The 282,692-nt window shown below is 52.9% G+C and overlaps 2 protein-coding genes across 17 annotated transcripts; one reads left to right on the top strand and one right to left on the bottom strand.

The window, feature by feature from the left end:
- The first annotated feature begins 44,496 nt into the window (after positions 1–44,496).
- RBM33 (RNA binding motif protein 33) lies at positions 44,497–183,597 on the top strand. 16 transcript variants are annotated; one of them, XM_045053288.1, is made up of 19 exons: positions 44,497–44,853; positions 69,673–69,751; positions 77,251–77,299; positions 84,508–84,584; positions 86,929–87,241; positions 104,560–104,731; positions 109,548–109,756; positions 113,176–113,461; positions 119,554–119,612; positions 137,906–138,038; positions 138,408–138,751; positions 139,870–140,172; positions 142,184–142,468; positions 145,852–146,481; positions 163,792–164,001; positions 165,222–165,398; positions 168,837–169,025; positions 176,695–176,783; positions 177,123–183,597. In XM_045053288.1, the coding sequence occupies exons 1-19, from the start codon at positions 44,811–44,813 to the stop codon at positions 177,169–177,171; spliced, it is 3,696 nt and encodes a 1,231-aa protein (XP_044909223.1). In that variant the 5' UTR covers positions 44,497–44,810; the 3' UTR covers positions 177,172–183,597. The 16 variants fall into 16 exon arrangements, 15 of the variants coding, with proteins under 15 accessions (XP_044909223.1, XP_044909220.1, XP_044909221.1 ...); XM_045053285.1 differs by having other exon boundaries at positions 44,702–44,853; positions 163,795–164,001; XM_045053286.1 differs by having other exon boundaries at positions 44,702–44,853; positions 145,852–146,454.
- Positions 183,598–202,004: 18,407 nt separating this feature from the next.
- SHH (sonic hedgehog signaling molecule) lies at positions 202,005–222,833 on the bottom strand. Its single transcript, XM_045052658.1, has 7 exons — positions 222,764–222,833; positions 220,606–220,769; positions 215,248–215,317; positions 214,740–215,152; positions 210,829–211,407; positions 205,566–205,827; positions 202,005–202,838 (listed from the first exon to the last, which is right to left on the bottom strand). Exons 1-7 carry the CDS (start codon positions 222,831–222,833, stop codon positions 202,015–202,017), a joined length of 2,382 nt encoding a protein of 793 aa, XP_044908593.1. The 3' UTR covers positions 202,005–202,014.
- Positions 222,834–282,692: the final 59,859 nt, after the last annotated feature.

Below are 282,692 nucleotides of genomic sequence, written 5' to 3' on the forward strand. Positions count from 1 at the left end.
CACCGGTATCCCGTCGGCCTTCAGAAACCAGAGATCCAACCAACCAGAACAGCACCGGAGGCTCACTTGAAAATCGCTTTCTTTGATTCAGCTGACTCTCACCGGATGGCTCTTCGAAATCTTCCACCGGACACCTCTGGAGCATTGACTTCCTTCTGTGAGACTTGGCAATGTTAAGAAGAGTCTGGAAGAAGCTTAAAACAGGCCATTGTGATGCGGCTCAGCTCGCTGAGCGGGGCTCGCTGTCAGTTAAAACCCAGCACACGTGAACTAGGGATCACCGGGGACCGTGGTCCTGGAGCCACGGATCTGGACCCATCCACGGGGGGGGCCGGGCTTTCGTCCGTGGGGCGCTTCCGGCCTCAGCGCCGTGCTGCTCACTCCACAGGCCGTGACACTGACCCCCACGGAGCAATGTTGTTGTCATCCCGTTTTGCTGACGGGGAAACTGGAAAGTGCCTCGGCTCCTGAAGAGCCAAGATTCAACACCAGGTACGTCTCTGGAGCTCACGGCCACTTTACCCAAACGCCTTCTGGGCAGAGAGGCACTAACGCGCCTGGGGTTGGGGGGCAGCCGGCAGGCGGGGCGCCTTCCAAGGCCAACAGCGAGCCCGCGTTTGGCCACACCGTTTCCCGAGGGCTCTGGAAAGCCCGTCGCGAGGTCCGCCGTTTCCACTGGAAAAGGCCTGGTGTGGAAAGAAGCCGAAAGGCAGGGCTCGCCGTGAGTTCTAACAAGCCGGGGAAGAAATCACCCAGGCTGACTTCATCTCGTCACGGCGAGCCCCAGCACTCGGGTCAACGCGACCCGCCGTAACCAGGGTCCCCTCCGGTCCTGCCAGGAGTCTTACCTACATGCCTCCGTCTAAAGAAGCCTGCTCTTCCCAGGAAGAAAGCCATTTCCCAATATGAAAAGCCATTTCCCAATGTGAAAACATGCCCCCGTCGGTTCTAATAAGGCCACGGCTCTCCTGCCCGCGGGGGGCCTCTGGCTCCACGGAGAAAGCCAGGGAGCACTCATCAGCGAATCCCACTCGGCGGTCCCACTTGGGGCGAGGAACCTGGCCGCTGCAGAGCTGGCATTTCCAGGGAGTGACGTGCACGGCTCTTCGAAGGCTCAGGCTTGATTTCCCCGCGTGGGCACAGACCCGCCTGTAGAGGGCAGAGGGAGGAGGTCCACGGAACCACTGCTTCCTAAGCCCCGCTTTGGTGGCGATGCCGGCATTTTAAGGTGCCCTGGGGGCCGGGCCCCGAGCCGGCGTCCGGTGCCCGTTCGGTCAAACCACTCACCCTCCCGGCCGGCCGTGGCGTGAGCGTCGCTGAAGACGTCCGGGATCCACGGGGCCACGGCCACAGAGGCTGGCTGAAGACGTGTCTGCCCCCAAACCGCACTAGAAGCCAACTCCTGCGACGGCCCGCAGGTTTCTTTTCTCAACCAGGGTGAATAACCATTATTATATCTCCGCTCTTAAAACGCCGTAGTTATGGCTTTTAAGTGAGGATTCCAATCGGAGGGAAAAGGCTACTTTAAAAGCAGGCAGCTTTTGTCTCTTGTGTATTCCACAGGCAAACCCGGATAAAAGCAGGTTTACATTTTTAAATCAAGTGCCGAGGGGCGCCTGGGCGGCTCAGTCGGTGAAGAGTCTGACTTTGGCTCAGGGTCACGATCTCACGGTTCGTGGGTTCGAGCCCCGCGTCGGGCTCTGTGCCGACAGCTCGGAGCCTGGAGCCCGCTTCGGATTCTGTGTCTCCCTCTCTCTCTGCCCCTCCCCTGCTCTCTCTCTCTCTCTCTCTCTCTCTCTCAAAAATAAATAAAGATTTAAAAATAGATAAATCAATCCATCGATCGATCAGGTGCCAAGGACTCAGAGAAAGACTCACAAATCACGGCCGCCACACTAACACACGCTGCTCTTTGAGTACCCACGGTGTGGATTCTCAGAACACGAGACTGGCCCCTGCCGGAACTAAGGGGTGTGAAAAGTAAGCAGAACCCAGTATGTGGTCTTCCTTAGAGGGGGGTGAGCAAGGGGCGGCCCTGCAACAGGGACAACATGGCGAAGCCCTGGTTTAACTGTCGGCGAAAGGGAAGCCTGAAGGTTAGCATCAGGCGAGGAGGGATCCTGCCGTCAACCGTGAAGGGTATTTGAAGAGAAGGAGGCGAGTCACGTAGCATGCTGGGTTATCGTCCCCATTCGCTCAGCCCTCTGTCCGTGCCATTTGCTGCGTACATGTGCAGTGTCCTGGCCCACGCCTCGCCGCTGGCTCAGACATCTGACATGCCAATGGACTGTGGTAGGCGCGACAGCCTTGGGCTCTGAGCCTGTGCCCCCGAGCATCATTTACCTCCACTTGCCCCGTGACCCTTGCAGGAGAAGAACGGGCCCCAGGCGGCCGGTGGGTCAGAGGAGAAGGGGCCACGTCCGGCGTATACGTGGACCCACCCTGCCCCTTGCGGCCGCCTGCTGGGCCCCGTGCCATTAGACTCGCGATTAGGCAGCAACCGCTGAGGGACACCGCGTGTGACCGCGGTGAGGAGTGGGAGATCGGGTTACGAACGCAGATTGGTTTATATGGTTCAGGGTCTCATCTGTGCCCCGGAAGGTCCGACATTTCATCAGTCACGTCTGGGAAAACCTCTCTGTTGAAATGTGTGTCCCAGTCAAGGAAGAGCCAAGACCTTGGAGGCTGGTGCTGGGGTTTTTGTGATTTGCTTCCCAGGTCTAGGAGACTATGGAGCAGCCCAGGGAAGACGGGTGTTTAGAAAGACCCCCAAATGCTTGCATTTTCCTGTACCTAAAGGGGCAGATCTATGTTGATGTCCTGCACTGGCTCCCACTGGCTGGTGTCTGGGGAGGGCGCTGGGACCCGAGCCGCCTCGTCTCCTGGCCCCCGGGGAGGCGGCGCTCCCTGATTCCCCGCTCTGGGTGGCGGCGAACCTCTCGTCCTGGCCCGCGGACTGTGAGCGTGGGCGCCGGTGTCGTTTGGGGCCCCGGCCTGCATCCTGGCCAGGACCTGCCCAGCTCTGAGCGCCCGCAACCCTGGGGGTGGCCGCGCGACGTGCATGTGGGGCTCAGGGGTCGTTGGTGACCGCCCGAGATGCGCGGGTCTCACCTACCTCAGACCCCGTGAGATTCAGAGCTGGCAGGTGGATCTGTGGGTCTGGTCGCCGGCCTGCCCAACTGAAGGGACCCCCAGGGAAGCAGACCCCACTGGGCAGAACCAGGGGCCCCACCGGCCCCGTGCATAAGGAAGTCGCTTGCTACTATGGCTCCTGGCCAGGACACCCGTCCCCTGAGGCGGCTACGACCGCGGTTCCTGGGACACAGGCTGGCGGGGCCTCGGGGGCAGGTGCGGCCTGGGAGCGGTCGGCTGTTGCCGTCTGGAAGCTCTTACCGATTTGTGAACAAACCCTGCATCTCCATTGCGCGCTGGGCCTCTCCAACGATACAGCCGGTCCCGTCGTGGGGACTCCGTGACCAACAGCTGACCACCAGCTCCGAGCAGGGGGTCTGAGTGGAGAGCCAGCCCTCTGTACTAGGCCAGGCTGGGGACCTGGGCCTGGGAGAAGGGCACCGAGGCCGGGTTGAGGCGGGAGCCACGGCTCTGGGCCGTGCACAGCAGTCAGACCTGAGAGCCAGTTGGGGACCCCGCGGCCAGGGGCGCCGGCCTGGCACATGTGAGGCCTGGCGGTGCGAGGGATGGTTTCCCCCAGCACTCAGGGTGTCGGCCCCCTGAGGCCGCCCTATGAACACGTGCTCACACCCACAGTTCTCTATGGGGCCCTGCGGCACAGAGTCCCATGGCTCGGAAGCAGTCGGGGCTCAGACTGACGGCCACACACAGTGGCAGAGCTGGGGTGGGAAAGAGGAGGAAACGAGGCAGGAAACGCTGAAGTCCCCACGTGCAGAACGTCCAGACCGGACAGCAAGACGGAGGAGGAAGCTGAGCTTTTTCGAGGGCAGTGACTGTATGGGGCACCTGCTGGGGGGGGGCGGGTGGTGGGGGAGGAAGAGGCGGGGCCCCCAGGACAGGGACCATGGGGAGCCCAGGACCCTGTGTCCCAGCAGCCGCACTGAGCATTTCTACGTGGAGCCCTGACGGAGACAGCGAGGGCTCCGGTCACTTTCGGGAAGGCGGCTGTACAGCGGTGCAGCTGTGTGTCACCGCACGGGGGGCGGCTCCGGTCCCAGAAGGTCGCCTACGACTCACCTTTCTTCAGGGACACAGCCAGGCCCGAGAAGATCTTTACCATCTCCCGATACGGAATGAACTTGTTAAAGCATTTTTAGTGTAATGAAAACATTAGATCGATTCCGAGCGCTGATAGTTGTCATTAAATCAATAGCCCGCGCAGGCCATCACGCTGACGGCTGACACGCGGGCCTGAAGGTCTGCTGACAATTGTAGAGACCGAGGACTGCCCTCTGCAGAGCTGCGGGGAAGGAGGGGCCGAGAGAGATAAAAATCTGCTCCCCAGGAGAAGAGGGAAAGAGGAGACTGTCACGGGTGTCCTGAGAACAGTGGGGTGACAATGCAGGTGGTTCGTCAGCAAACGCGCCGGCTGGCACAGGTTAGTAGGGGTAGGGCGGGAGGAGCAGGGTCTTTGTTGTGCCTCTGCGCTCACACCCAGTAGGGTTCTTACCACTCACTCGCTCTTTGTCTCTCCTCCAAATGAGTCGAACAAGGAAAGCAGGGGCAGAAATGACTCAAGGGCGGCAGCCCGGTGGGAGCCTCAGGGATGGGCGCCACTGGAAAGCCAGCCGTTTGTGGGGCTCTGGTCCCCGAGGGCAGGCCCCCTGGCAGCAGCCAACACACCCGCTGGAAGGAGGCTGCTTTGAGGAGCGCTCCAACTGGGTCCCGCTACGCGTTTCCCAGCTTTAGGGGAGAAAGGGGAACTGGTCCAGGATGACAAAGAACACCAACGTCTGCGGGAGGGTTAGGGCCCTAAAGACCCATCACGCGCGCTCTGCGGGCAGGACGGGGTGGGAAGGAGTTCGCCACGGGACGTCATGGGGCCAGCGCGTGGCAGGGGGGTGTCTGTGGATGAGTCTGGAGACCCACAGAAGGGGGTAGATGAGGGCGTGAAGGGCTGGGACCCCAGTCAGAGTGGGAGAAGGTCCACCTGGAGAAGTAGAATGATCTAGAAAGTGTGACCCATTGGCAGGACGGAAGCACATTGACAATTACTCACAGATGACACCTGTAAAATGCAAATGAACCCGCCCGCAGAGGAGTGCCAGGACGCTCAGAGAATTCACCAAAGCGGCTGATTACAAGTTTACACAAGAAAGTAGGACTCATATGAACTAATGAGAAAGCACGAAGGAAGAAAAGAACTCATGAACCCGGCAATAACAAAAAAGATACTCCAGCTAGAAATAAACAGAAAGACCAGCGTTTTAGGGCAGCGGCCCCGCCCTTTAGGAATCCAGTGCTAAGGATCCGCGACGAAAACCCTTAACTCTCCGAGGACATAGTAAATGGAAGTGAACGAATAGCCTGCTGTCGGCTACGAGGCTTAGCAGTGGTGAAGGTGGACGTTCTCCACAGGCCCCGTGGGCTGGCCCCGAGCCCCGGCCGGGACAGGAGGCCAAACAGCAAAGGAGCCAGGTCATGAAGTGTCTTACGGGCCACGGCAGGCAACGGGACTTTATTCTAAGAGCGATAGGGAGCCATCGAAGACTTTAAAATATAAGCAAGTCACTCTGGCTTTGTGTGGAGAGTGGGTTGGAGGGACAGGGAGGGAAGTGAAAGCGGGTCAGGGACCAACAAGGAGCCAGATGAGGGTGGCTTCACTGGGTTCCGGCATCAGACGCGTTTGGAGCAGCGCCATCGGGCCCTGGCCGTGGAGTGAATCTTGGGAGGGGGGCAGAGGAAGGAGTCACAGGCGGTGGCACCTGGTTCTTGGCTCCTACCGCTGGGTGGCAGGTGGGGCCGTTCAATGAGAAGACAGGACAGCAGGTGACGTGGGCGGGAGCAGAGCGGGGAGGACCGATTTGGAACCGTGAGGGCTGGGAATCCCAGTGGGCGCTGTGCACGCGACTCTCAACGCAAGAAAAAGGGCTGTGTGGAGACGGACCGTGGGGCCCTCTGCATCTACGTGACGAACGACGCCGGGGACCTGGCTGGGATCACGGAAATGGAGCGGGTGCACGGATTCGCCTGAGAAAGGACTTCCTGGTTCCAGGGAAGAAAGGAGTGAGCTCCACCCCCCCCTTCCCCCCAGGAGAGGCGTCCTTACCTACAGCCTGGCTGTGCAGACCCGTGGAGGCGCATCAGCCTTTCGGGGGCCTCTGCTCCTGCCTGCACCCCGCAAGGATGGGGGGAAGGAGGGAGTTTGGGGTTACAGGTTCGGACCATCGGGGCCAGGCTCAGGCCTGGCTGGTGCTGGAGAAAGGATGGGGAGGCGTCTTATGAGCGCGGCAGAAAGGCAGGGCCTTCCCGGTGGGGAGACCCTCCTAGCAGGGCTGGCTCAGCACAGGCGGGCTGTGGGTGGTGCTGGCACAGCCCGGCCCGGAGAGAGGCCGAGGGCACCACCGACCCTCCGCCCCCGTGGGGCCAGCCGGGTGTAGTTCCCTTCTACCCCGAGTGGCCAAGCAGTGGGGGGCCGGCAGCCTAAACACCAAGGTGACGGGACATTCCGGGTCAGGCCACCCAAGCTCATTGTCAGGGTCCTGGCGTTCAGGGCTCGGAGCACCACAGCCTACGATCAAATATTTACAAAACACTCGTGGGCCATCTGGGTGGACCATCTGAGACATTTAGTGTCTCACTCTCGATCTCGGCTCGGGTCACGATCTCAGGGCTTGTGAGCTGGAGCCCCGTGTCGGGCTCTGCGCTGACAGTGTGGAGCCTGCTTGGGCTTCTCTCTCTCTCTCTCTCTCTCTCTCTCTCTCTCTCTCTGCTCCTCCCCTGCTCGTGCTCGCTTACTCTCTCTCCAAATGAAATAAAACTTTTTAAAAAGTAAAAAATAAATAAAAACCAAAAACCACACTCATGTCTCGCCCTGTCGTATTGCGATAAAATTGCGTCAGCCCGTTTCACAGCCAAGGGCTCAGGCTTCCACCGCTCCGAGGGGTCGTCTGCTCAACAAAGGTCTTACTTCTCCAAAGTGGCTTCTGCTTCCAGAGGTCAAGGCACCATGAGGGCGACTGTCTCCCCAGCGCCTTGTACCGAGCTGGTGGAGAACCCAGAGGCCGTAAGCCTGAGCCCCCGGCGTCGGAGGTGGGCAGAGTGGGAGAGGAGCAGGCGGGTGTTGGCGAGGAAACAGGGGCACGACAGCAAAGTCAGGGAGGGTGCAGAGGCCAGGAGGGGGCTCTGCCAGCCCGGCTGAGCGGTCGGTCAACGGTCCACGGGATTTGGCAACGTGGTAGCCGTGGGGGAAGGGGGCACGGGTTCCTGCCGCCTCCGAATTCAGTCCCTTCCTTTCCATTTATCTGACACCTGTCAAAGTTCCGGTTCACCTTGTTTTGGCCGTGGCTTCTCCCCACAACGATTCACGGTTCCTATCTGTGCGGTCCCCAGAGGTGCCCCTCTGTGGGTCGCCTGAGTCACCTGGCGAGCGAGATGGCTGGTGCCTAAGAGCCTGGGCGGACCAGAGCGCTGGGTTCGAGCCCAGCCCGGCCCACCCAGCGGAGTGACCTTAGGCAAAAACACCTGCGTTTTGCTTCTGTTTCCTCCTGTGTCAAATGAGCATAATAGTTGCACCCACCGGTGTTCGGCCGAGCCCCTCGCCCCCCCAATAAAGGAATAAGGCAGCGGAGCGGAGGGTTGAGAAAACAGGATGCTTCAATGTGGGCGGCCGGGGCTGGATCCCTTGAGACCCCAGGACGCCGTGGAGAGAAGGCCGGGCACACTGCGGCCCCCAGGCCAAATCCAGCCTGCCGCCTGATTTTATAAATAAAGCTTTATTCCAACACGGACACGCCCCACCGTTTGCACGTTTTCTGTGACGTGGATGCCGGGAGAGGCCGGAGGCCCGGACAGGGTACCTGCCGATAGGTCGGCGGCCCCACCGGCCCACAGGGCCGTGACGGGTCCGAGTAAGGTGGACCGTGCCGAGCCTCGCTGGCAGGATGCAAATGCTGGACACAGAGGCTGGACAGAATTTCATTTCTCCATCCTGGTGGCTCTCCCACAGAGCCCGCCAAGCACAGTCTCAGGGGAAGGTCACCAGTCCTGCGTCCGAGCACCAAGGCCAAGTCTGGAACAGTCCGCTCCGCCCACAGCCCCTCTCCCGGCAGAAGGGACAACGATGGAGGGGGACAGCGGCGAAGAATGCTGGGTTCGCGCATTTTATTGCTAGTATTACTCCTAGAATGAGGGCAGGCAGGTGGCTTCCTGTCCCCCCGCTGGGGAAGGTTTTCTGCATTCTACGTCTTTCCACCGCGGAATGAGGAGAATCGCTTCAGGGCACAGAGCAGCCACGCGGCATCAGCTGTCAGTGTTCAGGGCCATTTGTGCCAGAGAGACGGGGTTCAGCCGAATGGAAGGGGACGTCCCCTCCCAGGTCTCCCTAAATGAGTTTGCTCCAAATGGAAGGAGACTCTGAACGAGATTTTCCAAGAGCAAAACAGAGTGAGAGAGGAGAAAAAAGAGAGACAGCCGCGGGGGGAGATTTCACGAGTGGAGCTGGGCTGGCCTGGGGGAGCCCTGACGCCCACGGAGAGCCACCCGCAGCCACGCCTGGTGGCCTCAGCTTCCCCCCCCTCCCAGCACCCACAGCTGTGCCCAGAGCCCGGAGACAGACTTCCTCACTCTCCGTCCCACTTCCTACCTGGCGTCCCCAAGCCGGCACCGGTGCGTGTGGGGCACCCCCAGTACGTGCCTACGGGAGGCTCTATGAACAGGCTCAAAAACACTTCCATACGCTATGCAGTGTTTTTTTAAAAGATAAGGTCTTTAACTTTTTTTTAATGTTTATTTTGAGAGAGCATGAGTGGGGGAGGGGCAGAGAGAGGGGGAGACACAGAATCTGAAGCAGCTCCAGGCTCTGAGCCGTCAGCGCAGAGCCCGACGCGGGGCTCGAACCCACGAACCGCGAGATCATGACCCGAGGTGAAGTCGGACGCTCGACCGACTGAGCCCCCCAGGCGCCCCGTACACTCTGCACGGTTTTAGGATAAGACGTACAGAACTAGAAGCCCTGATCCCCCCGCCCAGCCCTTCTCTGCGAGCACACACTTCTCTGGAGACCCCGGACCAGGCCTGGGGGCCCCGCTTCATCCGTCCTTCGCGGCACAATTTCATTGGAAAAGAGGGACCTATTGCTAAAGAGAAGTTTGAAAACCACAGCCCTAGATGGGTCCAAAAACCTGTCTCTTGGTCAGAGCTCACTCACCTTGTGCCTCATCCTCTGGGACCCCCGCCCTGCCCCGGGGCCGTCAGGCAAGCTACCTTTGTGTCCCTTCAGGACGCGCACGTGGTCCCTCCCAGGCTGAGCTGCAGGTTTACACTTTAGTGGGAACTTTCCGGAGAGGATGTGAATGACGTCAGGCACCGGGTCCAGACAGAGGACGGTGTATCTTGGGTCAGGGGGATCTTTCACTTCGTCGTGAGTCACCCCCCCCCCCCCCCCCCCCCCCCCCCCCCGCTCAGGGGCGCACGCTGACTGTATGAGGGGTGGGGAGAGGGCCAACCTGAAGCCGCAGGGAAAGGTGAGGCGATGGGCCCTCCGGGCAGGGCCCCTGGCCCGTGCCTCCTCCCCGCCTCTCCCCCAGCCCCCGCCCCACAGTCAGGCCAGGGGGGCCCTCGTGGGTCAGAGCAGAGCTTGGAAGGCACCGCCAGCCCGTCTCCACCCAGAGACCCGAGGGCCACGCGATGGGGCCACGAAGCATGAAGAAAGCTAGACTCAGAATCCAGAAGGCAAGCGGAGGCACCCAGGGCTCCTGCCCCAGCTCTGGGGACCTCTCTGGTTCAAGGGCCCCGTCCCCACCCTGAGGGGGTCACCCGCGGCTCTCTGATCACGCCCCTTCCAGTGACTGGAACAAGGCGTCCTCTGGACACGAGGAAGCCTAAACCCACCTATGGATTCTAGTCCGGAGGCCAGAGTTGCAGCCAGAAAGCCAGCTGAGGGATCCCCGAAACAGGTTGTAAGAGATGTCACCGAAGTGCGACCCCCGGCTGACCCAGCACCCGCAAGCCCACCCCAAGAGGGGGCTAAGAGGTGAAATGGTTGCCCCGGGGCCACGAGCCAGAGCGGGTGGAGAAGTCACGGCCTGGGCAGCTCCCAGGCAGGCGCCGGGCCTGGACCTCGTCAGGCCCCAGAGGCCTTCTCGTCCGGGTGCCCCGGGGTGCCCCAAGCTGCTCCCACACACTCACCTCCGCAGAGCACGTCAGGGTCCCAGGCACCCAGGGCCCGCACCAGCCACATCAGCAGGGCCAGCAGGGCCACGGACAGCACCGCCGGCCCCATGCTTCACAGCCAGCCTCCTCTGGTGCCGTCCTGACGCCCGGGCGCCCCACGGGGACAGCAGGTGCGGCCTCGTCGCCTGGAGACCAGCGTCCAGCCTGCAGGTGCCACCCCTGCACCTGTGACCAGGTGCGCCGGGCCGGTCACCGCCCCCTCGTCCCCATCCCTGCGCCCCCCCCCACCTCTGAGCTGTCAGCACAGGGCCCCACGCCCGCCCCAGGCCCCCTCGATGGGGTCTGGGAGTGATGGTGGTGATCGTGGGGTTTGGAGCCGACGGCCAAGAAAGAATTTTTGAAGATGTCTTTGGTGCAAAAAGGTGAATTTATTAAAGCCTGGGGACAGGACCCGTGGGCAGGAAGAGCTGCCCTGGGGTCGTGACGGGTAACTCATCATATACCCTCAGGTTGGGAGGGGGTCAAGGAGAGCGCAAGTCTCTAAGGAATATTTGAAGCGAGGTTTCCAGGACCTTGAGGGGCTGGGGTTGTTAGGAAAACAGCATTTATTACCATTTAGTAAAACCTCAGTCATGAGACCCTTCAGATGTAGATCAGGGGCCGTAAGCTTGGATGATGATGCCAGCGTATACTTGGGGGAGTTGAGATAAGGGAAGTTTCCACAGGAAATTTTGGATGTTAAAGTAGGACTTACAGGACCCCGGGGGGTCAGCATAATGTTGAGCCAAGATTCCCTTTTGCCCCTAGCGAAGTGGCATCATCGAGGCAGCTGAGCTCCTAGAGGGAGGTCACTCTGCCTGTTTCAAGGACTCGTCACTGGGCTGCAGGCAGTAAGGGAATTTAATTTTTCATTTGCCTGAGTTTCCTACACCGCCACGGCAAGCACTTAAACGTCTTTCCTTTGTTCTTGTGGGGGGACAGGGGTGTCCGAGGAATATCACACATGGCCCACCTCGGGGGCGGGGGAAGGCTGCTGTTAGCCTGTACCTTTCCCTCAGCCCCCTCGCCCCCAGCCCTCCTGCACCTGCTGGTTCAGCTCTCCAGTGCGGACGGCCCCTGGGAGCTACACCAGGTTCTGGTGCACACACTCCTCTGGTGCAGATCCTCACCCTGCCGGGCAAGGGTGCGTTCCCGCTGGTCACGTGGCCCCTGTGGGCCCTGTGCTCAGTGTTGCCACAACAGGTGGAGGAAATGTCCTCCCGGGGGCTCTGAGAAGCCCCTCGCAGTGGTCCGGGCCCCACAGGATATACCTGCCCTATTCCCCCGACCCGTCTCCATGGTCCCTGATACCCTTCCTTCCCACCTTATCCCCGCCCATGGCAAAGCCAGGTGCAGGAAAAGGGCGATGCATTTGGCATCACATTTACGCTGTAACAGGACCCTGCCTTAAGCAGTCAGCACGGCGTCTCTTTTTTTCAAATGAGTCTCATGGAAATCCCAGTATGAAAAGTAACTACGTTTCAGCCTCCCCGCATCTCCCCATCCACACATCCTCCCTCTCCAGGGCCACCTCTCCCCACCCAGCTGCGGGCTGCGGGGGCAGGACTTAGGTGGAGAGAGAAAGGTAAGTACTTTTGGCTGAATAATTTCCCCAAACTCATCTGATCCCCCTTTTCCGTGAGTAACAGCGGGGACTAACTCTGTGTAGTTTGGTTTTGAATGCTTTGGATTCTGCGTCTCCCTCTCTTTGTGCCCCTCCCCCGCACACGCTCTGTCTCTTCTCTCTCTCCCTCTCTCTCTCAAAAATAAACAAACATTAAAAAAAAAAAAAGGGTTCAAAGTCATTGACTGAAGAGCCACGGCTGGAAAGGGAGAGAATCCCAAGCAGGCTTCATGCCGCAAATGCAGAGCCAGATGCTGGGCTCGATTGTACGAACCCTGAGATCATGACCCGAGCTGAAACCAAGAGATGGACACTTAACCCACCGAGCTACCCAGGGGCCCCCTGCCCCTGAAAAGATATTTTTAAGTAAAAAAAAAAAAAATGTTCCAAACCACGTGTACAATGTCACGTGCTACTGAAGGGGGACAGAATTCGTCGGCCCAAATTATGCCTCTTTGGCATAAAGATTATTTCGGGCTGATTATTTTTAGAAACTGCCAATTCAGGAAAAGTCTTTTACTTCCCCTCAGCTGCCTGAGTTTACACCGGAAAGGGGGCCTGGACCAGGAAGAGAGCTGTCACCACAGAGTCCCCATTCCCCAGGACACTTACTTGCATGGCAGGGCGGCCTGTGTTTTCCAAACATGTCCTGTGCTTGGTCCTCCTGAAAACCGTCGCTCGGGATGTCCTAGAAGCCTCAATTACCTGGCTGCCTTTTGGGTCTCATATGTTTGGGGCCCCCATACATACAAAACCTGTTTTTCTCCTGCTCATGTGCTATTTAATTATTAGACCAGCCAAAGAGCCTAGAATAGAGGCAGGGAAATTTTTCCTCCCTTCACCTCGGAGGGCCTTTCGACAGGGTGGCTCCAGGGTCTGTTCTCTTCGGCTTTGGCCGGAACCAAACAAAATCCAGGAAGCCACCAGGCTGTGTGGACGCACGGAGCCTCTCAGGAGAGACTCCTCTCTCTCTGGAATCCTCTCTGACACACGGGGATTTCGACTACACGAGGAGCAGGCGTCCCCTGCTTTAGAAAAGTCGGCGCGGTGCTGCTTTGCTTTTATGAGAGGCCTACGTTAGTGCCTGTTGTTTGCTAACCGGAAGACATCTGGAAAGGATTTTTGCTTTGGCGACAAAAGGTGAAAAGCAAAAATAGCGCCCCGCGTCTGTGGCACGGCGAGCCCTTCTGCTACGCTCCGCTTCCTGACACGGAGGAAACGTGTACTAATTAGTCTTTCCTAAGAGCCAAGCGGCACAACACGAGCTTTCGAAAAGCGAGGGGCACCTGCGCGCTCCTGTCGCTCCGGCAGGTACGAGATGCTGTGGGGAAGAGGTGCTCACGTACCCGAAGGTGCAACCCCCTACCGGGGAAGAGGTCGTCCTCTTGCGACCCTGCAACTTGCTGCAGCCGGAAGGGCCGACAGGGCCGGCTGGTCCCCCTGTAGGCGGCGCGTGATGAGAAGACCAAGTGCGTGTGTTACCCTCCGAGGGTCACCTTCGCTGGGAATAAAACCTACCGGCGGTGCGGCCGGAAGCAGCTGGGAAGCAGCGAGAGGGCGGGGTGTGCTGGGATTTTCCGAGGCTCGGAGTTTGCTGCCCTGGTCTGCAAGGGGGGGGGGGGGTTCGCGGTCCCCACATCCCTCCCCCCTCCGCTCTCCCCTCCCGACCCCACCCCACACTGGAAAAGCCAGCAGGTGCCAGGGACCGACCCCCAGCCGCCCTGCCTCCCTCCTCCCTGCCCCTGAAAGGCCAGGAGCCTGAGACCCTTGTGTCAAAACCAGCTTAAGTTCCATTTAAAAACAGCATATTCCAGTTCAACTGGATGCCATCAGCTCGCATTAACATAGCATTTCCCATTTAAAGGTTTTTGTGGCAAAGTAGTGTTGAGCTGACCCTCAAGGCAAAAAAGAATGAATAAGAGAAAAAAAACAATAACCTCACCCCTCTGAGGGTTAAAGCACATCTCATTTACCCGGATAGTTATTTTTCTTTGGTTGAATTGTTTTGTCTCTTTTACTTAGACTGGAAACCTCCTGGGCACAGCCGGCCTGACCCTGTGCCCCTCAGCACAACCAACAATCCCCACTTGCTTTAAAGGAACGTTTGCAGGGGCAGGGCCTGGATCTCTGAGGAGACACTTGGGCCTCTGCAAGAGGGAGGGACCCGGAGCTGAGAGCCCCCGGCTGGGGGCCCGTTCCAGGTACGGACAAGAAGCGAGCCCTTCTCTTGGGCTGTCCTCGGGCGATGTGGGTGCCGGGGCCAGGACGGGGACCCGGAGACGCCCCCTCCGGACCCCCAAGTGCACAAGCTTTGGTTTCTAAAAGGCAGGGACCCATGGAGCATCAGAGTCCGGGCCAATTAAGTCAGCTGATAAGCAGAGCGGGAGCTGTCTCCTTGGGCAGAAGGACAGGCCGGGAAGGGCTTCTCCGTAAGCTGCCGCCAAGGAACTCTCGACAGAGGAAGGAAAAAGAGCTGAGAATCTGAGAATCTCCTCCATCCGCCCCCGTCTCCCTGCTCGCCTTTCCTTCTTAAGTGTGTTTGCGGGAGAAACAGAATCAGGGCGGGGTTTTCTGGGACCGATGCCGCTGTGGGAGCCTTGAGAGGCCGGGGCCACCGAGCAGCAGGCTTGCTCCCCCACCGGAGGACGGGATGGGGGCGGGGACGGCAGCCGCAGGGACACCTGGACACGCAGACCCCCCGGGGGGCTGTGGCCCCGGGGTGGGGGTGGGGGGACAGCCAGATGTCACACTGAGGCCTGGGCCACATGGCCCTCACCCTCACCCTCACCCTCACCACACAGCCTCACCACACAGCCGAGTCGGGCACGGCAGAAAGCCGACAGGTGATCACAGAAGCGGGTGATTTCAGGAGGACGGCACAGTCCCCGGGGCCCCGGGGCCCCAGAAGGACACCTGCAGCTTGGGGAAGGCGGTGGTAACACAGCCTGCAGTTCCTGCACCGTGACCTTCAGCGCAGGGGTGCACCAGCCCCGCCAGCCGCCAGCAGTGAGAGGGAGCCGGCCCCACCCCGCGCTCGCCTCCAGCAGCCGGGCCTCCAGGCCTCCGGGAGGGGTGAGGAGGGCTGGGGAGGGGTGAAGAGGGGTGCGGGGGGCAGAGGAGGTGTCTGGGGTTTCGCCCTTCCCGCCCCACTCTAAACGGCCCGCCCAGCGGCCTGCTGTGCCTCGTCCCCCTTCACCCCACAGCCCTCGCTCTTGCCGGGTTGATTACACAGCTCAGCTCCCAGCTTCCACCACACCGCCTCCTCCGGGCTGTCTCCCAAGTTGCTCCAAAGACGCCGACACAACTGCAACTCAGACCAAATACCCAAATGGCACCCACACTGCCGAGGATACAGCCCAGGGCCCTTGGCGGTGGCATGAGAGCCCTACATGACCGGCCTGCCTCTCTCCGCATCATCTCCTTTATTCCTTATTCCTCGTCCCCTGGCACGTTTCTCCAGATCTGTGCACCTCTTTTACAGATATCCCCTCAGGCTGATGCTCCCTTCCCTCCCAGACCTCCCCTTACTCGTCCAACAACCCCTGGTCCTTCAAGACTTGATTCAAGCGTCACCTCCTCCAGGAAGCCCTCCCTGAACACTTGCCTGCCCTCCGGTCAGAGGTTGAGCCCCGCTTTGGTGCCCCTAGAGCCACGCCCAGTGTCCCTGTCAGAGTGCCCCCTTCCCTCCTCGCTGTGATGGCCCCCGACTGCTTGGAGCCCCTGGGGCTGGGCCCATCACCACTCCCTGTGCCTAGGCACCGGACTGAACTCGCCCGCGACAGATCACCGTGTCCCAGGGCTCGGCCTTTCCAGTGACATAAGAGGATGTGATTAAATGAACGCCAAGAGCACTTCCAGCTTGAACATTTCGTCAGTTGTCCTTGAACTAAAAGCCACAGGAAACAGAACCCGGCGTGCAAGATCTCTTCGACGTACTGTTCGCTGCTGCTCTCACTTGCCGCACGCGCTCTGTGGGTACCGCCCCGTCCGTGACCTTGGGAGGCAGTCCTGGCCAAGCCAGTGGGACCCGAGCGTCCCCAGCTAAGAGTACGCGTCCCCAGCAGCAGGGCGGCCATGGGCTCGGACCACAGGTCTGTTCTCCGTTGCAACAGGAGTTTGGAGATATGTGCCTCGTTGCCTGGGGCGCGGAAGGGCCGTGTCCAACGGGCTCACACGAGGGACATGATGTGCCAACGGGCCGTAAACAATGTCATATCTGCATTTTGCGTGTTCTCCCCGTTCCCACTGGAAAGAATCAAAGCTGTATGTGTGGGGAGCGTCCTTCCGGAACCGGGTCCTGTCCGGTGTCGTCAGGAGCACGTGGGGAGCGCGGGCGGTGGGCGGTGTCGATCCGAGTACCCCCGAGGTCGAGTGGAGACTCCAGAGCAAGGACCCCCAGGCCAGGAGGGGACCGGGCCGCCCGTCCCTTCGCCTTCGCCCTTGGCTTCTTCTTGGACTTTGCAGGCTGCGTCCAGGGCCGCACACGTGACCCCACTGAATCATCTGGGGGGAGGTTACGTATGCTTTTCACGTTGGTCAAAGCAGCACAGGACGAGTCTCAAAAGCCAAGTGCTCCTGAAATACAAAACCTGCGGAGTGGCGCTCCCTCTGTGCCTCCTTGTTTCCTGCGCTTCGAGCTCCCTGTTTCCAAGGAAATAAATAGCTTGTGTGGCTATTTCCCGACTTGTCAGTGGTAGACGTTCTCCGGTCTTGCTGTCTTTGAGGGTAAGGAGTTAGCCCTTGGATCCGACGACTTGGTGCGCGAAGCAGGGCGCAGACTGGTGGGTCCCGTGGCTGCGGCCCCTGCGGGACCCAGTGCAACCGAGGTTCAGAAACCAAGGTGGAACCGCCCCCCGCCCACCCCGCCGAGGCCCGACAGCTGCCTCCCAGGCCAGAAGGCCCAGCGCCACACTTTCGGGGGGTGAGGGAAAGACAAGGCACGGGGGGGGGGTGGCGGATGGGGGAGAGTAGCTGAAAGCCTGGCCGCTCCTGGTGGCCGGGGGATGGCAGGGCAGGTGGGAAAGAGGGTGTCAAAGCAGGAACAGGGGTGCCGGGCCGGGGTCCGCCTTGCTGGCAGGAAGTCAGACCTCCCTCCCCAGCCCCCAGCAGTGCGCACCTGACCCCCTTTTCCACGGTGAGGCTCCCCTCTGCCTGCTCGGAGTCCCCCCGCCCCCGACCCCAGCACAGGCGCCCGGCCTCTGGGTCCTTCCCTGCTCTCCCAGCAGAGCCGCTCCCGGGCTGCTTCCTTCCCCCAAAAGTGCAGACGGCACAATACGGAACAGAGCTCTTCAAAAATGTCCAGGCTCGTTTGAGAGCAGGACGTCTGGACAGGATCCCTGGCTGTTTCTCCCCCTTCCAACTGCCGCCACAAGTCATGGGGCACGCTCTTGGATAAGACATCTTCTCAAAACACGGGACATCAGTGACACAGGTTAAAACCAACATCCAGGACGGCCTCAAAAGAGGAGGCAGGAGGGGCGGGAGGAGGGCAGTGAGCAGGGCTGACCTGTGGGGGCACCACCCACACCAGCAGGGCAGCGCCCCTCTCACCTGGCCGTGCCCTGCTCCGCCCTGGGCACGCACACAGTCTGAGCCCGTTTCTGGGACACGTGGGGCAATCTCTGGTCCCCAAATCACACAGAACCTAGGAGAACAGACGGGAGACAGTTAGTTACCAGAGATAAATTATGCACATTAAAACCATGGTTGCGGGGCGCCTGGGGGGGCCTCAGCCGGTTAAGCGTCCTATTCAACTCTTGATTTCGGCTCAGGTCATGATCTCACAGTTCGTGGGATCGAGCCCCGCGTCGGGCTCTGGGCTGACCGTGCGGAGCCTGCTTGGGATCCTCTCTTTCTCCCTCCGCCTCTCTCTCAAAGTAAATAAACATGAAAAAAACAATGGTTGCAAAAGGGCAGTGGAGGAAAACACAGTTGAGAACGCAGGCTCGAGAGGTGAGACCGCGGTTTTCTGACTCGGGAACGTAAGCTTGTGAAGCTCAGAGACACCGGGGAGACCCCTGGGTTTCCTGCTGCTGTTAAACCCAGAGCCATTTTATTTGTTCCAAAGTGATTCGATCAGAGTTTGAAGATGCTTCGCTGCCTGCGGATGGAAGGAGTGTGTGCTGGGGTAATTTTTCATAGTTCTGCTCTTTTTGTCCAACTAGATCGATACGCTAGCCGGTGCTTCGGAAAACGATGGCGTTTTGTATCTATCTGTGGGAGCTTCAAAACCTTACGGAGACGCGGGGTGCTCCTAAACTTGTTGAGACACGTTCTGCATGTAGCTACAACACGTGTGTGCTCGTCTGCCTTCAAAGCCCTGAAATGATGACTTCTGAAGAGATCACAGCCTTTCTCTCTGTTTCCGGCGTCAGTCACGGCCTCCCTCCCCAGGAGGTGGGAGACGGTGTTCTTGCTGCGCAAAGCAGGCGAGGTGCCCGGGACGGGCTCATCTGTCGGGAAGGCTCCTTAACTGCAAAACTGCTTGAAAGGCTACCCCCATCACCTCTGTCTCCCAGCCCCCTCCCCCCCCCCGGCTCCGTTAGACATTATCGCGCGGCGGTCACACACACAGGGCTTTTCCAGACCAGACCGTGGCCCCGCGACTGACCGTCAGCGTGGAGCAGCCGGGCGTAGCTCTGCTCAACACCCAGCAGCTCGGGTCTTGCCAGCGTAACCGAGGCCTGGTCTTACCAGAAGGGCTCTTCGTGCGCTGAAGACACAGAAACGCGGAAACACGTGGGCTTAAGTCGATTCTTTGGTCCCCAGAGCTCATCTCTGTTTTAACACCCGTGGATAGACTGGGAGCTCCTGAGAGCAGCAGCCTTGACGAAATCAATCATTAAGTGGAGGAGCTGGGTCTCCAAACAGGCGAATCTTTCTAAATTGCAAATTATTAGCTGGTTCACAGACTTTAGCTGTGACGAGCACATTGCATTGTGTAAGAGGCCTAAATGGGTTTGCTCTGCTCCTGCGGATCAGCCCTAATGCTCTCCCAGCAGGAAATTTATTGCAAAAAAAAAAAAAAAAAGAAAAAGAAAAATCACTCTGATTGGAAAAGGAAAACAGTGTGCATCTTTCAGCAAATAGGGAAAGATAAACATCTGACGAGTCACATTTCAGTCAGAAAGTGACTTACAGCGTGTGTGTCCCCATTTAGTCTACTGTCTCACTGTGTGACCCACGGAGACTGTGTGAGAGGCTAAAGGGGAATACAAGGTCTTGCATTTCAGACCGGTTTGAAGATACTGGTGTTGGTGCACTAAAAAGAAGAAGAAGGGGGAGGAGGAGGAAGAGGGGGAGGAGGGGGAGGGGAAGGGAAGGAGGGGGGAAGAGGGAGGAGGAGGGGGAGAGGAGGAGGGGGAGGAGGGAGAGGAGAAGGGGAGGAGGGAGAAGAGGAGGGGGAGGATGGGGAGGAGGGGGAGGGCGGAGGAGGTGGAAGAGGGGGAGGAGGGGGAAGGAGAGGAGGGGGAGGATGGGGGAGGAGGGGGAGGGGGAGGAGGGAGAGGAGAAGGGGAGGAGTGGGAGGAGGAGGGGGAAGAGGGGGAGGAGGGAGAAGGGAAGGGGAGGAGGGAGATGAGGAGGGGAAGAGGGGGAGGGAGAGGGGAAGGGGAGCAGGGGGAGGAGGAGGGGCAAGAGGGGGAGGAAGCAGAGGGGAAGAGGAGGAGGGGAGGAGGGAGAGGGGAAGGGGAGGAGGGAGAGGGAAAGGAGAGGAGGGGGAGGAGGGGGAGAAGGGGGAGGAGGGGGGAGAGGAGAAGGGGGAAGAGTGGGAGGAGGAGGGGGAAGAGGAGGAGGGGAGGAGGGAGAGGGGAAGGGGAGGAGGGAGAGGGGAAGGGGAGGAGGGGGAGGAGGGGTAGGAGGGGGAGGAGGGGGGAGAGGAGAAGGGGGAGGAGTGGGAGGAGGAGGGGGAGAGGGAGAGGGGGAGGAGGGAGAGGGGAAGGGGAGGAGGGGGAGGAGGGGGAGGAGGGGAGGGGAGGAGGGAGGGGAGAAGGGGGAGGAGTGGGAGGAGGAGGGGGAAGAGGGAGGGGGGAGGAGGGAGAGGGGAATGGGAGGAGGGAGAAGAGGAGGGGGAGGAGGAGGGGAGGAGGGAGAAGAGGAGGGGGAGGAGGAGGGGAGGAGGGAGAGGGGAGGGGGAGGGAGAAGAGGAGGAGGGGGAGGAGGAAGGGGAGGGGGAGGAGAGAGAGGAGAAGGGGAGGAGTGGGAGGAGGAGGGGGAAGAGGGTGAGGAGGGAGAGGGGAAGGGGAGGAGGGGGAGGAGGAGGGGAAGAGGGGGAGGGAGAGGGGAAGGGGAGGAGGGGGAGGAGGAGGGGCAAGAGGGGGAGGAGGCAGAGGGGAAGGGGAGAAGGGGGAGGAGGGGGAGGAGGAGGATGAGGAGAAGATTGGGGCATCTGGGTGGCTCATTCGATTAACTCAGGTCATGATCTTGAGGTTCGTGAGACTGAGCCCCACGTTGGGCTCTGCACTTAGAGCACAAAGGCTGCTTGAGATTCTCTCTCTCCCTCTCTCTCTCTCTCCCTCTCCCCACCTCTCCCCTTCCCCTGTGCACTCGCACACCTTCTCTCTTTCTAAATAAATAAATAAACATTTAAAAGAAGAAGAAGACGAAGACGACGACGACTATGAAAAAGTGTGTCAACTCAGTTATTTCATCTGTTTTGTTTCATTTCATTTCATTTCTAAGCAGGCTCCACACCCAGCGCAGAGCTCAACATGGGGCTTGAATTCATGAGCCTGAGATCAAGACCTGCACTGAGATCAAGAGTCAGATGCTTCACCGACTGAGCTGCCCAGGTGCCCTTATTTTATTTTATTTTATTTTATTTTATTTTATTTTATTTTATTTTATTTTATTTTACTTTTTTAACAATTTTATTTGTAAGTAATCTCTACACCCTACATGGCACTCAAATCCGCAACCCGAGATCAAGATTTGCTCCACCGACTGAGACAGCCAGGAGCCCCTCAACTCAGTTATTTTCAATGAAAGAAAAGAGTAGGTATTTACAAGAAACAGAAAGCGTGGGGCGCCTGGGTGACTCAGGCCCTGAAGCGTCCCACTCTTGGTTTCCGCTCAGATCCTGATCTCCAAGTCATGAGACTGAGCCCCGAGTTAGACTCCACACTGATTGGATTCTCTCTCTCCCTCTCTCTGTTCCTCCCCACCTGCGTGCACACATATGCTCTCTCTCAAAATAAAAAAAAATTGTTTTTTAAAAAGAAATATAAAGTATGCTTTTCCAAACTGAAAAGACTGTTTGTAATGCATCAAATTATAATTTAAAATTATCCAGCTCACAAATTTGGCGTTTTGGAAATCTTGTTTTCCTGGGGTGCCTGGGTGGCTCAGTCAGTTAAGTGTCTGATTTGAGCCCAGGTCATGATGCCAAGGTTCATGGGTTCAGGCCCTGCATCGGGCTCTGTGCTGACAGCTCAGAACCTGGAGCCTGCTTGGGATTCTGTGTCTCCCTCTCTCTCTCTGCCCTGCCCTCTCTCTCTCTCTCTCTCTCTCTCTCTCTCTCTCTCTCTCTCTCCCTGTCTCTGTCTTTCAAAAATAAATAAATGTTAAAAAAAATAATAAATCTTGTTTTCCTTAAGCAGAATATTCTGCACAAACTGCTCAGCGTGATTTGAACTCACCTGCACCCCACCCGTTTCCCTTTGAATAAACGGAACAAAGAGAAAATGCGTAACATTGAAGGCAATAACTTCTTTAGAAGTTCACATTTCTCACCGTCTCTAAAGGATTGTAACAATGTTGGTATTCAAGAACCCTTTGTGTGAGTCAACAACATCTCTCTCTGTCCTCGTCCTCCTCATCCTCCTCCTCAAAGAGGTTACAATGTTTAGAAACAAGATTAGAGATCCAAACTGTGGACTTGGCTGGTTTTGAACATCCACGGATCTTCTTCCACTTTCCATGGGGTTCTGTTCTGGTAAACACACTGTAGGTTGAAAATACCGTAGGTAGAAAGTGCATTCGGTACACCTAACCGACCCAAGACCCCAGCTTAGCTCAGCCCGCCTTGACTGTGCTCGGAACGTTCACGTTGGCCTATGGTTGGGCGGAATCGTCTAACGCAAGCCTCTTTTACAACAAAGTGTCGAGTATCTCCTGTGATGCACGGAGGGCTGCACCGGAAGGGACGGGAATGGCTGTGCGGGTGCGGACGGCGGTCGGCGGGTCGGCTGTCGACCCTCGTGATCGCGTGGCTACTGGGAGCCGCGGCCACCGCCCGGCATCACGGGGGAGGATCAGACCGCCTGTCACCAGCCCTGGGAAAATATTGAAATTCGAAATTCGAAGTATGGTTTCTACTGAGTGTGTATGCCTCTCGCACCATCGTAAAGTCAAACAACCGTGTGAGTGGAACCATGGTTAAGTAGGAGATCGCCTGTACTCAAATGTTAATCCGATCAACAGACCCTCATTAACAACCTGTTCGTAACATGCGTTGTATGTTACTCAGAAATACGAAACAGGCCTACAGCCTCAAGCCTAATTTCAGCCCACATTCCAAAATGGGTCCTTCCGGGGGGGGCTGTCCATGCAGTGCTGACAGCCGCCAGCAGGTGCCGTCCACAAGGCTCACGCATGACAGTCACCAAGAGGGAAATTCGAGGGGTGTTAGCTGCGTACTACAATGTCAGGACATCCAAGAAAGGCAAATTTATGTTCCCTCTTTGTTGTTTTCTCTCTAACACGTTTGCCAACCCATCTTTTATTAGCATTTGCATTCTCTGGGATCACTCCTCTGTATGCCACCATACGACTTCAACATAAGGGATCAATTACGGGTCAAGAGGGACAAGATCCTATATAGAGAATATTTATATCTTAATTGTCTTGAAAGCTTGGCATGGGAATTGAAAATTCAAAGGTCAAAAATTCTACTTTGGTTTTCTTATTTTTCAAGAAATCAAGAGGCCAACAACACGAAGATTGATAGAAATACATTTTCCTTGTCTCTTTTGCACATTATCCTAAACGGGGAAAAGACGTCAAGCTGACAGGACCTTGTGATGTTTTCTATCTAAAGGTGAGTATGCCTTAGTATGCCCACTAATAGAGATACTACCTTATAGGGAAAAGGACTAACAGACAAATCACGAAAGAGGTCATTACGAAGGACAGTGAACCTCAGTAGCACATGTTAACCTCAGCAGCAATCAAATACAAAGGAAAGCCCCAACTGAGATGTCATGATCCATCAGGTAAATTTTCACACACGAAAAATATATTAATCACAAGTGCTGTATGAGAGAGGATAAACGGATCCAATCCTTCTTGGGGGTGAGGTGAGGAATGTAGCCGGGGATTCAGGAGCATTAAAAACGATCGTAGCCTGGGGCTCAGTCGGTTAAGCGTCCGACTTCGGCCCAGGTCATGATCTCACGGTTCGTGGGTTCGAGCCCCGCATTGGGCTCTGTGCTGACAGTTCAGAGCCTGGAGCCTGCTTCGGATTCTGTATTTCCCTCTTGATCTGCCCCTCCCCTGCTCAATCTCTGTCTCTCTGTCTCTCAAATAAACATTTTATATATATATATATATATATATATATATATATATACATATACATATATATATACACACACACACACACACACACACACACACACACACACACATAAGAGGTCATTCATTCCAGCAGTGTATATAAAAGAAAAACACAGGGCACATTCTAAATATTGCCAACAAAAAAGTTAATTATGAAAGTTGTATGATTATATATATCTAACCTATATATACATCCGGAGGTAAGCATCTGAAAGGATGTGGGCAAGTTATTTCTAAATACTATGGTTAAGGGTATTGTTATGCTATTCTTTTGTTTACCTATGTTTCTTAGACGTATACAATAAGCACGTTTATTTTGGGAATAAGGAAAACTCTGAACGGGGCACCTGCGTGGCTCAGTCAGTTAAGCATCTGACTTTTGATTCTGGCTCAGGTCATGATCTCATGGATCCTGAGTTCGAGCCCTCTGCTGAGGCGCAGCACCTGCTTGGGATTCTCTCTCTCTCCCTCTCTCTCTCTGCTCCTCCCCTGCTCTCTTGCTCACTCTCTCTCTCAAAAACAGTAAGTAAACTTTATAAAAAATATATTTCATTTAAGAAATAAATTGGGGCGCCTCGGTGGCGCAGTCGGTTAAGCGTCCGACTTCAGCCAGGTCACGATCTCGCGGTCCGTGAGTTCGAGCCCCGCGTCGGGCTCTGGGCTGATGGCTCAGAGCCTGGAGCCTGTTTCCGATTCTGTGTCTCCCTCTCTCTCTGCCCCTCCCCCGTTCATGCTCTGTCTCTCTCTGTCCCAAAAATAAAATTAAAAAAAAAAAAAAAGAAATAAATTTACTGGGCTGCCTCACTGGCTCAGTCGGTTGAGCGTCCGACTTCAGCTCAGGTCACGATCTTGCGGTCTGTGGGTTCGAGCCCCGCGTTGGGCTCTGGGCTAAGAGTGCATGAGCAAATACTTATGATGAAATACCGAGTGGATATGAGTACAGGATACGGGTTACACACAGCGTGAGCTAGCCTGTGTCAGATAACACACATGAGGGAAGGCAATGCACAAACAGGTTGAAAGCGGGTGCCACGTATGAGGTATGAGTAGGTTATGGGTAATTTTATTCTCTTCTCTATTTTCAGTTTTCTGAAAAAGAAAATTAATGAACAAAACGAACCTCGACCCTTAACTTGCACTCTAGTAAAAATCAACTCAAGATGGACCACCGGCTTCAAATGTAAAACCTAAAATCATAGAACATCGAGAAGAAAATCTTTGCGACTTTGGGTTGGGCAGAGGTCACTCAGGACACCAAAACCGTAACCCATGAAAGAGAAAGTGACAAATCGGACTTCATCAGATGGAAGAATGTCTGCTCTTGGGAAGATGGTGACTGGCGTCTCCGACTGGTGAGTGTATACAGAGAATTCTCAACACTAGATAATAAGAAACACACAGCCCAATTGGAACACGGGCAGACGTTTTGAAGGAGTTACACGGGGGGCCGGCCACCACGCAGAAAGCTGTCCCGCACCCTCAGTCATATTCCAGAAACGCCAACAAAAACATGAAGAGATTTGACGGCACGGCTGCGAGAACCGCTCCATGGTTTATAGAACCCGAACATGCCAGGTGCTGACGAGGATTCAGAGGACCTGTATCTCCTCTATCCCGTTGCCACAAACACAAAGTGGTGCAGCCACCTCGGGAGCCAGCTTGTCAACCTCTCTTTCGTTGTTGTTTTTTCTTTGTTTGTTTGTTTCTTTTGGCAATTTCTTACAGTTAATCACACACTCTTCATGTTACCCGGCTGTATCACTCATCACTCCAATGCTCTTAACCCCAAAGAAATAAAAGTGAATGTCCCCTAAAAACCTGTACGCTATATGTTTATAGCACTTTATTCCTGATCGCCAACAGCTGGAAACAACCCAAACCAGCTGGCACACGCAGAAGGACTCTGGGGTCTGTCTTTAGGACGGTGTTGGTACTCGATGCCGTTCACTCACTAACGTAGGTGAATCTCCAATGCGCCACACCATGTGAAAAAGGCCAGACTTAGAGGCTCTGTATATCGCACGATTCCATGCATATGACATTCCAGAAAAGGCAAGGTAGATTCAGAGAACGGATCAGTGGGTGGCAGGGGCTGGGGGTGGGGGAGGGGTTGACCGCAAAGGACCAGGAAGGAATCTGGGGAGATCTGGAGCTATTCTAGATCTTGACTGAGGCGACGGTTCTATCGCTGTGTGCACTTGTCACAACCCGCACGAGTGGACACCGAGAGCAGTGCACTGTGCTCTTTAATTTCACGAAGGAAGTTTTTTTTTTTTTTTAATTTTTTTTTCAACGTTTATTTATTTTTGGGACAGAGAGAGACAGAGCATGAACGGGGGAGGGGCAGAAAGAGAGGGAGACACAGAATCGGAAACAGGCTCCAGGCTCTGAGCCGTCAGCCCAGAGCCCGACGCGGGGCTCGAACTCCCGGACCGCGAGATCGTGACCTGGCTGAAGTCGGACGCTTAACCGACTGCGCCACCCAGGCGCCCCACGAAGGAAGTTTTATAATCGTAGGGACAGTGAGAAGGTTCCGGGGGGTGGATGCCCGTGCTGTTTGTACAACGGGTGTGCGTGTACTGAATGCTGTCGAACCGGACATTTACGATAGTTGAAATGGAAACTTTATGTTCCGTGTATCTTTTCACTATCGGAACGGTTTCATAATTGCTAGTCATTAAAGTTTTAAAACAAATTTTAGTGGCGCCTGAGGCTCAACTGGTTAAGCGTCTGACTACGGCTCAGGTCATGATCTCGCGGTGTGTGAGATCAAGTCCCACGTTGGGCTCTGTGCTGACAGCGTGGGGCCTGCTTGGGATTCTCTCTCTCTCTCTCTCTCTCTCTCTCTCTCTCTCTCTCTCCGCCCCCCCTGCCCCTCCTCTGCTTGTGCTATTTCTCTCTCTCAAAATAAATAAATAAACGTAAATAAAAATATCCTACTTTGCTTTTGGGTAGCAGTTGTATTTTTAAAGCACACCCACCTTTTTACATCTTATCAATCCTTACACCAACCCCGTGAAGCCCACTAGGCTTTGGATCGCTCCCTTCCAACAGTCAGAAAACAGGTCCAGGTGGCCCAGTGGCCACAGCTCGCCACCGAGGTGGCACTCTTCCCCTGCACGTGAGGGACGCTGGTCCAGCCGCTTCATCCCCACAAAGGATAAGGTGCTCTTTCTTCCCCTCTGCTGACGGGCTGCAGAGGGGTTGCCTGAAGCCACGGGTGGACTTTTGGAAACAAGTCCAAACACTTCATTCTTACGAGATGCGGGTCATGACCCACTAACTGACTTTGAGAAACCAGCCTGGAGAAGCTGGCTGCACAGCCCTTCGATGTCTCGCTAACCCCTTTTGTAGGGGAAAGACTCAGGGATACGCAGAGACCGTGCGCCTATTTGGGAACTGAATATTAAAAAAAAAATTAAACGCTGATTTAAAAATAGAGTCCTTACCGCTCAGGCCTCATTTCCTAGTCCTGTGGCCCAGCCCACAGCTGCCGCGGCCAGCTGTAGAGCTCACCTCGCTGGCCTCACGCCTCCAGGCACCATCCCGCCCCAGGGCCTTTGCACTGGCTCTTCCATCTCCCTGCCGCCTTCCCCAGATATCCCGTGACTAGGCCCTTCCCTCCCCCAAGTTTCCGCTCCCATGTCACATTCTCAGTAAGGCCCACCGGCTGCCTGAATTAGCTCCAGCCAACATCTCTGTCACCCACACACTCCTCTTCTTACCGCTTACACCACCTTCCCCTCCTGGCGTACTATTGAGTTAATTTATTATGTTTTGCTTATTTTCTGCTTCTCCCGGTTAGATCACAACTCCACGAGGGCAAGGGTCCTTGCTTCTTCTTCCCCGCCATATTCCAACTGGGACGGAGCAGCATCTGGCAGACAGTTAATAGCTACCGATGGCACGTTGGGTCAAGGAACGGACGGAGGGGCTTGTTTTTTATATACTTTTTATGAATTAGAATTAATGAATGACAAACTTTATATCGTATCCGGCCCAGGGGAGAGGAGCTGGGCACGTGGTTCTGGGGTCTCACCCATGTCCCCTGACCCCAGGCCTGGGGTCGCACGACAATCCTCGCAGTGCGGGCCTCAGGAACACCTGCAGCAGAATCACTTGTCACGCTTATTAAAACTGCAGATTCCTGGGGCGCCTGGGTGGCTCAGTCGGTTAAGGATCCGACGTCAGCTCAGGTCACGAGTTCCGGGTTCGTGGGTTTGAACCCCTGCATCAGGCTCCGTGCTGACTGCTCAGAGCCTGGAGCTGCTTCCAATTCTGTGTCTCCCTCTCTGTCTGCCCCTCCCCCACTTGCATTCTAGGTCTCTGTCTCAAAAATGAATAATAAAGATCACAAGAAGAAATTTGTTTTAATGCAGATTCCTGGACATGCTCCAGACTTACTGGATTAAAGTATCTGCCAGCAGCACCCAGCAGTTTGTATTTTATTTTATTTTTTAAGATTTTATTTTCGAGCGATCTCTACACCCAAGGTGGGGCTCAAACTCACAACCCTGAGACCAAGAGTCACATGATCCAATGGCTGAGGCGGCCAGGTGCTACGGCAGTTTGCATTTTATTGCACTGTATTGTATTGATGTTTGTTTGTTTATTTATTTTGGGGGGAGGGGAGAGAGACAGGGGAGAGAGAATCCCAAACAGGCTCTGCCGTAAAGTGCAGAGCCCGACGCGGGGCTCGAACCCACGAACTGGGAGATCACGACCCGAGCTGAGGTCGGATGCTTAACTGAGCCACCCAGGCGCCCCCACGGTAGTTTGTATTTTATTTTATTTTATTTTATTTTATTTTATTTTATTTTATTTTTATTTTATTTTATTTTTTTAAAACACTTTCTTTTTTTTTCAACGTTTATTTATTTATTTATTTTTTGAGACAGAGAGAGACAGAGCATGAACAGGGGAGGGGCAGAGAGAGAGGGAGACACAGAATCGGAAACAGGCTCCAGACTCCGAGCCATCAGCCCAGAGCCTGACGCGGGGCTCGAACTCACGGACCGCGAGATCGTGACCTGGCTGAAGTCGGACGCTTAACCGACTGCGCCACCCAGGCGCCCCCACGGTAGTTTGCATTTTAAATCAGCCCCAGCTCCCACTCCCACCCCCACATGACTCACTGGTGTGATGTCAGCACCAAATTCTGACCCGTTTCCTTGTGTCAAGCAGCTGTTTGGACTTCGCTGTGAACTGCAAGCTGTCGGACTAATTCAGAGTGTCCAGACTCTGCTGGCAATGGCTGGGTGGTGGTGGTGATGGTGGTGGTGGTGTTAGTGCTGGTGGGGTTGATGGTGGTCATGGTGATGGGGGAATCGATGGTGGCCGTGGAGGTAGGAGGGATCGAGCTGCTAGCCGTGATCAGCACCTGCCCAACGCCAAGTTCCACCGAAGTGCATCAATTCCTTCAATCCTGCCTACAGCCCCAGGGATTGGCAGGGAGGGAGACACAGAAGAGGGACATGACTTGTTCCAGGCCACAGGCTGCTTAAAGGAGAGCCTGTTGTCACGGGTGTGGTTTCCTGACTCTGTTATCTCATCACCTTCAGTGCGATTCAAACCGCTATTACTTTAAAATAGAACATTTAGAAATGCTATTTTCTCACCTACCGGACAAAAGAAAATCTACAACTAGGTCAAATAAATCAAGTAGGAATTATTCACAGAGGGTCGGTTTTTATACATTCTCACTTAACGCACGGGAGGAGAGCTGGGCGTGCCCTCCTCCTCCTCCCCCTGCGCTGTGATGGTCCAGGCCCAGGAGTGAGGATGTACCCCAGGCTCTCCGTCCTGCTGGGCCTTCAGGGCCCGGGGGGAGCCTTTCTGGGAGACGCCAGGTTGCCTCAGCGTCCTGCCACTCGGCGAGCTGGCACCTGGGCTTTGAGCCTGAGAGCGGACCGTGCCAGGCCTTCCCAGCTCATCTTGGCGCCTTCGGACCCCCTGGGAGCCCGGCCCCCGCACCGGCCCGGCCCCGGGGTGCGGCTGTTTTAAACTCCCCCGGCGTAGGCCCTCCATCAGACATTCCAGAGGAGCTCCCTGTGCGGGGGGGGGGGGGGCACTTCCTGCCCACCCTCCTGACGCCACCCCTGGGGACCCGGACTTTGCGGAGGGCCACCTTTAAAGACCTTATTATGATTCCAATATCCGTCTCCCTTCAAGCCTCCCTTGAAGACTTCACCGTGGTTTCACATTTAAGTAGGGCACGTGGCCTGTGGTCCAAATGTCGCATTGACAGCATGGGATTGTGGAAACGTGTCCGGATCGGGCGGAGAATGAGGGCATCGCTGGCCCTGCCTAATAACCATCTGTCTCCATCATTCTGTAGGAGCGCTCCCGAGATAATGGGATTTATTCTGCAGTGTTTACTCCACTGTCTGGAGCGTCTGTGTGCAAAGGAGCCCAGCCGCGCCTCGCCCCCCACAGCCTTCAAGTCTCAGGGGGTCCTCTGTTCCCAGTGGGAGCTTCCAGTGAGAGGAGATGAGGGACAGACCCGCAGGCCGCCAGCTACCCGGGGGGGGGGGGGCACTGCCAGCAGGTCCCAGATGCCAGATAACCAGGCCCCAGCGCGAGAGAAAGAACAGAACGTGTGTGTGTGTGTGTGTGTGTGTGTCTAGTTGTTGGAATTCCTTTCTGTAAGAAATAAGAGTATGAAAACATGCATCATCTGCTCACTTGTGCAAAAACCAAATTCAGGAAGGAGGACTTGAGGGCCAAAAGAGCTCGGTTACCTGCAGGGATGGTGGGAATGGGGTGTCCGTGCGGGGAGCGACACCTCTCTGGACACACCCTTTGTGTGATTCTGACTTCAGAACCATGTGAATGTTCCACATAAGCCGGCCAATCAGAGATGATAGAGGGAGGACTCCAGTGGAGTCCAGACAGAAACAAAGGACCCGAACTGCATTACAGGTAAATCGCATGATGACACGGGGTGGGGGGTAGACAAGAAAGGAACTAGTAATTTGCAGAAACAGTAATTTGACCGGGTAGTCTTGGCTCGGGCTGTGATAACAAAATACCACAGACCGCAGCCTCAACGGCAGGCACTCTTTCTCTCAGTTCTGGAGGCTGGGGGTTTAAGACAACGGTGCTGGCAGAACGTCAGAATGAGCTCTTGGTGAGGGCCCTCTTCTGGCTTAGAGGCGGCCGCCTTCCGGTCGTGTGTCCACACGACATTGAGAGTGAGCTTGGGCACCTCCTCTTCTAAGGGCGTGAATCCCATCATGGGGGCGCCACACTCCTGGCTTCATCTGAATCGAATTACCTCCTAAAGGCCCCATCTGCTAATACCATCACACTGGGGGTTAAGGGTTTCAACATACGAATTTGGCGGGGTTGGGGGGGGATTTGCTCCCCCCAAAATACTCTAAAGCTAAAGGATACCAGGTCCAACTAGAAGGGTTTTCCAATGCCCAAACCTGTGGCAATTTGAAAATAATAAAGATTATATTAGGTGATGATGTATAAAATAAAACAAAATCCACGAGTCCATATAGACATAAATAATTGAATAAATAACTGGGAAACAGTAACAATTATTTCTTATAGTAGCATTACAAGCAATAAATATAGGAGCTCCTGGGTGGCTCGGTCGATTAAGCATCTGACTTCAGCTCAGGTCATGATCTCGCCGTTCCTGGATTCAAGCCCCGTGTCGGACTCTGTGCGGACAGCTCGGAGCCTGGAGCCTGCTTCAGATGCTGTGTCTCCCTCTCTCTGCCCCTCCCCCACTTGCGCTCTATTTCACAAAAATAAACCTAAAAAAATAAAGAAACAAGGAGCAAATATAGAATTATGAAGTTTTAAAAGCACCATTTGGCATCCAACATAATGGTACTTAGTTCAGGCGAAAATCGTAAATGGAGGCTAAACTAGTGAGTGCGTGATTAGAAACGGAGTATTTACATAGTCTCAAAGTATCTCCCCACAGGACACTTCTTAATGACAAAGGGAAACATTGTGCAGTGGCAAAATCTGGTAGAGACAGCGCCCCAAGGGTGGACCAGCTGGGCGGTGTCCTGTGCGGTCAATCTATCTGAGACACACACATAAAAACCCAGGGAAAGGTAGAGGGGGCAGGTGTTAATGTTTACAGGAATTCCTTTCGAGAGGGCTACTATTTGTGGATTGAAAAATACTCCAGGCCACTCCCTCCCCAACCAGAAGCCGAATGAAGGCGGACCCTGACACTGGGTTCTATCAGGAGGTGTGCATGCGAGCATGTGGGTGTGTGTGTGTGTGTGTGAAGGGGGGTGTTGCTCAAAACGCTGGAGGAGAGGCTGAGGGGTCACTTTCCCACCTCCACCATGCAGACCTCAGTTCCTTCTTCTAATACATTATGTTAAAAAAATGTGGGGGCGCCTGGGTGGCTCGGTCGGTTAAGTGTCCGACTTCGGCTCAGGTCATGATCTCACGGTCCGTGAGTTCGAGCCCCGCGTCGGGCTCTGTGCTGACAGCTTAGAGCCTGGAGCCTGTTTCAGATTCTGTGTCTCCCTCTCTCTCTGCCCCTCCCCTGTTCATGCTCTGTCTCTCTCTGTCTCAAAAATAAATAAACGTTAAAAAACAATTTAAAAAATGTGTATTTATTTTGAGGGGAGGGAGGGGCAGAGAGAGAGAGGGAGAGAGAGAATCCCAAGCAGGCTCCACACTCAGCACAGAGCCCGCTGTGGCGCTCGATTCCACAACGGTGAGGTCATGACCTGAGCCGAAATCAAGAGTCGACGCTCAACTGACTGAGCCCCCAGGCGCCCCTCAAATTAATCTTAAAAACCAGTATCCAGCTGATAAGCCAACAGTCTGATGAATTGTCTCCATCCTATTCCCATATTTAACTAAAAAACCCCAACTTCTAATAGAATGTTACTCTGATTGCTCCGTGGAAAAGGAGACATGGTGATGGGAAGGAATCCACAGTTCAGAAGATTCTACGAGCATACAGACGTAGAAAAGCCTGATTGATTAAGAAGTGGTCTTTCAGGCACACAATAGGTTTTAGATTTTTTTTCATGTTTATGTATTTTTGAGAGAGAGAGAGAGACGGGGTGTGAGCGGGGGAGGGGCAGAGAGAGAGGGAGACCCAGCATCTGAAGCAGGCTCCAGGCTCTGAGCTGTCAGCACCGAGCCCGACGCGGGGCTTGAACTCACAAACTTCGAGATCATGACCTGAGCTGAAGCCGGACGCTCAACCGACTGAACCACCCAGGCGCCCCATACAATAGGCTTTAAAGATTCTTGTTTTAGAGATATACCAGAGGCACACCTAGCATAACACATGGAACTCACGCAGTCCCTCCCTATGATGTGCCCTACATAGAACATCTGTCATGCCTGTGCGTCCCCTTCACAGTTTGGCTTTATATGAAAGTTTACTCAATGTACATTATTTTAATCTTAAAAATTATTCAATTTATTCAAACTAAAAAACAACAACAACACAAACCACCCACAGCAGCGTCCCATTTGTCCCGTGCCCCCTCCCCCACCTCTTGCAACCACCAGTCTATTCTCTGTATCAATGAGCTGTTGTTGGTGTTTTCAGATCCCACGTATAAGAGAGATCACATGGTATCTGTCTTTCTGTCTCGCTTATTTCACTGAGCACGATGCCTTGGAGGTCTGCGTTGTCTCCAATGGAAAGATTTCGTTCTTTTCTGTGGCTAAACAGTATTCCAGTGTGTGTGTGTGTGTGTGTGTGTGTGTGTGTGTGTGTGTGTGTGACGATTTTTTCCATTTCCCGGTTACTGTGAATAATGCTGCGGTGAACACAGAACTGCATGTATCTTTTTGAGTTAGTGTTTTCATTTTCTTCAGATAAATACCTAGTGGCAGAATTCCGGGATCGTACAGTAATTCTATTTTAAAATTTTTGAGGAAACTGCACACCGTTTTCCACGGTGGCCGCACCAGTTTGCATTCCCACCAATAGTGCACAAGGGTTCCTTTTTCTCCACATCCTCGCCAACACCTGTTGTCTGGTGGTTTTGGTATTAGCCATTCTGACAGGTGTGAGGTGATAGCTCACTGTGGATTTGATTTGCATTTTCCTGATGATGAGTGATGTTGAGCATCTTTTCATGTGTCTGTTGGCCATCTGGATGCCTTCTTTGGAGAAATATCTATTCAGATCTTTTGCTCATTTTTAATGAGATTACTTGTGTGGGGTTTTTCTTTCCTTTTTTTTTTTTTTCTCTTGCTATTGAGTTATATGAGTTCTTGTTTTTTTAATGTTTGTTTACTTTGGCGGGGCAGGGGCAGAGAGAGCGGGAGGCAGAGAATCTCAAGCAGGATCCAGCTTGAGATTCAGTAGAAGAGCCCGCCATGGGGCCTGAACCCATGAACCACGAAATCATGACCTGAGTTGAAATCAAGAGTTGGATGCTTAACCGACCTAGCTACCCAGGTGCCCCAAGTTACAGGAGTTCTTTATATATTTTAGACATTAGCCCCTTATCAGACCTATGATTTGCAATGGTTTTCTCCCATTCGCTAGGTTGTCTTTCCATTTTGCTAATGGTTTCCTTGGCTGTGCGGATGCTTTTTAGCTTGATGTAGCCATACATGAATCCTTTTTTTTTTTTTCCCCCAACACTATCCCCAGATTGTTCCATTTTGGTACACGTTGCTCTGGTTCACCAATTCCACCTTTGTCGTTGTATATTTAGACACTGTGCTTGTTTTATGCTTTTATGGGTTTGGGGGTTATATCGGGTTTTGTAAGTTAATACTGAGCTCTGATTCACACCTTCTTGCACACGTGCAAGAATTTCTTTGCGGCATGTGACCAGCAGTGAAATTGCTGTGTGGAGGAGAATGTTCCTGCTCAACTTCATGAGATACGGCCAGGTTACTCTCCCCAATGCTTGTTCCAGTTCATGCTTCAGCCGGCATCACGTCCTCACCAGGCTTGGTATCGTCCAGTTTTTGGAGTTCTACCAATGACACAGGTGTGAATTTCTTTCAATTTGTGTAACCCTTATATGCAGCGAGGCTTACCCGCCTCTCGTACTATTAGCCATCAGAGTTTCCTCCCCCTTAATCTCTGCGTTTACGCCTTCTGCCCATTTTTCTGTTGGAGTATTTGTTGTTTTTTATAACAATAGATTTATAGTAAGAGATACGTGCATATTCTGGGTACTGATCCTTTGTTCGTCCCAGGTAGTGCAAATATCTTTTCCTAGCTTATGGCTTGTCTTCTCACATTTAAATGGTATCTTTATTCTTTTTATTTATTTATTTTTTAATGTTTTTATTTTATTTTTGAGAGAGAGGGAGAGAGAGAGCGAGAGAGAGAGAGAGAGAGAGGCAGAGAGAGAGGGAGACACAGAATCCAGAGCAGGGTCCAGGCACAGGGCTGTCAGCACAGAGCCTGATATCGGGCTCGAACTCAACCGTGAGATCATGACCTGAGCTGAAGTCAGATGCTTAACCGACTGAGCCACCCAGGCACCCCTAAATGGTATCTTTAGATACAGAGCAGTTTCAAATTAAACAAGCTCAAATTTATTGATCTTTGCCTTTATGCTGCTTTTTTTCTTAATCTTAAAAAAAAATCCTTCCATACCCACTGAATTAATGTAATTCTATTAGGCAAATGCTTATCAAAACATTGACATTTTTTCCTAAGTTCCAACATTGGTCAACGAGAGAGATTTATCAGTGGTTTCCCAACGTATAAACTGGGTTACCTCACTATGATGGTTACGATTGTTTAAAACGTTAATACTAACTCTAGCGGCAAAAGGTTTTACAAATGGTTTTCAGCTCAAACGAAACACGCATGATCTTTTTTAAAAAGGAGATCTTTGAACTGCTCAGACATCCCTCTCAATGCTGAGGGCTTGAAGATTAACCATGGCTTGGCTGTACGCCCTCTGACGTGGACCACACCACACACCTGGACCTGCTCCCCTCCCTCCGTCCACGCTGTCCTCCGACTGCCTTCCCTCCTCCGTCTACTTACACTTGCCCCGTATTCGTTCGTCCCTCATCGCGTTAGCCACACAAAAACCGCTCCGGCCAGAGACGGCCAACACCGCTGGTATCGTTCCCAGTGCTCTGTGTAGCGTGCTAAAATGGCAGGCGATTAAATGAAAAATTGAAGAAAACATTTGGTGAGCGCCTTTTGGGCAGGGCTGTTCAGACGTTACACAGCTGGTCAGTATTCACCCTCCACTTGGACTCCCGCGATCTGCCTATCATTTTCTGCTGGTGAAGATTCCCATTCTTTGGCTTGCACGATATCTTAACGTGACTTTGAAGTTGCAAGAGGGTGTTTTTGGACTCTCATTCTTGTCTCTTTGTTCTCCTCTTCTTAGCCCAGGGTTTCCCTGCAGGACAGACACGGCCCACAGACTGTCTCCCCAGCCAACCACTAAGGCTGGGGAGACAGCAACCCATTGGCCCCCGCTAGCCACAGGCTGGGGTGAGATCAGGGACAGCAATTCCCCAAAGAGGAGGTGGATTCTCCCCAACTCGTTAGAACAAATGTCCACTGCACAGGGGGTCGGTCCTGGCTCAGATCCTTCTAGGTTCTGTGACCTTGGCCAAGTCCTTGATTTTCATGTGGTCTCCGTTTCCTTACTGCCTATCAGGCACTTTGTTTCATAATCCTATTATTCTCGAAGGAACGGGGTGAAGGGTTTCTCGTCTTGAAACCTTGGTATGACATTGATCCTTCCTCAAGTTTTCGAAGCCACAGGACTCCGCAGTGTACTTACTGTGCTCCTGGTATGGAGCTAAGTGTCTTGGGGCACATTGGTGTCTGTTCCTCACGCATAAATAAGGAAACTAAGGTCCTGACATGTAAGTGACTGCCGTGGGCTTAGACACCATAGTAGGCTCCCGAGAAATGTTCAGGGCTCCGTGGAGATGTGGCCTCACGAGATCTGTCATTAGTCAAAATGACAGACAACAGTTTAATGTTCAGTTGCAATAATCAATGGTCAGATTTCTTTATCCAGTAAACATTGATATTTGAGGAATTTATGGTTTTTAGAACAGCAGTACCGGCTCTGGGATGTGGCGTATTTATTCTGAGGGATCTCTTCTTCCCGTAGGAGTGTGTTTTAATGACTTAGTCTTGCGGAGTCACTGCAGGACTGGGCTGGTCTCATGCCAACTGCATAGAGCTGTTGACTGGCGCTGGGCTAGGTAGGGCTCCCCAGGGCAGGGCGGCATCTTGGTCATTTCCACGCCTCCACCGCCCAGCCCCAGGTCTGGCACACCTCTGCACACGATGGCTGGGTGAACACAGGTCAGTGGGCAGTGAATACACCAGGAACTGGGTCCTTCCCCTCTGGAAGGCAACCCAATGGCGAGGGGGGCGCACAAGCACCTACTTGTCAGCTGGCAAGATGGGGAGTAAAGTAAGAATCCTGAGTATTCGGATAACCCAAATAGCTTGGACTCAGAAAAAGAAAACAATGCTAGCAAGAAGGTGGGAGCCTGAAGTCACGTTAGGAGCAAACGTGCAACAGACAATGGGCGAAAGATCAGTTATGTTCGCAATCAGATAGAAGATGTAATTTAAGAGGGGATTTAACGTTCCTGCTTTCGTAAGCACAATTTTATTTGCTTTTATACAATTCCCAGTGTTGTCGTATTTTGCGGTGATTTCACGCGACTCTCCACAATACAGAAGCGACCACACAGGTGTTACCTGCTGGGTGGTCTGCACGAGAAGTGGGAGACTGTCTTGCTCTCTGTCCTTGGCACGTCCCGTGGTGGCTCCTGTCCCTGCTTCCCATTTGTAAAGCAGCGAAGTAAACAGGCAACCAGCTTGCGGGGGCAGCCCCCACCTGCGACGCTCGCAGGCACTGTCCGTCGGTTAACATACTTCTGGAACGTGATCGCCAATGTGGTGTATCACAGGTGGAGTCACCACAAGCAAAGGAAACATCCTGGGGCCATTGTGGTTTCCGTAGCGAACTTGTACTTAAGAAGTGGGGCTGTCTTTGACGCGGAGCTCTGCTCCCACTGGAAATGAGGATCAGACTTACCACGGCTCTGTCATCCACTGATCGGTTACCATCTTGCGCTTATACTTAGATGCGACTGAAATGCAAGCACGCTGTGAGACCTGGGACCTTGGGCTTGCACACTGTCCCACAGGAGATGGTTCAGGTGTGTATTTGACATCTCAGTGCCTACTCCAGGTGGCATCACTGAATGCATTGTTTGACATCTTTACATCTAAAATCATCCACTTCAAAACGAATATTTTACTCTTAGTATGCATTAGGATGACATCCTTTTAAGATTTTTTTAATGTTTATTTTTGAGAGAGAGAGAGAGAGAGAGAGAGAGAGAGTGCACCAGCACAAGCAGGGGAGGGGCAGAGAGAGAGGGGGACCCAGAATCTGAAGCAGGCTCCAGGCTCCGAGCTGTCAGCACAGAGCCCGACGCGGGGCTCGAACTCACGAGCTGTGAGATCATGACCTGAGCCAAAGTTGGACGCCCAGCCGACTGAGCCACCCAGGCGCCCAGGCTGACATCCTTTTAAGATTTTTATAACGAAAATGTTCTCGGGGTGCCTGGGTGGCTCAGTAGGTTGAGCATCTGACTCTCGATGTCGGCTCAGGTCATGATCTCACCATTCACGGGTTCGAGCCCCACATCGGGTTCTGCCTTGATGGCACAGAGCCTGCTTGGGATTCTCTCTCCCCTTCTCTCTCTCTCTCTCTGTTAAAGATAAATAAATAAACTTAAAAAAAATGTTCTTAATAATGAGAGAAAAACAGACTAAGGGAAAAACACACCCTAAAATGGCTTATTTTCTGGCTCGAGCAGGGTGCAGACAGAGCTTCACGTTCATACGTAGTGGTAACCACCCCTCTAAAGGGTCAGGAGCACGACTGTGAAAACTGTGGGGGCTCAGGCCCAGCGGGGGCGGCTGGATGGACGGACAGGTACACATGAGGAAAGATGGGCCTGTCTGTCCTGCTGAAGTTCCGGGAGAGGCAGGGCCCCGAGGGAGGTGGGAAGGGAGGGCGCTCATGGGGTGGGGGTGGGGGGGCACCATCAAATCCTTTAGTGACCCGTGAGCCACTAGCCTCCCTGCGAGGCTTCTCACAGGTAAGGCGAGGCCACCCGTCGGCCTGCACCACAGGGGCTCCACGGGGATAAATGAGGTAAATTCCGAGCTCCCCGGGGACAAGGGGCTGTTTAAACACAAGGTGCGCCTTCGCCGGCTTTTCTGCCTTGGCCGGAAGCGGTCGGTCCTCCCGAGGGCTCAGCTCTGCGCCCTCTCCCCGGCACGACCCGGCCACATGCACACCTCACGACACAGACGCAGGTCGAGGAACTGGCCCAGCGCTCCTCCGCCTTCTGGACACCCAGCGAGCCTCTTTCGCTCACCTCCCCCGACCCCACTTCTATTAGCACAAACGCCCATCCTGAGGTTGCCACCGAGCAGAAGCGTTTCCCAGAGGCCCCGTCTCCCTAGGTTCCTGAGCTTGAAATCGTAAATGAAGGAAGCAGGCGGCCCCTCGACGGCACAACCCCCATTCCTAGCAGACGTCCGCGCAGGAGCAGCGAAAGAAAGTTAAGGCGAGTTAACCTAACATTTCCCAGCTTCGCGGACGCCTCCGTGGGAGCGGTTTATCCCCAGGTGAGCGTAGAAGGCACCCGGGGAAGTGACTTCCCGACCGAACTTCCAGAAGTCAGAACTCGGCGAAACTGGCACGAAGTCTAGGAATCTGCGTTCTGACAAGGACCCAAAAGCGACCGTAAAGCACATTTCTAAACTGATGGACGGCCCTTCGAGAAATGCGGCCGAGGGGCCGGAGGAACAGTCGTATCTGAAGAGGGACGCACACGGCTCAGGACCCGTGGAGACTGGCCCACGGAGGCCACGGGGACCGGGGGGGGGGGTGAGCTCCGGGAGCCGCTCCCCTTAGGGCGCTTTCCTTTCCTCGCAGGGGGTAACCCTGCAGCCACACTCTCAGGGTGACGCCCCGCACATTTCGGGAGCTCCTTCCAGACATAGCCATTGCCTTCAGCACGGAGCCCTACAAACGCCCCACGTCAGCCCCGCGAAACTCTTACCTCTCTAGTCGTTAAGATGTCGGTGTTTTACTGGGGTCCCCCCCCCCCCCGGTCCAGAAAGTGCTTCCCGGCAGAAAGCTGGATGAGGGCCGCTTCGGTGGCGCCCTCTCTCTCGGTGATGGCAGCTCTGTGCTGCCTGTGGTCCAAGGTCGGAAGCGTGTTTGCCTCACATCTGTCCGGTTTTCACGTTAGGATGTGGGGGACGTCTGCCCCAACTGCTCCATCGTGACCCCGGATGGCGGTTCCCTTTTGTTTACTCTCAGGCTCTTCTCTGTTTCGGGTATTTTTTTGTTGCACTACGTGTAAATCTAGGTGTAGAGGTCTCTGAACTTTTCTTACTTGATGCTCCTGTATTTGTGGACTCGCATCTTTCATCGGTTCTCGAAAACTCTCGGAAGTCAGCTTGACACATACCGCCTCTCTTCCACTCTCTTCGTTCTCTCCCGCGGACCTCCAGTCGGACACTCTTATTCTGCCCTCCTGGTTTCTGAACCTCTCAGTCCCACTGTTCCCCACCTTTCCTCTTTGTGGTATGTTCTAGGCGATCCTACCTGTCCTTAACTAAAATCCCCTCATCAGCTGTGCCATCTGTTTAACGTTTCTTTCGAGATTTTTACTACAACAATCAATGTTTAAGATAGCTTTATTGAGGTATGGTTGATACACAGAGAGCAGCACATATTCAATGTACACAATTTGATGACTTTGGACATAGGCACACACCCATGATTCCTTCACTATTTAACAATTACATTTTAATTTTTTAAGTTTATTTGAAAGAGAGAGAACATTCGAGCAGGGGAGGGGCAGAGAAAGAGGGAGAGAGACTCCCAAGCAGGCTCTATGCTCAGTGCAGAGCCCGACTCAGGGCTCCACCTCACGAACTGTGAGGTCATGACCTGAGCTGAAACCAAGAGTTGGACGCTTAACCAACTGAGCCACCCAGGTGCCCCTTGCATTTTTTAAAAAGTTTTTATTTATTTTGAAAGAGAGAGAGAGAGAGAGAGAGAGAGAGAGAGAGAGAGAGAGAGAGAGAGAATGAACAGGGAGGGGCAGAGAGAGAGGGAGAGCAAGAATCCCCAGCAGGGTCCACACTGTCAGCACAGAGCCTGATGTGGGGCTTGAACTCACAAACTGTGGAATCATGACCTGAGCCAAAATCAGGAGTTGGATGCTGAATCAACTGAGCCAACCAGGCGCCTCTACAATTACATTTTTGAACATTCTCTTTAGTCCTTTTTTTTGTTTTTAATAATTTTTTTTGTTTCAAAGCAAAACAAAAACAAAAACAAAAAACTTACCGAAAAGTTCAACATGCAGTAAATTAAAACCCTTTTCTTTGCACCATTTGAGAATAAGCCTCTGAGTTGAGGCTGCATCACTGACAAGTACCTCAGTGTGAACTTCCGACAAGAATTCTCTTCCTACAGATCACCTACAGTCATGAAGATAAGTCAACCTCGTTACCTTCCTTCCCTCGTCTGCAGACCCTGGCCCCGCCTGCGGGCCGTCCCAGGAACGGTCATCACGGCGAGAGCGGTCAGTTTGTTTGCTCACAAGCGGCAGGCTGTCCCCACCGCGGTTCTGCTGCCCACGGAGATGCTCTCACCACTCACACCCAGCTCTGACCTCCTGGGCCCCACCTCCCAGCAGCGTGGAAGCCCTCCCACAGCGCCGGCATGCTGATGTCCCAGTTCACCGCCTGCTGCTATACCCAGCTCACACGCGGCCCCCACCCCGGGCCGGGACTCTCCATGTCGCACTGACCCCAGTGCCTCATCCTGCCAAGCTGACTCCTTACCCTAGCCTGCCAATCTGCAAGGACATACTCCTCCCCGTTCTGATCTCACTTCCCATACCGGACAGCCCTCGTAAGGAGCCTGGGTTCTGATTCTCAGATGTGGGTCAGCAAAGACATCTCCATCTCCCCTGCCCCTGTCGGCATCACCACCGGCATCACCTAATGGCTTGAGGATAAGACTGTTCCAGAAGAGAAGGCTGCAAAGAAGAGGACCGATACAGAGCGGCTCTCCGGTCACTATGGGGGTCTCCTGCTGGCTTCTCACTTTAACTCATTTCCTTAAACATTTCACGTAGTGTTGTTTCTGAGAATTTCAGTATCTGAGCTCCTTGGGAGGGCAATCTACAGTTTATATTTTTTCAACTCTCAATTATTGTGGTTTCTTCTGTGTATTTTGTGATCTTTTTTTTCCTTCAAGTTTATTCATTTTGAGAAAGAGTGTGAGTGGGGGAGGGGCAGAGAGAGGGAGAGAGAGAGGATCAAAGCAGGCTCCGTGTTGTCAGTGCAGAGCCCGAGGCAGGGCTCAACGTCACGAACCATGAGGTCATGACCTGAGCCGAAATCAAGAATCTGATGTATGACTGACTGAGCCACCCAGGCCCCCCCACAGTTGCTTGATCTAAAACTGTGAAAAACAGGGGAGCATAATATGAGGAAGGCCTTCCAGGATCTCTGGCTTAAACCAGGAGCCTCACGTTCATATTCTCACCACCACAGAGGCCCAAGGGCTTATTTCCTATTGGCAGTGCTAACAGGGGTACCTTCCCTCAGGGAAACTTGCCTTTCTTATACACTCACTATTTATAGCTCAGGCCCTCCCCCACCTCCCTGCTTCTTTCTTGATCCCCTGGAGATTTGTTTTAATTTCTAAAGCCCAGCAATCCAACAATTTTTTTTTTTTTTTTCAAAATCTGTCTTATAGCAGGAGGATGGGGCCCTAGACTTTTCAGTCCATGTTGACAGAAGAGTAAGGCTTCTATATTCACTTTTAACTGAAGGCAAAGCGGAACCTGTAAGATTTCCAGGGGGAGATGTAAGAAATTGTTAAATGCTCAGTAGGAGATCTTCTTAGGTTGACCATTTATACTCCCGTAATGCGACACCTGGCAGCAGCTTCATTTAAAAAGTTAAAGAAAAAACACACGTTGGGAGCGGGGCATTCTGAGATGCTCCCCTTTGCAGTCCACGTAAGCACACGTGAGCTCCTCACAGAGCTGCTCTGTGGTTCCCCAAATGCAACTCAGGTGCAAGATGAAGGCGTCGGGACTGCCCTGGCTTAGAATCCTAGACCGTGGGAACTTGCACATCTCATAATAGTTACCTGGATTTACCTTTTACATCCCCAAACTCAGTTAAGGGAGATCCTCAAGTTCTGGCTTCCTGACAGGTGTTTAAAGATGATTCCGTTTTGTCCAGCCAGAAGCAGTGTACCAGTCAGAGAGCACTTCTGACACAACCAAGGATGTTTTATAACACAGTTGACGTTGTAACTTCATCAAGTTTCTAGGACAAGTTAAAAAGGCAACCCAAAGTGAAATCTGTCTGTAGAGAAGAAAGGGGGTTTGTTAAACCTTTACTCACAGTACTGTATCAAAATCTTCTCATATCAGGCGTCCAGGCTCAAGTATTTCCAGTTAGTGATGAAAAAATTTAGTCTTGTCCTAGAGAAATTCATTTTTAGGTCATTCATAACTGACATAGATGTCTTCCCTTAATTATAACATAGCTACAAAATACGTATGAGATTGTTTCATCTTTGGGTATTTGGTTTTTTGAACCATCCTTCTCAAGATCACCAGTGGGAGGGGGAGGCAGATGATCACCAGCGGAACTATCTTGAAAAACATGTTCTGAGTTACAAATGTCACCCTCCACAGTTCAAAAATAATGCAAGGTGATTAGCGGTTCAAGCCTTTTTAAATCTGGATGTGCTGATGTGCTTTCTGATGGAGACTTAGTTATTCCAGGTTGCTTACAATGCTCGCTATCATTTTTTTGCAGGGATTACACGCAGCTGAATCAAAGTAACTTTTAAAAATTGTTTTTCGTTTTTTCTCTTTCAGATGAGTATCTGTGGCATTAATTACTAATCCAGTAAAGTTTATTTTTTCAAACAACTTACCATGAAAAACTTCAAACGTATATAAAGTTGAAAGAATTTTATAGTTAATGTAGTCTATCACTAACGTTTTGTCACATGCCCATCTCTGTTCCCATCTGGGAAGCCACCTCCAGCATGGACCGTGGCGGCTGTTTACTAATGGGTCACAGCACCCGGTTTCTTACCTCTCCACGCTGCCCATCCGCTTTCTTGCTGTCAGAGCCATCTTCCTAAAACACAGATTTTGTCATGTCACTTCTGTTGTTAAAATCTGTCCATACTCCCTACAGCTTCAGGAAAATGTCCTAAAGTCCTCATTGCATCTGACCCTTGTTCCCCTATGCAGCTGATTGCTTCTTGAGCACCCGTCTCCCCCAGGACGCTCGCGGCCGCACACACTGCTGGCAATCCTCCGTCCCTAGGAAGTCATCTGACATCTCTGAGCCTCTGCTCAGCCTCTTTCTACTCCATGGCCCTTTCCTTCCTTTCCCCATCCCCTCACCTTCACCGTCAACGAATCGACGTTTGCAGCTCGTGGGTACTTCACGACCCCATTACACCCAAGCCTCCCCCATCCCCCACCTGCTGACAAGCAGACGAGTCTCCCGAAGCCCTACGCCCCTTCCTTGATATCATTCACGGCACCTCGTTTTCCGGCCGTTTTCGCTGCTCCAGGAGCGCAATCTCCCGCGGACCTCGGGCCCGGGCGCCCAGCGCGTCCGGGAGGCACCCGCAGCCGGCCTCCGAACCCGGGCTCCGACTGCTCGCCTGCTCCGGGTCAGCTCCAGCCAGCCTCTCCGAGCAAGGCCCGCCCCTGCCCGGCCCGAGCTTGACGGCGCGGCCAGCCCCGCCCACCGGCCCGCGGGCCGCCGGCCGGAAAGCGCCGCGCCAACTGCTGCAAAGTGTCGTACGACAGAACCCGGGACGGGACTACGGCCGGCAACCGCCCCGCCGCCGCTGCAAACTCTGCGGCTGCAGGGGCCGAGCGCGGCGGCCGCCCGCCTGCTCGCCCTCCGCGCTCGCCCTGCGTTCCTGCAGGCGTCCCGGAGCCGCCGCGCCGCGGAGGCGGCCCGCGCCCGCCCTGCTGGTCGCCATCATCCCGGCGTGCACCGCGGCGGCGGGCGGGCCGGCGGCCATGTTGCGATAGTCTGTTGTTTTCTTCCTGCGGAGGAGCCGGGCCGGAGTGGCCGAGACCGCCGGCCGTCTCGCCCCCTCCCCGGTCCCGGCCCGCCGCCCCCCCGCCCCCCGCCGCACGTCCCCGGGCCCCGGCCGGCCGGCGGCCCACCGCCTGGCTTGGCGGGGCGACCCCGAAGGCCGGGCCCGCGAGCACCATGGCGGCCGCCCTGGGAGCCGGCGGAGGAGCCGGCGCCGGAGGTACGTGAGGCGCCCCGCGCGGGGAGGACGGGCCGGGGCTCCCTCAACTCGCGTCGTCGTGCCTCCCGCGTCGCTCGACGCGCCGCGGGGGCCCGCGAGCCTCGGTGCCGCGGCTTCCGCCGTCGAGCCTGCACGCAGCGGCGGGCCTCGGCCGGCGAGGCCGGCCTTCCGGGGCCGCGAGCCGCTCGGACGGCCGTGCCGGGGAGCCGGGCTCGTCGCCGGAGGGGCTCTGCTGGCGGGCCTGGGTGGATTTCAGGCCCGGTGCAGAGGCGCCGCTGAGGGTGTCCCCCATTGTGCGGGAGCGTGGGGCAGTGCGGCGTTTCAGAAGCCGGGGGTTGCGGAGGAGTGACCCCGTCTCGCGGGTCGGCTACGTGCACCCCTCCGTGGCCCAATGAACGCTTGCTAGCGCTTCGTCCGCGTTTGACCGAGGCCCAGCCGGGCAAGAAAGGTGTAGCTACCGGATCGGTTCCTTTGGGCGGTTTCCTCTTGTTTCGCAAGCATCGGTGGTTTTGACAGGGCGCCTAACAAATTCCAGGTGAAATCACAATTTGTGGGCCGAGGCTTTTTCTTTTTCTTTTCTTTTTTTTAATAAGGAAAAATACTTGCAAGTGAGTTCGTAATTATCGCTCGAAAGCTTCGGTGAAGGAAACCCATAGACGGTAAAGTGGAATCAGTAAAAGCATTTGATATGCGTTGAAACAGCCTTCCAGCGTATTCCCTGGAGGCACTTCTTACTACCGCCTGCTTACGAGTACGCTGCAGTGTCCTGCTTGGAACTTTGGTCCAAGCATTGAGACATTTGCGTGGCAGGGTGGAAAAAACCCGCCGAGAGAGGCTAAACTCAGAAGTGTCACTTGGGGCAGGGGGGCTTGGTCCGTGCCGCTTTTCTGGAAGGTAAAGAGATGTCGTGCCTGTTAGGGCTGGGGCTCTCGAGTTAAAACGTGAAGGTACAGGGTAGGTAGGGTGTTCCTTCCTTGCTCGGTTACTTTCCGGGGTCACAACCTTGTGTTTTGTATCGTTCTGGAGGCGTCGCCCGGGGGCTCCTGGGTCGGAAGCCCTTTCGTGAACAATGCCACCCGTTACTTGCGTGTTCTCTCGCGCACAGGGGCGTTTTGCCGAGGCGGCGTGGTGTGTGAAGGCGTTGCAGAGGTGGCTACTGCTCTGTGTGCGGGCGTGTCCTTTCAAGTTCGCGATCCTTAGGTCCTGAGAGAGTAGATACTTACGAATACAGTCGACGTAAATCAAAGCATTTCGGCGCCCGGGATGAACTTGGGTCTCGAAAGGTCGAGACTTGCTATTTTAGAGGAGTCGGTAGGCTTTACCTTGAGGTTCTGGAGTTTCTCCTTCCGTTTGGTCAGGGCCACCCCGTTTCCCTCCGAGGCTTTAGCCACAGCCCTTACCAGGGTTCTGAGTTGCGTGTGACTTGGCTCCTGCGGCCTCCGCACACAGGCTGAGTGCGGTCCTCCAGGTCCCCTCGGGTTGCACCGCTCCGGCCCTCGCGCTCCAGGTCTCAGGCTCCCAGGATGCCCTCCTTACGTGAAGTAGGTCCAGCTCCTGCCTGCGAGCCTCCCTGCCTTTTATTCTTGGCAGCCTTGTTTGCTTCAGCTCGGTTTGTTATTTATTTGGTCTTTTTGGAAAAAGAAGCCTATAGGTCCCATTGAGACAGGAATGGTGTCTTTTTCACGAGCCATGTGCTCCAAGTTGCTGGCACGTTGCATACGTGCCACATAATTTGACGGTGAGTGAATTAATGAAATGTTTTCCTTGTGAACCCTCCTGTGCCCTTTTATGGTATGAGTAGAATTCTAGTACTCTGCACTTTGCTTTGTTCACTTAAAAGCAGGTCCTGGGCATCTTCCCGTGTCAGTAGGTGAGAGTTTTATGGATCCACCACTGATCGTTTGCCTATCGATGGGCATTCCAGTTATTTCAGCTTTCTCGCCACTAGCAAATACCGTGCTAAACGTGTGTAGACACAACTTAGTGTGCCTATGCAAATATTTCTGGAGGACGCATCGCTCTAAAAGTGGAAGTACTGTGTTGCAATTACATGTATTTACAATTTTGGTAGCTACTGCAAGTTGTCCTTAACTTCCCTCAGTAGTGTGTGGGAGTATCCCGTTTCCCATACCCTAAGAATCTTTTTAATTCTGGATCATCTTGGGACAGAAAAAGAGCCTCGATGTTGTAATCTGTGTTTCTGTTTTTCTGATCTCCAGAGAAGTTAGACATCTTTTCATGTGCTATTTTTCTGTGAATTGCTTGTTTACATAATTTGCTACTTATTTTTTTAAGTCATGTCATAGATTTATTTGTTCTGAGAGAGAGAACCAGAACCAGCGGGGGAGGGGCAGAGAGAGGGGGACAGAGGATCCCAAGCAGGCTCTGTGCTGACAGTAGAGAGCCTGATGGGGGCTTGAACTTGCAAACTGGAGAGATGACCTAAGCCGAGGTCTGATGCCTAACTGACTCTCAGTCCCCTTTTTTTAAAGTGGGTAGTTGACCTCTTCTCCTTATTGTATATTTCTCATTCTCTGTGTATTGTATCAGAGGATTAGTAACCCTTTTTTAAAGTTGTGCTTGCCCAATAAATAAATTTGTTTTAAGTGTTTTACTATATGGAACTTAAAGTTTTACTTTGTGAAATATATCACTTATTCTTTTATAAGTATTTTTTTTTTCTTTTTGTAAATCTGTTTCTATGCTAAGAGTTCCTCTATGTTTTTACCATTTGATGCTTCTGGGCTTTTTTTTTATATTTAGCTTTTATTCCATATGGAGTTTTATTTTGAGTGTTGTGTGAATTTGGGGCCTATAACAGTTCTAATATGATTTGTTGACTTCTTCTCTGTCTTTTCCACCTTTTTAAGAAGTTACCATGAACAGTTTTTTGGAATTATCATTTCATTGTGTGTGTGAATATATGTGCATATGTCTTTGTGTGTTATGTATCTATGTTGGCATATTTAAAAAAATTTTTTTAATGTTTATTTTTTGAGAGAGAGAGAGACAGGGCATGAGTTGGGGAGGGATAGAGAGGGAGAGAGAGAGAGAATCCCAAGCAGGCTCTGTGCCATCAGCCCAGAGCCCGTTGCAGGGCTTGAACTCAAAAACCGTGAGATCGTGACCTGAGCCGAAATCAAGAGTCAGACGCTTAACCGACTGAGCCACCCTGGCACCCCTATGATGGCATATTCTTTTCCAGCTAATCCCATATGATTAGCTCTGTACATTTAAAGAAAAAAATGTACTTAAGAATCATCAATCACATTCTGTAAAGAATTCTACTAGAATTCTTATTTAGGTTGTGTTGAGTTTATTTACATAACTTGAGAAGGATTGGTATTTTTACAGGATGGGTTCTTTCATCCAGCAACAAGAGTGTCTCTGTCCAGCTTTTCTTTTTTGTCTGTTAGTCATCTGCCAAATGTTTATTGAGTACCTGCTCCTGTGCCGGGCACTGATCTAAGAGGCTGGGGTACATAGTGAATAAACCAGAGGTCCCTTCCCCTGTGGAACTTACATTAAGTAAAATTTTCTTTCTTTTTTTTTTTTTTAAAAAATTTTTTTTTTAACGTTTATTTATTTTGGAGACAGAGAGGGACAGAGCATGAACGGGGGAGGGGCAGAGAGAGAGGGAGACACAGAATCGGAAGCAGGCTCCAGGCTCTGAGCCATCAGCCCAGAGCCCGACGCGGGGCTCGAACTCACGGACCGCGAGATCGTGACCTGGCTGAAGTCGGACGCTTAACCGACTGCGCCACCCAGGCGCCCCAGTAAAATTTTCTTTATATAGTTCTTTCACATTTCTTGTTAGTTTTGTTCGTAGATATTTTGTATTTGTCACTGTGGATGGTGTACTTAAAAAACTTTTTTTTAAATATTTATTTTTGAGAGAGAGAGAGACAGTGTGAGTGGGGGAGGGGAAGAGAGAGAGAGGGAGACACAGAATCCAAAGCAGGCTCCAGGCTCTGAGCTGTCAGCACAGAGCCCGACGCGGGTTGGAACTCATAAACCGTGAGATCACGACCTGAGCCGAAGTGGAACGCTTAACTGACTAAGCCGCCCAGGTGCCCCTAAGATGGTGTAGTTTTTAATCCTATTCTCACATTTGATATTGATCTGTAGAAAAGCTTTTTTAAAATGTGGTGGCTCAGTCGGTTGAGTGTCCAACTTTGGCTCAGGTCATGATCTCGTGGTTTGTGAGTTCAAGCTCCACATTGAGCTCTCTGCTGTCGGTGCAGAGCCTGCTTCAGATCCTCCGTCCCTCTCTCTTTGCCCCTCCCCTACTAGTGCTCTCTCAAAAATAAAACATTTAAGATCTAATTGAATAGTATACACCTGGTTTTTTGAATCTTGTTTTGCCAGTTTGGTACTTTAGATTTTCTAGTTAGACAGTCATTTCTGCAGCGTCTTCTGTTCTAATATTTATAGCTCTCATTTCTTGTCTTGTCTCAGAGGCACTCATCATTAAGCCCTCCAGTATGATGTTGAAGAGTGCGGGTGGTGACAGGCTTCTCTGTCTTGTGAGCTTGTTCTGGGTTTTAAAGAGTGTTCTTTTTAGTGTTTTCCCATTAGATATGTATACTGTAGGTTTGTGATCCTGTTTTTTTTAGTGAAGAAGTTTGTTTTTTGAGTCCTTTAATTTTCATCAAATGCTTTTTCCTTATCTATTGAGGTGATCTGTGAGGTCCTTTCTTTAATCTCTTAATGTATTATGTTGGTAGATTTCTAGTGTTGAACCAACCTTGCATTCTTGGGCTCAAATCCTGTGTGTTCTTTTTAATATATGGTTGGATTTCATTTTAGGATTTATGTACGAGCATAAGAAAGATTGGCTTATAGTTTTCTTCCTTTGTGTTTGTGTGTGCATTGGTGCTATCCTGTTTCTTCCTTTTTTTTTTTTTTTCAATGAAATGCTGATTTCTTAGAACGAGTTGAGAAGTTTTCTGGGACATAATGAAAAAACCTTTGTATTAAATGTTGAAGAACTCTGTCTGCAAAGCCTTTGGGGTCTGGTACCTCTTTATTTTTCAGTTTCTTCTATCGTTGGTCTCTTTCACTTTTTAAAACTCTCTGGGTCATTTTTTTTGAGTTTATTTACGTAAGTAATCTTTACACTCAGCATGGGGCTTGAACTCCCTACAGTGAGATCAAGACTTGCATACCCTTCTGTCTGAGCCAGCTAGGTGCCCCTCTGTGGGTCAGTTTTGGTAGATTTTTCTGGCAAAGTACTTCTTTATGTTTTCAAATGAATTAGTGTAGGGTTCAACACTCCCATTTCTAGTGTGGTAAAGCTAAATTTTTTGACTCAGGCTTGCCTAAACAGATTTTCACTTTGTTTTTATACTTGATTGGTGATCTGGTTAGGCCTAGAATTCTAGATTTGAATTCATTTTCCTTAGATTTTTGGTGGTGTTGCTGTGTTTTCCTGGCTTCCAGTTCTGCTGTTGAAAGTGATGGCATTCTGATTCCTTTGTATGTGTCCTTTTTCTCTCCCTGGAAGATTTTAACGGTTACTCCTCAGTGTTCTCAAATTTCATCAGCAAATATCTTTTTATTGTGCTTTGCATTTGGGGGACACTTTAGTCTGGGAATCTTCAGTTTTGGGAAATTTTCTTATATATTTCTCCCTATCATTTCTCCTTGTCTCATTTAACTGAAACTTATTTCTGGTTTTTGATACTTCAGTTATATACAAAACACAAGAATAACAAGACAGTTCATGGAGATGCTTTTGTGAGGATAGGCACTTTGGTAGTTCATAGAGTGAGGTGGAGGGATAGATGCCTAGGACGGGAGAAGCACGGCGGTCAGGGCGGTTCTGGGGCCTCAGCAGGCTCACAGTTACTGGTGGCGCTTTGCTCCAGGGGTGCCCCGTGTCTACAGCTACTTCGTCAGTTACTTACCGACGTAGGAATTTTGTTCTGTTCCGCCAGATGCTGTTTATCTTTTTTATTTGCATTTTTTTGTTTTTTTAATTTTTAAAAATGTTTTATCTATTTTTGAGAGAGTGAGAGAAAACAAGAATGAGCAGGGGAGGGGCGGAGAGAGAGAGGGAGACACAGAATCCGAAGCAGGCTCCAGGCTCTGAGCTGTCAGCACAGGGCCCGATGTGGGGCTCGAACTCATGAACTGCGGGATCATGACCTGAGCCTAAGTCTGACGCTTAACCCACCCAGGCACCCCCAAATGCTGTTTATCTTTAGCTGTTTTAGCTATCGCTAAATGTGGGTCCACTATTTGCCATCTTTTGATATTTTCTCTTTTTTGAAAGAAGATGAAACTCTAATACTTACATGTAATTCCATTTTTAAAATGTTAACTAAGTCAACTAAGAAGAGATCATGTAAATCAGAGAGCATGTGTCTTGTAGACCACCAGATTGCAGCCTGTGCCTGAGTGATTCTGCCTGTGCGATTTACTGCGTCCCATAAAATAAGTGACCTTCCTACCTAAACATCAATGAAGTCATAGTTGCTCTTTAACATATTTTTTAAAGTTTATTCTTTTTTTTTTTTTTTAATTTTTTTTTTCAACGTTTATTTATTTTTGGGACAGAGAGAGACAGAGCATGAACAGGGGAGGGGCAGAGAGAGAGGGAGACACAGAATTGGAAACAGGCTCCAGGCTCTGAACCATCAGCCCAGAGCCTGACGCGGGGCTCGAACTCACGGACTGCGAGATCGTGACCTGGTTGAAGTCGGACGCTTAACCGACTGCGCCACCCAGGCGCCCCTTAAAGTTTATTCTGAGTGAGAGAGAGAGTGTGTGAGCATACACGTGAGCAGAGAAGGAGCGGAAAGAGGGAGAGAGGGAGAATCCCAAGCAGGCTCCATGCTGTCAACACAGAGCCCCATGCATGGCCTGAGCTCACAAACCGTGAGATCGTGACCTGAGCGGAGATCAGGAGTCAGACACTTAACTGACTGAGCCACCCAAGGGGCACCCCCCCCCTTTAATATTTTCGTATAGGAAATCAGAGGGTATGCTGCTATAGCTGCTTCCTCAGCAAATTGAAGAGTGCTGTACTTGGTGTTTGGTAGACTTGAGTTTAAATCTGGCTTTGTGGTTCACTAACTTTGGCTAGTCTTGTTTTTCACATCTGTAAAAGGAGGATTTGCGGTTGGATTGAAGGAGAAAACAAGTGTAAAAATGCAAGCTCATTGAAGTAAAATGAATCCTGTGTTCAGCCCTTCTGTAGCGCTGGGATTATTTGAGTGTTATCAGTGAGTCGGAACAGAAGCTGTGCTAAGTGTCCCAGGTATGAAGGGTTTTAATACAGGAATTGGAGGCTTCCACAGTGGTTGGAAAGGTGCAGGTGCAATGGCTGGGAAAACTTTGTCTAGTGATCTCAGCCTAGTTGTGAGGAGCTTGCCTGGCAGTCCTGTGACCCCGCAGAGTCTCGGGGAACCTCATGGGCCTTCTCAGTCGGCTCTGCTGCAGGTACTGACTTTGGGCGGTATCGATCCTCAAGAAGCCACCACCGACTGTCACAGCTCCTGTGAGCCCAGGGGCAACAACGTGGTTTTCCAGAGCTCACTCGTCGTCTCTGACGGCCTCCCGTCTGCCGTGCGTGTGTCCTGCCTCTGCCTCCTGAGAATAACTCCTGAGAATAACTCCTGAGAATGGCTGTGAAGCTAATTGGGACTCGGGCTTCCTGTGAGCGCCTCGCCTCGTGCCGTCCAAGCACACGAACAGAGGCTCGGGGAGGGCACTCCTACCTTTCCCCTGCACCTTTGTGGAGTGTGGGGACCACGGTCTGCACAGCAGTTGCTTGTGTCTGTGGAAGGCAGAAAAGGGACTGGCCGGGGGGGGGGTGTGCTTTCTCCTTTCCTTTGACGTTTCTTCCCTTAAGTTTCACCTATTTAGCAACTGATCTTTGCCAGTTTAGAAAGTTTAACTTTTTAGAAGGAGGGTATAGACTTTTGGGAAAAGAAATAGGGTGTGATTTCCTTCACATTCCTAAGTCGTGGTGGGGACATCGGTTGGCTGAGCTCAGACCGCTGGCCCTCCTCCAGGCTGCCCGGGATGGCAGAGAATCGAGGCTCTAGCTTTTGTAGCTTGGGGAGGCAGAGCCCTGTCTTCTATCGGGACTCCTAGTGTGATTGACTTCCAGACTCAGGAAGAAATTCAGTTGCAGGACAGGCAGGCAAATGGCCAGTGCGCACTACACGTAAACAGAGTACAAAGTTCATTTCAGGGAGAGCCTGTCCAGGGGCCCATATAGGTGAGAGATCTTTAAAACAATGACTCCAAATTATTTTTCAAGCAACATGGCATAGAGGCTCTGTCTGATTATTTTGCTTGGTTGCTCAGTTTGGTAGTTTTACTCTATGGGGCTAACATGCTCACTTTCAAAGTTCTTCCCCCCGTCCCCCCTTTCAGTAGGTTTCGTGTCCAGCATGGAGCCCAATGCCGGGCTTGTACTCAGGACCCTGACATCCAGACCTGAGCTGAGATCAAGAGTCGGAAACTTAACCGACTGAGCCACCCAGGTGCCCCTCCAAGTTCTTGAACCTTACCCTGATTGTTCTTCCTAGATGGCTCAAATAAAGGGTCTAAATTTACTCACCTGTGAAATACAGAATTTTCACTATTAGTGATTTAGAATATGAGCATTATCATACGTGAGAATGGTGTTGAAGCCAAAGGAAGAAGGTTGAGAACCTTTGGACTAGAGCAAAGATTGGCAAATTTTGTCTGCAGAGGGCCAGTGGTAAATGTCTTAGGCTTTGCAGATCACATGGCTTCTGTTGCAATTGCTCTGTTTTGCCCTTGTAGCCTGAAAGCAGCTCTGAACAACATGTAACTGAGTTGGCGCACGCTGTTTCAGTAAGAGCTTGCTTGTGTAGACAGGCGGCAGCCACGTTTGGGCAGAGAGGGGTGGCAGACTGTACTTGGCCTGTGGACCGGAATTTGCTGACCCTTGGACTAGGCAGTTGGCTAGAACCCTGTTGAAGCTAATGTTCTGTACTGTTTATAATCCAAGTCCCAGGTTCCTGGAAAAGAGGAAATAGTTAGAATGCTAAGCAAGAGAGTTGGGTTAATTATAGACCTCTCATTGCTATGTAATTGAAAATTGTAAAAAATTCCGGCAGATACCTATAGCCTTGCTGTAAGAAAAAGTGACTCCTTTATGAAAATAGAATATCCAGCAGGATGTTTAATTAAATTTTTTAAAAATGTTTTATTTATTTTTGAGAGAGAGAGAGACAGACAGACAGACAGACAGCATGAGCTGGAGTGAAAGAGAGACACGGAATCCGAAGCAGGCTCCAGGCTCCAGGCTCCGAGCTGTCAGCACAGAGCCCGATGTGGGGCTCCAACTCACAAACCGTGAGATCATGACCTGAGCTGAGGTCGGACGCTTGACCGACTGAGCCACCCAGGCACCCCTAACAAGATATTTGGGTAAGGAGAGTCTCCTGGTGAGGGCATTGACCACTCTGGTCCTGCAAAGTTAATTTTCCCCTGGGGTCTTCAGGGATGCATTGTTCTTGCTTCAAAACCGGATGAATGTGGACACAATTTGTTCTCTTGGTTCTGCTCACTGTGATAGGTACAAACCGGAACTTTAAAGAAAGGGGCTGCACGTATTCTAAAGGTACTGCATTAGGTGTGGTCTTTCCTTTGCTTCGCATGCCTTTGTCCAAGCACATGGACCCAACACCGAGAGTTGTGTTTACTTCCTTTTGGGAATTCTAGTTGTTTTCCACTTCTGTTGCTGTAGCTGTAATCTCACTGCAGTACTTACAGGTTTTTTTTGTTTGTTTTTGGTCTTTTTCTGTTTCCTTGGTGTCAGGGGATGAGATTGCTTTCTCCAGAAAAAGAGGCCTCCACCTGCCTTTTCAACCCCAGACTTCTTTCCCCCGTGCTCACATGGATTTACGCTAGGGCCGGGATTCCCAGCAGCGTGCCCTTTGGGACGTCACTGTTCGTAACTTCCCCCCTTTGATTCATCCTCGTGTTTGATCCCTTTTCTTCTTCCACGATACACACCTGCTCATGGTCACTTTGCCCTCCTCCACTGAGAAAAACAAACTTTTTTCTCTATTTTAAATAGTCCCCTTCGGGCATCTGTTCCATGTTTGTGCATACGTGGCCACACCTTCTTGAGGGCGAGTCTATACCTGTATAAAGCAATAGCGTCTCAGTCCTTTGACTTCTGTCGATCTTCGTGCTGGGAGAAGCCATTTAATACAGTAAACTGTAGAGAATAGCGTGACGAACCTGTTAACCTCACAGCTGGAATGAGCACTTAACATTTGGTCACATTTGCATCAGGTTTGTATTTTAAATGAACGACCTTATTGCAGATAAGGCCCCCTTTATACTTTGTCCTCTCCTGTCTCTCCACCGTCATGCACACCATCAGGAATTTGGTGTATTTCCCATACATATTTCTTTCCGTATCAGTGGTGAGGTATTAAGTTAGTAGATATACCTACGTACACGTATTCACGACCAGTATGTAGTATTCATTTTATGCCACAAAGGTTAGTCTCTGCATATGTCATTTTGTACTGTTTCTAGCGTGCCTTTGGTTTAGCCTGGTCAGAGCGAGGCCCCTTGCCGAGCAAGTGAGGAAACAGAGGTGGATGCGTGTAGACCGTTCTGCGTGGCGTCTGCGCCGTGGCACCCCGCCGCCACCAGCCCGTTCCCACGCGCTCCTCAACAGAGGAGGCGGTCAGACGTTTGAGTCTCTGTCAGAAGTAGAAAGTTATTCATAGTTCAGTTTAAAATTTCTCTTACTTTAAAAGAGACTTACTACGGAAAAAATTTCGACTAAAAAATAATTGCGTAGTTCTTCTGTGTCCATCATCTAGTTACGGCAGTGTGGAATCACGGCCAGTTGCGTTTCGTGTCTGTGCCACCTCCTTACTCCCTCCGTCCTGTGGAACGCTCCTCCCCATTCCCGTCCTCTACCCCCTGGTGCCCACCGTTCTACTTCTGTCTGTATTAATCCGACTACTCTCGGGACCTTGTGTAGGAGTCAGACGGCATTTGCCTTTTTGTGGGTGGCTTACTTGATGTCGCGTGATGTTGTCAGGGTTGATGCGTGTTGTAGCAGGTGTAGAATTTCCTTTCTAAGACTAAATACTATTCCATTGTATGGCCAGACCCCGTTTATCCACTTACGCAGCGATGGACACTTAGGTTGCTTCCACCCTTTGGTTATTGTGAAGAGTGCCGCCACGGACGTGGGTGTGTAAATCTCTCTTCAGACTTGTGTTTGCAGTCTCTTGTGTGTAAACCGAGACGCTTCTCTGGTACGTGTACTGAGAAGTGGGATCGCCACACCAGTCGTGGGAGTTAGGGCCCATCCTAACCCAGTATGACCTCACCTTAACGCTTCTATCTGTAATGATCCTATTTCTTTTCTTTTCTTTTTTCTTTTAATGCTTATTTATTTTGGGGAGAGAGAGAGAGAGAGAGAACTCTAGGGAAGAGGCAGAGGATCTGAAGCGGGCTCTGTGCTGACAGCAGGGAGCCCAACACGGGGGCTCGAACTCAAACTCCCAAGATCATGACCTGAGCTGAAGTCGGACACTTAACTGACTGAGCCACCAGGTGCCCCTGTAATGGTCCTATTTCTAAATAAGGTCACATTATGAGGTTCCGGCGGGCAGGACTTTGTAGGTGACACTGTGTTTGTGATAAAAAAGAAATACGATATTTGGATTTTGTTCCTGGCACACAGCCCTGAAAACCCTTTGAATTTATTGTCTTCTGTATGCTAACAAATGACTCAATGTTGGGGGTGGGGGGACCCTAGCTAGTTTCAGGATGGGGGCCGGTTGCCAGAAAAAAACAACCATATTTAAAGGGTTAGAATTTTCAGCTTCAACCTCATTTCCTGGGAGGTAGGAGAGGGAGTGGATGTCGAGTCAGTCATCATTGGTCAGTGGTTTAAGTCATGCCTGTGTAATGAGACCTCCATAGAAATCCCTCAGTGAAGACATTTGGGATAGCTTCCCACGTCCCCGTGCTGGGGACAGTGGCATACCCTTAACTGTGCGGACAGAGGCTTTTGCACTTGAACCCTTCCCAGCCTTGTCCTTAATCCCACTGTTTGTTTTTATCCTTTAAACTGTCGTAGTAAGTACCAGGTGTTCCTGGGTTCTGTGATGTAAGTTCTGTAAGTTGTTCAGTTGAATTACTTAACTTAGGGGAAGGGTGATTGTGGGACCCTCTGAATTTGTAGTTGGCAACAGATGTGTGGTGTAGCCTGGGCATCCCATTTGCAGCTGGGCAATCTTGTGAGACTGAGCCCTTACCTGTGAGCTGACTCCGGATTATTAGGATCAGAATGGAATGGGATCGTTCAGCCTTCACATAGTGTCTGAGAGTCAGAGACGTCTCAGTCCTGTACAGTCAGCAAGTCAGACATATTACAAAGGATGGCTGGTGTGTAATGGGACCCATGCAGCATTTAAATTTTTTTTTTTTTTTTTTTTTTACATTTTATTTATTTTTGATAGAGACAGAGCACAAGTCGGGGAGGGGCAGAGAGAGGGAGACACAGAATCCGAAACAGGCTCCAGGCTCCGAGCCGTCAACACAGAGCTCGGCGCGGGGCTCGAACCCACAGACCGCGAGATCATGACCTGAGCCGAAGTCGGCCGCCCAACCGACTGAGCCTCCCAGGCGCCCCACCCATGCAGCATTTTAAAGACTGAACTCCTTACCTTCTCCTCGTCCCACTCCCAAAATAAGCCAGCACATTTACCAGTCAGTTCACATCCCACTAATACTCTGGATTCAGAATCCTGATGTTTTCTTTGACTTCTCTTCTGTCCCTGTCATTTGGTCCACAGGACCTGGACGCGGACAGATTCTGGTTTAGTCATTGTCTTATTCTCCCACCTGTTCTCTCCTATGATGCTAGCCAGGACTTTTCCCTTACTTCTTGGTTTGCAATTCTTTGTTGTCCAGGCCATTGTTTATCTTCTGTCTCTTCAGTCATTGCTTTTTTGTTGTTGCCAGATAATCTTTCCCAACTGCAGTCATGTTGCGTGTTGAGTGTAGATTTCTCACGTCGATTCTTCAGTAATGCCCCAAATCTGCCTTCTCAGCATTTGTTTTTCCTGCTGCTTCTCTCAGTGAACGGTGTTTCAGACGTACTGACCTCGAACTACTCGTGGTCTCCTGGGCTTGCCCAGCACTTTTCAGCCTGTGTGCCGTTTCCCTGTATGTCCGCCTGCTTGTCGGAAGTCTGGGCATCGCTCAGCCTTTCTGTCGGTTGTTGCCCAGCGTGTGACACCAGGCTTCACTCTCCTCGGCCCCTGTCATGCTGTGTGTATTTTTGGGGGGTTGGGGAGGGCTGGCAATTACCCTCAAAATATCTCCTGCGTTGAAGAAATTTTTACTTGAATTTCAGTCATTCCATTGATTTTTACTTGAGTGGCTTTTTCTGATAAATTTAAATAGTATGAAATTTCATACTTTGTTAAAGACATCCCGTACCATCCATCCTGTTTTAGTTTCTGCATTATACGTTCAAATGTGTGCATAGACATTTGGAGTAATGTTCACTTGATGTTATGATTGTTACTTCTGATCAGAGAAATTTGGGGTGATTTTAAACCATCTGTGTACTTTTAGGTATTGGAAGAAGTTTTATAACAAGTGGGTTGCTACTTTAGTAAGGACAAGTTGTTATTCTAAGAAAGAAAATGGGTTTTGTAAAAATGTAAGGAGGAATACAGAAGACAATCTGTAATTCCATACAGAAAGATGACTCTTACTAGCACTTTTGCTCATATCCTTGCAGACACAGCTGGACACGTCTGTTTCATGTATAAAATGGAGCATTATACTACATGATGTTGTGGGACTTTTTCTCTCACATTATGTTACTGTGGGTATTTTTCCATGTCAGGAAACAGAACAGTACTAGTTACATTTCTTATTGCTGCCTAGTGTGTAGTTTCAAGACTGTCATTTTAATTGTACCTGTCTGCTTTGTCTTCTTTTGGCTGACTTCCACTTTTCCCCTGTGGATAAAACATTCCTTGGTGAGTGTCCTTCTCCATACTGTCGATGTTCACTGATTGGATGGGAACGGCTTTCAAAGTCATGAGGGTCCCCAAGATGAATTTAGAGTGTCTGTGAGCGCTGTGTTCATAATAGTACTAAGACCCGGTGTGCCCTTTTCACAGGGCTGTAAATTTGTACCAATGTTGCAGAAGTAATGGCGAGTCAGTCGCCTCAGCCACAAAATGTTATAAGTCAGGCCACTCAGAAAAAAAAAAATTACAGTTTTGTTTAGTTGGACCCTTGATGAAGTAGTAGATGTTATTTTATTAAATCTTGACCCTGAGTCCATAATTTTTTTTTTTTTTTTTTTTTTGGTTTAAGACGAAATGGGAAGTACGCATAAGGCGCTTCTGTTATTACCGTCTGTGGCTCCCAGGGAACGGTACTCGTCTGGTTGTGTTGAGAACTGAATTAGCTGTTTAATTACTGTTTTGTTTTTTTCACGAAACACCAGTTTCACTTGAAAAGACAATTGGCCAACTATAATCACTCAGCCTTTAGGATTTGCCAGATGTGTGCTTGCAAATGAAGTGAGCCTGCCTCTTCAAGGAAAGAAGCACCTGACAGTATTGATTGCCAATGAGAAAATCCAAGCTTTCAGGCAAAAATTAGAATTTTGGAAAAGTTGTGTTTGCTGTGGTGAACTTGAAAACATCCCAATATTTGAAGACTTTTCTGATGAGATTGGTGGTGCTGTTAATAACAGATCTAATTTTTGATATTGAATGATGAAAGGTGTCCAGATTTGGAAGCACTGGATAACTCAGTGAACCGGTATTTTCTTTCTTTTTCTTTCTTTTTAATTTTTTTTTTTTTAACGTTTATTATTTTTGAGACAGAGAGAGACAGAGCATGAACGGGGGAGGGTCAGAGAGAGGGAAACACAGAATCTGAAACAGGCTCCAGGCTCTGAGCTGTCAGCACAGAGCCCGACACGGGGCTCGAACTCACAGACCGCGAGATCCTGACCTGAGCCGAGGTCAGCCACTTAACCGACTGAGCCACCCAGGCGCCCCAGTGAACCGGTATTTTCAAAATGATGTTACACAATCACTCGTGATAAAAGATATATTAACAATGCAAGACACAGCGGTGCATTTTAATAGAGGAGAGTACGAAATGTTCATTGATAACGCTTCAGATTCTGCACTGCAAACAGGCTTTAAGAAACTGCCACTTGCTGAGTATTGGTATAGTATCAAGACTATCTGAAGTTCTCTGAAAACGCGATTAACACTCTCTTTTGCGACTTCACATGTACTTGGTGTTGGATTTTTTTCACGCACTTCAATTAGAACAAATATTGCAGGAGATCGAAAGCAGAATCAGACGTAAAAATCCAGCTGTTTTCTCCAAAGACAGATATTAAGGAGTTTTGCAAGACTGTCACATTGGGGGCATTTGCAAGACATTTGCAAGATATTACATTGGATGGCTCAGTCGGTTAAGCATCTGACTCTTGATTTTGGCTCAGGTCATGATCTCACGAACCCTGAGATTGAGCTCCGGGCCAGGCTCTGTGCTGACAGCACGGTGCCTGCCTGGGATTCTCTCTCCCACTCTCTCTGCCCCTCCCCCACTCTTTCTCTCTCTCACTCTCCCCCTCTCCCCCCATCTCTCTCTCTCTCTCTCTCTTTCAAAATAATCTTAAAAAGAATATGTTCTGTTAACATGTAATGGGTTTATTGTTTCTCTTAAGTGAACTTACGAATGATATTGTTAAAATGCATTGGTTTAATTCTAAAATTGATTATATTACCTATGCGCCCCATGTACATTTAATTTTTTTAAATCTTAAAAAGATTTTTAGAATTTATTTTGATGAAAAGCGCACCTGCATGTGCTTGGGTGGGGGAGGGGCAGAGGGAGACAGAACCCCAAGCAGGCTCCATGCTTTGGTGCAGAGCCAGATGTGGGGCTTGATCCCACAGACCGTGAACTTATGAGCTGAGCTGAAATCAAGAGTTGGAGGCTGAACCTACTCGGCCACTCGGGCTTTAAAATTGTAATCAGTCAGCTCTGTCTGCCCATGGGTCCTGTCCTCGTGCTTTAATAAAACCACCTTTTTTGCACTTGGAAAAAAAAAATTCTAATCAGCCTGGTTAACACCTTCCACTCCCCTCCTCCTCGTTTTCTATATATATTTGTTCGTGGGGTTTTTATTTGTCTCTACCTGTTAGACAGTAACCTACGTGGGGTGGAGATTTTTTTTTTTAATTTTTATTTTTGAGAGAGAGTGCGTGCTCATGCGAGTGGTGGGGGGTCAGAGAGAAGGGGGACAGAGGAATGAAACAGGCTCTGCACTGACAGCAGAGGGCCTGATGCGGGGCTCAAACTCACCAACTGTGAGATCATGACCTGAGCCACCCAGGTGCTGCAACAGGGTGGAGATTTTAATTTTGTACACCTCATATGCCAGGTGTTTAGAACAATGCCAGACACACATTAGGTGTTCAAGAAATAATTGTTGATGAAGGATATGGGTTGAACTAATCCTTATTTTGGAATAATTTCATAGCCAGTTTTCTTGGACATTTTATGGGGGTCTTTTCTTTGGAGTAGTATTTATTTTAATTACTTTTGCATAATCCAGGCGTCTAATTTTGATTTTCGTGGATTTAACTTCAGGAAGTACTTACATAGCAAGACGGCAGTTAAATTTTCTTCGGGCGTGTGTTCTCTGCTGGATAGAGGTTGACTGGGGCAGGGGGTTCCCGACTCTAGCTGTCATCACAATTCCTAGAGCCCACTGGATCAGATTCAGGGAGGGGCCAAGGATTGTATGATTTTTAACAAGATTTCTAAGGGATTGTTGTTAGCGTGGCATAAGGGTTTTCTGGCCTCAGCAGAACTGGGTGCTGTAATTAGCAATATCTGCCAAGGGTGATTGTAACTATTAATTCTTTTCCTGTGTACTGATGGCAAAAAAAAGCCATGAACAAAACTTTTTACTTACAAAAAATGTTGGGACTTTGTTCATGTTGTCGTAGCTAGGGAATGCTCTCTGTTTTCGTGAAGTATGTAATCTGGTGGAGTAAGGAAAACAAACACAGAAGCCCTAACAGAAAACTGAACACAGTTTGAATTAGTTGCTTGTGTTTAACGATTAGGAAAAAAAATCCGTATTTCTGTCTTCTCTTGAAAAGTTGGAATCTGGGGCGCCTGGGTGGCGCAGTCGGTTAAGCGTCCGACTTCAGCCAGGTCACGATCTCGCGGTCCGTGAGTTCGAGCCCTGCGTCAGGCTCTGGGCTGATGGCTCAGAGCCTGGAGCCTGTTTCCGATTCTGTGTCTCCCTCTCTCTCTGCCCCTCCCCCGTTCATGCTCTGTCTCTCTCTGTCCCAAAAATAAATAAACGTTGAAAGAAAAAAAAAAAAAAAAGAAAAAAAAGAAAAGTTGGAATCTGCCCTCACTGGGCCTGTATTCCCTGTAATCCACGGGAATGCTCTTGTCTGTAAACAAGGTAAAGTCCTGCTAAATTCGACATAATTCCCATGCAGCTCGCTTTGCTCATTTCCTGTCCACTTAGCCACCCTGTCAGAGTGGCTAAAATGAACAAATCAAGAGAATATAGATGCTGGAGAAGATGTGGAGAAATGGGAACCCTCTTGCACTGTTGGTGGGATTGCATACTGGTGCAGACACTCTGGAAAACAGTGTGGAGGTTCCTCAAAAAATTAAAAATAGATCTACCCTATGACCCAGCAATAGCACTGCTAGGAATTTACCCAGGGGATACAGGAGTGCTGATGCATAGGGCCACTTGTACCCCAATGTTTATGGCAGCAATTTCAACAATAGCCAAATTATGGAAAGAGCCTAAATGTCCATCAACTGATGAATGGATAAAGAAGATGTGGTTTATATATATAATGGAATACTACTTGGCAATGAGAAAGAATGAAATATGGCCTTTTGTAGCAACGTGGAGAGAACTGGAGAGTGTTACGCTAAGTGAAATAAGTTATACAGAGAAAGACAGATACCATATGGTTTCACTCTTATGTGGATCTTGAGAAACTTAACAGAAGACCATGGGGGAGGGGAAGGGGAAAAAAAAGTTAGAGAGGGAGGGAGCCAAACCATAAGAGACTCTTAAAAATTGAGAATAGGGGCGCCTGGGTGGCGCAGTCGGTTAAGCGTCCGACTTCAGCCAGGTCACGATCTCGCAGTCTGTGAGTTTGAGCCCCGCGTCAGGCTCTGGGCTGATGGCTCAGAGCCTGGAGCCTGTTTCCGATTCTGTGTCTCCCTCTCTCTCTGCCCCTCCCCTGTTCATGCTCTGTCTCTCTCTGTCCCAAAAATAAATAAACGTTGAAAAAAAAAATTAAAAAAAAAATTGAGAATAAACTGAGGGTTGATGGGGGGTGGGAGGGAGGGGTGGGTGGGTGATGGGCACTGAGGAGGGCACCTGTTGGGATGATCACTGGGTGTTGTATGGAAAACCAGTTGACAATAAATTTCATATTAAAAAAAACCGAAACATATCCTCCAGAATGTTCTATGTGCACATGAGAAGAAAGTGTATTCTTTTGTTGGGTTGAGTGTTCTGTATTTGTCTGTTACGTCTAATAGCCAATATAATCTCATCCTAACTCAATTATATGTGCAAAGACCCTGTTTCTGAATAAGATCACATTCATAGGTGGGAGAACAGGGGGAAAGGACTTTAATGTGTCTTTTGGGGCATGTGATATAGTCAGCTACACAGAGTGAGCAAGCAACAGATTCCTTCTGTTTTTGTTTGTGAATATTTTTATTTCACCTTAATTTTTGATAGTTTGCTGGACATAGAATTCTTTCTTTGAGCACTTTGTATAGGTCTCTGCCACTGTGTCTGAGAATTACCTGTTAAATTATATATATATTTTTTTCTGTTAAATTATCTTAATTGCAGTTCCCTTGTAAGTGATACTTGTTTTTCTCTTACTGCTGTTAAGGGTTTTTCCTTGTCTCTGAAACATTTTGACTACGATACGTGTGTCTACCTTAAGTTTGTGGGCTTTTTGGATGCATAAATTAATACTTACAATAAGCTTGGTAAGTTATGCAGCTATTATTTCCTCAAATATGTTTTTCTGCTCCCTTCCCCCTTCTAATACTCCTATTACACATATATTGGTGTCTCACATTTCTGTGAAGCTATGTTCATTTTTCTTTATTTTTTTTCCTTTGTGTTCTTTGGATCGGATGATCTCTTGATCTATTTTTAGGATACAAACTCTTTCTTCTATCAGTTTAGATCTACTGTTGAGCCCCTCTGGTGAATTTTTCATTTCAGTTACTTTTCAATTCCAGAATTTGTTTTTGGCTCTTGTTTTTATAATTCCTACTCCTATCACTTACTTGATGGAAGTGTCATCCCTCCCTTTTGTTCATTAGTCACATTTCATGTAGTTCTTTGAACATCCTCACAGACATTAAGTCTAGCATCTCGTCCTCTTACAGACTTTTTTTGTTGCCTGCCTTTTTTTCTGATGGGTTATGTGTGGGTTATGCTTTCCTGTTTCTTTGCATGTCTTGTAATTTCTTATTAGGTGTTGAGCATTTTAGATAATGCGTTGTGTCCACTCAGGGTGCTGATCTGCCTACTCCCCACCTTTGGGCTTGTTAGTTATTTGCTTTTTAACTTGTTTGATGACTGGCTAGGTTGTTTAAGCAAAGTCTTTGTCCCCTACTCCACTCTGGGCAGGGTGAAGCTTCTGATGGCATTCCTCAGAGGCCATAGCCTTGGCCATGCCCATAGTCACCCTGCGATGGTGGTGGTTTGGCCCTGCTCATTTCTGTCTTTTTTTTTTTTTTTTTTTTCCTTAATCTTTATTTTTGAGAGAGCGAGCTTGGGCGCGTGAGAGCGAGAGCCCAAGTGCGAGTGGGGGAGGGGCAGAGAGAGAGAGAGGGAAACACGGAATCGGAAGCAGGCTCCAGGCTCCTAGCTGTCAGCACAGAGCCCGTCGTGGGACTCGAGCTCACAAACCGCAAGATCACGACCTGAGCTGAAGTCGGACGCTTAACTGAGCCACCCAGGCACCCCTCATTTCTGTCTTTCTCTCTGATCCCATCTTCAGTGTTGTGGGGTGTAATTTGCTTTCTAAACTGATCGTATTAAATTCAGGCTCCTTTGATTGGGTGGGGTCTGGGGTCAGTGTTTGAGATTTTTTTTTATTTTTTATTTTTTTTTATTTTTGGGACAGAGAGAGACAGAGCATGAACGGGGGAGGGGCAGAGAGAGAGGGAGACACAGAATCGGAAACAGGCTCCAGGCTCCGAGCCATCAGCCCAGAGCCCGACGCGGGGCTCGAACTCACAGACCGCGAGATCGTGCCCTGGCTGAAGTCGGACGCTTAACCGACTGCGCCACCCAGGTGCCCCATGTTTGAGATGTTTTAACCCCAGTGGGCCCTTCCCACCTGCCCCCCCTTTCTTTCTGGCACAGTAGGCAGCCTGGACAGGTCAGTCTTTATCTCCATTGACTTTTCACTCTCTTTTCAAGGACCTCTCCAAAATTCTCACTTTCTGAGAGCACCTTTTGACCAGAACTCTTTTTGCACGCTATTCCAAGTGAAACCAGCTCCTCCGAGAGAGTTGGGAGCTCTCTGTTCTAAGGCTTGCTTTTCTCCTTTGGCAAACTGAGGTACAGCCCTGTGCTGTGGGTGTGGACAGTGGTGTGCTTGTCTGTGATTGACATCCTTGCTTTAGGAGCTGAGTGCCTGGATGGAGGGTGCAGGGGGTGCGGCAGGGAGGAGTAGCTCTGAGGTGTCCTTGGCTTACGTCTCTTGGTGCCAAACCCCACAAGCTGGGGCGGGAGCTGTCTGGGCCCCAGCAGTGTCTCCCACAGGTGGGGCCTGGATGGAAGAAGGGAGCCCCCACCTCTCACTGGCATTCACCCAGGGCTTAGCCCAGGCCTGGGCAACAGGGGCAGGACGAAGAGTGCAGAGGTCTGAGTTCCCCCCTGCACCTGTCTGGAGGGGAGTCGAAGCCACACTGAACTGGGAGGGAGAGGAGGGATCAGTTCTGGTTCAGCAGCCCCAGATTCTTGCAGCTGTTCTTTGGGTAGATTTCTTGAAAAAGGTGTTTCTCGTTTGATGTATGCCTTTAGAATCAATTCCATAGACTTTAAATGGTTATTTTATTAAAAATGATTTTCATCAGTTTCACAGGGAGTGTGGTGGGCAGGACTCCTCATGCCGCCGTCCTGGATGTGGAACTCTCAAGGGTACCGAGTTTCTGATAGCTTTCATTGTTGTTGTTGTTGTTGTTGTTTTTTAAATCACTTCTGTTGGGGAGCGAGCGTGTGGTTGGAATCGATGTATTATTACCTTGTTAGAACTTGATTGGCTAAGTCTGGATGAATTCCTGGGGCTTTATTGGTGTTTTTATCATCTGACTCCCCTAGGTAGATTCTCTCTGGGGAGGTATCTGTCTGCTGCTACTTCTCAAGCCTCTTTGCTTGCATGTGTATCTAAGAGGAAAAAATTTCATTCCAAATCTTTGATTTTCCTAATAAAAAAAGTTTTAAATGAGATAGGAGATATACCATGAGATATACACTTGGTATGGGAAAAATGTACAATATCTTATTAATATTTTCCATAATGATTGCATGCTATATAATATTTTGGATATACTAGGTTACATAAAATATGTTGTTAAAGTTTCACCTGTTAAACTTTTATTCTTTTTGCTTTTTATTTTTTTTTAAGTGTGTGTTTATTCATTTATAGAGAGAGAATATGTGCTTGTGCAAGTGTAGGGGGGGCGGGGCGGGGGAGAGGGAATCCCAAGCAGGTTCCACACTGTCCGCACAGAGCCCATCGTGGGGCTCCATCTCATAAACTGTGAGATCATGACTTGAGCTGAACTCAGGAATCAGATGCTCAGCGGACTGGGCCACCCTGGCACCCCTCTTTTTTTAAAATGAGTCTACTAGAGGGGCGATTAGGGTGGCTTAGTTGGTTAAGTGTCCACCTTCAGCTCAGGTCACGATGTCACGGTTCGTGGGTTTGAGCCCCGTATCGGACTCTGTGCTGCCAGCTTGGAGCCTGGAACCTGCTTCAGATTCTGTGTCTCCCTCTCTCTTTCTGCCCCTCCCCCCAGTTGTGCGCATCGTGTATGCGCACACGCTCTCTCTCTGTTTCTCTCTCAAAAATCACATTAAAATGTGGCTACTAGAAAATTTATGTATGTGACTTGCATTTTATTCCTGTTGTTCAATTCTGTGTTACCCCTACTTTCCTTAAATAGGGTCTTTGAAAACAAAGAAACTTAGAAAACTTAGAAAACTATGGTTAATTTGGAAAAATGTAAAGATTACACAAAGTATTATAAAAGTATCTTTGGGGCTCCTGGGTGGCTTACGTGTCTGACTCTTGATTTTGGCTCAGGTCATGATCTCATGATTCTAGGAGATTGAGCCCTGTGTCAGGCTCTGCAGTGACAGTGTGGACCATGCTTGGGATTCTCTCTCTCTCTCTCTCTCTCTCTCCCTCTCCCTCCCTCTCCCTCCCTCTCCCTCTCCCTCTCCCTCTCCCTCTCCCTCTCCCTCTCCCTCTCCCTCTCCCTCTCCCTCTCCCTCTCCCTCTCCCTCTCCCTCTCCCTCTCCCTCTCCCTCTCCCTCTCCCTCTCCCTCTCCCTCTCCCTCTCCCTCTCCCTCTCCCTCTCCCCCCTCCCCCTCCCCCTCCCCCCTCCCCCTCCCCCCTCCCCCCTCCCCTTCTCTCCCCCCCCCCCGCCCTCTTGAAATAAAAAAAGTTAAAAAACCACCTTTAACTTTTAGCAAAGTAGAACTTTTTCCTTTTCGTGTAGTTGTAGTAAAAATATATACTGAAAAGTAATTTTGTAAAGAAAATATCTTACTAAAGTTTATGATTTTTAAAAAATTCTAGTCAGTGATTTTTCATGCTTAATAGTGTTCGGTAACTTTGTACCTAATTTTTTTAATTATTAAAAATGGCTAAAGCATTTCTAACAGTTGTATGTGGAACTTCTGTATTTTATTCGTGCATTCATTCATGTGGGTGCTGTGTACTTGACAGTGGTACATGACAAGGTAGGGTCCCCTAAGCCCCTCCCCCTTCTTTAAGGGGTCTGGGATGGAAGCCGTGCGGAGGTCAGGAAATTCTCAGTGTGTTGGGGGATGAGTTGGGGGCAGGACTCCCTAGCAGCAGAGCGCCTCTCTCTTCCTCTTGTGCCCTTGCTGGGGCTCGTGGTCCAGGGGGCTCTTACTCTTTGGAGGCCATGTGGACCATAAGATCTACCACTCAGTTGCTGTGGTCAAATTCATTGTCATACCAGGAAAGGAGCTTGACACAGTGGTCCTTGAGAGCAATGCCAGCCCCAGCATCAAAGGTGGAAGAGTGGGTGTTACTGTTAAAGTCATAGGAGACAACCTGGTCCTCACTGGAGCCCTGGATGCCCTTGAGGGGGCCCCCCAATGGCCTGCTTCACCACCTTCTTGATGTCATTGTATTTGGCAGCTTTCTCCAGGTGGCATTAGATCCATAACTGACATGTTGGCAGCGGGCACATGGAAGGCCATGCCAAATGAGTTTCCCATTCAGCTCAGGGTTGACCTTGCCTATAGCCTTGGTGGCACCAGAAGATGCAGGGATGATGTTCTGAGCAGCCCCTCAGCCGTCACACCACAGCTTCCCAGAGGGGCCGTCAGTGGTCTTCTGGTTGGCAGTGATGTCGTGGACTGTGGTCATAAGTCCTTCCACAGTGCCAGAGTTGTCATGGATGGCCTTGGCCAGAGGGACTAAGCAGTTGGTGGTGCAGGACGCGTTGCTGACAAGCTTGAGGGAGTTGTTGTACTTCTCGTGGTTCACGCCCATCACAAACATGAGGACATCAGTAAAAGAGGCAGAGATGATGACCCTCTCAGTTCCACCCTTCACGTCAGCCCCAGTTTTCTCCATGGTGGTGAACATACCACTGGACTCCACAGGGGAGTCGGCACCAGAGTCTCCCCATTTGATGTTGGCAGGATCTCGCTCCTGGAAGATGGAGATGGGCTTTCCATTGATGACAGGTTTTCCGTTCTTAGCGCTGACTGTGCATTGAATTTGCTACGGGTGGAATCATAGTGGAACATGTAGACCTCCGTTGTGTCTCGGGGATGCAGCGCTCACGGCGCAAGAAGTGGCCATGTGTCAAACAGGAGGGAGCAGAGAGCCAGAACTTTTACATCTTAAAATGTCATTTCAGGAATCCTTGAAAGAAGCTGGTTCAGTACAGATCTTCCTCAGCTTACCGTGGGCTTATGTCCTGATAAGCCTGTCACATGGTGAAAATACTGTAATTTGAAAATGCATTTAATACACCTAACTTACTGAACATTGTGGCTTAGCCTGGCCTACCTTAAATGTGCTCGCAACGTTCATTATATTAGCAGAATCACGTAACACAAAACCTATTTTATAATAAAGCGTTGACTAGTCTGTGTAGTGTGTTGGAGACTGTGTTGAAAGTGACACGTGGAGCAGTCGTCTGGGTACAGGTGGTAGTTGCCTTATTGGCGATTTACCCTCATCCTGTGGCTCCTGGGCGCTGCCGTTCACTGCCGTTCACCACGAGAAAGCATAGGACTGCATGTTGCTTGCTAGCTTGGGAAAAGACGCGAATTCAAAACTTGACTTGTATGGTTTTTACGGACCGCGTATTGCTTTTGCACCGTCGTAAAGTTGAAAATCGTAAGTCGAGGCCGTGTAAGTCAGGGACCATCTGTATTTGAATATCTGTGTCTGTTTTACTTTAGTAAGACTGACTTTCGTGGCTTCTCTTTCACAGATGATGACTTTGACCAGTTTGATAAGCCTGGTGCAGAGCGGTCGTGGAGAAGAAGAGCCGCGGACGAGGACTGGGACAGGTGCGGGACGGCGAGAACTTCCCTGCTCTGCCGCCGGGCCGTGCGGAGAGCCGTACTGACAGCGCTGTGCTGGCTGCCCGGTCCTCTTCTCCGAGTGGGCCTGTCCCTGCCGGGCCCAAGTGAGGGCGCGAGGGCCTTCTGGGGGTGGCAGGCTTTCTTCCGGGCTCCTGTTCCCGGCCTGTTGTCTTCACCTCTTTCTGTGTTTTTACACAGTGATGGTGGTATTGATTTGATGGGCGCCCAGAGCTGTTATTGGAGAGATCGTATGCCAGAGTTCTTTCGTTCTGTAGAGCCTTCCCAGTATTTGGCCAGACTTTAAAAGTTTTGCCAATTTAGTATGTGTAAAATAGTATCTAGCTATAATTTGTATCTTTATTTCTTTGATTAGTAGCAAAGATGGAACTATCTTTAGGAATACGCATACACCTGCACTAAAAGTATTTAAAATGCACATAGTAGTGATCAATGTCAGGTCTCTCTAGTGATTACTTCTGATGAGCAGCTCTGCTGGGAGAGGGGCGTGTCCCGGGGGAAGTACGTGGTGGGGCTTAGTCTGGGTGGCGGGTTCTCGAATGAGGATTCGTCTTTACACGTTTCTTAACGACTTAAGAACTGTGTCGGCAGTGTAAAAAATTACCTCATCCTTGGAGTCAGGAAGTTTAGTGATAAAGGTAAATAGGTCTGAATAAAGAACAGCAGTGATGTTCTGTAGTAAAAATCCTGATTGCCATTTGAAGACTGTGAGGCCCCAGAACTTTTACAGAATAATCTGCATTGAGAAGCGTACGCTTTACGGACTTACGGCTTGCATTAAGGTGAGTATTCAGTGGCTCCCAGTCTGTGACGGATCACTTCGAGCCCACAGCAGAACCTCCTAGGAGAGAACCGCCTTACGGAAGCACTGATAAACTAGCTTTGTTCACAGGATGGTGGGGAGCTGAGGAAAATATAAAGGAGATTTTAATAGCTTACTTGCCATTTGGATGTTTTCTTCTGTCAGTTGTCTAGTCCTGTCTATATGTAGTTTTCTTGTGGGTTGTTTGTCTTACCCTTACCGATTTAGGGATTGTTATACTTCCTGAAATTTGTTTTTTGTACTTGGAGGTCCCTCTTCCCAGTCTGTGACACATGTTCCCTTAAACAGTAGCCTTCAAGTAGATTTTTATAAATAATATAATCAGCTGTATAATCTGTGTGTAAGCCTGTATGGCTTTTGTTTATTTATTAAAAACAATTTTTTTAATGTTATTGTTTATTTTTCAGAGAGGGACCGAGCATGAGTGGGGGAGGGGCAGAGAGAGAGAGAGAGAGAGAGAGAGAGAGAGAGAGAGAGAGAATATGAATGAATGAATGAATGAATGAATGAATCTGAAGCAGGCTCCAGGCTCCGAGCTGTTGGCGTAGAGCCCGACGTGGGGCTTGAACCCACGAATCGTGAGATCATGACCTGAGCCGGAGTTGGATGCTTAACCTACTGAGCCACCCAGGCGCCCGTATTTTTTAAATTAAAATATGAATACAGTATGCTTTGAAATCATTTTCAGACTTAGTTGCAAAAGTGACACAGACACTCTCATGAGCCCCCAGACTCACAGTTGCTTTCTGCCACGCCTGCTGTCGTGTGCGTCCTCTGCGCGCCCTCTCACAGAGCTGTCCTTCCTGCTGTGCTTCCAGCGGGCCGCTCGCCTCACCTGTGTGCTGCTGATGTACCTCAGCATGTAGATTTCCTTGTGTATTTCCTGAGAACAGGGACATTCACTTACTCATTTCCAAATCATGAAGTTAACAAACACGGAATTCTAATTCTTAATCTGTAGTGGTTATTCAGGTTTTGTTAGTTCTCCCCAAAATGGACTTTTATAGCCAAAAATGAGTTTTCTTTTTTACTGGTTCAAGTTTCAGTTCAGGATCGTACAGTGCATTTTGTCCCGTCTTTCATTTGGAGAATTATTTATCCTTGTCTCTTATGACTTTGACACTTTTGAAGAGGACGGGCTGTTTGTTTTGTAGACTCACCCTCAATATGGATTTGCAGGCATCTCCTCAGAACTAGATTTAGGTTGTGTATTTGTCAGGAACGCTCTTCGGCAGTGCCGTGGCCTTGCTGACGTCATCACTTTGAGGAGGCGTGTGATGCTGGTCGAGGTGCTTTCCACTCTTTGTCACCTACCTTGTATTCTGGTACATGCCAGAAATTTTCCTATGAAAATTGTAAAGTGGTTGTTTTTTTTTTTTTTTTTTTAAATATTCACATTAGTGAACATACAGTGTGGTCTTCAATTTGTAAGATTTTCATTTTGTTTTTTATAGTTAAGATCTATAATATGCCTGAAATTGATTAAATTGATTGATTTTTAACTTACTAAGAATTCCAAAAATATGTGAAAATAGAATAGTATAGTCCCCTAAGGTACCATCAGCCAGCTTCAACATTTATTGGTATAAAGCCAATCTTGTTTTGTCTGGAATCTGCAGTCCGCCTCAAATCACAGACATAACTTCATCTGGAAATAATTTCAGATTGTATCTCTCTAAAAAATAAAGGATTTATAAATACAATAGTATTTATAAATAACCACAAGAAAGTGATTTAAAAAATTTTTTTCTAATGTTTTATTTATTTTTGAGAGAGCGAGAACACGAGCAGGGAAGGGGCAGAGGGAGGGAGGGAGGGAGGACACAGAATCCAAAGCAGGCTCCAGGCTCTGAACTGTCAGCACAGAGCCCGATGTGGGGCTCCAACTCGTGAACCAAGAGATCGTGACCTCAGCCGAAGTTGGACGCTTAACCGACTGAGCCACCCAGGCGTCCCGGAAGTGATGTTTTTAAAAATTCCCTTCATGTTACGTTCTATTACCGATTGTCTCCTACAAATATCAATGTATCACATATGCACGCACGCAGAGTGTGGACAGGTGTCTGTATGCTCTTTTATAGTTTGAATTGAGTCCAGGTTAGATCCCTATATTATAATTGACTGGTAGATCTTTTAAGTGTTGCTTCATCTGTGGGTTCTCACACATCTCGTTTTAGTCTCTACACCTTCGTGAAGAAACAAGGTGGTTTGTCTTGTAGAAGTTGTGCTCTTGTTGATTGCATCCCCTGGAGTGTTTTTAGTGTGTCCTTCTTCTCGTGCAGACGTCGATCAGGTGATTCAGGTGAGAAAATGGGCAGAGCAGGATGGATAATCCAAGTGACTTACGCGAACTGCCTGCCCCTGAGGTACTAAATAAGCACTCGATTCTTAACTTTTATTTGCCAGCTTTCAAAATAATGGGCCAGGTCCTTAGCATCCCCCGAAGGGGAGTTTTGTTGTGGAATCATTTCCAGCTCATAGGTTGAAGTGCTGCGTGTGTATGTTAATCCGTTGCAGTGACTATTTTTATTAATATTTGAGTTGCTCCAGCGTCTGTCCAGTGGGAGTTTCAGTTGTCAAGACGTCAGCTGGCTTTCTGCTGCGAAGGGATTGGGTTGTGGCTCTGCCAGGAGACAGGGCTTGAGTTTTCCTTGTTCTCCCTGGTGTGACTGGCGGCTGTCCCCCCGCTGTTTATGAACAGGCTCCTCTCCTCACTCGTTTTCAGTGCGTGTTTGCATACGGGGATTCTGCATCATGTGCGTTTCTTTGATGCTTTAAAAGCATAAAACCGCCTCTTCCATGTACTATGGATGATAGAAGGAGAAATTTGAGAGTTAAGGGGAAGAGTGAGTCAGAAATTGTCATGATCAGCTCTTGCTGCCGTGTTGCATTAGTGTTAAATATTTGGAAGGACGTGATGTTGTTGTTAAACCAACACCTGAAGCGTTTAAGTTTTTTTCAAGGATGTGCTTGTATCAGTCTGTGTCCATGCAGGAGAAAGACCGCATTCTTGAGGCTTCAACTGGAGGTCATTTGATTGAAGGGGCTACTTACGGGAGAGGGTTAAAGAAGCAGTCAGAGTCGGCGAGGTGTGCGGGGAGTAGCAGCGGGCCTGAAGGGGAAGAGGGGGCACCCAAGAGCCCAGGGGGGGTTGCGGTGCTGGCAGCAGGCGGGACGGACTGTGCAGGTATAGGGGAGGGGCAGTCCCTCTCCTCCCGCTTTGTAATACTCCCTTGGGTCATCCCATGGCCCGGGGCCGGCCAGGAGCAAGTCCAGGAGAGCCTGCACGAGTCCTCCCGGAGAAACCTTCCAGTAAACGGAGGTGGCAGAGACCGGAGGAGGGTGGCCTGGAGAGAGGAGGCACGCAGAGACGAGGGGACTCAGTGTGCTGTTTGTCATCGCTCACTTCTCAGTTTGAAAGGCTGCGGCCACGTGGCTGACCACAAAATACTCGTTTCTTGAAAATGTCTTTCAGCGTACACATATTGCTTAGTTTTTGGTTTTGTTTCTAGTGTTTATTTAGTTTTGAGAGAGAGCGCGAGCGAGCGAGCCTGGGTGGGGGTGAGGCAGAGAGAGATGAGGACAGAGGATCCTGAAGCAGGCTCTGTGCGGGCAGCCCGACGCGGGGCTCGAACTCCCGAGCCGTGAGATCGTGACCTGAGCCGAAGTCGGACGCTTAACTGACTGAGCCACCCACGTGCCCCACTCCTGTTTATTAGTAAAAGTGTACTTGGCCTTAGAGAGCTGATTGTCTCTAATCTTGGATAAGAAACATAAGAATCTTGGGTGATGCTTGCTGAAAGCCCGAGGGAGTCTGGCAGTTGGAGGAAGGACCCTCCTCCCCCAGCCCCGGCTCCTTTCCTTGGCCCACGTAGCTGCGGTTGTTGGCAGGGGCCCGACTGCTCATCTCTTTGGTTTTTTTGTTTTTGTTATTATTGTCATGTTCTTGTCATCAAAGCTTAGGGTCTTGGTCTTTCCTTCTTGCCTTTGCATGAGGCCAAAAGAGAGACATTGGCTCCTTTGATGACCTTGAAGCGAACTCCAGGAATGTCACCGATAGCCGGATCTTTGCGACCAAATCCAGCAACTGGAACCACGTTATCTTCCTTGATAAAATTCATCCAACTGACTTTGGGTACAAAGGCTGTGATTTTTTGGCCATTCGTGATCAGCTGGACGCTGACACAGTTCCCGATGGCAGATTTTGCCCGTTCGCCTTCTGCCTTTACTTTCCCAGCATATTTCTTTTGCACGGCAGGCATTTCCACAGGGTTGGCCTTCAGGGCTGTGCCCAAGTGGACCTCCTTGTTCTGTTGACCTTGTCACTCCTGATCTCATCCTGGCAGTGGGAAGACTGACACTTGTCCATCCTGCCGGGTCCCCGGCCCCAGCAAAAAAGTGCACTTCTCATCTCTTTAAACGGACTTGATTGGGCTAGGCACTCCCGCTAGGTCATTGTTGTTTTTGGTGACGGTGTAATTTTGGTAGTGCTTTATAGTGTATAAATTTCTTTCCTTTTGTGTACATCTTTTGTAAGGATCCAACTTGATGCCAGTAGAGAAATACATTGGAGGTACATTTACTTTTTGTGGGGGGTTTGTGCATAGTAGTTAGGATTTGGACTCCAGAACTAGACCATCTCGGTTCACCTATTGATGTCGCCACTTCCTAGCGAGTGACCTTGAGTTGATGATTTAGAACCTCCTTGTCTTTGTTTTCACATTAAAAAAAATGGGGGATGATATAAATATCTATGTAATGGGTTGGTTAAATCAACAAGAACGCTAATACGTGTGAAACACTTAAATGGTTCCTGGCACGTAATACACTGATTTCACGATTTCTTGAGCTATAATTTATGTCTATTGTGGTTGTGTGGGCTTAATTCCTCTGTCTCCCATCCTGCTTTCTTATTTCATGGTGTTGTCTTTGTTAGTCACAGAAGCAACTATTTTCCATCCGTGTATGCTTCACTCATTTATAACTTAGTTTTCTTTTATCTTTTTTTAGAAAAATGCTTTTGTTTAGGAAAAATAGGTAGTCATCAAAGACTGATTTTTTTCTTTCCGTATACACCTCTTGTTAGCAGAAGGTAGGGGTAGTTTCTAGATTTTTGTTTGTATAATTAATTACCAACGCCCTTTTGTATTATGGTTTTAGGCGTTCTCAGGGTCCCCTAGGCTGACAGTGTCACCTTTCATTTTTGTCAGAGTGACAGCCTGGCGGGGGGCTTGTCCTCAAAGGGGCGAGTGAATTGGTCATCTAGAATCAGTTCTCAAGTGCGGTTCTTGTTAGTATTGTGAATGGATCCCGTGTTTTCCTCTCCCGTGGAGGATGGCTGTACTGACTATAACACGGAAGAAGCAGATGTCGTAGCTGAGAGGTGATAAGGTGATTTGTGGAAATGTTGGAAGAAGCCCTGTGTGACTGTGTCATAGCTGTCTTATTCATACAGGTTCGTACAGGTCGGTGACAGAGTTACCCCACAGGTAAGCTCTTGTCCTGGATCTCATTGCCGAATGACTTTGGGCCACTTGTTTAATCTTGTCCTTGTTTTCTTTGTCTATAATATGAAGGTAAAGGATTTATACAGGGTAACCTAAGATAACAAAAGGTGCGTGAGTGAAAATGATTTCTCGAATTGTTTCTAGTTCTAAAAGTGTGTAGAAACACATATTTCTGTGGTAACTCCTGTAGGCATTCCTGTATAGATCCTGGTGTTCTGCAAAGTAGCACACTGCAAGTAAACATGCTTTTTGGATACAGTAATGCTCAAAACCTGCAGACCTTACAGAAATTCATAACCAGAATGCTTATAAAAGAGAGTAACAGCCCTGATACCAATATTGCTGCATTCGCACCTAAGAAATGCAGTCTGATTTTCTCCTTCTAGGTGTTGTCCTTAAGAGGCATTTGTTCTTGAGACATTGGGTTCCCCAGAACCAAGAATGTAATGTAGCGGTAGCCATCTTCATCAACCAACCGACAAAATACATAGCGGGAAATGTCTTTGGCTTTTTGATCTGGTAGAGGTTTCTGTTTTAATTGTGACATAATCTGCTTCTGATCACTTCAGAACATAAACCTGCTGACGGCACAATGTCACAGTATGGACAGGACTCCCGTGTGGTACATAGAGAACTCTTGTAGTTACTGTGATTTACTTGTGTGTTCTCGTCGGCGTCGGCGTTTTCGTTTCTTCAGTTGTTGCAGTTTGATGAGCCTCCAATGGTCTCTTGGTGGTTTGGGTTGAGTTTTCCTAGTTGATGATGTTAGGCATCTTTTCTTACTTCGTCATAGGTTTTTTTAAGGCAGGGAAAGAAAGGCCTAGCTGTTACTATGGTTTCTTCCTTTACGGATTACCGATCAGGTCCGGAGAAGCGCAGACCTCCCACCGAACCAAACAGTGGCGGTCTTGAGCCTGTGAGAGCTGCCCCCTGTAGCAGAGCCTCCCACACGGAAAAGACCACCTGTTCCCCTGCACTGGCAAATACATTTTTGTTATTAGTGAAGGGAAAGGAAAGCATAGCAAACGGCGTGGGTCGGTGCCCCAGCCCCAAAGTCCCGGCTACGACTCCCAGTGACCTGCAGACCTGTACGCTGCAGGGACAGCACACTAACTGCCTGTTTTTTTTCTCCCCAGTGAACTTGAAGATGACTTACTTGGAGAAGATTTGCTGTCTGGCAAAAAGGTAAGAAGTTGAGGTCTTCCTGAAACCCGCCTGTAGGCGCTTCGTTGCACTCAGCATAGAGGAGTGTGTCTCCCGCGTGGGGTGCACATTCATGTGTCGGAATTTGAATTAACTTTTTTTTTCTTCCTTAAATATTTGTTTAATTTTGAGAGAGAGAGAGAGAGAGAGAGAGAGAGAGAGAGACAGACAAAGCACTAGCAGGGGGGCGGCCAGAGAAAGAGAGACACAGAATCGGAAGCAGGCTCCGAGCTGTCAGCAAAGAGCCCAACACGGAGCTCGAACCCACAGACCGTGAGATCATGACCTGAGCGAAAGTTGGACGCTCAACCGACTGAGCCACTTAGGCGCCCCTTGAATTATCTTTTAATTGCAGAGAGCTGACTGTTTAATCTGTTAGTAAGTTCTCCAGTAACTATGCGAGAGGTCAGTCCTTTGTCACAAACGTTTTAGTTCTCACTCTGCCTGGGGCATCCAGCAGCTGTTGAGTTTGGGACAGCAGCAGCATAAAACCACCATGTGCTCGTAAGAAAACTAATATCGGGAGGCTAATATTTTGCATTCCCCTTTGAAAAAATACCTGTTTATTTGAGAGAGAGAAAGTGTGAGTGGGGGAGGGGCAGAGAAGAGAGGGAGAGAGAGAACCCAAGCAGGCCCCACCCTGTCAGTGTGGAGCCAGATGTAGGGCTTGATCCCATGAACTGTGAGCTCAGACTTGAGCTGAAATCAAGAGTCCGATGCTCAACCAGCTGAGCCACCCGCGTGCCCCAATGCACTGCATTTCCTTTTTGAGAGTCTGCAGATACGGTTAGAGAGAGTCCTATTCAAATATAACACACATTCAGGTAAATGAGACTGGAAGTCTAAAACCTAATACAGGTTTCTGTAAACCTTCTTGATCAAGTAAAAACTTTGCTATAATTATGTTTAATGTGTGTATTTATAAAGTGTGTGTATCTGTATGTTGTGTATACGTATACATGTATGTTTATACTACTGCCATTGTATTTTGAACATTGTAAAATGTACATTAAAAATAGAGGGGCGCCTGGGTGGCTCAGTCTGTTAAGTGTCGGACTTAGGCTCAGGTCATGATCTCGCGGTTTGTGAGTTCGAGCCCAGCATCAGGCTCTGTGCTGACAGCACGGAACCTGGAGCCTGCTTTCGATTCTGTGTCTCCCTCTCTCTTTGCTCTTACCCTACTCATGTTCCGTCTGTCTGTCTCTGTCACTCTGTCTGTCTCTCTCAAAAATAAGCATAAAAAAAAAAAAGAAATTAAAATCCAAAGATTAAAGTGAAATACTACATTCTTTTTTTTTTTTTAACTTTCATTCATTTTTGAGAGAGAGAGAGAGAGAGAGAGAGAGAGAGAGAGAGAGAACATGAGCCAGAGAGGGGCAGAGAGAGGAGACACAGACTCTGAAGTAGGTTCCAGGCTCCGAGCTGTCAGCACGGAGCCCAATGCGGGGCACGAACCCACAAACCGTGAGATCATGACCTGAGCTGAAGTCAGACGCTTAACTGAGCCACCCAGGCACCCCAGAGGCGCTAAATTTTTGAGAACTTATTAACAGTTTAAAAACACTTGATGTTCTTACTAAATAAATATCAAGGTAGTTTTTTTATGCTGTTTTTTTTTTTTAAGTTTATTTTGAGAGCGAGCACAAGTGGGGGAGGAGCAGAGATTGAGGAAAGAGTCCCAAGCAGGATCCACACTGACTACGCGGAGCCCTGATAAGGGGCTTGAACTCATCATGACCCAGGTCAAAGTCAGAAGCTTAATTGAGCCATCCAGGCGCCCCATGCTTAGTTTTTTAAAGTTTTAAGATTGTGGTGGTTTCTTACTGTCCACAGTTCTTACATGTAAGCTCGTTATACTTTTAGGTGATAAAGTCACATGATTTATTATATCAGATCTGATTATAGTTTCTTTTTATACTTATTTATGATATAGTTGATGAAGGTCTTGTTCTAGAAGAAAACACCAGTGCTGCCATTTTCTTGTAACGATGTTGCATGATTAGCTTTTTTGCTAATACATGAATTAGTTGTAGGATTCTTTGAAGCCACTTTCCTTTCTCCTGTTTCCTGCTGCATCATTGGCCTACAAGTGGCCTGGCTTCAGTCTACCTCAACTTTCCTCCTTTAAGCGGCTCTCATCACCTGTAACTTTAAGTAAGAATTAATTTAGTTACCTCTAAATGCACATGATCCCTTGTAAGTAAATGGGGGAAACATCGAAATACTGGAAGTGAAAAACCAGTGAGATTGCCCCTCGGCCCGTCCGTGTTTGAGGGTCTCAGGCTCTGGCCTCAGGGTGTGACTTGCAAGCCCGCCCTTCCTGGGTCATGGTCACAGAGGGAAAGTGCTACTGTTTTCTTTCTGACTCGGCGAATTCGCACAACTTCGAAGTGCTCTTACTGTACGTGGGAGTTCACTGCCCTAACGTAAACACCTTTTTTTCCCTTCGTAATTACTAAAGATACTTTAGTGAACACCAATTGGATGTGAAAATATTTGAACACAGTAAAGTATTTTTTACGTGAAACCGGATCTCTGTCCTTGGGCTAGCCTGGGCATCATTGTTCGCCCCGTGTTCCTATCAGGATGGCCCACCAGCCCTAAAGACTCTTTGGTGTCCGTTTGTCCCCATCTCATGAGACGTTTGGTCTGGTCGCGTATCAGTAAAGATGGCAAAGCACTATTTGGTTTGGATGGTAATGCTGACTATTCTGGGGATGTAGTCTCACTTTACTTTATTGCATTAGTTGATTCGTGTGACTCAGTCTCTTTCTTTTCTTTTCTTTTTTTTTGACGTTTATTTTCGAGAGAGGGAGATTGAGCGCATGCGCAAGGGAGGGGCAGAGAGAGAGGGAGACAGAAGATTGGAAATGGGCTCCACCCGAGCCCAGTGTGGGGCTCGAATTCCCAAACTGTGAGATCATGACCTGAGCCAAAGTCAGATGCTTAACCTACTGAGCCGCCCAGGTGCCCCTTGGTCTCCTTTTCTTTTTTTTTAATTTTTTTTATTTTAATGTTTGTTTATATTTGAGAGAGACAGAGTGTGAACAAGGGAGGGACAGAGAGAGGGAGGGAGACAGAATGTGAAGCAGGCTCCAGGCTCTGAGCTGTTAGCACAGAGCCTGACGCAGGGCTTTAACCCACGAACCACGAGATCATGACCCGAGCCGAAGTCAGACGCTTCACTCACCGAGCCACCCAGGCGTCCCCCCTTCGGTCTCCTTTCTGATGGAACAGGAATGCGTGAGGGCGGCAGCGGGATGCCTTCTGTCTCAGCAGCAGGGCCCTTATCCACCTTGGCCAGTTTGGAAGTTTAATTTAGAGCAGTGTATGTACTCCTCTCTCTTTTTCTCCTCTCTTCTTTCCTAGCGGTGTACCTTGTAGGAATCAAAGAGCTCAAATTTTCAAAAAGAAATAATGAAAGAAATAGATCTCTAAGTCCCCATGACTGACATTTTGCCATATTTCTTATATTGTTTTTCCGTGTGTTTTAAAGTAGAATTTAAAAGTTATATATATAAAGATCCCTGCTTTTTAATTTACCATTGTATTGTTGGCATATCCCCCTTGTACTTTAACGTTTCTTGTTTTGTGATGGCTCCATAATGGTTTTGTTTGTGCACACTGTAGTAGACATAGCCATTCCTACATTCACTGAGGGCATTTCCAGCTCATTGCTAGGACTTCGAAAAGAACCCTGACTTTTTATGAGCGCTTGGAAGGACACATAACGGAAGGAGGGCAGAGTGCGGTCTCCCGCCTGCATTTGTCGCCCTGATTCTGAGGTTTTCAGGTAAAGGCGGTTTTGCTTTATCGTTGCCCACTCCCCTTCCTGAATTATTTTGAAGTAAATCTCAGACGTTATCGTGAGTGTATCGTGAGATACACTTCTATACATATATATATATATATATATATGTATAGAAGTGTATTTATTTTGAGAGAGAGAGAGAGAGAGGAACCCAAGCAAGGGCCTGCGCTCTCAGTGCCAAGCCCGGCAAGGGGCCTGTGAGATCGTGACCTGAGCTGAGAGCGAGAGTTGGGTGCCTGACGGACGGAGCCACCCAGGCGCCCCTATGATGATAGTTTAATGTACACGTACTGTGCTTTTGGAATTCTTTTCTTTGCACGGTTCCGTCCAGGAGAATTTCTGGCCCGACGGTGTGCGCGGTGCGGCCTCCTGTCTCGCGTCGCCCAGTTGCTTTCCGGCGCTGTTTTCTCAGCTGGGCGGCAGGTGCACGGGCACGCCTTTCGCTTTTCCGTCCCCTGGCTCTGCGATCACTTCTCCTTGAAACTCTGTCAGTGAGGTAGATGAAAAGTGATTTCTAGTTAGTTTACTTTGTATTTATTTGTGTCTAGTGAGAAGGAGTATTTTGTTGGGTGTGTAATCAGGAATTTATTGTTAGAGGTACGCTGGCCACCTGCCACCGTCTCTCTCCCCCACGCCCCCACCCCCAAGTCCCCACGAAATGTAGGGGGATGTAGCTTTGTCTGGGGAGAGGCTCCTGGGCTGGTGGGCCGGAGGGCTGCACAGAGTATGGTGACCGTGTCAGACCCACAGGGGCGGCCGAGTGTCCAGAAGGGAGGTTAGAGTCAAGTTTCAAATACAGGATAAAACCGAAAGGTCGGCCAGCCCCAGAATGAAGCAAGCTGGCGTGACCCGACTAGAGCTGTGAGAAGTTGGGGAAGTCTAGGTGCCAGTCGCCTGCCGGCCTGCGATGCCTTCTTCAGTTTCTGTTGTACCTCGGCAGCGGGTGCCAGACAGGTCGTCTCTGGTCCGCCGGTTCAGACCTTCTTCGACCTTCTGGGGAGTGCTGGAGCACGTTGTTTCTTTCACGGTTGTCTCCCCCCGGGAGAGGAGGGGCCTGCTGGTCACACGGATTTCAGGAGCATTCCCAGCCGCTTTCTCTCACTTTCTGGGCCTGGGGGCGGGGAGGGGGGCTGCCCCCTTCCCCCCGCCCGCGGATCGCCCAGAGCGGAGTCCTCTAGTCGCTCCACCCTTGTCTGACGGAGCGGTTTGTCCCAGTTCTTTGGGATGTAGTTGAAAAGCAGTTTTTGCCTCAGAGATGGAATCTAGGTCTCCACTTCTGCTCTGTCAGCAAAGTGGGTATTTGGTCCTTGCCTCCCGTGCACGGTACTTACCACATTCAGAGTCCACAGGTAAGATCTGGTTACCGTCAGGGCCGGCACAGCATATATTCCTTTTTGTTTGTTTGTTTGGCGAATTATTTATTGGTTCACTGAGTTTTCACAAGTACTTAAAATTTTAAAGAAACTCAAGGAAGCAGCCTCTTACAGAATGTCATTTGGCTTTCATTGAAATGTTAATTTTTAAAGACTTTCTGTGGCTTTATTTAATAAATTGGGCGGCCACATTTAGGCAGCCCTGGCTCATCTTCTTTAGTGGAGGACAGATTCTGTGGGCGACTAAGCAGAACTTGATTTTGGCTGTTAAACAGTCTGTTTCTTTTTCATACAGATCCACCCCTCCCTTCTTCAAGTAAACTATATGGCCTGTGTTAGTTCATTTTTATCTTGTTAGAATGTCAGCCATTAAGTAGAGTTCCTTGAGACCTGTAAGAACTATAAGGTTCATATTTTCTTGGCTTATGTCAAAAATATTAGAACGAGAGTGTACAGACAAGTTTGAGAAAGCTAGTTTTACAAGCTGTAAAATGTTAGGAAAAGACTGCTTGTTTCATCTTTAGAAAATCAAATCTTTTTTTTTTTTTCTTCTGTTTTTACCTTTTTTCATAACGTGTGTGTTGGAGGGGCTTCTTTTGGAGGGGGTGGTAATTTGTATATACCATGAAAGTAATTTGAGTAGGGAAGGAAAGTGTGAAGGGACACTTCCTCCCCCTTTCCGCCAAAGTGTAAGATACTGGTGTGTATTTAAGGCAAAACCTGGAGTGTGCAAAGTTGGGCCTCTACCTATGGGTGTGGTGAGTGCGCAGGCCTGTCAGGAGCAGGGGCGGGACCTGAGCCAGGCATGTCTGTTTTCACGTGTCACCTCTATTGGACGGACCAGTTTTATTTCCTTACCATTTCAATTCGGTGATCCAGTTCTCTAAAATCTGCTTATTTCTGAAATTCCACCTTGTTTTTGTTTAAACAAAAACCTTCAGATTTTGGATACTAACAGTGTTAGATTTAGTCAAGGCTTCTTTTAAGTTTTTATTTTAACTTCCGTTAGTTAATACACAGCGTTGTGTCAGGTTCCCGTGTACTGTATGCTGATTCGCGCTTCCACACGTCGGCTGGTGCTTCTCAAAGTGCACTGCTTAGTCCCCACCACCTGTTCCCCCAACCCCCAGCCCCCCACCCCCAACCATCACTGTGTTCACTGTAGTTAAGGGTCTGTTTCTTGTCTCTCTTATTTTTTCCCTTTGTTTGGTGTGTTTCTTTTTCTTCTTCTTTCTTTCTTTTTTAAGTTTTTAAAAAGTTTTTATTTTGAGAGTGAGAGGGGTAGTGTAGAGACAAGGAGAGACAGAATTCCAAGTGTAGGCTCCACACCATCAACGCAGAGCCTGATGCGGGGCTCGAACTCACGAAACTTGAGATCATGACCGGAGCTGCGGTCAAGAGTCAGACGCTTAACCGACTGTGCCACCCAGGCGCCCCTGTTTGTTTTGTTTCTTAAATTCCACATATGAGTGAAGTCGAATTTAGTCAAGTATTACGGATACAGGGAAAAATATTCATAGGATACTACCAAAAGTGTCTCCCCTTTTCCTTTTTTGGTTAGATTTAGAATAAATGTGATCATTAGGCTTGTTGTTTCTTAAAACAAAAATTTTATTATTTTTGAGAGAGAGAAAGGGGCGGGGTGGGAGAGAGGACCCGAAGCAGGCTCTGTGATGACAGCAGAGAGCCTGATACGGGGCTCGAACTCACGGAGCGAGAGATCATGACCTGGGCCCGAGCCGGATGCTTAACTGACCGAGCCCTGCCAGGCGGCCCAGCCTTATTGTTTCTGCACTCACCTGACTCTGCACTTGAAATGTGTCTGGGGAGGCGGGTGTCCCATGTGTGGAGTTTCTCCACTGGTTCTATCCGAATGAGGTAACTTACTGAATGGCACGTGTTCTAGTAACAGGGTGAGAAATAATCCAGCCAATGTAATTTTGCACATTTGTAACCAGTCTTTTATGGAAGTGGCATGCATTAATTAGATTTTTTGTTTTAATTAGAATCAGTCGGATTTGTCAGATGAAGAGCTGAATGATGATCTTTTACAGAGTGATAATGAAGATGAAGAAAATTTCAGGTATTCCATATTAGCTCATTAAAATTTTTCTGGAACTAAATTGCTAGTAACTGTAATTTATAATTATAACGGGATATGATTGACAGTGTGATACTATATCATTGAACACAATTTTATTTTACACGGGATATTAATACAACATTTATGTGGAAGCCGTATATTTCTGTAAGTAGGGTTTTGGTCTTGTATTCGATGACCTGTGTAATTTCGTTGAGCGCAGATTATGAGAGCTCGGGAAAGGTGTGTACTGAGTTCCTTTATTGGACGGGGCAGTGGCCTCACACACTCGGTATTGTCGCTTGCGGTTTGATGTTGCTGCTTTTGTTTCTTTGTTAGACCATTTTTACTTATATGTGATCTGTTGACTAAGAATTGCCATTTTGAAAATTCCTTTGGACTGTACTTCAGACTGTAACTTGACTATGTGAGTGTAATTGTTCTAGTGAGTATAGTTACTTTAGTCGGTTTTGACTACATTAACAAAATACTATGAACTCGGTAGTTGATAAACCACAGAAATTTCTTTCTCGCGGTTCTGGGGGCTGGGAACTCCAAGGTTAAGGCACCAGCACGGTCAGTTTCTAGTTTCTGGTTCCCAGATGGCATCTTCTCTCTGTGTCCTCTCTTGGCGGAGGGTGAGGGAGCTCTTGGGGTCCCCTCTGTAACAGCACTCACCCCTGTCGGGGGAGGGGGGGCTCCATCCTTCTGACCTGATCACCTCTCCAAGGCCCCACCTCCAGGCACCATCACACTGGGGGGTGAGGATTCAGCAGATGAGTTTTGGGGGGACGTGAATATCCAGCCCCAGCAAGCATGGACGTCTCTCTGCTGTTGACGCAGTAAAGCTCTGTTAGAAGAGCGGGAAGCGGCGTGTAGTATTCTCTGGTGGCGGAGCAGGGTTTTCAGTTTTATGAGAAGACCTATATTGGGAAGACTTCGGGAGATCTCTCTGTCATGAACATCGTTAACAGATGTATGCCACTGATTATCGAACTACAGATCTGTAACTGGTTTTCTAACATGAAGCGGTTGTTTTTGGATAGCAGTGCAGTTTTCAGTTAGTTTATTCCACCACTTAAGTTTCCCAGGTCTGTTGTGCGACATCATCAACGTGTGTACACTCGGCTTTATCCGCAGATCTTGCCCCCTAAGTGTTTTGGCGCTTACTGTTTGCGTACTGTGATTTAATACGTTGAGTGCCATTTGTTTGCAATTTTATTTTTTTGAGAGAGAGCGTGCACAAGTGAGGGAGGGGCAGAGGGAGAGGGGGGAGAGAGAATCGCAAGCAGGCTCCACGCTCAGAACGGAGCCCGACGTGACCTGGTGCTTTATCGCTTAACTGACCAAGCTATCCTGCCACCCTGATTTTTTTTTTTTTTTTGCAGTTTAAAAACCCTTTTTGTTATTTTCCCAATATTACAAATTGATTGTTTTTTTAATTGTGACTAGTACAGATTTTATTTATTGAACATTGACATGTATTTTCACACACATTTTTAATATTTTGATTTTTTAAATAATTTATAATTTACATAATAGAAAAAGAAAAAATTGTTCTTAAAATTCCATCTGTGATTTTTTCTTTTTCTTTCTTTCTTTCTTTCTTTCTTTCTTTCTTTCTTTCTTTCTTTCTTTCTTTCCACCTTGTGTACCTTTTATTTTAAATTTTTTATTTTTTAAAATTTTAGTTAGCATACAGTGGGGTATTGGCTTCAGGAGTAGAATTCAGTAATTCATCACTTCCATATGACATCCAGTGCTCAGCACAATTCTCTCCCTGAGTACCTGTCACTGATCTAGCCCATCTCCCACCCAGCCCTCCCTCAAACCCTCAGTTTATTCTCTATCGGTCTCTTGTGGTTTATTTCCTTCTCCTTGTTTTGTGTGTGTGTGTGTGTGTGTGTGTGTGTGTGTGTGTGTGTGTGTGTGTGTGATTTTTCTGTTTCTAGAGTAATACTGCCACTTTTACTTTGGAATCCTGTAAAACAGTGAGCATCCTTTTTACCCTGGAAATCAGAATAAAATGTCGTCTGTTTGTTTTCAGTGCTAGAGTTTTGCCAGCCAGACTCGTGTCCCCATCTGCTTGATCTGATTCTTTTGGGCAAAAAACGTGCGTCTGATGATAGTGCGGATGCCGTATGCGTTAGGGGATCGTGGCACAGGCTCAGTATGGCGCACTGAGCTCTGTTTCCAGTCGTGATTGGAGGAATGTGCATCTGCCCGTCACCGGGACAACTTTTCGCCAGTCGTGCTGGAAGTCTTTGTAACAGTTCGTTTATGGAGCAACTTAATTTTGAGCTTTACTCTGATTGGGCACCTTTCTTTCTGTTTTTCTTCTCTTTAGTTCTCAGGGTGTCACAATTAGTCTAAACACCACATCTGGCATGGTCACGTCATTTGAACTGTCTGACAACACTAATGACCAGTCCGGAGAACAGGAGTCTGAGTATGAACAAGGAGAGGACGAACTTGTTTATCACAAATCCGGGGGATCTGAACTGTACGCTCACGAGTACCCGGAGGAAGGACGCTACGAAGGCCATGGCGCTGAGCTGACGGAAGGCCACATGGAATATGTGGAGGAGCCGGAGGAGGGGCAGCTGTACAGTGACGAAGTGTTAGACATCGAGATCAATGAGCCCTTAGATGAATTCACAGTGAGTCTTTTTCCTTTGTGTGGCCGAAGATGACCTGGCTGCCTAGGCATGGGTTTCTAGACTGATTTGAAATCTGTTTCCCTCCCTCGGGAGGGAGGGAAATTAGACCTTATTATCACTGTCTGCCAGTTTCTTTATCTGAGCTATGACAAAGTTTGTGTTGACAGCTTGTTTGGCTGGAGGTAATGCCCCTTTGTCATTCTGGAAGGCTGCACAGAATCGTGACCTTGAGGATTGCACCTTAAGGAAGAAAACAGCTTTGTGTGGTGGAGATACACTGTCAATTGTTGGAAGTACTTAATGCAGAGCTTTTATCCAGGCTTTAGACAAGATCTGATAAAGTCCTTCCAAGGTGAAAAGATTATTGACCTGCTAAAGACATCTTTAAGGTGCTAATATTCCAGAGTGATTGATGTCCTGTTCATTCATCCTTTTTTGTAACTGAGAACTGTCTAAACATGAATAAAGAGATTGGAGGTTAGTTTTGGAAATGTCACACGTAATTTGTTATCTGTAATCAGGAAGCAAAGATTGTGCTGATTTCTATTTCAGGAAGATGATTTTGATAAGTAGCTTTTTAAAAAGTTGAACTGTCAAGAAAGAAAAGGTACTCGTGAAAGATTGCTCGCTCATCTGTCTCAGTGGTTCATCCTTAAGAGATACTTGTTTTTAAAACTAACGCTTAATGAAAATCTATGTGGGAAGGACGCGATAGTCATCGGTAGAATCTTAAGGCTTTCGTGATACTGAAATTCCACTGAGAGGCCATGTCACCTGGGCTGCCGGGCAGGACCCGGTGGAGACGTGCACAGTTGGGGGTAACGGCGTTGCCTTATTCTCGTCATGTTCTTATTCAGCGGAAGCTTGCTTTTGAGAAAAAAATTTCAAAATCAGAATTTTGGTCATTGGTCATACGTACATATAAACGCGAGTAATTTTGAAAAGGATTGTTTATGTGGAACCTTAGGGTATTTAGTCCTAATCATGATTGTGTTTATATATCTCAGTAGTTATTATTAAGATCTGATTCTTTTTGAATGCTTTCTCTTAATGGGAACATGTTTGTAGTTTTGGTAAATCAAAGCATGTAAAAGGCATCATGGGTGCTTGTTCTTTTGATAACGGTAATGGTTTGGCTTAGTAAGAAGTCTTCACTGTGTGGACAGGTGCTGTCTGGCTTACCGGTGTGTTTGTGGACTGTCTGAAGTTGGGGTAGTATACATTTAAAATGTTTCTTAAAAATTAAGCCAAGATCTTTTAAAAATGTAGCCGGTTATTCGCTTGGTTAGAGCATTTTATTATTTCTACTGTTTGTCGGTAAGATAAGGTGATTGGGTAATCATATGTGAGTCCTTTTCCCTTGTAAATTCAACAGCTCAGCAAATCTCCACTGATGTCCGGGCACCGGGGGCACACATTTTGCTAGAATATGAGACATGAGGCATGGCCCCTGCCTTCTGTGAACTTAGAACTTGGCGGAACAGATCCGTGTGGAAAGTGCTCGACAGCACAGCTGTGCCTGGCCGTGTAGGAGAGATTTCTCACTGTGGCCTTCTGGCAGAATTTGTCGTAAAGAGAATTCTCACACGTGAGGACTTTCCCTCTCTTGTGTTGCATCGTCAAACTAGACCTGCATTTAGGCCCCTGGTTGTATAAACTCCAGCTTAGTTATCCAACGTCTTGCGACCTATGAGTCTGGTCTCAAGAAGAAAAACAATGTGGCAACTCAAGGTTCAAACCAAAAGAATCACGAACAGTTTTGCTTAGAGTTTCTGAAAGTGTCCTAACATTTTCACAGGGAGCCGTACGCCTTAACGGTGAGGCGAGGTAGTGTCAGCTCTCCTCGGGACATCTAGCTTTAGAGCCTTGGCCATTCTTTTCTCTCTCTTCCCTGTTTCTTTGAAATCGCTGGTTTCTGCATAGTTGTCATTGTGGTGGAGTCTGGCATTACCTTTGCTTTGGACCGAGGACCTAGATGGCCTTGAACCGGGGCGTGCTTCTCCTGCTCTGCTCCCACTCTGCCACGGAGGGGGCCGCTCCCTGGCTTCCCAGGCCTTTGGTGGTGCGCAGTGAATTCATTATTCATGATCAGATGAACTAATGCAGGAGTAGATTGCGTACCTGTGTGTCCCAGTAGCATTTTAGTTGATGAAAGGGTTTATTTCGCTGTGGCCTGTGTCCTGGTTAGGATTTGTTAACTTGTTTTCTCAAGCTAGACTCGAACTCTGTGACATGCAGACCATGAGCACATTTGGTCTTTTTGGGCTCACTCTTAAAATCACACGGAAGGACTAACTGGGAGTGGAATCGCAAAGCCACAGGATTTTACAGTTGGGAGGGACACTTTTACTTACGAAGAAACTTGAGGTCCACATTTAAAAGTTGGTAGAACAATCCTGGTTTTCTTTCCTGTTATACCCAATAGTAAGACGTTCCTTAGGTTTTTTTTTTTTTTTTTTTTAAATGTTTACTTATTTCTGAGACAGAGAGAGAGCATGAGTGGAGGAAGGGCAGAGAGAGAGGGAGACACAGAATCCGAAGCAGGCTCCAGGCTCCGAGCTGTCAGCACAGAGCCCGACGTGGGGCTCGAACCCATAGACTGCGAGATCATGACCTGAGCTGAAGTCGGACGCTCAACTGACTGAGTGACCCAGGCGCCCCCTTTTTTTATTTTTATTTTTTTAATTTTTATTTTTTTAATGTTTATTTCTGAGACAGAGCTAGAGCAAGACGTTCCTTAGGTATTATGAGTTTTCGCCAGTGCTGATCTTGAGAGTGAATTGGGATTTGATTTAAAAACGTGTGCTCTTGTATTAAGAAAACGTTTATATCGCTTATTATTTAACAGAATATTAGAAAATTGTTGGGTGATTTATACTTTTAAGCACAATCCATTTGGAGCCTTTAAAATGAACATAGATTAAGATTTCTGAAAACACTGTTCTGTAAAAACAATTTCAGATTGATGGTATATGGGAAGGGTAGCAGGTTGTTGTTTCTTGGTGCGAATCCAGTGAGATAGGCTCTTCTCCATTGTACGTTAGCTGAAAATTTTCAGTACCATCGTCTGGCCATATTTGAAACCCGACAGTTGTGCTGTCAGTGACTTGCGGGTGGTGCCAGTTTCTCTTTTTGATAGGATGTGAACAGTTTCTTCTGGAGAGTAAAACGCAGTGTGTTCAGATAGTCTCAGAGACATTTGTGGGGTCTCAGATGGTGTCTCATCTTGAATACAGCTACTTTCTTTGGGCATTCTAGGTGCGGCTCTTGTCTACTCCACAGGAGTGTGTTCGGGTTCTGTCCGTGCTCACTCTTGGTTGTTTGTCTTGGAACCACCCACTGTGCATTTCAGCCAGTGACCAGGCACACTGGGAAGTTCAGCTCTCTGCGTAGGATCAGATGTCCTTGTTACTTGGTGATGTCTGCAGGAACCCTTCTTTCTCTCGAATTGTCTTTAGCCAGCTTGTCTGCTTCCCTCCATATGCCCTTCAAGGGACGCCTGCCTGCTGACATGCCCCTTCCATTTCCTACAAAGCTGGAGTCACCCGTTTAATTCAAGGGATGGACTGATGGAGAAACAAGTTCTAATGTGATTGCTGATAAAGCTCTTGTGTTGAGTTGAATGGTTCACACTTGTGTTGCTTTCTATTGCCGTAAAAATGGTTCAAGTTTCGCATGATTTCAGCCCCCTTACTGCTGCTGAGCTGCGCTGTGTGAGCATATGCACGTTGTTTTTAAGAAGACTTTTCTTTCGTGCTCATTTTAAGTAGTGCTAATTATCAGGGCGCTTGGATTTGAAGCAGAGCTATGTCACTAAGCTCAGCGACCGGGCTAGCATACTGCACTCCGTCCTCATGAACACAGGGGAGGGCGCATTCTGTGTTTGTGCTGGGTGCTCTCTGCTTAGTCGGGCAATAGCCGTAGTAAAATCTGCCAAAATAATTAAGCATGAGTGCTGAAGATGAAAAGTGCTTGTAAAAACCCAAAGCTATATGAGAAAAACTTACTTTCTCTCTAACGGCTGTCAGGATGGAGAATACTTGCAGGCTTGTGGGCAGCACGGGCTCCAAGAGCAGGAAGACTGTGTTGCTGAAGATGAATTAAATGAGATCACTGACCGCCAGGTTGCTCCTGAACCGGAAGAGGTATTTGCTCGTCTTTTAAAAAGAGCCCAAAATTTTGGTGTTTTTTTTTCCTTCCAGATTTAAAATGAGCCATCTTTTTGGCATTAGTGAAAAGTTGATAGATACATCTCTTCTTTGAACGATGAGTGTAGTAAAAAGCCTGACCTTTCTCAAGTCTTGGGTGGTGAGTTCTGGTGAGCTGTGATTTCTTTCCATTTAGCTGTTTGCCCTTTAAGTGTTAGAACATTTTAAATGTTTGAGGGGGGCGTGGGTAGAGATCTTTAAAAAATGTGATGTATGTGTTAGTGCTTTGAAAGGGGTGCTGTAATAATTTTAAATTAGTTCACGTTCGTTAGTCAGAACCATTATGAAAAGAATACTTCTGGGTCCCCCGTGTTTAGGTGCTGTCTCAGGTGCTGAAGAAACAAGGATGGTTGGGAAGCTTGGTCCCTGTGCTCAACGTGTAGCTTAATACGGGGGAGGGAAGGAATGTGGGCAGATTCGTGTGATGTAAACATAGAAGTGAAGCTTCCCAGCAGAGGCTTAGACCCCTGCTTCACAAGCTCACAGACGGACGGGCCCTCTGGTTGCTGAGGGTGTCTTGGAGCCAGTTGGGAAAGTGGGTGGGCAGGCGTTGAGGCTTTACGGAAGAAGTAACCCATGGAGTAGTCTGAAAAATGGATGTCATTTGGGTGAATAGGGGTGGCATAAGGCATTGGGTTTCATAGCTTCTGTGTTCCAACCTTAGAACTTGTCCTGTGGGCCAAGCACGTAAGCCACAATATCATTCTGTAGCCTTAGGACCTGTTGGTTTTAAAACTTTTTTTCCTGATTAATGTTTTTTTTTTCCTTAGTTATTTTGCTTAATACTCTTTCCCCTCCTTTTCCCAAAAGATCACGAAAAGTGATATTTCCCTGGCTTAGGTCATTTACCTTAGGTCTTATGCCAGTGCTTTAGAAACTCAATATATAAAACATTTTATTTACCCTTTCTTTTCCCTGACACAGCGCTGTGATAGAGTATATGAACGTGCATGCTGTGGACACTTTCCGATACATACTCTTTTCTCCTCTCTAACACGCTAAATGTGATTTTTCCTTTTGTGCTGTCTCTTGCTATTTGAAATAATTTGAAACTTAGAGAAAAGATAGAAGAATAGTGTGATGAACTCTTTACTCACATTCTGCACTTGTAAAAGGGACCAGGACAAGGAACCAAGACAAAGCTAAAAGAGATGTTAAATTAGAGGTGGTTCCCCTACTTAGGACTGCTCTGTTCTGGCAGTAACGAGCCACCGCACCAAGGTCCAGGGAAGCCAGAGGTGTCTGTGGGTCGTGTCCACCACAGTGCCTGGTGGAGAGCTTGGAGCCAGCCTCGGTCAGGCCAGGGAGGGGTGTTCAGGCTAAACACGTCCGGGAAAGAACTCTTTAAGACACCACGAGAGGAGAGAAGAGGAAGGGCAGAGAGGGGGCTGCAGAAAGCATTCCGAGTGCTGAATCGTTTAGAGGGACACCCATTAGCTCATGTCCCATTTGTTAGTTGGTGGCATTTTGAATTCGGAAAATTAATTTCATTGATTTTTGTGTATAATTTATTCTTTCAGTATTTTAGGTAATAGTCTTTTCAGTCTTTGATAATACATTGTGTTTGTGGCATATTTTAGAATGCGAAAAGCTTTTGTGGATTTTAATCTTCAGATGCTCTCTGGAGATACGAAGTACTGTTGTTGAAAGCAGTCAAAGGATAACGGGTGTTCCCATTGCCTGGGCCCTTCCAGAAGTGCCTTTTGTACTCGTAGATCTAGATATCTCAGACTGTAATTGCTGAATTGTGTTCATTACAATCTTAAAAAACGGTTGTTTTTTAAAAAACGGTAATCTTGCCTTCCATTTTCAAGTATCTTCTGAAGAGAGAGATGTCTTTGGAGGAGCATTTTCGTAAAGGAAATGAACTCCTAATGTGTGTATTAATATGACAGAGTATCTCAGACATACTTAAAGGCTTAAGTTGGGGAAAAGTTAGATTCTTCCCTTACACCTTATACCAATATGGCTCTCAGATTGACTAAATATTTCAATGTAAAAAATAGCCAAACATACACTTATACACATAGATATGCACATGTCAAATTGTAAATGTATTGGAAGAAAGCATTTTTTAAAATGTTTATTTTAATTTTTTTTTTTTTAACGTTTATTCATCTTTGAGAGACAGAGCATGAGCGGGGAAGGGTCAGAGAGAGGGAGACACAGAATCCTAAGCAGGCTCCAGGCTCTGAGCTGTCAGCACAGAGCCCGATGCGGGGTTCAAACTCACAAACTGCGAGATCATGACCTGAGCCGAAGTCGGATGCTCAACTGACTGAACCACCTAGGCGCTCCGCTCCGAATGTTTTATTTTTGAGAGAGAGAGAGTGTGAGTGACCATGAGTAGGGGAGGGGCAGAGAGAGAGGAGGACAGAGGATCTGAAGCAGGCTCCAGGCTCCAAGCTGTCAGCACAGAGCTGATGTGGGGCTCAAACTCACAAACCATGAGATCATGACTTGAGCCAAAGTCAGATGCTTACCCGACTAAGCCACCCAGTCTCCCCAGAAGAAAACACTTTAATAATGGTGACCTAATGGCCTTAGGCTTACCTGCAGAAGAGAAAACTCAGCAAATATTAAGAGGTTTATTTTTCACTAATGTCAAAAAATTCCACAAGGTGTTTCAGATCTGGTGTAGACCTCACTGGGTAATCAGGTACCCAGACTTCTAGACTTCCATGGTATGTTCTAGGGCTGCTGTTTTTACCACGGTCTACATCCAAAAAGTGGATTGATTGCAGGAAGAACAGGGACCCTGCTCGCCCTTTGAAGATACATTCCTGAGTTCTCCTACGACACTTCATAAATGTCTCTTGAGTTATGCCTTAGGCACGTGGCTGTAACTCACAGCAAGGGAGACTGGTGAATATGGTGTTTTGTTAGGTGACAGCGTGTCCAGTCAAAATTAGGAGTTTTATTATTAAGGACATGATAGAAAATGTGGAAAATTGAGCACCAAGTTGTCTTGGTTATTACTTTCTACTCATGGTAATAGGGCCTTTTTTTGTTTTAAGTATCTATTTTTGAGTGAGATCGAGAGAGACCAAGTGTGAGCAGGGGAGTGGCAGAGAGAGAGGGAGACACAGAATCTGAAGCAGCTCCAGGCTCTGAGCTGTCGGCACAGAGCCGGACGTGGGGCTCGAACTCACAGACCATGAGATCATGACCCGAGCTGAAGTCGGACGCTTAAGTGACTGAGCCACCCAGGCGCCCCTTTATTTTTTTTTTTAAGCTTATTTATTTTTGAGAGAGAGAGAGAGAGAGAGGGAGGGAGGGAGGGAGGTGGGGGAGGGGCAGAGAGAGAGAGGGAGACACAGAATCTGAAGCAGCTCCAGGCTCTGAGCTGTCAGCACAGAGCCGGACGTGGGACTCGAACCCATGAACCATGAGATCATGACCTAAGCTGAAGTCAGACACCTAACTGAGCCACCCGGCACCCCGGTAAATAAGGCTTTTTTAAGTCATAAGGGAAAAGAGTGACTTGATTATATATAAGTACTCCAAAACACCTTAAAGAAGTTCAGACACATGACAAATGTGGGGAAATATTTACATGTGAGCCTAAAAATTAATATAGTCAGTAAAGTTAATATATTCAGTATGTAAGAGTTAAATATACTCAGTATATACAGATGAGCTCTCCTATAGAAAGAAGACTAAATAATATGAGAAAGTAATCCAAAAATTAGGTAAGCAAATGAGCATTAAGTATGTAAAATATATTCAGTAAAATAACATGAAAACTGATAATTTTAACCTTTTTTAATACGGGCAAAAATCAAAATTATTGGTCATATAGTCTCATTCAGTTGGGGGACATTTCAGAAATGTTAACTGCCAGGGGTCTGTCTTCCAAGGTCTCTCATGTCTGCATATTTGGCGAGCGAAGCTGGCTGCACCTTTGTCGTCAGCCGTCTGTTCACGGATGTTTGTGCGGCACACGGATTAAGAGACGGAGTGTCTTCCTGAAGAACCAGGGGCAGATGTGCTTTCTGCTCATTAGAACACACTGGGCGGGGGGGGGGGGGGGTGCTAAACTCTGGGTCCCTCCCGTGTCCTGTAACACAGCCCCCTGCGTTCACAGGGTGCACAGGGAATCGGCTCAGGGAGCTGGCCCCAAAATGCCACTGCTCTGGGTCAGAGTAATGCGTTGTCCTCAACTGTGACCAGGGTCTCATGTCCTCTCGCTGCCTCCGTGGAACAGTGGCCGGCAACCTCATTAGCTTGCAAGAAGGGTGAATCACATACCCTTCACCGTTCTTGACAGTATCGAAAGCCTTCAAGTCCTTTGGCTCAATAATTCCACCTTGACGAAGTCATCTGAAAGAGTCCATTTAAGATGTGTTCAAAAATGTGTACTCTGGCTCTTCGTCTGCAGCCTGGAGAGTAAATGGAACCAACGTAGTAGGTTTTTCTAGAGGGTTAAATGATGGGGGCTGTAGGTTTACCAGAGGGCGCCCTGGCTCTCTGTTGGGCGTGTAAAGGAAAAGACCAAGATGATACGATTCCTCCATCTGAGTGTGTGCGCGTGGGTGTGAGACTCTCCACATCCGAATGGAGAGAGAAAAAATGGTGATAGTGCTTACTTAGCTCTAGATGGTGGGGTTATTTGATACTTTGTATCCCAAATGTTTTATTTAAATATTTTTAACATTTATTTGTGTGTGTGTGTGTGACACAGAGCGAGAGAGAGCGAGAGCAAGAGAGTAAACACACAGGGATGGGGGTGGGCGTGGGGGGGAGGGGCAGCGAGAGGGAGACAGAGGATCCGAAGTGGGCTCTGCCCTGAGCACGGAGCCCTATGAGGGCTCGAACTCACAACCAGGAGATCTTAACCTGAGCTGAACTCAAGAGTCGGCTGCTTAACTGAGCCACCCAGGTGCCCCTGTACCCCAAATGTTTTGAAATATTTTTGCTATGACCAAAATAACTTTTAGAAGTGGGGAAAGTAAGATGGTTAAAATTTTGACCCTGGAATGTGTAAGGCAAAGAACCAGATTGCATTTGTTAACTCCTGTGACTTCTAGTTGTTGTTAATTCTCACATGAAACATCCTAAGGGTGGATTTCAGTATGAATCTTTTTATAGAACAGAAAGTAAAGTCTCATCCAGATTAAATACTCTTTTTTTTTTTTAATTTTTTTTTTCAACATTTATTTATTTTTTTGGGAGAGAGAGAGACAGAGCATGAATGGGGGAGGGGCAGAGAGAGAGGGAGACACAGAATCGGAAGCAGGCTCCAGGCTCTGAGCCATCAGCCCAGAGCCTGACGCGGGGCTCGAACTCACGGACGGCGAGAACTCACGGACGGTCCGAGCTGAAGTCGGACGCTTAACCGACTGCGCCACCCAGGCGCCCCTCTTTTTTTTTTTTTTTTTTTTAATGCTATCTGTTGGGAGGTATAGTATTTGCTTTCTTTTCTTTTAAGCTCTATATTCCATAATTTAATTTTAAATTTAGTATTTGAAAGTATTAAAAAAAATTTTTTAATGTTTATTTCTGAGACAGAGACAGAGCATGAGTCGGGGAGGGGCAGAGAGAGAGGGAGACACAGAATCCAAAGCAGCTCCAGGCTCTGAGCCGTCAGCACAGAGCCCGACGTGGGGCTCGAACTCATGGACCACGAGATCATGACCCGAGCTGAAGTCGGAGGCTCAACCGACTGAGCCACCCAGGCACCCCAACATTTGAAAGTATTTTTAAAAAGTCACTCATACATACACTTTATTCTTTTGTCCCTGATGGTTGGTTGAAGTTTGCCTTATTTATGTTGCTTAATATATTTTTCAAGTGTTTTTAATACGTTTGTATTTTTATATTTACTGTATTTGTATTTGTAACTTATTTAAAAAAAATTTTTTTAACATTTATTCATTTTTGAGAGACAGAGCATGAGCAGGGGAGGGGAAGAAGGAGAGGGAGACACAGAATCCAAAGCAGGCTCCGGGCTCCGAGCTGTCAGCACAGAGCGGGACGTGGGGCTCGAACTCACAGACCGCGAGATCACGACCTGAGCTGAAGTCGGACGCTCAACCGACTGAGCCACCCAGGTGCCCCTGTAACATATTTTTCAATGTATTTACTTTCCTGTCCTTCTGTCCCGGTGGTTGAAGTTTACCCTGTTTACGTTGCTGGTTTTGTACTGACTGAAAATTCTTTGTAATATTCTTCGCTGTCAGGACTTTCAATGGTCCTTCTTGGAGGCAGGACATGTGCTGGTCTCTCCCCTCGTGACACGGATCTGGGGCTTGTTTTCTTTCTGAAAGCAGAGTCCGTCTACAAGATCTTTACTGGGAGCCTGTGGGTGCGATGCTGCTTGAGGTGCTGAAAGGTAGGGGTCGTGCGCTGTGCGCTGCCGCCGTGCCTTTTGCTTTCGGAGCCTGTCGCTCACAGAGCCCTCCGGGAGGAGTGACACTTGCAGTCAGCCGCCGCACCACGTTCCTGCCCCTGCCCGTGTGGCCGTGTCTCTGGCTTTTTCATCCATTTCCTTCGGCGTCCGACGGGTGTTGACGGCCCCGCCCCGGGCAGTCCTGCAGCCTCTGCCGAGGCGAGGAGGCGGTTTGCAGCTCTTCAGAAGACCGCATTCCAGGAGCTGCGTTTGAGTACCTAGTAGAGGCTGAGTTACGGAACCGGAGAGGGACTTCGACGGAGAAGCCTACTTTAGGCGGCTCCTTTTATTTACCGAACGTTCTTGCCTGGTTAGGACGAAGAAGTCACTGTCCTTGCATCAAGTGAGGAAGACAGAACTACGAAGACGACCGCCAAGCCTGTCTCATTCTCTGGCCGCCTCGGTGCCACTCGGGCCGTGGTCTTCCACCACGGCGTAAACGGGCTTGCCGGTTTAGGTACTGTTTTCGTGTCTACGAGAAGTGATGAGGGAAGTCCGCAAACATCTTTGCACGGCATCACATACTTCCTGTGAAAACTGTGGTCCTGTTCGTGTTCAGCGGCAGACACAGATCCGACGCGTGCGGTTCGGTGTTTTGAGACGCGTTTTTTCCAGTTACCGTCTTCCTTTGTAAGAAGCAGTTCTGTGACCCCAGAAGATTCCCTCTTCTTTCTTTTCTGGTCAGTCCTGGCTCCCCAGGGGCAAACGGCGTTTCGTATTTGTCGCCTGAAATCAGTCTTTCCTCTTCTAGAGCTTCATAGAAATGTAGCCCTGTCATATGTAAGGTTGACTCTGCGTCTAGCTTCTTTTGTTTAACAGAACGTTTTGGAGACTCATCCAGGTAGTTGTGTATGTCGGTAGTTCATCCCGTCTTGTGAGTGTACCATATTTGTTCATTCTCCCAATAATAAATAGATACTTGGGTTTCCTTTTTTTTTTTTTAATTATGAGTAAAGTAATATAAAGAGTTTTTTACACATCTGCCAGTGGCTATATCTTTTCATGTTCCTTGGTGTTATCTAGGAATGGAATTACTGAGACAGGGTAAAGATATGTTGAATTCTAGAAGAAACCACCAAATGGTTTTGCAGAGTGGTCGTTTCATTTTGTATTCCCGGTGCTCGTGCCCGAGAGTCTCCGTTCTCCGTCACTTGGTACTGTCTGCCTTCCGTTCAGTCCTTGGACTGGTTGTGTCATCATGACTTAAGTGTGTATTCCTTCGCTAACTAAGGATGTTGAGTGCCACTCCTTGTGCCTGTTGGACTTCTGTATCTTCTTTGTGTCTATTTTTAGTCTTTTAAAAACATGGGTTGTCTTTTTAGTTTTTGTCTCTCTACTGCACATGGAGAGTATGTATCGTCTGTGCATACGTATGTGTTGTCTATATCTGCCTGCTCCACGTAGAACATTTATACACCTACTGTCTGTATGTTCTTGATAGATAGGTGTTTATATCCAGATAGACGTTTATGTGTATAGTGAATATTTTCTGAGACTGTGGCTTGTGTTACAATTTTCTTAAAGGTGCCTTGTCATGAGCAGAAAATTTAATTTTGACGAAGACCAGGTAATTCTGTGGCCCAAGAAATCTTTGTCTACCCCGGAGCTACTAGCCTGTGTTTTCTTCTGGAAGCTCTGTAATGTTAGCTATTTATACTTTAGGTCTCTGATCTATCGCAACTGATATGTGTGTGTGTGTGCGTGTGTGTGTGTGTGTGTGTGTGTGTGTGTGTGAATGAGGCTCACTTTTTTCTGTATGTGCCCCTGATTGTTGCACCATTATTTGTCCCCACTGCATTGCCTTAGTGCTTGTATTGGGAAGTAATCGACCATTTAAGTTTGTGTCTCTTTCTGGAACCTTTCTTATTCCCTTGCTGGGGTTCCACTGTCTTGATTACTGTAGCATGAAATCAGGTAGTGTAAATCCACCAGTTTTGTCTTCCTTTTCAAGATTGTTTCGGCTATTCTAGATCTTTTGGATTTCCGTGTAAATTCTGTGACTGATTTGCCAATACCTATTAAAAATCTGATTGGGATTTTGGTAGAGAATGCATTGTATCTTTCCATGGAATTGGGGGAAAACTGATACCTTAATAATCATGTTGCTATTAATTGACACACTTTAATTCTTCATTTCCGACCTGCCCTATTATGTCTTTGACCTCACTGGCCTCTAGTGCTATGTAGAGTAGAAATACTGGCGCCACTCACTCTTGCCTGGTTCTTGATGGCAGGGGAAGTGTTTGATGTCCCACGAAGTACGTAATACAAGCTCACTGAAGCTTTGTTTGGCTTGCTTTGTTTTCATCAGATTGAAGAAGCTCTTTTCTGTATCTAGTTTGCTGAGACTCTTTTAAACGTGAGACATGGGTGTTGGATTTTGTCAGTGCTCTTCCTGCATCTGTCGAGATACTCCTGTGGCTTTTATCCTTTCGTTTATTAATGTGAATTAAATTGACTTTTTGAAAAAACTATATTAACAATACTCCAGACTTTATTTCCATTACACAAATTTTTAATTATTAATGACTTCTTTCCGTTCCGGGATCCAGTCCAGGGGACCACACTGTTGTGTCTCCTCCGGTCTGTGTTAGTTTGTCAGTCTTTCCTTGTGTTTCACAACTTTCGACTTGTTTGTGACAGTCTAAAGAGGTGACCTGGCCAGGTATCCTGTAGACTGTGTGCAGTCTGGGCCTGTCTGGTATTTTCCTCATGATTAGACTGAAGTTCAGGGATTTTGGAGAGAATATCACAGAGGTCCGATGCCCTTCTCCTCCGTCACACCACTGGGTACAGGACCTCCCTGGCAGTGTTAGCCTTGATCATGTGGTCGGGTCAGGTTTGCCATGGTGGGTGGTAGGTCCGTAAAGTGCTGTCTTTCCTTTGCCCCGCTCTGGTCTTTGGAGGCAAGTCCCTAAGGGTGCGTGGTCGCCTGTCAAGGTGTGGGGAAGGCCTGAAGTTCCACCCCTGGAGGAGGGCTTGGGGCAGGGGGGCTATCTGCGGGGAATTTGGAATTCATCTCCAAGATGTGTTAATTGAGTGTTTTGAATGTTAAATCAGCCTTGTGCTTCTGGCTCTTGCTAAACCTCACTTGGTTCTGATGTATTTTCCTTTTTATATTTTGCTGGATCCCATGTGCTTTTATTGTCTTAAGGAATTTTATGTCTGTATTTATGAAGGATATTGGTCTGTAATTTTCTTAATTTTTGCACAGTTTGCTCCATCTTTCCAACTTGTAAATTTTCACTGTTGGTAGAATTAGAATTTGTATTTGATTTGTATGTGTATTTCATGATATAATGAAGAATTCTCTATCAAATATTCTGTAAGCATTAAAAACTTCTGGGAAGTTTTTTAAAAACAGTGTTCTGTATACTTTTCTCCACCCTCCCAACTCCCAAGCCCCCCACCCCTGTTTCAGAGTACTGCCTGTTTTTTTCCCCTTGGGTTTGGGATCGAATACTGAATTTTCTTTCAAGACACTGAGAGATCACAGGTTCATTTCAGAATTAGCTGGAGAGCTTAAAAAGTATGCAGGTCTGGGTCTTGCCAGAATTCGGCTTTCTAATTGTTTATGTATACAGTTGACCCTTGAACAATGCTGGGGTTAGGGGTGCTCGTCCCCACTCAGTCAAAAATCTGCATATAACTTTTACTTTTGGATCCCCTAGAACTTAGCTACCAAGCGCCTTACTGGTAACAGAAATAGTTGATTAGCACCTATTTTATATGTTATGTGTATTATATGCTATAATAAATAATAAAGCAAGCTGGAGGAAAGAGATGTTATTAAGAACATCTTAAGGAGGGGCACCTGGGTCGCTCATTCGGTTAAACGCCTGACTCTTGATTTCAGCTCAGGTCTTCATCTCAAGGTTGTGAGTTCAAGCCTCGCATCGGGCCATAAGGAAGATGTGTTTATAGTACTGTATTCATCCAATAAATCCACATATACGTGGACCTGTGCATTTCCCACCTGTGTGGCTCAAGGGACAGCGGAATGTGATCAGATTCTGACTTGTCTGTCTCTGAAGAGCTTTCACAGTGGTTTTAATGTGTGCCCTCTGCTAAGAGTCACAATTATGGCTTTCAGCTTTTCATCATAATTAAGTAGCTAAAATTAAACCTCTGAGTACTTTTGGCAGAGCCTAATAAGATCACAGATACACAATTATTTAACTTCTTGTACAATAAAATTTTAAGATAACTTGATTATTGTTTGTCACCCAACACCACCCTTCCTATGAATGGAATACTAGATAGTCCTTGTCAAAAACTGTCCAGAAAGTCAGCATTTTGGCAGATTGGTTATTTAATTCTGTAAATCATATGGCTAAAAGAGATGCTTTTTCCTTTTCTTTTTTTTGAGCCCAGTATTTAGAGTAAGAGGCAGTAACCAGTGCCTGAAGGCACGAGTCCAGTTTAGTGAAGGTTGTCAAATGCACTGTAGTTGAGGCAGGCGAAGCCACTTCAGGGCTTGTGTAGTCCTTGATGTAGTTCCCGGCTTAACTGGACACCTGTACCACAAGTTTGCGTTCTAGAAATTCCATTGCTCAGAAAACCAACTTAATGCTGTGCTTCTGTAGTCCTGCCTTCCCTCTGTTTCTAACCACTGGCAACCAGTATAATGTTTTCTCTTGGAGCACGTCCTGTGAGCGGACTTGTCGCAGTATATCGCGATTGGCCTCTCCCATCCCGCACACCTTTGCCACCTCACCCCAGGTGTCTATCCGTAGCTCATTCCTTGCTAGGGCTCAGGAGCATTGAATGGACCCGCTTTATGTGTCCATTCACTTACTGTTGATCCAGTTTTGCTGACCCAAAAGAGAGCTGTAAATATTTTCCTACAGGTTTTTACATGCACATAAATGATCATTTCTCTTGGATAAATACCTGGGAATGCGAAATGCTGGGTCATAGACTCGATTTGTTGGTGGGTTTTAGGATTTGCTTCAAAGAAAGACTTTTCCAGTCATCCTTGTTCTCTTGAGATTTCTTAGGTGGAGATTTGGCTGCAGAATACCCTTTATTAGCTTCGTATTGTCATGCTGTGCATTGAACTGGTTGGAAGGTCTTTAAAACTGAAATTACTGTTAATGGTTGAATTAGGAATGACTCTTGTAATAAATGGAATCTTTGCTTTATTGGTGGCCATTCCTTTCCCTCCTCTGTGGCCTGGCTACTCAAAAAGCATGGTCTGTGAAGCGTGTTGGCTTCACGTGGAGCATGTTAGAAATTCAGAGTCTCAGGCCCCCCGTGGAGTCATGATCTGCATCAGAACCGGGTTCCCGGTGATGGGTGTGGACATGACATTTGAGAAGCACTGCTCTGGAGCATATGGACGGACGAGGAGAAGAGCACTTTGTCCGTGAGCTTACCCTTGAGTGGAGCGGAGTGCCGCCCAGGCCCAGCTGGGCCCTTCGCAAGTGTTACTCATTGGTTTCAGATATTCAGGAAGGCGGGAATAATATCAAATATCAAACTGACAAAATACCAAGACTTTGGTGCTTTAAGATTCCGTGCTATACTAAATGTCAGAGTACTGAAAGGTAGCGTCACTGTCATCAGGCTTAAAATATATAGTCATACATTCGTCATTGTATCTTCAGGCATTTGAACTCCTGAAGGTGTGTAGAGACTTGCAGTATTCACAGCAGTGAGTACGTGCATTTGTAGTTGACCTTTTTTCATGGAAAATGTTGGGAGGAGAATATAAAACAGTTGTCTTTTGGGTTTATGTTAAATTTTTTCTTGCGCATTTTCTAATGAGGCAGTTCATTTTTGTTTCTGTTAAGAGTAAAGCACGTTTAAAATAACGAATCATGAGAATAGAGGGGCAAATTCTGTTTTCTTGTGTTTACAAAAAGCATTTGTGTGAACCTGGCACTCAGTAAGTACCTGTCTTATTCTCTCCCAGTAGGTCACTGAGACCAAGTAAAAGGTCAAAAGTGATCAGTGGCATAAAAGGAACATTTGTGATAAAGGAAGAATTGTTGATGAAGAAATGACTTTCAGTTGGTACCAGATTAGGCAGTATTTTTGTGGGAATACTGACATAATAAAATAGGAGATAAAAGCTGGTTTCAGTGTGACTGGGGAAAAAAAAAGTTGTGTTGTTGCAGTAAAATCTGGGCCAGAGGCGGCGATGCAGACCCTGGATGGTGGAGTGAAGCACTAGGGTGAGAGCGCAGGGGGGAAGCAGGTGGAGGCTGGAAAAACTAAGCAACGTAGCAACAGGTTTGGAAATCATGGCAGATGGGGTCAGGAGTTACCGGAAGCATCGAGCCTGTGTGACCGGAAAGGAGTGGGTTCTCCTGGAATGTAAGTTCCACAGGGGGACATGTGCCCAAAAGTCTTAAAGCTCCAGTGTTGGTTTAAGGAATACATGGACTTTTGCTGGCGTCTGGGTCAGACTTGAGGCCAGCAGGGACTTTTGAAATTCGCGAGTTTTCTCTCAGAAGTAGAAGTAACAGTCTATATAGGGTTTGTCTGTTAATTACAAGCAAGAATTGAACTCTTTCCAACGTGTTTTTTAATGTTTGAAGTCATTTGTTTCTCGTATCGGTTTAGGGTTTCACATGGCCTTGTGACAGAACATTTTGCAGCATCTTTACATCTGAAATATAAAGAACCTTATATATATAAAATCAGGCTTCAGTGTTGAATTCAAAAGACTGTGAACTCAGTCTCCGTTTTTGTTTTGTGTGTCTGCATTGTAGGGAGGTATGGAGACTTTGGAACTACAGAAGGACGTAAAAGAAGAATCCGATGAGGAAGATGATGATGATGAAGAATCTGGACGATTGCGGTTCAAAACTGAAAGGAAAGAAGGAACAATTATTAGGCTCTCAGATGTAACTAGAGAGAGAAGGAACATTCCAGAAACTTTGGGTAACTTTTTTTGCCTGTCTCCCATCCTTCTTCACTCCCATTTCAACTGCCTCCATAGTACTATTATGATTAGTTAAATAGGTTAAAAAAATTTTTTTTTGACTTCATAGATTATTATGCATGGCCGTCCAGAGAGTGGACGGTCTGTGTGAGGTTAGAGCTGAGTTATGGTGCTGTAGAAGTCATTCTACAAAAATGACTGTTTTCTGGATTAAAAATGTTTGAATAAAATATTTGATTGCTTATTTTTTTAATAGCTTTTCTTTTGGAGTCGATGGCCTAGACCCACTCTCGTGCATGTTACGCAGTTCCTGGCCGGCTCTGGGAAGGTGTGTGGGGACGGCCCTTTGACCCCTCTTGAGACCACGAGGTTGCTAGGGCTAATTCAGGACTAGACAGTTTGTATTTTGTACCTGTTAGTGTCATTATAACCATCTGTTTTTGTGTTTTCTTTTTCCGTCTGCCACTCCTCTCCGTGTTTGAGGAGATAAGATCGTTCAGACGTAGTCAGTTGAACAATCATTTTGAACAAACGCTGCTTTTGAAGGTCTGCGGCAGGCCGTTGCAGGCCAGCAGAGAGCCTTCATCAGCACTGACCCGACCCTGTCCCGCAACTGTTTTCTCCAGTGTCCATTGCAGAGATAAAGCAGTGGTTCTCAGATTTGAGTGAGCAGCAGAGTCACCTAGAAGGCTTGTTAAAACACAGATTCCTAGACCTACTCCCAGCTCTTGCGATGCGGTAGGTTTCAGGGGGTGTCCAAGAAAGTTGCATCTCTGCTGAGTTCCCAGGTGCTGCTGCGCCTGCTGTTCTGGAACCCGGGTTTTGAGAACCACTGGGATTTTGTACCGAATTCCAGGAGGCAGGTGGGAGGGTGGAAGGACAGGGTTCACCTGCTTCCTGGTGTTGGTCAAAATGAAAATCGGGAAACTAACCCCCAGTGACTACGTTTATTTCTTCTTAAACCATTATCAGCCATTTTTTAGTTGGAAACACGAGCGTGTGTCCATGAGCGGCAGATGTGAATTGTGCACGAGGACACTGAGCTCCCGAGGCGTGCAGGTTAACAGTTGTGAGGGAGCCACTCTTGCCATGTTCCCTCACTCAGTGAGCTCTATGGAGAGCTTGCCCTAGACTCTTGGGTTCTCTGCTTCTTTCCCCTCTGAGTTCCTCTACCTTTTGGCCCAGGAGTTCCCTGCCTTTTTCTCTAGTTATGCTATAAAGTTGCCAGTTTGTCTGAAGCAGGACAACATGAGTTTTCTAAGAAGGAAGGTCTGAAGTTGGCCTTGGGTGAAAGGAGATGAGCGGAAGTCTTGAAACAGAAGGGTGGGGGAAGAACACAGTGTATCCTTCAGCAGGAGGAATCGTTAATGTTACATCCTTGCCTGAACCTGATGTCTCTGGCCACCTCCCGGCCTCAGCCAGGGCCCTCTCTCTGCATTGTACCTGCCCCAGGCACTGACCTCACATCTGAAGGTGTCCGGCCTGCTCGTGCTCGCTCTCTGTGTCGCTTTAATTCCTGTGTCTCAGGACCTTTGCCTCGTTTTGCTGTTTTCAGGGTCATTTGTACCTCCTGAGAGATGGAGCCTGAAGGGGTTAGTGGTAGGCAAGCCGGAGACCTGAAATACGGCGGGGAGAGAGTCTGGAGTCCTTGGAGGCAGAGGGGCCGTCAGCATAAACAGTGTAGACATTTAACCGTTTCTTTTAAACGTTAACAAATAAGGCTTAAGTATGTTTGTGCAAATTCGGCCAGGTACTAAGGTAGGTGAAAATGGTGCTTAAATGCTCCATACTTGTGAGCCCTGCATAAGGAAGCTTAGTGTTTGAAACACGAGCTTTTACTAACTCAGGCTTATTCCCCAAACCAAAGGGACTTTTCTGTCTATGTAAAGATTGGTTTTCTAAAACAGTGAGCTCTCATTACCTTGATCCCCCTCCTCCAACGAAAGGTTAATTTGTGCATAAGAAAATACTGATTGAGAAAGAGAAGCTGCTACAGTATTTGTGTTTTACCCATCAGTTTATCTGCGTGCTCCTGGCGAGAGAGACGTCAGGTTCAGGTTCTGTACAGAAATCCTTACATGTATTTGACTGTATAATGCTGTCCACCCACTCCTTGTAATGGAATTAAAATACCTTGCTACCAGAGTCCAGATGTTGTTTCCTATAATATGTATTTCTTGACAAATGGTGTCCTTTAACATTTTTAATACAAATAAAAATTATTTTGTGATATAATTGATTAATGTTGAGAACACTCCACTCTTTTAAAAGAAGAATGAGATCGTCCTCTGGCCCCCCTGTTTCTGACCCTTTGGGCTGCATGTGGACAGCCAGTGCCCGCTAGAACCTAACAAGGTGTGGGTCTCCCTTAGTCTTTCCCGTGTCCACACAGGTAGCGCCGTCCCTAAATGAGGAAGAACTTGGATTCCTATGTATGACAGTCTGGCAGCTTTAGAACCTTGTATATAGTCATTGATGTGGATTTGGAATTCAGGTAGAGTTTGGGCTTTCGTGTAGGTTACGACCTTAAGTAAGGAGCTCAGCCAGCATTCTGGAAACTAAACCTTTTCTTAGTTTCCCCGAGGGTGGCACAAAGCTGTGTGCTTAGCAGATAGATGTCACTCGTTACACACAGAGGATGCCGTAAGGTATGAGGGCCTCACTCACTTGGGAAACCCAGCTGAGCAGGGTTTCTAGAACATACATATGTAAAGGACTGACAGATTTTGGATGGAAATGTCAGAAGCCACCTCTGGACAGTGGGTGTCAGTGACTGGTTTTCCTAAAGCCTCAGCACAGAGGTTCAGAGCAGTCAGGCCTTTGGCCTGACCGAGGTGGGCCTGAGATTCTCCTGGGAAGCAGGACAGCAGTGCGTGCAAGACAACATTTATCTTAGGCCTGCTTTTGTCCATTAATCTAGGAGTAGGCATCTAGATTTGGCAATAGTCCAAGTTTCGCTGGCACACGTAATGTGTTAAATTACATTTTATTGCTTTAGCCTAAAGAACATTCTTATGTCCACGTAATGTTCTCTTGAAATAAAGTCCGTAGTTAATTTTGCTTAAGGCAGAGGATCTGTGGGAAAGAGTATTTTCATCTAATAACAAACAGTCCAAGACTGATAGTGCCAGCAGGAGGGTACTTGATGGTCCTTGTATTACAAGCAAGGGTTTTACAAATTTCTTCATTCAAGTTCTCTTGTAAAAAAAAAATTCAGACTATCATTTGTTTCCGTTCCGCTAAATAAGCTGTGTATTTTGCAAATATTGACTCGTTATGTATTAATCCAGCTGTTATAAAATTATTTGTATGCAGATGTTTTCCCTAAGCACATCTTAGGGCAATACAGTGTAAAACTTTGTTACATTGAACTCTATCTCTTTACTTTAGAATATGGACATAGTTCAGAAAACACTTAAGAGGAAATTAACATTTCAGTTGAAGTTACAAATGTAATTTCCATCCTGTCATATTTTGGTGACCTTTTGTGACAGCTTGTCTCAATTGGAGGAAAGCATTTTTACTTGCTGATTAAAGATGTCATTTGAAACCATTTTATTACTGGGGATAGTGAAATCAATCTTGACACTTAGAACCACTAGAAAAATAATTGCTGATTCACCGCATAAAATGTGTATGTGAACCGGTCATGTAGTCAAGATGAGAATAAAAGTCTGTGCTTGTTAAGAAGAGATTAAATTTTCTTTTGAATGGGGTCAGATTTATTTGAAGGGGAGGGGAATACCATAGAAACAATATCAAGAAAATGAAATGTGGCTTAAGAGATTTTGGAAGAGTTTGGAGATGATTGTGGAATCTGAGATAGGAGCTAGAGCTGGTAATGTTTAAAATTTGTCCTTCACTCTGGAAGAAGGTGTAAGTAAGAACGCCCCTCGGGATTCAGTGAAACCTTTACAAGGTACACATTTGTTAACGTGAGATACCACAGTTTACATAGTATTCTAAAATAAAGGAACCGTATTTGAGTGAGTCGGCTTTTCTCCTTTAGGGATTTAGAATAAGGTGCCAGCTGAAGTTTCTTAGGGCCAGCGTCCATGTTTTTATATCCTTAAAGCAGTGGTCAGAGAGGTGAGGGTCTCCTGGGCATCCCACAGGTGTTTGCATTAATGGGTTTTTTTTCTTCTGTGGCTCTGCTCTCATTTGCGATAGCTTCTGTATCAGACAGCGTGGGTGTAAGCCTTTTTTCACAGAGTAAAGGTCTCTTTAAATAAATCTGAAATGATCATATGAAATGAGTTTTCCACTGTATGAGATTAATTATTTGATTTCCAAGTGATGCCGTTAATAGTTCCGCTTAAATCAGAACAAACAGGAATTTATTTGATTGATTGATTTTTTATCTATCTTGAGTCTGTGTGCCACGGTGCATTCATAAGACTTGGGCGGGTCTCACTGAGAAATTGTATTGGGGCGGGCCTGGTGGGCCCGGGTCCTCCCCAGCGTTGTCTGCTGTCCGTGAAAGAGAAAGTGTCCGCGGCAGTTTGAGGGCAATGGTTAAACCGAACTTCAGGCCCTTCTTTTTAGCTCCCCTCTGCACCGTTTTGTGGTCTCCAACGAAAAGACTTGAACTTGGCGGAGGCTCCTTGTGTCTTCCTCCCCGGGAAAAGCATGTCCTCATTTAACGGGTGTCTCCCGGGCGCTGAACCCCGCTCGCTGCTGGTTTAGTTCCCTGCTGTGGGTGAGACCCTTGCTGTCTCGGGGTTTCCTTGTCCCGTGTGTCTTCCCTGTTTTCTCCCTGTGTATCGAGTTTAGGCCGTTTGAAGATTTCTAACACGTATGCATCTTTTCAAATAGAGCTTTCAGCCGAAGCCAAAGCCGCGTTGCTTGAGTTCGAAGAGAGAGAGCGACAGCATAAGCAGGGACGCTATGGCTCGAGGCGGGGAGGAAGGAGAGGAAGCTCTTTAGTGTGTCGTGGAATGGGAGACCAGAGGAGAGAGAGCAGTGAGCGAGCAAGAATAAAAGATCACAGACCTGCCCTGCTTCCGACGCAGCCTCCTGGCGTGGTAATTCTTGGTTTTATTGTGATAGCCCAACACGTTAGAACAAATGAAAATGTGCCTTTGTGGGTTTCGTACTTTGTGTGTATCACCGAGTCTGAACTTAAAGTTTAACGCGAGGAATGATGGCAAAAGTTTCTTTATGGTATGCTGTCACCTGTGTCCTTATAAATTCCGTCCCCTCCTGGTAGTCGGGCAGTGAGAAATCACTCTGTACTTACGGAGGAAGAAGCAGTGAGAGGCTTATGTCCTCAAGGGACAGGCGCCCCAGAGGAGCCAGGCTTCCGTCCTCTCCCTGCTTGTCCTGAGTGCCCGCACTCAAAACAGTGACTGTACGTGGAGAATCCAGGTAGCACTGTTCATTTTATAAAAATGGCTACTGTTTCCCATCGGTTTCTCCTTAAATCGGAGCAGATTCTCTTAGAGTAAGTGTCCTGTGCTATCCATACTCACATCCTTGTGATTTCAGCTGAAGTTGAATTTCCTGTGCATTTCAAAGAGGAGATATCGCAGAGGTAAAGAAGGATTAAAGTGATTTTTATGTTCTTTTAGTTCGCTTTAGGATGTTATGGCTCTTTCCTTCAGAAGCCAATCTCCAAGGACAAATTTGCTTAATGCAAGTATGTGTCCACTGTGTCTGCCACATGTCCCTCCTCCATTTTTATCTGAGTTTAGGGGAAAGCCACATTTTGCCTCTGTGCAGAACTGGTAAGTGTTAGCATGCATCCATTTGTGAAATGTAACAGGGGAGAAGAGGTAACTTAACTGTTTTTGCATGGGAATTTCCGTTTTGAGGTGCAGGAAGGGGAGAGAGGTAGGTGGGTTGATTACAGCATAAAGAAGCTGACGATGTTAATAACTGCTGTTTGCTCACACACCTGTTTTGTTCTTAAGCTTCTCCAATGGCAAAAAGGCTGGACTGGATTTCTTTTTCTTCCCCATCCCTTATCCTTGCCCCAGCCTCCACTTGCCATGTATTCAACAGCCAATTCAGTGATTTTGGCCTCCTTGGGGGAGAGGGGAACAGCCACACGGGAGATTTGTTTTTGTGTAGCTGTGTCTCTGTGATCCCGGAGAGGTAACTTCGCACCCACGGACAGGAGGCGTGCCCAGCCAGCATCCTTCGTCCTTCAGAGGGGCCGACCGAGCGGGGCTGGGAGCGCTTGCGCATCCCTAGCCGAGTGGAGGACAGACCGGGGCCCTTGCCAGGGGTGTCGTGTCCCCAGAGCTTCGTGACCACGGAGAGCTCTGGAGCCCACGGGGAGCTGGGGACGGGCCTATGGCTGGCCCTGCTCGGCCTAATGGTGCTCTGGGCTGGAAGCTCTGTGCTCGCGTCTCCTGGTCACACTGATGTGAAGTTTCCGTGTCCTGGGAAGACCAGGGCTGTCGGGGATGAACTTGAGCTCGCTCCCACCTGCGACCACGAGCGCTTTTGACCCCGCTCACTCTCGCACCCCAGAGCGGTCTGTCTGGACTCTTGTGGGAAGAATGAGTCAAAGGCTTGCTCGTGGCTTTGTGTCAGTCCGTCTCCTCCTAGGTCGGTCCCTTGCCGCCTGGACTCTGCTCTCCTCCCTTCCTGACTGTGCTCTCAGAGTCACTGCTCCCCTGCGCCTCCTGGCTGCTGTGCCCTGGCGCCTTGGGTGTCCACGGCGAGCTCCTCCTCAGGGAGGAGCGCCTGAGGCTTGCGCTGTGCTCTCTCTCCTCCCCCCTTCAGCTGTCCTCTCATCCGCCCTCCTTCTGGTCAGAGCTCTTGCTGGGCGGCGGCGTCCTTCCTGCCACCTGCCCTCGCTGTGCGCACCTGCGTCTCCCGAGCCCTCGCCTCCGGCGCACTCCGAGCCCCTCCGTGCGCTTCCTGGCTCTGCCCCGTGCCCCTCCACGTGGGCGCCTCCCAGGTCCCCCCCCCCCCCGCTCCGCTCGATGAGAGCACGCCATTTCCTTCGCACCCCTTCACGCTCTTGAGTGAAGAAGGAGCCAGCACGGTGCCCGTCCTCCGTTCAGTTCGGATCTGACTCATGAGCCTCTGTCAGCGTGCTCCTCGTGGGGATTCCCTGGTGGCTTGGATCCCTACTCACAGTGCAGGGGTGTGCCCAACACCCGGCGGCGTGAGGCCCGAGAGGGAGCACTTCTGGATGCCGGGAGTGCGGAGAGCTGAGGACCCAGGCTAGCACTGGAATGTCTCTGGAAGAGTCCTCCCTGAGACCAAGGCCATATACGCTCTGGTTTCCGAATCCTCGTCGTTCCTCTGAAATGTGTCTTCCCTACTGCTCGTCAGACCCTGGCCTTTTCTTGCACTCAGCTCCGGCCGTGGCCTGCTGAGTGGTCCGCCTGCTCCGTCCCACGTCCGTCCCACGTCCGTCCCACGTCCGTCCCACGTCCGTCCCACGTCCGTCCCACGTCCACCACGTCCCCATCCGTAATTCCCCATCCTGCACGTGGCGTGTGCCGCCATGCGTGTGGAGCTGGAGTTCACGGCCTCCACGGTGTGCGGCATGGCGGCCCGGTGCTCACAGGCAGGACGTGTGGACTCTGCTTGTCGGACCCCACTTCCGGCTCTGCAGCTCACCAGCTGCTTTGGAAGAGCACAGTGACGGGGACCCACTTGATGGCGACGTCGGGCATCGGCCGCTTACTTCATGTACCGACCTTTCGGTAGGCGCCGAAGACACGGGGTCGGCCCGGCGCTCGGTGGCCACGGCCGTGGTCGCTGGTTTCCTCCTCTCGTGACTGTCGGATGGAATCACCCCGAGATGCTTGACTGCCTCGAGCGTCTGTTTTCACACCCGGCCTTCCCCCGTCTTGGGTGTGTGTGGCTGCGGCCGCCCTGGTCTCCCGAGTTTCCCAGCAGGCGTGTCCGCGCCGCTGCTGCTTCTGGGTTGTTCTTCGAGTCCCCTGCCTGGCGCCCCTCTTTCCCTCCTTCCTTTCTGGTGCAGGTGCCACCTTCTCAGCTCTCTCCCGCCCCGCAGGGGAGTCAGGCTCTCGCTAGGCCTGTGTCCTCCCCGAGGACAGCCCTCATTTCTAGCTCGGTGTCTCACGCCCGACTTTCTTCTTCACTCTCCGGGGACAGCGGCCGCATGGCCGCGGGGTCCGAGGGCGGCTTGGGCTCTGTGTGCCGCGCGGTGCTCACCTCCGGGCAGCGTCAGTGGCTGCACCGAAAGTTGTTCTTTTGGAATCCACGAGAGTCCCTTTGAGGCCGCCGCCGCCGCCCTCCGCGTGCCCGGGACGGATTCCCGTCGCGAGCGGCCCCCTCCCTGGGCCCGGGCAGCACGGCGCGGCCCTGCTGCTTCCTACACGCCGTTAGCCGGGAAGCGCTGTGAGCCGTGACTCTCACGCTGGGGTCCGCGCAGATCTGTAGGGCAGTAGCCTTTTTCTACTTCTCTTCCAAACGTTGATTGCCGTGCATTTGTCTTCTTTGTGGTGGTTTTCAGACGCACTCTCCAAGATTGATCCCCCCTGCGCAGCCTCAACCGCCACCGCCGCCGCCGCCGCCGCCCCAGCAGCAGCCCATCAGGAGCCTGTTCCAGCAGCAGCCGCTGCAGCCCCTGCTGCCCCTGCAGCACCCGCAGCACGCCCCGTCTCCCCAGGGGGCGCACGTGCCGCCCCAGATGGAGGCCCCGCGCCTGATGATCACCCCTCCTCCGGTGACCCCGCAGCAGCCCAAGAACATCCACATAAACCCCCACTTCAAGGGGGCGGTGGTGACGCCTGTGCAAGGTACGTGTCTCCCCCCGCCCTGGTGACGTCGCGGGGTGCCGCGGCCGAGTCGTTCTCGCCGGCGGGTATGCGAGGACCAGCCGGCTTCTTCGGGTCCGTTCCCCGCCCCCTCGGGCACGTGCCAGCTTGGTGGGCCAGACTCATTTGCTGAAACGTCTGTACCTCTTACTTTATGACTTAGCGGAAAGCCCTGGGCGGCCTCTGAATTTCCGGGGCGGCAGAGGTAGCTGTGGGAACGCCGGAGTTGGTGTTTCTCATCATTTCCCCGGTGGGAACGTCTGCGTGGCGAGCGCCCTGCTCCGCGTCCCTCAGGCGTTATTTTGAAGTGCCTCGCCTCGAGTGTTACTGTCGCGGACACGTGTCCTGAGGCTAGGAAGCTACTTTTGAGCCGGTGACGCGGAGCCTGCCTTCACGCATCTGTTCCGCACACTCCGTCTCTGACATCTGAGATCTATCGCTGAGAGAAGCCGAGGAGGCTTTGTGCGGCTGCGATCTTGCTTTCCGGCGGACAGGGACACGAAGTAAGCAGTAAACCTAACGGCAGGAACGTTACGTGGCGTGGCAGAGGACAGAGGTGGAGCAGAGCCAGGGCCCGGGGTGGGCTGCGGCTTTAGCTGGGGTCACGCGGGTAGCTTCGTCACAGAGCTGAGTTGAAGGAGGTCGGGGAGCCCGTGATGTCCCTGTTTCAGGGTAGGCTATTCCAGGCAGAGGGACGAGTGAGAATCTGGGATGAGGCCAAGCCTCGTGTGTGGAATTAACCCAAAAGAGACGGCCTGCCGCAAGTGGACTGATGACAGCAGAGAAGACATGCGGGACCCCGGTCATGTGAGACCCCGGGCCGTTCTGAGGGCCTCGGCTTCGCCTCTGAGCAGTAGGGGCTGTGACCAGGGGTTTGAGTAGAGGAGGACAGGGCCCCGCTTTCTGTTACGAGAGGACCATTGTCGCTGCTACGTAGGGAGAGCGCGGCAGGGTGGCGAGGGGGGAGGAGGCGACCACACTAACCCAGGTCACAGGTGACAGGGGCTCGGACGGGGCGCCGGCACGATGGTGGAGCACAGTCACGTGCCGGATGTGATACAGGGCAGGGCTGGTGGCACGTGGGGAGGGACAGCACGGCTGTGAGAAAGGAGGCAGAAATGGTGCCCAGGGGGTCTGAGAATCAGAGGGATGGATCAGCCATCACCTGCGACAGGGAAGGACTAAAGTCCTGCTGTGGACGTGTGAAATGTTCCGTGCCAGAGTGAGAGTCCGGACCAGGGCCCGAGGCTCCAAGTTTGTCGTTGGCCCATAGGTCAATTGGAGCCTGCGTCCGGTGAGAGGCCCAGAAGAGAGAGGGGTGTCTGACCTGCGGTTTGCAGAGGGCGGGGAGGAGGGAGCCGAAGGTCATGGAGGACGAGCCTCAGAGGAGAGTGGCCAATGGGGGCTGGCGGAAGGGGCCCTGCCGGCGGAGCAGGTGGGGGGGGCAGATGGGGATCGCGGGCTGGCGACTGTGTTCATCGGAGGGGCGGTGGGGGTCTTGAGAGGGTGGTCGTGGGGAGACGGGGAAGGTGCGCGCACACCTCGCTGAGGTGGGGGCACAGGCAGGGGAGGGCGTCTCTTGGGCACCTCTGAAGGTGTTTTGCTAAAACAGAAGTTGGATGGTAACTGGCAGGAGGAAGCGGGCGGAGAGAAGGTGTTTTCTTTTAAGATGGGAAAGCCAGCAGCTTGTTGAGAAGGAGAAGAGTTGTCGATGCAGGTGAGGGGGACTCGTCCTGGCCGGGACCCAGTGCCCAGAGGCAGGGCCGTGGTGGGGGTGGGGCTGGGGGGGGGCGTGCAGGGGTGTGGGGGGCCGAGCGGTGGAGGGGTCTTGGAGCTCTTCCCTGACGTGGGCGGGCTGGAAGGAGCGAAGCGCCACGAGGTGGGGGTGAAGGAACGTCGCAGGTCTGAGGCGGGGAGAGGAGACGCGGAGTCCCCCTCCAGGGGAGTAGAGGAGTGGATGTGCGGGGCGTGGCAGGTGGGGGTGCCGAGTGGTAGGCTGGGCGGTCGTGAGCCCGGAGTCAGGCCGCAGCGTGGTGGGGTGGTGTGGACACAGTGTCGCGTTCACTGGAGTCGAGGTGTTGACAGAGCAGTAGAGGGTGGCGTTGCGCGTAACGAGTGAAGGGAGGTGGAGTCACTGGGACGCAGGAGGGGCTGCGTAGGGACTGCGGGAAAGTGGGTCACTGACCGTGACCGGGCCTTGGATGTGGCCGCAGTGAGGTGGAGGGACCGCAGTCAGAGACCCAAGAGGCAGGGTGCAGGAAGCACGGCCTCTGCCAAGACGAAGGAGCGGGCCGGTGCCTTCGTGGTGGGATGGGAGCTGAGCTCCGGGACACGGGAGCCCGACAGCAGCGGGCGTGGCGTGTGACTCCCCTGACGACGTGAGCTCCCACGCCGGGCTCCGGGCTCCGAAACAGCACTGACGGGCTCGAAGGACCCCGCCCTCCCGCGGGAGGAAGGTGGCCCGTCCCTGGGAGCGTTCTGCTTCCCTTTGAGCGACGGCGGGGAGGGCTGAGGCCACCGTGCGTTCTCCTGACACTGCGCTTGGAATCCCAGAGTTCCAGAAGTTGGGGAAAGAAGCCCAAGATAGGACTTGATGTGTGGGAGGAGGCCAGCGGCCTGGAGGTGTCTGAGACTGTGCTGTGCCCTTGGAGCGACGTCGGTGTTAGTGACGGGGGCAGGCTGGCCTAGGGCGTGGGGTCCGCGTTATGGGAGACTGCTCTTGTTCCATAGGCCAGGGAGGCAGAGTCCAAGCCCGTCCCTGACCCCCAACCGACCCTCCGCCCGCCCCCACCTTATTTTGGGATCTCTCGGCGGCCTCCGCCCGCGTTCTGCGCCCTCAAGGCACTGAAGCGCGGTGGCCCCCGTGCCTAGCGCGCCGCCCGCGGCTCCTCCGGCAGCTGTGCCCGTGGGAAGGGGGAGGACGGCTCAGTGACGGAGCCCTTCCCACAGCGGCTTCCCAAGACAGGCAGCTGCCGTCGGTCTGATTTGTCGGAACGGTTCTCCTGAGGTCGCATCCGTTTTCGTGTATTTCCTCGTGTACGCTGAGCGCAGACCCGGCAGTTGGCAAGGTGCACAGATTCTCTTCAGCCTGATAAAAATCGCTAGTGTGAGACGTGCAGACTGGGAAGCTCTAAGGAAACCCCAAGGTGTCTTCAGGTAGGAAAGTCGCGTGCCTCACGGTTAGCAGCCTGAAAGCGCAGGCCTCGCACCGCACGGCCCCTGATTCGGCAGATAGAAGGTCAGCTTTCTGACAGTAGTTTTTCAGTGCTCAGAACCAGCCGAAGAGTTTCCACGCGAAGCTGGGTGCCATAGAGCCGGCGTTCCTTCTCTTGAACGCACCTTCGATCCTGAGATACGCCCGCGTGGGGAGAGAGCAGAGACTGCTAGCTTGGCGTACCCGCAGAACACCGTCGAAGAATGGTCCGTTCAGTGTGAGCGAGTGAGCTTAAGTAGAAACCACGGCTCTTCCCGGAGGGCAAGGCCGTCCGCTGTGCATGTGACCATGTGACGTAGACTAGCCCTGTGTTCACGGAGACTTAGGCCGTTGGAAGGCACGTGAGAAAGTGACAGCGTAAGCATATCTTTTCCTCATGGTGCATATTCTCAAGGGTGAGGGGTGTTCCACCATATGATAATTAACCAGTTTTGATGGAAATTTAACTTGTTTTCCAGCCTTTACCCTATTAAAAACTGTTGTAATGAATCGAAAACTCAACCAGTTTAGTCAATAGCAAGAAAAAGGTTAAATATCAAATATTCCAAGTTCAAGGTTCTGCTAGCAGTGCAAGTTCTCAGTTATCTTGTGCTCATGGTGCAGAGGAAGGCAGCTGGTGGAAGTGACTGTCTGCTTTTGAGCCCCGGGGGACCACGGAGCTCCTGAGGGACACTTGGCAAACCAAGGCCTTCTCTCCACGCTGGGTTTCTGATCACGTGTTCTCAGATGTGCTCCTCTGTTAACTTTTATTCTTTTTCCCTTCTTTCTTTTTTGTTGCTTTTTACCGTTTACTAAAAAGAAAAAAAAAAAGGCCGACTAAAAAGAAGGCTTCTGTGTAAGGAATCTGTTAATTATAATCAGATTTCTCCCCAGAGATCGTTAAAGAGACTTAAATTTTTTAATCTTTTCACTGTATTGTAGGCATCTGGGTATCCGATAGGAATTGATGTTTAAATCCGAAGTTTAAAAATAAGTGGCACATAGGCTTGAAAGTCTGGGTACTTTGTATTTGGCACTTAATTTTAGAACCATTGTCTTTATGTTGTTTAATACGTAGTTTCTTCTTCACTTTCATTATAATCTTTTGAGGTCAGAGATACTCTAATTGTTTCTTCCTCCATTTCATAATCTAATATTTTGCCCTAGATAAATCGATTTATCCCCCAGTGCCTTGTAGGAGGCCGTATCGAGTTGGGGGCTGCATCCTATTTTACGTAAAGTCTCTCAAATTGACCTCCTCTCATTTTGAAGTTTTGACTCATTGGATTAGGCTTTCAAGGAGCAGAAGGACTTGAGCCATTTTGCATTTTATTGAAGTAAGTTTCTTTCTGTCACACACAATATAAATATAAATATAGATATATTTATTTTCGAGAGAGATTGAGAGTGAGCAAGCAGGGGAGGGGCCTAGGGAGAGGGAGACAGAGGATCCGAAGCAGGCTCTAGGCTTCGTGCTGACCGCACAGAGCCTGATGTGGGGCTTGAACCCATGAACCGCGAGATCATGACCTGAGCTGAAGTCGGACGCTTAGTCGACTGAGCCACCCAGGTGACCCCACACTATTACTTTAAATTGGACCTGTGGAAGTATGACCCTCATCATAAGTCTCAATATATAGAGTTCCTTGAGTATTTATAGTAAATAAAATTGATCTTAGCATTCCAATTCTAAAGTCATTGGAAAAGTGTATTTCTCATGTACCAGACATTTCTTAAACTAAAAATATGGTATGTGATGTTACTGTTACTACCATTATTTTCTCTGTATCCTCATGTAGCCAGTTGTTCCGTGTGTGTGTGTGTGTGTGTGTGTGTGTGTGTGTGTGTGTGTGTGTGTGTCTGTCTGTGGTCTGTCCTCTTATAAGGACACCAGTCATACTGGATCCAGGCCCACCCACATGACCTCATTTTTCCTTAATCCCCTCTTTAAAGGCCCCTTGCCCAGACGCGGTCCCGTTTGGAGGTACTAGGGTCGGAGACTTCGGCATATGCATTTGGGGAGGGGGGCACAACTCAACCCATGACAGCTGACAGCCTGAGAGCTTACTAGATGTATCTGGCTGCACATTTTAATGAAAAATGCAGCACACTACGCTGTGGCAGTCCCTGCTCGGGCGGTGTTTCTTTTTCCCCCTTCAAAATCAAGTTCAGTGTAACATACCTTTTAAATAGTGTAAACATATCTGATTTAGCCCCAGGGTATATAACACGTGGCTTCTTCCCTTCTATAAAATGTCTGTTTGAGAATTATGTGATTTCATGTTCTTCTGGTAGATCTGTTGGAGTGTTCTGCTTGTTTAAAAACACAAACCAAAAACAAACAAAATCTTGGCATACAGATTGTTTAATAGATTGTTCTTTGTAACAGTACCATGGGTATGTGTGTTTTCCTTTCTCTGCCTCCCTCCTCTCCCTCCCTCCCTCCCTCCCTCCCTCCCTCCCTCCCTCTTTTTCATGATTCTAGAGGATTTAGATTTGAATTTGTATTTGATTGGAGTCAGAAAATGTAATTGGATTAGATAGTCTGGATAGCTTGGATATGGATGTGAAACACAAAAGGCGTTTTTTATTTTAGAGGAGTAATCTCTTCTCTCATTGCAAAACATTTTAATTCTAAATAGAAATTCCCTGTTGAAATTGAAGCTTCTGCATATGCTGTTGTATGGGGACAAGCGTCCTGCTTTCTCTTTCCCTTTTATGGGCTTGTAAAACACTAAGCACTTAGCTTAAGGGTAAACTTCATATGTTACATGTAATTGACGCATGATGCATGTTTGATACTAGACTTGGTGTATTTCTTTTTTGGTGGGTTTTGTTTGTGAAGTGAACCATGTTTGTAACAAAAGGTGTTTTTCCACAGTGCCCTTGCTGCCAGTTCCCAGCCAGCCGAGACCTGCTGTGGGGCCGCAGAGATTCCCTGTGAGTAGCAGCTGCTCCTCCTGGTCTGAGGGGGTGAGCATGTGTTTACTAAGAGACACTAATGCAGCAAATACAGGTGGTTCCAACCAAAATAAGGGTCGAGGTTTGTAAATACTGACAATGGTTTTTGTAGCGGGAAATGTTTGTTAACAGCTTACACGCCAATGGATTTCTGAGAATGGAATTAATTTGGTTTAACTGTAAAATTGTTGAATTAGGATCATCATGCAATGCTTTTCATGTTAAAGAGTATGCATTTTGATTTCATTATTGCCTTGTGTTCAGTGAGAAAGGGCCTTGAGTGTGTGTGTGTGCACACATACACGTGCATGCACACACGTGTGAAGTTGTGTACGTGTGGGCACGTGTGTGAGATTCTAGGGAGTACTCATGAGAACTCTGCTTGTTTAAAAAAAAACCCAAATCTCAAAAGTCTTCATGAACTATTGGTTTTATATTTTAAAATGAAGGTTTTTCTCTTTCAACTTTCTTTAAAAGAACGCACACATTCTCCCACTCCACGCTTTGCAGTGTGCTTTCCTTGCTTATCCTAACCAGAAGAATAACGTCCATTAAATAATGTATCTGTTTAAGTACATTGTTCTGTCTGAGTTTTGGGTTAGAGTTGTTAGTTCTTGGTTTCATTAAATCAAGGAAGATACGTTCTTTGTGAAACCAATGTTGAAGAAAAATGGACTGGACCATAAAATTTTAATATCGTTTGTGTGTAAAACAGATGTAGTTTTGTTGAGACTAAATCTGATTTTCAGGAAATATCTAAAAGATGTATTTGATTCTACCTTTGATACTTAAGTAGATAGCATGTTTATAGAAGGCACTTAACAGAAAGGTTTTAATGAAGGTTCTAGGTGTATAGGCAGATGATGATTCAAAAATACAATCAGTAGTTAAGATTCAGAGTATTTTTTAGAAACCTCTTTGATTTGTAGTTTTTTATGAATTATGGCATGGTTTCTATAACTGATTCTTACTGGTTTTATTCCCTTATATTAACTAATTTTTCCTTTAAGTGACTCATAATGTTCTAAAAGCTAGTTAAAAACAGCGATATTGTATGTAATTTATATTTTTATAAAAATGTGTTTACTAATATAAAATTAGAATAATTGCAGTTTTCATCTACTTGTATTTTTCTTAAAAAAAATTTTTTTTTTAATGTTTCTATTTATTTTTGAGACAGAGAGAGACAGAGCATGAGCAGGGGTGGGGCAGAGAGAGGGGGAGACACAGAATCCGAAGCGGGCTCCAGGCTCTGAGCTGTCAGCACAGAGCCCGATGTGGGGCTCGGACCCACAAACCGTGAGATCATGACCTGAGCCGAAGTCGGACGCTTAACTGACTGAGCCACCCAGGCGCTCCTTGTATTTTTCAATTGTGCAAATGTGATTGTATCCTCTCCTAGAAGAAGCAAAGTGCATAATACTGGAGGATGTTATAAGCGGATAATAGGAGACAGTTTCTATGTAAATTGAACTTATTAATTTATTTTTTAAAGATTTTATTTCTAAGTAATCTCTAAACACAACATGGGGCTTGGACCTACAACCACCAGATCAAGAGTCACAAGCTCCACTGACTGAGCCGGCTGGGCACCCTGAAACTGAATGTATATATATAGTACTCTGAGGGTCATGAGTACTGTTACAGGGCGCTGAGGGTAGTGAGTACTGTTGAATTGCTTTTGGAAAAGTTTCTGCAACATGTCAGTTTTGTTTTGTTACTGTTTTTGAGATGGAAAGTATGTATGGGCTATAGGAAATAGTTGGGTACAGATTAGTCATGTGTATGATATGAGAGGAGAGATTTTTCTTTAGCTCAGTTATTTATCGTTATTTAGTGTGTATTGTGTCTTTCTTTAAGCCCCAAATGCTAGATCTTAAGCTGAATTTACGGTGAACTTATGGTCTTGTTTCTGTAATCAATCTTCCTTAGGGAAAGTAATCAGATGTGGAATCTGTTTTTAAAAAATACACTTGAGGTGGGGTGCCTGATTTGCCCAGTCGTTGGAGCGTGTGACTTGATCTCAGTGTTGTGAGTTTGAACCCCATGTTGGGTGTAGAAATTACTTAAAAATTAAAAAAAAAAATCGGAAATATACTAGAGGCAGTATGTTTTTAAAAGTTCATTAAAATATTAGGAATGGAGACCAACTCTGGGCCATCTGCTGTTTTTTTACGTACACCAGATCTTTTTTGAATAAATTTTTTTTTTCCTTTTCTACTACTGGACTAAACTTGGTTGCTGTCTGTGTAAATGTAGTTTTGTGAACATGTGAGTTTCTCCTTTATGCCTCGCGCCTCTGCCTAGTGCTTAATCCCAAACCATAAAACAGATCAGCATAGCGATATAAGCCAGTTGTGACCAGAGTAAAATTCTGCAATCAGTGGGGATAGTATTGCTGTGTTCTAACAGAGCCCCTGGGAGATTTCCTAGTGGTGGTGGTGGTGTGCCCTGGGGGCTGTCCTATTAACTTTTGCTAAACTGAATTTTACTTTGGAAAATGACACTCTTCCTGCCTCCTGCCTTCTCCTCTCCACCACCCCCCCCCCTGTTGATATAACATTCGCATTAGGAAACCTGACTTCAGAATCCTCATGGAGTCTCTTTGAATCATAGACTTCCTTGGCACACAAAAAAGATCTGAATCACAGAAATCTGAGCTAAGTGAAGTTCCCTGTAGTCTTGTAACTCAGTATAGGATTGCCGTGTCACTCGTTCAGTCACTCTGCATCCACACTTCCCGTGAACAAGGCCCAGGGCTCGGCCAGTTCTCCTGGGCACAGGAGGAGTAGGACTCCGTGCAGAAGTTGATCTGCAGACACGGGTCGGGTTGTCCTGAAACACGAGCGAGCGGTATGAAGCTGTCACCAGGAGCGCCACCTGTCCTGGGGACAGTGGGGGTTCATTAGAGGAGCTTAGGCTGGGGAGAGACGAGATGACAGTGAACTTCCCTTTGCTCAGTACATTTCTGTGATTCAGATCTTTTTGTGTGCCGAGGAAGTCTACTGATTCAGGTAATGATGAACCCTACATAAAATGAGTTGTGTGGAGAGGCGTTGTTATTTAATTTTTTACTTGTTTTCATTGATATATAACGTGCATTATATCATGCTCATTTAAGTATATAAGTATATAGGAATTAAGCTCTACTTGATGGACTAAAGAGTAAAAAAGGCAGTCAGTAGAAGTACCACTAGATTTCCAAGTTTTAATTTTTTTTAATGTTTTATTTTATTTGTGAGGGGGTGGGGCAGAGCGCCAGCAGAGGAGGAGGGGCAGAGAGAGAGGGAGACGCAGAATCCGAAGGAGGCTCCAGGTGACAGCTCAGAGCTTGACGCAGGGCTTCAACGAACCCGTGAACCCTGAGATCATGACCTGAGCCGAAGTCGGGTGGACAGTTAACCGACTGAGCCACCCAGGCACCCCTAGATTTCCAAGTTTTAAAGGAGTTAGTATCCAGTTAGTATTAATGCTGAGGTGTTCCTTCTCTTCCCCAACAGTGGCAAGCTTTACTTTCTTAAAAGTCCATTTTGTTTGACAATTTTATGAAACCTTGAGAAATTCTTAATTTAGAACTAGTATGCCTACAAATTGTATTAAGTGATAATACCTTGAATTTTTAATTAAAAAAATCAGAACTCTAGACAGCCTAATATTAAACCTATTTTTCATAGGATTCGTTAAAATTATTTTTAAAAACTAAAATCTTAGGCCAAAATATGGTATTCTTAGCTATGCTTGATTTAGTAGCAAAACTAATATCTTTATGTCCTGTTGATGAATTTTATTTAGGGAATTTAAACAGTTTTTAAAGCAAAGATTTGAATGTCAAAGTAACAAATATCGTAAGAAAAGCTTCCCTATGTTTGATCTTTTTGGAAAATACCGTTTTAGCTCTTGACATCGAGGTGCCTTTCTGTGGTCGTGTCCGTCTTGGTGTCTCGATGGGCTGCCCCCCCCCCCCCCACCAGCCCCCACCCCCGGTTCCCTCGTTTATGGAATTCGGTGATGTGCTTTGTAATTTAGGTTTCCACCTAAGAATCAGATCCGTGTATTTAATTTTAGCCACGGACACAGCTGTTAGTGCTGCGTTCTAGAACATTCTTGCCCCAAACTTTAATTCCCAGACTGTTTTCTTTTTTCCAGTCGGTCTTCTGAACCTTTGTTTGAAATGTAAACATAACTCGGTTGGTAGCGTCATCAGAGAACGAATTCTCTTCGTCCTCATTTTTGTCCCACGATGTGACTCTGCCACGTGTAAAATGCGTCTCGGCCATCGGAGCAGTGGCCACTCACAGGAGCTGATGGGCATAGGAGCCGCCGCTGGCCGTCCCTCACTCCGCCCAGCTCTCGTGCTCCATCTGGTCTTGCCGCCCAGCCGCCTACCTTCCGTCTCCTCTCGTGAAGCATTTTCACTTGTGTGAAGGCTCGAGTGTTGCCCCACAGACGGTCGTGGTTTCCTTTCGTGGTGTTGGTGGGGCGGTGGGGTCGGGACGCTGGTGCACCGCCCTGCGGGTGAGCGCCTGTCTTTGTGTCTGTGAATTCTGTGCTCGTTTTCAAAGGCTCTTTGTTTTACTTGTTAGTCTGATTGGTGTCCCTTTCCACGAAGGCTGACGTTTTTGTCACTGATGGAAAGTTTGGAGTCTTTTCTTGGCCCATAACCATATTGTCCAGTTACGTATTTATCCTCGAAGTGATGTTTATTGTTTTTAATGTTTGCCCACTTAGAAAAGTAACACTGGAATGTCGGTTGATAATCTTTTAAAGTGTCGCTTTGAGATTTTGCTGACCTAATTTGTTTTAGGTGTCCGCGCAATTGCTGTTTTTAAGCGTATGGCTAAACCCCGAGTGACGCACGTTGTAAAGATTCTTGACCGAGGGGGTTTTAAACACCTATTCAGTCATTGATTCTGAATCGATGTACTGGGTGAATGCTGGTATTTCAGGGTGGCCACTTCAATACCAAGTGCTTTGGCTGCTGAATAATTTCTCAGGGACTCTAGTGTGAATTAAAACTAAATATTATGTTTAAAAAAAAGACTGCTCATGAGTTTCAAGTAGTCTTCTGAGCAATCACGTTCGTTTTTAGGTTTTGATTTCCATCTGTGCTTACTGTGCAGTGACAGTGCCGCGCAGGTAGGTCCCGGGGAGCTCTGTGCCCGTGGAGCACGCGTGTGGTATCAGGTGCTGCTGATTGACAACGTCCTGGATGTGTCTTATATGGCATTTCATGCAAATCATGTTTGAGGAGACTGCTGCCTCCAATTCCATTTCTCTCTGATTAGAGCCCTTGCAGATGTGAATCTAGACTTGATTCCAGTCTTTCTTTTGAACCCCTAACTGTTTTTACAACTTGCCTGCAATGCCGTGTAATTATTAGCACTTAAGATCGGGAAGGAATGATGGGCATTTTCTCTTATCAGATCTATGAGTAGTAGCAGGCGAGTGTGGGATGGGAGCCTTCCAGCTGTCAAATGTCGTCAGGCTCGCAAGGAGAGAATGCAGTTTAAAATGCAGGTGACATAATACCCAACATCCTCCGTTTGCTGGTGGGTTTCTGATTAATCGTGATTACCATACATTATCATACCATCAAATTTAATCATATCAATGAATTCCCATCTGCAGCAGTAGGAGGAACAGCTAAACACCACGGTAACAGCCATTAAGTATGGCGGCGATGAGATCCTGCACCCCGTCGACTCGCTGTCCTGCCGGCATACGCTGCGTGCTGGGCAGAGAGAGGGTGGGTGGGGGTCCGCACAGAGAGACCTCAGAGACCTGGGAGCACTTGCTCAAGTCATAGGAAGTGGGTTTCTCGTACAGTTAAGCGAGCCAGTAAGCCACATTGTGAAAGCGTTTGCTACACGGTTTTGTTGAGTTTTCGGCCAGGTTAAAACCGTCCACGTTGAAATGAAAACCTTTCCCACACCCTTTCATAAATAGTAGACTTAAACGGAGTGCGGTTTGCCAGTCTGTAGAGTGGTAATGTGGCCAATGTGTTGTTGACAAGAACACAAATTTTCAGTCTTAGAACCTCCTACGTGTGCCAAGAAAATCTTTATGGCCTGTTTTTATCGACGTGTCCTACAAAGCACACCGGTTTTTATTTTAAATATTTGTTTTCCCTGAGTCTTTGAAGACCTATAGTTCTGTTGAAATGCATTTGTTTAAATGTTCATTTATTTTGAGAGCGAGAGCTTATGCATACATGAGTGGGGGAGGGGCAGAGAGAGAGGGATAGAGGGTCCCAAGCAGGCCCCGTGCTGTCAGCTCAGAGCCCGATGCGGGGCTTGAACTCGCAACCGTGAGATTGTGACCCGAGCTGAGATCAAGTCGGATGCTTAACTGACTGAGCCACCCAGGTGCTCCAGTTGTTGAAATGCATTTTTAAGATACACTTTGAAAGAGGCCCTATTTTATTATAAAGGACCTGAAAGCATTTCTTCCCAAAAGTTAGAGTTTTAAAAAATTTTTACAGTTTAGTCCTTTTCCTTTTGATGCGCAAGCTGGTGAGTTTTTGTAAGCGCATTCAGTTGTGTGCTCACCACAGTTGAGAGAGAGAGAGAGAGAGAGAGAGAGAGAGAGCGCGCGCGCGCGCAGTCCTGCCGCTCAGAGGGCTTCCTCGTGCTGCCCCTTCTGTGGTCACGCCTTTCCCCGCCGAGCCCCCCGGCAACCGCCACGTTCTCTTTCATTGAAATCATGTCCTGTGAGTGGACTCCTGTGGGATGTTTGCTTTGAGTCTGGCTGCTTTCCCTCGCCACAGTGCTCTTGAGATTGCACCTGTAAGGGATTTGTCTTTTTTAATTGGTAGGTATTATTCCACTGAATGGATGTACCACAGTCCGTTTATCCCTTCGACATTTGGATTATTGCTAGTCTCTGGCTCTCACGAAGAGAGTCGGTATAAACGTTTGTGTCTAGTGTTTTGTGTGAACACGGTTGTCATTCCCTGGTGGGAGATGGGAGTGATGGCCCGCGTGGGAGGTGCGCTCGCGGAGGAGGACTTGCGCACAGACCGCATTTGCAGTTGGCAGAGCTGATGCTGCTCTTCTGCTTTTTAACTCGCTTTTTTTTCCCCTATTTTTTTTTTTTTTTTTTTTTACATTTATTCATTTTTGAGAGACAGAGACAGAGCACAAGCAGGAGAGGGGCAGAGAGAGAGGGAGACACAGAATCTGAATCAGGCTCCGGGCTCCGAACTGTCAGCACAGAGCCCGACGCGGGGCTCGAACTCACGAACCGTGAGATCATGACCTGAGCTGAAGTCAGATACTCAGTCAACAGAGCCACCCAGGCGCCCCGACTTTTTTTTTTGAGTGAGGAAACACATCTCCCTGGAGCACGTGCTGTTGAAGTTCATTGGGAAATAAAAAAAAGAAATTACTGAGTGATTACTGTGTTCCAGATTTTGCTCAGAGCTTGTGTTCAACAACCATAGGGAGGTATCCTTTTTCCGCTTTACAGATGGGGGAACTGAGTCTTTTTGGGCACAAGAAGTAGGGTGGCAACCAAGGCAGTCGGAGTCTCAGTCGTGGTGTGCCTCTCCCTTCCTCGCAAAATATTAAAACGCATGTCAGTAAACTGGATAAAAACGATTGGATCTGCTAAAGTGGATCCGAGCTGTGTTTAAGATGCGAGTGTCACGACACTGCTGTGGGGGAGCAGGCACTGTGCTTGCGTGGGGTGTTTGGGAAGAACGGGAGGGGCAAGGGACAGGGATAAAGTTACGGCTTTCCAACGTATGACTAAGGTGGGTACACAGTCTCTAGTCTGTTCATCAGAAGCAGGACTTTGTACTGAGTTAAAGGTGTCCTGGTTTGTAGTGCATGCTCTAGTTTCTCTGCTGGAGCCAGCACGCTGTCTTCATGTGTTCAAGTCCGCGTGGGGAGCAGTGCTGACCCTGGGCACACGCTTCTTCAGATGTTTAGAAAGCACCTCTAAACACAAAAACGCCTTTTAAGAAAATGAATGTAGGTATTAAACGAGGCACAACCTGAAAGAAGAAAGATCTGTGGAAAGCACTGAGGTAAGAGGATTAATATTGTGATAGAGGGTATAATTTTAATTATGCGAGGGGTCACTAGTGGTCTGTATTCTCTGCGTTTGACCCACATTGAATGAGAATTAGCTGAGAGTCGTTCTTCAGCGTCTGTTGGTTTCTTATATGGTTCTTTGCATTTTAAGTGAGCTTGATAAATGAAAACATGCTGCAAAGGAAGGTTGTAATTCATTGAAAGATTCATGAAGTTTCAATGACATTGTTAAGGTATTTAATTAGTCTTATTAAAATATACTGACTGACCCTGTTAGGGAAGCTGATAAGTCCTACAATAGCTGTTAGAACCTCTTTCTTTTCCGCATTATACGATTAACTTTGGGCTAAGCAATTTATGCAGAGTGCTCTTTTTTTTTTTTTTTTTTGTGGTTGAAGTTGTCAGTCCTTCTTGAGTAGGATTAACACAGATAACATCATGTAATTAACAAGAGATGCGGAACATGCCAGAGTGCAGTTTGTGTAAGAATTCTATGAGAAAGAATGATAATGTTTTACCTGAGACTCTTAAAGGGATAGAAAGAAAAGCAAAATAGAGCAATTAGCCGAGAGGATTAAGGTAGCCTTTTCTTTCAAAAGGCAGGAGAATTAGTGCTGAAAGTTCTGTTAAGTGAGGTGTTCGCAGCTCACTAACAGTCTTAAAATAATTGTGCATTTGGTGGAGGGAATTGGTAATTTATTATCCTTTATACCCGTGAAACGCTACAAGTTCTTCAATGAATGCTCGCATCAGGAGAGCCTCTGACGTGGTGAATGCCACACTGGAGCCGTGGCTTGCTGAAGACACGCTGGTCCCAGCGGCAGTGTGTGACAGCAGAAAGAGCACTTTATAATAAAAGCGAGAATCTGAAAATGTGCATTTTCGTCCTGAGCTGTGCGGGGGCAGTGTAACTTGGGCCAGTCCGCTCTGGCTCCGTAAACCTGAGTGTCCTCACCCCTTAAAGGAAAAGTCACTTGTTCTGCCCGTTTCCTGGCACCGTGTTTGCAGAAGACACGACGTTGACTTGGTGAGTCAGGATGCGAATGAGGCTGCACATAACAAAATTCTTTGAACGATGACTTAAACCAAGTGGCGTGTTTTTGCGTAAAAATGAACAAGTTCTGGGTTGGGATAGCAGTTCTGTGGTGTTATCAGGGACCTGTGTTTTTCCTACTCAAATCGCAGGCCAAAAGAGGAGGAGGGAGGGACAAAAGGTGCGTGCCCGCTGAGGCAGCCCCCAGTGAGCCTCCCGAGAGCCCCCGGCCCACTGTGACAAGTTCAGGGTTTTAGGTGGGCAGTGTTGCCCCTGTGTCACTCAGGAAGAAGTGAGAATCTAAAGTAGGTAGGCAATTAGCAATCTTTTCCATGTGGCTGAAACTTCTGGCCAGAATTTAAGTTGTGTCAGTGTAGGGAAAGGAAGTGCCATCCACGTTCAAAATGGAATCAAAACCAGTGAGGAAAATGGCATTGTGAGCTTGAAGATGCCTGCTGGTTGTTAAATTTCTGTTTCGGAAAGCCAGTACTGATAACAGTCAGAAGATTTTACGATCTTAAAGCGTTAAAGTTTTAAACTTCACGTAAGCATTCAGGCCCTCCGGTTCTGTTACCCGTTGAGGCACGTGGAGGGGAGGAGAGGCCCACGTGTCTTCCCCAGATGGTTTCGCCCTTGTGTCCACCAGGATCTGGTCTCTCCAGAGAAGTAACCGTTGTCACTCTGGTTTATTTCATGGACCAGCCGTGGACTTTCTTTTTGAATAATCTGTCTTGCAGTGTCTGCTCCTTTTCTCTAATCTTCCTGCCATCTGGCCCTCACGCAGGCTTTGGCATCTCGGAGGTGGGCTGCTTTCTGGTAGGGTCTGATGCAGGTACCAGTAAAGCTCTCTCTTCCCCGTGCCGGCCTCCTTCAGCCGCACCGCTCAGCGTGTGCTCCTGGTGTCTTTCGGCCTGCACGTGGCCTGCCGTAGTCGGTCATCCCTGGCACTCGCTGCCCTCCACCTGGCTGCCCTAGCTTATCACACCTTGCAGGTGTCACCTATGGTTTCAAGGTTACACCTGCAAAAACCCTCTGTTTCCATTCTTACTCTTTTGGACAAACTGCCAAAGCCAGAAATTTCCCTTGCTTACTCATCTTGAGTCAGCTCTTTCTTCTGCATTGTAGATAGCATCTCTGGTCCTGCTTCCTTTATCAATTTCTCATAGGCTGGTCAGATAAGAACTGCTAATTTCTTTTACCTGTTCAGGCAGCCATGGAATTTCCTTGGCTGTCTGACTTTAGACTTGATTTAGTATTTATTGGTTTTCTTGACTTCCAAAGCACTCACACACTCTCTCACACAATTACATGTACATATGTGATAATAAAACACCGAGACAGACCAAGGGAAGTGAAGTTACTCCCCACCGTTTCCTGTTCATCATGAGCACAGTGGGTGAGTGGATGTGCTGTGGGGGGGCCGGTGACCCGGGAGTCAGTCCGGGCTCTGCCACTTTCTAACCTTGGACTGTGCGCGAGATACTTAAATGCTCGGGATTTCTGTCAGCAGACCCCGTGCCTTGTCACGCGTTACAGGGAGCGAATGAGAAGGTAGAGGAGCTCTGTGAGTCAGCTGGCGGCAGTAGTGTGGGCTGGAGCCTTGGGTCAGCGGGAGCAGAGCCCAAGATGGGGGTTCGGGTGCCGGGGACGCCAGGTAGGAAGGGGGTGGGACTGGGCTGCGGTGTGCTTTCAGGGAAAGGCTCTTGCCCTGGCCTGAGCCTGAGGGGGAGGGCTCTGGAGCAGAAGCCCTACCTCCGAGTCGTCTGCCCTGGGGCAGAGGGCCGTGGGCTGCACGGGCAGGCCTGGAGGGACAGCGCCCATCGGCCAGGATAGCAACGGCCGGGGCCCGTGGCACCCGCACATAAAAGATCCTGGCGGCGGCCCCAGAGCGTCCGGCACAGGAGGACCGGCTGGGGTGGGTGACGGACTGAGCGGTCCCGAGCCCTCGGTGGCTCGGCGCTGCAGAGTTCACTTCTCACTCCCCTTGCCCCCGGGGCTGCCTCCTCTGGGCCCCGCAAGACCCCCTCGTCAGGTGGGGAGAGGGCGAACCGGGAGTTACTCCTGTGTAACTGGCCGGGTCTGGGACCGGCCTGCTTCACTTCCGGTCACGTGCCGTTTGCTGAACCTTGGTCACGCCGCCAGCCTCACTGCCTTGCAGGACCGACTGTGAAATGTAGTCTGACTGCTGCTCGGGAACATGTGGGCACGGACGGTGGGCATCAGGGGTCTGTCCTCATTGGGGCGGGAGGTGGCTCATGTTTATATAAAGCCAAACACCATCATAACTACGGGGTTAGGTTTCATGTTTCACTAGCATCCATGGTCCTGCAACATTGCCAAGATAATAAGATAATTACACTCACTTTTTCTTACTGATTTCTGTCCTTCTTTTCAGAGCTTAGGCAGATTTGGGATATGGACCTAGCCACACCTCAAGTTCTGGACGTCATTTATTTTTATAGTATATATTCTTTGGTTTACATTGTTTATATTTTACAAATGACTTTGGATTTTTTCCTATCCGCATTTTGCTTCTACGCTCGCCTCTGCCGTGTCTTGCTGTTATGAGCATTTCCTGCTTACGTACCGTTCCGACTTGTTGATCTGTTTACTTTAGGATGGACCCTGGAAAAATGCCTTGTTGTCGTGTGTGTGGTGCGCGATTGTTGCTAAGTGCTACTTTGCAATAATGAAACGCAAAAACGAGCAGAAGTGAAGCAGGACCTCCTCCCCCCCCTCCCCCCCCCCCCCCCCCCATCTTACTCCGGTCATCCTGTGTCCGTGTGGTTTATAGATGTGTCCTGCATCTTACAGGTGTGTGACTCCTCAGTTGGGTCCAGAGCCAAGAAGAAAAAAACAGGCCTGGGCTGTGCTCCTTAGCAGCAATGTTGGAAGTGCATCCCACAAACTGCCCATCGAGTGTCCATCCTTCAGAGAACAAGTGTACTCTCTAAACATTGGGGGGCGGTTGCAGGTCGGAGAACAGTCCATGCTCATCCCACGCTCCCTGTCTGGTCCACACCTCGGCAATGCAAGTTGAGATGATTTTTGTCCTACACTTAAGTCAGAGGACCGGGTTCTGTTGATGTTGGCTTCTCTTTGGTCCCGGTGCGCTCTGTTCTCAGTCTGCTCAGCCCAGAGCCTCGGCTCACTGCCCACGGTCCAGCTTGGTCTATTCCAACCTCCATCACGCCCTTCCTAGCGTTCGGCCATCCACTGTCTGTGGGCTTTGTGGGCAGTCAGGGCTTAACCCCCGTGGTATTTTAGTTTGTTCTTAAATTGTTTTTTAATGTTTATTTTTGAGAGAGACAGAGTGTGAGCAGGGGAGGGGCAGAGAGGAGAGGGAGGGAGACACAGAATCTGAAGCAGGCTCCAGGCTCCGAGCTGTCAGCACAGAGCCCGACGCGAGGGGCACGAACCCACGGACCGCAGGATCATGACCTGCGCCAAAGTTGGATGCTCGACCGACTGAGCCACTCAGACGCCCCTATTTCATTTATTTTTAAATGATTATCTTCAGAGAGAGAGGCCCAAGCAGGCTCCACACCATCAGCACGGAGCCCGATGCTAGGCTTGATCCCATAACCGTGCGATCATGACCTGAGCTGAAATCCAGAGTCGGACGCTCAACCCACTGAGCCACTTAGGCGGCCCAGCCCGCTGTAGCATTTTAGATTAGCACGTGGGGCTGGATTCCCTTGCTGGCTGGAATAGGCAGTCGATTCATTTATTAAATATCCGTCAGCGTCTCTGTACAGGCTCTGTGCCGAGTGGGAAAACACATAGGTGAATATGATGGACCGTGGTCTCGCCCCTCACCGGCCCGCCGGCTGAAGCAGGGAGGAGGGGAGCGGGTTTGCGGCCGGAGGTGGAGTGGCCAGGATGTGGTGACGCCTCATCTGTGAAGGCTTCCGCTGAGACTCTGGGGTGAGAGTGCAGGAAGGGGGCCTGTGCTGCTCTGTCTTGCAGGATATAAGGAGCCCTGTCACTTGTCAGCAGCTCTGTGTTACGTTTACAGAGTGGAGTGCTGTCTACAAAAATGTCATGTAAAAGTGACAACGGTGGCAAGCACTGTGAACTTTTGTTATTTGCTGGGTACTGTCGTAAGGACTTCGAACACGTTCTTTCATCTTCTCCCATGAGAAACGGGCACCGTCGGTATCCCTGCCTTCTGCAGGTGAGAAGACGGAGCCCTGAGAGGCCTGCTAGGTGGTGGGAGGGCTGGAGGGCGCAGTAGGGAGCCCGACCCGCCGGCACTGCCCTCCGCCCGGCCGGCCTCTATTAGTTAGCGCCTTTCCGAGAGAGACCAGCTGGAAGGTGGACTAAAGTTCTGGCTCAGTACGACTGATGAAGAAAGAATCTGGGGGGCCTCGTTCGATATCGCCAACATTTGAGCGCCCGTGTCTGTCGGAGGTTACGCCGCAAGCACGTGGCTAATTGGTGGAAGAAAAGGTCTGGGAAGAGATGAACGTCACGATATTAAGATTCCAAAGGGGCAAGACTTAGGATTCCGCTGTATTTTCAGTTTAATACCAGAAGTGTCTTTAGAATATGAATATTTAAAATAATCTCCCAGGAACGTACCTAGTTCTCAGGCAGCTTGAAATTTTTATTGAAAACTAAGCACATCAGTTTCTCTTTGAGTTCATTCTCGCAATTCACTTTCCTTTTACAAATGGACGAAGGGGGTTGAGAATACTTTCCCCATCTCAACTCGTGGCAAAGTCAAAATCGCGGGTTAGCAGACCTTCCGCTCGTATAACGGGGGGGGGGGGGTGCCAGTCTGCTTTTCCAGTTACGTTTTGCCTTATCTGTAATGAGAAAAGCTGTCCTCTGGAGGACTTGAAATGAACTCTCTAACGGAAGGAGGAGAGGCTGTGCAGAGCCTCGTTGGGCTGCCGCACGTGCGGCACTGCTGGGAGCCGCTGCAGCAGCGGGGGACAGCCGTGGGGCAGTAAGACACAGTCATGGAATTTATTGCTTGTGACTGGTTTCCGAAGAAACCGAGTGCTTTCCAGCTGTCAGTAAGCCTGGCATGATGTGAGCCCAGTGAGAAAAGTGGCACTAAGTATCAGGGCTTCGCAAACGAAGTAACGGAGACAGCCACGTTTGTGGGACGGAAAAGTCAGGAACCTCTCTCCTCTTCTCCTGGTTGTGAGTAAAATCAGGACGGAAGGCGAGGAGACGTGGTCGCTGGTCTGCACGCAGCCGGGTGAGGGACGCCAGCTTCAGAAGCAGTCCCCCGAGGCTTCCTCCTGTATCTGGGCCGCGTCCGGCCTTTGAGGAGTGGATGATGCAGAAGTAGACGCTGGGGGACCGGGTCCTGCTGGGATGGGGTGGCAGTGGGCTTGCCTGATGTAGGAGAGGGCAGTGCTCTCTGGGAGAGGTTCCGAACACTGGCCGGCTGAGACTTGGCTTTACCCGTGCTGGGACTGGTGACGCAGTTCTGAGCTCAGAGAAAGTTCTCACAGTGAGTGCCGCTGCTTTCCAGCTCTGAACTCAGCACAGGACTCAGGGCTAAGGGGAAGGAGCCCCAGAGGACGCCCCGCTTTCTCAGAAAGTACACCGTATTCTTTCTGGCCTTTCCGACACTGTCTCCCTGTGTCTGTGCTTTTTTGGTCAGCTTGTTAACCTAGGAGTGACTGACACAGCCAGTGAGTTAGGGGCCCAGATGTTTGCTGACCTTAGTTCAGGATGAAAGCCTGTCAACGATCAGTGGTGTAATACTTCCAACCTTGGTTATAATTTAGCATGCTCTTCCTTTTTTTTTTTTTTTTTTAAATTTTGTTAATGTTTATTTTTGAGAGAGAGAGAGAGAGAGAGAGAGAATGTGTATGAGCAGGGGAGGGACGGAGAGGGAGGGAGACACAGGATCCCAAGCAGGCTCCAGGCTCTGAGCTGTACGCACAGAGCCCGACGTGGGGCTGGATCTCACAAGCTGTGAGATCATGACCTGAGCTGAAACTGGACACTTAACTGACTGAGGCACCTAGGCACCCTATTCCTCTTTTATTTCTGGTTTTGTTTGAGTCCTTTCTGCCTTTTTTTATTTTTCCTTACGAGTCTGGTTAAAGGTTTATTAATGTTGTTTTTTTTCAAAGAACCAGCTCCTGATTTCATTGATCTCTTGTATTTTTTTTTTTTTAGTTTCTATTTCATTTATTTCTGATCTAATCTTCATTATTACCTTCCTTCTATTTAAATTGTTTTTTAAACGTTTATTCACCTTTGAGAGACAGAGCATGAGCATGAGCAGAGAGGGAGGGAGACACAGGATCCAAAGCAGGCTCCAGGCTCCGAGCTGTCAGCACAGAGCCCTACACGGGGCTTGAACTCATGAGCTGTGAGATCGTGACTTGAGCCAAAGTTGGACGCTTAACAACTGAGCCACCCAGGACCCCTGTTCCTCTTTTTTAAGTGAAAAATGTGACAAATGTCGTGTTAGAGCGAAAATTAGCAGCAAGCACGTCATTCCTACTGGAATATTCGGTGTAGATGAAGGGGAACGGAAGCGGATCGGACACAAAGGACCGCAAGGAGCATGGCAGGGGGCGCGGATTGGGAGTCCGTGTGCGCCCAGGGTAGGAGACACCTTAACTGATGGGAGGTACGGAGAACGGGGATGTGAGGGTGGAGGGAGGGGAGACAAAGGTGGCGGAGGCCCCTGGGCAGTGGGAGCTGCAGAGCAGGAGCAGGTGAGAAACTGCTGAGGGACGTTGATAGGCCAGTCACAGTTAAATCCGCACATTCGGCGATCCCAGCTCTCATCTAGCAATACTCAGTGGTCTGTGGAGCCCGGGGGGCAGGGGTCCCTCCACGGGCCGTGCACGGGACCGGCAGCTGGCGAGAGTGTGAAGTAGGGCAGGAGAGAACCAAGTTTCTACACCGAGGGTAGCTTACAGGAGAAGCCTTTCCGTAGAGATTTTGCACTCTGGCGGAGACAGAAGCATAGAGTGAGCGTTTTCCATAGAGATGGATGAAATACGACACATGGAAGTTTGTGTATAATGGGATGGTTTCCAGAACTCAGAAATCCGAGTTGGCCGTAGGCTGTCATTTCCATATCTAAGTCCAGGGAAAATACGGTCTTTAAAATCCCCAGTTCTAGTCATTTTGATAAGATTTGTGTCGTGGGTTGAAACTTCCTCTACTTCATTTTCGTTGTGTTATGAATAAAATGAATCCTGTGGGAGTTTTTAACTTGTTTTTCTTGAGTATTGAAATCTCTGATTAAAAAAAAAATACAACAGAACGGTGTCACCATGGGCACCACGGTGTCCCGAGTTTCCGTCGCCTTGGCTGTGAAATGGGATGCACGCTGCCACCGTGCTGTGCTATCGTGAGCTCCAGTGGTCAGGGGCTCTGCAGAGCCCAGTGTGCGGTATGGAAGCCACAGGGGACAAAGGTGGCCGGTGGGCTCAGGGCCCAGGGCCCATTGGTCCTTCCTCTGAAGTAGACGTTCATACGGTATCGATGCTTGACTGGCTCACATTGGCTTTACCAAGGTGGCTTATTTAAGTCCGTGTGAATCCCTGCAGTTGGTAGTCACTGGGGGGGTTGTCTTTAATGCTGGCTCACAGACGCAAGGGCTGAGCATCTGGGTAAGTAGCACGACGTGTCTCCCACAGTGGTTGGCAGCAGACGAGACCTTAGCCTCGGTTCACACCCAGCCCTGGGCTTTGACTCCGTTCTCCAGCCTCCTGACCTGGCTGTCCCTGGGCTGCGGGACCAGCCAGAGATACAAGAGAAGTGACACTGAATCCAGCTACCCGGCACTTCCCCAGGCCGTCCCCAAGTCTCCCTCTGCCCGGCCCGCCTCGCTGCTGCCCCGCACCCAGCACGCGGCAGGCGCCCCGGCTCCCTGCAGGTGGCCCTAGCGCCAGCCCGGGTTTTGTGGCTTGATCTCTAAACCTGTGGCGTGATTCTCAGAACGTGGATGGACCCGGTGTCCCCAAGAGTTGGCTCGGACCCCGAGGCTCTCCAGGCCGGTTCCCTTAGAAGCTGCCCAGTGGTGACAGTCCTGCTGAGGGGCCGCATCTGCACCCAAGGGGCTCTTCTGGAGCTGGAACTCTTCACGGAGGCCGTTCCGCTCACTGTGTGCTGTTGTCACGGAGTCATGGGCAGCACAGATGGTTACAGGGAGAAGGAAGGGCACCGCGGTTTGCAAAAATATTTCCAGTGTAGTAATGTGATGGCACATTTAGAGCAACTGAGTGTATTAGTAATAAAATGACGGAAAAGGAGTTAGACGTTTAAGGTTAGGAGGAAGGAGTGTGACTTTTTTTAAAAGTTGAGAAATACTGGTGGAGTTTCAAAGAACAAGATGTTCTTAAATGAAAATTATTTTGATGGTATGTATAATTAATGAATTCTTTCTGGAGAAGTGAAAGAAAAATTGTGAGGCTTTCCTGAAATGCCTCACCAAAAAAAGTGCAAATGTGGTACTTTAAAAAAATCTCCACGGGGGCTCCTGGGTGGCTCAGTCGGTTAAGCGTCTGATTCCCGATTTCCGCTCAGGTCACGATCTCATGTCGGGCTCTGTGCTGACGCAGGGAGCCTGCTTGGGATTCTCCCTCTCTCCCTGCCCCTCCCCTTCCTCAAAAGTGAATAAATAAACTTAAACCTCTTTACAAATACTTACAAGGCCAACTGGAAATTGAAGTACTTTTAGTTTTTCCATGTAGAGTTCTGGCGACAAGTACTTACTGAAAAATGTTAACCTGGAGGAGTTCATTCATCCAGAGTGTCTTCTCCAGGGTGCAGTCTGACTGTGTGACATTGCTCGTGGAGCAGTATGGTTTCCTAAACCTTTCTCGTTGTCCTGTTTCACCAGAAGTTGCTGATGTTTATTATGGTTCACATTCAATTTCTTCTTCTTCTTTAGAAATAAAGCAGCTTCATAGGTGTGGCTTGTGGTTGTGTTAAAAAGGTAGCAAATTATAGTACGATCGAGAAGATGAATGCCAGGGACGCCGAAAGTAGACATTGGGTCTTTTGGGATTAATGGGCAAGAAGGGTCGATAATTGCACGGGTGTCTCTAAGCTTAAAAATAATGTTCTTGTTCTGCTGGAGCGCTCTGAAAACAGGGAATTGATGTTTTGGTGCCGCGGTTGGTGTCGGCCTGCGGGTAGGGCAGGATCCCCCGTCTGGGGGACGGCGCCCACTCTTTTCCCTCCTCTCACGCCGTCCCGTCGTTCCTCAGGGCCCTCCGGAGTTCCCGCAGCACACGCCCGGGCCGGTCCCCAGCACCTTCAGCCAGCCCCCGCGGCTTCCCCTGCAGGACCAGTGGAGAGCCCCGCCGCCGCCGCAGGAGCGGGACCCTTTCTTCTTGGGAGGTAAGGGGCGGCCGCGCGGTGGCGGAGTTGCGCGCGGAGAGGAGCCCCGACGCATTTGGGCTTCGCCCTTGGCCGGAGCGGCGGGTCGTCGGGTGGGAGAGGCTGGTGGCCGGCGCGTCCGCCCGGCCTCCCGAGGCCCGCGTCGCGTCGGGCGCCGTTGGCATCCGCGGTGAGAGGCCCCCCGGAGAGGAGTGGCGGAGCCCTGCCGCGCTGGGACGCGGCCCGGCCCGTGGAATCCCTCTCCCTGGGGTCGTGCCCCCCACGTGTGTGACCTTTGTTCGCCGTCACACGGTCCGGCGGCACGCGGGCGTGTCGCCCCGCGGCGGGCCCGGTCCCCGCGAGCAGAGGGTGATGCCGCGCGCGCTTCAGTTTCAGGCGAACCGAGGTTCCCGAGTCATCTCTTCCTGGAGCAGCGCAGCCCCCCGCCGCCGCCGCCGCCCCCCACGCTCCTCAGCGGCGCGCACCCCGTGCCCGCCCCCAGCCCCCTGCCGTTCACCCAGCCCGGGCCAGCGTTCAGCCAGCAGGGCCAGCAGCCCGTGTTCCCCAGGGAGAGGCCCGTGAGGCCAGCGCTGCAGCCGCCGGGGCCGCTGGGGATCCTGCACTTCAGCCAGCCGGGCTCGGCGGCCACGCGGCCCTTCATCCCGCCGCGCCAGCCCTTCCTGCCCGGCCCGGGCCAGCCCTTCCTGCCCGCGCACGCGCAGCCCAGCCTGCAGGTATGCGGGGGAGGGGCGCCTCGGCGTCCTGGGGCGCGGGGACCCCGTTGAAAGAGCCAGGGTCTCATCCGAAACGCGCGGCTTTCTCGACAGGATTGTTGATCTCCTTGGCCGGAGAAATGGAAAAAGCGATGGTCAGTTTTGGGGAAACGAAAACATTCCGAGAGGCCGTACTGCTGATAAAGTTAGGGCAGGCTCTTTGCTCCTCGTGGCAGGATTCTTAAAAGGGTTTCCAGTGGAAGTAGAGTTCTTTGTCCACTTACCTTCCTGCAGTGGCGTAGCAGAAAGATTCTGTGCGCCGAGGGGAAGGAGAGTGTCGCCGTTGCCCGTTATTTGAAAGATTTGAGTGCCCTCTGCTGTGGGTCACGCTTCATGGGCCCCTTGAGTTCCGGGAGCTCTTGCTTGCCCCGTACTTTCTGCCTGTCCTTCAGGTTTACTGTAAAGACCCATCACGATGGTACACCTGGCTCAACCTTCTAGAAACACACAGACTGCCTAAAGTGGAAAAAGGAAAACGATTATTATTTAGATTGTTAACGTGGGATAAAATGTTTCTTCTTTGAGTAGAAGTAAAAGGGACTTCTTTGAGTAGAGAGAATGATTCCCAAAGAAAATGAAGAAATCCCGTCCTCTAGGAAAGGTCACCACCCACAGGGGGCGCCCGTGGCTCCCGTGTCCCCGCAGCGGCGCGCCCTCCTCCTATGCTGCTGCTGTTCCAGTTAGCACAGTAGTGTGAGCCCCTCTTCCCGGCTTACTTTTCTCTGCAGCATTTGAAAGTGCCCTGCAGGATTACACCTTCCGGCTGTCATTAGTTTTGGGGCATCTTTATCGGTCCCAGTACGTGGGCGTTAGAAACTGTGCCGCCGGCAGCATCCTTACTTGTTTCCTTAGATTCCTGGAATTTGGAGGGTAGAAGGACTCAGAGCAAATGTAAGGTGTAAGAGATCGCTTTTGGCTTGTTACCGTGTTTTAGCTGATACGACCTCTGTCAACAAATCTAAGATGAAATTTTAGTGCCCTTCAAGTTGCTGGTGTTGGGGTTTTAAAGAAACGGCCGAATTGCAGCGTACCTCGGAAGTGCGTTTATAACTGTTGTCTGCCTTTGTTTTCGCACCAAGGGGCCCCTTCACCCTCCGCTGCCCCCTCCGCACCAGCCCCAGCCGCAGCCGCAGCCTCAGCCCCCGCTCCAGCCGCAGCACCAGCCTCCGCTGCAGCCGCCCCCGCAGCACCAGCCGCCCCCGCAGCCGCAGCACCAGCCCCCGCACCAGCCGCAGCCGCACCAGCACCACCACCACCTGTCCGTCCCTCCGCCGCCGCTGATGCCCATGTCGCAGCCGCAGTTCCGGCCTCACATCCAGACGGCCCAGCCGCAGCCGGGCGGTGCTCGGATGCAGTGTCCCCAGCGCCAGGGCCTCAGGCATGTAAGTGGCCCGCTGCCTCCGGCTGTCTTCCCGGCGCACCTTTTAAGGGGCGGAACTTAAGGGGCAGAGCTGGTGAGGCGGCATATTTTCCAGTTCCGGTTTAATTCCTGAAACATGGGTAGTACGTTTCTCTGAAGGGAGTGTGTGTGTAAAAGACTGCTTAGGAAATTGATTTTCTTGACTGCAGAAATTAATGAAGTCCCTTTTGTGCTGGGAAGACTGTATTAACATTATTTACTTCATCATCTTATGTGTGTATATCTAGATCCTCTATTTATTTTTTTTACATTTATTTATTTTTGAGAGATAGAGACAGCATGAGCAGGGGAGGGGCAGAGAGAGAGGGAGACACAGAATCCGAAGCAGGCTCCAGGCTCCGAGCGGTCAGCACAGAGCCCGACGCGGGGCTCGAACCCACGAACCGGGAGATCATGACCTGAGCCAAAGTCAGCTGCTTAACCGACTGAGCCACCCAGGCGCCCCTAGATACTCTTACAGGGGTGGATACCGTTAGTGGACACATAACGTTAGGAAACCCTACTTTTGGGCGATGGCCACTCTGCCTTAACCGCTGCTTTCTTTTGTTGTTGGCTGTATCGTCTCTGCGTCCTTGTGCTCTGCATAAATAAATGGATTCGGGTGGAATTGAGCGGACAGCCTCTTGCTAGGCACCATCTGAGTTCCTGGGAAGGCAGCAGTGGACAAGAGACAAGTTTCCTATCCTCGTGAAGCCTGTATTTAACTGCGGGAGGTCATCAGTGCATCTGTGAGGACACAGTCTCAGGTGCCCTCAGCAGGTGTGCTCTGTGGCCTGTCACTTACCGAAGGGAGCTATGGAGTGTGCATTGCTTTAAAAATAAAAGATAGTAGTCATTGCTATTGCCTTGTCCTCCATTAAATAACTCTATAAAGAGACTAATGGTTAGAATTGTGGGCCAAGGTCAGATAGTTGGGCTTTGCTTTTAGTACTCTCCCTTTGACCTTGAGCTTCCAGGGTGTCGCTAGCTACTTTTAATCTCAGTTTTTCTCATACCTGCATCTTTCTTTCTTAGAGTAACGCTGAGACTAACGATACAAGAAATGAGGAAGGGGACCTGGGTGGCCCAGTTGGTTGAGCATCCAGCTGTTGATTTTGGCTCAGGTCATGATCTTGTGGTTCATGGGTTTGAGTCTCAGGTGGGCCTCTGTAGTGACAGCCTGGAGCCTGCTTAGGATTCTCTCTTTCTCCCTCTCTCTGACCCTCTCTCCTCTCACCCTCCCACCCCCTTCCCTCATTGATAGATAGATAGATAGATAGATAGATAGATAAGTAAATAAATAAACTTTAAAAAAAAAGAAAAGAGGAAGGAGTTTGGGAAAGATGCATTGTAATTTAGACTTCATTGTGTTAGAGCAATGGCAGACTGTGTCCCTAGCCTCGTGCCCGTAAACATTGGCCTGCGTGTTCTTGGAGCTCAGTGCTCCTACAGCCGGCTCCTACCTCTAAGCTCCTCCCAGGGTCGTGTCTCTGTTAAGAATCCCAGGGACGAGCATCGCTAAGACTTTCCCCTCAGATAAAACTTTCAAGCATGTTTCTCACGCAGAGAGCAGTTTTTCTTAGGATGCTGACTTATCGTTTCGCTCTTTTTCTTGTGCCGCCTTAAATTCCGGGACCCAGTGAAAGTGGTGCCAGTCATCCTTTGTCGGCCCCATCAGTTCTGCTAAAAGCGTCAGTCCCCACACTGAGGCACCGCTACAGCCAGCTGGTGTAATTTCCATTAAAGAGGAACTTGTCTGTAGGCAAATATGATAGCCTTGACCGTCCTGATCCTCAGCATAATGGTGTGCTGCCCCAGAGCGCAGGAACACTAATGCACGAAGGCGAGTGTTCACCGGGGAAAGCTATCTCCACCCCAGAGAGAACTCGCTCACTAATTAAAATGATTGTTACCATGTTTTCATCCACTGATGTGCCTTTTTATCTTTCTCCCAAGTATCCAGTTATAATTCGACTTCTTTCTTCTTGTGATAGAACACAACTTCTCAGAACGTAACCAAGAGGCCAATGCAGCAAATGCAGCCCACCGCTCCCAGGAACAGTAACCTGCGCGAGCTACCGATCGCGCCGTCGCACGTCTTGGATATGGGCAGCAGTCGCTGCTCCACGGCCTCGGCTCAAGTGAAACCTGTCATCAGCACGTCGCCACCCTCGAGGCCGGGGGCGGGGTCCAGGGCCGCACCGGGGAAGACGGAAGCCAAGGTCAAGCCGCTCAGCCCTGTGGTTCAACCCAAAGAAGAAGCAAAAACAGAACCAGAGGTAGGACTTTATTAAGAGATAATTTGGGCCCAAACAGGAAGTCTTACAAGGAACTTGTACTTCTTAGTTTACTCTCATCCCGTGAGTTTTTCGTACAATTTGGCCACGGTTTTTCATCTGGCTCCTTCTTTGAACCCAGCAGCCTTCACGGAGGACACGCTGTCATTTCCACGTGTTTACGGTATCGGATTGCATTTCTGTCTTGTGCATTTGCACGTGTTGCCGCAGAGCCTGTCCCCTCCTCACGGGAGCGAGCAGATCACTTCTGGAGACGGCCGAGATCGTAAATACCTGAGGCGTTGCGGCCCAGCCGGTCTTCATAATTACTCACCTCTGCTGTTTTAGCACAGAAGGCCTCGTAGACCATTCCGCATCAGCAGGCGTGGCCGTGTGCCGGTGAAACTTCCGACAGAACCAAGCTTCGGGCCGGATTTGGCTTGAGGGCTGTCGTTAGCCGATCTCGGACGTAGATGTACTGTTACGTTTCTATGACTGTTTCTCTGCCCGGCTACTGGGAGATGGGGCCACTTTGACCTTTGGCCTCAAAACGAGATTTTGCGGGCAGCTTTCTTTTGTTGTGAATTCTGTGTATTATCAAATAGGATAAGTCGTATGATAAATGCAGGACAGTATTTTCCATGGTTTCCAACTAAGATCTTACTTGTACCTTGACTTCGTTTTGGTCACTTGGTTACTCTGTTTAGGAGTGGCTCAGTGTTAGTACAGTGTTGGTCATCAACTTTTTAATTGTCTCTTGTTTACTATTAGTAAAATCTGTGGTTGGGACAAAGCCCTGGGGGCCATTGATCTGTAAAAGAAACGGATCTGCTTGCCCGATGCTTTGTGTGGTAGGGGTTCAGTTCCGGGTTGCTCCCCAGAAATGCAGACGCAGAAGTTGAGCGGTAGGTGTCAGATGGAGGTTCTGACCGGGCGGCTAGGAGTCTGCTGGCGCACGGGTCAGCACCACACCCTGAAACGGCCCACCGTTGCTAGCCGAGGTGTTTGTGCCTGGCAGGTGGGAAGAGGTCAGGTCAGCATGTGGAAGGTCCACCAATGTTTTTAAAAACGATGTACGACGGGTAGTAAGTTAGTATCACTTATTAACGTGACATGATGAAAGGATAAGAGTTTCATCACTGGCACCTGGGTGGCTCAGGCAGTTAAGTGTCTGACCCTTGATTTCCGCTCAGATCATGATCTCATGGTTTGTGGGCTCTGCTGACAGCTCGGAGCCTGCTTGGGATATTCTCTCTATTGTCTCTCTCTCTCTCTCTCTCTCTCTCTCTCTCTCTCTCTCTCTCTCCCTCTCCCCCTCCCTCCCTCCCTCCCTCTCCCCCTCTCCCCCTCTCCCCCTCTCCCTCTCCTTCTCCCTCCCCTCCCCGTCCCTCCCCCGTCTTTTGTCCCTCCCCTGCTCTCTGTCTCTCTCCAGAATAAAAAAAAAAAAAAAAAGTTTCCGTAGATAACAATAGAGGGATGAAAGAATAAGCCTTTTTTCAGTCAGTTCTCTTTCAGTTGAAATTGGGGGCTGGGGTCAGATTTTCCTAATAAATTATTGCTACCAAACGAGGAATGTGAACCTCAAGTAGAAATTCTGAGTTAACATTTACAAAGACCACGTTAGAGAAAGTCTGACTTTTTTGGTTTTAAGATCGATGTACGAAAACGTTGTGTAGATTTACTGACTGGATAGGGGTAGTTTATAAAAAGGAATTTTGCTAAAAACTTTATCCTGGTTTTAGTCGTATAGCTAGCGCCTGCCTCGTACGTTGTGACCTGATTTAGTTCAGAAAAAATGAAGTCATGTAAGTCACATTATTTTCACTGTGACAGTGGTTAAATAAAATGAGAAAAGTGAGCTTTGGGCATGTCGCTAGCCACTTGTTGCTGTTCTTTTTCACCGTAGTTGATCTAGAAATACAGGCTTCTGCGGAAGCTTTCTGTAGAATCCGGCAGGTGCCATGAATGCGAAATGAAACTTGCGGGCAGCCATAGCGTGAGTTGGATGTCCTAATTTTTTTGCTTTTAATTGTATGTACATATAGAAGGGGACCAACAGTAAAATGGTTTTCATTTTTAAAAAATCTTAGGTAAATGTGGTTTATTTTCTACCCTCATCCAATTGCGAATGATAGAATCAAGGGCAAATCCACTTCCAAGCATTTGTACCTACGTACTTGTGTACTCGAATATACTTTATTTAACTCTTGCTTGTTTGGGGGACACCTTAGTGTTAATTTTTCCTCTGTTGATGAAACAGTGGGCCCTGTGGCCTTGCCGCTCTCCCCCAGCAGTCTGCTGCTCCCTGAGTGCCCGGCCCCAGTGCCTTTGGGACAGCCGTCCCCGTCTTACTTTCTTCTGCTTTTCCCTTGCTCTGGACGCCTACCTGTGTAGCTACTGTCGGCCTTCCGTTTGCTATTTCAGACCTACCTTAGATTTTGAGATCAGATGACCGAGTTGGTCGGCATTGCTTCTGAAACGCCGGGCCAGTTCTGATGAGGCCCTGACTCTGTGTCCTGTAGGTCAAGTGTGTCGGCTCTGGGTGTCTTCAGCTGCCTTTTGATCTTCATTCCCATTTCTTAAGATTTATTTGTTAGTAGCTGAAGTGTAGAGAGATTAAATCCTGTTATGTTCTTTTGTAGAAGATCTCTGGATGAGGATATCTGTGATTTTTTTTTAATTACAATTTTTAACGAATTCTTAACTTTTAATAAACTTTCTTCATGGGATGCTCTTCCTGAAAGTTACTGAACTTTTTCAAAGATTTCTTTTGATAGACTTTCAGAATGGTTTGGGGCTGGCATATTAAAGGCCTTCCTTATATACCATTAATATTCCAATACTGCAATTGGCAGCATTTTGATTCTGAGGAGAGTGCATGAGTTCAAGGTCAGAGAGATTGACTTGTGCTGTTCATTATAACCAATTATTCTGTGACAAATGAGTTTGAGATCAGGCTGAAAATTCTGTACGAAAAATCAATAGTTCTAATCAGGCCCTTTCAGATCATTTATACCCACCTTTTGTTGGTTCGTCAGAGAGGAGCCAGATAAAACCTGTGTGACAGCACGGTCTCCCTACTGTTGGCGTTTCCATTCGAAACATATTTTGATATCTTAAATGAATAGTTTAATTGGTTTCAAACTTGTAAATGAGTGGAAATTTACATTATTTCGTTTTTAATATTCTGATAAGATTTTCCAAATTAGCTTTAGCTGTGTAATTTTTTTTCCCCTCCCCAGAGGAAAGAGTTCTACTTAAAGTCTGTAAGCAGATTTTGAATGGCTTTTTGCAAGCCCTGAATTGGGCGTATTTGGAAAGTGCGTCTCCTCCGTGGTCCCCCGCCCCGGTTCTGCACAGTAAGCCGGGCGTGTTTTCTCTTGCAGTTTCCCGATGAAGATGAGGAGACGCGCCTCTACCGCCTGAAGATCGAGGAGCAGAAGCGCCTCCGAGAAGAGATCCTGAAGCAGAAGGAGCTGCGGCGGCAGCAGCAGGCGGGCGCCAGGAAGAAGGAGCTGCTGGAGAGGCTGGCCCAGCAGCAGCTGCACCTGCCCGCAGCCTCGGCCGAGCCGGACGAGCAGGCGGCCTCACCGGCCCCCGCCAACGGGAACCCGCTCCTGCCCTTCCCGGGCGCGCAGCCTAGACCGAATGTGAAAAACAGACTCCTTGTGAAAAACCAGGACGGCCCCGTTTCGAACGTTCAGCCCAAAATGTCCAACTTTGCGCCGGCCGGTGCTCCGGGGCAGTACCAAGGACAGCAGACGAAACCGCCCAAGCACCCGAGGCAGGCCAGGGCCGTCCCTCAGAGTCCGGGCCCGCACAGGGTCCCGCAGGGGAAGCCCGCGGACGCGGAGGGGCCGCCACCCCCCTCGCAGAGTGCTCGAGCCGCCCTCCAGGGCCGGCCCCCGGACGCCAAGCCCGGCGCCAAGAGGACGGTCATGCACCGGGCCGGCAGCGGTGGCGGAGATGGGCCGCACATCAGCTCCAAGGTCAGGGTGATTAAGTTGTCAGGCGGGGTAAGTTGACGAGGTCACCAGCGCCTCTTGGAATCTGCGCCTCACGTACAGTGTCCTCGTCCCCAGAGGAGGGTTGGAAGAGGGCAGCCTGCTAGAATCACGCGGTCCAGCCTCTGAGCGCCCGAGTCCAGTGGTCAAGGGTTGTCCTAAGTTCTCCTTCTGACCTTCCGGTTCCCCTGGGTCTTCACGGAAGGCCAGCGTGGCAGCCCCAGGGCGGATGCTTCTCAGTTTTAGCTTTTCCTTTCGTAGGTAATTTGTGACAGAATCACCAAGTTGTTTTAAAAATTAAGTTCCCTTTACCCGCAAACAAGTAACCTGTTGTGTGTAGCTTCAGGTTCAAGGAGGCCCCGTGGCTGGGGGACAGGCCGCTTCTCAGCAGCATCGTCTCCAGGACTGTCATCTTGTGTGTCCGAGCTGGTCTCTCTCGTTTTAGAAGACAGAGGCTTAGCAGAGTTCTCCAGTGAGGCCGTGTGGGTCGTGTGGTCCCGGGGGGAGCGCAGCCCGCTTCTCTCTGCGTTTCTGAGCGGTGCCCGTGCTCGAGCATTCTCAGTGAGGGCCAGCTTGGCAGTCTGGGTAAAGGTGGCACTCGGAGGTGCCGCGGACGGGTCCCCGCCACGCAAGGCCCAGTAGGCCACACGCTCTTTGCTCCCCGCACAGAAGGGGACTCACAGCCTGTTCCGGCGGCAGTGAGACGGGGGGCAGGGCAGGGCAGCCGGGGCTCTGGTCCAGGGAGAAGGCTGCGCACCGGGTTAGGGACAGCCCATGGCTGCTCCTGTGAGTCGCTGACCTCCAACGCCTTTGTTCCTGGGTCCGTATAAAAGTGTGACTTCCTCACATGCTGTAGCAACAGTTTTGGTAGAATGACAGGAATTGGAAATCCCATATTCAGCAGACCCTGTGATGTTTTTCCCAAATCTGTTTTTTCTCCCCTCCATTTGTTGTGATTCAAAATGTTGATAAGCAGATGGCCTGTGTCACCGCAGCTTGTGTTAACATTGTGTGAGTTTGTTTTCTTGAGGCGAGAACCCAAACGTTAATCAGTTTTATGGTATCTGTGGCCTTTTGTTCTGGCTTTGTCTGAGGCATACTTAATTTCTCTGTCTCTCTCTCTCTCTTTTTTTTTAATTGAGTTAAAAACTTAGGAGGAGGGGCCATGGGGCCATGGCTGGGAATAGGCCTTTTCTTGTGGCCCCTGTGCCTGGTACAGTGTGGTGATGTGGCCTGTGTGAAAGTGAGGGCCGCTGGCGGGCTGGGATGTGCGGGCCACCACTCTGCTCTGAAAGTGACTTTCAAACCAGTTAGCTCCTTTCCTTTAAAAAACTTACCTACTTAAGTTTTTGCTGTCTTTTTCTCCAGTAGGGGAGGGGGAATTTTTTTTTTTTTATCAGACTGTATTCCAAAATCATGCTGTATAATTTTATAATACACAGAAAAACAACAGAGGAGTTTTACGTAAAAATAGCTACATGCCAAAATTTGGAACAACTTTCTTTAGCTCTCCTTTTAATTCCTAACTTTTAAGTTTACTAACCGACACGTTTTGTATCTTACGATTTATCTTAGCAAGTTCTGTAGTAGTGTGTCGGCAACTTTTGAATTATTGGAGGGTAAACATCTCTTGTTTGTATCTCTCTGAAACAGAAAAAATAGTATTTCCCTAAAGGCCTTGGGGTTTTTCTTTTGTAGGTAGGAAGGAACTATTCTTTAAAAAAAAATTTTTTTTTTATTTTTGAGAGAGAAGGAGCACACGCCAGCAGGGGAGTGGTAGAGAGAGGGAGACACAGAATCAGAAGCAGGCTCCAGGCTCCGAGCTGTCAGCACAGAGCCTGATGCGGAGCTCGAACCCACGAACTGCATCATGACCTGGGCTGAAGTTGGATGCCCAACCGAGCCCCCCGGGCGTCCTGAGGAAGGAACTGTTGTTAAGAGAACACGTTCTTAGCTGTACCTGCTGATGCGGAGGGGAAATGGTTCCGTTCCGGCACTTCTCCTGTCGTTTCTGCCCCTGCCAGCCTGCCCTCTTCCCGGAGACAGTGGCACGAACACCGGGGGCTCAGCTGGTACCGCGTAAGGGGCCGATGGGGGCTCACCTGTCACACCTGTGTGGAGTATCATGTGTGCGTCTCACCTTTCTAGTTACTTACTGAATGAAAGCATCTTGTCTGTTCACGTTCTGTTTGTGTCTTGCCGTGAACTCTGGACTTCTTTGCGTCCTGTTAGTGCAAAACACATACGTTGTGTATTGTATTGATAAGGTTTCCTAGAGATTTACTCTGGAGAGAATTTTGTTTACCTTTTTTCTAACCTATACTGGCATCAAATCTGTGTCGTTAGAATTATTCTTTGCATTCAGTAGGCTCCTCTAGTCTGCTGTCTGGTTTCTAGACGGGACCCGGGACTGTGGTGGTACATAGTGGCCTGCTAAAGTGGTCCTGGTGGCCACTAAAGTAGGTGTCCACAGGATTGCTAGGGAAGCAGAAATGTCTTGGAACTCTTACTCTGACAGGCAAATTGGAAATATCTTAAAATGTAATGAGAATTCTCAATTTACTTGTGGGGCTGTTGTGAACCAACGCGGAATTCTCTTGTTATTTTCCATATTTTATTTGTAATCAAATAATTACTTTTGGATTTTATTAAGTTGGGTTTTTTACAATGGGAAAGAGCCCGAGTCTTAAGGCAGTCGTTGTTTTTAGTCTTCTTTTTTATTAGGTTCATTATCTTTAAAATGATGTGATTTTGAGAGAGGGTATGTGTGCAGCAGAGGAGGGGCAGAGAGAGAGGGAGAGAGAGAGAAAGAGAATCCCAAGCAGGCTCTTCACTGTCCATCATGGGGCTGGATCCCACGAACCGTGAGATCATGACCTGGGCCGAAATCAAGAGTTGGACGCTTAACTGACTGAGCCACCCGGGCGCCCCTATGGTGATTTTAATGCACCCTCATGATCATAAGAGAATTTCTAGTTTTTTAATATCCTCTCTCTTTATTGTGGTTAATGCATCACGGGCACAGGAAGCATTTTCAGAAAGAACTTAGTAAAAATTCTTTCTTGGTATTGGTTCTCACAGTCACGGTGACCATGGTCGTGGTTAAGGTTCTTCATCTTTCTCAGGGGCTGTTGGCATCCTGCCGGTGGTTGGTCCTCGTGAAATTCCCTTCTGTGGAACGTAGACGTTGCAGCTGTCCCTCGCCAGGACCGAGAGCTCGCGTGTGCGCGCGGAGGCGCCACGTGGTAGGGACAGCGTGGCTGTGTGTGAGGGAGCCCCGTGTGTGGACGGGCACATGTCTTCCGTTGTTTGGGGCCCTGAACTGCCAGTTCGTTTGTCTGAACCCAAGTCTCCAGGCTGCGGACGGGGTTTTTAAAGTTGTGGGAAAGGAGGAGATGAACCATCTGGCACGTGGAAGGCCCTCCACGCATGTCTGTTTGCTTTTTAGGTGCTCCCAAGGCCCATTCCAGGAACGCAGGCTGTGGTTTCATGCCCTAAATAGTAGTAGTTACCGTACATCGGGTGCATAGCATGTACTCACGGCATCTGGATGAGGCGGATACTTGTGTTCCCATTTTACAGGTGAGTAGACGGAGTCTCAGAGAGGTTGTGTTAGCAGCCCAGGGTAGAGCTGAGTTTTTTACCGCTGTTTGTAACAGTTGTTTTTGCTGCTGCCTTTTTCCGGTGTTAGCTGACGAGGGATACTATTCTGCCGTGTCCAGTGAGTGCGTAGAGTTGGTCCAGAAGAGTTCTGCCAGGGGCTTCTGGAAGAAGTGTGACGATTAGGTTTCATTTTTCTTGCCGAGCCCTAGTGGTGGCTCCTGACGGGAGAGCGTTGGGGAGCGTCCGGAAGTAGGAAAGTGCCGCGAGGGGTGCGTGGCCGCAGCCGCGGGTGCGGGACCGGAGAGGGGCCGGGTTTCCATCACTCCTGTTCTGGAACCCGTGTTAACATGGGGGTAGGCTCCTGGCCCCCGGCCCGCCAGCGTGAGGGACCGTGTGGCCTGGCCGCGCGCAGCCCTACTTGCCGTGTGCCGTAAGCGAACCTTTGAACGTTGCTGGGGAAGTCAAATTAGGCCACGTTTTATACTTAAAACACTGAGATGAAAACCTGGGGAGTTTGCAGTTTAAAGAGACCTTTGTGGTGAGGCTCTCCACGTACGTGTGGATTTTAGTTTTTTCATATCTTGTCCAGCTTTGCTAGAATGAGTGTGTAGAGTGGCGGGCTATGAAGAGTGTTGGATATTGGCAAATACTTCCAAAATTTCACGTGCCTCCTCGAAGGTACTTATATAAGTGATCTGCCTAAAGAATCGTATTTGACGGAATGATCAAATTACTTAAGATCTGGAAACATTCTCCGTTTGCTCGTTTCTCAGAAAGCTACTTAAGTATTTAGTTTTCAGAAGCCAAAAGAGCAATCTTGTTAAATCATAATTTTGTCCATAACCCATACAGAATCCAGAAAAACTATTCGAGTGACACGAGAGCAAATATAAAAATATAAAGCGTTTCCTCGACGTGAACTTACCGTAGTCCTCCAGCCGTCCTTTGGGACCAGACACGAGAGAACCGGGACCGGAGCAGGCGCGTGCCCCGGGCCTTCCTTCGTTCAGGACCTTCGTGGGGACTGCCGCCCCGTCTTCCAGGTTCGGGCCTCGGGGAACCTCGGTTGGCGGCCCCGGGAGAACGGGTCCGGCTTTCCGCGCGGGCCGTGGGCCGTGGTTCCGCGTGTGGCGAGCGACGCGGTGGCCGCGCGCAGGGCGGCAGGTCCCTGGACGCCGCTGCCCTCTCCTTCCAGCTCGAGGAAGAGACGGCCTCTTTGCAGCGGTGGTCGCTGGTGTTCTTGAAGGAAACGAAAGCGGATTCTGAATTCGGCGACTCACTCTCCTTGAGGTCATAACATTAAGAATTTGGCGGCAAATGAAGTACCCGGTGCTTTGTTCTGCTGGCCGCGCAGAGAAAAGGGGGACGCGCGGAACGGCTCAGCAGGGGAGCCGGCTGTCCCATCGCGAGGCTGCTATGTTTTATTTTTAAAAGGCTGTCAGAACGCCGCGCGCGGCGAGTCCCGGTTTACTCGCGCGCGAGCTCGCTTTCGGGGTTTCTGCCGCGTGTGTGCCCGCTCGCGGTCTCTCCGGTCTCCTCCAGAGGTGGTGGAGGCGACGTGCCCACCTGACCTCTCGCGTGTGGCGGAGGGTGGTTGACGTCGGGTAGAACGTCCGTGTGAGAGAAGTCGCGAAGGTGGCATGAGGACTTCCCGTGCCCCTTTCGCCCGATTGACCGGGCTGTGTTTTACCACGTTTGCGTTAGCGGTGTTTCTTTTTGCCCTTCTGTCTACACACACACACACACACACACACACACACACACACACACACACATACACATACACACACACACACACACTTTCTCGCTGTTGTGAGAGTGGGCTGGAGACACCCCTGTGTTGCCTCACTATTGAGATGTTCTCTCACAAAACCGCACTCAGACATCCTCACAACTCAGAAAATCTCGCGGCGATACGTGTCACCGCCTAATCCTCAGTACGTGTTCGGATTTCATCAGTTGTCCCAGTAACGTTCCTCACAGCCACCTTTCCGCAGTGTGGGGGTCCGGTCCCGGATCGTGCATTGCGTTCAGTCTCCCTGACTCTGGGACGGAGCCTCGGCCTCCGTGTGTCTTGCCCTGGACTTTTTTGAAAGAGGGGAGGCTGATGATTTTGTCAGACGTCCTCTGGATTTGTCGTACTTTTCCTCGTGATCGGTTTCAGGTCATGCGTTTTTGGCAGGAGCGGCACAGAAGGATATTGTGTCCTCCGTGGGTCCTGTCGGGGGGCGCCTGGTACATTTGTCCAGTGTTGGCCACTTCGATCGCTTGGGGAAGATGGCGCTTGCCAGGTGTCTGTGCCGTGCGGTTCCAGTCCTACCCCAGGTAACTGAGAAGTGACGTGTGGGAGGGTACTTCGAGACTATGTAAATGTCTCATCTCTTGTCCGATCTTCACTGTTTCTTAGCAAGCGGAGATTTTTTTTTTTTTATTACAAATTTTTTTTCATGTTAATTTTTTTAAGAGAGCATGTGAGCGGGGGAGGGGCAGAGAGGGAGAGAGAAAGAATCCCACGCAGGCTCTGTCTGCATGTTACCGTGGAGCCTGATGGGGGGCTCAGACTCACCAACCAACCGTGAGATCATGACCTGAGCGGAAATCAGGAGCCGGATGCTTAACTGACTGAGCCACCCGGGCGCCCCGAGCACTGGTGTCTTTCTAATGCCAGCACTTTTCTGTGCTTGCTCTGTAGCTTTCTCTTTACTCTTGTTCATTTGTTCATTTATTCACAGCAGCGCGAGCCTCTGGATTCTCATTTTGTCCAGTGAGCTGCTACTGTCGTTACTTGTGTCCATGTTTGAATTGTTCCAGGCTGGCTCCGTGTTCTCTGATGCATCCATCGTTCTTTGAACACGTCCTGAGACCTGGTGCAAGAGGGGGTTGGGCCCGTGCTCCGTTTCCTGCTCAGCCGTGCGGTCCTGTCTCCACAGTGAGAGCAGGTGCCTGCTGTGCTTCCGGGCCCTCCCGGCGCACACCCAACCCTCCCCGGGCAGCTCCCGAGGCCGGAGGATGGATCAGAGGCAGATTCCGTTGTAGATGACGTTTCTAGAAATAGGGCATTGACATGAGTAAAGCACCCTCTCTGATGTGTTGAGTTTATTTCTTGAATTGCTTTTGTGTGAGAATGCCGAGAATTCCGCATCCCTGTTTAAATATGAAACCCGAGGCTTGGGGGGGGGGGGGGGCTAGCGAAGGCGTGTCCTTCTGGCAGGGGCTGAGGTGCATGGTACTGAGCGGGGGTGGGGAGGTCTCGGGTTTCTGAGGCTTCCCTCCTCTCCACGGCAGGGCGCAGGCAGGCTCGCCATATGTGGGGACCTTGCGTTTTGTGTGGTTTTGCGTTTTGTTCTGTTCCTTACGCGTGTCAGCACAGCTGCTGGACAGCCACAGCTAGGAGACCCTGCAGCTTCCTTGGTGACTCTTGGGTGTGAGGGTCCTGCATTGGCTGCCAGCATTTATGAGCGGGGTGGTCGTGCTGGCGAGTGTCCCAGCGGCGACGGGGCCGCGTTGCTGGTTCAGCTGCGTAAGACTGCTCAGCAAACCAGGTGCTGGAAAAGCAGACAGCGACACGGTGTTGTGAGCAGTATGACAGGAGGACCTGAAGAAGTGACTTCAAGTGAAGAGTGTAGATCGCTGGCTGAAGGAGGGCGGGGGAAAAGGAAAACGCCTTCTAGGATGATGGGGAAGAGCGTGTGTCAAGGTCCTGTGGCAGGGAAGTCACGGCCTGTTTTCCAGCTGCAGGAAGGCCAGTTTGGCCAGAGTGCAGGGGCCTTACAGCCTGTGTTAGGTGTTGGACCTTGATCGTGAGAGCAGCGGGAGCCGTTGGAGAGTTTTAACAGAGGGATAACGGGCCTAGTATTTGATCCTTGCCTTTTAAAAGTACGCTTCTAAAACAGTCATTACATGCAGGCTTTTTTTTCTGTGTTTTTACGACACAGGAAGTCACAGGCATGACTCCTGGGCGTTGGATTTAGAGACAGAAACATTCATCCTGGGGACATCTGCCACCCACTGGGGACTCCTCCACTGGGCGGGGGGGTCGCAGCTTCTGTGCCTAGAACATAGGGGTGGAATCGGCCACCTTCACTGCCTCCCGCTGTCCGGACGTGCCCCGTCCCTGCCTCTGGCCCCCTCGCCACCTGCTGCGCGTGACCACTGGTTTGCGGGGCTCTGTCGCCCGCTACTGCTACTGACTGAGGCTGGGTTTGCTCTTCCATTCTTTTTCGGTCTCCAGGATTTAGGACGGTGTCAAGTACGTTATAAATATTTAAAAAGACGTTTGTTGAAATTTAGATGACACCAGATAGCAAACTTTGGAAAAACCAAAAATAGCATTTAATCCTTATTATGAATTCTTCTGGCCATCTTTTCAGGCGAAAATTCATGGTTCCTTCCCAAACTCCTTCTTTATTCAGTTTACAAGATGGGGTTATATCAGACATACCGTTTGGCGCTTTTGGGGGTTGCACCGAGTGGTGAGTGTGCGGTGAGGAGACCCGGGTCGGGGCAGGGTCACGCCACGTGCCCTGTGGAGGTCACGCCACGTGCCCTGTGCTGAGCCGCCTCCCAGCGCGGAGGGCGCAGCTCTTCTGCTGACTCGCCTCATTCCTGGCCGAAGCGGACTTCTTGCTACGGTGTCAGGCAGTCCCCGGGAGCCTCAGGAAGGAGGGAAGTCGGGTGGAAGGGAGTTGGAAGTGAGGTCGGAAAGGACAGAGCTGCCACGGAGTTGTGACAGAAGGGACCTGGGAAGACCAGGCAGTAAGAGAAGCTGCTGTAACGCGGGTGTGGGGAGCCAGGGGGGCCGGGGGTGGGGGTGAGCACCAGACTCTTCCCTGCTGGCTCCTGTCCCTCTCGGGGCAGTGGGGCGGTGGGGGGTGGGGAGGCTGGCTGATTCCCTGTTACAGGTGCTGGCGAGCAGGAAAACGGCCGAAAGGCAAACCGCGGAAGAGAGGAAGGAGCTCGGGGCAAGAATCTGGATTAGTCACGTGTTTGAGGACATGCGTATCCTAGAAACTTCCTTTCAGAGGAGAAGCTATTGTGCATAAATAGTTGTCTTTAAGAGCTTTGAAATGCTTTAGCGGGCAGAGTTCATAACTTTCAGAGAAATGACTGTTTAAGCGAAATTGGGGCAGAGTCGGCAGGGGTTCATTGCAGGACAGAAGTAGTTCCTTGTAGTGAATCCGAATCTCCCTACATTAATTTTTGGGTTGCTTTAGGGCAGCGGTGTTGGGGAGTGAAGCGCTGAAATCAGAAATCAGGATTTGCGAGCTCCCTCTCCCCAGTGGAATAGGAGTGGCTCCCCTGGGGGTCGGTGGGGGGGGTGGTGGTCTTGGCTCAGTCCTTCTCCCTGACTTCCCACAGCTCCCCCTGCAGGGGCCTCCCCCATGCTGCCAAGTAGGTCGTCCAGGCTGCTCCTCCAGGGCCGCCTAGAAGCCTCTCTCCCCAGCCTGGAGCCTCCCCCTCGTGGGGTCTCATCTGGAAGAGCCCGCTGCCTTCTCCTCTTGAGAGCCTGGGGCGGGAAGTCCCCTCTGAGGCTTATTAACTCCAGAGGCCAGTTAATTTTGCTGTTTCCGGATCTCCCCAAAGCCCAACTGATCTCAAAGCTAGAACGGGGAGATCGCGCTGGAGAGACTGCCCGGTTCCCGAGTTCCCGCCGCGGTGAGCTCCGCATCCCTGCCGTCGGGTCCTTGTGCTTCGGGAAGCCCTGGCGCCTACGAGCCCCATGTGCCCTGCGCTCCCTAACCTTAGGGGTTTTGGTTCACGCCAGCTCACTGGACCCACTGCTGAAATTTTACAGGAAGCATTTAAGACTTAGATTGTTCACGTGTTTGGCGTGAACAATCTAAGGATCGTGGGTTGCAGAAAATCGGACGCTGCAAACGCAAACCGTTCTCCCTTCCTGTTATGCTGCAACAGTTTAATTAGGGCATTGACCCAGGAACCTGGAAAGAAAATGTTAGCCTTTTTATTTTCTTGCACCTTTTCTCCTTGAACAGTAGTCTTCAGAGACAAAATAGAGCCTTAAGTGTATTGATATTTAGAAAGTTGCTGTCGCGTGCATATCATTTATTGGCCAGATTCTGAGCGAGCCTTCCCAAGATTACGGGGCCAGGCCCGGCATTGTTGCAGTTAATAGAAACCTGTTCCGTGAGGTCTGCGGGCTGTGAGATCGGCAGCACTGGCGTGACAGTGAAGTGGGCCTTATCGGACGGAGAATTCCTAAGAGGCTGCCCTGGGACCCTAACCACTGTCCTTGTGTGTGTCCTGACAATGTTATCTGTCCTCTCAGTGCGGAGTATCAAATGTCTGTCACGAGTGCAGAAATTAATTTAATGTCACCTGAAGACATGCAATTAATCTTTTAGAGGTTTTCATAATACCTTTACAGAAAGAGTTGCCAGTTTGGCGGATTTGGATTTTGGGGTTTAGAAGAAGATAAGGAAAATTAATTTTTCATCAGGGTTAATACAAGCTAGCAGGGCCACAAAAGCTGAGAAAAACGGTTGGGGAATTTGTCAAGTGTTGTCACTCTAGAATAATGCTGCTTAGCGTCTGATAGGTGTAATCAAGAGTTGAGATTTCTATGGAGGGGGATTAATCAATTTGCTCACTAGTGAATGCAAGTCCGTGATACCACTTCTTCATGGGGTTTAAGAATGGAAATAAGATTTGATCCGTCAAATTGCAGGAGGCCCTGACATTATCAATAGGCGTTTTTATCTGTACATTTAAGCCATTTGTTATAAATAAATTTGTCCTAATGTTGGTGGCTACAGACCTCATTTTTTGGTAACGATTAAGCTGATAAAAAGTATTCCCTAAGCTTACTTAATTCAGGTAGTGCCTCTTACATAATTTAGAAGAGGAAAACTACTCTGAAAAGACATGTTTATAGCAGTCATTAAAAGATAATCATTTGCGGAAAAAAACAAACGACAAGATATTTCTGGTTTGTTTGGTCTGAGGCCGGCCAGCCTTCTTTTCTCCTCATCTGTGTTTCAGAGGAGGTGGAAGGTACTGAAAATCGTAGGCAGATGCTGCTGCGTGAGGAGTTTGAAAGGGAACTGTGCCCCCCCCACCCCCCGAGAAATTCACTCTCACAGTGAACTTCCCTTTTTTTGGGGTGCCTGGCTGGCTCAGTTGGGGGAGTGTGCAGCTCTTGACCTCAGGGTTGTGCGTTCGAGCCCCACGTTGGGGGTGGAGATTGCTTAAAAATAATAAAATCTTAAAAAACCAAAACCAAACCAAAGTGAACTTACTTGTTTTGAACAGGACGTAAATCCACAAACGATCGGTTCTTTCCTTACGTTAATGTAACAGGTTTCTGAAAACCCTAATTTGAACAACGGGGTTTTTAGGTTTGCACGTGTGAGCGCTAAGGATTTTAGGGCCTCTTTGAGTGCTGTAACTGTGTGAGTTACGGAAGACCTCCAGGTGGGGGGTTCGGTGTGGTGTGTGATCCTCATTCACCTTCGTCCGTGTCCGTGTGCAAGTGTCAGGTATGAAACGATGCTCCTGGCCACCGCCTAGTAATTACATTAACTGGTTTGCACGGGTTACTTGGAATAATTCTGGAACCTAGAATTTCTCCCCAGAATTAGCTTTTCATTGTGCTGATTTGAAAGAGGGTAGTTGATCTCTCCATTGACAAAATGAAACCTCTCCATTTTTCTTATAGAAGGGAACAATTGCATAACTTAGATCTTGGCCTTCAGGGCTCAGTACGGTTTTTAGGACAGCAGCGCAGGGACCTTTTCCTTTTGGGTGACGGTTAGTCTGTTTGCTGAGAACAGTTACGGTAAAGGCCGCCTCCTGGGAAGCGGCGTAGGACCTCGGAGACAGGAAGTCCCAGCCGTTACTGTGTGACCAGGGGTCTCGGGGTTTCCCTTTACAAAATGAGGATCATAGTTACCTTGGAGGGAGGATTGATGGAAAACTGCGTACAGACCCTAGTCCGCTTGTCGCATCGCAGACCCTCCCGAGAGGGGGACGTGGTAACGCCCTGCAAGTTTCTGTTATAAAGTGTATGGTGCCATTCGTGGCTACCGACGGTGGCAGAATTGCCCTGAATACGAGCGACTCCAGAGCTGACCCGGGGCTTCCTCCGACTTTCCAGTAAACGGTTGATGGGAGCAGTGTTTCTGAAAAGCCGGGCAGTCGTCACGATCCCTGCCTGAGCATGCCCCCTTCCGTGTGCGTCGTTGACTGAGCAAGTGACTGTGTCCACCCGCTCTGTCCCCTCTTGGAGGGTGCCGTGGGGCCCCGGTTCCAGTGACCGCGATCAGGACAGCAGTGGCCACTACTGCTGTGAAGAAGCACGGAGCAGTGACTGGCCTGGGGAGTGCAGGGCGGGGGAGCGGGGTGCTCCAAGCAGGGAGAAGGACAGAGACCCCGTGCCTGTGCCTGTGAGTTTGTGTCCTGGGGCCAGAGCCGCAGGTGAGGTGCGGACCCACAGAAACGGCGTCCCTCTTCTCAGGTGATTTCTTAGAAGACCCGAAATGAGGTCTTTACACCACGTGGGACCCCTTTTCTTTACGTCGGAAGCCGTCGTTCTCCACTCTATAGAAGGAGAGTTTTCTCCTTCCAGATGAGGAGAGGAGAGGCTTTTGTGATACCTGTTTTCTCGCAGCTTTGGGGTCAAGCCTGCTTTAAAATGTAAACTTCTCTTGAAAATGAAAGTTTAGAACTTTGGTTTTCAGGGGTTTTATCTGACATTAACATCTCCTCTTACGATGTATTGCCACCATTCTCTCAGCCAAAGTAGCAACGAAAATAATTTTGATTATTTGGAGTGTTTCTTGATTCAGTGTTTATGTTCTCCGTTCCCAATTTAAAAATCACCAGATCACCAGCATTCTGTATTTATCATCCAAATACTTACATATACCATCTATCTTAAAATAGGCAATTATAATATCTTGCTTTCAGTGTAAGCTTCTCTTTTTAATTTAAAGTTTACTATCTGGATGGTCTTGTTTTTAAGCTTTCGATTGCTAAAGAAAAAAATTACGACAATATTCATTCTTTTTGTCCATCGTATATATGGACATCGTTCCTTTTAGGCCACGTGTACCGGCTCACTATCTAGTCTCCAGCGTGGCGTAATATTTCCCGATGCACAAAAATAGTACTACTGACCTGAAGGCTGGCCTTTTGGTATTGTAGTGACATGTGGTCAGTGCCTGTGATCGACCCCGGCTGTAGCCTCGCATTCTGATGTCATCATCCTTTTTACGTAACACGTTGAGAACCGCATGGTAAAGTATGATTTGCCGTTTATTGATTTATTCAGTAGCCATCTCGGTACCTTCAGCGCGCACGAGACATCCGGCTTGGTGAGCAAGGCAGACTTACGGGGTCTAAACCCCCGGTTTCTTCAGATGCTTGAGAGGGAGTGGGTGCTCTGGGCATCCTCGAACTTTTACCTTGCCGGGTGAACTTACGGGGAGCCTATTCAGTTCCCTGAAGTCCGTGCGGCGGAAGGCTGTCCCGTACAGCTGACCGGTACCGGTCCACTTCTGCACGCGGCCAAACGGGTGGGAGGGGGGGACTCGGCCGGTAGACCGTGGTGCCGCTGAGCCGTGCGGAGGATCTGGCGGGCCGGCCCCGTGTGCACCCAGCACGCAGCCTCTTGTGGGGCCTGGGCTCCGCGTGAAGCGTCTGCTCGTGTGACAGGGAGAGATGTCCGTGAGGCCCGTACAGCTGAACACACGCGTAGGAGATACACGAGTCTTGCACTAACACAATTCCAGGACGTCAGAGAAATTAGTAAATGATGGGCCGTTGGCTCTTATGAGAGGTGAGGATGTGGTACGTATGTATCCTTATGAGACTCTCAGCGTTTTATTATAGAAAAATTCAACACCTGCGAAACTAGAGAGAGGTCACATAGCTCTTTAAGGCAGAGACTGAGACACTGCGCGCGTGGGCTAGGTCACGCCCGGTCCCCCGGCTGGGGCGCCGGCTCGCTCCATGGCTGGAAGGCCTGTGGAGAAGCTCTAGGAAACGCAGACCAGCAGCTTAAATGTCTGTGTGGATCACGGTCTTGCAAAATGGCCTGCCTTCCGCGCACGGCTTCCATTTTTTTCACTTGGGGACGTTCCTCTGCAAGGTCGGCGTGACCCTCAGCTGGCACCGGCAGTGCACTTGGTAGAGGCACAGGGTCGCAGAACGTCGGGAGCACCCCTCTGGTTCAGCCTTCCCCAGCCTGAGCCGGACAGCCGTCGTCACCCAGGAGCCCTTAAAATAGGCCGGCGTCTGGGTCCCAGCTCCGCGGAGTCCGGTTGGATGGTTCTGGACTAAAGCCCGAGATGGCCCAGATTTGAACTGTCCCCAGGTGACGAGTACGGAAACTGCGTGTCCCCGACTGGTCTGCGGCAGCGTGAGCAGGATCCCCGAGGAGAAGGCGCGCCGTGTCCTCATCAGCAGGCACGACGTGCGCTGCCCGCCTGTAGCGGACGCCCGTCCCGGGCCGACAGCGCGTCCGGCCGGCCCCAGCGTGTCGCGGGTCTCGGGTCTCCATCACCGTCGCGTCTCCCGCCCGTGCGCCCCGCACGTTACCACCTTCCGCCGGGACAGCCGGCCTCGCGTTCCTGGGGCGAGAGCTGCTTGGTCGTGGCGCGGTCCCCTTTCTGTGTGGGCGCATCCGGTCCGCTGACGTCTGGTGGGGTCCTCGCGCACGCGCGTGGGGTCTCCTGCGGCTCTCTTCTCCCCTGGCGCCTTCGGCTTTGCTCTCTGGGACATGCCAGCCTCCGAGGAGGCGCGGGAAGGTGCCTCGTCCTCCGCTCTCTTCCGGGAGAGGTAGTGTCACGGGCTGCCTTCTTCCTGAGGTAGGGACCGGGCTCACCGGTGAGTGCCTGTGGATTTTCCTGTGTGGGAGGGTTGGCATTACCAGTTCCATGTCGCCTCGGACTTTGGGTCGTCTCGCTTCTTGAATCCGTTTTCGGCGTTTCTGACGCCATCCGTCCGTCTCGCCTCAGTGGCCTGACTTGGTGTAAAGTCCGCCTTCGCTTCTGCCGGGCCAGTGAGGTGAGTGGCTCTCTGCTCCTGAGTTTGGTGGTTTGTGCCCTGTCTCCCGTCTTGATCAGCCATCAGTTTTGTTGATCTCAAAAATGCAACTTTTGGTTTCAGTGATTTTTCTCTATTGTTTTTCTGTGTCTTATGCCATTGCTTTTTGCTCTGAGCTCACCGTTTCCTTCATTGTATTTTGGACTTGATTTCCTTTTTTCCTCTAGCTTCTTGAGATAAAAGCTCAGGTTATTGATTTCAGATTTCTTTTCCTTTCTGATGTAACTGCTTTAGTTGCACTGTATTTTTATTCAGAATTTTTTTGGATCAGTTTTTTATTCCTATTTCATTTCTCAGCCTGGCTTCCCAGGGGTCAACCCTGTTGTCGCATACATAGCTTCGTGGTCGGCCAGTCAGTCATTCAGGAAGAGATGGGCCAGTGGGCCATGAGTGGGGGCGGCACTTGCCCGAGCCCACGTCAGTTCGTCCTTCCTGCCCGCCTCTCGGGCCCCGGCGCCCTCGGAGCGCACCGACCTAGGCCTTCAAGAGCCCTTGCGTTTCCGGGATTTCTCATTACATCTCTCCGATTACTGGCTGGTCTGCTGTCATTCCAGAAGGGACCAGGGCTGACAGATTGGTGGGCGTGCCCCATTCCCTTCCCTCCAAGTTTTGCTGATTGTGCTGCTGTGGTTCACCGGCCTACGGGCCGCTCCAGGTCTGCCCTGTGAGCTGGGCGAGGGGAGGGGTGTCACTGTCACCGAGCAAAGACTGCCGGGCCCCACTCTGTCTTGTTTCACTTTTGTCAATTCCAGGGACCTGAGGTGCTTGTTCTGGGCGGTTTTGTTCTGTTACAGATTTATCTTGGGGAAGGAGGTTGGCCGGTATCTTCATGCTGCCATAGCTAGAAGCCCTGCCACGTGTGACATTTCTCCTCTCGTCTTTCATGGGGCCCGATTACCTTGGGCAGTTTTTACAAAATCTCATCTGCACCTATCTCGCTCTAGCCCCTGTCCCTTCACTTTATTCCATTCAACTGGCCCTAAGAGAGAAGTTCAAAAATTTTTTTAGATTATTTATTATGAGAGCAAGCTAGCATGAGTGGGGGAGGGGCGGAGAGAGAGGGAGAGAGAGAGAATCCCAAGCAGGTTCTGCGCCACCAGCACAGAGCCTGACGCGGGGCTCGAACCCGTGAAACTGTGAGATCATGACCTGAGCCGAAACCAGAGTCGGATGCCTACCCGACTGAGCCACCCAGGCGCCCCAAAGATAAGTTTAGGTGGGGGGGGGTGGGGAGAGAGAGAGACAGAGACAGAGACATGTAGAACGCAGGGACTGCAGCTGAGCTGACTTCCCAGGTCCTTCCGGAAGCACCGGGTGGCCAAGCAGTGTACGGGGGCAGGTGTGCTGGCCACAGGCCGCTGCGCCCCCGGTGATCGGAGTGGTAGAGCCTCGCACCGATAGAAGTCTGAATTCTACTTTTCACATTCGAGCGTCCATTTCTGCTAAGATTCCGTCATTGAGCAGCTCAAGGTGGGGTTTCCTTGCCGTCCACACTTCCCTTCCTGGCCACCAGCCACTCTGTAGGAGACACGCTGCACTTAATACTGAGCGTAGCTGATAGGCACCATCCAGAGGTGTTTTTTATGCCGCCGGGTGGTATTCTGAACGTAAATGTGTTAAATAGCAAATGTTCGACTGAGACCGTTTTAAAGCTCTAATGGGCTTCGTTAAACGACTCGTGAGTTGGGCAGCGCCTCATCCGGCAAAGCAGAGAGGCTCCCAGGGGGTGTACAAGAGGGAAGGTCTTCTTAGAAGGAGCGTGGAGCAAGAGGGTTACTGCTCAGGCTGGTGGCTTTCCCTTCGGAGTCTTCCCGTGCCAGTGACCTCACCTTCCTCTGGGGGAGAGGGGCCCTTGTGGCCTGCTCTTTAGCCCTGATGGAAAATTCCTGATGCACCAGTTAGGACAACATTTCTCAAGAAGGTTGAAACTGCAGTTAGATTAGGGAGTGAGCCCTGGTTTGGGAACTCGGTGTGAGTGACACCGTTTGGGGCCTGTGGTTTTCTTTTTAACAAATATCACCATTTTGAAGGTCAAGAAACGAGGGAGCATTAGTAAAACTCAAAAGGTTAGATTTCTGGTTCTTGTGAAGCTCTCACTAGGGCCCACGCGTCCCTCTGTGTGCGAGGCCAGGGGAGGTGCGGGTGTTGGGGGCGGGGGGGACCGGGGGCCAGTGCTCTGTCCCCAGGGGAGGGTGGGCGCTGGGCCACAGCCAGTGAGGTACGTCCCGAGGACGGGGGACGGTCCACTTGTCTTTGGTCTAAAGACAGGGTAAAAGTTTAAAACCACTGCCTGTGCAGACTGCCCATATTTTAATAACAATGCCTTTGGAAATGGTAAATGTATGTTGAGTATGAGGTATTTTTAAGGTTAGGCACTATTGTGCTGAACGAAACAGCACATAGTGTAATCACAGACCTCTTGAGTGTATACAGTGATTAAAGATCTGCGTGTTATAAATTTCAAAAATATGATTAGAAGCCAAACACTGTCAGATGAGAAATTTCCTCGGTGGCTGTAGTGAAATGACAGGTTTGGTTTCCCGCTTGTTTGAAACGGTTTTGCTCTCGGTTGAGGCTAGCAGAGGCGGACTTCCCCGCCGCTGGGGAGGGCCTCCTGGCCACACGCGTACTGACCAGCACGCTGCCTTGTTTCAGCAGGGAGGAGAGAGCGACGGCTTTTTTCACCCCGAGGGCCAGCCCCAGCGGCTCCCACAGCCCCCAGAAGCCAGACAGCCGCCCGCCCGCAAGGTGACGCTGACCAAGGGGGCCCCCCAGCAGCCCCAGCACCCACCGGTGGGGGCCCACGTGCACCCGGCCGGCCCTCCGGGCATCAAGAGCATCCAGGGAGTCCATCCTGCCAAGAAGGTACTGCCTGTGACCTAGGCTGCGCCCCGGTAGCGTGGCTGTCCTGCTGGTTCGAACGGTCCACGTTTGGACGGTTCTCAGATAGGGGTGCCTGGTGCACGGGAGGGGGTGCAGATACATCAGGAGGCGAGCCGACATTTCCTTCGTTCTGGCTTTGAAAGCTCATGTGTTCACAGGAGCACTTGTCCTCTTCTGACTTGAAGGGGACAGTTCGGGGAAAGTCCCTGCATCCGGGGGTGTGGTTTTCTGTGGCTCTGACCCCTGTGTCCGCAGACCCCAGTCCAGTACGATTCCTTCCCCTCTTACCGGCTCCCCACACTCCGCAGACAGAGAGCCAGGCATCTGCTCACACACCTCCTTCTCGTTAGCCCAGTGCACGAGCAGGAAAGTGAGGCCTCGGTGGGGGGGGAGGGGACCCGACCTGAAGAAGGTGGCCCTGACCCTGGTTCTGACACACACTGTTGGACAGGAGATGAGGGCATCCGATATGCCTTCGGGGCAGGGGTGGGAGTGAATGTTCTCCTTTTGTGCACTGAGTCTAAAATCTTCCCTTGGGTGGCAGGGGAGCTGTCTCTAGCTTCCCCAAAGCCTGACAGTAAAGTCCCCTCTCTCCTCCCTTTTGGTGCATAAGCCAGATGCCCCTCGAATGATGAAGTTATGTGAGGGAGGAAGCAGGGCAGCAACACCTGCTTTGGGTTTCTTCTAGAAAGCTCCAGAGTCCACTAGCTCATCTATCTGTCTGTCTTGCTGCTGACCCAGGTAGTAATAGTATCAACATGAAGGCCGTTCTGGGTCCGTTACCTTGGCTGCGTTATCTCGTAAGCACCTTGTGATGTAGGAGCAAATGAAATTATTCCCTTTGCAACAGAAGACGTGTGCAGACATGAAGTCTTCTCTTCGGTCTTGGAAGGTCGCTCCAGTCTAAACTGGCTTCGGTCAGGTGCAGTCCCGGGATACAGGAGGAGAGGGGCCTTAGAGGCCCTGTCCCCCACGTACGCGTGCGCTTGAGTGAGCCCTCGAGTTTCTTTGTCTGAAACCTCTGTCTGCTCTGCTATGAAGGGAGGACAGTAGCGTTTCCTGGCTCATTTGGGCTCTTGGGTGGATTTCATGAGAAATTGCATATAAAAAGTATGGTGCCTGGTGGATCAGTAAGCGTTTGGTAAAGGGTATTTTGCTGATGTTATAATTTATTATTTTTTAAAATGTTTATTTATTTTGAGAGAGCACACAGGGGTGCACGAGCAGGGGAGCAGCAGAGAGAGAGAGAATCCCGAGCAGACTTCACGCTCGGCGCATGGTGTGACTCGGGGCTCGATACCACGAAGCGTGAGATCACGGCACGAGCCGAAGTCAAGAGTCGGACCACCAGTTTGTTCTCCATAGTTAAGAGTCTGGGGGTATCTGGTCTCTTTTTTTTCTTTGTTTCGACTTGTTTTTTAAATTCCACATCTGAATGAAATTGAATGGTGTTTGTCTTTCTTTGACTTGCTTCACTTAGCAGAATACTCTCTAGCTCCATCCGTGTTGTTGCAGATGGCAAGGTTTCCTTCCTTTTGATGCCCGAGTAATATTCCGTGGTATGTATACACACCACACGTCCTTTACCCGTTACTTGAGCTGCTGCCACAGTCCAGCTGTTGCGAACAAGGCTGCAGTAATAAACATTGGGGTGCGTGTAGCCCCTCGAATTAGTGTTTTTGTGTTCTTCGGGTAAATATCCAGTAGTGCTAAATCCTAAGGTCGTTCTACTTTAACTTCTTGAGGACCCTCCGTACTGCTCTCCACGGTGGCTGCAGCGGTTTGCATGCCCATCGACACAGTGCACGAGGGTTTCTTTTACTCTGCGTCCTCGCCAACACCCGTTGTTTCTTGAGGTTTTTTTCTTTAGCCATCGGACAGGTGTGAGGTCGCGTCTCATTGTGGGTTTGATTTGTATTTCCCTGATGGTGAGTGACATTGAGCATCTTTTCGTGTGTATGCCGTCTTTGGAGAGATGTCTGTTCGTGTCTTGTGTCTTTTTTAATTGCGTGATTTGTTTTTTGGGTGTTGAGTTGTATCAGTTCCTTATATATTTTGGATGCTAACCCTTTATCAGGTAAGTCATTTGCAAATATCTTCTCCCATTCTGTAGGTTGCCTTTTTAGTTTTATTGATTGTTTCCTTCGCTGTGCAGAAAAATTGTATTTTGATGTAGTCCCAATAGTTTATTTTTGCTTTTGTTTCCCTTGACTCAGGAGACCTATCTAGAAAGGTGTTGTTATGGCCGATGTCCGAGAATTACTGTCTGCACTCTCTTGAAGGATTTTTATGGTTTCGGGTCTCACGTTCAGGTCCTTAATCCGTTTGGAGTTTATTGTCGTGTGTGGTGTAAGAACACGGTCCAGTTTCAATCTTCTGCATGTGGCTGTCCGGTTTTCCCAGCGCCATTTGTTGAAGAGACTGTCTTTTCCCCATTGTATTTTCTTTCCTGCTTTGTCGAAGATGAGTTGACCATATACTTGCGGGTTTATTTCTGGATTTTCTTTTCTGTTCCATTGATCTGTGTGTCTGTTTTTGTGCCAGTGCTTCGGTGTTTTGATGACTACAGCTTTGGAGTGAATCTTGAAATCTGGGCTTATGATACCTCCTCCAGCTTTGCTTTTCCTTCTCAAGGTTGCTTTGGCTGTTTGGGGGTCTTTGGAGGTTCTGTACAAATTTTAGGATTGTTTGTCCTAGTTCTGTGACAGATGCTGTTGGTTTTTCCACAGGGATTGCATTAACTGTGTAGATTGCCTTGGGTGGTGTAGAGTCTTGAACCATGCTTGTCCTTCCAGCCCATGAGCGTGGGATATCTTGTTTCTTTGTGTCTCTGGTTTCTTTATCAGTTTTAAGGTTTTCAGATCACGTGTCCTTCATCTCTTTGTTAACTTTATTCCTGGGTCATCACTTCTGGCACAGCTGTAAACGGGACTGATTCCTTCATTTCTCTTTCTGCCTTCTCTTTCTCTTTCTCTTTCTCTTTCTTCTCTTTCTCTTTCTGATTCCGCTTCATTATTGGTGTACAGAAATGCAGCAGATTTCTGCATGTTGATTTTGTATCCGTCGACTTTGCCGAACTCATTTATCAGGTCCAGCAGTTTTTTGGTGGAGTCTTTCGGGTTTTCCATGGAGAGTGTCATGTCATCTGCAGATAGTGAGTTTGACTTCTCTCTCAACCGATTTGGATGCCTTTTATTTGTGTTGTCTGATAGCTGTGGCCAGGACCTCCAGTACTATGTTGAATAACAGTGGAGAGTGGACATCCCTGTCTTGTTCTTGACCTTGGGGGAAAGGCTCCCACCAATTCCCTGTTGACGGTGATGTCAGCTGTGGGGTTTTGATATAAGGCATTTATTATGTTGAGGTTTGTTCCCTCTAAACATACCCTAAACAGGGTTGTGTTGAGGGTTTTTATCGTGAACGGATGCTGTACTTTGTCACATGCTTTGTCTGCATCTGTTGAAGTGATCGTATGGTTTGCATCCTTTCTCTTGTTGGTGTGATTTACGTGCAGCCTTCGATGTGTGTTTTCCAGTGTGACTCTGAAATATCCTTTTGTACTTTTCAAACACTCACTTCACGGGAGGACGTTCGCCACCGTCTGCAGAGTGTTAAGAAATGTGGTTTTGGATGCATTTACCTTCTTCTCTGGCCTTTTCTATGATGGAACAGGGGGTCATTTTTGCTCCTTTATACCCAGACTATAGGGCAGAATTTGGGGAGGCTGTCTGGAAACCCTGGTACTGTTCACTCCCACCCAGCCGTCTGCATTTCACTGCTGCCCTGAACGGGAGACGCTTCATCGAATTCTCTAGCTGGAAAACAGCAGAGGGGCGCCTGGGGGGCTCAGTCGGTTGAGCGTCTGACTTCAGCTCAGCTCGTGATCTCATGGTTCGTGGGTTCAAGCCCCGCGTCGGGCTCTGTACTGACAGCTCGGAGCCTGGATCCTGCTTGGAATCCTCTGTCTCCTTTTCTCTCTGCCCCTCCCCCTGTTCGTGCTCCTTCTCTCCTTCAAAAAGAAACATTAAAAAAAAAAAAAAATGAAAAAGAAAATACCAGAAAGATCAGCTGTCTCCTCTTACTTAAAAGGCCTTGGAATCGTTGGAATAGTGGTTTTGAACCCTTGGCAACTTAAAAAACTGCCAAGGCCTGGGCCCTTCTGTAGACATGTGACGACTTAACGTGGGTGGGAGTGAGCGCGCGGGCATTGCTGTGGCTTGGACTTTTTTTGGTGTTTGTCGTAAAAGCTGTGTAGACGATTGTGATGTGCAGCAGCTGGGAAGCGACCCCTGCTGACTCTCGCTGGCCCCCTGCCACAGAACCCGCCTTTCGGGGTCTCGGGGTGCCACACGTAGTCCCGAGGGGACTTGGGGGGCATAACGTGGCTTGTGGTGGCACCAGTCCCCACTGGCGTGGCCTGGAGTACACTGGGAGAAATTTGGGCTCTTGGGCTGTTACGACTAGGCCCAAATAAGTGTCTCAACCCCTCTGGTCTTGCTGCTTTGTCTCCAGCACGGTGGCCACACAGGAAGTTACCCACCCGTGCTTGCTGCCGAGATGGGGTCGGACTTAGATGCTCCCGTTTTCTTCCTTTGCCTCCATCCAGATCTGCTGGGTATTCTTTCAGTTAGACATTGAACCCTGCGGATAGTGGATGAAAACCACAGAAAATCCTGTAGCTCGTGGTGTATTTTAATGGATTCCGAGTTGTTTGCTCACTTTTAAAACCCTAGTAGCTATTAAAAACAACAGACCAGAAAAAAAAAACAAACAGACCAGAGCTTAGAAGTCAAACAGTTAACTCTTGTCGTTGGCAGGTTGTCATGCACGGGAGAGGCCGAGGAGTGGCGGGGGCTGTGGGCCGGGGCCGCCTGATGCCAAACAAGCAGAACCTCCGGGTGGTGGAGTGTAAGCCGCAGCCCTGCGTCGTGTCTGTTGAAGGGCTCTCTTCGTCCACCACTGACGCCCAGCTGAAGAACCTACTGATGTCAGTCGGACCCATCCAGGTGGGTGTCCTGGGGCCTCTCCCAGGACTCCGATTCCCTTTGTGTCGGTTACTTCGTGTTAAAATAATACGTTTGAAAAGACATACACCTGTTTTATCCATTTTGCATACTTGAGATCGGAACTTTTGCCGTAGATCATTTGGCAATTTTCAGGTGCTCCGTCATGGAATTTAGGAAATAATTTTGCCAGCTGAACAAATTATCTTCTGGAATCCTTCTTTTATCCTAACGTTCACGTATGCTCCTGAACATACATATACTTTTTGTTCTTGTGTTAATGATATTTAGAAATTTTTAAAGCATTTAACCTTCCTGACCTTGACTTCCAGAAATAGCGCATGTGTTAACAGCTGTGAAACTTGTTTTAGATTTTATGAACATGAAATAATGTAGACTATATTTTGATCTCGTTATTTTATATTTTTTTAATCGTTTGTTTCTTTAGAAAGATTGGGGGTGGGGGGACAGAGAGAGAGGGCGAGAGAGGATCCCAAGCAGGCTCCACCCTGTCAGCACAGAGCCCTGATGCGGGGCTTAACCTCACGAACCATGAGATCGTGACCTGAGCTGAGATCAAGAGTCGTCTGCTCAACAGACTGAGTCACCCGGGTGCCCCAGTCTCTCTAAAGTAAGTCGGTTCTAAATGCCTTAAAGTTCCTGCTGAGCCGGTTGCACATCGGTCTCCAGTTGTGCTGTAAACCGAATTCTCCATTCAGATCCCTGATCTCTGCTGCTTCTACTCGAGGCCTGCAGGTAAACCAGCAGAGAAGTGGGTTGACCTGGTTTTCCTTCGGCCGAGGGTTTCCAGAGCCCTGTATCGGACCTTTCCCACCAGCGCCTCCCCTCCCCCCAGCAGGCGCCATTGGCACCACGTCAGACCCCGCGCAGGCAGGATGTAGGGCGTGAATGTCGGGTTTCTGCGTACTTGCTTTCAGGATATGTTCCAGTCTCTTGCTGCGTGAGCGAGCAGGGGGACATTTTCAGACTAGAGGTGATACAAATAATTTTCAACAGGTCTTAAGTGTCTGATGTTGAGAATTATTAAACGTGAGGAGTAGGTGAAAGCCCTTCCGGAAAGCACCCTGTTCTCGAGGTATCGTGACTTCCACCATCAGTTTGGGACTTCTAGTGTTTATTTGTGTGTCGTAGTGGAACGTGAGCCAGAAACTCGGGCTTCTGTTTTCAGTGCCGTCCTTACTCCGCAGTGCGGCCAGAGACCCTTGTCACTTACCGGAGGCGTCAGCACTGCGCTCATGGATGGTCCTTCCAGACCGTTAATGACTAATTTGCAGGAACAGACTGACCGGAGAGTTCAGATGCGTGAAAATGTGCTTAAGCTGGTGTGAGGCTCTCCCACCAATGGTGGTTGAGAATTTGGGGTCCAGGTGCAGGGTCAGGCAGGGCGTCCAGATGTAACAGAGCAGAGCCTAACCTGTGGGATCTGAGGGCCGGCGTTGTCCGGGAGGCTCGAGCTGTGGTCTCACTGCCCCGGTCTCCGCGTGGGCCGGGAGTGATGGCACTGTGCTCTCCACGTGTGCCCGTCAGCATTTGTGGCTTTGCTTCCTCACACGGAGTCTCGATCGTTCTCTGGAGTGTCCTTGACTAGGATGTGGTTTTCAGGACCCATGTCTGAGCAGTGGTGCTATTTGCCTCTCCTCACGCTGAAGGGCGGTGGGGGGGGGGGGGGGAGGGGGGGCGGTGGCTGCACCACAAAAATCAGCTTGGAGCTGATCTGCATTTGGGGCTTATAGTCTCTCGAATGGATTTTTTTTCTGTTCTGAAAAGGATCCGAGATGATTATGTTACGAAGTTTGATTGTGGGAAGTAAAGCCAGACCAAAACGGCGCTGGATTATTTGATGTCTTGTTTTAATTCGAAAGTTAGAGAAGTAGGAAGATGAGAGTGAACTTTCTAGGTTCCGTCAGTCACTCTTACAGTGGGGTCTCCGGAAGGTGAAGCCCCCGGTGCCCCTGGGAACTGGCTGTGGCAGGCTGGGCTTCGCACCCGCATGAGGCCCATCCCTTCCCCTGGGGCCAAAGCCGGGTGCCCTCCTCTTGCTCGTCTCTATCCCAGAGGATGCTTTTGAGTGGGCCTGTACGATGTTTAGATACCACGTTCACAGAATGCCAAGTTTCTTACTGAAAAACTAGTATAACAAGCATCTGCTGGTGTTCGGTAGCTAAAGAACGATACTGATAAGTATACATTTTAAGAAGATGTTTGTAACGAGAACTGGTTATGGTTTAAACTCGGGTGGGACGGCGCCAGGTAACCCCGGCCTCCTGTGGTCCTGACGGGAGAAGCTTCTGTGTGCGGTGGACTGTGGCGCCACCTCGCGTCCACTCGGTGTAATAGCAGGTGGTGCTGTCTAGAGTAGGAAGGTCCCCTGTTTCTCTGGGCTTTTAAATTAGACTCCTAACCGCATGTGACCTCTGCTCCTTGAGCTGTGGAATCCGAGAGGCTTTCTCAGTGTGGCTCTCGGATTAGCATGTTATTCCCTTCAATGGTACTCACAAGGCTCTCTAGAAAGTCCGTTTTAAAGACCTTAATCAACTCGCTATTTCCAGAATGAGGAACAACGTGCAGATCTTGTAGAAGTGTGATAACCGGAAGGCAGCAGTGGCGTGGGAAGTGCGGTAGCGGGTCCCAGAATCTTGGGGGAGGTGGTGCGTGGCAGCCACAGCCGCAGCATTCCACTTGTGAGCGGGTCCGAGAGACGCGTCTGCCTGGACCCCAGCCCCCACGAGAAGGGAGCCCGGTCACTGCCAGGCACGCGTGCCCTGTGCGCTGGTGGACACACGTTCCTGCAGCAGTGACCCTGACCTCCCACTCTGTCCTGAGACAGGAAGCCAAGGTAGCTCTTAGATCAGGAAGTAAGGTAGTTAGGACCTCCGTGGCTTTTTTGTGTAATTGCTTTTAGTTCCCCGTTTGCTAGACTCTGCCTCAAATTGTGCTAAGAAGAAAGATTCATTACCCCGTAAGTAAACGTCATGGTGTAAAAACACAAAAGCAGTTTCCTCACAAAGGCACGAGGTTTGAGATCGCTCAGTGAGAGTATGACTGTCCCCTGTCGTGACCCTCCCTGAGGATGAGGCCGGCCAGCGCTGGCTCGTGCCCACACGTACCCGGCACCGCGCCGTCTCCACCGCCTCCGTCACTCCCGTGTCCTGGCGGTACCCCGGCTGGGGCCAGAGGGGGAGCGCGAGCCGTGGGTGTCCTTTGCGGCACAGCCGGGCTGTTAGCGGGGCTCTCTTCTTCGTCTCGAGTCTAGGCCTTTCTGTCGGGCTCTCCCCACCCGCCGCCTTGTAACTCTCCCGGTGCCCCGGCCTGAGCAGGCTGGAGGAGACGCGTGGCCTCCTCGTCCCCCACGGGGTGGCAGGTGCAAGGGGTGTCTGCCTGCCCCCAGACGCTGCACTTCGGGGCGGCGGTTGTCGCAGGCTGGCGTGGCTGAGCCCCCGTGGGCGGTCGTGCGAGAGCGTGAGCCGCTGTGAAGGAGCGTCCTGTTCCGACCCGGCCGCAAGGCCCGGCTGGGGTAGCCAACGGAGTTGGAATCTCAGGTCGGTGGTTCTGAAGTTCGGGACATCGGGGGAGAAGACACGGGTGTGACCACGTGATCTGAAGCCACGATGGAAAGACTGCTTACTAGGGGCCCTCGTCAAGGTCCAGAGAACGCAGCCAGCAGTTACGCCCACGGAAAGAGGACTTTGGGATGGCAGTGTGACGGCACTGGGGCTCTCGGGGGGCCAGCGGGAGGGAAGCCGGCCAGTGCGGGGAGCGGCGGGGGTCTCAGCACGGAGAGTGGGCACGCGGGGCCCTGGGGAAAAGCGCAGCGCGGGCACTGGACCGAACCCGCGGCGGCAGGTGCAGCTGTGAGGGGGTCCTGCGAGGAGCTGGGTGTCGGGCCTGCCGTGTGGCGCACGCTTCCATCGTCGCTGCCGTTTGCCCCTTGGGGCCCCTGTGCCTTGTGGGGACACCGGTCTGCCGCCGACCGGGGGCTCTGGGACCTGCCTCAGCGGGGCCACCCCGGCCGTGTGAGTCACGGCTATGGTGGGGCCTGTGGGGACGCGCTCCTCGTGACCTGTCGGTGGGGCTGCTCTCAGGTAGCACCACTGTGTCTAAAATCGACCGTCCTGTTCCTGGCAGAAGGCACTTCCCGCGGGTGCTAAGAGCGACCGGTCGGAGGGGCGGGACGCCGACACAGATCTTCGGGGCTGCGCAACCCTGTTGGCGTCCCCGTGACGTTTTGGTTGATCTGAGTTGGCGTCCCCGCGACGTGGTAGTTGATCGGAGCCCGTGGGAGAAGAGGCAGGGTGCCGTGCACACGGACATCCTCCCGGGATGAGACCGCGGGCTGTCGGAGGCCGGGCCAGAGGGGGCTGCAGGGCGTCCGAGCAGGCGGCTCGCAGCCGAGGGTTTCGTCTTGCGTTTTGCCACGTGGAGGAGCGCGGTCACTCACCGTCAGGACGTGCGGGTGTCTCCCCTCTGAAAACGGAAGCGCGTCAGGCCGGAAGTTGGTGCCTTGGCCTTGCCCCCTGCGTGCCAGGGGGGCGCCTGCGGGAGAGGCAGCCGCGGCAGCAGAGCGAGCGTGGGCCCGGAGACGCGGTGCAGCTTCCGGTTTGCTCTGGCCCAGCCGGTGTCTGTGCGGGGCTGTGCCGCTAGCTCGTGCGAGTGTGGCTCTGCACCGTGGAAGCCGGGGAGCACGAGGCTTCCGGCTTCCAGCTTCCGGCGCACAGTGCCCACCCCTCTGCTCCCAGTAACGAAATCCTGGAGCTCTCGTTTTCGTAGGTCAGAAATGGCGGGGTAGGGACAGTTTCTGCAATTCAGTCTTCTGCCCAGAAGACATCGTTTGGTTTTTGGAAGAAGGTACGAAAATGTAAATGAAGGACATAACCAGGAAGATGTTAGGAGCGTGTTCTCATCGCTGGTGTTGACTGCTTGAGCTCCAGGCCTTTCCCCGTGAGGAATTGGCACGGGGAAGTTTCCCCGTGAGGAGTTGCCGTCTCGTCCGGCACCTCCTCAGACCGAGGTCTAAACTGCTTAGGTCCCAGTAAGTTCTGTTGCATCAGGCGTTTTACCGTTTTATGTGGTAAGTGGTAAAAATGAAGCTTTGTGCCTTCATTTCACATTGCGAAGTCACCCAGAGGAAATCGCCCTAGATACCTGGAAACCTGTTTTTCTGAAAACAAACAAAACCGTGGTATTTTCAGAAACCCAGATTCCATCTGTGAATTGTACGGTATGAATAATCATCTGCGGTAGCATCAGCAATTAGTTTTTTCCTGTCTGTTCCTAAAGAACACGTCGTATTTTTAGACGAGGTAGATTTGGGGAAGTTGTTGGGATTCTTGCCTGAGGTCCGCCGCGGTGGCGGCGGCAGCCACCAGGGGGCGCGCACTAGCGAGCGGCGTGGCTGCGGGGCTGCAGGGGGGGTGGGGGCGCAGACAGGACCAGAGAGCGGGGCCTGGCAGCGGGCCCCCTGCAGGTGCCCAGGGCTGCCTGTGCTCTGAGCGGATGCTTTGGAACCCATTGCAGGGTGCGGCACAGAACAGGCACGAGCGGGTGGAGGAGGCTGGCAGCTCGGGAGAGAAAGTGGGTCTCTGTGCAGGACTTGTAGGGAGTCCCCCGGGCCAGAGGGGCCACAGTGCCGAGCGCGTCTCCAGGGAAGAGGAGTCACCTGCGTTCGTTCCAGACCAACTGCGGCGTTTTGCCGGTGCTCTTAACCCTAGGTGGAACCCTCTAGAAAACCCTGCTTCTGCTTTTATACCCCAGATGAGAGCAGTCTCGTGTTGTCCCGAGCTTGCCGCCTGTGCTCCTGCTGGGTTGGGGGTCCCCACCACCCGCTTGCTGCTCCTCGGCCGCGTGGTCCGCGTGCTCACCTTCCCACCAGGTCATTTGGAGACTTGAGACCGTTCATTTCTTTGTAAACACTGAAAGGTGACTTTTGGGAAAGTGGGTGTTCCGTAGAGCTCTCCTAGTTGTGTTGACTGATAAATGTCGTGTGGGTATTAAAACGGAGACTTCTCACTCCGCGTACGGTATACCTTTTTGAGTATTTTTGTGTTCCCACTGTAGATCTTTGATAAGTGCTTTACAATTAAACAGCCACATATGCCGCCACTTTTCAGGGTCCCGTGCCTCCATCAGCTGTGTTTTCCGGCTGTCCTACTTCGCTAGACAGCATCTAGGCACGGTGGGTGGCGGCCCCCGCGTCGTGTCCTGCTGTGAGCGGGGTCCCGCCTTGGCCGCTACGCGCCTCGCTCTCGGCAGAGGCTGCAGCCTGCGCGGCGCCCGGACAGCGTGCAGGACTGCGTGCGGCACCGCGGGCTTGAGAACGATCGGGCCCTTGAGAGCGGGACCGGCTGAGAGACCACACAGGTCTCCTCTGACCTGGGCCTCCCGGATCCTCAGATCCTGAACCCCAAGGCCTCAGGGCAAGCTGCGGGACCACGTGTGAGTCCCCTCTGTCCAGCACCGTCCTTTCAGACGTGTAAGATTCTCTCTTCACTCGATGGATCCTTTCTGTCTGTCTTCTTCACGAAAGGGTGTGGTTTTCAGCGCAAAGAGTAGTGGCCTCTGGAATGGTTGCCTTGGCTCCAAAGGTTTCATTTAAGATGTCACTTAGTAATCGAGTGTCTAAGTACAAAATGTGATCAGACTGTGCTGACAGCCGCCACTGGCGAAGCTGTCCCTTGCTGTGGGCAGCTGGAGGTGTGAAAGCCTCCTTGGTTTACCCCAGTGGTAATTGTGGGGTCCCCCTGCAAAACAGCAGTTTCCTCCTGTGTGATGTAATAATTGCTTTTAAAAAAAAAAATCAGTGAGGGTCCCATAGAAAATTGTGTGGCAGGAAGGTGTGCAAACGGGGGGTGACTCTCCAGAAGTGTGTGTCTTTGGGCCTCACAGGGAGGGTTGAGGGAGAAGATTGAGTGACTCACGTGGCTGGATGATGCCAGATCCTGACACCAGGCTGGGGGGTGGCGGGAGGGGTACACTCATGGGAATGGCTTTTGGGGACAGATTCTCTGGATCAGGGAGGAAAAATTGCTGGGGAGATAGTTTCCTTCAGTGATCCAAGTGTCAGCCTGGACTCGTATTTTGTATTAAAGCTGATGTATAAATAAATATGCTGGGTTTTGTTTTAAGCGTATACAACATGATATTGAAGTGTTTCTCAGGGCGCCTGGGTGGCTCAGCGGGTTGAGCATCTATCTTGATTTGGGTTCAGTTCATGATCTCAGGGCTGTGGGATCAGGTCCCGCCTCTGGCTTTGTGCCGAGCGTGGAGTCTGCTCAAGATTCTTTCTTCCTCTGCCCCTCTTCCCCCTCTCACTCTCTAAAATTAAAAAAAAAAAAAAAAATTTTTTTTTAAATATTTCTCTGTTGGGGCGCCTGGGTGGCGCAGTCGGTTAAGCGTCCGACTTCAGCCAGGTCACGATCTCGCGGTCCGGGAGTTCGAGCCCCGCGTCAGGCTCTGGGCTGATGGCTCGGAGCCTGGAGCCTGTTTCCGATTCTGTGTCTCCCTCTCTCTCTGCCCCTCGCCCGTTCATGCCCTGTCTCTCTCTGTCCCAAAAATAAATAAACGATGAAAAAAAAAATTAAAAAAAATAAATAAATAAAATAAATAAAAAACGTTGAAAAAAAATTTAAATATTTCTCTGTTTTCTTCCCTCTAGAGTTTACAGATGCTTCCCCAGCAACGGAAAGCCATAGCTAAGTTCAAGGAACCGGCTCATGCGTTAGCATTTCAGCAGAAATTCCACAGGTAGCATGTATATTCCGTGGTCGGGGTGACGGTGGGAGCGGGCGGGAGAGCCTCCCCGCTGTGGTTTGCTCTCCAGCAAAGCAGCCGTGGTTTCACACGTGTGCGCGCCCACCTGCTGTGGTAGAAACGCGCCGGTAATGCGTGCCGAGCGCAGACAGCGTGCCCTTCCCCTTGTGCAGCGTGGGGCATTGGCTCCGGGTTTTGCGTTGATCTCTGTCTGCGTTTTCATGGAGTTGTCATCCGTCGGGACCTACCATCGTAGTTTTCCCATACCTTGGTGACCTGACCGCTCATCTGCGGAGTTCGGTCGGCGTTGACGATTTCTTTCCCTCTCCGCAGGCACATGATAGATTTGTCCCACATAAACGTGGCCCTGATTGTTGAGTGATCTTAGCAGGAGACGCTGACCCGACACGGAACACTCGCTGTGGGATTTCTTCAGGGAAGCCGCGGCGCACACCCCCACGAGCACGGCCTCTCCGCGCACAGTCTTGCGTAACTGTTGTCGGGAGAGCGGCCGGCCCGGCGTGGACTCCAGCAGAGCCGGACTTGGGGACGTGGCGGCCTGGGCTCCGGTGTTACACGCTCCCCGTTCTGTTGTCACCACAGAGAACTACACTTTCCGGTTTCTTTTGTTTTCAAAGTGCTTACGATGCATGTAGCCCTTGTTCTTCGTGATCGTGCTGTGTGACCGATCACAGTGACTTAGGTTCAGGAAGGGACGTTAGCGCCACAAATTCTGAGTAGTTTCCACAGCAAAGAACACTTGATAATGGTTGCACCCATCTTCAGTGCAGGCTAGACAAGGGTCTTCCCAGCCGAGCGGAACCGCGCTGTCCTCTCAGAAAGCCCTCACGAGGCTCTTGGAAGCACGTAGATTAAAATTTGGGTGATGGTGACGGGCAGCCGCGTGTCCTGGCAAGCAGGACGTGAGGGCGGTTGGGAGCGATGCCCCATTGTGTGGCGGATTCTGCTTGTAAATACTCCAGAAGCACCAGCTGCGTGTTCCTAGTTGCGGAGGGGACTCCCCACCCCTCTGTCCGCTCTTCCCCAGTAAGGCAGCAGTCCGCCGTGTCTCCCTGGGCCTAGAGAGGGCGCCTGTGGCGCCGTCACCCTGCAGCCCTTCCGGAGCCCTGCCAGGTGGGTCGTGTTGCACAACTACCCCGCGAGGCAGAGGCAGGGGGACTCGGCCCAGCCCCGTGTGGTTTGTTCCTCTTTGTAAATGTGGCCCGAAGCAGCATATTCGTGTCCCTGGCTCTGTGACATACAACATTCTTCGGGAACTTGGTTATCATTGCTCTGATTAACTTTTTTTTTTTTTTTTTTGAAGGCCTTTTGAGTAGGGCTGTGCTGCCCTTGAGCAGAGCCAGGAGCAAGGTGGCCTATGTGCTGGCGAGTTGCCCCTCGTGGGGTGTGGTGTGAGGGATGGCTGTCCTCCCCAGACCGTGCAGCCCAAAGTGAAATTGAAATGTGTTCATGTGGCCCCGAACCTGCTTGAGGAGTTCTGGGTAGGCTCGTTTAGGTGAGACTCTTCCTTCCCGTAAAGCAACGTTTAGTACAGTTCATTCCGGTCAAGTCTTTAAAAAAGTGCCTTATTGTATTTCTGCTCAAGAACGAGTTTCACCGTTTGGGGTTTATACTAACGTGGACCTGAACTGTTTGAGCAAGTAACAGATACTAAGGCATACTCAGACTTTTTAGCTGTGTTTTATACCTAAGATTTCACGGCAGGTTTACTAGTAGAATTAGAGGAAATAGGAGCCTGCCGCCTCCAGATGCCACCGGTCAGCCCTGCGGGGACCAGCTCGAAGCCCCGGAGCCCCCGCCGCCAGGCACCCTCCCTCCTCTGAGCCTTCGCGCAGGGGCTGGGACCCAGGCCGCGTGAGCCTGTGTCGTGTTTGCACAGGAGAAATTTTCTATTTTTGCAACTTCAGTTGCCCGAACTGGAGGGGAGTGTTCAGACCCCGTGAGGCTTTCTGTGGCGAGGGTTCTGAGTGGCATCCCGCGGTAGGAGGAGGCCTGGAGGATGAAGGTGGGTGTTGGCGGCTGCTTTTCAGAAGGTGTAGGTGCCAGGAAGCGAACGGGCACTCCCAGGGTGCACCCCCCAGCTGAGGCGCCTGGCCGCCTCGTTCCAGAAAGCCCCCGACTCAGCTGCGCCAGGCCTGCCGTGGTGCTCCAGGGGAGGGTCCGCACGGTCCGTGCCCCGTCCCTACCCTCGGTCGACACGCACGTCCCGTCCGCTGTTGTCACAGGGAGAGGCGGATGTGTTCGTGTGTTTGAAAGCGTAGTTTATTTGGCTCGGTCCACAGAGAGCTGCGTTGAAGCAACGAGCTGGACGGCCCGCTGGTTACGACACATCCAGGCCCCTTGCCGGTGCCGGGCAGTGGGAAGGCTTTCAGTTGGCGGACTTGCTTTTTATCACCAAGAGCCGACTGATGCAATAAAATGAGCTTGAAAATTTTTTACCATTTTCTGGAATAGTCTGAGTGTGCCGTATCGTCTCTGGAAAGTAGGCACATAGCAAAGAGCTTTTTCCCTAGTTAGTGATGACGAGTCATCAGTCCTCCGTGGGCACCGCTGTTCAAGACCTGGTGGTGACATTAAGGTCTGCTTTCGGCCTTGTCCGAGCACGATACGGGCGCCGTGGGACACGTGTGTCTGTTAACCGTCTACGCACGTGAGCCTTCTCTTGATGTGGTGTTCTTGAAAGCCTTTGGCCACGGGGAGCTGGGCCTTCGTAAAGCCCTGGTTAGAATGGCCCCGTGCGCCCGGCCGTGGGCAGTGGCCGCAGTTGGTGCCGGCCGGCCCGGAGCAGAGGCTTGGTTTCCTTAAAGGGAGCCGCGGAAGGGAAAGAAGCAGAATTAGAAAGTCACGTTATTTCCATTCTCGGTGCGCTTTTCGCGGTGAAATCAGACCACCGTAAGCCGAACCCTTTTGGAAGATCTGTTGCAACCATTATCTTTGTTCTTTATTTATCATGCATTTAAAATGACATGCAGAAGCATTTAACATACTATGTAAATATGGACCTTTTAAAATTAAAATGTTAATTGGAAACGCTTTCAATTCAGCAACAATCTTAGCTATTTGTTAGTTCTTTTGTGTTGTCTTATCACAGTTAAATGGAGACCGTTCCATAATTGTTGATGTGTCTGTGTGTAAATCCGATTTTTATAAAGATGGTAGTTAAGTCAATACATGTATCCTGACCTGTGTATTATTTGTTTCCAAATTCAAGAAGCTTAAAGTCAGTAAATACCGATATATCGCGTGAGGTAAATATAACAGGTGATTGTGTGGAGCCAAGGTACCTTTTCTTTTTACATTGTCTTGTTTTGATTTTGTGCTGTAACATAAGATCACTTAGCCGCTTATCTGAGCATAACCTTGCATTACCGTTGGTCTGGCCACTTTTGTTAAGTCCTTATACTGATAATTCTAAGGGAGAAACCCTGTCTCTTTTTACCAGAACAAATGTTGAGGGTCCCCCCTCTTTCTGGACAGGCAGCGTCCTATGTAGGTGTCTGTGCCCTTCCCAGTGGGGAGCTGGCAGGGTGGCGGGGGGGAGGGGCTTCATCATAACTACTTTTTATTTGAGCCGTTCTTCTCTTGATTTGTAATAACAGCCCTGGATAAACCATTGTTTACGCCTGGTTCTGTAGCGTTGCTAAGTTGTGACAGAGCTTGGATCCTGCGCCCAGGGGGCATTTTTCAAAGAGCGTTTTGCTTAATTTGTAAACGGAAGACTGTTGCTGGAGGAGATTGGGAGAGGTGTCTCGGGTGGAGGGGAGAGGGGAGCAGGGGGGCCTGGGACCTGGGAGAGGAGAATTTTGCAGAATGAAGGAGTTGTACTAAGTATCATGAACTTCTCACGCACTGACTCTTTTCAGAGGAGTCAGCTGGTCGAGCCGAGAAGCATGCGGGAGGGTGGGCTCGTGGACGGCTCTCGCCGGGGGACAGGAGGGCACCCGCCCCACAGGGAGGTCACCTTTCCTCGGGAGGGCCTTGAGCCCTTCCTCAGGAGGGGCCCCGCGGAGGTACAGAGATGCCCCGAGGCAGGGCCTGGCTCAGAGGGGCTGTTTGCAGAACCTGTCACTTCCGTTCTTGTTTTCTTAAATTTTCTTTCGGCTTGTTGTGGTTTTTTGTTTTGTTCTTTTCTTTTTTCTTTTTTTCCTTTTTTTGCTGTCGTTGTTTTTAATTTCTTTGTTATTTAATTGAAGGTAAGCTCCACGCGCATCTAGACCACTGGACTGACAGGGACCCTGTCGCGGGCGGTTGGGTTCTGGTGGAGGTCTGGTGCCAAATGCCCGGCGCGCTCCCCGCTCGGTTCCCTAGAGAGCCCGCGTGTCCGGCTGTCAAGAAATGCATCCCCAGTCGGGCCGGTGCTGCCCTCAGCAGATGGCTCTGGGCTCCTTTGCTGTCATACTGGCCTGCTTAGAGTCATTTTTAATTTCCCCTCCCTTCCTGCTTGTAGGATTGTTCTGGCTTCACATATTCACTGTTAGACCTGATTTTATTTCCCTGTAGTCAGGTTGAGTGCCCCCCCCTCCCCCCCGCCTTGTCTGTTTATTTGGTGTTGGGGGTGGGGGGGCTTGTGAAAGGTCGCCTTGGTTCTTTACCAATTTTTAAGAGACCTTATTCTAAAAGGGAATCCCTGACGGGTGGGGCGGATGATCGCTGTGGGGTGGGGAGACAGCCCTGTCCCCCCGTGAAGGAAGCCACAGGAGCTGAGATCGCTTAGGGGAAAGTGTAGGTATTTTACTGTATTTAACGAGCATTTCAATTAACCTTTTCACCTATTTTTAAAACTTGTGAATGGAGTGTTATTTTGGACATTGGTAAATATGAACTCTCCAAAGGCAGTTAGCCTTGATTTACTGCTAAATCCTAAGGATTATTGTGTAAGGTTTTTTTGCAACCTATTTAATCTTCATCATTTAAAGCGCCCGTGGTTTTGTGTCCTAGAACCAAAGCAGAACTCGCTGATTCATATTGGATCCCAGGTATACCTTCTTCTGGTAGCGTATGGTTGGGAAGGATCATTGGTTTTACACGCTGTAACCTGCCTTTTCTAGAGAATGTTTTTAAAACTCTTAACTCTCTCTCCCCTGTGCCGGGTTTTGGTAGGAAGGCTTCTCGTCAGGACAGGCAGGTAGAGCAGGCGTCTTCAGTGAGGACTTTTTTCCCTTTTATTTCTGACCAACTAAAATGTAAAAAGACCGTGTTGGTGTTTTGCTGTGTTTTATTTTACTAATTTTAAAACGTACCTAGAAAAATACAGGCCCTTTAAAAAGAAACAACGTAGCCTTTAAATTCTGAGTACGTTGCACAGACTGGACAGGTACGCTATTTTTTAATATATTCTGTATTTAGTAGTTTTATATACTCTAGAGAGTAGACCTTGACGTTCTTGTAGCATGGTTTCTTTTCAACTACTTTTTATCTTAAGGGCACACGTAGTGGAAGCTGATTTTTAAAGGTCTGTTCACATTTTATACACTCTGCAGCGTTGTCTTAGACCCTATGATTTAGGGTTTCTAACACACACAGCGCACTCACACCCTCAGCCGAACAGCTAGTGATCTAGTGATCGTTTGGTTTTTTTGTAATTCGTCTTTGCTTTTCGCAGGCATGGGGGCCAGGAGTGCTTTTCCTCTGTGAGGATTCTAACTCTCCGTCTTCGCCTTTAATCCCACCGTTTAATTTTCAGGTTCCACAGCAGCCCAGCCCGCAGCCTTTGCATTCCGAGTGGGTTTCCTGTGTGGGGCGTCTCCCCGTCCTTTTGCGGCGTTGCCGCCCCCCACCCCCTCCCCGGGGGCTCCGGAGCAGCGGCCTCCTGCCTGCCCCCCCCCCCCCCCTTTCCTGTTCTCTTGCACCTTCCTCGCCCAAACCCATCTAGCAGCCACCACAGGGAGCTTCTTCCCCGTTCTGGAAAATCACGTTCTCCGCCTTCCTCCTCTCTGGATGTCCTCACCCTCCTCCTACCCACCTGCCTTTGGCCACGGACCTGTCCTCTGCTGACGGTGCTCTACTCTTACTCCTCTGTCTGCTCTTAACATTTAGAATTCCTCCTTGGGGGTGGGGGTGCGAGGCGGCCGTGAACATTTTTGCACGGCGTTTGCATTCCACTGCGTCACCCCCTTTGCTTTGACAGGTTTTCCCTCCCGCTTTGTTCCTGCAGGTCTCTGCTGGAGAGAATAACATCCGGATTCTGTTACTTTGCAGTGTGACCTTGCGGGAGCGTGTGGCGGGCGCCCCGCGATGCCGGCCGGCGTCCTGCCGCCCGCGGGGAGCGTGCGATTAACCACCCCTTTGTTTTCACCCCTGCTTTTACAGGACCTCTTGTGCATGAGTCAGTGTTAGTTGTAGCGCGCCCATTTTTCCACTGGAAGCGGCGGCCCGTTTGACCCTGTGTCACTGCTCCCGCTGTGATCCTTCCTAACCGTAATGCGCACGCGCTGCCGAGCTGGCCCGCGCCAGCTCCCGGGTGGAGCCTGACGCTGTGTCTGTTGGGAGTGCGTTGGGAGTTCAGAGACCGGCACGCGACCGAGTTGCTTCCCTGTGGGTTGGCCTGCCTCACGTGTTCTGCCCAACACTGCACTTGCCCTTGTGGGGAAGGACGTCGCCTCGCTTTGCCCCGTCTCGCTGTGCGCTGATCACTGTGACACTTTATCAGGAATCTGTGTGAGGAACACTGGTGACATGGTTGGAAAAATGTATTGTGTGTATCATTTGTGTGACTCCGTACGGAGGCGTGTCTCGAACTGTGTTGTAATTTGAAAGATGTGTTAATAAACTGCCTTGCGGCCTCTGCTTTGGTGCTCCGGTGTCTCCTTTGCCTCGCCGCCCGCGCCTGATCCGTGCCGCGTCCCAGCCGTGCGGACAGCCAGTCTGCGGCCCTCCCGCGGGAGACCGGGCTGGTGTTTCCCCCGAGGACTGGGGGTGTCCCCAGCGCACCCCCTCCCCCCCCCCCCGCCACGCGCGCCCCCTCTGCTGCAGGCATCGGCTGGGAAACGGGATCTTGCCAGCGGACCCACAGGAGGGTCCGAGGGGCCGGCTTGTCCTCACCCATACTCTGTGCTCCGCAGGAGTCGGAACAGACTCGACAAAAACAAACAGCTTGTTTGGCTCTATTGGAAGTTTGGAAGGGGTGGGGGTATTTTCTTTTACGGTTTTCAAAAAAATTTTTAGCGTTTATTTATTTTTGAGAGACTGAGATACAGCACAAGCAGGGGAGGGGCAGACACACACACACACACACACACACACACACACACACACACACACACACAAACACATGAATCCGAAGCGGGCTCCAGGCTCCGAGCTGTCAGCACGGAGCCCGACCGACGCGGGGCTCAAACCCACAAACCGTGGGGTCATGACCTGAGCCAGAGTTGGATGCCCAACCAACTGAGCCACCCCCCCCTTCTTTTTACATTTTTTAAACCATTATGAATGATTTTTACATCTCTTCAACATTGGTGCTCCGATGCTAATCATTAACACCCAGGGTGGAGGTTACCGGTCACCCCCAGGATGATGCCTGTGACACCCTGTTGTACAGGCACGGGTCTGGTTTGGGGTCCCCCAGTGCACATTGTTGGACATCCATTTTCCATCGAATGCATCATCCGAGTTTTCCACGTTGCTGCAAATTGCTCCGAATTCCTGGTCTGAAAATGGGGTACTTGTAAAATATCCTTCCACCCCCCGCCCCCGCCCCCGCCCCCCGCCGGGCTGGGACAGGCCAGGCTCTCCCTGGCGGGGGCCCTGCACTGGAGTCTGCGTGGGATTCAGGCGGGTGGCACTGGCACCACTCCTCGCCTGTTGAGACCCACCTTTCGGGTCTGTGGGGAGGGGGTTACCTTGTGATGAAGGAGCAAAATGGTACTGGTGACCCGTGACACCGAGCCGGCCCTGTCAGCCCCTCAAGTTGGCCGAGGTCTTCGTGCCCTTCCTGGGACACAAGAAAACGGCCTGTGTCCCTCTTAGAGGGACCGTCCCTCTCCAGCCGGGACCACCTGCTGCGGGACTTCAGGTCTAGGTCCGTTCTCTCGTTCCCCCTCCGCGTGGGACCTACTCGAGTTCCAGTGACGAAGGCCAGACACGGAACGGATGGACGCGGTGTCCCCACAGGCAGGTGCGGGGGCAGGTGGGCAACGGGGGACCGGGGTTGGAGAGGGAGGGAGGGCGGCGGAAGGGCCTCGGCTCCTGCCCGAGCACCCGCCAGGCCTCGCTGACAAAAGTGTCACCTCTGAAGACATCCAGGGTCCCGGATGGGAGGGATGCGTGGGAGGAGGCCCGAGTTTGGTTCTGGGTGAAAAGGAAAGGTAAGCGAAGAGGCTAACTTGCGGGAAACAGGAGGAAGGGACAGCACAGGTCCACATGTTTGGTTAATTTCTCAGATCTGACTTCCTGGAAGTTTTAAGCCCAAATCAGAATCTGAGGAGGCAAAAACCATTTTTTCTTCCATTTTAATCCGTATCCCGTGGGTACGTTGTTCTTTGTCTAAAAGCTGGCGTTTGCTGTGAGGGGCGGGAGCCCTGCAGGAGCTGGCTGGAAACCTCTAGGCGCGGGTGGGCGGTGGGCTCCCCGGACCCGGGAGACGCCGGGCAAAAGGGCGCTCCTCCCGAGAAAGTTTCCGGCTCCACACTTGGTCGTCCGGGGAGGGTGTTTGTGCCGGGGTGAGGGGCCGCGGGCGGGGTGTCACCGATGTCTGGAATTTAGAGTGCATGGGGAGTACCAGCGGGCCTGGGGTTGGGGCCCCGGGGGCGGCTGTGGGCCGAAGGAGTGATGGAACCGGGGTCAGCAGGTGGACGGGACAGGGGGGTCGGCAGTGGGGGACCAGCGTTGGCGCAGGGGGCGCTGGGGAGGGGAACTGGGGGGGCGGTGCAGCGGGGGTGCGGTCAGGGGATGAGAGGCCGGCCCCGGGGGGCTGCACAGAGAAACCCCACCTGAGCTCGGGAGGTGGCGCCGCGGGAGGGGCTGCGCTGGGCCCGCACCCTCCGCCCGCGAGGCCCCGATGGTGCCGGGCGCCTGGGCCAGCAGCCGGCTCGGAGACCCCCGCCGCTCCCGAGGAGGCCCCTTGGCCTGCTGGCCCAGCTGGAGGGTCCGCAGGCCGGCAACAGGGCTGCCTTTCGCCCTTGCCGCCCGATGGCCTCGGGCTCTGGGGTGACCCAGAGGTGGCCCTCCTCTGTCCTCCGGGAACCTGGCCTGAGCCCCCACATCCCTGCGGGAAGCGGAGGTGAGACGGTAGCACCCCGCTCCCCACCCGGGCTGCCGTCTGGAGGCTCAGGCCTCCCCACTGGCTGACCTGGCTCGCTTCCTTCTCCATTACTTCTGTCATTTCCGCAATACGGTCTTTTTTTTTTTAAATATACTTTTGTACATTTTTGATTTTAGCGCAAGTGCATGATCGGGGAGGGGGTTAGCGGGAGAGAGAGAGAGCAAGAGAGAGAGGCTCTCGAGCAGGCTCCACGCCTAGCATGGAGCCCGACGTGGACCTCGATCTCACAACCCTGCGATCTTGAGCTGAAATCGAGTCGGACGCTCAACCAGCTGAGCCACTCAAGGCACCCCTGCCTGCAATGGGGTCCCTGCGAGATGGGGACCCCCTCTCCCCCTCCCCCTTGTGAGCTGTCCAGGCCCAGGCCCCCTGCTGACATTGTCATTGCCAGGAAGCAGCCCGGTGGGTGGCCGTGCGTCTCAGGGCTGCGCACCTCCTAGGACCCCAGCCGTCCCCAGGCTCGAGGCCCGCGATCCTTCTCCCTCTGCGGGGCCCCCCCCTTCAGCACCCCCTCGCCCTTCTCGCCCAAGACCCGTCTTCTGGGGTCACTGCTGACCATCTCCTTGACGGCCTTGTTGGACACATAGGCAACCGTGCGGCCTGGCCTGCTTTGAGCTCTGATGGCCCCGAGGGCTGCCGGGAGATCCTCCGTTGCCGTCAGCCTCCCGGGGAGTGTTTCCTGTCCGCTGTCCACACTGTCGACGGCGTCCCCTCTGCTCTTTCTCAGACACCCCGTGGCCTCCCCACGCGTTACTCCCAACAGGAGAGCTCGGGGAAGGGCGTCCCCGCCACCGCAGGCCGGCCCCCCCACCCCCCACCGGTACTGCACCCCCTTCTCCCGCCTGCTGAACACCGGCTCCCCAGAAGTCTCTTCTCCTGAAGGTTTCCTTCCGAGGCGGACCTGTCCCGCGTGTCATGAGCCTCCCTGCGCTTCGTGACCACCCTCAGCTGCTTGCATGATGCTGTCCCGCTTTGTGCGAAACTCACTGAAAAAGCTTTCTTTTCTTCTGTCTCCCATGTTCTCTCTAACATCTCTCTTGAGGGGCGCCTGGGTGGCTCAGTCGGTTAAGCGTCCAACTTAGGACGGGTCATGATCTCGCGGTTCGTGGGTTGGAGCCCCGCGTCGGGCTCTGTGCTGACAGCTCGGAGCCTGGAGCCTGCTTCGGATTCTGTGTCTCCCTCTCTCTCTGCCCCTCCCCGCCCCATCTCTTTCTCTCTCTCTCTCAAAAATAAACATTTAAAAAGAATAAAAAAAATAAAATCTCTCTTGAATCCACACCAGCCTGGCTTTTAAACCCAACATCTCCCCGAAACCTCTTTTGCCGAGAGTTAGCGGGCTCCGTGCTGCCAGACTGAGAGGTGGTCAGGGTACACGTCCTCTGTCAGCCCAGGTCGGGCGGCTGCGTTCCTCCCCCCTGGTCGCTCCCGACAGGACTCCAGGCGGTCCCGGGGCTCTAAAGGTCAGCTGCAGGCCGGCGAGTCCCCCACTCGACCCTGCCCCGCACCTCCCCTGAACGGGGCTCCAACCTCCCTTTCTGCTTGGGTGCGTAGCAGGCGTTTCGGACTCCCTGCCGAGCTCCGAGCCCCGGGTCCTTCCCTCAGTCTCCCCCCATCCCAGTCGATGGCAGCCCCTTCCTTAAGGACATCCCAGCCCCAGGCTTCGGGGTCAGCGGCACCTCCTACTAACAAGCACGCCGGTTGCCGGGCCATCCCGGTCTTCCAAGAGCGTCCAGAATCTCCCGGCTCCGCCGAGACCACCCGGGCGAAAGCCACCGAAGCCTCCCACGCGGGGGCTGAGCCGGCCTCCACGGGGCTTCCCGTGTCCTCCTTGCCCTCCTGCTCTCAGGCACCAGACGTCAGCCGGAAGGATCCCGTAAAATACAAGATCACTGCGTTCGGGGCACTCCGGAGGCCTCTCCTCGCACCTGGATAAAATAAAAATGCCTAAAAGGCACAGCACGGGGACCGCCATCGACGGCACCGCAGGGGCGCCGGTGGCGGCAGGTGCCCGTGCGAGGAGCAGGTCGCAAGGTGCAGGCTTGTCCGGGGGCTGCTGGGGGTGCCCGGGGCCGGCCTAGCCCGCTGTCCCCTGGACTGCAGCAGCCGATGAACCGCAGTCCCCCTGCACCCCCTGGCGCCCACCCCCCCCTCCCCCTGCATTCCCCGACTCCGGGGTGGGACAGGACTCTCTCTGTGCTGCCCTCCTCGCCTGCTCCCGCTCCCTCCCGAGGAACCACGCCACCTGCCTGGCCACCCCCGCTGGGGCTCGTCCTGGTTGCTCGCTTCTCAGAACGTCCGGTAACTTTGGGCTGGACAGGACGTTTTGGACGCCTCATTTCGCGAGTCCCGCAAGCAGGAAGGGTTAGCTTGAAGGGTTAGCCTGGCCCTTCCGACACTTGATTCTCAGCCCGGTTTGGCCAGCTCTTGGGAAGGCCTTGCTCTGGTGTCCTGACCACCCGGGTGTCCAGCGAGTGGCCCCCGCGGCTGGCCACCTCTCCTAACGCCCCGCCGGCCGTCCCCATGGCGCCAGGCCCCGGACACACACAGCTTCGTGGAAAGCCGAGATTTCCGGGCACCCTCCGCGAGTTTCTGGGGCCCCCTCCGCGTGTGGCCCCAGCCGCTCCCGCGGCCCCAGAAGCCCGCCGCCCTCCACTCGGGCCCATCCTCGAGCACTGAGCTCCGGAACGTTCCTCCGGGCACGCGGCCCGGGTGACCCTGGAGCTGGCGGTGTGCGATGGCAGCCGCACCTGTTCCCGGAGGAAGGCGGAGGCGGGCTCCCTGGGCGCGGTCACCGTGTCGTGGCTGGAAGTGGACGTCCTGGCCTGTCCTGTGGCCTCCATAGGCTTCACTACCACCCGCCACACGGTCATTTATCCATTTTGTGGATCATGCCTCCCTTCACCCTGTAAGTAAGTAAACCGGGGGCGGGAAGGGAATTAACTGTGCCTGTTGTATTTTTCCTGCCGTGTCCAGGGGCCCGGAGCTGTGTGTGGCGCCCAGGGGCACTCGGGTCACTGCCCGCTGACTCAGGTCAGTCCCGGCTCCCCACGCGCTGCTGCGAGAGCGGTTTCCACTTGCCCGTGGGCCGCGCCCCACCTGGGGACCACAGACTGTTTTTGTCCAGTCTGCTGGGGGGGGGGGGGGTTGCTGAGCATCGGGCGAGGGGAGAAGCTTCGGGGCTCCTTGGAATCCAGCCGTCACAGACCGCGTGACGACAAGGGACAGAGCCCGAGCTGTGTCCCCACTGCGGACCACCTGGTCCCCCCGGGGCGCCAAGCGGATGGAGGGGTCCAGAAACCGACGTGGCTGGAGGCCGGCCGCCCAGCTGTGGCAAAGCAGCTGTGTCAGGTGACCCCGGGGGGAGGCGGGCGGGGACCTCCAGCCTCACGCGGCTCTGCTGGATTTCTTGGTGGCTCGACTGTCAGCCCCAGGCTTTACCCAGGCTGTGGGTCACAAGATACACGCGCCTTTTTGAGAAAAATCCTGAAGTTTATTTTTTTATTCCGAGAGAGAGAAAAAGAAGGCGTGAGGGTGCGCATGAGCGGAGAAGGAACAGAAAAAAGAGAGAGTCCCAAGCGGGCTCTGCACGGTCGGCACGGAGCCCAGGGCGGGGCTCGAACCCACGAACTGCGAGACCTGAGTCGAAATCAAGAGTCAGATGCTTAACCGACGGAGCCACCCAGGCGCCCCCCGTACATATTTTGCATATCTGTATGTAAATAAATGTTCACATCGACTTTATAAGATATGGCATTATGGTTCCTGGTCCTCCTTCCTTCCCTCCCTCCTCCCTTCTTTCCTCTTTCTTTCTTTCTTTCTTTCTTTCTTTCTTTCTTTCTTTCTTTCTTTCTTTCTTAGAGAGAGAGCTTTGAAACCACAGAGTGGGGAGGGGAAGGGGCAGAGAGAGAGAGAGAGAGAGAGAGAGAGAGAATTCCGAGCAGCCTCCGTGTTCAGTGCAGAGCCCGCTGTGGGGCTTGATCCCACAGTCCTGAGATCACCACCTGAGCCAAAACCAAGAGACTCTGTCGCTCAACCTCTGAGCCACCCAGGTGCCTCTGCTTGTTCTTTATAAAACAGATACAGAATTCTCTAGAAAAGAGATTTGGATGGATCGGCTCCATCTACAATGTATTGCGTCTCACCGAATCTGAGAGGGTACCTTCTTTCCTCCCTGGACCTTCTCCAAGACGCGGTGCCTCTGACAGTCACCATCGGCCCGCAGGCACTTGTGACGGTTGTATACATTTTGTGGTTATTCTGGGAGGCCTCCCGATGACTTCAGTGCCTTGGCGGATCGGCAAACGGCCACGTGAGGACTGTTGGCGGGGGGACCACGCTGTCAGAGCCATTGCTGGTTCGGTCAGGCGTCTTTGGGTAAAAGATAGAAAGGCCACCATTTACCGGACACTCACGAGCGCCGGGCCGTGCAACACACGTGCGTTCCTCCTACGCGTTTAGTGTGGGACGATCCTGTGCGTCATGAGCTGCTTGGGTGCCCTTCCAGAGCCTCGAGAGGGTCACAGCGGTCCGTACGGGATCTCCAAGTCTGGCTGACCCCAAAGGCCGTGCCTTAACTTTTCTGCTACACAAAGACAGTAAAAGTCACCAGAGAGTGTCCCACTGAGGAGGACTTTCACGACAGCCGCTCCAGATGGGTTCGAACGCATATATTAGGCTGAAGCCTAGGAAAGCTCCACTTCTGTACCTGAGAAATGGGAGCATGTCGGGACTTTCATGACTGTTTCCTTCACTCTGTAGGACGCCCGGTTCCATGATAACAAGTACCGAGTCAAGGTCTCACGTGTTTTCTCTTTTGCTACGTTTTGTCTTCAACTCTCTGGAACGGTCGTATGGTTGTCCCCGACCGCACTCACACCACGATGCTGGACACCCCCCACTTGCTGCCCCGGTTGTTAGAGGCAGAGGTTTCCTCTGAGACCCTGCACAAGAGCACAAGAGGACTGGCCCACAGTGGTGGCAGGACTCGGCTGTGGAGCAAAGCTAGAGCCTTCCAGAACGGTGGCTCTAGGAGCGTCGTAGGTGAGAGCCGGTGCCCCTTGCTGCCTGCCGCGCGTCTGCCAGTGACAGGTGGTGCTGAGCGTGACCCTGACTGACGGGAAGGGCCGATGGGATTGAAGTGTGTTGTCCCAGGTCCGTGCCCCCAGCATGCCTGTGACACTCCTGGTGTTGAGGTCAGGGGCACCCAGGTGAGAAGTGAGAGCCTTTCCTAATCAGGGACAGACACGCAGCACGGTGGCCCAAGACCAGCATTTGGAGCCCTGGGGTCTTGGGAGCAAGCCTCTAGATCATTCTAGGCCAACCTCATTCTGCAGATGGAAAAGGAAAGTTTGGAGGCCGACCCTGCCCCTCCTCCACCCTCAGTTTCCCCGCCTGATCCGCGAGCAGGGTGGGCCAGGGACTCAGCTCACCGCCAACCTGTGGCCAGCGCCACGCCTCCCCTTCCTTCCACCCTGCCCCTCGGTGTCCAGAACCTTCCCCCTGCTGTTCCCCGTGGCTGCCCCTGGTTGACACACGGGCTCCGTTGCGTCTCCTGAGCCTCTCGTGGGCAAGGCCACACTTGTTTGGGAGCAGGTGACACCCGGCCTACGGTGAACCCCGCGATTATACACACGGTGGAGGCGCGGGCATCGATGCCCTTCCGTGTCCCCAAGCCCACCAGGGCCGCCCGTGAACCGTGCTGGTGTGTTGATTTGTGAAGTTAGTCGTGAAGAGTCTTAGGAAGAAACAACCCCAATTCGTGGTGAATCCGTGTTTTGAACCCCCCTTCTCTTTGGGAAACGTGGAATTATATTCAGTGGGGACTCCCAGAAAACTGCCCTCCCGTGAGCACAGTCTCAGGGCACCTGTCGTCCGGCTGGAAGAAGGGGGTCTTCCCACTTCCGGGGCGATGCTTCTGCGCCACCCTTCCTCCGCCCGGCGTCCTGGGGTCGGGGGTCCTCGCAGCGGCCTCCTGGTCTCCCTGTCTCCTCCCCCAGACAATGAAGCGCCGCGGGCACAGCGCGTCTCCATGACAACCGCATCCTGTCTTCCCCGCTCCTCTGGCGACTCCCGGCTGCCCAGCAGATGGCGCTCTCCTACTGGGGAAGGCCTGAAGCCGGGCGAGCGCGCAGTCCCCGGGGATGCGGTCCCGCCTTCGTTCATTTGTTGGCTCGCTCACTCGCTCGCTCACTCATTAATTCAGCGCTTCCGGAATACCTGCCCATGGCCTCCCCACGGTGATGGGCACGGAGGACAGACCCTTGAGCGAGACAGTCCCAGCGCTGCCCCCATACTGATGACAGCAGGTGCAGAGTGCGGGAGCCGGACTGGACCTCACCCCACACGGGGACCCTGAGCCCCGGGAACCACGGTGGCTTGTGCGGCCTGCTCTGTGCAGAGCTGAGAGCAGAGCCCGGCTCTCCAGTCTCCCCCTGCTCATCCGCGGGGGTGGCCCCATTCCTGGGGAAAAGCACTTTCCCACCAATTAGAGTATTTTGGAAACGCCTTTTTGGGGGGCCTTGGCCTTGAGCCTGGTAATATGAGCCTCGTCTCTTCATGGATGTGTGGCCTCATTTGCTTTCATCCCCAACTCCACAAGATGCTTCTCTGAACGACTCCTGATCATTTAGAACATTCCAGAAGCAATAGTAAATGCACAGGCGCCCAAATCTCTAGGATTCCCCCCCCCTCCCCGGGGCAGCATCTTGGTGGCTGTTCCAGGATTTACTGGTGACCGAGTGTCACTAGGACGCATTTAGAGAGGAAATAGAACAAAAAATTTCTTAAATGTCTTCAAATTAAAATGGTTTGTTTTTGCTTACAAAGTGGTAAATTGTCACTGAGACAAATGTGGAAAATATAGGTAATAAAAGAGAGAAAAGGAGGTCACTTGTAACTCCAGCACACAGAGACCGTCATTGGTAAGATTTCAGTGTGTATCCTGCTGAACTTTTTTCTGATACACACACATGCACACCCCCCACACACACATACACACACACAAATGGGACCAAAGTGTACGCAATGTTTGGGAACCAGCTGATAATATAATATACGGAACCACCGTATAATATGTTGTCACTATCTTCCCGTGAGGTTGAATATTTTTTTGCATCTTCTTGCGTAGTCGTAACGGTAACCCATTCAGTTGTATGTTACCCCCAAATTTATTCACCCAATTCCTTAGTGTTGGCATTGAACCTGCGGCCCAAATTTGCACAGTCACAGACCCCCCCTGTGGCAATCATGCTGGAACCCACGGCACACGGAAATCCTGGCCATTTCCTTGGTGTAAGTTCTAATGCCGTAGAATTACCGAGCCGATGGAGACATAAAATTCTGAGGCTTTGATGACTTATGGCTGAGTGGTGCGGAAGCGACATGAATTCCACTGCGGTCCTACCCCCACCTACGAGAATGACGCCCTCTCCCGCACCCCTGGCGCTGGGTGGGTGGATGAGGCAACACCGGCCATGAGCTCCAAAGCCGATTGATCGAATCCTGGCTCCGCCCCTCGGCTGTGCAAACTGGGAAAAACCATTTGCTTCCTTAAGGTTTCCTTTTGTCCCCTGGAACGTGCAGAGACGAATGCCTATTGGTGATGAAGATGGGAGGGAGAAACCTCTCTCTAAGTGTGCCGCGTGTCCTAATGTGGGTTTTCCCTATTGTGCTAGGGAACTTGAAGAGCGTGAGCTCTCCAGGACCTCCCGCAGCCCCTACAGCAGCCTGGTCAGTTCCGAACCTATCTGTTGACCCCAAGTAAAAACCCGGAGTGCCGTCTCTGTCCACACCCCATTTTCCCCGACAGTCACACGGGGGCAGGAATGGAACCACTTGCCGGCGCTCCTAGCTGTGTTTGCACCTGCGGGAGTTGCGGGTGCCCCTCTGCCTCCACCCCTGCCTCTCCTGGGCCCCCAGCCCCACGCTACCTGTCCCGTGCTGCCCCCCTCCCCATTCCGTTCCTCCCAAATCCTATTCTCAGACAAGGATTTGATATTTAAGAAGTGACTTTGATGTCTGATTCCCCAGGGCTGTAGTATTTATAGCCGAAGCTCTCTCCTTACAGGAGGAAAGGCGGCTTTATCCCCCGCCTACTGAGTTTGGGTGCCCTTGACATCCGGCATGGTCGGGAACGCCCTTCTAACTCGGGAAGGCTGGTCCTTGCATGCACACGCGCACACGCACACACGCACACGCACACACATGCTGGCACACTCTATCCACACGCCTCATGCATCACACACACACTCACCTCATACACTTGCTCACGCGCGCACAACACGTACACTCTCACAGGTGCACACAGCCACACCCGAAAACACTATCCAGGTGTGTGTGTGCCCACACACCAGGAAGCTGTACCCCTTCCGTGACGTGGGAAGGGAAGCAGCGGGAGCGAGCGCCCCGGCCCCCACCTGTCGCGGAGGGAAGTGGAGGTCATGGGTGGCGGGAGGGGCAGGTGGGGCGAGATGAGGAGCCTCCCAGCCCCCAGGAGCCGGGGCCTGTGTGCCGGCTGGCCCGCCGGCCGGAGGGGAGCGACAGGGACAGGCGAGCCGCCCGGGGCTGCCCCATTAGGACGTCCCCCGGGAGAAAGCCACCCCTTGGCGGCTCGAGACAGCAGAGTGCGTGTCCCTCTGCCTGGGACACTCACGGGCAGACAGAAGTATTTTTAAACTAATTTCCCTGACCTAAAAAGGTTCTTTTCTGACTGAACACCTAGTCTTTAGGACCGACATGGGAGCACTGCCTATAAATAGCTCAGCACTCCAGCTGGGCTGGTGGTTGTGGCCACCGCCGGGCGTTGGGGACACAGCTCAGGCCTCGGCAGGCGTCCAGGGGCCCAGGGGGCAGGGGTCCGGGCGTGGGGCACCGCACTGGGTTGTTTAAAATGGCAGAACCGGGAGGAGATGAGACGGGGCTGGGGCCGGGCTCATCGGGGCCTGGCGTCGGTCGCCCCCGGCCCCCCCCCCGCACTGCTGCCCGTCCTGCCCCCTCGGGGCAGGTGCAGGGGGCACGGACGGAAGCGGGCATCCCGACTGCAGAGGTGAGTGGCTGCAGGAGAGGGGCGGGGGGGGGCACAGCGGTGTGAAGACGGCGGCAGGATCTCGGCCCCGCGAATTTAAAAATAAGTTTATTCTTTTGAGCAATGAAAGCGTGCTCCGTGTGTTGAGCTGGGAAAGTCTAGACAACACAACCAACCCGTATGTATCCAAATCCCTCAGATCCCAGCGCACCTGTGCCGGGGGCCACCGCCGACGTCCAGAACAGCCGGGACCCTGGTGGGGGAAGCGTCCCAACTCCGCTTCCACCTCTTGGCTGACGTGTCGCCTTGGAGTGTGGCTCTTGTGTTTATGTTCCCACGGCGGTGGCTGTTGCCTGATGATGTGCGTCCCCAGGCGCGGGGCACGCTGGCTCAGTTTCCCTGTTGGCTCTCACCCGTGCTGGGTACCCCCCTTCCTCCTGGCCCCTCCAGCCTCAGCCCTGGGGGAGAAGGGGAAATCCGGGGCAGGGAGGGGAAGGGTCTGCAACACAGCGTGCCCCTCCCCCCGGGGCTGCCCCACGAGGACCCAGAGCCCTGCCTGCTGCCGTGGGAGGCCCTCCCCCCCCCCCCCGGCTTCCTCCTCCCACTCTGGTACAGCCCTGCGTGGACGCAGAGGGGAGACCTCGGAAGGGCCCGTGGGCGGGCCCTGAGATCAGTCACCTGGTCAGAGACTACGCTTCGGGGACACGCCTGTATGTAGGTTGAGGCTGTGCTGCTGACAGTGGGTGTGATATGTGGGTCAGTCTAGCACAGGTACAGCCGACTCCGGCACGGAAAGGATGCCGGACATTCGATGTGCGCACTGGTCTATTAGAAGTTTCCCCCCCAAACCTCTTCCTTAAGAAAGAGGAAGAATCGAGAAGGACGCGTTTCCATACCCAGGCCCAGGGGGGGCGCTGAGGTTTGTGGTGGCCATAGATTCGCGTCTAAGTGACCCCTGGGCTCTGATCGGGGGCGCCCCGGAAGAACGTGCTCTGTGCCAGAGAGGACGCTAGGAGAGAGGGTCTGGACGGCGGCCCTTCCCTCCGTCCCCGGTCCCCGTCCGCAGAAGCGCCAGCCAGCCCCGGATTCCAGGGAGAGGGTGCTTTCCTCACAGCGGAGCCGGGCGGGACCCCTGTGCTGGCGGAAGGTTCTCCTCCCTGTTGGGGATGCGCGGTCCCCCCCCCCCCGGGAGTTCCACGGGCTGGGCCGTGGGCTCTCGGGGGGCAGCTGCGTCTCATGGCATCCACCCCACCGAGGTGGGCCTCGAGGACCTGTTCCCAGGGAATCTTTATCTCCAGAACCTTCAGACTGTAAGGCTTTTTCCTCCGCGTGTACACGGACTTGCTCAGTGTCACCTGGACCCGGGTGGAGCCTGACTGTGGGACACCCCAACCGGCCGGCCTTCAAACAGGAGTGTTTCTGGGCCTCACGGACCTTGAGTCACCTCCTCCCCACCCTGTGAGGGCACAGAGGCCCCGCGGGGTCAGCCCTGGGTGGGGGGGGGCAGGTCTCGGGTAACACCGAGGGGGGGGAACGAGGTGCCCCCCTCCAGCATCTGGTGGAGGTCACACTGCCCGTCTCCAGGACAGTCGCCTCCGTGCTTCCTTGGTGGCCGCTGCTCGCTGAGAATACAGCGGTCCTCAGAGCGGGGACCGACCTGGCTCGGCCCGCCGGGCGCGGGTGGGGGGGGCGCCGAGCTGTGAGTTGGGTTCCCGCAGGTGGGGAGGGAGGCACAGGACCCGGCACCGCCCGCTCAAACGGGCGGGTCCGCGGGCAGGTGCGCGCCCACCGTCTCCCGCCGCGGCCCGCAGAGGGCGCTGCGACTCCGCTCAGGGACCGGAGGCTGCAGGTGCGGGACGCTGCTCAAGGCCCGCCGTCCTGGACCCGCGGGGAGGACCGCGCTGCCGGCAGCGGGCCACCTGACCCAGCACCCCGTGCCCCCCCGGCTCTCCTCCCGCGCCCACCCCCGGCCTCCTGCCTCCTGGACAGCGGAGGGCGCGGGGGTGGGGGGGTGGGGGGTGGGGGCGGGCTTCAAGGAGCCCTCCCCGGGATCACGCGGGGGGCGGCCGGCGCTGCCATCAGAAGGGCGAGGTGAGCGGCCCCCGTGTTGATGCGGACACTCTGCCAAGGCCAAGTTTGGCGCCCCCCCCCCCCCCCACGTGGCCTGCCTGGTGGGTGGCCCAGCGCTGAGCCAGGGGCCTGGGCGCCGTCTGGTGGAGGCACCTGCCCCATGCGGTGGGGGGGGTGGGGGGGGGATTGGGGGGGTGGACACAAGGACCCGGGAGCACTAGGCTCCCTTCAGAGACACTGGGTTTGTTTCACTGCCCTTAAGGGCTAGGGTTCCCAGCGGGAGGCCTTGAGCTCTCCTGGGGCGGGAGGAGGGGTTCCCGGCTGGGACGAGGGGTGGCGTCTGGGGAGAGGGTGTCACTTTCCCCTGGAAGTGGTCGCGAGGCCCCGAGCCGGCATAAATAGGACTGCATGCAGAAATCCAGCATCCTGTTGTTCCGGGCAATGCTTTCCTGGGGTTCTGGGCAGAACAGAGCTTTACCTCCAGTCTTTAGAGTTTTCACCCCCTTTTAAGCCAGCTTGCCCCTTTCTGGGAACACAGCCGCCCGCCCCCATCGCGGAAACCACAGATCCCCACTGAAAAGGTGACGCTCCGAACCGCATTCCCCGCCTTGTGGGGCAGGCCCCAGAGCGTGTTACCGAGGAAAATGCGAATGCCTGGTATTTTCTTCTTAATTGGAGAACAACAAGATTATCTTCAAATCCAGACTTACTGTTTCCTCACTGTGGGGTCGGGAGACAGACGCGGACGTCTTCCTCTTCTCAGTCCCGCCCCTTCCCTACCTTACGCGGACCTTCCGGTTTTCGCTCACACCGACGAGCGTTAAGGTTTGCCCGTTAACACCACCGGGTCCGAGTGGCTGTCGGCGGGTCTCCCCGGATTTGTCATCCTCCCTGTGGCTCTGAGTAAGGGGCGGAACTGAGTGGGGTCATCACCTGAATCGCGACAGATTGTGCCCCGATGGCTCACGCCCTCCTCTGTGCCAGCCCCCGCCTCCTGTCCCCGCCGTGTGGCTGCTTTCCCCGACACCCTACGTGTCCCCATCCCGGACCACACGAGGCAGACTCTTTCGGTAAAGACCCAGCTAGTGGGTATCTCAGGCTCTGCGGCCGTGTGGTCTCTGATGCAACGTGTGGGCCCAGGGGCTCCCACAGACAGCGTGTGAAGGGATGAGTGGGGGCAGTTCTAGAACGTGATGGATGGACACTGCAATGTGAGCTTCACCTAAGTTTACCTGTCATGAAATACTCTTTGAGGTTTCTCATTTTCGACGATGGAAACAATAGGGGAAAACCAATCTCAGCTCACGGGCTGTAATAAAAACAGGCCAAGGGCCGGATCTGTCTCCGGGGCCATAATTTGCCAACCAACCTCCCCCCGCCCCCCACCCTGACCGAAACACATACCTCCAGCCGAGCGCGTGGGAGTGTTCTGAGCCCGGCTCATAGGAGGCCACGTGGAAGTCCACTTCCAGGGCCTCTCAACCCCTTTGAGGGAACTGTGCTTTTGAAGGATGGGCCGTCGGAGAGCCCAGATCGCTGCCGGAGAGCCAGCCCCGCACCGCAGGCCCTTCGTCACTTCCCGGTCACGTCTGGCGACCAACTGGACTCTTTGCGAGTCTGGCTGCGGTCTGCCATGTGGGCGTGATGCTGACGGCCGAGGGCCTCCCCCAGGACAGGCCAGCCCTGTCTCTCCCCCCCCCCCCGCCCCGGCCCCAGGGGCTCCCCCAAACGTATGAGTCACGTGCCCACCCCGCGAGGGAAGTCCCCACGCCCGACACCCGCCCACCGAGGGGGTCTGCGGTCTGCGCTCAATGAGACCTTTTCGGTCGCATCTTCACAAGCTCAGGGAAGTACGGGGCGGGGGGGGGAGCGCAGGTGACAGCACGAGACAGGGATCCCGCCACAGAGCAGACATCGCAGACGGTCTCTGTAGCTTCTTTAATTGTTCAAACAATAGAGCACAAAGGTAACGGTTTCAAGTACATTGTGATACACGCTTTCGACAGGAATAGATACGCGTTTCGTCGGGAGCGGGAGCGAGGCTGGCGGCGACAGCCTGCGGGCACTTCGCGCAGGCTCTCCACGCCGTGGGCCCTGAAGACGGAGCGGCCGCCTGGTCGGGTGGGGGCGCCGCGGCGCCGTCCTGACGCCCTGTGTGGAGCTCCTCTCCGACGTGGCTCCCTTTCCTTGGTCACGAGACAGACTATTGTGAACGCAGAGGTGGGCAAGGGGCTTGAGATGTGGCACGGGGAGGCGGGGGGCAGTGAGAGGGCGCCCCCAGGCCTGGCCAGGGTGGGGCGCGGCTCAGGGCCCCGGCGCTGGCGGTCACCGGTGGGGGGGGGCCTGGGGGCCCGGCCGGCGCTCGGGTCCTCTCGCGGGCCCGTCCGGCCGCACCGCCAATCGGTCAGTCCGTCAACGAAGCCGGAGCTTTCACGCCACCAGTGTGTCTGGTTCTCCCTCGCCGGTCGTACTCAGAAGGGAACAGTCAACGGAACACAAACCACCACATTCCACCGGGGGTGGTAAGCCTTGCACCTGCTAACTACCCAGAAGGCCAAAGAAAAGTCTTTTACAGAGAAAAAGCAAGGACACGCCTGCCCGGAGGGCCCGACCCCTGGGAAGCCCACAGCAGGCAAGCCCCGGGCCGCACGCCGGGCCCCTGTCCCTGGTGCCGTCCATCCAGGCCCCCGGCCTTCTGGAAGAGGCACAGGGACCCGCGTTTCTGGCCGCGGACACCACCCAGGCTTGCCTCTGGGAGCTGTGTGTCCACACCCTGCCCCGGCCGGACCGAGGCCTGCCCCGAGCTGTCAGGCTCGGTTCTGCTCCCCAGACCCAGGCCGGCCTCTGGACAGGCTTGCGTTGCCGAGAGGCCCTGTGCCCGCCTAGCGCGCCCGGCTTAGACGCCTGGCCCAGGGCACGGACACGACCGTGGCCTTCCGTACGCCACAGCACGGAGGGTGACGGCCGAGGCCCCTTCCCCCAGACCCACCGACACGGGACACCAACCACAGGGTGCCCGCCAGAGGAGGACCACGCCCTCGGGACAAGGGTCTACACCTAACAACCACTCCAGACAGACAGCTTGGATTTGACAGCTTCAGCGAGGCCCGAGGACCCCAGCAGCCCTGACGCAAGCAGCTGTGATGGGGGAGGAGGGAGGGTGCCCCCCCACCCAGAGCGGGTGGACAGTGTGCGTGCCTCAGGGGCTCTGCCACGAAGGGCCTGGGGGCTCACAGAAGACCCACACTTGGCCCTCTCCTCGGGGGCCCTTCCGGAAGGCGTCCCCCAGTACTTTAGAAAGCAGCTAGAGCCCTCCTTCCCTCCAGGCCGGGGGACCCGGCCCTCCCCGTGGCATGCACGAGGCCTGCCCACAGCTACCCAGAGCCTGGGGAGAAGGTTCTGGGCGATGCCGCCGGGGCCGCCTCCTCCGGGCGGTGGCGGTGAAGGGGCTGGCGGTGGGGGCGGAGCGGCACCCCCCCACAGCACCCCCGGCCTGGGGGGGGGCGCACCCCACAGATACAAACAGAGCTGAGGCTTCTCCAGCGATGACAATAGACGGGTCGGTTTGGTTTCCTACTTTGGTTTCCTACTTAAGCTGATCTGAATTCACAGTATAAGCAACACATCTAAAAATATAACGCTGGGGACTCCTGTCAGCACCAGGTTCCCGGACAGAGAAGCCAAAAAGGAAAGGAAAAGAGGGGCTGCGGCAGGAATTCTCAGTTAGGATATACTAACCAGTCTGTGCGTGGTACATTTTATTTCTATAAAACTATTACAAAATATTCAAAAATACATTTTAGTAAATTTACAGCAGTTAATTCTCAAGTTATTAATGCAAAAACATCCTTTGTTTTTCTCTGTACAAACTACAGCCTCTGTCCTTGTGGGCTCATCGCTATGTGCGCTTTTTAAAAATATTATTTTCTAATAAATTCTTTGAAGTTAAAAATAACAGAGTTCTTCCAGTTTGTCCAAAACAAAAACAGAAACAGAACAAAACCAGTGCGTGTGCGCGTGTGTGCGTGTGTGTGCGTGTGCGTGTAACAGTCTCAACTTCCAAGGATGTGGCCCAAATGGTGATGAGACCCAAATATTAAGCCATGAAGGCAGCCCGCCAGGTGGCCGCTATGCTGCAAACTAGTTAAATTAAAATAATATATTTTCATATTTTACACTATTTCAAAAATGAAATGTAATTCAGTTAAGTATTGATCTCTCAAAAAATCTAATTTACAATTCTGTGTATAAAAATATAATTTGTGGACCCCCACGAAGCATGTTTCAGTTTACATTTGCCGAAAAGCAGGCGCGTGGCGAAGGAGGGGCTAATGGAGTGTGCAGGTTGGCTTTCTGAAAGTCAGGGCGAGGGACATGTAAAAAAATAGACTCTGAGCAGGTCGCTTGGCCTCACAAAATAATCTTTCACCCCCGTGAGTACAGTTCACATGATAATAATAAATTATCCAAGAAACAAACTATTTAAGGCTCTTGAAGGTCCGGTTCATATTATTTAAAACATCTATTCATACCAAACAAATAAATAGCCAGGAGAGGTGGAAAAAAAAAAACAAAAAACCAACAACAAAAAACAAAATAAAACAACAACCAAAAAAAATTCAAAAATATATATATATAAACTAAACACAATGACAAAACTTCCCAGGGTCTCTGTTTCCTTATAGTCTACTTTGGACTGTCCTACTTTATTATTATTATTATTAATTATTATTATAATTAAAGTCTCATTCCGTGCGCTTTTCCGCGTGTCTGTTGCTGTTCCTTGCTGTCGCTCCCCCCCACCCTCCCCCCCGGCCCCCACCCCCGCGCCCGCCCCGGCTCCCCGGCCTTCAGCTAGACTTGACCGCCATGCCCAGCGGGTGCAGGGCCTCGCTGTCCAACAGCCAGGTGCCTATTTGGTAGAGCAGCTGCGAGTACCAGTGGATGCCCGCGGCACCCGGCGCGTCGGCCGCAGCCGGCGCCTCGGGCGCAGCCGGCGCGGGCGGGGGCAGGTGGCCGCCGCCCCCGCCGTCGCCGTCCCCGCCGCGGTCCGTGCGCGCGGGCGCCAGCACGGCCAGGAGCGCGTGCGCCAGGCGGAAGGGCGCGAAGGCCCGATGGGCCCAGCCGTGCTCCTCGATGACCGCGTAGCACGACGCCAGCACCCGGTTGATGAGGATGGTGCCCTGCGCCGTGAGCGGCGCGTACGCGCCCGTGGCCTCCTCGCGCAGCGTCACGCTGTGCACGGCGGCCGGAAGCAGCCGGCGGTCCCCGCCGCGCTCGGCCACCACGTACACGCGCTGGCCCGGGCGCACGCGGCTGGCGAAGAGCGCCCGGCGCCCCGGCGCGCCCCCCGGCGGCGGCCCCGCGCCCGACGGCGCCTCCGGCTCCCCGGCCGCCGAGTCGTTGTGCGGCGCCACGAAGAGCAGGTGCGCGGCGGTGAGCAGCAGGCGCTCGCGCGGCTCCCGCGTCTCGATCACGTAGAAGACCTTCTTGGCGCCGTCGTCGCGGTCCAGGAAGGTGAGGAAGTCGCTGTAGAGCAGTCGGCCCTGGTCGTCGGCCGCCAGCACGCGGTCCCCGGGACGCAGGTCTTTCACCAGCTTGGTGCCGCCCTGCTCCAGGTGCACCGTGGCCGAGCCCGGGAAGCAGCCGCCGGATTTGGCCGCCACCGAATTCTCTGCGGGGGGAGGAGAAGGGAGACAAGAGGGGACAGGGTGGTGAGCGCCTGCCTGCAGGGAGGCCCGAGCGGCGGGGGGTGGTGGGGGTGGGGGTGGGGGTGGTGGGGGTGGGGGAGGGGAGGGGCCCCCGCCTGCGGTCCCGCGCCCCAGACTCGGGACGCGCGCAGCTCCGGGGAGAGAGTCCAGGCGGGTCCGGCGCGGACCCCTCTCCCTCGGCCCCGCCGTCTCGGTGACAAAGTTCAGCTGCAGATACATTCCTCAACGGCTCTCTTAAGATTGGACTGGAGGTGACAAAGGTCGGCTGGCGTCTCCGGCGGGAGGCCGGTTACACTCCTTCCCTTCCGCCTTCCTCCCACCCCATCCCCCGGCTCAGCACACACCCGGCCTCGCCCTGAATTCGCGGGGTATTTGCTCTCCACTCAGATTCCTCAGGAAGCCTCCTCGAGCTCCCTCGGGCGCCGGGGTGCACCTCCTCCTCCTCCCGCCCCCGGCGCGGGGTGCGGCGCCCCCTCGTGCGCTCCGCACCCGCGCTGCGCCGCGGGGACCCTTCGCCTGCCCGCCCCCCAGCGCCCAGCCGGGGGCCTCGGTGCCGGCGGGTTGCGGGGGGGGGGTGTTGCAGGGGGGTGGCCAGGGAGTGCAAAATAGCTGTAGTAGTTGTAGCAACTGGACAAACATTCCAGGGAATTGGCCGAGGTGTGAAAATCCGGGGCTTGTGTGGATTTTCTAATTAAAATCCAATAAAGGGCCCGGCATTGTCATTGTGGTCTCTGCTATAAGTGGGAGACACTCTGGCAAGAGGGGCCACTTCCATTTCCCTCATCCCCTCTCTCGGCCGCCCCCTCCCTATTTGCTCAGGTGCACCCCCACCCCCCGCCCCCCTGCGATTCACACGCGGGCTCTCCAGAAGCCGGGCCTCACAAGCACTATTTGCACAGCCAGGCCTCCCTCTTCCAAGCGCTCAAGATGTGTATTTGAATTTTAAATGGCGGGGCCTGCTCGAGCGCTGGAAGCGGCCGGTTCTCAAGGCCCCTTGACTACCCGCTTTCCCGAGCCCTCCGTCGCTCTCTGAGGCTCACTGTCCCGAGGACAATGCGCGGAGCCCGGGCGGCGCGCAGGGGGCCGCGGGGGAGGGGCGGGGAGGGCCTGGTGTCTTTTGCATTCCAATCTCCGGGATCATGCGTTTTGCAAATAGAGATCGCGAGAAAGAATCTTCCTGCTGGAATTACACAGGGTTTTTAATCTTCTCATCGGTTTCTGCGGCATGAAGTGCGGGCCTGGCCGTTGGAGGCCCGCCGTCGCCCCCCGGAATGCGACCCGGGGCGCAGGCGAGCCCGAGTCGTCGAGTCGCACGACCCTGCTTGACACGCAGCGCCCCGCGCCCCGGCCCGTGTGCGCCGAATGCCAATGAGCGGCTCTCCGCGCCCCGGGGGTCTGCCCTCCCCGGGCGGGATCCTGGGGCGGGATTACCACCGCTCACTTGCGAGGAGACCTCTAGGGACCCCCGCCAGGGGGACCCCGCGGACAAGCTTGGCCCGCCGCGAGCGCCGCCGCGACCTTCCCCGGGGAGTCCCGCGGAGTGGGGGCGCCGCCTGCTCGTCCTCCCTCTCTGGCCGTTCGCCCCGCACCGCCCCCCCCCCGCCCCCTCCACACCTTTTCCTTCTGTTGTGATAAGAAGCCACTATTTCCCTTAGCTACGAAGGGCGTCTTGACACTTCGAGAGCGTTTTTCTGCTAACACATGCTATTAAAATACGGCGTAGGAGACAAACAGGCAAAACTGGGCGGGAGGGGGGGGGACGGCGCGGGGAAGACACAGGTCCTCCGAAATTCACGGCGAACTGCTCTGCTAAATGCACCACCTTAGGCTGAGATGCAGACATCTGCATAAATAGCCTCCGGGTTGGGCTGTTTGCCGCGGGAACAGTGCCTTGCTGGCGTGGCTGTTCCTCGCCAGCGACAGAGTGTGGCGTTGTAGGCCCAGGAAAGTCCCCCTCACAGCCAGGGCCGGCTACAGCTGCAGGCTCCCATCGGTGTTCCTGGCCCTGCCTGTGGCTCAGGGACACCCAGCTGGCTCCTAATAAGGGGGGGATGCTTCTGGGCTTGCGGCCTCCAGATGTTGGAAGTGGTAACCACTGGATTTATTACCTCCCACCAGGCCTCTCCCCAAAGGCTTAGCCAGTGAGTTGCCTTAGTTTAGGATCCAAGCTGCTCAGCAGGGAGGGGAGAGGCCCGAGGCTCCCACCCCGGGCGCCCCTCCTGTGCTGGGGAGCTGGATGGGGGCCGCCTGATTCCTGAGCCCTGAAGGAGAGGAAGAATGTAGGCCAGAGCTGGCTCACCTTGCAGGGCTCAGTCTCTCACCGGGAGAGTCCCCTCCCCCACCCTCCCTGTCTCGCCACCTGCAGAGGGGGCTCCGGAAGCAGGGTGGGGGGAGGCTCCGGAAGCCCTGTGCCCTCTGCATCTGGGCTTGGAGACCCCCCGGGCCTCGGTGGCCTCAAAGCAGGGGCCATTCCTGGCTGGCGGGATGCACCTCTACAGGGTCCGTTCCCACAATAGCAACCCGAGCCATTGCCACGCTGCCTTCCCCCCACCCCCCCCCACCCCCCCGCGTCTCCCTCCCTCGAGTCAGGCTGCAGGGCGCAGCGGGGACATCTCGTGGGCAGATCTGGAGCTGCTGGGTGGGTGGGAGGGGGGCGGGGGCTCTGGAGCAGGTCCCGCCGGCAGCCTCACCTGCTTTCACGGAGCAGTGGATGTGCGCCTTGGACTCATAGTAAACCCAGTCGAAGCCGGCCTCGACGGCCAGGCGCGCCAGCATGCCGTACTTGCTGCGGTCTCGGTCTGACGTGGTGATGTCCACCGCGCGGCCCTCATAGTGCAGCGACTCCTCCGAGTGGTGGCCGTCTTCGTCCCAGCCCTCGGTCACCCGCAGTTTCACTCCGGGCCACTGGTTCATCACCGAGATGGCCAACGCGTTCAGTTTGTCCTTACAGCGCTGCCGAGAGAAGGGGGACCCCGTAGACGTGAGTGTCTGGGCCCACCACCTGTCCCGGCCCCCCGCAGGGCCTGCCCGGCCCCGGGGCCTGCGGATCAGGGCCCTGTGGAGACGCGGGGTGGGGCTGGGCGGCCGTGGCAATGCGGTGGGCGGCGGGGGGGGGGGGGCTCTGCCTGAGGGGCTGGTCCTCTTTGCAGAAGAACCGAGGGCCTCGCCCCGACAATCTGACATAGCGCAGCGCCCATGGGCCTGAGAAGGTGAAGTCTTTTTGAACCAAGTGAACTGCGTCTTTCACACAAGGACCGGCAGGACCGGCCAGGCCCCCAAGGCAGTGGCCCACTCCCCCCACCCCCCAGGCGCCCTCTGCTCCCCAGCTCCCCTTCGGTGGCCCCGTTTCTCCACACCTGCGCCAGGCTCCACCCTTCTCCCTGGCCAGACTCCCTCCCCAGGAGGCTGGAGAGAGGCCCAGGGCGCAACTTTGTAGAAACAGAACCTTTGCGGTGTGCTTCTTAAGAATGGAGAGCCCTGGGTTATCTCGGGGCCCTCCCTCCTACCCTGTGCCTATCTGAGACGTGAATCCAGCCAGAGGGAGACAGGGAGGGGGGCGGGGAGCCCACAGCCCGGACGGGCGGGCGGGAGGGCAAGCAGGTGAGCTATAATTTTCAGTGCGGGCGGGCCGACGACAAACACTCTTTATCAGGACAGCCGCATTCCTTTTCTCCACACAACTCCTTTCTCCGGCTTTTCTGCGGTCTGATGGTGTCTCTTGTTTTCTTTCCTTAACCTGTTCCCTTCCCCCCTCTTGTTTTCTTGGCCCCAGAGCAGAATGGCGTCCTGCAAGTTTGAAGAGCAAACTTAAGAGGTGGAGGGAGGAGGTGGGGCCTGAGGGGTGGGGGATGGGGAGGCGGAAAGGCCCGAGGCCTGGGAGCCCTCGGGGCGTCTCCCCCCCACCCGCGAGGAAGCTGCGGGAGCGCAGGGACGCTGAAGAGGCGTGACCTGAGCCTGGGTGACGAGGAGCTGGGGTTCGGGGGAGCCCCCGCGGATCTCTCCGGTCACACTCAGCTAAGGATGCGAGGAACAGCAGAGCGGCGGCCCTGTGTGTGGACTCCCTCCCTGCCCAGACGTTCCTGCTGATGGTGGGGCGAGGGGCTCGAAGGAGGGGAACCGGTGGTGACAGGATCGCCAAGGGGCGTCCCCAAGACACGCGGACGCTGGGGACGCAGGGCAATTTCAAGTTGACCTCCCGCAGAGCGAGGCGGCGCCGGCTGGGCTGTGGACCCCGGCGAGCGAGGTGGACAGAAGACCGCTCGGGGGTCCTGTGGGCCGCGTGGGGACGGTTCCCCTACCGAGCCGGGCAGGGACGTGCGCGCGGACTTCTGTCTTCTGCCCGCGCCTCCGGGGGAGGTGAAGGTTGCGCAACAGGAGAAGTCCTGAGTGTCGGACAGTAATAACACCCAGTAATACGCTTGTGGAGTTAAACATGCAACAAATTGGCGGGGGGGGGGGGGGGGGGGGCGGTGCTGGGGCGGCCCCGGTAACAGGTCACAGCGGTTTTCTTAAAAAAAAAAAAAAAAAAAAAAGTCGGAAGGGCAGAGTTTGAGTGAGGTCATCCTGAGGATTGAACGCGTTTTACATGAAAATCAATCAGTAAACCAGGGTCAGTTTGGAGCCGGGCTGGCAGGCCGGCTGCGCAGGCGCACAGCACCCGCACGCACACGCACACGGCCCGCACCCCGGCCCCGCGCCGCCCCGGCTCCCTCCTCCTGGGTGGCAGACGGAGCTGTCGCAGCTCCCCACGGGGCAGCGGGGGAAGGGAGGGAGGGATGGGGAGGCCGCGGGCCATCGCCCCCCACCCCCCACCTCCCCAGCGCCCGGGGCTGCGCCAGTCGGGCGCGAGGCGGAGGGCCCCCGGCGAGGAGCCCCAGGCCGAGCCAGGCCCGGCTGGCCCCCCGCTCCCCACGCGCCCTCCCCAGGGCGCCGCGAGGCCTCCGCGCGCGCCTGCGGGACGCTGTGCACCCGGCCGGCGGGCCGGGCGCAGGCGGAGCCGGGAAGCCCGGGCCGGGGAGCGATTCGCTGGGTCGTGGGCCGCGAATCCAGCCCGGCTCGGTGCAGCCACCGTGAAGCCCAGCGGGGCCGCCGGGCCGGGCTTTGTGTGGGCGGAGGCCGAGTCGGTCCCCGAGCCCGAGCCCCCGCCACCTCTCCAGTCTGCGCAGCCGCTCGGTGCCCAGAAGCCCGAGCAGGGCCGCCCGGCTTCCCCAGTGCGGGGGAGGGGTGTCCCCGCTTCAAAAGGGACCCCCCCTCCAGTCCCCACACACCTGTCTCCACGCCCTCCCCCCCCTCCGGGAAAACAGACCCCTCCTATCCAAACAGGGGGACCCTCCTCAAACCCACACCTGCGCGCCGGGCCGGGCCGCCACGCACACACAAATCCGTTCAGCGTGGCGTCCGTCCCAGGCCGTCCCTAGCGCGGCCCTCGGGCCCTGCCCCGGAGGCCGCCTCCTGCCCCCGGAGCCCCCCGGCCGCCGCACCCGCGCCTGGCACCCGCGCCTGCGGGGCGAGCGCGTCTGTCTGCGCTTCCCCCTCTCCGAGTTAATATTAACCAGGAGCTCATGCGTTCCAGAACTGCTCTGAAAGTTCCACTGGGGACGGTCTTGCCATGGTTGAGGGACTTGGGCGGCAGTCACATTAGGGGGACAGAGACAGAGCCGCTGAGGGCCGGCCCGCCCCGGGGGAGGAGGGACACACGCGCCTGAGGACAGAATCCGGGAGACTGTTTGAAGCGCGGGGCCGGCGGGCGAACAGGTCCTCGAGGAGGGCTCGGCCCCTGCGGCCTGGGAGGCGTCCGGCTTCACCCCTTCGGCCCGGCCCTGCCCCTCACCACCCCGGCCTCCGCCCCCTCCGCGGCTCTCGGAGGGGAGAAGAAGGAAGGGCAGGACAGGGTACGCCAGGGGCACCCTCCGGCACTGCCCAGCGGCCATCTGCGGCTGCAGGGGACACTCGTGGGGTCCGGGCTGCAATCCCGGCCCGGCTCTCCGCACCCCGCCCCCACTTGGCTGCCCCTCCCCCGTCCTTTTGTGCTGGGAACGGGAATGGCCACTAGCCTAAGGAAAAAAAGTATTTGTTTTCGTTCCGTTCGTCGGAGGGAAGTTGACAGAAGGTCAGAAGTTCAAATGCTGCCAGCGCGCGCGGCGGCGAGAGTGGTCGGGCACCGGGCTCGGCCGTGGGTCCCCGGCGAGCGGCCGGGAGAGGGGCCGGGGGTGCGGGGCTCGGCCTGGGGGGCGTCGGAGCCCGCGCCGCGCCCCTTCCGGGCCCGACCGTCCCGGCCGTCGGAGCCCCGCTGCGGCCCCCGGCCCGGCCCGGCCCCGCGCACGGCACCGGAGCCCCGGGCCGCGGCGACCGCTCACCCCGGAGGGACGGGGGCCGAGGCGCGGCGGCGCGCTCGGGGCTCTGCGACCCGCGACGGGGGCGGCGGGGGCTCCGGGGGCCCCTCTCCGGCGGCGGCCCCGCGCGCACGCGGGCGCACGGCGACCCCGCCGGCTCGGGACCTCCACGTCCCCGCCCCCGCCGCCTCCCCCGGCCGCGCCACCCCTCTCCCCGGGTTCCGGGGGGAGGGGGACTCCGGGAAGGCCCCCTCCCTCCCGCGGGGCGCGAGGTGACCGGGGTCGGGGTCTCCCCGCAGCCGGCCGCGCCCCCGGCGCCCCGCGGCCTGCGCGGAGTTCATTGTGGCTCGCGCCGCTCCCGGGCACAGGCGCGCGCGTCCACACTCGCGGTCCAGATTTAAGGTGGTCGCGTGCAGATGCGAGAGCGAGGCTCCCTCCCGCCCCTTCCGTCCGCTCCAGCCCGCGGCCCCTCTCCTCCCTCCGTCCGGCCTGGCCGCCCGAATCGGGCCGGGGAAGCGAGCGGCCCGGAGGGGCTCCCCCTGGGCGCCTTCCCTGCCCGCCCTCCCCCGTGCTTGCGCCCCGCCAGCGGTGGTGCGCTCCTAGCCCGAAAGGTAGGACTTGGAGATTTTAATAGGGCAATAAAAAGGATGTTGACCTATATTTGCCAGGAAAGCCATTTCCAGCTTCGGTGATACGTGCATGGAGTTTCAGAAAGTCTACGGTTGGCGGGGAGGGTGGCAGCCAGAAGTCTCAGACGGAGGCCCGGAGGGAGGGCACGGCTGGTTTGCTTTGCTGTTCCGTCCTAGCCCCCTCCCGCTAATATCTAGTCCCCAGTTCGTGTGCCGGCAGGTGGACCGGAGTGATGCAATGCCCGAAGTTCTAAGTCCCTCCCCTCAAGGACCGCGGGCTCGGGAGAACGGACGCGCATCCTTAAAGAAATATCAATACATTCACACTCTGCCGGGCACAAGTGCCCACGGTGAAATGGCAGCGCGGCCGGCCGGGTGATACCCTCAGGGACCAGGCGGCGCCTCTGGAGCCCTTGCCTCTTGTGGGCTCTGCCGGCTGGCTTTCCCCATGCGGGGGCCCTTGGCCCCCCGGGGGCGGCGGGGTGGGGGTGGCCGTGGGAAGGAGGAGCCCCGTGCAGAAGGGGAGCCAGCGAGCGCCCCTGTCTAATGCCCCAGGCTGCATTTCTAGGGTGACCTGGAAGCCACTTCACGTTCAGGGCGCGGACTTCTGCCCCCTCCCTCCGTGTGCATCCCCGACTTGGGAAGGACAGAGGCCCCCGGAGGGAGGGTCTCCCCAAGTTGCAAGCCAGAGCTGAGGCAGGATGGGAAGGGCCGTCCCAGCAGGACAGATCAAATCAGGGCCACGGCCGTGGACCACATCTGCCATCCTCCCCGCCCACCCCCACCTTAAACTTCTGCGGCTGGACCCTTCGCCTCCTTTCCCCCTCCAAGGAGAGGAAGGGGTGGTAAGGAGGCAGGTGGGGGGGGGGGAAGGAGAGGGTGAAGTCGCCGCGCTATCGGCCTGAAGAGCAAACAGACTCCGTCTGGAGCCGCTGGTTACACAGAACCCCCGTGAAAGCAGCACATTCCACGCCCCAGCGCCGGGTTTCTACCTGAGTCATCAGGCGGTCTGCTCCCGTATTTTCTTCATCCTTAAAGATGATGTCGGGGTTGTAATTGGGGGTGAGTTCCTTGAATCGCTCCGAGTTTCTCGAGATCTTCCCTTCGTATCGTCCGCTGGCCCCTAGGGTCTTCTCGGCCACGTTGGGGATGAACTGCTTGTAGGCTAAAGGGGTCAGCTTTTTGGGGTGCCGCCTCTTCCCAAATCCCCTGCCGGGTCCGCACCCCAGCCCCGAGCACATCAGCAGTGCGGAGACGAACACCGCCAGCATGCATCTCGCCAGCAGCATCTCGTCCGGAGCCCAGCGCCTTCCCGCTGTCCCCGTGCGGGTCTGTGTGCGCGAGTGTGTGCCCGTGCGCTCCGGCTTGCTCCTGGCTCCCTCGCTCTCTGCCTGCCTTTCTCTTCCTATATAACCTTGCCCGCCGCGGCTGCGGGAGACTGGCCACCGATCCCCACCCAGACGGGGGCTGGAGCGGCAGGCTGCTGGTCGCTGATAACGGAACACATCGGAGTTGGGGCTAGAGACAGCAATCAAAAGACAAAAAGAGTCTGATTTTAAATGGTAGCAAGCCTGGAGAGCTTGCGAGACAGGCTGCCCTTGGTGCTATATTATAGCTGGCAGGGGCGTATCTGATTGGCCACAGCAGCACAAGCTTGTCTTCTGATGTTTAACCCTAAAAAAGACTAAATTTTTTTTTTCTGCTGCTGCCGTGGCTTTATTTTCACCTGAAGCCTTTGAGTTTAAAAAAAAAAAATCTTTACTGAGACAAAGGTGGGCGGGAGGGGAGGAGGCACGCTCCTCGGGATAACACCGGTTACCCCCCGCTTTGTGCACAGCACCGCGTTCCCCCTTCCCTTTCTCCAGAATGGTAGGTGCTTCAGTTAAAACCAACTTAAGTTTTAAAGGACAGTCTAGACCCCCCCCCCCCACTCCACGCTTTGATCATCAAAAAGATAGTCTCTCAAATGTTTGAGGGGCAAAGCTACCCGGGTCCTATATTTAAATGTTGTTTTTGGGAGACTTTATCGTGCAGGCCAGGTCTCCCTGCATTTTAAAGACAGAGGGTCCGAGCCTCCTCCTGAATATTCAACATCCTCTGATGATAATTCTCACTGACCACAACTTAAAGCATTGCTATTTGAAGTGCCTTAAGCGCCTTAGAAAAATATGAAAATACTGCTCTTTTATGGGGATTCAGTGAATGCATTATTTTTAACCCTCCAAAATATGGGATGCAGGCGTGCTCAGGGGCTGGGACAGGGCGACCCGAGGGGCTGTCCGGCTGGCTGGGCCAAGCGGGTGTGGGGGCCGCACCCCAGCTTGGAGAAGGGAGCGGGTGCTGGGGCCTGCGTGGTGGGCGGAGGCCCATTGTGCCTGGGGGCAGTGGTGAGTGGGCAAGGCTGAGCATACACCGCCCCCACGATCAATCGATCGGAGCAAAGTGCAGGCCAGGGATGAGCTTAATGTGGGATTCAGGCTCCTTCCACATCGTGCCTAGCCGGCTTTCCATGGGGCTCTGCCAGCCAGCCGTCAGGGGCCCGGGGGCTGCAGCCCGGGAGGGGGCAGGGTCCTGGGGGGACCCTGTTTTGGTCAAGGAGGGCTCCGTGCTCAGAGCCAGCCACCCTGGAGTCCTCAGTCCCTGGGCTTCCTTCAGAATTAAAAAAATAACCCCCAAAAGAGTCCTGTTTGGACCAGAAAAATAAAATCTGAAATCCCCCATTTTGCAGAACGTACCCTCGCCTTCTCGCCCCCCACCCCCACCTCCCCCATATGTAGGAATTGCTCTAGAAGGAAGGGAGGGAGGGAAGGTTCTCTGTGGAGAATGGAAATACCGGCCCCGGGGAGAGTCAGACCTTGGCCTGTCCCTCTGTGAAGTGAAGTGTCTCCCTGGACCCCAGCCCAGCCCGGGAGGCGAAAGCTCGACCCTAAGACAATGGGGTGTTCCCAGCAGCCTAGGCAAGCCTGTGGCGGGGACGGCGGGGGAGGCGAGCACCCTGAGAACCGTCTAGCTGGGCCTCCAAGATGCTGAAGAATATTGGGGCCCAGCCAGTTGAGGCCTCCAGAGATGGAACCCACCTGCGCACCCCCCCCCCCAACCCCGTCCTGTGATTTGTGAATAGCCACCAATCTCAGGAGGCTGCCTGCCTCTGGGCCAGGCGGGAAAGCAGCTCCCAACTTTGTCCAGGCCAGCGGGGGAAGGAGGGTCTCCACTCAGGTGACAGGGCCTGTCTGTGCGTCTGTGCTCACGGTGCAGACCGGGAGACGTCACACTGTCTGTGCCTGGAGGGTTGGCCTTTCCCAGGCGGTGACCATGCAGGGTGTGGATGTGACACTGCTGGGTGGTGCGGGCCTTGAGCCCCGGGGACGCCACAGCTCTGTTCTCCCTTTCCCACCTTGCAGGCTCCTTCCCTCTCCCCTCCTTTCCCCTCTCTCGCCTCCTCCTTGCAAACCGGGCGAGGGAGAAAGGGCCCCAGTGCCCCAGGAGGCCTGGACCCCCGTGTGGAGCCAGGGCCAGCCTGGTGGCGGGCACCCACAACACACGGTTCCCGGAGGCACGGGGGTCCCAGCCTGGCCGCCCGCTGGTGCACAGCTCGCACCTTGCACCTTGGAGGCCAAAGCCGGAGCTGCAGGGAGCTGTCGGCCCCCCTCTGGGCCCTGCCCTCTTCAGGCCCCCGGGAGGTCCCCAGGCCTGCTGGCCTCCTCACTCCAGGGTCCCCCTCCATTTGCCGCCCGCCCGCCCGCCCGGACACCTCAGAGCCTGCCGGGTGGGGGGGGGGCCGCCCGCCCCGCCCCCGGACTGGCCATCCTCAGGGATGAGATAAGGGCGGCCTGTGAAACGCCCCCGATGCCTACTTCCCAGCATCTGCTCCCTGCTGTGGGTTGCGGGGGGCGGGGTGGGGGGGCGAGAGTCTGGACCAAACTCACGTGCAGTTTGTATTTACTGCCGTAGAAGCAAGGGCGCCGGCGAGCCCCCCACTTTCCCTTCCGCTCGTCCCGCCCCCTCCCCACTTCCCAGACACCAGACACTCTCCGTCTTCCACCTCCAGACACCAGATGGCTCCCTCTCTTTGCCTTTCCCCCTCCAGACGACTCGGGCCCCTCCCCACGCAGGTCAGAGGTTCCAAACCCCAGGCTCTGCCCGGCCTGGCCCTGCGTCCCAGGTAATCTCAGGATCCGCTTCTGCCCGGTCTGGGCTCTGCCCTTCCTTCGGGTGCCCTCTCAACCGTCCCTCCGCCCCCTCCGCCCCTCTTTCTGTCCCTCCTCCCTTCCCTCCCCCGCCCCTCCCCCTCCCATCCCTCTCATCCCTCCGGCCCTCACCAGCATCCCCGCTGAGGACAGGTGGCTGTCTGTCTTCTGCCCCCACCCCCCAGGAGGCGCCTCCCGGCCCGGCCCCCCGCCTCCCCACCGGCCCCCGCCGCTAGATGGCCTCCTCACTCTGCCTTCAGGCCCTGGCTCAGCCAGTGTGGAAGATCCCGCTGACTAGGTGGAGAGGCCCCTGGAAGGGGTCTGGCCAGCTTGGCCCCTCCCCCTCCCCTCCCCCTCGCCAGTGCCCACGCCCCCCCTCCCCATCTCCCCCTCCTCAGACTGGTACCCACTGGGCCTCAGCTGGAGCTCTGACCTCCCCAGGAAGCCCACGCACGGCTCCCTCCCGGGCGCCCACTACCTGGTTGGATCTGTAACCTTACTGTTTCCTCCTCCTGAACCCCTTCCCCTTTGACTTCTCCTCCCCGTAGGACTTCTGCCCAGTCTCTTGCCGGCCCGTCTTACCGTCCGTCTCGATTTCTTGCTGGTTTTATTCCAGCTTTGGCAAATCGGGTTTCTGGTGCTCCCGCCAGGGCCTCCCTCTGAGTTTTGGAGGGGTGCACCTGTCAGCCCCGTTCTCCTAACCCCGCGGCCCTTACCCGATCCCTGCACGTGGGGCGTCTGCGTCCCCAGCTTCCTGGCCCGGGACTGGAGTCCAGACGCCGACGAGCACAAGCTTCTCCTGTGCGCAGGCCAGCGGCCGCGGCCGGGGAGGAGGCCACCGAAGGCCCGCGCTGCCCGCCCGCGCGAGGGCCGGCTCGGGGCCAGGCTCCCGTGTGGGCTGACGCCTGCCGGCAGCGTTCCTCAGCAGAGCAGAGCAGGCAGAGGGCATCGGGCGGAGGGGCCGGGAGCGGGCGTGCTGCCGCGGGCACACTCGGCTGAAGCGCGCTGCTCTCCGAGTTGGTGCGATGGCCTCTGTCCAGACCGTGCTCCCGTCTGGAGTCGCCCACCCTTCGCTTTGAGCAGGGGGGCTCCTCCCTGGGTCTACGCGAGGCCTTGGGTGTCGGGCGCGCTTCCGGGGTCAGAGAGGTGTCCTGGCCACTGCCGGCCCACAGGCCACCCGTGCGCGTGGGACTACGGACGGCCAGGCAGCCAGCGGTCCCTCACCTGCCCGGGCCTGGTGGTTCCGATCCCAGCGCTGGCGCGCCGTCCGCGGGCCCAGAGCCGTCTTGGGGTCCTTCCACGAGAGGGGCGTTCCTCAGACCTCCAGACCTAGCGAAGACACAAGTGCGCCTGGAGAAGTTAGGACAGGAGGCCCTCGCTGCACGTCGGGGTCACCTGGGAACGTGAGCAGGAAAAGGCAGGGCCGACCAGCGGTGGCTGGCTGCACCCCCGGGCAGTCCTCTCAGAGTCTCTGCTCTGCCGACTTCCCTGATGGGGATCCTGGAAGCTCCTGGGGGGGGGGCGTGGGCCCTGTCCTCCGGGACCTTCCGTGTCCGCACCCCGTCTGCCCCGGCGGGACCTGGTGAATGGCCACAGAGCCTCGCAGGCGGAGGGGCCGGAGGGTGTATGAGTCTCTGACCCTTTCTGGAGAGCGGATGTGGGGGGGGAAGCGAGGGGGGGGTGTGTGATTGTGTGTGAGCATACACATGTGAGTGTGTGCACACGCGTGAGACTACACGAGCGTGCATGTGTGCGTGTGCACGTGTGAGAGACCACGGGAGGGTGCACGTGTGAGGCCAGGAAGGCGGGTCCTCAAGAGCAGTGAGGGCACAGACCCGGGAGCCGGGAATCGGCGCTGGCCGGCCTCTCAGCAGAGAGCCCGGAGGTGGGTTTGGAGGCGGACCCGGCCTGGCCCTGCCTCGGTGTGGGGACCCTGGAAGAGAGGGCTCTGTGGTGTCCACGTCCCCTCGTGGCCCCTGTCCAGGGAGGCCGGAGGCCCTTTCTTCCTGCTTCCACGAGCTGCTGGCAGAGCCCCGTGTCTGGCCCCCCTGCGCTCTGAGGGGGCCTGGGCCTTCCCGGCAGCCAGCTCGCTGCTTACATCCTCGGGGCAACTCCTGTCCCCGCACCTTCTCCTTCTAGAAAAAAGAAAGAAGGAAGGAAGGAAGGAAGGAAGGAAGGAAGGGAAGGAAGGAAGGAGGGAAGGGAAGGAAGGAGGGAGGGAGGGAAGGAAGGAGGGAGGGAGGGAAGGAGGGAGGGAGGGAAGGAAGGAGGGAGGGAGGGAAGGAAGGAGGGAGGGAGGGAAGGAGGAAGGAAGAGAGGAAGGAAGGAGGAAGGAAGGAAAGAAGGAAGAAGGGAAGGGAAGGAAGGAGGGAAGGGAAGGAAGGAGGGAGGGAGGGAAGGGAGGAAGGAAGGAAAGGAAGAAAGGAAGAAAGGGGGGAAGGGAAGGAAGGAAGGAAGGAGGGAGGGAGGGAGGGAGGGAGGAAGGAAGGAAAAGAGAAAAGAGAGGGACGCAAGGCAGACATGGCCGTGAGCACAGGCCGTCTCTCTCCAGCTCCACTGAATGTCAGTCCCGAAGCCTCCTCCCGTGTCCCCAGCAGGCCATCTCCGTGCTGTCCCGCCAAGCCGGTCACTTGCGTGCTCCTGCCCTCTGGTCCCCAACGGACCAAATTTGCTACTCCTGCCCCGTGTGTTCCTTGCCCCCTGGGCGTGTCCATCGGGGTCTCCACCCCACCGTGGTGACGGGCCCCCCGCTTCGGAGGCGCTGGGCTTCCCCGGGGACTTTGGGCTCCGTCGGGCACTTGCTGCCCCCCGGGGCCCGTTCAACCAGCCCCCGAGACAGGCCGGGCAGCCTCAGCCAGTGGCCTGCCCCCCAGCCCGACCCTTCTTGGAGAGGGGACAGTGACACCTCCCCCCATGTGCACAAAACACTGGGCGGCAAAGGGGCGAGGAGGCGGGGGCTAGTTTCAGGAGCTGGCGGGTGCTGCGCTGAGGGGACTGAGGATGTGGGCTCACTTTTGGACTTGGCGGCCTTGGCAAAAGCCGCTCGGGCTTGAGTAGGTCAACGGCGTCTCTCTCGTGTTTTTCACGTGGCCCTAATATTTGGGGGATGTTTACTAGGAAAAGCTGAGTGGGCTGCTGGTCGCCTGTCCTCACTTCCTGCTCTGGGGCCAGGGCAGGAGTTTCTGGAGGGAGACAGAAGCCTCACGGGGGAGTGGGGGTGCCGTGTCCCTGCAGAGCGCGAACCCCGGGGCAGGATGGCTCCGGCCCGGCGGGGAGACTGGAATGCCGGCTCGGACAGAGGAGCAGGACTCCCTCCGGAGAAGGTCTTCTCACAGCCGGCGTTCACGGCCAGGGGGAGCATGTGGCTCAGGAGCCTTGCTTCCCGGGGTCCCCTGTGTGTTTGCTGAGCACCTCCCCCAAGAGTTGCGTTTGGTGAGGAGTCCAGCCTTGCAGTGCGATTGCACGAAGTCCAACCCGTCAGCGCAGACGCCCCGGCCTTTGTGCAGGTGGGGACGCAGAGGCACAGAGAGGCGAAGGCTCCCGTTCGAGGTCATGCGTCTGACCCGCAGCGCGGCCCGGAGTCCGGCCGGGATGATCCGGCCCGAGAGCTCGCCCTCGGAACATCTTCACTGGTGGTCACGTTCCTGAAGTTTCTCTGTTGTGCTCGGCGTGAAGCAGGAAGCACCGCTCAGGGCGGGACCTCTGGGAGGGGCGGGAAGACGGTGTCCCCACGCGGGGCAGATGGGTGCGGGGGCCGGGGCGGCCTCCCTCGTCCTGCTCTGAACCGCGGCTCCGGGGACAGCTCCCGCATTGGCCCCCCCGGATGGCGGGACCGACCCCCACTGTGGGGGAGGCAGGCGTGTGTCCTGCTTTACGCAGAGAGCTGAGGCTCAAACCTGAGGCCGCGTCACCCCCTCGCAGGGCCACGGCAGGTAACGGATATCAAGTTCTCGGGCTTGGGAAAGCGGTGCCCAGCCTTGGGAGGTGCTGCTTTGCTACGGGCCTCCCGTGAGTCCTTTCCTCTGCGAGGCACTTGCAGCACGGGTGGCAGAAAAGCACCAGCGGGAGGCCTGCATAATGTCCGGCACACGGGGGCAAGCGGGTGACGACATGATGACACCCCAGGCCATTTAGCGGTGAGTGCTCAGCATGGATGCGTTTTGCACTCCTGAGTTCTGGGAGAGACAGTCAGCAAGGCTGTGTTTCTAAGCTAAGTGGTATCAGCCACTGACGTGGGTTTCAGGCCAGGTGTGCTCAAGGATATAGCTTCTATGAACCCTCGAAGCACCGATTTCTGTTTACCATGGAAAGAAGCATGGTGTACCTTGAAAGAAACCTTTTAGCACGACAGTCTTTGATCTTTGAGTGAGATGTGCCTCTTTTAGGATGCGGGGAACATTTGTGGCAGGAGCCTGGAGGGGCCACCGCTGCCTCAGGAGTGACAGAGGTTCTCAGGCACAGACAGGGCTTCCCAAACTGCCGCGTGTACAGGTCCCCTTGGTGGCGACTCAGGGCTCTTTGCATCACGTGACGGTGCGGAGTCTCCAGGGACATCGACCAGCCCCCATGGGAGCGAGCGTCCCCAGCTTCTCACGTGTGCCTGTCTTCACATGAAGAACACAGGTGGGCAGGTGCGCTGACCATCGCCTGGGGTGACCTGCCTCTCGTTTATTTTCTCGTTGCTAGATCGCGGCTCTGGCTGATGTCAGTTTTACGTTGCAGACAGACTGTTGGCTCCAACAGCCTTTGTGACATGCACGTCCAGGGACACAACCTGGTTTCCCCAAAGCCGAGTCCAGCCTGGGGTCTTCGGGTGGCTTTGTCCCCTTGGGGGCGGGCAGCGCCCGTCAAGTCAGACGGGACGGCTCGTCTGTGAGTCTCTGAGGGCTCTCCGCCCTTGGGCGGTCGAATGTGCGTGCGCTTCTGTCCTGGGTCGGGTCACCGCTCAGCTGCGGACTGATTTCCCAGAGGGCCCGTGTGACAAAGCGCCTCTCTGTCCTTCAAACGCGGGATGTGCTCTCGCAGTCCGGGGCCCGAGCGTGACACCAAGGCGGGCAGGGCTGCGCGTCCCTCCTCGACGCCCACTTGTGTGTGAGCTTGGGAAAACCTCTGAACGCCCCCGAACGCATTTCCACGTCTGTAAAATGGGCAGACGCTTAGGTCGTGGTGTCGCAGGGACGGGGTGACGAGGTGCTCACGTCTGGACGAAAGCGGTTTTGTGTTTCGAGCCACCGACGGTGCCGCTACACCCTTCTCTCTGGGACTCTGCGCTTGTGCTGGTACGATTACGCCCAGAGAGGCCAAAGGCAGCTGGGTGTCAAAGAATTCAACCGTTTTTAAGCAGAGGGGGGCTGAAGGGGGCCACTCCGTTCATCTGACGAGAAGGACATTCAGTCCAACTGAGTGGCTTTAAATAATAATCCCCCCCGGCCTCTTCCAAATGGCAAACGGGGGAGAAGCGAACGCGGGGACCCTGATGGGATCTGCTCCGGACGGATCCCAGTGCACGCGAGTGCCTGGCTCTCAGAGACAACTTCCTGCGTTGTTCTCTTTCGCGTGGAAACTCCCCGTAGCCGCACTCCGGCTCCAAACGCGGACGGATTTGTGCAGCAATCCGCGGTGGCTCCAGAGAGATGCGTCACTAACAATGATGTGTGTTCAAAGGGTGTCTAATCCGTGCAGTCATACTTTGAGGGGCGGGCAGGCCGCATCTTATTATCTCCATTTGACAGATGAGGAAATTGAGGTCTAAAGAGAGATTAGATGACTGTGCTCAGAATTACGGGGGTAAGTCTCTGACACTCAGTCCATTGTTCTCGCCCTCTCTCCCCTTGTGACTGAGGACTTGCGTGTGTTTGCGCCCGATCGCCGTGGACCGAACTCTCTTAACCTTAAAGCTTCAGCTGCCAGAGTGTCCCGGGGGCCAGATCTTGTACTGCACTCGAACTAGTTTCCTTTTCCGTGTGAAGGGCATTCCTCTGGTCTCTGCTCTGACTCATCCCCGTGGGATCTGGGATGTTCCTACCGGCAGTTTATCCACGGAGAAGGAAGACCCCCGACTGGCGTCTCCCCCTGAGAGTGCTCCGGGCCGTGCGTTTCCACGGCCCCGGGGGTGGGGGTGCCGAGGAGGCCTGGAGGAGGTTGGGCGGCCTGGGGGTGGGGGGCAGGATGCCAAGAGAAACCCGAAGGTATGAGACCAAGTCAAACTCAACACCTCTCATCCAGGCCTTTTCAGTGCGGGGATGGCTTGCCCCAAAGTACACAAACCAACAGACTGAATCCCGGCTCTCTGTTTCAGCAGCGCCCAGACAAAGCCTGCCCTCTGGAGTCCTCCCTCTGGCCCCATCCCGCCATGGTAACCGCTGAATTCACTGGGCCATGGGAGCAGGCCAAGTATGTGCTTGATTGTCTCAGCCTCTCTTGTTATTTTCCTTCAGCGGAGGGTATTGGAGGTTGTGTACGTGTGTTCCTTCTTAGCCTGATGTATTTATGCCCCAGTTTTGTTGGGCTTTGTTTGGGTGGCGGAGGGATGGGGTGGGGGCGGTGGAGTGGTGGGGAGATCCTTTTGTTTCGGATGCTCACCTTCAGTTCTCGAAATGCCACCACAGAAAGGCTGGTAGGGCCGTCCCTCTCCGAGACGCGCCCGTCGATGGACTCGGAAGCGATCTGAACATGGCACGCCCGTGCGATCACGTGGCATTCTGACTCAGCCGTTAGCGAAGAAGCGGGTATAAAGCCTACGGATACTGCAGGCGAGCGTGGGGGAGAGGAGGCAGCGGAACCTGCCCTCGGGCGAATCAAATAAGGCCCGGGTAACAACTTGCAACTACTTAGGTGCGTACTGTGCGTTCGAACGAGGACTGTAGGCTTACGATCCCGCTAGAACGAAGCATCACCGATCCCCACCTCGGAGCGTGATGACAGCGTAACGTCGCCTGATGGAGGGAGAGGACTGGTGTGGCATCTTTCAGGGACGAGCCTGGAGCCCCGGCAGCTGCCCTGGCATCCTGGTCGAGCTGATGGACCAGCATCGGAGGCACCCTCGGATCTTAACGGTCTCTGTGGGTAGCTCTGTCCCTTTGACAAGCACAGCAGGTTTTGCCCAAATCTGCTGCGATGTGACAACGAATCCATCGGTCACCTTTCTTTGCAGAAATAATCAATTCTCATCAGTAATTGCTTTTGGGCAATAGTTCAATTCTGCTGTCATCTTTTGGCTTCTAGCATCATAACATCATCTGAACAGCAATAATGCATTTTACTATCATGGTGTTCAAGGCCAGACAGTATTTATTCTCGTGCATACCCATTAGGTTAATGTGCAGCGTGCGCCTCCACATTTCATTCCCCACCCCCGTCCCCACCACACGGAAGACAGATGCGCGTTGGCACCTGGGTCCGGTCCCCAGCACGTCGAACGTCTGAGTCGGTGGAGTGGATCGTCTTTCCTAGTTTTCAGAGAGCTATTGGGTGCCGTGTAGACACCCCTGGGATTGTCGACGCGGTTTCTCTGGGGAAGGTCTTAGAAGGCCTTTTACGCTGAGCCCAAGAAGAAGGATGGAGTGACAGAGGCTGGTTGGAGGTGAGGTCAGAGGTAAACCCAGAATCCTACGCAAAGCGCTTTCCAACCTGCGCCCACATCCGTGCGGCCAAGTTGTGCAGGACGGAGGCAAACCAGTGCAAACGGGTGTGGGGTCAAGGGCAAGTCAAGGACCGCCGTCCCTCTGTGCTAACCACTTTCACCTTTGGCCCCCTCGTCCCCCTAGAACTGGACTCCTCTCCCTTCCCCGGTCTTGGCATATTCTCCTGGAAGCTTTGGGCTGTTAGGTCATCAACTATGGGATTTTCTGTTGTCTACCTTGGCCTCATTATTTCTCCAGTTGGAGGCTTATGTATCTGGTGTATCTTATTTATTCAATAACACGTCCCTTAAGAAGTCCAGTTAATAGGAGGCATATCTGTTCCTTGCCGTCCCCTTAGGTTTTGGGCAGGGGCAGAGCTCTGCCGGAACAGTGGACACGTGATGCCATCGGAGTGTTAGAAGGCAGGTTGAGGGCAGATGTGACGGCCACGATCTCTTGAGGGACTCTTGTGACTCAGGGTTCTTGAGTCTTTTCTCCTCTCTCCCTTAAGTCAGGCTTTGTAAGAAAACACACACACACACACACACACACACACACACACAGAGTTTGCTCCTGGTACAAAGGTTTCTAAGATATTTATTGTGAAGGAATAAAAATCCTATTAAAATATTTATAAATCGAAACAACCCCAGAAGCCACACACACAATTAGGCCTTTTAGACTTCTATTCTGAAAGGCAGATAAATCATCATTCAGAGAGCAAAGATGAAAAATCAAAACAAACACAGAGTGTTCAGAGAGCTGCCTTAAAAGAAGGCACAGAATGTGGTCTAGAAAATTATCCCCATCTCTGCGCCGTGCATGGTCCACAGGCATCCCGGGAAACCTCTGAGTTTCTGACTCATCAAAAAAAAAAGTCTCGTGTGATGTCATCTCTGGAGAGCATCATCGAAGTTTGGAACTTTAGAAGGAAGGTGAGAAATCAATCCAGTCCCTGATGGTATAGGTGAGGAAACCGAGGCTGATGTAATTCCAGTGCCCTGCTCTTGTCCGACGGCTGGAGAGGCGGCCAAGCCGGAACTAGGACACGCCCAGCTCTCTCTTCATGTCGGTCTGTTACGGACTCTGTGAGCCAGCCCTGGAATTCAGGACCTCACGTCCCGGGGGTTTCTGGATGCCGAACACATCAGGAAAAGCTTGGTCACTGGTGTGCTTATGGCCACTCATTCCGTACGGGTGTGGTTGGCTTCTACGGTGTGCTAAGACCATGCTACGTATGCCTTTTGGTACAAACAGAAGACCCAGCCCCTGGCCTCAGAAGGCTTGGTCTGGGGAAGAGATGTGGTCCAAGAAATAATGAAAGGCAGTGAGTCCCCTCTTAGAACCAAAAACAAGGGCGGAGACCCCAGGAGAGGAAAGCTTATGCACCCTGGGGGTTGGTGTGAAGTTCTCAGCCAGGGGACCACGTGCCTGTGTGGTAGGCCTGTGTCCCCAGTTTCTCCTGGGGGCGGTGGGTGCTTCCTGACCCAGAGCACTGGGCTGAGCCAAATTCTCCTCTCGCCTCTGAGTCGGTGGATCAGTTTCTCATCTCCTTCCAGCTTCTCCGCTACGAGAGAGGCCCTTCCACAGGTCAGGGTCAAGGCTGCCTCTCCATCCCGGCGTTGGCCAGCCCTCCAGTCCCTCCCAGCCATCGTTAGAACCCAGCAACCGAGGGCCCGCGACTGGCCCGGTGGCCCCTGGGGCTCTTGCAACATCACTCTACAAGGGTAAGGCTCTGGCTTGAAGTTTCTTCTTTCTAGTGACCTGAGGCTTTATTTTTATTTCCTTTCCAGATATGTTTTGGACCTTTAAACAATTACTCAGGGTCTGGAATGTTTGTGGCAGGTGCGTGTGGGCCCAGCCCAGCTCCATCCACCGTGTTGTTGCAGTTGGAACTTGGTTGACTCCCTTGCCAGGTGGCTCTCCATTTGGTGGCAGGGAGGGTGCCAGGCAGAGCTGGCCTGGAGGGTCCCCCGCATTCCCAGCGATCTCCCTGAAGGGCTGGCTTTCCTGGCCCCCTGACCATCCCCGGGCCAACGACTGTATGCAGGGGGAAGCCTGTTCGGGTTGCCAGCCTGCCTAGGATGCCTATCCGGGGGGACCCCTTTGGTGGATAGTCCCACCAGAGAGTGTGAGGCAGAGAGGGACCTTACAGCCGCTGGACGGGGACGGCCGTTTGGACAGGAGACAGCACTGTGCCTCGTCTGTTCAATACTGCAGTAATCTCGACTCACCGGGAACGGTGTCTTCTGGAGGCCTTGAGCGTGGGGCCTCGTCTCGCACTCCAGAATCTCCTAAGGACGTCGAGCACGCACTGCAAACGCTCACCTCCGGCCGCCAGGTGCCATCCTGCCTCCAGGTGAGAAGGGACCCACGCTGGATCTCTTCCCGGCCCGCCTCATCTTCCGATGCCGCCACCTGGTTCGGTCACCCTCGGCGGGGCTGGAGGCGGCTTCTTTCCAGCCCCCCGGAGAGATGGGAGAGCAAGCCGGGCCATGCCCCTCCCCCCCGCCCCCGGCGGTGACCCGGGTGGGGCACCAAGCAGGTGGATGCTGTCATGGAGCTTTCAGCGTGGTCAGCAGCAGCACCTGGCACTCTCTCCTGGGATGTTCATCACTTGGAAGGCCTGACTCACAGCATGACAGATAGAAACGCCATCGATGGAGAGGTGCCATGGGATGGGGTCCAAGTTACCGTCTTAGTCTAGCCCTGCCCCCGCCTGGCTTTCACCTTCCCACTGGCCTCTGGCCTCTGGTTCCCCCGGGACAGGTGGCGATGGCCAGCGGTGAGCCAGGGCGGCTGTGTCTGGGGGTGGGAGCCCAGAGTTTGCCTTGTCCAATGACATCACGCTCCCGTCGTAGCTGTCCATGGTTCTGTCACCCGGGTCTCGCTCCACCCCCCACGTGCTGCTATGAACGGGTGTCTATCGAGGGGAAGCCGGGAGGGTCCTCAGGGTGAGACCGTGTGTGCACCGGATAAAGTCAGGAAAAAGGTCAGTGGATGTAAATCTGGAATCGAGTCCCCGCGGAGGGGCTGAGACAGCCGGGGCGCGAGGGACAGGGTGACCCCGGGGCTGCTGAGTGGCACGCCTGGGGCTCCACCAATCCCAGATCTTGGGTGTGCCGGCCGAGCACGCAGGTGGCACGGGGAGTTGGGTGCGAGGCGGAGCTGGAGCCGAGGCGAGGAAGCGGTCTGAAGTGTGCTGGCCCGAGAGTCTCGTCTCTTAAGTGCCTCTGGGGATCCAGGCACTGGGCGGGGAGGGAGGAAAGGAGACCCGGCCTGGCCAGGATGTCAGGGCCTCGGAGGCTCTGCGCTGAGCCAGTTTGGCCGCTCGCTCCGCCCTGAGTCACTGCCAGAGGGACGGCCCAGGTGGTAAGTGCCGTGCTGGCCCAACGTGAGGGCTCCCCCTGCTTGAGAAGGGAGGTGCCCCCCACCGGCTCGTGTGGGGGCCTGTGGCTTCTCAGGGCACCTCCTTTGCCCAGGTGGGGCTTCCTGCGAACTGAGTGAGGGAGGCCACTGGCAGCCCATTTCCCAGAGCAGCAAACCGAGCCTGGGGGCGGTCAGGAGGAAGCCGGCTGGGACAGAGCAGAGGCTGCCGGCCGCTCGCTGTCTGGCGTGCTCTGGCACCTTCCTTCTGCCGCCCAGGCCGCCTCCTCGGCCGGCAGGAGCGAGCCGTCGGGCCCTTGGAGTCCGCACACACGGCTGGTTCGGAGGGGCTGTTCTGAGGTGCTGGCGGGGCCGCCGGCTTCGTAACCCCTGAGCCTCCCCAGACGCCACGGGCCCCCGCACTCAGCCTGGAACCTCACGGACACACGGGCGGGGAGACGGGGCCGGCTGTGCGACGCTGGTCACCCTCCCCCTGTGAGTTGGAAGGTTCCAGATCCCTGCCCGGAGCCCTGGTAACCCACGACTCGGGGAGGCGAGTCTGTCGGGACAGGAGTGTCGCGGTTTGCTGTTTATTTTGGCTGAGCAGGGATTTCTACTCCCTGGTCCGCAGCTCCTCTCCACCCATGGAGATTAAAATAATCGGATGCAATTTCTCCCAGTCTCGGCCTTTCCCAAACACATCAAGTGTTTGCCTGTGCAGAACCAGCCTGCATGGCAGCTCTGTTCATCCACAGCACGTCCGGCAACCGCGAGAGGAGGGAAAAAGGACTCTGCCCCCCAACACAGAAGCCATCGGTCCGTGCTCAACGCTACAGGGACACGGGCTCCGAGGCCCCCTCCCCTGCAGTCTGCTCGCTCTCGAATGTCCCGCTCGCTTGGCTCTCCGGCTGGAAGCATCCAGCACGTTTAGAAATAAGGCATCGAAAGGCAGGGGAGCGATTCCTGAGGGCTGGCGTCCCGAGGGGCCAGACGCCAGGGCGGCACGGGAGGACGCGGAGAAGCGAGGCGCTTGGGCCAGGCGCAGGGCTGGGGGTGCACGGCTCGGGGGACCCCTGAGGGGAGCCCGCAGCCGGAAGCGCTCCAGCCGTGCCGTTAGCTCAGCGAAGTGGGATTCGGCCTCCCGGAGAAGGTGCATTTTGTTCCAGGCCGCCTTCAAGAGAGCAGGGAAACGTAATGCTTTTAAGAAACATTTCCATCCAACGCGGTGAGTCGAGAAGCGGTTTGACACGGAGGTGAAGATCAGTCCTGAGTTCCCTGCAAGGCGGTGTACCCCCCCACCCCGGCGTGTGGGCGCTGACGTCCCAGCCCCTTCCAGGGCTCTCGGGGACACCGCATGGTGACCAGCCTTCTTAGCCAGAGCTGGGCTGGGACGAGCTGGAGACAGACGCCGGCAGGCGGCTCGGGAAACCGATTCAGAGACAGGTACCCCCAGGCCCCAGGCAGGTACCCCCAGGCTGCAGAAAACACAGGCGGTGTTTAAAGGGGCCGTGCGTTAGGTTAGTCCTGCCTGAGACAGGGACGGGGGTCGGCAAGCAGCGTGGGGGGCCCCATGGCGTCATGAAAGGTTGCCACTGGGGTGAGACGGATGTGTTTTCACTACCCCCGGGGCCGTACGCGCATCGATCGTGTGCAGGGACGGGTGTCAGTGAGACAATCATCATATAGGAGACTTGGTCGGAAAACCGAGGCCGCTCGGTGCCCGTTCTGGTGATATGGTGACCACTGGCTTGTTTCCGACGGACGTTCTCACACAAGACCTCCCTGAACCCCCGCCCGTCCTTCGTCGTCCACAGTGGGGTGAACTCGGTTACAAGGAAGGCATCAGGGCGTCCGGGAGTTGGCGGCTGAGAGCGGAGACTGGGGTTCATCTCATAGCCATGCTTCTGCACAAACGGCTGTTCTGGGAACCGAGCTGGCCGATGCCGGGGCTGGAACTAGACTGACTCTGGCTGTTTTCTGAACTGTTAGCTGTAATAAAGGTTTGAAGTTCAATGACCTGAATGAGAAAACCATTGCTTAATGGACGTAATATATATTACATATAACACAATATGGATCTATCCCTGGATGTTAAACTTACGTCCCGTGAAATTCGCTTAAGCCTCCAGCACCCCTGCCGAGTGAGGTCAGATGGCGAAAGTAAGTGAGCGCATACGATAGCGATGATTCGGTATCGAGTGAGAACGTTTTCGGGGATAATTGTTTGGTTCGGTGATTTGGGTTTTGTGGCCATGGGTGCCTGTGGAAACCGTTATAGATCTGTGATTTTGCAAAGTCGAGTTTCAACGAGTAAACCATTTTCATTCTCGTGATTGTGCCACGTACGTAACACTTCGACATAGTCTTAAGAACCAAAAGGCTTGGGCCCCAGCTCTTTGGCGGGAGGCTGCGAAACTGGCTGGGAGGTGGGGGCCTTGGCCGTGAATCTCCATGTCCCCGAGAGGCAGAGAGGCTCCCCTATATGTTCTGAGGTCCGGGATGTCGGGTCAGACGCAGGGCTACGTCTCACTGCTGTGCTGGGAGTCAAACTCTTAAGACACAGTATGGATGGTTTATTATAAAATTACAGTGAAGATACGGGAAACCCCAAGTGTGGCTCAGACTTCTCCGGAGTCAGCATTTCTGGGCTGAGTGTATCTAAATGGCAGTAATCTGGACGAAGCTATGCAAATACGTGAAACCGAGTCATTAACTCCGCTGCTCTGTCGGCTTCGGCAGAGCCAGACCCACCGGCCGACTTTCAGCCCGAAAGGTGCCCAGCACCGCGTCTGGCCTGCCCTTCGGGCACCCACCGTCACCGCCGCAGGACTGTTTTGATGATGGCATCCGTTGTGCTGTTAAAGAGGAAATCGTATCTGCACTCATTGACTAAATATACAAAGGGCTGGGATTTCCACTTGGCCAATGTGCCTGTTCACATGGGGGCTGCTCCCTGAACTCAGATAAAGTCCATCTGGAGACACGCACTGGCTTCTAACCCCCAAGTATGGCGGGGCCCACAGGGTAAATCTGCCCTCGGCGCGTGGGGCGTCCCTGGCAGGCCGTGTGATGTCGGAAGGAATCGCGAAGTCTTCAGGAGCCGGACCGCCACCCACCCTCTGACCTCGCAGAGGCTTGTGCCCGCTTCCCGTTGGGTCTTATGAACCTGGATGTTTACTGGAACTTGTGACCAGTGTCCCACTTAGAGGCCACAGATGCTCCAAGTGCGTTTTAGACGCACGTGCATTTCGGCCCGACTCAGGTAAGATCTAATTTAAGCAGAGCTGAGATTTACTCATTTGGAAGTGTATTCGCTCCTCAAAGTGATGGACTACGAGGTACGTTGAAACAGTGAGATTCCCAAGTGCCTTCACTTGGGAGTCGATTAACCCGACCAGGCCTCAAACTGTGACGCACACGCACACACACGCACAGGTGCGCGCACACACGCGTGCACCCGCCCCCACACACCCTCAGCAGGGAAAGAACACAGATCTTTCCTCATTCGGCGCGTTCGGCTGCTTACGTGCCGACGGGTGCATCTCCTTCCAAGCTGCTGCCCCGGGGAAGCCCGGCCCTTCTTCCGGCCCCTGTCACACACTTGGCTTCTGGTTTTTCCAAAAATGAAATTCACCCCTAAAGGACACACACAGGTCACTTCGGAGGACATCTGAAAACTGTGTTTCGAGTTCGGAGCAAAGCCATGTTAATGCACAGTGGGAGGGGGAGCCCAGGGCAGGGGCAGACCCCGTTGGGAGGTCCGGGCCCTGGTCACGGGCACTAGAGGCAAGGCCCACGTTTTGTGGTCCATCTTCGCCCGTGTGGGTGCCCGTTCCTCTTTGGTGGCAGGAGCCCGGGGCCTCCGGAGCGGGATGTAGGTCACATGGCCACCTGCCGGCCAAGGATCATTCTTGGCCTCCTTCTGGGCTCTTCGCATGCTGAAATGTTCTGCCCTCTTGACCAGGTACCGGCACAGAATCACCTCCCATGTGCACTCTCTTCTGTCAGGTCTCGCAGGCTGGCTTCTGCCTGAAGTTACTTTGGATTTTTGCTGCTTGGTCCATTTGGGGCCGGTTCCCGGCGGACCGCAAGGTGTGTGATGGGCCCCTCCCCCTGGCCGTGTCACTAAGGGGTGTGATAGGGACTTGGACTGGTCTGGTTTTCGCTTCTGTCTCTAGAGCCAAGCGCTGTGTGTCCACGACCCCTTGGCTCACTAGCAGCCCCCGGCCCCTGGAGAGACGCTGCCCCCGCACCCGCCACTCGCGGGCGGGGACTGACCCTTCCCTTCAGTCTTGAGAAAACCCTTTAATTGTGTTCCCTGAAGAACTCCACCTCGAGAGCGAAGGGGTGAGTTTCGGCGATGTGCTCGGATTCCAGCGGTCCCATCAAGGTTACGCTCTGTCTGGGGCGCGATGCCCCTTCCTTACCACCATTTTGATGTGAAATCATCTGCAATAGGATGGGGAAATATGGCCGCAGGGCCTTTCTCTTCTCCCTTATCTTTGTGTGTACAAACCTCGCCGAACAATGTCCTTTCTCTCCCAGGTGATGTGGCGTGTCAGGAAACCGGTCACACCTCAGCCCTTTCCTCCCCCATCACGAGTGTTTACCGAGTACTGGCTCCGTGTCTGTGCCGCAGTGCAGGACGCGGGAGACGCAGGGGTGGGTGTGGGGCGCAGGGCTCTCCCTCTGCTTCGAGAACAGGGCCGGAGCTGCGCCAGCCACGAGGGGAGTCAGGGCCTCAGGGCCAGATGTCAGAGCAGCAGGAAGGTTGACCAACTCGAGCTGAGTGGAGGCTGCAGGGAGAAGGTGCTGGAAGAGAGGGAGCGAGAGCACGGGTGCGGTGGCCACACCGGCCCCTCCCGTGTGGGTGGGTCACGCGGTGCCCAGGCTCGCTGGCGGTGGGACAGAGGGTTGGCCACACGTCCGCTGTCCGTGGAGCCGATGTTTGGAATCCCACTCGAGGGACGGTGGTGGCACATGAGAGATTTTCTTGGAGGGGAAATAATGACGCGTGTCCAGAGGGCACAGTCACTGGGCTTGTTCGGGTCCCCCCTGTTCCCCGGGCACGCACCTCCGTGCTGCAGGGACCGCGGGTGAACGGCAGCCCAGGGTCCGCAGGGCGCAGGGACCACGCGTGAGGGGCTCTGTGTCCCACACAGGTGGCTGTACGTCTACGCCGAGCCCTGTGCCCCAAGGCGGGGCGGGGCCCAGGCCTGCTTCCTCTGTCAGGCCTTCGTCTGGAGCCCCGTCCTGGGTTGGTGCTCAGTCCACGGGTGTTGAATGAAGGCCTTGATTCGAGGGACATAAACGGGTTGTCGCGGTACGTCTGGCATGGTCGTAGGCTGAGGGCGTGTGGCACCTGTAGGGCAGTGCTGAGTGGCTGTGACTCAGCCCCTCTAATTTGCCCAGGAGAGGAAACCCGGCTGGGGGTCAGCGCCGTGGGGAATGTGGGAGGAAAGATCCAGAGCCAGGACGAGGCCCCGGAGGGGCTGGACAAGGGAGGGCCTGTGCGCTGGCCTGCCCCGTGCTGGTGCCCCTCCATCACCTGCCCGCTCCCTGCACCTGGCCAGCCGGGAAGGCCGGGGAGCCGGCTGCCGCGGCCGCCCCCCAGTGGCACTGGCCACGCTTCGGGGAGGGGGGGGGACTCGGAAGTGGCAGGGCCGGAGGGAGGGCCGCTGGGAGGCACACGGCCCCCTCCCTTGGCTCCCTCGCCCCTGGGTCCTGGCGGCCCGGCCAGCGCGAGGAATGTGCTGTAGGCCACTCACCCGGCGGCTGTTGTGTGTGCGGAGGAATGAAAACTATTTTTGAGTTCCCGCTACTGTCCCTCCCTGGGCCCACAGCTTCCTCCTGGCCACTTCCTTGAACACACGGAGACAGGCCCGGGCACGGTCCCCGGGCCGCATGCTCCTGTCAATGATTAACTGCAGGGTCCCGGGCGTCCCGCGCCCGCATCGTGGGCCCGCCTCCGCGCTGGGGGCGCACGCAGCCCGGAAGGACACAGAGCGGGGCCTGCCTCCGCTTTCTCCCTTCTGTGAGTCTGAGGACCTCTGAAGGAAGTCACCTAACCGTGTCCTCCAGCGTGACTCCACTTCTGAGACCCAACAAGCCGGGCGAGGCCTGCTCTCGGAGACGCGTGATGCGCGACCCTGTAAAGCGCTTACATCAAAGGCTCGGGGTGGCTGGAGACCCCAGCACCCCCCCTGCACGCGCCTGGGTGGGACGGTATCTCGGGGGACGGTCTGTTCTGGTTTGTTCTGAAGGCTCCTTGGACACAGATACTTGCCCCTGCGAGCGAACGGCCTCCCCTTTGAGGGAATGACTGTTGTCACGACTTTCCGTGTGCATGATCTTCATACCCTAGCTGGCCGTTATTGCTCTGTTCACTTTATAACTAAGGACGCTGGGCCCGGGGAACCCTAACTGCCCGGCCTCCCGCGGGGGGGTGCCCAGGGTTTAAACCGCAGCCCAGCTGGGCAGGAAGCCCAGGCTCTTCTCAGAGGACGGCTCTGTCACTTATGTGACCCTAGCAGCCACTAAGCCTGGGGCTCACCTTGCCCTCTCCCCGACCGTCCCCCTTCTCCCTCCGTCTCTCTCCCCGGGTCCCCACGAGAGCCACCCCAGGTCTTGTCCAGTGGGTGTCAGCCTGGCGGACTGGGTGCCCCTGGGGCCCTCCCCTCCCGCTCTGCTCTGCCCCATGTGCGGGGGCATCGGCCAGGCCTGGGGACCCGTCCGAAGGACCCAGTGCTTTCTCCAGCCTCCTCTCACGGCAGGTCTAGGGAAGTGGTGGGTGTGGATGTGAGGCCGGCGCTGCCTGTCCTTGGCGGGAGGTGGGCCTTTAAAGCCGTTGACATCCCAAGCTGACTGACAGATTAGGAGGGGGACGGGTGGACTTCAGCCTGGGCACACAGAGCTTCCGTCAGCTCTGTTCCAGGAAGACTTGCCTAGAAACTCTGTGACGTTCCAGCCGGGGGTCTGCCTGCTGCCCTTGCCGGGCTCAGAGCCTCGGGACTTTGGGAGGAAACATCTGTCCCCTCCACTGAGGACGCGGACTTGGCCACTTTCTGCCTTGGCTATTTTCCCCGGCTGCAGCCACGTGGCACTGTCCCCATGCCGTTTCGTGACACTCCATCCACGTCCACGTCGGCGCCGGACCGGATGCCCTGGGAGGTCTGCTCCCCACTCGTGGCGTCCTGAAGAGCGTCACCCAGGGCCAGGGGCCGCACGTGCGAAGCGCGACACCCTCCTCATGGTGGGGCCCCGCGTGTTTGTCCTTCCTGCTGGGCCGTGCGCCCCCTGAGACCGCAGACCCGGCTTCACGACCTCCAGTGAAGGCACCTACCGCTTTGCAGCTCTGTGCGGAGCAGACGCAGAATTTGTATGTTTGGCGACTTCTTAAGAACGTACCAGACGCTTGGATGTGGCCCCCGCATTAACAAGTGACACACAGCACCCCCCCCCCCCGCGCTTTCGGAGCCTGGGGGACAACGCAGAGTGTGAGCATGGTGTTTGGAAGCAGACACGGGAGGGCAGAACGCACGGTTCTCATTACCTACCTCACTTGGCCGCCTTTCAGCTTCCCGCAAAGTCACCTGCGAGGCGGTTTTAAATAAATCGAGTGACGGCCCTGACAGATTTGAGGGCCCTTATGATCCAAGCCAGTCCTGTGGATCATCCTTTGGTAAAGTAGAAAACCTCACCATTGAAACTTCTGGGACGGAAGGCAATGGGGGTGTGGCTTCCAGCCTGGGGCTGGTCCCCCCTGAGCCTCTGGCCGCCTGAGTGTCTATCTGAGCAGGGGTCGGGCACCCGCACAGACACCTGCGGGGGCACACCTGCGGCCCAGCGGCGCCCCGCCCCCCGAGGCCCCCTCTCGGCCCGTCCACCTGGCTCCGCTCGGTCGGGACTGCACTCAGGCGCGTCCGATGCCCAGGTTGGAAACATGCCATGCCTGTTGGACTCTCATTCCGGTAGAGCCTGGAGAGACAGGGCAAGGAAGAGATTGCCCGCCAGCCTTCAGTTCCAAGGGGGAAGATCCAGCGGGGTCCTGGCCCCCACGGCAGTGGGATGGAGGAAGGAGCTTGAGGGACGGGCTTGGCCGCTGATTGCTGTGTGACCCTGGGCCACCCCACGGCCTCTCTGGGCCACACACCGCCCCCCCCATCCCGGCAGTAAGGGTAAGGCGCTCACGGATCAGCCAAGTCCCTTCTTGCTACGGTGCCTGTGCCTGGCTTTGTGGGGGTTTTGGTGAGCGAGCCCACGCGTTAGCACTGGAAACGCTTGGTCCCAAGAGCGTGTCCACACTGAAGCTCTGTGCTCCCCGAGTGCACAGTCTGTGGGTCGGGGCTCACCTGCATATTCTACGAACTCCTCCTCGGTGCCCACCGAGGACTCATCGCCCTGAACCTGTGGCATCGGGACGACGCCCCAGGTGCTGCGTGTGCGCGGATCACAAACCAAATGTCCCCCGGACATTTTCCATCAGTCACGAGCGTCCTCTGCTGTTGAGGTTTGGCCCCGAGGCTGGACTTGGGTCAGACCGGTCACTGGCTCAGCGGAAGGGTGCGGGCCCTGGGGCGGCCCCTGTCTGGGGCCAGTTGGCCTCTCTGTTCGGTTTCCCGCTGCCGGGATGGGAGACCTCCTGTGGGCAGTGCGTAAAGAGCCCCCAGAGCCTCTCAGCTGAGTGTTAGCGTCGCCGTGGTCATTGGAGGCTTCAAGCGGCTCTAAAGGAGTTACTATTACCTCCATGTCATGGGTGAGGCCCAGCAGGCTCAGAGAGGGTGAGTGTTGTCCCCGAGGTCACACACGGAGGAAGAGGAGGACTGGGGATTGGCACTCGGGTCTGCCTCTCACGCTGGCCCCCTCCATGCCGCTGCACCGACCCTGGCTCGCCGGCTTGCCTGCTTCTGTCTCTGAGCGCCTGGAGCGCTGACCCCGTGCCCCCCCCGTGCAGACAGTGGGCTCCCCTTGCTCTCCCCTGGGGTGACCCGTCTGTGGTTTGATGTCTTTGCTGCTGATTCTGAGTGTGGGAGCCTTCTTCTCTCAGGGGCTCAGCTTCCTCACGGGGAAACCGGGAAGATTGCGCGGCTTGTCCCCGTGTCCCCGGTGTGGCGGATGGGACACCAGCGGCAAGGGAGCCCGGCTGGGTGGCCGGGCTGCGGGGGTCTCTGCGGGCCCTCCGAGCCGGGCCATCCGCTCAGCCCCGCCAGGAGGCAGCCTGTTTCGAAGGCTTCTGTTTTTAGGCAGCACACGGCCACGGGAGGTCCAGAGCGGCCGCTCCGCGTCCAGGGGCAGCCGACGCCCCTCCCCACCCGAGACCCCGGGGCCTGCCGGCACTCCCTGCTCAGGAAACCTGGGACACAGGCCCTGGGTTAGGGCTCCTCCTGTCCCAGGGAAGGGAAAGAATTCAGAAGGATGGATGACCTCATCCTGCTCCCAACTTTGAGTCTCCAAAGACAGAGCTGACGTCAGCTCATATTTGCAATCTTTTCTCCTCTTTCCTGCAAAACGGCTCCTTCTGCTGGGAGAGCATTTGGCAGCCAGCCCCGTCGCGGGCCTGCCAAGGCACAGCTCCATCACTGAGACTATGTCTTATGCGCCCACCGAGGGGCGGCGGAGGAGCGGCCTGGACGAGGGCCCCCCCGGGGTGGCTCCGATGGGCGCCGGGTTCCTCAAGGTGCCCTGAGAGCGGCAGCTGGTGCCACCCCCCAAAGCTGTGGAGAAGCAGCAGACTGATGGGCCTTCTCCAATCATCGGCAGGGCCCTCGGGGGCTCCCCGCCACACAGGCCCGGTAGAGAAGCTGGGATCGGGGTCGTGTGCTCTGGGCACAGAGGCCCTGGCACAGGTTGCAGTGAGGAGGCCGGACGGGGATGGGGGGGTGGGAGGCCCAGGGGTCGCCCACGTGTGGATGGCGGGGCTCTGGGTCTCCGGGCCGGGAGAGGCAAGGCAGGGACCTGAGCCCCAGTGTCGTCCCGGCCACCAGTGGGAGGTTACAGTACAGCCCGTGCTCTGAGTGATGGTTCCGATTCGGTAAGTGCGTCGCCCCTGCAGGACCCAGAGCTGCCCCTCTGCTGGCCCTCCCTGCAGGGAATGCGTTGTTCAACACGTTTCTCTGTCTCTGTCGCCCGCAGGTGTATCCCCAACACACATGGTGAACAGGGGGCCACCGCACACGTCCAGGTCTCCCTCGTCGGCTCACGCGGCCACCGTCAGCACGGCAATGGCATCATCAGCACCACGTTCCTCAGGTGCGTGGGGGGCTCCCCGCGTCCCATCCCGGGGGAGAGAACCCTTCCCGCCTCGTTCATTACTTCCCTGGGTCACGGGCTTCCTGCTCACGTACTCGAGCTCAGGTGTCCTTAAAGGAAAGGCAATCATCAACCAGGCCACAAACACTGAATGTTGAGCAGCCACGATACTGGGTGATTAGTGAGGAGGCATTATTCTCACCTATTTGCGATCTCGTCACCTTCACTTAGAGAAAACATCCCCCACGGCCATCGCTGGGGGGATGTGGGAGCCCGGGGGGCATGTATTTACTTAGTGGAAAGAATACAGAACGTTCTTATCTGGTCACCTGTCCCTGGGCCAGGAGGCCATGCTGCACCCTGCTCTCGCGCAATCTCGCGGTATTGATTTTATTACTCATACTTTATAAATGAGGATGCTATTCTCAAGAACGCGGACATTTGCTTTGCTGTTGCCACGGTCTCAGCCCCGCGTAAACTTCTCGCTCTCGGTATGTGTCCGTCGATCACTCTCCTTGTCATTGTTTCGCGATGGGGGCCTTCTCGTGACGATGCACGGGGCTACGTACCGCTGCACCGGAAGCTTCTGTTTGCAGTTTAAAAGAGGCCACAAGGCAAACTTCAGCTTGAAATGACTCTTGGGTTGAGCGCCATGATGATACCCAAAGGGCGCGGCCCTGCCCTTCTGGAAGGCCGCCAGAGGCCCGTGCGGTTTCCCAATGGCGGCCCGGCCGGGGTCTCTGCCAGCTCCCTGTGGGGGACTCCAGCTCCCGAGGGCTGGCCCTGCGTTCGGATGGCTCTGCCTTGGCCATCGTCCGATGGTGTCCCTCCCCAGAGCCCCCGGGGGTCCTTCCTGCACGGACGGCTCCATGCACACAACTCTGCACCCTCTGGGGGTCGTCCTGGCAAGCCGCAGGGACGTGGCTTTTTCAAATTCACATTTCAGGGACTCTTCATTCTGACCGTGTCCCGGGGCCAACCTGCTTGAATTCCAGCCCGACACTTAGGATCCGTGCTGCCCGAGTGTGGGTTTCGTCCTCTGAAAAGCGGGCCCATCAGCGCGAACCCCGCAGGGCGGCTGGACGTTTATGAGACGGGCCACCTGGCACCCGGCTAGTGCTCGCCCGGTGGCCCCTCCCCGTCAGTGACGGGAGCCTGAACCCCCGGACGCTCGTGTGTGATGACACACAGGCCCACTGCTCCCGGGGCGCACTGACCTTGGGGTTCGGCATACACCTGTCTTTAAAATGCTGCCTTCCGTACGTGGGGGCCTTTTCAGGAGAGAAAACACTTTTTAAAAGCTTTGAGCAAGCACCCCCAGATATGTCAAAGTCAGTCCTCAGCTTTTTATCCTTATCGGGAACGGCCACGGCTCTGGGCTCTGCTTCTCAGAGAGACGCGACCCGCACAGACCCAGGCCGACGCTGCCGTCCCAGCGGCGAGCTGCGCAGACCATCAGAAGGCCTCTCCACTCGCCCACTCGTTTTGGTGGGTGGCCTTCTTCGGTTCTCTCCACCTCCTTGCTCTTGGACCTCTCGGGCTGTCACACGATCCTCGGGACACGGTCTGGCCCCGTCCCCCGGCCGTCCTGGGAGGTCCACGCGTAGGAGACCCCACGAATTTGTAGACATTCAGGGGGAAGCCACCCCTCACCTCTCAGCCCCACCCTCGCTGCCCACCCCCTCCTCCTGGGGTCTCAGCACAGGAGCTCTGACCATGCCTTTGACCTGAGGCACTCACCAATGGTTTCAAAGGGCGATGTCCCTCCCAGGCGATGTTTTGGATGCTTGGAGATCGATGGCTGTGTTAGGTCCCAGCAAGGGCGGGGTCCCCCCTCCTCATGTTCACTGCTCTCTTCGCTGCCCACCCTCTGGGGCCTCTCCCGAGGGTCCCCACAACCAGTTGTTCTGACCGCCCCCCCAGGACTATTCCCCCAGCTCCAAAGGCCGTCTGCACTCTTGACCTCAGCCATCTGACAGTGTCAGCACCTCTGGATAAACAGATGCTCCGTCCCCCAGAGGGCACGGTTCGCCCTGTCTGGTGCGCCTGTCATCAGAGCAGAGCCTGGGATGAGAGTCTGGGAGAAAGTTTTCACGTGGAAAGTGGTCCCTGGAATCAGGAGTGCTCCTCGTGTGCAGAGGAGACGGGAGAGTCTGTGGGGCATTATTGGTGGTCAGGAAGGGCTCCACCCTAAAAGGGTGGGAATGACCCCAGAGCTGCCCCTTGGCAGGGAGGGAGGTGGGCATTTGTCCACCGATGGCTTCCCCTGTGGGTACAGGGCAGCTGATACCCCCTGGCTTTCAGGGAAAAGAGTCAGGGGAAGCCTGGAAGGTGCTGGAGGAGGCCGGGCAGGGGCGTGGAGCTGTCCAGCACGGCCGGGAGGGAGGTGGTGGCCCAGAGGAACATGCCCAGCACCGAATGTGTTTCCTGCACACCCGGGTGGGGAGTCTTCCTGTATAAATTCATACCAGCCGAGATGATCTGTCGGGTTTGCTCTCTGGGTTATGTCACCGACACGTTTTGTGTTTCATTTTCCCTGCGTTCGTGTATACAGTTATGTTTTAGTAGTTAAGTGGAACTTGTTTTAGCGAGAGAAGCTGATGTCTAAGACTAGCCAGCTGGGTGCTCGCTTCTCCCCGCCAGCATCAGACGCTGCTGAAAGAGGGGAGAAGGAGAAAAACAGAAGGAATCAGCCCTTATGAAGAGATCAGAAGGGGGAATGACAGGAGATAAGATGTTTCAGCAAATCTCTGTAAGATCTAAAGTAAGTCTGGCAGAGCTCGGGGTGGGCCAGATGCGGACGGCGGGAGAGCAGAGCTGGGAAGCGGGGCTGATTCGTCAGTCTGTCCTGGGAAAACCCATCATCTTACCCCGTGCCAGCCCTGCGGAGAATATGGGGAACACAGGCAGCAGGCTCACGAGAGAGGGGGCCTTCACAATTGGATGGACCTCTCACAGAAATTCAGAATAATGACTTTCCATTCTGGCCTGCAGCCTCGAGGCTAGAACATTCTCCCGCGGGCGGCAGAGGACCCTCAGAGAATAAAACGGAGCCCCACCACTTCTCTGAGTTAGCGATCTTCATACAGTCATAATCCCATAAATGCACTTAATGTTTTAAGAACTTTTATTTATCTTCTAGAATCAACCTAGGAATAAAGCCCAGAAGACTTAATTATGGCTTCAAGACGGAATGCCGATGTCAGTGTTCCTCACCGTGTAAAAATAAAATCGTAATTGGTAAAAGTGATAGGGAGAGCGGAGGAGAGGGAAGGGATAGATGCATTGGCTGCTACTCTGGTCAAATCAAGAAACGCTTCTAGAGTTGGTGGAAAAACAAATTCACAAAGGCGAGGAAGAAGAGCTGAAGACAGCAACACCTTTGTCGGCTGTCGCTCAGGAGTGATGGGAAGCAGTGTGAGTGTGGACAGCCTCCTTTCCATGGTGTTCAGTCCGTCAGCATTCGTTTCTGAAGCTGAAAACTTGAAAACCGGAGCTTGTATCAGCTAGGATAGACAAGGCTATTCTGCGTAACAAACAACCTCACACATCTCAGTAATGTGATACAATGAAACTTATCTCTCACTCGTGTGCACTACGGGGGGTGGTCCTGGGCCCCGGCAGTGGCTTTGGCCCCAGAGGTGGCCTCAGGCTGCAGCTTGGGTCCAGGCTCTGTGTTGCTCACAGGAATTTGTGGAATAAAAAGTGCGACTCAGAACCCCTTCTTCTGCGGGGCACCTCGGATCTCGTGATGTCTCCTCCAGCCACACCCTAGATCAGAGGTTCGCAGACCCGGCTAGACCCTTGCCTTTTTGTGACTGTTGAGCTAAGAACAGTTTTTACGCTTTTAAATGATTGGAAAAAAATATTAAAAGGTGAACGCTGTTCCGCGACGTGTGAAAATTATACAAAGTGCAAATGCCAGTGTTCAGAAATAAAGTTTTATTGGAACATAGCCATGCTCGGGTGTTTCCATAGTGACTGTGGCCGAGTCACTTAGTGGCTTAGTGAGTAGTCGCTTCGCGGCCCCCAAAGCCCGAGATACTCACCATGTGCCCTTCCCAGGAAAAGCTCTCCAGTCTTTGCCCTCCATGCGCTTTGGGGGCGAGCACCTGTTTGGCCCTCCCCATTCACACCACGGTTCATTCATTCATTCACTCATTCAACCAGCAGGTGTGTCATTAACATTTTCTTTGTGAGACAATATACGCACAAAGATGAGAAAGGTGTGTTGCCTGCCCTCAGGGAGAGCATGAACTAAGCCTTCCAGGCGCTTCTGACTCAAGGCTGGATGTTATCTGGGCGAGGGGCCCCCAGGCTCTCTGTTTTGACCTATAGAATGAATTTAGCTTGATGTGAAACCTTTCTCCATTTCCAAGAGGAGCCTCACCCCTGGGGGTGTCGTGGGTCAAAGTCTCCTCTGAGGGTCTCAGAGGCCCAGAGTTTGCTGGATGCGGTGGTTCGTGGGTCCCAGGCTGTCTCACACCTACTATAGGGCCCCTGAGCTCACGGAAAGAACCAGCAAAAGAGCCCGCAGGCCTTAGCCCCCCTCGCTGCACAGGCATGACTTGTTTTCTAGATGTTCCACGGAGTCGTTCATGCACAGCTGGGGGAGAATAGACCGCCATTGTTGGCCTCTGTCCCTCCGCGCTGTATTCATTAACTCTGGTTTTGCAGGGAAAGTTCCGAGAAGGTGCGCCTGAGGGCTGTGATCTTATCGGGGTTCGGTGAGGTCACAGAGTGGGTGGGCCGGGTCCCCCGGTCCGGAGCGGGGCCACTCCAGGGGGCTGGTGACCTTGCCCGTGGGGTCCTGCCTCCACGCACGGCCAGAGGCAGTCCAGGAGTGGGTCCATCTTCCTGAGCTCGGGGCTCCCCAGACCTCTCCTTTCCCTTGAAAGTACGTTGAGGGACCCTACAAGACATCTTTGAATTTAATAAAACTCTGTATTGATTCAGGCCGTGTCTTCTCCTGGCAGGAGCGAAGGGGAGAGAGATCTGGTCTCCAGATAGAGACGGACAGTTTTGAGAACACTTTCCTGCTCAGCGAAGTGCTTTCTGAATGCATAGCCTCCGTTTCCAGAGGTGTCTCTGGCCATCTTTCCCAACGCCGCCTTCTCCTGTGCCCCGCGGTGGACCCAGGCACCCTCTGTGCCCCAGACCTGCCTCTCCTGTGCGACTCAACATGGCAGCCTGTGTCTGTGGCCTGGAGTGCCGTTCCCTGGGTGTCTGTCTCTGTCCCATCTCGCAGGCTGCGGAGGCAGCACACAGCCAATTCCTTCACGACGCCGTCCCCCGCCTGCCACGCTATCCTCTCCTCGGAGCATGTGGCATGCCAAGCATGTCCCGGCTGAGCTGCACAGAGAGCGTTTTGGGGGCTTGCTTTCCCGGGCAGGAGGCTGCCTGGCCGGTGGGTCTCTGGGCTCCCACCCTCGGGGAGAGTAAGCTGCCTTACCTGTGCCCAGCCACCTGACAGTCCATCCACTTAGCCCTGTTGCTCTTTCCTGAATGCTTCGGTTTTATTTGCTTTCCCTGTGTTGGCTTCTTGGGACCACCACAAAGTGGGGGGGGGGGCACATAAACAACAGGAGGTGATTGTCCTAGTCCTGGAGGCTGTGAGTCCAAGATCACGGTCTCACAGAGCTGGTTCCTCCTGAGACCTCTCTCTTCTCTTCTCCCCGTGTCCTCACACGGTCGTCACTCTGTGTGTCTGTATCCTGACGCCTCTTCTTATAAGGACACCGGCCACAGTGGATCAGGGCCACCCCCTGACGCCGTTTGACCTTAACTACCTGTGTAAAGAGCCCTGGCAAACACAGTCACGTCTTGAGGTCCTGGGGTTGAGACTTCAGCACATGGATTTGATAGGACACAGCTCAGCCCGTAACAGACCCTAAAAAGAAATGTGAAATTGGAACTATTATTTGAAGAGACCTCTTTAAAGCAAATAAGTAAAAGAATCACTCAGATGGACGCTAGCTTGTCATTCACAAAATACCGCATTTTTGAGAAGTATTACAAGTGGAAAACTGATCCACGTGTGCCCGTGGACACCTTGGCCTAGAGCACGCAGAGCGCCAGAAAGGTTTAAAACCAGGCGAGGATGGGCACAAGAGTGATCTGAGCTGACCGGGTGGAGGCGGTCGACCTCCCGGCGCCCTTTCTGGGACTCTGGGCTCCAGCAGCCGGGGAGCAGGTGAGCACATCGGGTGCCTGGGAGGATTCGGGCCGAAGGCTGCAGATCTCACGGTGCCCCGGGCGGGAGACGCCCCACGTCCTTGCCCGGCCCCCCATCCTTTGCTACCGGGGAGACGCTCACGGGCGCTTCCCCGTGTTGTCTCTTCCCACCCCTCCCAGCCGTGCACCCCTGGCAATCTCTTTTCTGTTTCCTGGCCTCACGTTGCCAGATTCCGGGTCCCCAGACTGGAGTCGGGAGCGCTTTTGTCCAGCCCGGTCGCCGATTCCTGAGGGGTGAAATCTTTGGAAGAGCAAGTCAGATACGCTGTCCTCTCAGCTGGCCATTGCATATGTTCTATTTACAGCTTCCCATTTCCTTAGTTCAGAGGATAATGTTATTTTTGTCCTGAAAATTCAGCCTTCCTATTAATAACAAATGCAAGCCCGTGGCCATATCCTGCCACTGTCCCGTGCTCAGATCGATGGCAGGATACAGCTTATGCTGTGTGTGTATTTTCTTTACTGGTAAAACATTCTATTTAGGCATGTTTAACACTGTTTAGGTATGATTCGCCCAGAGTGCTTGAAAACTTTCCCAACGGCTTTCGCGGCCCTAGTTTGGTTACCACCGAGCAAAGATGATTCACGGGAATTTTAGCACAGTTGTCTTAGAATGGGCATTTTGGAGGTTAAAGAAGATGTTAAGATCATCGGCTCCGGCTGCCTCGTGGTACAGACGAAAAGAACTAAGGCCCAGAGAGCTTAGGAGGCTCAGGGTCATCAGCTGGGTAGCAGAGTTGGAGCCAGAAGCCAGGCACCCTCTGCTCTGTGCAGAGGCTTCCTCGGTGAGCACAGGGATTCATCGAGCTCGCCGTCCTCAACCTTCCGAGTCGGTTCCGGGGCCCCCGGTCCACTGTGTTAAGTGGTGCAGGGCCAGCGTGCTGGGAGGGAGCTGTTGGCAGGGGCTGAATTTCCACCGGCCCGGCCTTTACGGTGGCCAATGACAGCTCCTTCATTTTCCTTTTGGCTAGCTCAGAGCAACTTGTATCTGGTAATTGCCCAGCTGCCCGTGCAATTATTACTGGTCTCGGCGTCTCGTCCGTGCACAGGGCTGGAACTGAGTGGCCGTGCTGCGGGATCACGGGAGAAGCGTAGGACCGTACTTGAAGAATCGAGTCAGACGTTTAGGAAAACGGCAGTCCCCGCCACGGCCCCCCAAACTCTTTCTTTGCACAATTCAAATAGGAAGCAATCTTAGAGCAATCTGAAAGTATGCACGAGCCCACCGCCGTTACCCAGAGCGAGGGCACATCGATCTCCCTCTGCTTCTATTGATTTAACGTCACCTCTGTGATTTAATCATGTTTTCTTTCCTATCTGTGCGCAGTCTTTCTTCTATTGTCTGCCACGAAGCAGCCAAGGCCGTTCGGCCTCCGAGCTGGTCAAAATAACTTTGTTTTTCGTTTGCATTGTTTTCAAGAAATGATTAAACTGCCCGGGGGTAGGACTCTGGTGGATGGTGTTACGTGGAATGCAGGATGTCTTGGGAAGACTCAAGCCTTAGCCTTGGCGTCCTGGCCGCGGCGCAGGTGTGGGTCAGGGTCAATGGCGCAGGAGCGTCTTCTCGTCAGCTCCCAGGCAAGCGCTTGCTTCGTGGGCGATGCCCTTGACTTCCTCCTCCTCTCCAAAGAGCCTGGGTGTACGTGGCTGTTGTTCACCCGTCACAGGCGGGCGTGTGGAAGGGGCATATCCAGAAGCGAAAGCTCATTTGGACTGAGAAGTTTCCCCAAAGAAGTCTTTGAGATGTGCTCTGTTGCAAAATGGCTTTAACTCCAGGATGGCTCCTGTGCAGGGTGCCGGCATTCCCACCATCAGCGGGGTGGCGGGCAGGCAGCTGATGACGGCGGACGTAGGGGGACAGCTGCCCTCGATCCGAGTCTGTGCTTTCCGTCCGCGTGTGGGCTGAGAAAATGATTCTGAGACACTCGAGGACGTGTTTCTGCAGAGGACGGTGAGGTTCTTACTGGGAATCTCCATGATTAGAGTTTGCTCTGGGATTTTTAAAACAGTGCTTTATTCTTTTTTAAAGAAAGTTTTGCATTTATTTTATTTTTTCGGAGGAGATAGATATAGAGAGCGAGAGGGGGAGACAGAGAAAAGACAGAGCTCTCCATGAGTGCTGGTAGGGACCCTCGAAAATGTGTCTGGACACCCAGTGCCCACAGTCGTGGACCGACACTAAGACACACTGGGTTGTGTGCACGCTCTGACAGCTCCCGTCTGTTTCCTTGTGCGTGCCGCCCACTGCCTTCTCTTCATCTCTGTCCACTGAGATCAGGATCAAACGTTACCTACATCTTGACCAGAAGTTGCAACCCCGACCCTAAACCTTTTGTAAGTTAAAAACCGCTCAGCAAAATAAGTTGCATTAAAGAGGGAATAACGGTGACACACGTTTAGTTTGTATTGATGGAACCCCACGTATCAAGCCTCATGGGGGTGTTCGAAGCACTATTCACGAACATTTAGGGTGTTCAGTTCATTCATTCCCATCCAGGAGAAAATGTAGTTAAATACATTAGACACTCAGGAAGTTAAGAAAGGGGTAAAGACAATACGCACAAACACAAAGTAAGGAGAACAGGAAAAGCACATGATAGGTGCAGAAATGAATTCTTTTTTTTTAACGTTTATTTATTTTTGAGACAGAGACAGAGCATGAACGGGGAGGGGAGGGGAGGGGCAGAGAGAGAGGGAGACACAGAATCTGAAGCCGCGCCAGGCTCTGAGCTGTCAGCACAGAGCCCGACGCAAGGCTAGAACTCACGGACCATGAGATCATGACCTGAGCCGAAGTTGGATGCTCAACTGACTGAGCCACCCAGGAGCCCCATGAATTCTTTAGAAAACAGGAAAAGCCAAAGGGATTATAGATCCATGAACGGGCTGTTTGGAAAATCAAGATAAGAGACGTCCAAACAACCAAACAAAAGAGAGAAAACACAAATGCAAAAAGTCCGAAATGGGAGAGGAGGTACGAAAGTGGAGATGAGGTTATCAGAGTAAATGTGAAAATGGTCATAATCCTTGTAAGCTTCTAGATTTTGATAAATCACATTATTTTCTGGGAAAATAGAGACCAGCCAAACTGACCTGATAAGATGTTTCAAGTGTGGACACACTGATGTTCTTGGAATGAATGTGAATGTTGCCACGTGATTACCTCCCAAACAGAAAACACAAGTCTAGGGTACAGACAATTTTAGTGGCAAAAGGGAAGAGATAGTTTTTTAGGGATAATTTTTTGTAGCCTTTTTCAGAGCAGTTTTAGGTTGACAGAGAGGAAACTACAGAGGCTTCCCACGGACCCCCCGCCCGTGCGCACGCACAGCCTCCCCGCCATCGGCCCCTCTCCCAGATGGTGCACCTGTTAGACCTGATGAGCCTACACGGGTGCGTCATCATCACGGAAAGTCCGCAGTTTTGCGGTCACTCTTGGTGGGCGTCCTGTGGGCTTGAACAAATATGCAAGGACACGCGGCCGCGGTTACGGCGTCCGCACTCTCACTGCCCTAAAAGTCCTCGGTGTTCTTCCTATTCCTCCCTCCCCCCCCCCCCAACCTCTGGTAACCCCATTCATTTACTGTCCCCATAGCTCTACCTTTTCCAGAATGTCACAGAACTGGAATCATACAGCGTGTAGCTTCTTCAGTTGGCGTCTTTCACTTGGTAACATGCCTTTAAGTTCCCTCCGTTCTCCTTTAGTTTTAGTGTTAATACTATTCTATTGCCTCAGCATTCCACGGTTTACGTAGCCGCTTGCCGATTGAAGGACCTCTTGGATGCTTACAGGTTTTGTCAGTTAACAGGGACGTTGCTATAAACATCTGTGTTTGCAGGGTTTTGTATGCATATAAGTTTTCAGGTAAATACCACGTTTGGGCGAGGACCACGAAGCATCATTCCTGGATCTTATGGTGAGAATGAATATATTCCGTTTTATAAGAAACTGCCAAACTGCTCTCCCAAGTGGCTGCACCATTCTGCACCCCACCAGCCGCGGGTGAGCATTGCGCGTGCTGGCCAGCGCTCGGCGTTGGCAGCCTTCCGCACTTCGGCCATTCCCGTAGGTGCACCGTGGACTCTCGTTGTTGTAGAAGAGATCATTTTCATGTTGTTTCACGTGTGTTCACCCACACGCGAAATTAAAAATCTCCCAATTCATTTCATTAAGTTCGTGTGATTTTTGTTCAAGAATTATTAGCGTGATGATTTGACCAAATTAGTATGAAATATTTGACCAAAATAGCATGAAAAATTACGAACCAATGTCGCTTATGCACACAGACACATTATTTTGTAAACAAAATACGGCCTCATCAAAGCCAGCAGAATATGGAAAGAATACTACATTCTGATTTCAGAAATGAGATGATGGCTTAGTAAAGGATACTATTAATGTAATTAATGACATCAATAGGCCTAAAGATTAAAAAAAAAGTTCATCTTGGTAAGTTTCTAAGAGACTCTATTAATGATCCAAAAAAAAAAAAAAAGGTTCTAGGGGTGCCTGGGTGGCTCAGTTGTTTGAGCATTGGAGTCTTGATCTCAGCCCAGGTCGTGATCTTGTGGTTTGTGAAATCGAGCCCCGTGTTGGGCTCTGCGCGGATAGCATGGAGCCTGCTTGGGATTCTCTCTCTTCCTCTCTCTGCCCCTCCCCCGCTCATGCTCTCTGTCCCTCTCAAAATAAATAAACTTGAAAAAATGTTCTAGCAAATTAAGAACGGAATGCCTCTCCCTTCGCTTGGTTAATATTTTGTCTTTTAATTTTTTTTTAATATTTATTTTTGAGAGAGAGACAAAGAGTGCGAGCAGGGGAAGGGCAGAGAGAGAGAGGGAGAGAGAGAATCCCAAGCAGGCTCCACACTGTCAGCGCAGAGCCCAATGCGGGGCTCAAACTCACGAACCGTGAGATAATGAGCTGCACTGATACCAAGAGCCGCTTAACTGACTGAGCCTCCCTCGTGCCCCAATATTTTGTCTTTTAAACTCAAACTTAACATCAGACATCAGAGTAAAACAGTCAAGAAATCTCTGTTAAATTTAAGAAGGAATCAAGAGAGCTAAATTTCCTACTGTGACGTTGATCTACAAGTTTTAAACAACGCAATTAGATTAAAAAAAAAAACATAAGAAATAATACATATCTTCAGGGTGCCTGGGTGGCTCAGTCGGTGAAGCGTCCAACTTCGGCTCAGGTCATAATCTCTCAGTTCGTGAGTTCGAGCCCCGCATCCGACTCTGTGCTGATGGCTCAGAGCCTGGAGCCTGCTTCTGATTCTGTGTCTCCCTCTCTCTCTGACCCTCCCCCCCTCGTGCTCTGTCTCTCTTGCTCTCAAAAATAAATGAAACATAAAAAAATTGAAAAAAAAGAAATAATACATATCCGCAGAAGACAAATTTTAAAGATTATTATAACTTATTGATGATTTTATTGTCCACCTAAAAAACCTTGAGAATAAGTTGAAAATACTATTTGAACTGTTAAAATGATTTGTACTAAATTGGCTAGTTCCAGTATAAAAATACTAACCAACAAGTGTTCTGCATGTTGGCAATGACTAGTTTGGAGAGAAGATCATATTCATTACAGTATATAAAGTATCTGGAAATAAATGTAAGAAATACACAGAATGCAAATAACAAACATTAGTTTCATCTAACTAAATGAAAATACATGCCATGTTCGCAACTGTAAAGGCTTAATATTATAAAGGAGAGTTTTCCTATAACTAATTAAAAAATATAATGTAACACCAATCAAAATAAATCATGTCAGGATATTTTTGAAACTTGACCAAGTGATTCTAAGTTAGAGAAATAATAGGTGGAAATAGACAAACATTTTCAGAAAAGAAAATTAATGGTGTCTTTGTTGTAGCAGGTCAAAGATACGGAGACATATTAAATAGAATCACATTAATGAGAGAGAATCGATTATTCAGTGAATAACCCCCTGGGGCACGGGGTTCCTGCCTGGAAGAGTTGGGGTTCTTTCTATCAGACAGAAAAATAGATTTCGTGGTGATTAAATAATCCCACGTGAAAAACAGAATCAGAGGGGAAAAAACGGAGCAACAGTTGTCTGATCTTAGAATGGAGAAGGTCAATATTTATGTTTGATTATATTAAATTTAAAATGTTTGCAAATTAAAAGTAGTATCTCAAGTTAAAATGTAAACAAAATATACTGGGGAGACTATTCACACAGGACAGACAACGGTGAAATTTCTTAACTGTATAAATGTTCCTAAGGCTCAGCACAAAAAAGTTGAGCGTCTAAAGAGAAAAATAAGCAAATGTTATTAGTAGACAATTTCCAGGAGTCCGACAAGCGGCCAGTAAAAGTAAGCAAACTATCCAACCCCACTGGTAGTCAAATAATTTACGGTGAAGTAAAAAAAAAAAAAAATATTAGTGGTCAGATTAGCAGAGGTAAAATGACAAGGTAACAGCCCAAGCATCCCAGGGCTGGCAGAAAAATCTCAGTGATTCAAATGCTGACCTGTGCAGCTCTGAGAAAATTGGTAGAATTTCTTGGAAGTAATTGTATTACTTTCTGTCAAGATTCTAACTGCTTAAACCTGGCGATACACCTGTTGCAGGAATTTCTCCTGAAGAAAGAATAAAAAAAAAAATACATGTAGTACTTTTCATTTCATTGCTGTTGATCAAACCAACAGATTGGAGACCACGGAAATGGCAAAGTGGGGGGGCTCCCGTCCACTAAAGTTTGCCCTATTTGTGTAGTGGGATGCCACACGCACAAGTTTGAAGGGGAGCTAACGAGATGGAGAATTGGAAAACAAGGGACAGACAGGGGGCCACTTGTAAGAAATCTCGCAAGCCCAACGTTGCAAAATAAATGCTTTATATATATATTTAGTATGAGAATAGTCGTTGCTAACTTCCCTTGATAGACCTGAGGCAGATTACGAGCTACCTCTCTGTAGGTTCCAAACTGCAGACGGTGAGCGTGCATGCTTTCAGGATCAGAGAGAAGAGGGGGCTATTACGAGGCAAGGAAGGACTCTACAGATCGAACTGGACAAGGGAAACTCTAGGAGGGGCGTCCGGTACCCGAAAAGGTTTCGGGTTCTTAGGTCTCCCTGACTCTTGCTGGAGACACTCCATCTGCTTAGTTTTGCTGTTATATCTGGACTCCTTATCTGGTTTCAAAAAGAACTTTGATCGGGTCATTTGAACATTAGCTGTATCTTCAAGCTTGTGCCGCCTCCCGCCTGTTAGCGGTTCTACTGCGTGGATGGGTGTCGAGGAGCATGGCCCTCGGGGTGGAGGCCGGTGTCTGCAGAGGCCCCGATCCCCGAGAAATGAGCCCGTCGACACTGCTCAGCTCCGCCCGTGGCCGCCTCCCGTCTACTGGACCGTCCTGGGACATGGTTGCGTCCGTCTGTGGCTACCCTGGAAGGGGCGCCGTTGAAAGCCATCCGCCATGAATTTCTTTCTGGCATTTCTCGGCTTCTCATAGCACAAGGATGAGGAAAGGGTGTGAGATGAACCCTGGTCCCGAGCGTCGTGTGCAGGAACCCGCACCCAGGGCCGCTCGGGGACTCTCGAGGCCGTCCCTCCTGCTCTGGGAGCTTCTGTGGCCTTTATCGTTGGCTCTCGGTCCTGGGGGTGCTTTCTCTCGTCCGCAAGCTCACGTCAGGCATCCGCGGGGTCACGGGATGCCACTCAGCCACGGCGCAGACAGATGCTTCCCAGGGAGCCGGCAGCGCACTGTGTCTTCACACAACAGCCCCGCACACTTGCGCACAAATTACGTGCCTGGGCACTATGGCGGAGCAATAGGACGGACTCTTGAAGCCCTTGAAACTGTCCCCATGATGCGGGAGTGATGTGTCATGTACGTTTGAGTTTATCCACAAACTGACAAGACTGTCCGTTGGGATAACTTCTAAGGAGTGACCTAAAAGTAACGAGCGCCTGGTAAGTAGACCGTAAAACGCTGGTGTCCAATAACTCCCCTCTGTCTTCCTGGCCTTCGGAAGCTCCATCAGTCACCCCGGGAGCAAGGCAGTTTCAGGGGCTAAGATCTGGAACCGCGTCGTTTTAGGAACCAGGTCGCCTTAGCATGTAACTTTATTCTGTTCTTCCAGGCGCCCCACTCAGCTACAACTTGTCAGAACCCCCACCCCCAGGTGATGGCTCCAGATGGGTCATGTCCGGGGCGGGGACGAGGGGGGGAGAGACCAGCAACGGTTGGGACAGCAGCAACCAGGCAGATGAACGCGGGAGGCGTTTGGTCTCAGGATCTCTGCTCTGGTCTCTTACTTTGAAAACGTATTTGGTTTTCACCCCCTCGGAAACAATGCCACCCTCCGGGACAGAATCCCAGGCGGGGAGGAATATTCTCGATGGGCTAATAGCTCACAGGAGAATTCTCAGTTCTACCCAAGCTTTGTCCGCAAGCTGTCGTGGCCAAAGCGCTTCGACTCCCGTGTGGCCTCCCTGAGGGGTGTGGGCTCGGCACGTCCTCACCGCCCGTGTGCGTCCAAGACCGCGAGTCTCGTGTGGCCACGTCAGCCACGGTCTGCTCAGCTCCAGAGGAAGTGCTTTGCAAAGAGAACCTTTACAGTTCCCGACGTGCCCACACTGAGAACTCTGCCTGCGGGCTGTGTGCAGGTCACGCAAGGCGGCTCCGGGCACCCCTCACCCCGGAGCACCCCAGGCGACGCCATGCGCAGGCTCCTGCAGACCGTCTTCTTCATGCAAACAACGTGCTCCGGCGCCTTCTCGAAGGTATCGTTGTGGAAAGTCCCAGTTCACTTGAAGTTAGGTCCAATCACGTTAAGAAAATCAGCATTGTTGTGATCGCCGCGTTGTCCCCCAGGATCCCGGAGAAGGGTCCACTATCACCTCGCCCTGTGTCCCTGTGCTGGCCACGCCTCGGAGAGAAGAAGGAGTGAGGTCTTTGGTATGGACGGCGGGGTAAGCGACTCACACTCGTCTCTGAGCGGCTGTCCCTTCCTGGTCTGGCTAGGAGGTGGTGGCAGCCAGGGGCACATGGTTAGCACCAGGAGACGGGCCACGGGGCGGAGAGGGGACGGCTGGGATTGAGCAGGGGACACTAGAGAAGGGGCGCTGGGGCTAGCTTAGCTCTTCTGGGGAACATTCCAGACCCTGCATTCTCTGTCAGCTCTGCCTCTCGCCAGTGCGAGACGTGCACCTGGACGGGTCACCGAGCCTCTCTGCTCCTAGTGTCCCTCTGTCTGGAGGGCTGAGTTTGAGTCCAAACTGACTGACGGCAAGCCGTGTGGCCTTGAGGGTTTGTTCACCTCCCACGCCCCCCTCTCTCCATCTGTGAGGGACCTTGGCAGTATCCAGCTCGCCCGGCTGTTGTCAAGGACAGTAAGACGTCGCACGGGAGATGCGACGTCGATAGTAGCCATTATTGTCTTAGTCAAATCAAGGCATGCGATCGGGCTGGGGTCTTCAGGACCCCTCCGTCCCTTGGGCCTCAGGCAGGTGACGGTGAGCTCACTCCCTGCCCAGGACACATTCTGTGATGAGAGATGCCACACACTCTCAGCAGGAGTGAGCTGGCCACCCACTCGGGGGGCCGCTGGTCCGCAGGGCAAGGGCCCGGGTGGACCCAGCAGCACCCGTGGTGACGTGGGTGCCACCCGGAGGCAGCCTGGGCATCGGCTGTCCTCAGAGGCCGTCCCCCTCTCCGGTCCAGACCGATCCCCGGGGCAGAGGGCAGGCCGACCTGCAGAGACACGGGACAGCTCTGGGGGCCCTGGAGAGAAGGGGGCCAGGTGGTCCAGAGGCGGCAGGCGGAGGACGAGCCGTGGCTTCCTGGCCCTCCCGCTTGGTGGAACAGAGAGCCGCCCGCACACCTTCCCCCGCGAGGCCTCTGTGTCCTCCGCCCCCCTGGGAGCGTGCGTTTGCCTTTTGGGAAACTCACGGGTGACTCTGCACTTCCGCTTGGTCCCCAGCCCACGGCTAAGGGGTTTCTTTCTTTCCTGAGTGTCCGCTCAGCAGCTCTGCCCTCTGTGTGGTACTGCCCCACAGAACCTCTTTGTTCTGCCCCGAGCCCGCCCACTGTCCCCCCTTTGTCGACCAAGAACAAAAAGCAGTGGCCTGAGTCACTGCTGACCGGGCAGCCCTTCCCTCCCCTTCCAGGAGCCGTGAGCTCACCCGGCCCCCAGATCCGTGGCCAAGGACACTGGGCCATGAGGTCCGTATTTCCCCATGGACTCCCCTCCTCCCTCTCCTTCCTCCTCCTCCTCCTCCTCCTCCTCCTTCTCTTTGGTGTCAGAGGAGGTGATGGGGGCAGTGAGCAGGGAGGCTTATCTTATGAGCATCCCTGGAGGAGGGTCCCGATCCTGAACAGAGAGGGTGTGACCTGTGAAGGCCAGTGGGGGCGAGAGATGGATGGGTGTCCAGGAAGATGGCCTGCAGGTAGGGGGCTGAGCTGCCTGGGAAGGTAGGGGCTGGGTGGCCAGCGAGGGGCTCTGGTTCTGGGGAGAAGACCCGACTGAGTGACCTTCTGTTGCTGAGACGCCAAGAATCTCTTTCATGGTAAACATTCTTTAGAGAGGAGTAACATCAAATTCCTGACCCTCCCTTTCCTTCCTCCCTTCCTTCCTTCCTTCCTTCCTTCCTTCCTTCCTTTCCCTCCCTCCCTCCCTCCCTCCCTCTTTCCTCCCTCCCTCCCTCCCTCCTCCCTCCCTCCCTCCCTCCCTCCTCCCTCTCTCCTTCTTTCCCTCAGTGATATTTATTGAGCAGCATGGTCTAAGGCACTGTGAGCAAAACCACCGGCCATCATGGATCTCAAGGCCTGGCAGGGACATGAACAGACGCAGAAGCGCTCTGGAAGGACAGCGTGGTTTTGAGTGAGATCGCAGGGAGGGCGTACACAGTGAGCTGGGCCATCTACTGGCTCGTTGCCTGGTCCCGAGGACTACGAGGAGTGAGCTGGGTCCCTGGGAGAGGGGCAGGGGAGAAGAAAGGCACCTGAGAGAGACCCTCCTGTTCTTACCAACCGGGGCTTTTCGGGAGCCTGACTTCTTCCCGGTTCAGTGCCCCTGTCGGTCCTGCTGGGGCCCTGTCTCGGGGATGTCCTGCTGACAGTGGCCCAGCTGGGCTGGCCAAGGCTGAAAGGAGTCTCACGAGACTCTTCTCTGCCTCAGTTTCTCCCCCAGAAGGAAGGGAGCCAAGATGGGCAGACGCGCTCGCCCTGTGAGTTGGAAGGACTGAAGGAAGTCTGGGGGACAGCACCCGGAGCACGGCCACCGCCCCCTCCCTCGGGTGGCCAGGACCCCCAGCTCTGGAAGCCATTCGGCTTCTGTCAAAGCTCCTTTGGCCTCTCCCCGCAGCCGCTCTTGCCCTGCACAGCCGTCCAGACGGCTCACTTCCTTCCTGCCTCCCGTCCGGCTGGAGTGCTGCGGGCGTGGGAGGGAACAACGGTCTGTGCCCGGGGACCCCACTGGTGGCCGGGTGCTGAGGGAATCTGTGCAGCCAATGCTGGTCCCCGTGGCCACTGCAGCTGCCTCCTTGGGAGCCGTGATGTGCATGGACAGGAGACCCCCCCCCCCACCCCGTCCTCCCAGGCCCAGCTCACTCTGGCCCTTGTTGGTTTTCCTTTGCATTTGATTTGTAAATTGAGACAGAATCCACTTACCATAAAATTCACCATCTTAATGAACGCGCCTCAGTAAATTTTTTTAACTTTATTTATTTAAAAAATTTTTATTGTTTATTTATTTTTGAGAGAGAGAGAGAGCGTGAGCAGGGGAGGGGCAGAGAGAGAAGGAGACACAGAATCCAAAGCAGGCTCCAGGCTCCGAGCTGTCGGCACAGAGCCCGGCGCAGGGCTCAATCTCAGGCACCATGAGATCACGACCTGAGCCGAAGTCGGATGCTGAACCCACTGAGCCACCCAGGTGTCCCTGTTTTGCCCATTTTAAAATTGGGTCGTTTAGAGCACTTGGGTGGCTCAGTTGGTGGGGCATCCGACGTTAGCTCAGGTCACGATCTCATGGTCCGTGGGTTCAAGCCCCGAGTCGGGCTCTGTGCCGACAGCTCAGAGCCCGGAGCCTGCTTCGGATTCTGTGTCTCCCTCCCTCTCTGCCCCTCCCCCGCGTGCATGCTCTGTCTCCCTCTCTGTCTCTCTCAAAATAAATAAATATTAAAAAAAATTTTAGGGGCGCCTGGGTGGCGCAGTCGGTTAAGCGTCCAACTTCAGCCAGGTCACGATCTCGCGGTCCGGGAGTTCGAGCCCCGTGTCAGGCTCTGGGCTGATGGCTCGGAGCCTGGAGCCTGTTTCCAATTCTGTGTCTCCCTCTCTCTCTGCCCCTCCCTCGTTCATGCTCTGTCTCTCTCTGTCCCAAAAATAAATAAAAACGCTGAAAAAAAAATTAAAAAAAAAAATTTTAAAAACCTGGGTTGTTTGCCTTCTTGTTGGGTTGTAGGGACTCTTTATATATTGTGGATACTAGATCATTATCAGGTATTTCTTCCTATTTTCCCAGCCCATTCAAGAGAAAGTGGGGTCTTCTCTCTTTGGAATGACCTTTGATGTACAGAAGTTTTTAAGTGGATGAAATCCAGGGTATCTCGTTTTTTGGTTGCTGGTACTTTTGGCATCATCTGTTTACATGCATATGTATACATATATTTATTTCTTATACATACTGATGTCCACAGGAAAACAAGGCGTTTGGATCCCTGCTTTCATGCGGACATCACTTTTGCAGAACCTTTTCTTGGGAACTCTATTCCTCTCCCATCCGACTTCTGGTCACCTTGGTCGGAGTTAACCTGACCACAGATGTGAGTGTTTCTTTCTGGGCTCTCGACTCTGTCGATCTGCGTGTGGGTCCATATGTTCTCACCGCTTGCTGCTCCCCCCGCCCCCAGACTGGACGACGACCAGACTCTTTGCTGCTGGAGCACGGCCGCCTTCCCCTCTGCCGACTGGCTGGCTTTCCCAGGGTTCGAGGCTGCCCCACGGGCAGCTCCACCTGCCAGTGACTGGAGAGAACACGGCCCTGAGGCTCCAGAGACAGTACCTCCTCAGAAGGAAAACACCTGAAATTCACAGTGTGGCTCTCAGGGTGTGCCCTGAGAGCCTTTGTTTTCCCTCCCTCCCTCCCTCATTCTTCCCTCCCTTCCATCCTTCCTTCCTTTCTTCCTTCCTCCCTCCCTCCCTCTCTCCTTCCTTCCTTCCTCTCTTCCTTTCTCCCTCCCTCTCTCCTTCTTTCTTTCCTTCCGTCCTCCCTCCCTCCCTCCCTCCCTCCTTCTCTCCTTCCTTCCTTCCTCCCTCTCTCTCTCCTTCCTTCCTTCCTTCCTTCCTTCCTTCCTTCCTTCCTCTCTTCCTTCCTCCCTCCCTCCCTCTCTCCTTCCTTCCTTCCTTCCTTCTTGCACCTTTATAGTTTTTGAAAGCAAGTCTTTATATATACTCACTTGCACTTGAAAGAAGGAGGGATCGGCAGCATGTGTATTTCCTGGCCTAAAGCCTGTATCTGACAAGCATGCAGGATGTTGGCCTCCCCCCTGCACCCCGTTTCTCGGAATACCCAGAGAAGGCGTGCTGTGGCTTTACATACTCTGGGTAAGGCTGTGAGCCGTGCGGGACCGGTCCTCGCCATTGCCCTCTGGCCAGCGTGTCCTCCCTCCCTCTGCCCCTGCGTCTCCAAGTCCTGCTGACTCGAGTCTCGGCTCTCGTGCGACACTTGTGCGCAGCCTTCCTCGGTGGGGGCCGGCGGGCCGCGCGGGCCGTGGGACTGCTCCGGGCGGCCCCGGCCACTCCGTGAGGAGGACAATGCGTGTCTTCGTGGGGGCCGCACTTGATGGACAAGAAAGGACTCTGACGCTCCGAGTCAGATGGTACGTGTCCATTTTCCAGGGGGTGATGTGGGCGTTCGCAAACTCAAATGACCACCTGACTCCTCCGTCCACCGGGTGCTCCTGGTTTTCACACGGAAGTCCCGCATCCGGGAAAATCCCTCTGCCTCCAGCGCTGACGGCCCCACGGCGTTCGGGGGCAGGCTGGGGCTCGAACTCGCGGTCTGTGTACCGCGAAGCGTCTGCACCCGGTGCTGCCGGGGGCCGCTCTGTCCAACGCCTTCCTACAAACTGTCTTCGCGGTTCCCACCCCGGCCGTGTGTCATGCCCTTTCCAGGAAATCGAAGACGGCCCGAGTGCAGAGTCGATGGGTTGGAGCCCGGCCGGCGTGGACCCCACGCCCCGTGTCAAACCCACCGTGCACGGCTGGCCTGTGGGTCTTGCCCCGTGCTCCCCGAGCGGGGCAGCGGGCAGCATGAGGGCATCTGTGCCCCGAGCCCCTGTGGGCAGTAGGGAAGAGCTTGCCTCCCTCCCCAGATGCCCCCACGTCACATGGCCTGGGGTGGCCCTGTTCCCAGGAGGGGGTCTGAATGCACGAGAGCCCCGTCGTCACGTCCAGCGCTCAGCTCCCTCCTAGAGCGCCGACCTCTCCCATGGGGACGCGAGGGACCCCGCGCCCCATCCTGGTCACGTGGTATCCGAACCGTCCCCCGGGGTGTTGTGCAGCCAAAGCCGTGTAGGCAGGTGTCCTTCTCCCCACTCGGCTTGTGTCTTTATTCTCTGCGTGCAGCCCATGCTCATTCCTTCCAGGCTGAGAAACGCGGAAGCTGTCCGCCTGCAGGTGCCCGTGCCCTGTGCCTGCGCCCTGTGGAGGTGACAGGGAGGTGCACAGACTCGCCGTAACGGGTGAAGCCTGGACACTCACCCTTTCCAGCCTCCCCTTCCGAGAGGGGGACGTGTCGCTTTGTCTCCGATTCTCATCAGGTCCCTCCCAGAGGGAGGCGTCCGGCCCCAGAGGGTCTCGAACAGAGAACTTGCTGTCACGGCTGTGTTGGGGCGGACGGGGCCCCTCACTGATTTCTCGGGCGGGGGGGCTGTTCTAACAGAGTCCGTTTTACTGGCACGCGGTGCCCCGTAAACCGAGGTGTCCACTCCACCTTCCATACTTCCGTGTGGCCGCGGGAGGGACGCAGGGGGCGGGAGGGGAGCTGACCTCCTCGGGGGCTGCGGGCCAGGCTGCGAGGGGAGTGAGGGAGGGCTTGAGGCCCAGGTGGGCACGGGAGCAGAGGCCTCGGGGCTGGAAGGAGGCCCCTTGAGGAGGCCTCTGGGAGGGACGCTTCCTGACGTGTCCCAAGGCCAGACGTGGCCGGGGCCCATCCCCACCTCCTCCTGGTCAGCGTGTCTGCTGTTTGGCTCCCGGGAGAAAGCTCTAGGGCAGAGGAAGGCCCGACACCTCCAGCTTCCTCTCCGGGAGACGGGGCGCGTGGCGGTGGGCAGCCAGAGGAGGGAACAGGCGTGGCCGTGCAGGCTGGACAGGCTGCCGAGTCGGGACCAGCAGGGCCGGTGACAGCCCGTCCCCGACCAGGGACAGTGACAACCGACCGAGCCACGGGGATAACGAGGAACAAGGCCACGTCTTGATCCTGGAGTTCCCGGCTCTGGCACAGGGGTTCACTGAGCGTGGGCCGGCTCCAGCTGGGTCTGCCCAGGGCTTCAGAGGCTCCCCCTGACCTCCCCTCCTTGCAGTCCTCCGGGATTGCCAGAGGAAGGGCTGGGGGCACCGGAGCGGGACCGGGGTGACGGGCATGTGCAGCCGGGAGACAGGAGGTGACGAGCTCCAAGGAATAGTCCCGGATCTTGGTTCTCCCCCCCCCACCCCATATAATCTCTATATATTTTATGTAGATTGAAGTTAGCTAACACACAGTGTGGTTTCGGCTTCAGGAGTAGAACCCAGTGACTCATCTCTTACATACGACACCCAGGGCTCATCCCGAAAGTGCCCTCCTTAGAGCCCGTCACCCATCTAGCCCATCCCCCTTCGTTCTTAAGAGGGTGTCAGTTCGGACACCTACATCTTGTTTTTTGTTTTTTTTTTAATCCAAGAAAGTCCTCAATGTCAATTATGGTAACGACTTTTCTACTTTTCTTCTTAAAGCCATTTGTGCAGTGTTTGCCGCTGCTGGGCCTGCGCACGGGGCCGCCTCGCGTTCACCCCTGAGCCCCGGCGGCCGGCAGGACTCTGACAGGTGGCTGTCGCTCCACCAACGTTGAGACGACCTCGGTTTCTGCTGGGGCGGCTACCCCGGTTCCCTCCAGAGAGGAAAGAGTTTTAGCCGTACTTGGGGTTGACGGAGGGAATCACTCTCAAACCATTACAGGCAAACATTAGGAGGGAGATCCCAACTGGGGCAGAGTCTGGGGTTTGGCAACTGCCGCTGCCTCCCTCGGTGGACGTTCTAGGTGATTCTGAAGGCGTGGTTCGAACTGCCTGGATGCCGTGCGCCACGGTCTGTCCTAAGAACAATGTGAAGCTGGCGGAACTCGCCTTTGGGGAACCACTACCCCTCCTGGTGGGCTCCACCTGGCTGTGCGTCACTTCTCCCCTGTCCCCGGCACGATCTCCGAACCCCTCTTCCCACACCCCCAGAGCTTCTCTTTTGTCATTTCTGCTCTTGCCCATCAAGGTGTTAATGAGCGGCATGGGTAAACCAGCGGGTAAAGCGCTTTGCTTCCAGCACTTTCCTTCTCTCGGCAGCCTCTGGATGGCCATTCCCCACTCGCATGGCGGGGACGCTGAGCCCAGCCTCCGTCCTCTCCGGGCTGACAAAGGTCGGGTGGCCGTGTCAGAGATTCTCCTGCCGCCTCGTTCCGAAACGGATCGGAGGCTGACGCTAATTCTCAGGAACTCTCTTTCCCGCCGCCCAGAGGACAGCTGTCCAGAGAGAAGAGGAAAAACAAGGGTAGATGAGAGATGCAGCCAGATTGGAGACTTTTCCACAAAATCACGCGGTCGGGTCCGGCCGACGTGCAAGAGGCAGGTGCGTAGTTTACTCTGAGACTCCAGAGGCCGATGGAGAGAGGCCCAGCCGTGTGAGAGCTGAGGGAGTGGTCTTCTGCTGGGCAACCTGGTCTTCCCGCCACACCCTGGTGACGTCCCCACGGGGACACCAGCAGAGCCTGGTGCTGTCGCGGGCACAGGACCCTCCTGAGGCCGCTTGGGTGTAGGCGAGGCTGTTTGTAAGGTCTTAATGATTCTCGAGCAGTGATGAGTTTGGGTGGGATGCCTGGGAAGGACCTGGGCCTTCACGCTGAGCAGTGGACCTTTGCACACGCAACCTTTTCTCTGTGTGCAAATCAGGCTCCCCGCCAACGTGTATTTGTAACCCTAAAATCAATATTCCGGGCGCTTTGGTGGCCATTTGTGGACATGAACAGAGCAACAGGTGACAGATTTGGGTGCCCGATGTGCACATTCCCAGCTGGGGCTGAACAAGGCACCGCCCGTCATGCTGTAAACAAATGACCTCTTCGTGGCGCACCTACCGCCATCTTTCCCGCATCTGCGCACCTTTTCTCGGTGTTGTTTCCGTGTGAAGTGTCCCCAAGCACGGTGCCAAAGTGCCGTCCAGTGTCCCCGACGTGCCTCTCGGGCAAGTCACCTGTGCCGAGTAAGTTCAGTTGGGCATGAGTTACGGCGCCGTGGGCCATGAGTTCGATGTTAACGGGTCAAGAATGTATACTCGCTATGGCGTCTCTACAGAAACACACGTAAAACAAGGGTGTTGTATCGATCAGTGGACGCAAACGTCGTGAGCGGAGGCTCGCGGGAACCTAGCCCTGTGTTTCCGCTAGGAGCCACGGTTCCGTGCCTGCGAATTCGGTGTCTGTGCGACTCTACAGGACAGAAGAACCACGGCCAGCGAGAACTGGCCACGTTTGAACGGCACGGAGATGCCGGGTGAGGTGGGCAGCTCTCCCGAGGCGAGTGCCTGGCCCTGTGCTGTGGGCCACCTCTCCTCGGGCCCGCTGTGTGCTGGCCTTTCAAACAAGCAGCCTTTATTGCCGACCGCGTCTGGATCACAATGGCGTTTGTTTGTGATGGGATAATGGGCCTTTGCTGGGCGGGACGTGGCTGGTAGATGCCGTGATGCTGACTTCTGCCCCAGATGCTGTCACCTTCGCGGGGGTGGACTTCCTGCTGTCCAGGCAGTCTCAAATGGCAACTTCTGACCTTCCAGGCCAGACAACAAAAGGATTTTCATTTCCCAAAGGCTGGCTCACCCTGCGCCTGCCCCGCTCGGTCACGTTGCTTGCTGACCTTCAGGAGAGGGAAGTCTGGGCACGGAGGCCCACTCGCGCCGGGGACAATGGGGCCCCAAGTGCCAGCTTTTCTCAATACCCGGCTTTGCTGTCCGTCCGGTTCAAAGCCTGTAGGAGTCTGAAGTGCGCTGTGTCGTAACGAGCGGGCCCTCAGACCACGCGGAGAATGCCGTGTGCCGTGGGGAGGGTGCAGCGGCCGGGCCGACGGCTCTGCTGACCCTGAGGCACACTCCGGCTTTCTCTCGCACGCGTCAGGGGGGTGTGGGGATTGGGGCGAGGCCCCCCACCGATTGGCAGTGCCCCCGCGGGGAGCTGCGGCTTCCGGGAGCCCGGGGTGACCTGGCCCCTGACCTTCCTGGTGGCTCCGGCAGCTGTCTGTGGAAGCCCCGACGTGAGAGGCACCTGCCGGGCCCAGGACGACACAGCTGTGGGGCGGTGGGAACCCCCCGTGAGGAGAAGGCCGGCGCCTGGGTCCGCGAGGGCTGGAAACACCATGGGGAGACGGGGATGCTGGCCTCCCGCGGGCAGCGGGGCCCGGCCGGTGTGGGCAAGAGCTCTGTCCCCCTCAGACAAATAATAACTGTCTCCACCCCCAAGTTACCGGGTCCCGAGTGCCCAGCAGGCAGGGGTCGGAGTTGAGCGGGACGGCCCTCGTTCCCAAGCCACCGGGTAACCACGGTTGCCTGGAAAGTGGCTTCTGAGACAGGACACACGACAGCTGGATGTAAATCCTGGCTGTTGTGGTTTCAGGATTTCAGACGCAGCTGCCTCGTCCCGCTCAGTCCCGGTTCTCTCGTCCCCGAAAACGTTCTTGTCCAGGTGCGTTCCCTCTGCCGACTGGTGCCGGAACCCTCCTGCCTCTCAAGGATTTGAGCCTGCTTACAACTGACAGTTCCCGGGGGGATGCCTTTCAGGCTTGTAAACACCTTTTGTGACTTGTTAGTGGCTATAGGGAAATAAGCAATGAGGTGATTTGGGGGCAGGTCAGCCGCGTGTGGGACAGCGGTGGCCTCCTCGGCTCCTCAGTGTCACCCTGCAAGTCAGGCCACCTGTGTCCTGCCCATTTCCCTGAGCAGGAAACTCAGAGAAAACTCAGAGAAAACATAGCTTTCCATTCAGGTCGTGGGTGGCAGGGCTGAGGGAAAACCCAGTCTCGGTCCAGGGCTCCCGCCGTGGGCTCGTGGCTGAGGGCCGTCCTCACTCGTGAGGGCACCGAGGAGGGACTGGGGCCTTGGGCAGGGGGAGGATGCCCGGCCTCCGGGGAGTGGCACTGTGCAGGCTGTGGGGTCCCTGAAGGCCGGGGCGGCCGACTGAGGCCTGTGACCAGTGACCCCTGTGGGATCGTGACTAGACTTCACCTGTTGATAGCAGACCACAGGCCAGTGGGGCGGGGGTGGGGATACTGGGGCGGGAGCAGGGGGTGCAGGGGGGCGTGGGTGTGGGCGGAGGGCGGCGGGGGGGATGGGGGTGCGGGAAGGGTGTGGGTGGAGGGGTCAGTGGGGGAGGCTTGGGAGGAGCGGCTGGCAAGTCGGGAAGGAAGCAGGATTGGGCAGATCCCTGTTTCACCTGCCACCCAGGCTTGGTCAGAAAGCCTTTTGCTTCAAGCAGAATGATGGGAAAGGGGGCTTTGGATGGTTTCTTTGATGGGTTGACGGACCCTCTTTCTCTCTCATGGAGTTATTTACGAGCATCTTCTGTGCTCGTGATAGGTAACAGGGGCCCAGGAAGTCCACAGAATAGACGAAAATTCTTACGTCTGGTGAGAGGAGAAAAATGGTAAACACGTAAACAGAACCTTAGGGCCAATCCAAGGCGATGCCCCTTGTGGAGAAAAAGGGAGCAGGCAGCGGATAAGGGAGGGGTACACGGAGGAATCATCCGTGTGGACTGAAAACCAAGAGCCAAACGGCAAGGGGGGCCCCAGGGGGCCCCAAAGGGGACGGTGCCTTTGCAGACCACAGTGGCTCTGAGCAGCACCATCTCCCCGTCAGGGGGCCCGGGCCCTGGGACGGGAGGCACACGGTCATTAACTGATGCATTCCTGGGTCACTCAGAGTTGGGGGTGTCGTCGGAGCGGTGGGGTCCCTGCGCTGGGGTGGGCACACGGGTCCCAGATGCAGCGGCCACACGGCAAGCCCTCGTCGGACGCTGACACTCGGGGGCTCACTCAGCGCAGGACTCGGCCTCAGCGCTCTACCTGGTGGCTGCGTCTTTCTTTCGCTCCGGGCGTGAGTGTGCTCGCCACACTGGGGGCACCGTGGGGGCAGTGACAGCAGAGTGATGAGCCGGGTGAGGACAAAGTGGGGGCCGGTCCACCTGTGGGTGGCTTCTAGGCTCTTTAGCATCAACTGCCTGTCACCCGGGTCCCTTCTGGGGGACAGCGGTCCTGCCTTTTCCTGTCTGTGCCTGCGTGGGCGAATCCCAGGTGTATGATGTACTCCTAGCAGAGGCCCCATTCCGGAGAGTTCCCCGCACCACCTGTCCACAGACACACGGGTCCTGAGTCACGGCCCTTCCGCCCGGGACTCGGTCAGTTATAAAAATATCCGGACGGGCGTGAGGCAGATCCAGGAACAGGAGCGTCTTCTCGTCCTGTCTTGCAGTATTGGATTGTACAATTATAGCTCCTCAGAAGTTTCCTGACGTGCCACAAGATGTCAAGCAGCAATACCAAGATTAATACGTTCTTTAATGACCGGCTCCGGCTCTGACCTTGCAGGGTAGGAAGTGTTCTGGGCACATTTTCTCTGGCTACTTTGCTCCTCTTGAATGTTGAAAAAATTAACTCCTTGTTCTCACCCAGAAGGTTTCCCGAAGGTGTTTTACCCCTTCTTTCTGCCTTGAGCTAGAGTGTTTTAGAGACAGGGGGAAGGGGGGGAAGGGGGAGGAGGGGGAGGGGAGGGAAGGGAGAGGGAGGGCGTGTAAAGGGGAGGGAAAGGGAGGGAGAGGAGGTGGAGGGGAAGGAGGAGGAAGGGAAGGGAAGGGAGTATAAAGCGGGGAGGGGAGGGGAGGGGAGGGTTATGGGGAGGCAGGGAAGGGGAACCACGCTTCTTACTGGGATTCCTGGCCCTTTCCCCAGACAGCTGGCCGACTCGGGAGTCACCGGAGCCCCTCCTGGAGCCGGGAGTCACCTGTGGCCCCCCAGGGCCTCTGTGCAGAGCTGCTGGCTGAGCGTGATCCCCGAAGCCGGCCTCCCCCTTACACAGAGCCCCGGGCTCCTTCTCTCGCACTGACCGCTCCTCTCCTTCCTCCTCCCCTCCTCCTCCTCCCGTTTCCGCTCCACGGCCTGCTCTGTTCACAGTGTCCAGCACGTGGGCGTCCGGAGGGAGCCCCGTGGGCTGGGGCAGGCGTGCGGTGACCGACGCGGGTGGGGACGCTCCCCATGCTTGTCAGTTCCGTCTGCCAGCCGAGCCCCGGCTCGCTGCAGGGTGACCCTCTGGGCTCCCGTGACACAGAGGGGGAGCAGGGGCGGTGGTGAGATCCGAGGGGGGTGGGGCTCGGGGGTGGGAGCAGGACGCTGGTCAGAGGCCTGGGGCTCCCGGGGCTGCCACACCGGGGCCACGGTGCCCGTCTCGGCCGTGGCACACCTTGCCGTGGGACCTTGGGAACGTTCCCTCCCTTCCCTGGGCCCAGCTGTCCAGCCAAGAGGACACCCACCCAGGCCCCTTTGCAGGCTCTGCGGACGAGGCTTACAGGGGGAGCAGGGCAGAGCCCCGTGTTGTTCGCCGTCAGAGGGGTCAGTGTGGTCCACGGGCCAGCTGCCGTTTGGCCCCGGGGCTCCACGCTTCCTGGGGTTTACGGGACAGTCCCCAAGTGTCACTCTCTAACCGGACGGCACCAGGCAGCTGGTCCCTGTGTCTGGGACTCAGCTGAGTCACAACACCTGCCTGACGACCTGCGGGGGTTCCGGGACGAACACGGCACAGAGCGGGAGCACGCGCGGGACGGGGAGGGTGGGGCAGCACCCTGGCCGAGGGGTCCTGCCGTCCGCCCGGCTGCGTTCCAGACCTGGCTTCGGGCAGAAGGCACTCTGCCGGAGCTGGGGGTTGGGGAGGCGCCGTGTGGCCTCTGGCGTGTTTAGGGGACATGGGGTTCCGTCTCCTTAGGACTCGGGGTAACACCGGACTGGGCCGCTCTAAGTCCGTCATCCTGGGTGCTGGGCCTTGGAGGGTGGGGAGCTGGGGGGGGCGGGGGGAGCAGGGACAACACGGAGGGGACAGGGACACAGAGGGGCACAGCGCTCGAGGTACACAACGGGGCAGACGCGGCAGAGGCCAACTTCCTGCCCCCGCAGCAGGGGCGGCTCTGGGACTCGGGGGGCTTACACACACCGTGTGAGGGACCTTGCAAGACCCTTTGGGAGACCAGACACGTGACTCTAAACATCAGATGGCTTCTGATGAACCTCCAATGCAGACATACTAAGAGTTTACGGGGGAAACACCACTGTCGCTTGGATAGCCCGGGAGGGCTTTGCTGGAGGGGTGCGGGGCTGCAGGCGTGGTGACGAGTGTCAGAGTCAGGCAGGGGCCCAGCAGGAGACAGACCTTTCCTCGCAGCTGAGGATCAGCACACGCGGGGGCTGCGTGCAGGCGTGTGTGCGGGGCTCACACAGCCGGTGCGGGCAGGGAGGCGGCCGGGCTGGCGGCGATGGTGGGCATGATTCGCGCTGTGGAGACTGGCCAGGGCTGGGCCATGTGTGTGACACCATCCCGTCAAGGGCACGGCCACCAGAGCAGGAACACCTGACCGCGTCTCTCCTCCACCTGCCGGTGTCCTGCCGGAGCTCCCCGCTGGCCAGGAGGCAGTGTAGCCCCCGGGGGATGGCCTGCGGGTCCCAGAGCAGGACCCGGAGGCCTGGAGGCGCCTGGCGCAGGATGGGGAGAGGAGGTCCCACACTGCCACCCACCAGCGCATGTTGCGAGCGCTCACGGCTCAGTGCAGGAGGTGGGGCCAAGGCTGCCGCTGTGAGTTAGGGGCCCATGCATACTATTGGAAAAGGGCTTGTTTAACTGGGAAAATCCCAGAAATGCACCCCAGGCCCCTCCCACTCGGTCAAGGGCACGAGGAGCTGTGCCCATCTGTAGTTGGTGGTGGCCGCCCGCAGACGAGTTACGATAAAAATGAACACCCCGTGTAACCAAGACATTTAAAGGCCGGCCTGAGGTCAGAGGCAGAAGGCCCTGAACTGGGGTCTCACACTGGATGTTTCTAGCTGAGGGTCCGAGGCCCTGGAGAGAACCGTTTCCAGTGGGGTGACGCTCAGACCCACCCTCCGTTTCTCTCAAAATTCGCTCCTGTGGTGAAGGGCGTGTGGTGGGTCTTCGGTGATGTTCTTCCTGGAGGAAGGTGAGACTCAGACAGACGCGTCCTTTGTCCTGGGCTCTGGAGCCACAGGCACGTCCGACCCCGTGTTAAGCCAAGGGTTCAACGTGTGGGACGAGGGCTTTCGGTGAAGACTCCGTGTGCCCAGATGGCCTAATTCGGTCCTGCTTCAGCAGGCGAGGAGAGAAAGCCGTGTTCTCCGGTGCCCGGGACGCCCTCATTACCAAAAGATATCTTGGTGCCATCATTCCACGTGTCCCCTCGACCTGGGGAGTTCCAGAAGATTTTCTGCATTCCTTAAGGGGGCCAAGAATCTAAATCGGCCCACTGTGGTCATGCCAGCATTTTAGGAACCAGAATATTGAGAGACTTCGCTCATCGAGCTTGACCAAGCTGCACACCCCAAGCGTGTGTCTGATCTTGCCTGCACACAGTAGGTCCGCGGCGGCGTGGGCCAGAAGGAATGACCGGCCCAGACTGGGGGACTGGCAGAAGCCGGAGGAAAGCCAGAGAAGAGGGGCCACGCTTCTGGAGAGAAAAATCAGGTTTCAGCTGTCCTCACCCACTTCTGGAACAGAAGCCAAAGTGGACGGTGGCGAGTGAAGGGACTAACTTTCTAGGGGAAGCAGCAGACGCTTCTTTCTGAAACTTGAAGCAGCATCGTCCCTGGACCGGGCTGGGCCTGTGCCACCCTGGGAACGTGGGCATGAGCAGAGCAGATAAGGTCTCTTACAAACCCCACCACCGTGGGGAGGAGGCCAGCAGATAGCCTGGACAACTGGGGGGTGGCGATTTAGGGCCGTGGGACCCACGAGCCAGGGGTGGGGGGTGGCTGCGACCCTCCCGCCCACAGAGCTCTGCGCTCAGTGCTGCACCTGTCACTGCGCGGCAGGACTCACGGCTGCAGAGCCAGAAGGACCTCTGGACACTGCTGGCCAGTGGTCGCCAACCTGGCAGGCTGCATCAGTTACGGGGGCACCGTTGTGGCTTCTGGGCCCCACAGATCTGCCTCAGCGCTGGAATCGAGAGGCTCAGGCGATATACCCCGGTTGGATTCATGGACTGGGGTGGAGGCCACTCACCTGGGCCAACGATCCCGTCTTGCAGAGGAAGACACTAAGGCGTGGAGAATTTCTGTGAGCTGTGCAGGTTGGCCAACACCGTGTTTGCCCTCTTGGAGTCGTTCTTTAATTCCGTGACAGCTTGTGTTTGCAGCTTGTTCCAGATTCCTCATATTCCTCATATTCTTGCATCCTGCGGGAGGTCAGGGAGGAGATAAGACAGGTTTTCTTGCTCCCACTGGAGACCTGGCCTGGTTGACGGCTCACCTGAGGTCCACTGAGGGTTAGGGCCAGATGCCAGGCGACATCCGGGTCTCCAGACGCATTCGTTCCCTGCCGGCCGCAGCAGTTCTCAAAGGGGCGTGGCCCTCAGAGACCCCGTGGAAAAGCTCAGAAGTCCCGCAGTCTGTTCATCTGCTCAGAGAGGCCTCCTTCAGGTGCTCTGCCCCCTGGACTGTCCCTTTCTCGGTGACTCGCAGGCAACCGCCGTCCGGGAGCCCCATCCACAAGGCTCCACTGGGAAGCTCTGGGGGTTCCTGGGCCTGGCGGTGTGCACCTGTGTGCTGGGGCCACTGGAACCAGTGGGAGCAGCAGACACAGCGCTAAGGGGCTCCTGGACAGCTTTTGTTTTCCTTGGGTCTGAAATTTGGGACAAAAGGACTTTTAAGGGAGGCACAGATGAGACCAGCCTCTACCCGCGTGTCCCCAGCTCAGTCTTCAAAGCGGCCAAACCCGTTTCCTTACTCAGAGCCCTGCACGCGGGGGTCTTTGAGGCTTCATTGGGTCTGTCACCCCGCCCTTCCTCCCAGGATCACGCGAGTCCCCTGTCCCCCATAAAACAGTTTTGGGTCTTCGGGGCCTCGCTCATTCCTTCACCAGCTCATTTGTCCATAAATGTTCACAGGCTGCGGGAGCTGGTGCAGGTTCTGGGTCTCGAGGAGCAGAGGTGACGTCTCTGACCTCATCAAGCCACGTCTGCAATTTCCCTGGTCCCGACTCCCAAAGTTCCAGCGCTGCAGGATAGCAGCTAATTGCGCCGTGTCTCACGTCATTCGGTGTTCTTCACGGGTTAGTCACGTCTGCCCAGCTAGGGGGTCGGCCCCTGGAGTCGGGACACGCCTGCTGTCTCTCCGGGCTCCGACAGGTACCAGTAGGGATGGGCGGGCGGAGACAGTGGGGCAGGCCTCCTATGAAACCTCTCTCTCCCTAAAACAAATCGATATGACTTCATACCTTGCCGCGTGCGTGTATTAGCAATTATTGGGAAAGAGTAAAAACAGAAATCTCTATTTTTTTAATGGGACATGATTAAATTTTAATGACCAGTGACCTCACGGAATGAATGCCACACAATGCAATTTACTCATCTGTGTGTGTGCACACCTTGTGGGTAGTAGACAATTACATAATTAAGTATAGATTACCCCAGGCACGTCATTACATAGTTTATTATTCCTGGGAGACTTAATAGTAATACTCTGTATTTACATGTGCTTTTCATTGGATTATCTCCGATCGCTTTACAAATATTATCTCATCAATCCCTCGCAACAGTTTTGTGAATTTCCCTATTTCATGGATTAAAAACCACAGTCTGCAGCGATTAAGGGACGGGTCGAACACGGACACGCTGCTCTCGCACCGGGGAGGAGGCAGGCCTCGCCGCCATTTCCTCCAGGAAGGGGCGTCTTCTCATGACGTGGGCACTAAAGTAAGAGAATTTTTTTTCCAAGTTCTCAACGAACATTAGTCGCAACGAGACCGCGTCGTAGGACAGTCACGGCCGCCGGTTCTCCAAGGCCCTCCGCTCCGAGGGCTGTGCTTGCTGCCTGGGTGCTGAAGGAGAGCTGTGCACGATGGTTCTCCAGAGAAGCTTCCTCTTCTCCTTTTAAATATGCGCCTCTGGGTCATGGGAGTGGGAACCCGTCTGTTTCAGATCCCCTTATGACCACTTCTGCTCCTCGTATTTGTGGATAATGGCTGCAGAAGGTAGGGTCACGGAGCAAGATGGCACCCGGGGACATCAGAACCGCTCTCTCTCTAGGCTCTTTGGAGATGCATTAAGTTGGCAATGTCTGGGGCAATTCCTGAGGGCTTGTATGTGTTCTCTTCACTCCTTTTATCCTTCATAACATCCCCGTATGGTGCCTGCAATGGTCCCATTTTGTAGATCGAATAACAGTCTGAAAATATTAGGTAATTCACCAAAAGTCACACCAGCAGAGGAGTGCTGAGGGGTCAAAGCACATTTGACTGACTCCAAGTCCCAGGCTGGCTCTGAGGAAAGTGGTCCTAAAAATCTAAATTAATTAGAAAAAACTGAGGGTTGGGGGGGCGGTGGAGGGGGAGGGGAAAATGGGTGATGGGCATTGAGGAGGGCACTTACTGGGATGAGCACTGGGTGTTGTATGTAAGTGATGAATCATGGGAATCTACTCCCAAAGCCAAGAGCACCCTGTATACACCATATGTTAGCCAACTTGACAATAAATTATATACATATATATAATTTATATATATATATAAGACATATATATTATTTACATATAATTGTTTATATATATGTAAATATTAGCTAACTTGACAGTTATATATATTACATATATGTATACACATTAGCTAACTTGACAATTTTCTATATATGTATGTATGTGTATGTCTATACATATATACATATATATATATATATATTTAACTGCAAACATTGAATCATTTACAATATAGCTTCTCTTCCTGAGAAAAAAATTTCCTAGCGCCTTAAATCAATGAGATATAATGCAGAATAAAAGGTTTTCTCCCTTCTCGTTAAACATTCCAGCTTGGTTCGAAAAATTATTTCTATCTTCATTCTCTGTACTGTTGCTAAATTTCCTTCCCCCTCTGAAAATAGCTCCTGGGACTGCTCACGTCATAGAAGTTCAGAAAGGCCGCTGGTTTCCAGCGAAGACCTTCCCAATGGCATTTTCCCCCCTGAACTTCTTCATTTTCTCTGAACCAAGTAAACAAAGATGAATGATCGTTGGAAATCAAAAACCTGGGCTGTGAATCCCGCAGAGGACAAGGACCTTGCTTACCCCTCAGATCATTCACCCGAGTGCACAGTAAGCACACACTAGTATTTTTGTTTGTTTCAGGTTTTTATTTAAATTCTAGTTAGTTAACGTGTAGTGTGGTATTGGCTTCAGGAGTCGAATTGAGTGATTCATCACTTACGCATCACACCGTGCTCGTCATAACAAGCGCCCCCCCTTAGTCCCCATCACCCATCATTGGTGTTTTTATGTGAGCAAAGTATTTGGGTATCATGAGTAGTTCAAAAGGCATGTTTCTCACACGAATAATTCTTGTGTGCTCAGCTTTACCGTCAGGAAAATGGGTGGGAGTCTTGTGTGGCTGACTAATCTCAATGGAGTTTGAAAATTATGTCGGACCCTGGGAATAAGAGTGCTGTGGAATTGTAGTGTATTTCTGTATAATTATCATCAATTTACTGCTTTGGCTTTGGATGGTGCCTGAGAACATTAAATGCAGTAGATCTTTATTTAATGGATAATTCATGATGGGGGCCCTTGAAGAAACAAATTCTACCTTGCACTGAAACAGATGGAGAGGAGGCATATATGGTCAGGAAAGGGCAGGTCTTCTGCAACAGGGTGACCTCCATGCGGAATGAGGGGGGTCTGCTCTCTTCTGACTGAGGGCCAGCACACATGGGGCCAATGAGGCGCTGTGTGGGAGCTGCAGGTCAAGGAAGGACACGTGGTGGCGGTCACATGGCAGGTGGGATGACGAGAGGTAACACAAGTAAGAGAATTGCACCCTCCAGGCCGGGGACTTATGTGATCTTGGGGGCATCTCAACCTTTCTAGACTTCGATTTCCTCCTCGGTGCAGTAGGTGGGTTAGATTATACTAATGATTTTCAGACTCGGATATCATATTCTGGAACATTCAAGACAGTTGAACACATAGACTTGGTGACTAGCATAAGCCGGCCACTCTCGCTGTCTCTCTCCAGACCACCTGGGTTCACTCCTGCTTCGTTTGCTCTGCTCCTGCCCTGTTGATTAGCTTTCTGTTCCACGAACAAGCTGAGCCTAAGTGTTGCCCCAGGGCTTTTGCACCTGCTGTTCTCCTTGTTTGGAGCCCTCTTCCTCCAGTGATTTCTTGGACAGACCTGAGTTCCTCGCCCAAGTCTCAGCTCAGTGTCACCGCCTTTGCTCAAGTGCTGCCTCTTGGCTCAGCTGTCACCTGGCCACCTGCTGTAAAGTAGCTTCTGCTCCCCACGGACGTAGAGCAGTGCCTGGATTCAATAAGTACTTATAAATGAAGACGAAATAAAGGGAAAAATGAAGGTGTGGCGCCCAAGGCTGCCTCTCCTGTGCTCAGGTTTGCTGGGTATCTGTACACGGACAGCTCTGACCTTTCCTGACTTGTTTGCTGTTGCCCCAGCTGCACGCTGACTTTCCTGAGAACAGGCACCGTATCCGTCTCACTCCCTGCAGCGATGCACCGGGGTAGTGGCCGGCCCCTGTCTTTGTCTACAAAGGACGAGGAGAAAGGACGTGAAGGTGGGCAAGGGAATGTGGGGGGGGAGGTGTGTTGGGAACAGGGCCGTGCCATCGCCAGGCTCCAAGCGGGAATCTGACAGTGTGGGGCGCCTGCTGAGGATGTTTTATTTTTAAATAAACCTTTTCCTCTTGTTGTGCGGACCTTAGACGCTCATTTTAAAGATCAGAAGGTTCACGGCGAGAGGAAGAAGAAAACCAAGAGAACTGGGAACAGTACCCAGCCGAGAAATCACCACGAACGTTTGATTCACTCCTTCTAGATGCTTTTTGGACAACGTGTCTCTGCACAAAGTTGATCGCTCATGACCTTCTGTTTAGAACCTGCTTCCCCCTTAGCTTGTATTGATATCGGGAGCGTGGTTCACGATCGCTCTGTGGGATCAGCACAGACTTCAGTGCCGGGAGCGTGGTTCGCGATCGCTTGGGCCCTGGCTTTATGGTCCATTTCTGCCACAAGCTTGTTTCCAGCACAGGTAAGTTTGCCATATTCAGTATACGAAAATAAAAGGTGCTCAGTTGAAACTCAAATTTCGATGATACAACAAAGGTGTTTTTTTAGTATAAGTATGACCCAAATATTACATGGGATATACTTATACCAAAACAACTTGTTACTCTGAAATCACTTGACAACCTGAATTTTATATGACAGTCCTAGTCACAGGGAAGACTGAGTCTGAAACAAAGATGCCAAGGGCTTTTGGAAAACTGAACAGGGCCGTTGTATGCTCACACTCACTCCTGCCTTGCTGTGGTCTCCAGGGATGCCCCTTCCTGAGGACAAGCCAGCATTAATCGAGCACTGATCACAGCATATAGTCTTCTCAAGCTTCATGTGTCTGTGAATCTGTGCCAGAGCTCCATGAAGCGGGACCACCGTGCTTCTCCTTACGGATGAGGAGACGTGGTCCTGCTCACCCGGGTGTGAGTGGCCAAGCCTCCCCAGGCCATCTGCCTTGAGTACACTTCAGAGAGATGGAGCCTGTCTGGACCCCTCACCCCCCTGCCCAGCACTATCCAGCTCATGTCCCCCTACTCCTTCGTCACCCTCCTGTCAGAACTTGCCTCCGTTCATCCGTGGAATGAAATTTAAAATCTCCCATCCGTACTCTTCACCCATTCCTAGAACAGAAAAGACAAGATGGGCAGATGGGCAGGGTTGAAAGCTGTTCGGAACATTATAAAAACACATAATTAACGGTAGCAGATGCTTAAGGAGTACCTTCCTTATGCTACCGTTCAGGCAACACATTTACATGCGTTATTTCATTTAATCATTGCAGAAACCCTGTGATACACATACTGTTAATGGCCCCATTTTGCAGATGAGCAAACTGAGGCCATGGAAGACTTAAGTGCCAAGCCCGAAGTTATCAAACAAACCAGACCAAGTTGCCGTTGGGCGCAGGTCACCCAGCAGCGTGGCCAGTTCTTTCCCTCGTGCACCCTGGCTCACTCTGCCTTTCCTTCCCGTGTTCTGAGCCAGGCAACACGCCGGTCCCCAAGAGAATCTGCTGGACACGTGGCCGCCTGAACTGTTTCTTGGAGGTCTGGCCATCTGTCAGCTAGGAGGACAGCCACGTGTCCTAGGCTAGCTCGTGCTTCCTCTCCGGGTGTGAGGTTGGGCTGTGCCTGTGCTCAGGTCTCCGATGCAGCTCCCTGTGGGAACAGCCTATTTGAAACTCAGCTGACACTGTGTGGTGGTGGCTGGTGTTGAGGGGTCTCACCTCGGACATGGCCGAGGCAGGAAGGAAGGGTGGAGGGCTGGGTCATCAGCTGCTATTGTCTCGAGCAGTTTCTTATTCTGCTCTCAGGAAAGCATGCCCAGAAAGCAAGCAGGGCTTGGTCCATCTGCCTGGTGGCTTTGCAGAGTTCTTCATCAGCATGGCAGGCAGGCATTCAGGTGGGGTCCCCAAGCCCACTTTCTGTGCCTTCTGCCCAGTGGGCCCCTCCTGCCTTAGGCATGTGTTCCCACTCCCAGCCTGCTCCTAGGAGAGCTGGGGTCAGGTGCAGAATATGCAGGAAGGGTGGTGTGAGCACGTGTGTGTGCCCGTCTGCAGGTGTGTGCACGTGTGTATACGTGGGGCTTCTGGCTTTGTTGTGTAGGTATTCCTCTTTGGGGTGATGGTAGAAGGCTTTGTCCTTCCTCAGGCCTTTCAGGCACCAGGGATTGGGGCCCTTCCCGGGTGCCCTAAGTCCTCCAGTAATACGCCCATTTGGACTTTGCTGACACCAGCACAAGATGAGTTGCAGGGGAGGCAAGAAAAAAGAAGCAAGATTTCCATCAAGTGGATTTTTTCTTTATGTGGCTTGTAAGATCATTTGGATTCAAGGATTGCTTGCTTTGCTCTTTCAGATCAATTTATTGGAGATGAGGCTACCAAATCCAGTGTGTATTTTAGGAGATGAAATCAAATGAATGGCCCATGATAGAATCCATCCAAGGCCTTGGAGTTATCACTCTCAATATTTTCAGCTTCTTAAAAAAGGCAACAAGCCAAGAAACAGAGATTTCTTGTATTAGGCTGCCTGCTGACTCTTCCTGTGATGTGATGGAAAGAGTTGAGAACAAGGAGCTAGGCAGTTGCATTAAAATTCTCAGTTCCATTGTGACCCTGGCAAATGAGGGCAATGGTGATCATTGTGACTGCTTGTGTGGCACCACCATCACTGTCATGCCCATTATCAACACCATCACCATCTTCACCATCATCCCCATCACCACCATTACCATCATCACCATCACCATCATCACCATTGTCACCATTACCATTATCATCACCATCATCACCATCATCATTGTCACCACCACCATCACCACCATCACCATCATCACCATCATCACCATCACCACCATCATCATCACCATCATCATCATTGTCACCACCATCATCACCACCATCACCACCATCATCACCATCACCATCGTCACCATTGTCACCATTACCATTATCATCACCATCATCACCATCATCATTGTCACCACCATCACCATCACCATCGTCACCACCATCACCACCATCACCATCATCACCATCATCACCATCACCACCATCACCATCATCATCACCACCATTACCACCATCATCACCACCATTACCACCATCATCACCATCACCACCATCGCCATCATCACCATCATCATTGTCACCACCATCATCATCACCATCACCATCGTCACCATTGTCACCGTTACCATTATCACCATCATCACCATCATCATTGTCACCACCATCACCATCAGCATCGTCACCACCATCACCACCATCACCATCATCACCATCATCACCATCATCACCATCACCACCATCATCATCACCATCATCATCATTGTCACCACCATCATCACCACCATCACCACCATCACCACCATCATCACCATCACCATCGTCACCATTGTCACTGTTACCATTATCATCACCATCATCACCATCATCATTGTCACCACCATCACCATCACCATCGTCATCATCACCACCTTCACCATCATCATCATCACCATTACCACTGTGTAGTGTCCCCATTGCCACAAACACCCTTATTGTTGTCACTTGCATAATCTCACCTTGAGCCAGCCACCATCCTAAACGTTTACACATCATTCACTCATTCAAAACTCACAGAAGCCTGGGAAGGCGGTGCTGCCCTTATCCCCGTGTTACAGGTGAGACTGAGCACTGAGAGGTTAATAAAACGCCCAGGCCCTCCATCCGGGAGCTGTGGAGACGGGCTTGGGTCCTGCTGTTCCTGCCTATGACCATGAGGCTGGGCCTACATTTTCTCTTCAGCAAGATGGCCCTAGAGGTGCCGCCTGAGGACAGAGGATGAGGACAAGCAGCAGGTGCAAGGCTGCCGGACCCCAACCCTGGGACTGCATGCAGAAGAGGAAAGGGGCTGCTGGGCGTGGGGCAAGGGGCCCATGGCCCAGGAGGACAGTCTCGCAGACAGGGCTCTGCAAGGCCAGGCCGGTGAAGGGCCCGAAGCCCCCGTCCCACGGTGTCCTGCCTGGCCGAGGTCCTGAGATGGCCACGGTACCGACGTTCCCCGGGAGAGACAGTACCAGATGATGCTCTGTCTCTCTGCTTGAATGACTGTACCGGGCAGAGAGGGGCCCCGGTGGAGAAGGGGCCAGTGCAGCTGTGCTGTGATGGCGGTTTTCCTTCGGGGCGGTGGAGCATGTGGGTGTGTGGTTCCAGGTGGTGACGACAGGGGGCCCTGGGCAGCAGGAGAGGTGACCTGAAGCCAGAAGAGGTAGTTAGTGTGTGTTGCAGGCAGTTAGTGGCCGAAGGCAGAGAGCGGCTGATAGCCTCTGTACAGGGCATTTACATGTCGTCTGGCCTGGCTGTCGCTCACTATTTCCGATCCTGGCACACACAGAAAACATAAGAATCTGTGCATTACCTTGGGGTTAACACACAGCAGGGCCCTAGGTGGCCGGCCGGGGTCTGTCCAATGACAGGAGACCATGCCAGCTCCAGGGCCCGCACACCGGGGACAGACAGGGTCCAGGATAGCTCTGGTAAGCAGGGCTGTGATGAGGAGACGTACGGCAGAGGCCTAACCACCGGGTGGGCTTCTGGAAGAGTCTGTCCTCACCTGACCACGGCATCTCCTTCCTCCACTTGCTCCTCTCCAAGCGCAGACCTGCCCACCAGCCCATCAAACCAGCAACGGATGTCTAAAGCTGACACTTGACTTTGGGAAAGGTGCACAGGTAGAGGCGAGTATGAATTAGCTCCCCCCCTTTGGGGGGACAGATATTTTAAAGCTCTGTTCAAAACCGTGTGTAGACTTGAATCTCTAAGATTATTTTAAAAACCTCTATTTTAAAATGTGCACAGCTTTTGATCTAGTGATCCCAGCTTCAGAAAGATGTCCTAAAGCCCTGTCCTCAACTGGCCTTCTTCCTCCGGGTGGAGACTTGGGGTCCTGTCCCTCCTCCCTCTCCTGGTGGAACAGGGGCTGGTGGCCACCAGGGTGTTTGGATCTTGGTATTCTGATCCGTGAGAAGCTTGGCTGAGGTCTGCTCTGATTTCTAGAAAAGTTCTGGGGTTCTATGATAGCGCCCGGTTCTGGGGATGCCTCGCTAAATATGCTCGAGCCCACGTGAAAGCAGTATTTCACTATCGTCCCGGAGGACAGGTATAATGCAGCTATGAACAATGATGGCAGGAAGTGGGGTTTTTTGATACAAATGTTCTGTAGGTATGCATATCACCTTTTCTGTGTCAGTCGCATTGGAAAAAATAAATTATCACCAGTCAATGTCTTATAATAAGAGCAAGGCACGGCTTAATTGCTCCGGTTAAGTGGTCATGACTTTGCCAGTGCCCATAAATGCCATTACATCAGGCCACTGAGATGGCTCGTCTGACGTATTAAATGGTGATGGGTAGGGGAGCCACTGTGATTTCTTTTATGGGTTAACACCTACGGTGAAAAGGCCTAAATGGTTGGATGTGGTCTCAGGTACGGTTCCTCAATAAGGAAAGACAGAGAAAGGGTAGGGACGGCCCCCGGAGTGAAAAGAGCAGAACATACGGGTGTCTTCTGGAGGGGAGCTTCGTAATGATTATGACGCCCTGGGGATAAGCGGACGGCTTTTGGCCTTCCTGTTATGTGTCGCACAGAAGGTTTTACATATTTCCCTTCTAGAAGCATAGACCCATGGTCCAAAATATTCCTTCCCAGGTGGCCTGATGATTTGCAGGAGACAATACATTTACTCATCCAACACGTATTGTCTAAGAACCCAGCTGTGCCAGATGCCCCTCTGAGATGCCGAGGTGGCAAACCCACGTCCCCTCCCTCGGGGAGCTTACGTTTTAGAGGACAGTAAGGTGGCTGTTCTGTTCGGATGCGAGCTGTGCTTTCATGGCCACAAGGAAGCGCCACGGCAGTCCCCTCACGTAGGCCGCACTGTGACGCTGGGAGGCAGGTGCCGGCTCTGGGAGCTTGGGGTTCCTTACGGCATCTGGCACCTGGCACCCCCGTGGGTGTTGCATGAGTGTATGTGGTGTCCTAGGACCAGCTTTTTCCTATAAGAAATTCTTAATTCTAGTTTCTGGCAAGTTCTTGAGGGCAGGAGCAGTGTCTTGTGTTTTCTCTTGTGTCTTTACGGAACCAGCTGGTTCGTGCAGGATGGAGATCACGCGTGCTCTGTGGGGCGTCAGGGATGTTCCTTCTTTGCAAGAGAAGGGTTACCATCTTTGATTTACATGAAGTCACCGGGAAATCATTCTCGAAGCACAGAAGTAATCAGATCATGACCCTCTGCCAAACTATGTCCCTAAGAATCCAGAGAAGGCTTCAGGAATTCCAAAGAGAGGAGATCTGGGTTTTCCCCAGCTTTCCTTCTTTTGCGCTGAAAAGTACTTCTGTCCGGGATTTTTTTGGTAACTCACTCAAACCGAAGAATTCAGGAAATTCACGGGGTAGGGCCGACGTTGCCTTTCTTGTGCCTTGTGCTGTTCCCGAGGCTCCGGGTTGTCCAGAATCTTCCCAGACCTGGCATATCCCGCGTTGGGCACTGGACCTTCCTGGTGTTCAGATGAAGGGCGTGCAGGGTCGGGGGGAGGGAGGGGGGGCAGGGCACTGCTTGTACATCGCAGGGGACCAGGACTGGAAGATGTTGCCACAAAACGGAGGTAAGCGTCAGGCCCGTGACCCGCTGCTTAGTATGTAGCAATGATGCTGTTCCTTTCTGATGACAGTGAAGACGTCCTCCCGAGTTGCGTCCTCCCATCTGAGACATGAGCCCAGATATTCCTCCCAAACAGAGCCTTCATGCAGCTGCCTGTTAGCCACCAAGCCCTGGGCTGTGGTGTGGAGGCGTCTTGATCCTGCTGAGAAAAATCTACCTTATGGGATCTCAACAAGGTGAACATTTTCTTACTGTAATTCTGCAGACCAGCTCCAAGATTTTTGTGAAGTTTGCGACTTACAGCAATGAACTTGGCCACTGCTTGCAAGTATCCTTCCTCCCTCTAATAACCAAGGAGATGAAGGGCTCACTTTTTAATTTCTTGTCTCTGCATTTTACAGGGGACACAAGTTTAATAACCATGCTCTTGGTTTTTCTAGAATAGACTAGATTTAAAAAAATTTTTTTAATGTTTATTTATTATCAAGAGACAGAGAGAGACAGAGCATGAGCATAGGAGGGGCAGAGAGGGGGAGACACAGAATCCCAAGTAGGCTTCAGGCTCTGGGCTGTCAGCACAGAGCCCGATGCGGGGCTCGAACTCACAGAATGTGAGACCAGGGCCTGAGCCGAAGTCGGACGCCCAACTGACTGAGCCACCCAGGTGCCCCTAGAATAGACTAGATTTAAAATATCATCAGACTGTGTGTCTACATTTCTTATCATGGCAAGAAGGGCCCTTCTGTAAAGAAGTCTTCATTTGAGGTGGCACTGGGTGACCAGATGCCCGAAGGTGGCTGGGCGACCTCCAGCTCTCCATGCTTGTGTGAGCTACCCAGGGTGCCCACCCCAGCCTGCACCTTCCAGGCTTTCCTCCAAACGAGCTCCGTGGGGCAGCCTGGGGGATGTGCCCGTGGGGACACGAGGATATCCATCACCCCGGGATGGAGGTGGAGACCTGACCATTTGAGGGATGAAAGGAATGTGTTTTCCACTTCCTTCCCGGAATGAAGCATGTGCAGTGGTGGGAGGGTGTGGGGCCCGGGGGGGGGAGCCCTGGAAAGAGGGGGCTCCTGCCCCCCCCCGGGTTGCCGCTGGATGTGCTGTGCGGTTCCTGGGGTGCGTGATTGATGGCAACTCCTGACCTGGAGACAGCTCGCTGACTATCCCAGCCCCCCCCCCCGCCTGCTCCCTTCTTGTGCCATTTTGTTCTTGCTCCTATGTGTTCAACAAGGGGGTATTTGATGCCTGTCACATGCCAATTGTTTGTTCAACATGCACGTATTGAGTGTTTACTACATTGCAGGAGGCAGGCTAGACTGGAGGCATGGTGACGGGTAAGACCTGTTTCCCAAGAGTTGCAGCGTCTAGTCGAGGGGAGTGACACAAACGGGTTAGTGGCTTCTGCGTTCCAGAAGAGCCTGAGGCAGGGGTGGCCGGTGCCAGCGGGAGGGCAGGGGGCGGCTGCCGGGTTGCTGTGTCGAGATCCCAGTAACCTGCATCCTCAAGGTGTCCCGAACTCGGGTTTGCCCTGCCACACCCAGACGGCACGTGCCGTCACCACTACCGGGACACCACCTAAGCACGGGTGTAGGTTGTAGGGGTCAATGTCTAATAGTAGACATGTTATGAACTGTAAATGTCTAGCACAGACATTTATACAATATTGAAACTTAAAAAAGGGGAAAAAGAAAGAAAACGAAACCACAGTAATGTCCACTCTGACTTGCTAATGTATTCCTTCCCCAACCCCTTACCCCCACATACCCTCAGTTTGTTCTCTGTATTTAAGAGTCTCTCACGTTTGCCTCCCTTTCTGTTCTTATACGTATGTTAAATGGTTGAGCTATACAGCCTATTAAAACATCGCATTCTCCCATGTTTACTTCATACATGTTTTCTAGACTCTTAAAGATTCTTTGTAAATAGGATTTTTCTTAATGGTTGAATAACGGGCTATGATTTGGGTATGCTTTTTTGGTTTGAATTTTTTTCTATTAAATTTTTCTAACGTTTATTCATTTTTGAGAGACAGAGAGAGACAGAGAAGGAGCAGGGAGGGGGAGAAAGGGAGACACAGAACATGAAGCAGGCTCCAGGCTCTGAGCTGTCAGCACAGAGACCGATGTGGGGCTCCAGCTCACGAACTGCGAGATCGTGACCTGAGCTGAAGTGAGCCACCCAAGGGCCCCTTGAATTTTATCTGTTACAAACAAGGTTTTGGTTCTTATCTGTCAACAACGCTGTATGATTTTCTTAGCAATATTTTGTTGCTTCCTCGGCATAGATTTCTAGAAGCAGAGTTGGTGGACCAAAGTACACGAATGGTTTTAAGGCCGCATGGCGGGTGTCGTGGAATCATCTTGCAGAAGGTTGGAGGGAGGCACAAACGTTTACACTGCACACTCACCCCCGCCCCGCAGGGCGTGTGCACACACAGTGCACGGGGCTCGCTGCGTGTGCAAGACCTGCCTGGTTGCAAAGTCGGTGTTTGCGGGCCGCTCGACTTCCTCTTGTGTCAGTTCTGTGTCCACCGGCAGCTCACAGAGGACACTCACTTTTCCTTACCACACGTGCTGCAGGCATGTTCTCAAGACTCTGATTTTGCCCAGATGTTTTATATTTTTGTGTTTCATCTATTCATTTTTTCTTTATTTCTAGGAGGACACCTAAGGGTGATGGAAAATGACCCCACTGTAGTTATTCTGGGTTTTAGGTGCTAATATCTGAGCCCCCTGTAGCACCGGCCTTCAGTAAACTCATGTTTCAGCACCTGGTGAGTGGGGCTGAGCTCTGCCCCAAGTGACAAGCTCCAAAAAAAAACAAAAAAGCTGCTCCAAGTGAAACGGAAGATGTCCCAAGGTGAATGTTTCGTCTCTGCTCCAGTTGGTGGCCAGATAGAGAGATACTTGCATTCATGTGGCCTCACAAGCGGACAAGAATGGTTCTTCGGGACTCTTTCTCTTGGGGGCCCTGTCCCCCAAACACTGCTGATGGGTACTGCTTAGGAGACAGCTGGGTTACAGCCTGTTTCTTGATCACATTCCCGAGAAGAGGGGAAGGTGGTAGGGGGCGTGGTGAAGGCCATGACTCCCAGTGTGAGCGGCAGGTTTTTCAGACAGAAATGCTGCACTATTTCAGTGTCAGGGTATCTTCTTCGTTTCTTACCCCAGCTTGATACTTGTGGACATATTTCATTAAAAATGAGCCCGGGGCACCTGGGTGGCTCAGTCGGTTGAGCATCCGACTTTGGCTCAGGACGTGATCTCACGGTTTGTGGGTTTGAGCCCCATATCAGGCTCTGTGCTGACAGCTCGGAGCCTGGAGCCTGTTTTGGATTCTGTGTCCCGCTCTCTCTCTGCCCCTCCCTGGCTCGTACGCTGTCTTTTTCTCTCTCTCAAAAAGAAACAAACACTTTAAAAAATAAAAAATGAGCCCTTAAGGAGTCAGGCAAAAATTATGAGAGTCTGTCCTCAAACGTTCATTCAGACCTCCTTCTTTTGGAAGTTGGTGGCTGTTTGCCTTTGCAGGATCAGCGTCAGCTTGCGCTCTCCTGGTTACGAGGAGGGGACTGTCGTCCTAGATAATCATCACGGAGGGCAGAGAAGGCAGGCGAGCCTGTCGGTCCTGACCTTGGGGTCAGATCCTGAGCGTCTGGCCAGGCCGTGGGGGCTGCTGAAGAACCATTTTGTTGTTCCATCAGGCACAGAGCTGGAACCCGGCACCTGCAGCCCAAACCCGCTCTGTGCCGAGTGCCTCTTGGTCGCAGGGAATGCGCAGGGAGACGGTCCGGTTGCTTGAGGCTCCCGTTTGTGTGGCCCACACGGTCGAGCTCTGTCTGCGTTATTCTGGTAAAACAAAGGCCCAGTGCCAGCCAAGTGGGGTTGGAGGCAGGGCAAGAGGAAGAAGCATTTTGGTTGCTTTGTGACTCCTTCCCTAAATAGCACGAGCATTAATCACGACCTGTGCAGAGTTCTGGTGGTGACTCAAACCAAATTAACCAGTGAGTCCTGATTCTTCTCTCCAAGCAGGACCAGACTTGATCTGGAATCCAAAGCCTCATGCTGATAACGCCGAGCAGGGACGTCAGCTCTTTTCACATTTGGGGCAGATCTAAGCCCCGTGACATCCCGGGGACAGGGCGTCCGGCGGACTTTTCCATCCAAATACTGGAAAACTACTGCCCTGAGTCACTCCTTCACCGGTGTCCCAGTGCCTTCTGCCACCAGGGTTCGTGAGCCCACCTACCCTGTGGACTCTACCCTCTGACTCTGTTTCCTGTGAGCCCGGTGACAAAGCCCTGGAGCCCAGGGTGACTCACAGGAAGGCAGAGTATCCGGGTCAACAGGTCCCTCCTGCGCCTCGCACTCAACCCACGGCTCCACAAGAGGCACCCGGCGCCCCGCGGTGACGACGCTCGTCTGGCGTCCCGGTCGGTTACTGGCAGAGCCAGGCCTGGAAACCGAATCTTCTGGTCACTAGCTGAGCGGTGTTTTCGTGACGACCGTGCTCAGATCCGAAATGTAAATTTCTAAACGTGAGTCTCAACACACCGCTGTGTGCACCGTGTGCAGCGGGTACCCATCGATGCCCCCAGGGCTGCCAGCCTCCACGGCCGCCCCTCCGCCGTCTGACTCCCGGCGCCCTCTGAGCAGTTCGTTTACCTCGCACAAAACCGCTCCTTTGTTTTGGGCGCTTGGGTTGTCACGAGGCCTCACAGTCCTCCCTGCTTCAGGACTATTCCTTCCCCTTCCTCCACAAACCCGTGGGCTTTGCTGGGAGGCCGTCCGCCAACTGCCACGCGTCATTTGCCCACTGGTGAGGTAGTTACAAAGGAAAGTGAACTGATGTGTGTCCCCCCCCCCCCCCCAGATTCATTTTTATATAAACGGGCAAAAATTGACGCCCATTTGACTCCGCAGTCAAAGGCACGGACTCTGGCACGGGGCGGTTGGTGCCCAAATCCCTGTGCCCCGGGCACCAGGGGGTGGCCTCAGCCAGTTTGTTCAGCTCTGTGTGCTGGTTTCCTCATCTGTGAAGTGGGGGAGATAGAACGCCTGAGGGTGAGTGGATTCACACCGGTAAAGTGCTTACCGTGGTGCAGACTTAAAATTAGGGTTCAGTAATGGCCTGGCGTCCAAGGCCTGCGGCTGTGGTGGGGATGAGTCAGGGGATCTGCTTGCTGAGGATGATGTCAGGCGGTGGGGGGGGGCGGTTCTTCTAGGTGGTACCTTTCGGGCTACTGTGCAGTAAACCACCTGCTTACCCATCAGACTGTTCTGACACTCGCCTGGATCTCAGAGGCAGCTCGGGGACAGGGAGCACGCCAGGAAGCAAGGCCAGTGTCAGCCGCCCCCCCGCGCTGCCCCCCCACACATCGGCGGCCTCCCGGGTCCTTGTTGCCAGCAGCGGCCTGACTGCTCCAAGGTCTCCTCTCTGCACAGGTGAATCGCTCTGGGCGG

Source organism: Felis catus, chromosome A2, assembly GCF_018350175.1.
Source record: "Felis catus isolate Fca126 chromosome A2, F.catus_Fca126_mat1.0, whole genome shotgun sequence".
Lineage (NCBI taxonomy): Eukaryota > Metazoa > Chordata > Mammalia > Carnivora > Felidae > Felis > Felis catus.

Bases quoted from the DNA above. Each gene is read 5' to 3' on its own strand.
- RBM33 (XM_045053288.1), top strand. From the start codon at position 44,811: ATGGCGGCCGCCCTGGGAGCCGGCGGAGGAGCCGGCGCCGGAG. The intron at 109,757-113,175 runs GTAATTCTTGGT...GGTGGTTTTCAG, and splicing joins CGACGCAGCCTCCTGGCGTG to ACGCACTCTCCAAGATTGAT. The intron at 113,462-119,553 runs GTACGTGTCTCC...GTTTTTCCACAG, and splicing joins GGTGGTGACGCCTGTGCAAG to TGCCCTTGCTGCCAGTTCCC.
- SHH (XM_045052658.1), bottom strand. From the start codon at position 222,833: ATGAGTGGCCATAAGCACACCAGTGACCAAGCTTTTCCTGATGTGTTC. The intron at 220,770-222,763 runs GTGAGGTCCTGA...GCTCGCCTGCAG, and splicing joins CATCCAGAAACCCCCGGGAC to TATCCGTAGGCTTTATACCC. The intron at 215,318-220,605 runs GTGAGCATCCGA...CTCTCGTGGAAG, and splicing joins TGGCATTTCGAGAACTGAAG to GACCCCAAGACGGCTCTGGG.